Below are 278,465 nucleotides of genomic sequence, written 5' to 3'. Positions count from 1 at the left end.
GTACGAGACGCCCCTCTCGTTTTCAAGGCCGATCTTACTACACACACACACACGTCAGAGACGTCAAGAACACATGGAGAAGGGTTAAAAACCAGGCGAGAGAGCAGCCGCGGGCGTTTTCAGCCTTTTTTTTCTTGCGCTCGCTCGACAACCTGATCTCCGCAGCCCGAGTGCACCTGTTGCCCCGTGCCCCAATTGGCCGAAATTTCCCGCTTTTTCGAACGGGACCCACCCCTGCACGTAAATCACTGCTCTCTGCTCGAGACACGGAAGATAATAATCCTGCTGAGCGGGCGATTGAAGGGCGCAGTGTGGAAATAAACGTGGGCTTCTTCTCTTTTTATTTGTTTTACCTCCCTGAAGATTGTACAGAGTTTATTGTCACTTCCTCACAGTTTAAATCAGGTAGATCTGCTGAGTTAGAGATTAAGTTTAAATACAAACAGTCAGTTTTTTCAGCTTTAAAGTCAAACAGTAGCTAAAATAATCGTTCTCGGCGATGAATAGGGCTGTCAAATTTTAGATTAGAGCTTCTTTTAATTGCGGAACCATCAAATGAGCTTTAAACCATTTTGAACTTGATTAAAATCGTCTGAACCCCTCTAAAATCGTCAAGATCGTCTTAAAATTAGTTAAAATACTTTATAAAAATCTGTATCCCTTTATTAATCTTCTTTGGAATGAAACAAATTTATTACCTAAAAAAACACTTTTTTAAAATTAGCACCCGGTGTTTTCTGGTTTTGTAATTTTGAGATTTTGGAATAAATCCTTAACCGGAAAAAATGAAATTTCGAATCTTTTTTATTTCTGATTTTTTACTTATCTTTTATCCTGTTTTTTAAGGTTTCAAGAATGGTATCTGGTTTCGGTATTTTTTGATTTGACAAGTATTTTTTTCTGATTTTGCAGTTTTTTGGTTTTGAATGAAGTTCTAACCAGGAAAAATACAATTTTCTTGCCAGTTATTCTGGTTTCACCATTTTCTGATTTTTTTACTATACCTTTTTATCCGAGGTTTCAGGGTGTTACGCTTGTCAATGTTTACATGCAGGGGGTAGAATCAATATTATTGCTTCAGAAGTGATTAATGGGAAGACCGAATCTTTTATTTGGTGCACGTACAAATTAGGCAACAAAGAATAGCCGCAAAAGTGAAATCAGGACATTTTCTATTGCCGGCTTAACAAGTAGTTTTTCCTCCAAAGCTCTATAACCTTGTTTGCAACAGGTGCGTCTTTTCATTCATTCTGGTTTCACAACCAAAATCGACGTAAATAGGTTCTATACTCATTCAACACCAATAACGGCTTTGTGACGTTTTAAAAATTTGATTTCACGACTTCCTGTCTAAAAAAAAGTTCTAACCAGCAAAATACAATTTTCTAACCGGTTTTTTTTACATTGGACAACATTTATGTACCCGGTATATTTACGATTCATCTGGATTTCATCTGGTTGCACGTTTTTCTGAGTCTTTTCTGATTTCGCCAGTTTTTCAGTATGGCTGAACCAGAAAAGATCAATTTTCTAACCAGTTTTGTTTTCCGTTTCAGCCATTTTTTTTATTTTTTGACAACACTCTTTTATCCAATTTTTTATGTTTCTTGCTTATTGTCAGTATTTTCATGGGGAAATCAATATTTTCATTTTGGAGCGGAGAATAGGAAGAAAAGCTTCTACAAATCCTTTTATTTGGTGCACGGACAAGCAGGCGACAAAAGAGAGAGAGCAAAAAGTTGCATCAGCAGGACGTTTTTCTTTTGACTCTTGCAAGTGTTTTTCCTTCAAAGCTCTTTTGTTTACGGCCAATGCGTAGATAAAATAGTTTTTTCTAAGATTTCAAAATCAAAATCGACTATATAGCAGATTTTCCTCGTCAAATAGCCACAATGTGCGATTTCAAATTTTCTGTACCGTTCTTTAATTTTTGTTCTCTGATTAGCTTGGGAAACGAAAAAAGCACACAGTACTGAGAGGCCCAGAAAGAATTGCAAAATTAAACAATGAAATAAGTTGAAATTTTATTCTTTGTTCCTCTTTCAGAGATGAGTATGCAGGTGAACATTTTTAAATGATTTCTGATTCAAAATTCTAAATACTGTGCCTACAATTTTATTTTTTGAGGTCAAGTATTGCTATAATCTGAGGCCCATGCGGGGACGTAAAAGCTGCTGCACAAAACTATAGTGCGAGTGATATATCATTTTATTTGTTTATAAATTTTGATTTATTATTTTTTTAACTAAATTAAACCACTTTATAGCTTAGTGCGATTTGGTTAAAGTATATAGTTTTTTGAATAAGTAGTTCCACAATAAAATTTAAAAAAAAAATCCGACCAATAAACGGTTCAATTGACAATTTCCATATCTGTATTGTGTATTAATACCCATTTATCTCAATTTTTTTTGTAGAGACAAGCGCAGCAGCCCATATGCCGCCGGAGCAGAGCACACACATGCCCAATTTGAATAAACGCGTGTGTGTATATTTTATTTATCTTGCCTCTTGCAGGCGTCTAATGGCTCGCAGCGCACATGCACTCGTCTCTCGGTGTTCGGGTGTTCGTTGGGTCGGTCGATCCACTTTTGGAATTACACACGCACAACACGTATAGATAATCGGGATAGAGCGCAGGGGTCAGGTTCACGCGTCGCCCATTAAACGTGCTCGTCTCGTTTTTACTTCGTCGGCCGCAGCCATCCCTACTCGCTGCACGCGGGAGCATTAAATTTGTACTCACATTGAACCGGCCTGATAGATAACGCGAGCGCCTTTTTAATGGCTCTTACTATCGCTCTGTGCCTTGCACTCGGGTCTATTGCACTTGACACTCGCATTAATTGGGGTCGTCTTGCTGGAAAATGTTTTTTGAGGAAAGATTTTGTTTTAGCACCATGTTTGGGTATGGTTAAGAAGTGTCGAGAAATTACCGAGTTTGTCGAAACAGGCAGTGTTTCCGATAAATTGTGGTAAAATCTACATGGGAGTGATGTTTACAGAAATGAGAATATCTCGAGTTCTAATAACGTTAGTATATTAAATTTTGGGCCAAACGAGGCCCGTTTAGACAGCCTACAAATTATAATTTAATGGAAATCCACATTTTTTGATATTTAATTTAATTGAACGAGTTTTTCTACATTTCTAGTTTTTTTTAATTAATAATACCTCAAACATTTTTCTTACATACTATATGGGATAAGGGTTAAAATGTTGCACTAATTATGTTTAAAATGCCTATAGAAATTATGGTGCCCCTTCTCATTTTGTTGGAAAAGGGTATTTTTTAGTTTGGGGTAACAAGGAAAAAATCAAAATTGGATTTTACCCTTAGAACAGGCTTTGGGTTCCCCTGAGGTCAGACAAGACTGTCAGCACAAGTGAGAATTAAACCCTGGCGTCAGGGTAGCCCTCGAGGATCAATACTATTAAAATTCAATATATACTTGAACAACGCTTGAAGGTCTCTGTATTGCCACGGGGCTTTCACCGACCCTTTGGAAGCCCTCATATAGCGTTTCCTGCTAACCCTGATTTCCTCCGGACAAAAGTAAGTCCCCCACTCCGCAAGACGTTACTGTAAGGTTGCACCCTGAGATGCGTTCTATTGTTGAGCAGCCCCTGAGTGAAACCTATATATATATAACCTCCCTTTTCAAAAGAGCCAACATGATTTACTCTTTCCTGCTGGCGAAGAAGAGACTCGGGATCAGGAGACACATCTGCAACGCCAAAAGCCTTTTGTTAAGCCAGTTGGTCCGGTCTCTATCTAGGGGAAGGATGTTGTTTAAAATGTCATATATATATATATATATTTTAGCAAACCTTCAGAGCTTCATTGTTGTCCTTTTCTGCCACGATCTTTTCAAGACTATTTAAATAGACAGCAATTTGCATTGATGGCTTTATGGTAAAAGGCTAGTTTTTATGGAAGGGAAACTTGTGTGTGCCTGACAAATTACTCGGCTTGTCGATGATTACGATCCCTTGCTTACGGTCTTGAGGTAAGTTTCCCTCCAAGCGAATTATATCGATACTGTTCAATAGACGACAAGAAGTGGCATGCATATTTAAACTTAAACTGCAACCTTATATCGGAACGTTTTTATATTTCCAGTCAATTTTGTTATAAAAGAATCATGATTTTAATTTAATTCGATTTTCCAAGCTATCTTTATTTAATTTTCACAAAAGATTTCCGTAGAGACTGACACGTGCGCATTGTGTCGTGTTGCACACCGTTGCTGAGTTAAACCTGCAAACTTCCTTAATGCGAATGATGAATTGATCTTTTATGAAAAGGATTTCCAGCTACGCAAAGGTTCGGAAAAATATATTGAATCCTTCTGCAATGCAATTTTTAACACATTCATTCTAAGTAAACTTGCAGGCTTCATCAGACGTCATTGTTGTCCAAACTGTCAAACATGTTTTGTAGAAAAAGCCAATTTATGGGTTACAGTAAATCTATCCTGCTGCGATTGGCTGAATGATGTTGGTGCGGTCTGCATGTCAAATATTGAAACCCCGAATAATATGCGCAGGAATAGAATTGAAATGTAGCCGAATAATAAAAGACTATCGTCAGAATGGGACAGCATAAAACTCCAAAATATATCCAGAGACCAGGTTCATTTTTGGCTATTTTCAATACTGATCAAAAATTAACAACCAAATTACTTTTTCTGAGCACTCAATCGTCAGAGAACAATTAAATTTGTACGAATGTTGCAATTAATAGCCCTCTGAACTTTGCACCTCTTTTTAAATCATTTGGATGTTATCAAATCTGTCTAAATCAGCTATAAGATTGGTGATCAACCGATATTTTTTAGTTTTATTGTTTTAAAATCGAGTCGCTTACGCTTATTTTCCGAACATAATAATCAATTGTAGACGGTGAAGAATTACCTAAAATTTCTTTCCACAAATTATTTTGTTAAAAAAAATCTGAAAAACGACGAAATTGTTACTTATTCTCCGGAAAATGCTAGGTTAACGAGAAAATATTTGTGAATATTACTCGTTAAACCATTTTAAAAAGGCTTGCAAACAGTTCCTAAAAATTTAATTTAAAAAAACGTACAATATTCCCAGTCCTTAAAGATCATCTAAATCCCCCTACATTTCATCCGTCTGTTGCCGATTATTATTTTTAATCTCATGTTAATTCTGCTGCGGTCGAGTCGTTTTCTTGACACTGACTGCCGCGCTAATTAAACATTACCGGTTTAATTAAGAGACGCAGAGAGCAGAAATGCAAATGAGTCTGGCGCGAGGATAAATATTAGTCTTTTTTATTTTGTCAGCGCCCCGCTGCGCATTTTATTCCGGCCGCTATATAAGACCGAAAACGAGTTTTCCTGTTTCAATTTACAGGTCCATAAAACACACTGCTTGTGCTTTGTTTGTCTGCTGCTGGGCATTTAATAATCCTCAGGTGGATATACGAAAATTAACACTATACGCACCACGGTGCTAGCTGGCTGCCCCCTGATCCCGTGCCCTGCGGCCTGCGGCCGGGGTCAATCTTTTCTTTTCCTTCTGCCTTCTTACTTCTTTTTATTTTTCTAACACGCACGTCTACACTACACTGCGACTGCCTCTTTTTGTCTCTCACAAACTCTCACTGCTGCTGCAACAACAACAAGAACGGCGGGACGACGGGTCATCAATCAATTTTGTGTGTCGTCGTCCATCCGTCCGTAAAGTTGTTCCTGAAAAGCTTTTTTTATGGCTGCAACAGGCCTCCTTTTTAATGTCAATACTCGTAAATTTTTAGAATTTATATTCATAAATTTGCATATCAAATCCGTCTTTAGAGCTCTTGACAAAAAACTGACACGATTGCGAAAGCGAGATGCGTTTTCATTTAATCCAGCCCCACCCTCTGGACTTTTTATTGCTTGATTTGGCTTAAATTGGCCTCGAGGCATATAAAAAAGTGAGTCCATAATTTAAAGCAAAACCCGCAATATTTACATCTCTAAACAATTTGATCTAGATTTTTTGGATTTTAAGATTTAATTTAATTTTCAGATTTCAGTCAAATTAAAAATAAATAAATAACATAGTTATTTAGATTTCTCTCGTCAAGCCAGATCAAATGGGTGATTAATTTTAAGTTTTGGATCATTTTATTTAATTTCAAGCGTCAACGTAAAACAATTAATTAATACATATATTCAATAGCAACAAAATGATTTAGAACACAAGAATTCTTTAAGAACGTTGATTTCGGTACAAATTAATGATCTAGATGTTGCACCTTCAAACAACATTTAATCTAGGCCCTAAATGCCTTTTTTATTCCACTTCAAAATATATGCTCGCACTTTCTTACTGCTACGCTGAACAATAAATCTCTGAAACAAAAATTCACCCTGATGCTTGACGCCGACGATAAAAAAGGTGAAAAGTTGTTTGCGGAGGATCAACTGTCAAGTTGGAGCTCAAAGCTATAATGTGGACTAAATCATGACACGCACAACACATAAAACGAGAGCTACACAGAACAAGTAGCCGCATGCAGGCGCGTAATATACAGGGAGGGAAGAGAGAAAGAAAGTAACTCGATATGCGAGTGCACTCACACACACACAGACGCAAGCCAGGGGTCACCTGGAGCTTGTTGTCTGCTTTTATCTCGGCGTCGATCTCGACGTCGTCGATTGCCAGCCAGCCGTTTGAGCTGAGAGAAAATAAAATATAAAAAGAACCAGAGGGTGGGGCACTTTATTCGGACGCTAATCAAAATGCATCTCGCTTTTGCAATCGGCTTTTTTATTTGGTCAGCTTTTTCCAGACGAATTGAACAGTTCAAATATAAATTTGGTGTTTGAAAATAAAAACTTATTTTGATAAGAAATTATTTTATTATTTCAATCTTTACAAAACTACCTCTTGGCAACATTCACGTTTATTCGGGCCTTATTTTGAAAGGGTTCAAAATTTAAAAAAAATTTACTTGTATCAGTTGTATAAACGATAATACCGATATGGCCTTCAATTTTGTTTTAATTCGCACTCGCATCATATTGAGCAAATTTCAACACCAAATATATCCCATCTATTCAAAAATAAATCACATTTCCTTGCTCGCATCCCCAGAATAATTCCCTGCTTAACCCTGCTGTGAAAAGTAACGCGGATGTCTGAGTTTATATAATATGATTCTCCATCCCTCTTTGTGCGTGCGTGTGAGTGAGATCTGCAGGCAGCGCAGAAATAGAGAATTGATTTCAATTGCTGCGCTCGGTTCTACGTTGTCACAAAAAGCAGCTTATTTAAACCCCCGAAAACTTACCTGCCTGCTCACACCGCAAGTTTGAACACGTGTCAAACACAATAGTACATATATACGATCAATTTCGGGTTTTCGCCCACTGCTTTTATTGTTAGAAAATCTCTTTAAAGCCTGAAAACTATCAGGTGCATGCTCAAGCTTTTTTCGTACTTGCAATTGACTGCATAATAGCGTATTCTGAAAACCCTCTCTCTCTCTATAAAGAAAAATAAATTGAACAACGCTTTCCTATTCGTATAGTTCCCTTGATTGAGGGAATTTGGAAGGTAAACGACAGCTCCCTTCCGCACCATTGCATATTCTCGTGAATAAATGACCATTTATATTGCGAGAATGACAAAACGACAGCATGATCTGAAAATTGCGCTGCAAAATGTAAGCATCATTTTTCTAAATTCAAGCGAAAGTGATACTTTGCTGTGTGTATGATATCCAGTGCAGATGTAAACACGTGTGGATAAAGATTGCATTTACATCATCTGTAATCTGAGCTAGGAGGAGTTTTGTGACAAAAAAAGCTACAAACTCTATTACGAAATAGTAAAACGCAATAGGAAGGAATTTTTAAAAATTTCATTTACAAGCTTAAGCAAGCTTAATAATCTATATTGCTGTTATATATAAAATTGATATTAATAAGAACAATTTTTTTGTTATCTGTAATTAAATTTGTATAAATAATTAGGAAGATATTATTTATGTTTGAGGCTCTTTTTCATTTTCATTAATGGTTGTAGTAAAATCTAAACTACATTAACGGTACGTGTTTCAAAGATAAAATTGAAACTTACTTGGAATATTGTCCAATATGAGTAGTTGTTTGGAAATTTTTATTTTAAGAATTGAAATTAGGAGCAGAACCTAGCTACAGTTAATATTCAAATATTTACAATTTTCTCTTCTGGAAATGTCAGTCATAAATTGTTATTCAAATAAATCCCAATAGGGATTATTTTATACATTTGATTTTCCTCTTTACCAATTCGTAACTCTTACAGTGAGCTGCCACTTTATTAACTAATAATAAAATATTCAAAATTTTGGGAGCTATGCCCGCTCCTAATGCAAATTATGGAGAAATTATAATAAAATTACTCTGGCTGTATATTAACAAGCAGGACCTACATCCTCTCCCGCTTGCATGAAAATCCTTGTATTTTCTAACGCGCAAGCAGCGATCAGGTGTTAAAATAATAACAAAGTCGTGCTTAATAGGTGTTAGTTTAGACGCGTTGAGAGTCGAGGGCAATTTGAGGCGTGAAACGTATCATTTGTGCAGCGGCTGCGAGCCTTATTGATTGGCCAGCCAGACAACCAACGCCACAGGTCGTGCGTTAAATATAATCAACAAACGATACTGAAGAAGCAGCAACCAGCTCTCAAAATTTGATCACGACAAGACGCGAGGGGAAAATCGCCGCTGGACCGGCTGAGGTGCACGATATTTATTTCGGTAAATAATATTGACTTGCATCCAAAATTTTGTATAATGGTTTCTAGAGCATGATATTCCTTGGGCCATAGATTAATAAATTTATTATACAAATATTTATATTGCATGCGTATTTTAACGATTATTTAATTTTGTAATTGCAGTTGTTAAATAAATAGAATAATTGTATAGTTTTTATGGATTTTATTTTTTATTGACTAAATAAACAATTTTAACTATAGTCACAATGTTCGGATTAATTATTTTTCGAAATATTAGAGTTTAAACGTACAGACTGAGAGCGTTTAAATTGTGTATTTATGTCTTTGAAAACATTTCATTAAAATTTTGACTCGTCTTTTCGCTCTGGGGAAAGAGAACATTTGGAAAAATGCTAAAATGATTCCAAAATCATTGACAAACAATTTAATTTTTTAAGAAATTCAACAATCTAAATTAAGTAGACCAATTGCCTTTTTTTATAAACTATCAGGAAATGCTGTTCCAACAAAATTAATTTAATAATGAATCAGGTAAAAGATAAAATCAGCAGTCACCATATCGTTTAAGCGCCTAGTATGGAAGCGAAACACGCGCGAAAATGATTAAGAGTCGTCAGGCACACGACCAAAGATAGCTTTTTATTTCTTTTTCATTCGTCCCAAATAAGGCAATGCGCGCCAGATTAGCCGTAGGGGGGCCTATAATACTGTCAAAGTGATCGCTTATGTGATGCACACACCATGAAGGGCCCTAACATTTTCCACGGATAATCTTAAAATATACAAATATTTTTAAAGTTAATTGGCTAAAAGATTTTTTCATTTTTTCTGAATTTTGTAGAAAAAAATGTTATTAAAATAAGAGGATTTTCGACCGATTTGAAAGTGAGCAAAATATATAAATTAAACATTTCTCCTGTTTCCTTCCTTGAAAATTTTTGTTTAAATTTAAAAAAGGTGGTGAATTATGACTTTACTTAAATTTTGTGACTGACATGAGGGCAACGCTCCAGGAACACTTGAAAAAGTGCGAAACGGTGTCGAACAAAGGGCAAACCGCGGCGGGGCCTCCTCGCGGATGAAATTTTCCTGCGTGTAAATGTAAAAGAAAGGTCACGAGCCTGCTCTGCTCTCGTCTTGACTGCACTAATTGTCGGCGCGAAAACACTGTAAACACAGCGTAAGGCGACTCGCTCGAGCGAACCCGCCGCCGCGCACTTTTCAGCATTTTCAGCGTGCGCGGAAGTCTTGTTAGTTATTAACTATTAAATGCCAGCAGTGCCATTAATTAATTAGCATTTCGAGAGGCAGGTGTTGCGCGGCGGAGAGTGCGTGACCTTTTTGTCAACTAAATAAATTCAAGCACCGCTATATATACACTTGTGGCGGATTATTCTTCCTCGCTTTCGGCGCACTTTTCTCGGAATGCGTGCGCCGCACGAGCGAGCGGAAGTAGCAAATACAATATTAGGAGGAGAATGGCTCATGGGACAATCAACTTTATAGTAAACGGTTCTAGGTTTTTTCGGGAGAGTGGAGAGCATCACATATTTTCACGGAAAATAAATACAACGGCTGATTGTGATTGCCAATTCCGAAAGAGGATATTTATATTTATGATTTGTTTTATTTAAAGACAAAGAAAGAAATAATACATCTTTAAATTTAAGAAAACTGAATGGCTCTACTTTGTGTTCAGTGTTAATTTTCCCTGCACAGTAAAGACAATATTTTTTTAATTTTTAGGCTTTTTTCTATTTCCTATGTCGATGGTTTTTGGTCTGAACCAATCGGGAATGCTGGCAACCAGTCAGAGACTTTTCACTTATTGGGTTTTTGATCGAGACAGCAGCGCCCTTGCGACAGTCAGCGCAATCAAGCTGCTTAATTCAAGCCAAAAACCGCCAAGTAACGGTTGGTTTATTATGTTTTCGCTGATTTTCGGACACGTCATGTAGAATTTTCGACCAACTAATCAGCTGCCTAAATAGGCTAATTTAACTGTTGAAATTGTCATTGTTTGACGGAATGTAGGTATCCCTATACCTGAGCGAGAATCTGAGTCATATTATATGTTTGGGTTGTTTGCGCTTACATTGGATCTTCTTGAATTAAATGATGAGAATCCATCCGGATTTGGGAGGGTTGTTTTCGGCAGTCTGACTCGCTACTTGCTGGTTTGTACCTTTTCGAGCATGAATTTCAAAAGAATTAATGTCTATAGCATTTCAAAGGGGACGGAACACGAGCTGGTCTTCCTCCAATGAGGCTCGCGAGCCCATTGGACGTTTTTGGGACGCAAAGATTTCACGAGTTGATAATGAGGCGAGAGCCAATAAAAAATCAAGTCCGAGCATTCAAGGTTCTATCAGCTTTGTAGTTGTTGTCGTTATTGTGCTACCTGGATCGTTGTTCCCTATTTTTCCAAATACCCTTTATTTTCAATACCTATACAACCTATACAACCATCAGAAATCGACTGGCACTTCAAAAACTGCTACTCAGAGGCAATCGGTCAAGGGCTAGAGGGTCCTTACGAGTCATTATCTGTTTTATTTGTAATTTTGAAAACAATTTACATTTTAACAAATCTTGATTAGGCACTTAAAAGTTCCAAGGTGTTCCAAGGTCTTGTGGAAATTTTAGCTGTCTTGTTTGAGATATTCCACTTCAAATCCTAAAAAATTAATTCAAATGAAGTTAAAAATTACTCCCATTCCCAAATCTCGGATTTTGAATTTCATAATTGCAAAAAACTGCACATCATTAGACTCGTCTTGGCCTTCACTATTGGACTTTATGGTTCTTAATCTATCTGTTATTAAAAATAATAAAGTTTTTTACCATTTCGTCGTAATTTGAAAAGAAAATACTTCTTTCATTTATATGTGTCTATACAAAACTAACAGTATTTCCAAAATTTTCCAGAGTTTAAATGTTGAAAATATGTTGCACACGCGCTTAAGGCAATAAAAAGCAATAATTTAATGTTGTAAATAGTGCTGCATTTTGGAACGTCTGCAATGATGTGCAAGAGTGGGAATATGTATGCATTATAATAAACGATTATATTTCGTCAACTTTTTCAAGGTGAGCTTGGTTCAAAAATATCAGGTGCGTTATTGTTGCTACGGGGAAGGTACTTGCTGGCGAGGATCACTTGGCTGAAAAGAGGGATATGGAGGGAACTGGCCTGAATTGAAAATAAAGGGTATTAGAAAAAATAGGGAACAACGATCGAGGTAGCACAATAATGACAACAACTACAAAGCTGATAGAACCTTGAATGCTCGGACTTGATTTTTTATTGGCTCTCGCCTGTTTATCAACTCGTGAAATCTTTGCGTCCCAAAAACGTCCAATGGGCTCGTGAGCCTCATTGGAGGAAGACCAGCTCGTGTTCCGTCCCCTTTGAAATGCTATAGACATTAATTCTTTTGAAATTCATGCTCGAAAAGGTACAAACCAGCAAGTAGCGAGTCAGACTGCCGAAAACAACCCTCCCAAATCCGGATGGATTCTCATCATTTAATTCAAGAAGATCCAATGTAAGCGCAAACAACCCAAACATATAATGTGACTCAGATTCTCGCTCAGGTATAGGGCACGCTGCGAGCCAAACGGCGGCATGGCCACCAATGTCGCAATGCTCATTAAATTAAAAATTCCATTGTTCAATTTTAACGATCAACGTATCAAAATGAGTATATACCAATCATCTAATTTGTAAGCAACATTTGACGAGGGCATGATTTCGTTGATTTTAACTCATGCTTTCTGCATTTCAATGGCTTCTTAAAAAATATTAAATTACAATATTGCAAATTAATTTTCTAATTTAAAATGACTTGGTAATCTCACTCACCTTGAATTAGTTCATGAAATAAAATTTCACATATTTTGAAATAGGATGCGTGGTGTTTCCCAGCAAACTTCCCGGTGCACCTCCAGAGAACTGGGACGAGCAAAAGTCCAGGAATATCGTGAGTCAAAACAATAAAAGCGTGACTGCCGCCGCCACAAGCAACAGGTAAAACACCTCGAATATTATGCATTTCTTTTTTCTTTCTTCCTTTCTTCAGACGTCAATAGAATAGGCCTCTCATAATTATATAGATATTTACGGTGCATCAACAGCGAACTATTCGTGTAATTGCAGCGTCGGCCAGGATTTGTTACACTTTACCGCTCACGGTGTATTTTTATTGGTTCCGCTAAGGAATCCGTGTTTTGCTCATTTATCGCCTTATCCCCATGGAAGGATCTAAATCAAGTGACACCCCCCTTGGCAAGTGGTCTTCAGATTTTGATGAAATTCGGTGGAGATGTTGCCCTAGGGGACCTAAGTTGAACCCTAAAATATTAGGTGAAAATTCCAAAAATTGCCCATTTTACAGGGGTTCAAAATTTGAGATTTTTGAAAAAGGTGATGTTTTCAACGATTTGTAACTTTGACTCTGTTTGTAGTTAACACAAAAATTTTGTATCCAAAATGATCTACGTTTAACGCCAAACAACTTCCCCAAGATAAAAAACTTCGTAGGTCAAAGGTCAAGGTCACTAAATTGGGGTCAAACTTTTCGAAAAAATCCCACTTACCCTAGTACATAAAATTTTGAAAATTCAAAATAGCCAAAATGTGCCTCATATCCATGGTAACAACATATAAAAAATTGGCGAGACTTATTTTTTTCTTTTTCGAGATATTTTGAATTGAGTGTTAAAAACCGGAGTTTTCCGGGTCTTCTGATCGCAAATAAAAACACGTTTTCCGCTTAATCTCAGCTTCTATGGGTCCGATTTAGAAAAACCGCACACCATTTGATACGTAATGACCTCCCCTAGGTAATGCAAGTGATCATAAGGGTGCCCACCCCCTTCGAACCCTTAACCACCCCCTGGAAATCCGAAAAAAAATATTTTTTCATATATTTACTATCTAAATCGATTAATTAAGCAAAATACTAATCAAACATGTTTCAAAATAATTAAAATATTTCTATTTTCTTTGTGAAAATAACTTTAAAAAAGAAAAATTGCTCATGAAAAATTATTGAAGTTTATTTTAAATATATAATAATTTTGCGTTTCTTTGTTTATTCAAAATGACTGAATTTTTTTATTTTTACAATGAATTTTCGAATATATTCTCTATTTTACAGTGTTTTTTATAAATATAAAGGTATGCAACCATTAGCAACAATGTTTTGAACACAATTTTTACCCAATGCCAATGGTTAAACAATTATTAATAGTTGCATTTATTTATAATAATAAAATAAACACTGTAGAATAGATAATATATTTAAGAATTCATTATAAAAATATAAAATTCAGTCATTTTGAATAAACAAAGAAACGCAAAATTATTATATATTTAAAATAAACTTTAATAATTTTTCATGAGCAATTTTTCTTTTTTAAAGTTATTTTTACAAAGAAAATAGAAATATTTTATATTTTAATTATTTTAAAACATGTTTGATTAGTATTTTGCTTAATTAATCGATTTAGATAGTAAATATATGAAAAAATATTTTTTTTCGGATTTCCAGGGGGTGGTTAAGGGTTCGAAGGGGGTGGGCACCCTTACGATCCCTTGCATTACCTAGGGGAGGTCATTACGTATCAAATGGTGTGCGGTTTTTCTAAATCGGACCCATAGAAGCTGAGATTAAGCGGAAAACGTGTTTTTATTTGCGATCAGAAGACCCGGAAAACACCGGTTTTTAACACTCAATTCAAAATATCTCGAAAAAGAAAAAAATAAGTCTCGCCAATTTTTTATATGTTGTTACCATGGATATGAGGCACATTTTGGCTATTTTGAATTTTCAAAATTTTATGTACTAGGGTATGTGGGATTTTTTCGAAAAGTTTGACCCCAATTTAGTGACCTTGACCTTTGACCTACGAAGTTTTTTATCTTGGGGAAGTTGTTTGGCGTTAAACGTAGATCATTTTGGATACAAAATTTTTGTGTTAACCACAAACAGAGTCAAAGTTACAAATCGTTGAAAACATCACCTTTTTCAAAAATCTCAAATTTTGAACCCCTGTAAAATGGGCAATTTTTGGAATTTTCACCTAATATTTTAGGGTTCAACTTAGGTCCCCTAGGGCAACATCTCCACCGAATTTCATCAAAATCTGAAGACCACTTGCCAAGGGGGGTGTCACTTGATTTAGATCCTTCCCCATGTAATTGAGAACTGAAACAATCAGGAGCGCGTGCCTAGATTTAATCGGAAAGAAAATAATTTTAACTCGAAATGAAAATTTCATTAATCTTTGAAAACGAAGGCTGTACAAGGTATCTATGGATTAAGTTAAAAATGTTGAAAATATCTGAATAAAAAAAAATTATCTTTAAAAATTAAGTTACAAAAGGGGTGCAATGTTTCGATAAAATACTCTGGAAAAATATTTCCTGAAAAAGCCGATTTAAAAATATATCAGGAAATAATTAAATAGCAAAAAAAGCTTGAACGTATGAATATTAAATCTTTGAAAGAACTGAAACTCTAAAAATCTTAATTTAATTTGTAACGCACTGCCCGGTCTGGCCCGGTCTAGGGTTCGGGACTTGTGTTTGGTGCGCTACGCCACTACCACTCCTGGTGCTTGCCGGATTTGGCCTTTCTGAACCGCTGGCCGCACTCCCGTGGGGCGGCAGCGTGTTCACTAACTTAAGCTTGGGTTCGTCGGGACTCGACGACGCAAGCCGGACACTAACCAAGTCCAGCATAATAGGAAAATGTCCATCATGAAAAGCCGTTGATCGCGACCAAAGGAATCGACGTAAAGAAATAAAACATTGGTTACTAAAGAGGTCCAATTTTTTAGAAAATCTAATAAATCTGAAATCTGCATTTTCGGGATTGATACATATGCCAACAATTAAAATTAATTTTAATTTTTGACTTCAATTTTGTTGTTTCGAGACAGTTTGAGGAAGTCTTTATGCGTCAATGCCTAATTTTGAAAGATTGGGCTAGTCAAGAAAAAGCCTATTGCCTTTGCTGTGTTTTTAATAGTGACAATATTTATCTCATGCCCTTGTAAACGAGTGATAAAAGATAAAACTATACTACTCTTTTGTGCAAGCCCAAGTTCATTATAATCGAGGCTTGTCAACAACAACACTGCCCTCCCTCAATTCCAAGAGGGAGAGCGATGTTGCATTTGTAGAAACAGGCCATGTTATATTTTGGCCACTGCACCATTAAAAAAACACAAGGGATGTCATCCGTTTTATTTTTGGTGAAGGCTTTCACGTTGTTTTGGTAGAACTCTATTCACCCAACGATTTTAAGAATTGAGTAACGTTGAAGAACATAATCAAATGTTTCAAAACGACAGTTTTGTCTCGATTAAAATTTGATTTCAACTATGAAGAATTGCAAGGAAGTATTTCGATCTTATTTTTTAAGTGCATTCCATTCGAACATTTCGGCAGGAATTTTTACCTGAAAGTGACTCAAAAGGTGCGTATATAATTAAAATAATTACTCAATATTGCACAAATGTATAGCGGACGCGTGGACGGATCTGGCGAGGAGGCAACACGCGTAACACACGTCACAACAGCCAGCCCATTACGCGGCTGCTCGTGGATAATAAGGCGAAAGGCACCGTTATTTATTAGCAAACACTCCTGCCGGCGCTGCGTGCGTATATGGTGCCAGTGTCTATACAAAGAGGGAGAGAGAGAAAGAAAGAAAGGAAAAGGAGCTACTGGACGCAGAGATGACTGTAAATAACGCAACTCTGCGGTTTATCTTCAATTCGCACAATTCTAAAAATCAAAACAATCGTATTAAAAATTAAATTCCAGTTGAATTTTTAAAATTAATTTTTTGCATTGGCAAATGTAAGCTATTAAGAGTAAACACGTTTAATGTAGGAAATTTTTATGAAATAAGCAAAAAACTTAAGGCAAAGACATTTTGGGATATAGAAGGAAAAGGAAACAAAGGAATGAATGGGATTCATTATCTTGGGGATTTCCTCATTTCTAGCACCATTTCCGCGGAAATGCATAGAAAAATCGTTTGAAATACAACCGTGTTGAGATTTATCTATGATAAAACCTCATGTAATTTCCGCAATTTTCAAAGTCGGCGTAAGAAAATATGATAATTTGTAATTTTTGTTTTAAATTGAATCATGGATGAGTCAATTTTTTATAATTATTGTAGTTTTTCATTTTTTCTGTGCTACGGAAATTTATTTAGCATGTCAAAGTGCTATTTGGCCAGTATAATTAATTTTCGAAAAACCCTCTCCCCTATCGATTTTCATCTGAAAAAGCAGTTCATCTTTAGCAAAAGGGCTGCAGCTCCTCTTCTCTCGGGCGTGTCACTTATCAATCACGCGAGCTGTCGCCCCTTGGCGCATTCTGAGAGCAGCCAGGCGTCAAATATTGCGAGCACGAGAGAGGTGTGATTATGCATTTCATCTCGCATGCAAATGAGGGCCTCTCTGTTCTTCTTCACTCGTTCGCTCGCCAAGGTAGAGCGCGGTGCTCTCGTTTCTCTCATCAGCACCAGCTGGGCAAGAGAGTGTCCCATAATGCATCTTTTTTTCCTCTCAAATAACAATAATAAATAAAAAATTTCCCCCGCTTGCACGTGCTTCCTGCGCGCTTGCACAAACTGCATAACATAACGGTACACTGCCGTGACTAACAATTGCGCGAATGCACTGGAAAATCGAAATTTTCAGTCGAACATCACCTGAATCACCGTTGCACAGCTGAATTATTTGAAAATTAAAAAAGATGAGTCACGCCTTCGCAGCAGCCCGAAAGTAGCCTCAGGCTCGGCTTCATTTTTATTCCGCTCGACACGGCGCGGGGGTGCAGAAAAGTGAGATTGTTGAAAGTGAGACGCACCCTTCCCTCACTCTCTGCCCTTACATTGTCGGTGGAAATCTCGGACTTTTGTTGTTGCCATGCCGCAGCTTTGCGTTAATATATGACCGTAAAGAGGTGCAATTTTTTGGCCTTTCAAATCTCATAAAAATAGTTTGATTTCCGTTAAATAATTTAAAACCAAATGAAGCAGTTCGATTATAAAAAAAAATATAAACAGGAATTTATATCATCATTAATGTATAAATTAAAATTAAATTTGTATTTTGCAAAATAATATTTTACGACTAATTTTTAGAATTATACGAATTAAGTTATTCAGCAATTAAGATATTTAAACTTGTAAGCACAACAATGAGTATTGTTGAAATATTTTTACATAAGGTTTTCTACATTCATGGACAAATTAAAATGTAAATAATTTTTAAAGGAATGTTAATACAATGATTTAAATAAAAATCAAAACAACATTCAAATATTTTTACTGAATATCATGAATTATGGTATTTTTGCATTACCTCAGTTCATGGCCAATAAAACAGATTAAAATGTTCCTGCACTCCATGGTATATGAAATTTTAAAATCTTAAATAGATACAATGTGTGGCAAGCAAGAAGAAAAATATGTTCACCTCTTTCAAGGAATTTTGACTCAAAGCTTGTGGTTTTGTGCCACCAAAAAAAAAAAAAAACAATTTTGAGCAGCATATTTGATGAAAACTTGATAGAAAATAACCAAATAAAAATTTCTGAGGTCTTAGTTTGGGATTTAATCTCACCCCAAGTCTCCAGGATTGTTTTAATTCTTTACAAAGAAGCCTTGGAAGAAATAAAATTTTACCCCTAAACGCCCTAAACGTAAAAATATAATTTTTCCTTGTAACAGTCTGTACTTTAACAGAAAGTTCCTTAGGAAATAAGGAAAATCGTGATGATAACGGTAAAAACTCCTTATTTGCCTCAAATTGAATTAAGAATGTTTTTATTTTGCAGAAGTTTATTATTTTATTGTTAAAATATCCGGCGAAAATATGAAGAATAGCCTTTCATTTTCTAACCCATTCAAGCTAAACCTTATTTGAAAGGTAAAAAAAACCACTTTTTCCACTTTTCCGAAACCCAGCAATTTATTCAAACAACGCAAAAATCTAAAATATCGGTGGTGTTGCGGCGGCCGTGACTCATGATTATTTGTTTGTTCAGCCCTGCAACTCGCGTGTGTGCGAAGTGGATGCACCTGATGCACCGCCGAGATAAAAAGAAAAATAAACGCATCAGCAGCAAGTGGGTCAGTCCGGCCGATAGCGAAAATGTGCGCGAGCGTATGTACGTGGACGGCCTAGTTGCGAAGTTCAATGTCGACGCTCGTGCGTCGACATCAGGTGGAAATGAAACGCGAAGCTCCCTCCTTTCGCAGTGAGAGTGAACACAACACAGAACAGAACACGCTGCCATGCAGGTGGATGACTCACGGCGCCAACAGCAAATATCGCATCCAGCCATCCCCCGGTGCTTCAAATGCGTCGGGCATGACTCAATTTTTAGTGTGCGGAGAAAATAAATTCCTTCGGAGCGACTGCCTCAATAATGCAGCGTGAAATCATAGAACATTCTGTTACCTTAATTTAGTTTTTTGGAATTGGTTTAAATTATCAACGGACTTTAAAGAGAGGATTAGAAAAATTCCCCGGGAAATTATTTCAAAACTGTTAACTCTCATAGTGCAGCAAATGCCCTACTTAATTTTATAAAATAAATCTTTTCAAAATAATCTGAAGCCATAATAATATACAATATCAATTATGCGTTATGCGTAAGCTGTAGAGACAACTTTGTTCAGATTACATAGTTGGATTATAGTTTTTTTTTAAATAAATTTTAATAACAAAATCCACCTTTTATAATATTTTACAAAAAAATTATATGTTAAAAATCAATTTAAAAATTTATATCAAATTAAAATACAATAATTTTCATCGCATATAAAATGTTACAAATTATTTATTTTATTTCTTTTTGTTTTGCTTATGAATAATTTATTTGGCATTTTAAGATCACATTTTTTTGGCGAGTTGATATGAAAAATATAATTATGTTCTTTAAAAAGGAAATTATTTTTATAAATAAAGCAGTTACTTCTATTTTTTATAGATTATTTCAACTTTTAATTTGATAGACAGGGCCATCTTTCTTGTATTATGCAATATCAAAAACAACTACGTTAATTCCAAACAAATAAATCTTTATCAGCCCATGATAAATTTGTTCTTCAATTAAAATTCGTTTCTATAAGAACTGTGATATAACAAAAAGTATTTTATACATTCACCGTTTTTTATTGCCGAGTTAAAAAGCCTCTTTCCTTTTGTTCCCGATAGTGAAGTTCAGTGTTAACTGTTAGCCATCCATAATTATATAATGTACTACTCGGCAGCTATATTTTTCTTACAAAGTCAGGGTTATGTAGACCTGAACAAAGAAAGGGGATGAGTCAAGCAAGCGCCGCGCGCGTGACTCACTATTAGGCTGCAGCCAAACTCAGGTCTGTTTTTGCGTGTTTACTTTATAATACGCAGTTGTTTTATTACTCTCACTTATTGCTCGTCAATTTTCTTGATTATCGCATGAGATAATCAAGAATGAGTTTTAAAAACAATCTAATTTTGGCTCACGTGTTTGGAAAAGAGGCAAAATTTGAAAATTTGAAAATTCAAATGGGCTCAACGAAGGATTAAATTCTCTAATCTAACTGGAATTTCCATTTTTAGGTCATACTTCATCTTGTCAGTCTGTGCCCTAATTAGAAGTACGAAAGGCACTGCCAAATTTATTTTTGTTATCTCATTTTTATTAAAATACAACCATTTATGTGTCATGTTTGGAAAATCACCTCACGTGTTGCGAAAATTTTCATTTGGACTTTTCTCTTCAAAAAGTCAATAAAAATTTTCTTGGAATTTCATAGAATTTTCTGGAAACTCCATTTTCCGATAAACCTGGATCCTCGACTTTGTCTTCCTGTCCGAAGTCAAGGTTTCAAGAACAAACAATGCAAATGATAAAAAGTTTAATTGGTGAATCTTCCTCTTGAGTTTGTTTGTATTCAAAAATTTGACGTATGTTCTTAATCAAACTTGCATTAGTCATTATTGACGCAAATCGACGGAAATAAACACATTCCTGCAGTAAAAAAAACAGCTTGAGGCAGTATGCGTGTCGCCAGCCGGTGAAATTATGTATATAATCGGACCTAAAAATATTTAGCTGATAAGGAGACGCACCCAAGAAAAGAGAATTTGGCCTTCAGTTGAAAGAAACTGCGCTTGATTTGAACAAATATCTATCTCTCTCCTCGGTGCCAAGCTGTCTGTGCAGTGCGACTAGAGATAACAACAGTGACTAATCTCGATTAATCACGCACCTCATACACGTGCGAATTAAAAAAAGAGGAGACTTTCAACCCGTGAAAAGAGTCACAAGGGGGCGAAAACCTGGCGTTCAAATCCCCCAAAATTGCACGTTTAGCGGCTTTCTGGAATTTTTCAATTATTGAATCATTTTCAAAATAATAAGTTAAATAGACAATTAAAACAATCGTATTTTCATTATTTGCTTAGAAAGGGAAGAAAAAATTTCTGTAATCCATAGTCTCTTTATATAGAATAAATTTGAGCAGAACAGTTCAAGTCTCACAATCAGAGGTTCTGCGTGGCTGATGACCCTGACGGTTTATGAAAAGTACCAAAAGGGGAGCATTGCACGTGCAAAATAACCGTCGATTCGGCGCCGAGATGTTATCAGGCATATGAGTGCTGCTGAATAATTAATCCAATTTAACGCAATTTCGTGCGAGATGCACGCACACTTTACATCCCCTTTTGTGCATTTGTTCTTAAATGATTCACCAACGAGCCCTTAATGATTGTCCTATTTTTATGATGAGTATTGCACTTTAGGCTCAAGAAATTATCTCGATCGTCAGTTAAAGTTGGACTTATCTTTCAATATATATTATTTGCTTGGAAAAGTGACCTAATTATGTACAACAGGAAATTGAATCGACACCTGATGTTTTTAATATAAAATTTAAAGGGTACTTTGCTTGAAACAACAGCCCCATCAGAATCATCATTAACTCTTTTTGTTAATCAAGCAAATTGTTGAAGATTCTGAGAATCGTTTAATTTTCACGAGAAATGGTAAACAAGACGAGAGAGGAAAACTCAAAATAATAAATTTTCCTGTTTCTAATTCGTATATTCTTTATCATTAGAGTCGAACATATTAGACGGTTCTATATTTAAAAAAAATTGTATATAAAAATTAAAATACCGAGAGAATAATTTCTACGGGGATAGCAAGCATCAAAATGGAGATTTTAGGGCAAATTTCTCCTCAGTGAATTTATTGACTCATATAATATCGTGATTTTTTTAGAAAATCAAAACTTTTCTGAACAATCTTGTGTTTTTATAACTTCAGAAGAGATTTGCACCATTTTTGACAGTTTAAGCAGATGGTTTCAAATGAAACTTAAAAGTCTTTAGATTGCATATTTTGTGTCTACCACATGTCATTCGACGTACAAAAAACAGTCAACCGTCTTGGATTTGAATTCCCAACCATATCATATTTATTTGTAGAACTTTTCGAGGTAGAAATTAAATTCAACTCGTTTTTGGAAAAATATTATCTGGCGTGTTCATGCTTGGCAAGTGTAAATATTGGAAATTAGAAAAAAAATGTTTTGTTGAAATTCAGAAGGAATGATAAATTTCTCTTGCCTGACAACCAGATTTTCAGTTTATAGTTTATTTAATTTTTGATGTGTGCTTATTAATTTGATACAAGAAATATTCAGGTTTAGTAATTTTCGGACGTGATAGAAATTTAAAATAGAAATAAATGCTAATTTCAATTTAATATTCAATTTATTTCAATCATGACGCAACATGCCTGGTCGTTTCATACGTGTTTTGCTTACTATTTCCCATTTTTTTACAGAAGCGAGCCACGTGTTTACGATTTATCGGTTTAAACACCGATTAATTATTATTTATTTTTTGTTTAACTTCCGGATCGACAAGATAAAATATTTGATAAACCCGAAATAAAATTAAAAATCCAATTTTGGCACTGACTTAAAGTCTACAATTAGCACAAAGCTAATATTTCGTAATCGCGGTTAATCACTCTGACCAAAATCAGGCCCAATGATTCCGAAAAAAGTCATCCTCTATACGCGCGCTGCAAAGTGCAATAACGCGTTTATGTAAACATATCGCGAGCTGTAAGCTCCGCCTTCGCTCCCCCCTCCACCACACGTTATAAATACGAGGACCTGCCGATGCCGCTCAGTCTGCAAGCAAATCTCGCTCAGCAAGCACGTGCCAGCCGCAACCTCCCGTCGCTTCGACACTTTGTGCTTTTTTCAACATTTTTTCGAAAATTCCGGAATCATAGCAGCATGGCTGTTCCACTGAATCTGCCGACCTTCCATGATCCGCGGGCCAGGCTGAATGCCCGCTTATCAAGGCAGCTCGCTAAACTGCTCGACACTTTGCACCAATTGGAGCAACTTGACCATCAGAGCAGTACCCTGGATCAACAACAGTGGCTAGAACCTGAACTCGGCGACTGGTTGATCCTCGACGAAGCCGCCGAAGGCCAGCAGCCGACCCTGATTCCCATCAGTCCGATGTTGGTGGTCGACGCCCTTCGAGCTGTCCAACAAGAAGAATACTTTGACCAAGTAGGTAGGAATTTTCTTCTTTTTCTTTGTTTCCTGGTGCTGGCGTGGTTGTTACGCCAGAGTCAGCAATCGCCCTGAAAATCACTCCCCTCTCTCGGTTTTACTTAAAATTTAAAAAATTCACAAAAACAATTTATTAAACCCCTGCTTCTCTTTTCTGTTCTCGAAAAGTAGCTGGCGACTTCTACCATGCTCCTGTTGCACTCGCATCTCGCGTCAGCTGTCACGCAGATTCACCGCACGCGCCTCATGCTGCGGCTTCTCCGCCAAATGCTGAGCCTTTCGCAGCAACCGCGGCCTCGACGCGCCCATCGCAATCGCCGACCTGGCGACAAGTAGGCAGCAAACTGAGGCGCCTCGCAAACGATCAGAAGGTACGACATTTTCGGCAATAGTTCATTCACCCCAAAAATCAGGGCCCTGAATTTGAGGGGAAATATAATATTGTGCAACTATTTTTCCTAGTAAAAATGTTAGTAACCCGACGAAAAACTTGATGCAATTTCCGCATTACTCTCTAGAAACTAAATATTTACGAAATTACAAATAATTACAGAAAAAGTGGAAATCACTGTCTTAAAACTCATAAAAAATATCAAAACAGCCCCTTTCACCTTTTGCAGCAATTTTTAACCCCTTCCGCCCTTTTCGTGTCCACAGACGTCCGATTCTGCTCCTTCCATCGTGAACGGTCGTAATGTCGTAAAGACCTTGTTTTCGTCTGTGTTGCCGAAGAAGCTGGGCTACACGGCGGCCACCATCTACATGGGCATGCGTCTGCTGTTGCGCCTCAATCTGAGAGACTTTTGACCGACGAGTGCTGTCGCCGCAAAGCTGCTGTTTTTTTCTCATCATTGTGATCGGGCCCGCTGAAAAGGGTTTTTGTAAAAAGTTAGCTGGTAAGATTTTCGGATTAGCCTAGGCTTAGAACTTATCCTCGGCTCGCCGCCGAGCTGTCCTATTATTAAATCAGCTTTCATAAAACAATCTCATTCTGTTCATACACGAAGAAAAAAACAAACGCCCCCGTTTGGTTGGTTTGCGCCAAATTTCCTCTTAACTTGTAGCTTACGTTTTAGGGTTTTTTTCCGTGTGTAATTTATTTGTTCTGTAATTCAAGAGACTTTATTGGCCATTTTTTTGAATATATAGACAGTCGAGGTGTTTATACATTTATCGCTCCCCCCAGTGGATTGTATTAAGATTGTACACCGCACCACCAGCATTACGCACTTACCTTTGCCAAATCCTTGATCTCGTGTTTATTTTTGTTAATATTTTGCTCATTTTTGCCAGCTTTCGCACCCCCAGTCCCTAAAAGTAGCAATTTTTAGTATTTTTTTACACATATCCCAATTATGAGAAAAAGGGTTTCTAAAATTGATCTCTTTTCCGAACGTTCTCGCCTCTATGGTAAATTCTGGTGTTGATGTTCCTTTTTCATTTTTGAATTATGTTTTTTGATCTCCTCCCTCGGAGCATCGCTTCTGATCTCATTATTTGTAAGCAAATGCTGTAAATCAAATGCGTGTTTTTGTGCGTCTCAATTTTTAACGAAGACATAAAAAAACTATACTGTTGTTTGGAGAAACTTTTTGGACGAACGTGCCTTATTGTCAGCGTTTTTGGACTCTTGCATTTTTGTAAATTGCGCCCCTTGTAATAATTGGAATTGAGACGAGATGAAAACACATTGTCGTAGATAAGGATATATATGCTCTTCGAAAGATTTGTGATTTGTGTCAAATGTTGGTTAAGAGATTGTTGAATTTTGTAAATTACAGTTGAGACGGTAATGCATCGGAATTCTTGTAATTTCTGCTTGACGACGAGACGTGCTACGATTGTAAATATATATCATCATTGATTATAGAGCGGCAAATAACTGCCGATCATTTTCGTATATATATCATTATATACTTTTATATAATAAATGTTTTACAATGGTATAAAAACACTTTCTATCATTTTGACTCACCTGAAAATAAGAAAAACAAGAATAACATCATAAGATCACTACTTAACTGACCATAGACTCGGTCAGATCTCAATAATTAATGCTATAAGTGAGATTTCCGTGATTAGTCATGCTATGCTATTACAAACCGAACATATCGGTAAACATGCCAAATTAACCGTTATTTTAAATGTTAATGTAACAATCTCGGCTATTATGTGGTATTTAGTAACAATAGGAAGCCGCCAAAAAACTTACCGAATTTGGCTATCAGAAGCACAAGACGGCAAAAAAGTCAAAAGAGTGCCAGTCGCGCCAGAAGTTCACAGTGGCGACATCTGTAGAGTGATTTATATTTTACCGCTTATAAATACTCTTGTTGCTGCCACCTATTGAATTTCCTCATAAAACTACATCAGATTTTATAGTAAACAAAAACATAGAGGCCTGCTGGAATTATTATTTTCTCGAAGAATTTCTTTTAAATCTTATATGAATTCTGACCATGGGAAAACGTTATCACTGCGAATTTTGTGACAAATCGTTCCGGAACAATGCGGCGTCCATTAAAAAACACCAGAGCTCCCTGTACCACGAAAGAGCGCGACAGGAACACTACGCGCAGTTCAAAGGTGAGTGAAAATGCTACGGAAAAATGGTTAAAAATTACCTCTCCTTGCGTTCTCACGCTTATTAATAAACAACCTGCGATTGAAATGGCTCTGAATCTTTTAATTTAAAATCCCTGTTTTTATTCAGATCCTGAGGTGATTTTGCGGGAAGAAAGCCAGAAGAAATCTTGCACAAGATTTATGTCGGGAGAGTGCCAGTTTGGCGTGTTGTGTCGATTTAGCCACTACAGTCCAGCTCAGCTGCACGCCATGCAAATCCAAGGTTTGTAATTTTAATTTCAATATTCTACAGAATAATTTAATTTGTAATTTTGGCAGTGTTTGAGGAGAAGAGAAGAAAGAATGAGGAGCCGTCTTTGGCGTCTTGGCTGCAGAAGCGGTCAACCAAACAGGTGTCCAAGCCCGAAAATGACGTTTCCAGCGTGGTGTTTGCTCCTCCGACGTCCATAAGCTGCATTCCTAATTTGCCCCCTTCCCTGCAGCCTGTTTTAATTAAAGACTTCGCTAACTACCAGCCACAATCGTGGGGGTCATAATAAATCTTGGGCATCCGACTGTGTTCTTCAAAATAATGAAATTTTAAAAAATACGAAAAAATATAATTCCAAAATCTAGAGTGTATTTTATTCTAACTGAAAAGCCTGCATTCAAAATCATCATCCATGCGTACAGCAACAAAATATAATAATCATAAGCGATATAAAATTCGAGTTGCAGCTTTTCCAGTATCAGATCAGCTAAGGAGTACATTTGAGTTCGAAAGCCTACGAGTAAAAAAGAAACGCCAGTCACACATCCAGACGGTCCGCCAGAGGAGTTGCAAATAAATACAAAAGCTGCAGAGAAACAAAAAGGCTGAGATAGTTGGTTCGAGTTCAAATCACCCACCGATGCGTCAGTTTAATAAATAATTTTATTTGTGAAGGCTTGTCTTGATTTCTTTTTTCTTCAAAGAGTCGCACACTTAACGCGATACAAAGCCGATAATTATTTTTAATCCGTGTTTGTTTCTTGGGTTGTTTGAAGATTAAAATAACATAAGAAGAGTTGAATCAAATCCAGCGGGCCAAGAGAATCGTAAGAATAATTATATCAAACTAAGCAGAGAAGCATTTACTCGGAATTCGCAGACTCTCCCACTCTCGCTTGCCTCGTCGCACGTATTCACATGATGCAGAAAACTCTTCTCGGTCGGTCAGGGACTCTCGTAGTGTGGAATTTTTAATTCTTTCTTGCTTGCTTGCTTCCTTTCTCGCCTCTCACGCCAGCCAAGGGAGGCTGCATCAAAACTTGAAGCCCTCGTTCGGCACGCTTGAGTTGGCCTCAAAGTGGAAGCCGGCGTCGCCCGTCTGCGGGGCCAAATTTGCGTCTTCTTCCGTCTGAAAAACAAAACATATAAATTGGATATTTAATAATTTTAAAGCATTTCCATGGCTAAAACGCAATCATTAATTTATATCTTCCATAAATAGTGACTGGCACATGAAAAATTGTATTTTTTTTAAGTAAATACAATAAGTAAATCCATTCTGAAATTTTCAAAAAAAGTTCACAAGACTTCTTTGGAGGGGCTTGCTAGATTTTTTCTCTACTCAACGGCCATCTATCGAGTTAAGAAGACACGCCCTTTGCAGGGCAGAGGCGGGGTACCGAGGATTCCTCAGAACAAAATATTTTAAAAATCCGCCCCCCCCCCTTGATCATTCCCTTCCCTATGTAATTCAGCGACTCGTATATATATATATATATATATATATATATATATATATATATCTGTGATCGAAAGTTAAGCAATTTCGAATGTAATCCTGTATTGGTAGGATAAGGGATTCACACCTATCTTCCTATGTAAAACATAGGCAAAGTTACGAATTTTGCCACGAACCTCATCGGACAGGCCTTTATTTAGACATTTTTTACTTGGGATACCCTGACACGACCTTTATCAGGATACCCCATACCCCGACCCGAGGTCTTCTACGAGGCCGGTTTATAATGATTATTTTTTGTAACTAATTTTGAGCACATTTGGCGATACTCGGCGACGATTTTTCACCCTTTCCTGGCACCGACCATTTTTTTATCGGTTTTACTGGCGCCGACAACTATATTTGAGTCTATTGGTCAATTTCGCCGCCTCGAAACGCACATCAGGAGGACCAGAGTGCCCAAGGGATGCAAGCAACTTGCTAAATATTCTTATTGCTCCAAAAATACATATAAAAACATTTGAAATTGATCTGAAATGACCTTAAACCTTGACGACAATCTTCATTAGAACGTCAAATCGATTTGGATTCAGGAGAGAAGTCCAAAGCACACCTTTTCTAGTAAATTGGACCACGACAAAATGAGAAATAACTTTCTAAAGACAGTGCAATTTGCAATTCTATCAAGTTTAAAACAAAAATTGGTACTGACATCATCATTGAAGTATTGCTCGATGATCTCGTAGGTGAGTTTGTAGATCTCGGGATTCTCATGGTTCTGCAGGGCCTCGATCTTGTCCAGCCCGCCGCACTCCTCAATCATGCTGGCCAAGGCGTCGACTGCGCCTGGCTCGGTGGCCATCTTGAGCATGTTGTGGATGCCGTCTAGCACCACCTGGATCACCTGCGAGTCTTTGCAGTTGAGCAGTGCGCACAGCGGCGGAATCACGCCTTCCTTCACCAGCACTGCCACCTGATCAACGGAAATTAAAAAAAGGGAAAAATTAGCAGGATAAATTTAATATATTTTTGTATATTTAAAATATTTTCACATATCTAAATCCTAAATTTTTATTCATTAGCTATTTTTATAAGATTGGAAAGGAAATTTTTATCTTTTATAATATTTAAAACAATTTAGTTAATTTTCGAATACATTATAAAAAAATATTTGGAAATAGGTTCATTCAAACTTATCAAAATCAAATTTGTTCTTCTTTCAAAAATTCCACAAAATCATTGATTTTTTTCCTCGACTAGATCAAAAATATATTAGAAAATTTGTAATACATTGTTTAGTACCTGATCTTTGGTGCCTGAGATGGTGAGGTTGGATATAGCCCAAGCAGCCTCCTTCTGCGTCTGGAACTCGCCGCGGCTCAGGTTGGAGATGATGAGCGGCACGAGCTGCGCGTCTATCACCGCCTGCACCTGCCGTTGGTTGCCGGCCGTTATGTTGCTGAGGAACCAAACTGCCTCCTTGCATATCTTTTCCTTCTGGTGCGACAGCAGTGCGGGGAAGTGTCCCAACGCTCCGCAGTTCAGCACCACCTGAAACGTTCACAAATAAAGATTTAAAAATAGACCTAGAGAATGAAGATAAATTAATAAGGTTTTTAAAGACCTGCTGAAACAACATTTTTTGAATTCTAATCGACTCCTGAAGGTCGAAATAGGTGGGGTAAATAATTGTTCTGGTCAAAAATTGTTTTGTGGCGTTCAAGCAGAGTAAAAAAGGAAAACGCACGTTGCTATGGCGCGCGAAACGAATGAACCTTATTGTCGCTACTGCGCAAGCGTCACTCATTAGACGTCACAGCTCTCTCAGCTGCCAATGCCAAGCATGAAGCATGGCTGTGACGTCAGAGGGGTGACGCATGCGCAGTAGCGACCAAGAGGTTCATGCGTTGCGCGAGCTAAAGCAACGTGCGTTTTGCTTAGCGCCTCTGCTTACATGTCAAATTTTTCGATTTGGAAAATTAATTATCCCACCTAATTCGACCACCAGGAATCGATTGGACCAAAAAATGTGGCTTTTTAGTGGGTCTTTAACCTAGGCGGTTTGTTAAATCTATAATACTTTCCTCATCTGATTATAAATTTGGCAAAGTAGTTCGAGGAAACTGACCTGAGTCTGTTCGTCGGTGCCGGTGACGATGTTGCCGACGGCGCGGAGAGCGGCCGTCTGCACCTTGACCTCCTTGTGCGAGAGCAGCGGAATGAGCTTAGGCACGACGCCCGAGTCAATGACCATCTGGATCTGCTCGTTGCCGCCGTCGGTGAGGTAGCTGAGGGCCCACACGGTGTCCACGAGCACCGAGGTGTCCGTGTGGTGGATCAGCATGCCGAGCGCTGGTAGCATCTCGCGGATGGTGTTGACCGGGGGCGGCGGATCCTTGTTGCGGCACAAATTAACGAGCACCCAGGTGACGTTACGCAGGAACGACAGCGGGATCTCCGGCTTGATGAAGTTGAGGAGCGGCGCCACCACGCCCTGGTTGATCACAAAGTCGCGCAGCCGCGGCCCGTCGCCGATGATGTTGCCCAGCGCCCACACCGCCTGCTCGCACACGTTCGGGTGCGACGAGCACAGCAGCTGCAGGAACAGCGGGACGGCGCCCGCACTCACCACCGCGTGCGTCTGCAAATGCAAACATTCGCAACAAATTATTTTATGTAACTGCAGTTATATTCTTGTTTATTCTTGCTCTAGTCAAATACAATAAAATACATTCAGTCATATATTATTCTATTTGGAGGATTTTGATCCGACCGGCACGTAATTGGTCTCAAAATGATCCCCAGTAAATTATGCGTCGATTTAAATTTGGCTGTGTTGATCTTTTCCCCAATCGCGAGAAATCGCAACCGGAAGCCAAAATTGGTAAAATAAAACGCTAAATTCCACTTTAAAAGAAATACTCGTCAATAACGTTTCACTTTTATTTAAAATTCCACTTAATATTCTTCATTTGATACCTATCCAAGGTGGACAAACGTCATATTATCTAAAAAAAAATTGTGTTCGGGAGAAAGAATGTTTTGAACATTTTTGAACTATTTGAGTTCTTTCAAAAATCGGACCTTCAAAAATCGCAGTATTTCAAAAAACGGTCCTATACTGGAAAACCGCACATGGGGGGGGGGGGGGACGTGCCCAACTGAGGGGCATTGACTGGTGCCTGAATCGTCAGCCTCTAGCCCACAGAGCCCCGCTGGGCACCAAAAACCAAATTTTTAGGAGATTTTTAAGGATAAATTGACCACAAAATATTTGAAAATCGATTTAAAAAAAGTTTTATGGTAAATTAAGTTTAAAATGGTTAATCTTACTGACAAATGTGGAGCTACATGATGTCAGCTCAGAAAATTTGTATAACATTATCTCAACTGGTTAATTTTCTGGCAAAAGTCTAAAAATTCGGGACTTTACCAGGAAGTCAAAAACGACCCATCGATAGATTTATTTTGTCAAGGAGGGTCTACGTTAAAAATATCATCACGATTGATTGAAAACTAACCTCAAAATTTGATTTTGAAATATTTCCCATGTCAAAAAGATTTTTAACCTTTTGGACTTGGAGCTGAACAACTCGTTAAATCAGTCCAATCTTAAATTTGTCTCTAAATAAATCTAGAGTTTCTTTGTCAGTTCAAATCATGACGAGATTCTTTAGTTTGGTGTAAAAATAGAGTTTCCAAAAGCACGGCTTTAATTAGCATCAATTTGCGAATTTTCGAAATCAAATGACGAATAAAGAGATACCAGGAAATCCGTTCAGGCGGAGAAATAATTTGCTTCTGCACGGTTCATTGACAGTTACACGGTTGAAGAACGAATTATGACGGCAGTACTTGTGACGTCACGAGTTTTGCAAGAAGTTAAAAGACCTTCATCAGTCGCAACAACACGATCAAATTTTAAATGACGAAATTGTCTGACGTCTACAACGGGGTTGATAAACACTTATTGTCTTATTTTAAACCGAAAACCGGTAATAAATTTTTTCAAAACAAGTATTTTGTAAAAAAATCAGTTTGCTAGGAAATAAAAAAATCTTCCTCAAGAATGGTCTGAATTTTGATAGGAAATTCAAAGGTGATTAAATTAATTCTCTTCAAGGAATGATGTGTTCCAAAAAAACACTACAGCCAGCTGATGAGTCACAAGCAAACCAGCATTTTCGCAGAAGGGAAATTCATTCTGGCATGAAGTTAAAATTAGAGGTAAAAAATACCTGTGCGGAAGTGCCCGAGGCGATGTTGGTGAGGGCCCAAGCTGCCTCGAACTGCAGGGAAGGATTATCCGAGGTCTGGAGGCACTGCACGAGAATCGGCAGGATGCCCGACTGGATAAGTGCATCAATGGGTGGATTTCGGTCCGAGGAGAGCAACTTGCGCGCCGACTGAACGGCCGGCAGCTGCACATTCGGGTCCGGACTGGCTGCCTGCTGCACAAGGCTCTCCAGGTTGGCCAGACCATTTGCATTTGGTTCCTCCTCATCTAAAATTTTTATCATATCACGGTTTTGGACTGATTTCCGGTAACATCTGAATATTTGATGGGTCAATTATTAAGTTATTAATTATGCAAATAAATGATGCAACCCATAGGGTAAACATTGAGATAATTGCAGGTGGGTGGTGTTCTAAGCTGTAATTCCACCTTTTTTTCCAGATCAAATAAATAATTTCGGTTAAATCTAAGATAATCTGCATCATTAGGTGCAACAGCCAGTTTGATGACCATTTGTCTGTCAAATGAAAAATAGGGAATTATCGAGCCATTGTTTTTGCCCGCCCGGGGCTACCATTAGCGTGTGAAGAGGCGGAGGAATGCGGCTGGCCCATCTTGCGACATACATACCAGATTCCAGCTGCGGCACATTTCGCCGCTTCTGCAGGGTTTCTTCCCTTTTGTTCTTCCTCAGCTCCACCGTCACCTCGTTTCTCCTGCGTCGCATTTCCTGAAAGATGCATTGGGCCGTTAGAAAATGCGCCAAAATTGTCGGACGCAGATCGGAACTTTCGAGAACCGGCCGGACACGAATCCCGACACCCCCGGCAACAACGGGCCGGCTACCCTGAGTCTAGGGTGGTATTCGAGGCCCGGAGAGCGTCGCCGTAGCGGTGCAGCCCGCCGCGGACCCACGAGAAGCCCATGGGCGGCGTAAGCGTGTTCCCTGGCCGAGAATTCGGCGGGCGGTGACGCGCCTCCCGCAGCACGACGCCGCCCAAAACCACACGCCTCTGACGCCTCGCACCTCGAACCACCCTGACGCACTGCCCGATTGCACTTACATCTTGATCTTTGCCTTTGTTTTTGAAGGTTTGCATTCGGTGCCTGGCATTTGGGTCCGACGCCATTTTTCCTGCCGCGAGTCGCAAAACTTGTGCACTCCACGGCTGCCAACCGGATTTCCCTTCGCAGCTGCTCCAGTGCTGCCGGCTGATGAAAAATTCTCACACTGACCTTGTTTCGTTTTGAAATTTAAATCAAGGAATGAATACCAATTCTTCTCAGGGATTTTTTCGTTCATAAAATCGGTTCTTCGGGTTTGGTTTGTGTATTAAAAGAAAAGTATAATTAATTACAGCTGTCACCAATTTATATTTTGTTGGCTAGACTTGTTTTATTAGGCTGTCAACGATTGCTTTCGGCTTTCCTCATTTTCGCGCCGTTTCTTGTAACGATTTTCCTTAATAAAATATTAAGAAGTCAATTAAGTTATTCATGTCATTTATACATTACTCATATACGCTGCCCAGATGACCCAGGTGTATTGAAGATAAATCCTATACAATTTTAAGCATATTTTTTGTGAACGAAATAAAATACTCTGCTATAGCAAAACAAATAAAGTGGAATGATAGTGGGCAACAATTGAAAATTATTTAAATTGTTGGATGCCTTAAACATTTGACCGATAAACAATCTGTTCAACAATTTGCAATAATAAAAAATGACCTTCCTACAATAAAAATTCAAATTTTGCCAATTTTCTCCAAAATTTACAGTGCTTGAACATATTTTCTTGGCATATTCCGATTCCTCTCGTCGAGATCTGTTCAACGGTGTATGCCACTTATTGGGGAAACTCTTGGTTTTGAAATTAAATCGGATTTCAAGTAAGGAGACAGCCATTGCCATTTGAAAAGCACGGTAACTTTCAAGCCAATTTTCTCAAAAAATTACAGCGCTCCTTAGGTCAATTTAGGCTTTAACTGAATCCTAAGGGATAAGTTAATGCATTGGCAACAAGCATTTGCCAGGCTTTTCCAGTAGCATTCCTCTTTAACAATACACATAATATGTATATTCATACTAATTGTAAGTTAATTTATCCTCATTGAGGCTAGTAACAAAATTATTTTCTGTCCAGGAGGAAAATAAAACGCTCAATAATTTTGAGAATTCTTTTTATCATCCAACCATGATGTCTGATGTCATTATTTAGATGGCATGTAAAGTGATGTGGAATCATTCGACAATGCCGCCAAACACTGCAAAAAACCGGGCCTGTCCGGGATTTGAACCCGGGACCTCCTGCACCCAAAGCAGGAATCATACCCCTAGACCAACAGGCCAGTTGACAAAACATAGGTAATGTAATAGTATTTAATGCGCTAGATAGACTATTCAAACGATTTATTACATTAATTCAAATGATTTCCCATCTTTAATTCTGCATTTCTTTCATTCAAGATTAACGGAAAACAGAATTTCTCTTCTCTCAGTCTTGAGTAGTTGTAGTGAAGGACTACTCACTGAGTTTTCATCAAATCCTATTGGCTCCCGCCTTCATCACGTGACCTTCGTTACTTTTAAACGCGCGTAGAGAGTGAGAGAGAGAGAGAGAGAGAGAGAGGTGTTCTTGTTCTCTCCCGCTCACGTTTCAAGCGCTTCGCTTAAGTAAGTATGAAGTATGAACGATAATAAATTGTAATTTAAAGCAGATAGTTGATCAAAGCTAATCGAAGCTGACAAGAAGAATACGTAGTTTGATTGATTTCACATAATTATGCCAATTAATTGACGTTCGCCTGGAAAATCTTTTCCAACTCTGCTAAAACTATGCTTCACGACACGGATCAATATAATATGTGTACCTTCCTATTTTGTTTATGATACAAAAATTTCGTTTGTTGGTTCTGGTTCTTCGCTGATTTTGATTTGTGTCGTCACACACGTGACTCTCTAAAATGCACTCTGATGTTTAAATTTCAATGCTGAGGTTGTGTAGACAAAAATCAGTCAGTTTGCTGACCATTTCACAGCATCCATCCTTATTCCAATAGTCAAGAAGAGCACACACAAATGCAAATAGCATATCGAGGAAACAATTTTAAGCATATTATAAGATGTAATAAAAAAGTAATCAGTCTAATTTATAGGTTTGGAAATAAAAACTCCTTTGTTATATTTTCAAGTATTTTTTGGCGAGAACAGCGGAACCTGAATTATTCAGGTTCAAACAATAAATTTGCATCATTTCATAGCAAAATTAAGATCGTCTGACTGCAGATCGCACCTTATTGTTACGTGTTCCTTCTTATGGTGTTGGTGGTACTTCTGCGGGTTGCAAACAGACAAAGTAGCCCTTGGCTGAGCAATCATTGTGTCGCCAAAATCCTTTATTCATCACCAAGCATCTTTAAAAAAAAACGATAATTAGATGCAGTAAATCACTCAAAAAAGAATTAAAACTAACTTGTGAGCTACGTTGACAACTTCCGTGGGGTCCCACTTGTTGAGATCTACAGATGCACCGGTGGTGACCCAGTAATAGTTGTCTTCAAACCCAATTTCAGTGCCGCCAACCCAGACCATTTCATTCCTGATTCCTCTTCCGATGAGCTGTGCGTCCACGTAATCAAATTCTTCTACAACGGTAAGGCTAGCGATTTCCCAGCCGCGGGCCTGACAGAACGAGGTGGCATCGAACCATGATAGCTGAGGAGAGCAAAATAAATCATTTATTTAGATCTAATAAATATAATACAGGGCCTTTAACAAAACATTAATTTTGAGAGCTTGAGAAGCAAATGTTTTGGAAGTGGCCACGGCGGACATTAACGACGATTTTTGGGTTAAATTAGTTAAGTTCTGTCCCTTAAGATTCCCTTACACCCCATTTTCGTATGTTCCAATCGATTCCTGAGGGTAGAAATAACACTTTCCGATATAAAAATGTTATATGACATGCGGGCAGAGGCGCAAAGCAAAACGCGCGCTGCTTTGGCGCGCGCAATGCATGAATCATTTGGTCGCTACTGCGCAAGAGTCTCCCCTCTGACGTCACAGCTCTCGCAGCTGCCAATGCCAAGAACGGAGCATGGCTGTGACGTCAGTGGGGTGTGGGGTGACGCTTGCGCAATAGCGACCAAATGATTCATGCGTGGCGCGCGCCAAAGCAACGTGCGTTTTGCTTTGCGCCTCTGCTCGCATGTTACGAAATATCCAAAATATATTTCGTTCGAAATAATAATTTACCCCACCTAATATTTCGACCCTCTCAGAAATCGATTGTAATATAAAAACTTGGTCTCAATGGATCTTTCAAATCCCATAATAAACTTCAGCAGCGTACTGTTATGATGTGGCGTGTAAAATCACGTACTGTTAGCTATTTGGAGACTGGAACCGATTCCAAAATTGTAATGACGCAGCTTATTTAGTAGTTTGACTTTCTATCTTCAAAAATATTGAACGAAGCAAATTTGTGGCTTTAATATCGATTTAAAAAAAAAGAAAAATTACTTTTGAAGTACCTTTTCATTGCTGATAATGCTGTATGTGAGGCCACCAGGGCTAGCCAATTCTATAAATAAAATTATGAATGGGAAATTGAATAGATTTATCAATAATTACCGGAAATTTTCTCAGCGTTCGCAACGACCGCCAATAGAACAACAACGAACAAGCTTGTTGACGGGTGAGTGGCCATCTTTACTCTGATATTTCCTGCTATTTGTGCAATCGCTTTATATACGTATAATTTTCCCGCTATCATTAGATTTCAAGTGTTTGCTGCAAAAACAATTCACTTCCACTGGTGTCGTCAGTAAAACATTTGATTATTATCTCTCATTCTTCATTTAAATTCTTAAAATATTTATTTTAAATTCCCTCTAACATTTTTATGGGAAAATAAAGTAGTTCTGACGATTTTCCCGGTCACGGACAACACAGTTCAGAGCTGACAGTGAAAGATTTAAAAATTTAAAATTAGTAACATAGTAAAAAAATGTTCGGCGCGGCAGTTCAAAAATTCAATTATCGGTTTGGGCCGAGGCTATTTGTGCTATGTCCTGGGAGGCCCTGCAAAACAGGAAAATGCCACAATCGATCGACCAATTCGGAATAATTAAACAAAATATTCACTTACATGGATATGGTACGGACATGAGATATGAGATGTGCTATCAATCGAGAACATCATTCATGAACATCTTGGGAAACACAATAAAGAAAAACGCGTAAGCTACTCCAATAAAAATAAAGACCACGATAGTGTCCCTGAAAAGACGAAAAATTAAACAATTTGGTAGTTGCGTATACATTGAGGTTAGAAGGACACAATTTGATTCGCCTCACATAAAAAGCTCCTTATTTTCACGTTGTCTGGGTGGACCATTGGCGTTTTCGCGCGGCATATTGCTCTGTGGTCAATAGACTGATAGAGAATCCGGCCTTTATAGGGAATTCTAAATATTTCCTGACACATCTCCGGCTTTTCCTGACTTATATATCAAAAGCAAAAATTCGAAATGATATTTGCTGCCGGACAGCAAAAACTATCTCATGTCACGCTTCAAAAATTCATTTTTCTGTTGCGTTTCGTCATTAAAATAAAACTCATATTTATATAAAACTAATCGCATTTATTAACTGTTCAAATAAATTAATAAATAATAACATCAAATAAATTAAATATCTTCCTAGAGGATCACAAAGTTACATTTTGCGCAGATTGACCATCAAATCTGGTTGAAAGTGATCGTTCTCCTATTTAAGTGGTTTGAGTGGTTTTAACTTAATTAGTTCTTCAGGCTGGGGGCGACATGCAAACAAAGGACGCTTCAGTTTTGCAACCACCACGATACCAATATCCTTTTCTCAACGCCAGGCACCTATAATTTTTTAATAAATATATCTCAGAAGAAATCGAAATTTTTTACTGTACCTATTGTTAACGTCGGCCAGTTGGCCAGGATCCCATTTGTTGAGTTCAATCCTCTCCCCTGATTTAGTCCAGTAGTAGTTGCCTTCAGCGACAATCTCTGTGCCGCCGACCCAGACCACCGCGCTTGTTAAACTTGCCCCGTTCAATAAGCCGTTCACGTAAGTAAATTCGGCGTCATCAGTAATGTTGTGAGCAAGCACCAAGCCGCGAAGCTCACAGAATGTGTTAGCACCGATCCAATTTAGCTGAAAACATAGTTAAATTAAACATGAAATCGAAGTGAAATAAAATTAAAGACACATATTATTACTCAAATTCAGACAAGTTAATTTTATTTGTTGAAAATTATGAAAAATAAAACTTTTTGTCAGGTAAACAAGTTAAAAAATATGTAGTATAATTAAATTGCACTATTATTTACCAGTTCATTAGAAACAACGGTGTACGTGCGATTTGCAGGGCTGAGAAATCCTGAGATTCAAAATTACATACAAAAATATTATTCGTTGAAAATAAATAATAAATTTACCCGTAATGCCCCCGGCGTTCGCAGATGCCGCGAGCAGAACAATGGCCAAGAGGCTTATTGTTGACAGGTGACCGGCCATCTCTACTTTCAATTTGATATGCTTGCTGTTTATTTTCCAAGTTCTTTTATACGCTTTTTCTGACGTTATCGTGCAATTTTCAAGTGTTTGGATCACGCTCCGGCATTGTAAGTATTGCTATGAAACACATTTAGGTTGTTGCGATTGCGATATTGATGTCAAATATGCGTGAGCGTCAACGTCGTATTATTCTAGAGATTACAAATAGAATAGATTAGAGCAATGATTGACACTTTTTATTTATTTTAGTCGCGAATGTAATAATCAGACTTACGGTTATTTTCTAAAATAATATACGAGAAACATAGTAATTTAATAATTTTTTATTTACAAAATTTCAGTTTTGCATAAAAAGGTAAAAGAGTCAATATAAAAGAAGAAAAGGACGACTCTTAGGGCTGTGTGAAAATATATATATGCAATGAAAGGTTTGGAAAGCTTCCATTTTAATTTTCTGAAATTTCCATTGCAAAAAATATGGGAGATTTAGATAGGGCACTGACACAAATCTTTTTATTCCATTTCAAAAACCATAAGAAATTGAGAGGAGTTTTGGAAAATATAATTTGATGAACTACAGTCATTATTGTAAATTCCCCGTTACATTTTTTCCACGATGTTCATAATTTATTTAAAAAATTCAAATTCAAATTGTACCCATCCTCCTCGCTTTCAATTGTTTTCTATTTGCAGTGAGAACCACTCTAAAAAGCCTCTTATTGCATATTTTTAAATCTTAGGAGGTTATAAAATTTAAAAAAGCATTTTTAACAGTAAATAGTTTCCATTTATTTAAATATTTCTCCGCGAAAACAATTTTTAGGTAAAATCCAATAAAAATATAGAAATCGCAATTTGAACAGATTATTTTTTACATTGCCGTCACCATTTTTAAAATTACCCTTGGAGGTCGATGCATTTACAGTTCCATGCACAAGAAGTTGTATTCAGATTTGCACAAACCGCGGAACCAAAGTCCATTTCTTATCGATAGACACCTTGAAGATATTTCAATAATTAGTGTATCTATGAAAAAGATATTTCAAAAAAGCTCACCTGTTAGCGGTGTCAGGCAGTTGGTTGGGATCCCATTTATTGAGCTCAACTCTGTCCCCTGATTCGATCCAGTAGTAGCTGTTTTCGAGGCCGATTTCAGTGCCGCCGACCCAGGTATAATCAGATCTGATTCCTGCCCCATTCAGCAATCCATCGATGTAATCGAACTCTTGCTCGGTATTAATTCGGTGGGCAAGAACCAAGCCACGAGCCTCGCAGAATGTGAGGGCGTCGAACCAATTCAACTGCAAATACGATATTTTTCATTCCTTTATTTTATTTTATTTTATTTTTGACGTACCTTCTCGTTGTAAATTACTGTGTAGTTTATTCCACTAGGGCTGCTGAGTTCTATAGAAAACAAAAATTGCTAAGAATTTTTAGAATTAGTCAAGGAATATATATTTGCCTGATGTATTTCTGGCGCTCGCAGAGACTGCCAGAAGGATATTTATAACGAAGAAGCTTGTTGACAGGTGGGTAGCCATGGTCTTTTAATCCTTTTAATGTGTTCAGCTTTTTGCTAGTGCTTTTATATATGCTATTTCCCCCAAAATGTTATCATTAAATTTGAAGAGTTTTAATTACCCATGGGCCGCTAGACTCAAAAATACTTCAAAGATTAGAAATAAAAGCCGACTATAGTAGAAAATAGTCTAATGTTGCTCTTAGATAAGATTTAATCAGCCTTAAGCTATTAAATGTATTTATTTAAAAAATTTAAACACTTTATAGTATGTTGTTACTTTTATTAAAATTTGATTAACATACATTTTTAATGTAATAAAACCACTTAAATTTAGCAAACGGCATTGTTGGAAATTTATTGAAAGTATAATATATTATATATTTTATTTTAATTCCTCATTTTAAATCCTCATTTAAAGATTTTTGTAATAATTAGTGTAAATAGATTTTTGAATCCTTTAATGGGGAAATCCTTTTTGCTTTTATCTCTCTCCTACAGAGGAACAAATTTCTCAGCGAAATACTGATAAAAAAGCAATCAAAAAGCTATTAGTATTTTTTTTATCACGCTTGACATTTAAATCTGTATCATCACAAGTGCCGTCCTTGTGTCAATCTGGGTCATAGAACGGCCATCAAAGCTCTTTTTATCGTGGAAGAAAGCGCTAATTCGGTATTTTAGTTTAAATTTCTTTCATGTCCAAGCTACGCCACGCACTTTATCAGGGTGTAGTTTTTTCTTTGTGCAAGATTTGTGTTGGTTGCTAATTTAATTGTGCCCTATATGAATATGGCATCTCTCAAATTTCTTACAGCTTTTAAAAATCTGAGGTATAATTTGTTTCATTTAGAACCAAACGTTTCATTTTTCTATTTGAATAATACATTATTAATCTCTCTACAAATCGTAAAACTGACAAACACTCAAATTTTAACTGTTGAAATTAATGTTGCTCTTTTCTTGGATCAAGGAAAATCAGTTTGATTGTTGGGCTGTGCGCAATTTTACCGGCACCAGGACGAAATGCAGCTTTTTCCAAAATTTTATTTCTAATTTTAATTTGATTTTAATTTTATCACAAGCTTCACCTTTTATCTGAGGACCCCTTTAAATTTGCTTTTTCGGTTTTAATTTTTGAATAATACAAATTGAAATTTCATTCTAAGAATAATGAAGTGGTTTAAATTAAAATTGCATAACATAATGTTAATCAATTCTAAATTTAAAAAATATATTTATAAGATGAAATTAACTTTAAAAAAATGACTTTAGAAAACTTTGGAGGACACTGAGATATACAACCGGCACTAAAGGTCTGTTCGGCGGCACAGTTTCCCTATCTCAACTAGGCGTGTGCTAATATAAAAAAGTATCCCGTTTTCGCTTTGCACGCCTGCAAAAGAGGGTTTCACTCTTTTCAAAAATTGCTTTTATATTTTTCTATTTATCCTTACCAAATTTTGAAAGAGAAAAATGTCAAGTTATTTTATAAATAAAAGATTGAGTTGAGTGTTTTCTTAATTTATAACAAATAACGTTTCAATTTTCTGGGTATTAATTGTAATTAGATTCCAATACAAATTCAGCTTTATATATATTATGTTCATTATTTATTTTTTTAGCTCTATTCTATACCATAGATGTAATTTTTTTACTATTATTAATATTTCTTTTAATCATCACTTTGCTCGACTTTGTAGAATAATTAATTATAGACTTACAAAATTTTAATAATTTTGTTTCCAAATTTTTAATATCTCAAAAAGGGCATCTTATTATTTTGGAGCATCTTTGAGTTGAGCAAAAATCTGCGCACCGTTGGAACCGCCAAGTAAAAATATAAGCAATTCAACCCTTTGGCACCAACAGGGTACTCTGGAATGCCCTGGTGTACAAATGATCTCGTGCCAAAAATAAGCAGTTAACAATTATGACTTCCAAAAAGTTCATCAACAAAAAAAATGTCAAACGGGGCCAATCAAACGGGCTAAATCGAGTATTTTTGCGAAATATCGGGAATTGACACCCTAAGAAAGACATTGGATTCTTCGTTGCTGCATATCATAAATCTCAAAGTTCAGGTCAATTAGCTGACTCTGTTCTCTATTGTTCTTAAATTTCTTCGTGCTAATTTTCTTGTGGTCCTCTTTCCGTGCACCCTTTTTTCTGTAATGTTTCTTCACTTCCTTCAACAATTTTTTTGCCACTCGTACCCATTTAGTCAATGTGTATTTCTTTAAAATCACGTAATCAGGTGTAATTTTTGCTGAATCATCTACTTCTTTTAAAAATCTTAAATCGATGGAGTGAAAACCCGGTGTTCTTGATACACTTGGTAAATATTTAAGTGTCTCCACATCTGCTTGAACTTTGCATTGCAGCTGAAACAATCAAAGTAGTTTTAATTGTGAGTTTCGATTAATATAATTAAATATTACATCTTTAAACATTACCATATTTACCATTTATACTTAGTAAACAAATATATTTCCACTCTTGTCGCTCAGTGATTATTTTTTGAAGCCACCAACAAATGGCGTTAACTGCATACTTCGGTTTTGCTTTAATTTTTAGGACTATTAAATCTTGCATCTGTGCACTCTAAATGATCTTTTTAATAACACCTCAAAACAAATAAAAATTTAAATCGCAGTATACGATGGCGCCAACTTTTGGCATTTTTGAACACTTGGGCATACATATTGAAATTGAATTATCTTGTCATTTTAGATCTAATCGCAAGGAAACTTTTATATGTGTCTTAAATTCATAAACGATATGAGAGAATGTACGGCTCTAACTTAACTATTCATGCAAAGATGTAATATAATTATAATTTTACCGATTTTATGCGTTCGTTGAGATCGTCAAGACACCTCATCTGTTCAGGAGAAATGGAATGAAGTGCAAGAAGCGCGTATTTTGGGCGAAACTTGCGGCAAAGCTCTCCTCCTATATCACACTGGACCGTGATGGCAAGTGTCTGTAGTGCTCTATACGATTTTTCTAAGCCAGCCGAAGAGAAATGCTAATGTAGTGCCTCCACCTAATGGTGTTAACCTTTACCCTGAAGTTCACCTGTGCGCCCATGCGCACTTCTAGTTTTTGTGATAAAGTGATTATTTCCAATATATCAGCCGAGCGTTAAGCAGCTACGTGTTAACGCTCGCAAGGCCAGTGAAACTCAGTGCTCATCACACGCCCTACGCTGACCTTGCCTGTAATATTCCTGGTGTAATTGATATTGTTCTCGCCTCATAACTGACCCGACCCGTTTACCGGGTTCAACCTCGAGGCAAACAATAAAGTCTGGTATCCAAACCATTTGAGGGATTTGACTCTCCTTTTCCCCATATTTGGTGCAGCCCGACGTGACAATTGAAAGGATGCCAGACGAAATACCAGCCCAATCCTCCAAAGGATTTTTCAAACCACCGGAATACTCTACCAACCACGCTGATAAATTCTTTGCGGTCCTGGAAGGGAGGTTCCGCCAACACAAAGTGGAAGATGAACTGGATAAGTTCCTGACGCTTGCAAGTGCAGTCCCTTTCGACGAATTACCAGAAGCAGCTGGGAATCTCGTACGCAGACCGCCAGAGGAAACACCTTATACTAAGTTGAAGGCAGCGATTTTGGAAAACCTCCGACCAAAGGATTATGACGCGCTCCGAAAACGGATGAAGGCTATTCCTTTAGGTTCCATGAAGCCAACCGAATTTTTGAATCGTCTCCGGACCATCGCAGATGAAACTACCTTGGCAAACCCTATTTTCAAAACCGGTTTGCTTGCAGTTTGGCGTGACGCGATGCCAGCTGAATGGCGTCACGTCCTTGTAGTCGAGCCGGACATAGACGAAGCTGCGAGAAAGGCTGACGTTTTATATCAGTATCAGCCACCGCAAGAAGTGAATGACGCCCGTGCCATAGTAGCGGCTGCGTCAGCGCCTGCTCCTCCTGCAGCGCTGCGCCCTGCCATGAACTACGAGCAGCGTTTTGCCGCCCTGGAAGCAGCAATGAAAACAATGACAGAGGCATTCAACCTGAGTCAGGTCGATGACACCCGCGGTAGACAGCCGAAAAAGGGTGATAACAACCGCAGTCGGCGATTCAGCAGAAGTAAATCGCGCCCGCGCCGCTCGCAATCTCAGGAAAATGCGCCAAACGACTCCTCACTCTGTTTCTACCACGATCGTTTTGGTGCTCGCGCTCGCCAATGCCAAGAAGGTTGCCGGCATTTTCCTAAAGCCGACGCTGTCCAGCCAACTCCGGGAAACTAGAAGAGCAGCACAACATCGCGGCAGTTGTCTGCAACCATACCTCTTGCCGCTTGTTTTTAACTGATCCCATTACGACCTTCACGTACCTCGTGGACACTGGTGCTGACCTTTGTATAATCCCGCGCTCTCTTGTGCCTGGCGTACATAAGAAAACTGATTTTAAACTTACTGCCGCTAATGACAACGTTATCCACACGTATGGATTTGTCACGCTTACCCTTTCTCTGCAACTGCGCCGAGAATTTCAATGGTGCTTTCTCATCGCAGACGTTAACACTCCCATCTTAGGAGCTGACTTCTTGGTGCATTTCCACCTTGCTGTACACCTTGACAACGGAACCCTTGTTGACAAAACCACTGGTTTGACGGCCAAGGGAACCTGCCGAGTAGATAATCAACCTACAATTAAAGTTGTTGAGACTTCCAATAAATGTCTCCTTGTGCTTAAGGAATTTCCTGAGTTGTTGCGCGATCCAAAGGTTCGGCGCCCCGTAAAGCACTCTACTGTACACCAAATTGTGACGACACCTGGTCCACCTTCATTTGAGCGATGCCGCCGATTACCTGCTGACAAGCTTAAAATAGCTAAGGAACTATTTCGAAAAATGGAGGAAAAAGGAGACGTGATAAGAGGTACCAGTCCCTGGGCCTCCGCTTTGCATTTAGTGCCGAAAAAGGACGGTTCGTGGCGCCCTGTCGGTGATTACAGAAAACTCAATTCGAGAACCGTAAGTGACAGATATCCCATGAAATACATTTATGACTGTACTGCTGCACTCTCTGGTTGTACCATCTTTTCGAAGCTTGATCTGTCACGTGCATACCTACAAGTTCCTGTTGCACCCGCTGACGTGGAAAAGACCGCTGTAACGACTCCGTTTGGTCTATTCTTGTATCCTTATATGCCCTTTGGGTTGAAGAACGCTCCTGCGACATTCCAGAGGCTGATGGACCAGATTTTCGACGATATGAGCTTTGTCTTCTGCTATATTGATGACATATTGATTTCTTCATCATCCGCTGCTGAGCATGAAGATCACCTGAGAAAGGTGCTCAAGCGCCTTGACGAGCACGGTCTAGTCCTCAATCCGAGGAAGTGTGTGCTTGGCGCAAATTCTATTGAATTCCTTGGTTACCGAGTGGACAGTAAAGGAATTACTCCACTTCCAGAGCGTGTCGCCGCAATCCGAGAATTTCCTCTTCCTGCGACAGCCGACAAATTGGCCAGGTTTCTCGGCATGCTTAACTATTATCGGCGCTTTGTACCGAAAATTGCTGCAACTCTCGCACCTCTAAACGCACTGCTTGCCGGTAAGAAACGCAAAAAGGAACCGCTAACTTGGAATGAAACTGCTAAAACCGCCTTTGAAGCAAGTAAAGTCGAGTTAGCCAGCGCAGCGTGCCTTGCACATCCAAAAGACGACGCACCGCTTGCGCTGGTGACTGATGCATCAGACATCGCCTTAGGCGCCGTCGTCCAACAGTGCGTGAATGATATTTGGGAGCCCCTTGGATTTCATAGTCGAAAACTATCTACTACAGAGAAGAACTACGCACCTTATGATCGAGAGCTGCTCGCCATTTACGATGCTGTGAAGAAATTCCGCTACCTCCTTGAAGGACGACAATTTGTGATTTACACGGATCAAAAGTCTCTTACTTCTGCATTTTCGAAGAATAGAACAGATTGCACACCTCGCCAAATCAGGCATTTGCAATTTATTGGGGAATTCTGTACAGATATTAGATACGTCCCTGGAAAAGCCAATATCGTCGCAGATGCGCTATCGCGTGTTGACGCTGTCTCTGCTCCTGCCGCACTCTCTCATGAAGCTATTGCACGCGCACAGAAGGACGATAATGAACTGAAGCAGTATCTCGGCCCATCAAGCTCTTTGAAGCTGAAGTTGTTTCCCGTTGAAAATTCTGAAGACCAAATTTGGTGTGACACTTCAACGAAAACACCTCGCCCTTTCCTGCCGCTGAAATTTAGAAAACCCGCATTTGATGGTCTACATAACCTCGCACACCCTGGTGGCAAGGCCTCTACACGCTTGGTTGCAGAAAGGTTTGTTTGGCCCAAAATGAAGAAGGATTGTCTCACCTTCGCAAGAAATTGCCTTGAATGCCAGAAGTCAAAGGTTACGAAGCACACACAAGCTCCACTACGTTCATTTCCTATTACTTCAGACCGCTTTTCTATCGTGCACATTGACCTTATTGGTCCGCTACCGCTCTCTGAAGGTTTTCGCTATTGTCTCACTATGATTGACCGATTTTCAAGATGGCCAGAAGTTGTCCCACTGTCAACTATTACCAGCGAAGCAGTTATTCGAGCAATAAAGGATGGATGGATTAGCAGATTTGGTCTGCCGACGACGCTTGTCTGCGATCAGGGTAGACAGTTCACCTCGCAAACCTTCCACTCTTTCGCAACAAAAGCAGGTATCAAAATCAAACACACTAACGCATATCATCCACAAGCCAATGGAATGATTGAACGCTTCCACCGCACCCTGAAAGCCGCGCTGACGTGCCATGCCACTACTTGGTCTGCAGCCCTTTCGCCTGTTTTGCTGGGTTTGCGTTCTGCTTTGAAGGAAGATTTAGGTTTTTCTTCCGCACAAATAGTGTATGGAGAATCCATCAGGTTGCCAGGTGAATATTTCACTCCACCTGAGTCCCAGCTAACTCCAACTGAAATACTGTTACGCCTGCAAAGTCACCTTAAACACTTTTGCCCACAACCTGTGTGGCACAGTTCCAATAAGAAGTTCTTTGTACACCCTGATTTAGCAAAAGCAACACATGTTCTGTTGAGATGTGAGCAACGTGCACCGCTCACGCCGCAGTATTCTGGCCCGCACCGTGTGCTCGAACGTGGAGAGAAGACTTTCACCATCGAGTTTAAAGGCCATAGCAAAACTGTCTCAATAGATCGCTTGAAACCAGCATTTTCAGAAGCAATTTTGCCACGCGAAAGACCTGAAACGCCTTGGGTTGAAGTGCCTGCAAGAAGAAATGACGTGCCGCAACCCGCCGCACCGCCGCCTGTCTTGCCGCAACCCACTGCACCTCAACCTGCTGCGCCGCTGTCCGCGCAGCCAGCACCTCAGTCTGCAACGCAACCCCCAGTTGAGCCTCAACCTGGCCCTTCGGCCCCTGCAGCTCGACCTCCTCCATCAATTAGGCAACCAAAAGCATCTGAACCAAAAGTAACTATTCGCAAAACTGTTCGCATTGAAGCCCCTGCTGTTCGACAACCAGCGACGAAGACTAGATTTGGTCGAACCATCAAACTTCCTGATCGATTTGGTAAACCTACGTAGACTTCCAGTCATCCACCCCGGGGCTAGTGTAGTGCCTCCACCTAATGGTGTTAACCTTTACCCTGAAGTTCACCTGTGCGCCCATGCGCACTGCTAGTTTTTGTGATAAAGTGATTATTTCCAATATATCAGCCGAGCGTTAAGCAGCTACGTGTTAACGCTCGCAAGGCCAGTGAAACTCAGTGCTCATCACACGCCCTACGCTGACCTTGCCTGTAATATTCCTGGTGTAATTGATATTGTTCTCGCCTCATAACTGACCCGACCCGTTTACCGGGTTCAACCTCGAGGCAAACAATAAAGTCTGGTATCCAAACCATTTGAGGGATTTGACTCTCCTTTTCCCCATACTAATTATAAGATCAAGTATCAGGAATTATTAGATAGGTCTGGCCGCGGTAAAACAATATATGTACCCTGTTTCGTCGTGTCTTAGCCTTCGTAAAATATCCATGGCTTGGCAAACATTTGTTAATATATTCCCTCGCCCTAGGCTTCTATGGAAGAGACATAACGTTGAGGAAGTTTCTTAGTTGCCAAAAATTATTGCAATTTTTTGTAATGAAGTTACTTTTTGTCCATTTAAAAGGAAGAAAATTTCGATTCCATTTAATTTAAAAAGAGAATTGAAAGTAAATTTTATGATAAAAAATTAGGATAGGTAGAACCAAAATTGGTTCAATTTAACAAAAGCGAGACAGTAAAACTTTTATGTTTTGTGACGACTGGATCATGACTCACATTTAGACTAAAAACCCGCTCCGTTCCATTAGAGCTCTGCAATACTTTAGTAAATATAAGTACACTTTATTTGCATTTATTTAGAAATAAAAGTGATTAGATTACCTAAAAAAAACCACGTTTGAAAACACTGCCAAAAGGACGTTTGCGAAGAAGACCGCTGACAAGACGCCTCAGCCATCGTGAATTTGTAACGTCCTGTCTTTTTGAAAAGTTCCAATTTCTTTTTATCATTGTAATTCAAGCATATTATACACTCGCATCAACACTTCAGATAATGGTGATTGATGAAGACTGCATCACTCAAACGATTGCTCAAGATAAGATTCTGTACACAGCCAAAACATGAGCCCTGCAATTTGAAAGGTTTTTTTGCGGCAGTAAATTTTAATTTTTTCATTTTCCAACGGTATATATATTTAATTAATAACCGAACTGATTTTTTATGCTATGAAGCATCTTTTTCCTCAAAATCAAGAGCTCAATATATCGGTTTGAATTAATTTGCAGCATGAGATGGCACGCATAATTTTGTGGCGCCAGCCCAGATGATAAAATTGTGGAATGATATGCAACCGGCACTAAAGGAGAGTTCGGCGGTACAGTTTTCCGTTCACTGTCAGGTGTCATGACACTTAATTTGATAAAAAACTTGTTTCTAAGGTTTTCCAGGATTTTGCAAAATCTTTAAAAGAGTAAAATAAAAAGCAGTCTGATTCGCACTGTATATAAATTTATCATTTTTTTTATTGTTAACATCATATCGCACTCACACTCTCTACAAATTCAGCATATTAATTTCCGTCTCAACAGTAAAATTTCGTAAATATTTTCTTCCCTATTTCATCTCATCATTTTTAGCACACGCAGCGTTTTAGCAGCATTAAAATAAACGGTGGAATCTTTCGGTGATTGCGCTCCACCTCTCTTTCCTCTTTCCTTCAGAGAAAGAGTCAAAATACGTGATGACAAGCTTCAAACAGGCACCCTTTGGTTTTCCTTCTTTCGCTTTGGACAGATTCCAATGAATTGTACAATTACATGTGAATAAAATCGCTCTGATATTAATTATTAATTTATTACACACACAGTTTTCCCGACACTTTTGAGCAGTTAGTGATTTGTTTTGTAATTTATCGCAAAGAAATGCTCACCTTTAAAGGGATTGTGCGCACCAGCGTTAGTTTAACAATTAAAAACAAGATATATCTAAAATCAACAGCATTAATTAATTCTTTCGGCTTGGCCGAACTATCAACAACGAATATTAATGTATAGAAATCTGTGAATGACTAATAGATACTCAGGTAGTTTTGGTGTTTTACGAAAATATCAACAACCTACAAGAGCTTAAACAGGAAAAAATATTTAAACATACGCGAGCGCAAGTCTTGTTAAAAGCAGGTGGAAAGCTCTCTAATATATTAGTTTCCTTACGCACTACCACATTTATGAAATAATTACTGCCGACGCGAGTTTGTTCGTTAAAAGCCTAGTTTTGACACTCACTCCGTATTTTTAGACAATTCTTTGGCAATGACGCGACTACAAGTGAGAAGTAGTGTGTATAAATGGCGTTTCTTCTTTCATAATTTGACCGTTTTGCGTGATATGATCGCGGTTGTATCCAAAAATAGATGGCACCACTGTCACAATTCATTTTCTAGAATATCATCAAATTAAAAAAAAAATCTGTAAAAATGTATAATATGACACAATTGAAAAAAGAGCTGATTAAAGGAAAAGAAGGCGTGTCTAGATCCAGAACAAATAAATTGACCGTTTTGTTGGTTAAGATGTTCCAGATCATAATCAGACGTGGTTTTTTTTTAATGTTTTTTCAAGAAAATCAATGCAAATAGCATGGAACACTTCAAAAATCCTGACAAGGTGGCACTACCTTTCATTTGCAGGTTTTTTTAATTTCACTTGTGATTTTACCAGGGTTTAGGTTTAGGACAATAGACAAAAATATGCTTTTCAACAGTTTTTGAAACAATTTCAAATGGGACTTCTAATTTTCTCTAATAAATAAATATTATCCGTTTCATCATTGTTATTTTATTAAGTTGGCATTAGGAGAGGGGAGAGCAAGCAACTGTTGATCCAAAAATTTAATTTAGTCTATCAACCAGGTGATAGTTTTCTTTCCTTCGGGGATTTCTCGTAATGAGAGTTCAGCAAAAAGCGATCTATTTCCCTAATTGTAAGCGGAGGATTGCGGACGTTCTGATTGGCCGGCGGCGGTACACGTTATTGCTTGGCCAATAAGAACGTCTGCGGTCCTCCGCCGCGTGAAATAGATCGCTTTTAGAATTTGCATAGCTCGCAGGCCACCAACAACTAGCAATTTCGTTAAGGATCAATTTGTTCACTTTCAAAGAGCAAATCATTGATTTAAAGCAATTATTACAGTTTTCATTTTTGTTAACTGTAATTACATGTTTTATATTGCTACTTCTGGATCAGATAACCTGGACGAAAATATGTTTAGTATCTTTTGTAAATTTATATGTCCAATTTTCGTTAAGAAAATTAAAACAAAATAGGTATCCATTGCTCACTTTTTTCCAGATAAAAATTGGCAGTGGAAAACCAAATAAGGAACGAGTCTGTAGTTTTTCATATTTGTCAGAAATAATAGTTAAAAAGCAACATTATTATTCAATCACTAGATTTTTAGTACAATTAACGTGAAAACTCAAGTAATACTTCCAAAAAAATAAAACTCGTGCCTAAGAGTACGATTTAAACCCAAAAACTACGCGTAAAATGGCTCAAAATTTGCTAAAGGATGGTGTCGCCATCCGTCGGTGGCTGCTCAAAAATACATTTCACGCAAAAACCTATATCTTTAAATAAGTAACACGTATAACCTTTTTTGAACTAGGAATTTTAAAAGCAGTGGTGCCTTCCATCGTTTTATGGCTTTGGAAACCGACGAGTCACGCAAGAGTCGAGTTCAACAGAAAGTTTGATTGATTCTAATTCAGATTGTTAAAAGTTTGATTGTCGACGAAAACACAGCAAGCACGAGATATATTCGGTTACGCACACGAAAAGCGATGGCGCACACGCACACTGTCTCGACCCACCACAGCGCAACGGTAAAATCGTCTCTCTAAAAATGCGAATAAGGCAGTTGCAAGCGCAGCAAGTAAATCGATCTCTCGCGTATCGCATGAAAATTTAATTTCGGCGCGTGACACACAATAAGCAAACGATTGTGCGTCGAAATCATCGATTTGAACTCTCTTATTGCATCAAGAAGGGTGAAATAACACGGTAAAAAGAAAAAAAAAACACTTTTCCACGCGATTTTGGTCCCCGAGCGATTATTATCAAAGCACGATTACTCCCGTTTTCTCGAATATAGCAACAGCAAAAATTGATTTTCGTGTTCACGTCACTCTGCATTCGACAAATCAAGAAATTTTCAGCAGGACGGAGTGACACGTGCTGTTTTGACTCACTCACTCTCTCTCTCTCTCTCTCTCTCTCTCTCTCTCTCTCTCTTTCTCTAAGCTCGGCTCGTTTGAAATGTGATGACGTGATCGATATATTTATTTTTTCGGGTCTCGGTGCCGCTCCTATCCTATTTATTAAAAGCGTCCGTTTCCTCGGTCTTTCCTGCAGGAAACCCCCTCGCGCAAATGCATCAAAAAGTTTGTTAAAAAGAAAATCAGGAACTGAAAAGTGGAAAATTCGAGTTTAAAGATTAAAAATTATCCATAAAGAGTTTGTCCAGGCCGGATTATTGCGTCACTGATGGGGCAGAATAGCAGTATAGAAAGCTCCAGAAAATATAGTTTTGAGCGTTTAGGTTAGGTTTTAAAGCGTTCATTTCTATTCGGCGAATTTTTGTCTTAAATTTTCACACCAGTTCATTTTTTCAATTTCTAGCGTTATTTTACCTTTTAAGATTTTTTGCTTTCAAAATATAATTATCATCTTGAATCTGAACAGTTTAGATAAACACATAGACTAAAAACGATTTTAACAACATTGAAAAGGCAATTTAAACACTTCAAGATTAGGGATGTGCAGCGCAAAAATAAATTTTAATTTCTTTCCTGCAACCTTTTTTGCCAAAATTCATGTATCGTTTATTTTGACTAGGCAGATCATGATTTTATTTTTAATATTCCCAAAAATAGCACCTTATCATTTCAAATACAAATCCAATTTCCTTAGTTATATTTTCAAATTAAAAAGCAAAATATTGCAACCTTAATGGTTATTTTAAGACTGCTCTTCCATTTAACCATTTTAAAACAATTCTAGCGCACTATAATTTAATATTTTAGTATCTTAACATGTGGTGTTTTTGTAAATTGAAAAACTGAAACAAAAAATTGCCCAAAAACGGAATTCATCGTATTTATGTTGGAAAATTATAAGCGTAAAAGGATGTGCAGTGGAAACCAAGTATTAGTTTTTTTCTGGGAGCATGTCAGATTTCTTAAAAAATATATATGTGTTTCCAGAAAATAGCACGAACACATTCTTTTTAAAACCAGTCCAGTTAACCTATTTTTTGCGTTTAATACTGTAAAAACTTAATTATTGATGCTGTGATGCATATTTTAATACTGCTTTATACTTTGATTTTTTTTTAATTTTGAAATCAAATACATTTTTTTTGGAAATTTTTCTCGTTTAAGAAATTGTTTTAACAATTATATCTTAAACTGATAGTTATTAATTTTTTGGCATTTTTGAAAGGAACAAGCAGGAATTTATATGATTTGCTTGTTTTTTTTTCGGAATTGGTTGTGTAACAATTACCTTATTTTACTTCACAACCCATTGCAATTTAAAAATTTCTAGATCTTTACTCTTTTAGACGCCATCATTTCAAAAATGCAAAATCCACGCAATCTTATAGGCGTGCAAAAATTATATAAAATCAGGGCTGAAAAGAGTCTCATTTTAAATTATTACTTATTTCTTGCAGGAGTTACTTGCGATATATATTTTTAGTGAGGCCCATGGCCGCGAAATTGAGCTATGGGTGGACAAAAAATTTAATTACAGCTCTATAGAAAGCTGGAGAAATTATTTTGTCTTAAACTGGATTGCTTAGATTTTTGCTGGAAAAATGGAATATGTTATGTTTTGCATTTCTTGAGCCCCACCTGGTAAAAAGCCAGGCTATTAGGAATTGCATCCCTGTCCCTGTTTAAAATAACCAGTTTTCTAGTCTTGGAAATAATAGAAAATTAAAAAAAAAATAAATACAAAAATTAAAACGCACCAAAAATCGACATATTTTGCACATCCCTACTATCGTATTATTTCGTCAAATAATTTTCCTATCTTGATCTTAATATGCAAAAACATAACCAAAAAATAGATGTTTATGAAATTGAAGAAAATTGGCAAAAAAATTATTTTCATCAGTCAGTTATTATTTCAATCAAATCAAAATCAGCGAACTGGTATCTAATTTCCTTCAAATCACATTTCAGGCACCAAGAAGTCCACCAGCAACAAAGGTAACTTTTAAATCCGACCAAGACAAACCTCACACTAGTTTCCTCGAAACTTAAAAAGAATCGCCAGTAGCAGTTGCGAAAAAATACAACCTGTTGCAGAAAAAGGCGTTATCACGTCGTCCGCTTGGCAGACGCACGAAGAAAAATAGGAACAAAAGGCAGGCTGGCAGAATTGTCGAGGGGTTCGTTCCGTTGCTGAAAAGTGGCGAAAAAGGCACAAAAGATGCGGCTTGCCGGCGGTTGGAGGGTGAACGGCCGCTGGGGGGCGGGCAGGGGAAGCGAAGCAGGGTTTAGGAGCGTTTCTGCGCCCACTTGAGGTCATCGGCGCGCGGCCTGCAGCCCGTGCAGTACTGGATGACGCCTTCGAGGCCTGGCCAGAAGTGCAGCTTCTCCAGCGGCCAGTTGAGCCAGCCGGTCGTGATGCAGAAGTAGGTCTCGTGCGGCGCCACGTGGTGGATGCGGTGGTGCCGCCGCGGCAGGATCACGTGGTGCTCCTGCAGCCACACCACCCACCCCGGCAGACCGAAGTACGTGTGCGACCACTTGTGGATCTGAAAATCAAAATGCATATAAAGTCTTTTTCCCTAGAGTCGCGTGGATTAGCGGACTGACGCGCATTCGCCCTGCGCAGAAACACGTTCCTATATTTTGCCATGCTATATGAGTTTTTGTTAGCGGCTCTGAGTCAAAATTACTGGAGCCATTTGCGTCTCAAATGGTGTCAAACGAAAGCGCACGAGTTGATCTACAACAGAAGTCGGAACCAGGACCGTGGGAAGTAAAACAAACGAGAAATTCGCGTTCGAAAAATGCCCCTTTTGTCTGGGAAGAAAGCTACAGCCGGAGCAGGCGACAGTAGAGACATCTTCCAATACTCAGCATGAACAGTGAAGCACACGCAGTTCGTGCAGTCCCGTGACACGTGACCCATTCTCATTGGCAAAAAAGTGCACATTTTATTGTTTCTCCCTTCCATTTCTTTCAAACAGTACATCACGCAGTAAAGCGCGTGCCTGTTCTTGGCCAATGAGATGGTTGAGTTGAGTCACGTGACTGCTCAAACTGCGTGAGCTTCAGTGATCTCGCTAGATGACCCTACTGTCGCCTGCTCCAGCTGCAGCTTTTTTCCCACACAAAACATGCAATATTTGAACGCAAATTTCTCGGTTGTTTTATTTTCCACGGCCATGGTTTTGACTTGTATCATAGATCACCTCGTCCGCTTTCGTTTGACACCAATTGAGACGCGGATGATTTCATTAATTTTAACAGAGCCGTAAACAAAAACTTGGCAATATATAGGGACGTGGATCTGCATCTGCGCAGAGCGATTGCGCGTTGGTCCGCAAATCCGCGCGACTCTGAATATAAGGATAAGGAGCCTAGATAAAATGCGTGGAGGCAAGGTCAACATACCTGGTTAGTCATGGCGACGAATATGGCGAGCAGAAAGAGATAGCAGCTCCACCAGAAGCTCTTCTGCACCTCAGCCTCAGAGCTGGAGACAAAATGCCACACCATGTAGCCGAGGAAGGGGATGGTCAGCATGAAGTTGTCGCCGTTTGTCTCGATAAAGTCGTGTCGCGTGATCGACGTTGGGTCAATGTGGTGCTCTCGGAACGGCCGAATGAAATTCTGGGAAAATTTTAAAAAATTTGAGTTTAAATTTTTATTAAATGCATAATATGGCTAATCATCTTACTGCCCTGACATGTAATGGAATGCTATTTTGGAAATGCTTAGCCGAAGTGAGATTTTAATGCAATTAACTTGAAGACAGTTCATTAAAAAACAAATTAATTCAGAAAAAAATAGAAACATTATTTATCATTTGATTAATAAAATGTAAATTCACCTTGCCGAGGATGGGCAGCTCAACGGAGCCCCAGGTGTCAGCAGCCCAGTGGACGACGCCGGAAGCGAAGTCGGCGGTGAAGATGCCGCACATGGCTGCCACCACGATGGTGCTCAGCTTCTCCAGCTGCAGGTGCATCAGCAGAAAGAAAAAATTGACGGCCATCAGCATGATGCAGATGCCCACGCAGATGCACTCTTGCGTACGCTTCCCTGAATAAAACAAAAATAAACAGCTTGGTGAAACATCTGTGTCAAATTTAATAAAGTTAACAGCAGAGCGGTAAATTTTTAAATTATTTTTCGCTGTAAATTTATATTAATTGTGAATACGAGGAAATCAACACTGGACGAATTTAAAAATTAAAATTATGAATAGAGGTCGAGTCACTTCAATTTAATTCATTTTCACCGAAAATCAGCTTGTCCTCATTTACAATAATTTGAAAGTGAAGGGGAATTCTGGTTGATGCCGGTAAATTTGTATTCTAACAATTTTTCGCGGAAAGAATTATATAAATGTACATTTTTCCCATGTCAAATATCTGATATATCTGATAGTCTGATGGCATAAAATTCCTCTTCCTTGTTGGCTTTTTTGACATTTTTTTCCTTCCAGCGACCAATAGGATACCAACAAAGATTATTTTTCGCCATAGGAGGCTTCAAGAAAAATCGACGTGCGGCTTTTATGCTCAAATTAAAACAAAAATTTATTAACAAAAATCCTGATGCTGTCAGGATATTTGAAAGGTTGCGTTCTCGTTAAAAGAGGTTTTACAACATTTCTGTATTCTGTAACAATAACGCGATACATTTTACGCATTTTACTGTGAAGCTGAAACCTAACGGAATGAAAGATTAAAGGAGGAAGTATTTAAAGCAATTAAGGAGGATGTAGTTTCAATTTAGTAATCATATGGAGGAAATCTTGTGTGAACCATAATTGAAATCGTCGGAAACTAATTTAAGCTCCCTAAACGGAAAAAATATTTGGCTTATGTGTGAGGATTTTTAATTTGGAAATTTTAGAAGGAATTTTCAGCTTAGAAATATTTTGATCTATTTTTAAATTTTTAGGGCATTTTTTCTATTTATAAAAAGTCGGTTTACTTTCGAAAATAATTATTCATCATTATTTTGATTTAATTTATTTAACCAAACAAGGTTCAAGAAATTCAAGAAAATTATTATCAGTTCAAGAAGGCCAAATTGTGTTTGCACGAAATAAAACCCATTTAAAACAAAATCAACTATATAATTTTCAGATAAAATTGTGCTTTCAGGTAGTGAAATACGATCAAATCAAGTCCAGCGTTGCGTTACTCGAGAAGAATGTGTAGTAGATTTTGGTATTAAATCCTCATCTTAGTTTAAAAATATGCGAAAGAAATATGTTAAGACATTTTGATAACCCAATAAAACTTTTTTAATATTTAAAAAATAATAATACATAAGGTTTTTAATCTTTTCCAATAAAAAAATTGTAAGAACGAATCTGGGACAAAAATTTGAACCCATATTTTCAATAATTTTGGGTTCACTCTGATTTGTTTTGACAGCTCTATCTCAGTTGGCGCGGGAAGCTGTCAAAATTGAGCGATAAGCGGCGGCAAAGTTTATCTAATCCTCGCCACTTTTCACGGTTAAGAAATCTTTCCTTCACACATACCACAAATTTCAAAAGAGGAAAAAAGGAGAAAGGAGTAAATAATGAATCACATAGCTGAAGAGGCCATTTAAAAATTTACAACTTGGCGCTGTAAATATTTGCTACAACCACATACAAAAGGGTTGCGAACCGGCTGTCCACTGGCGTAAATGTTTAACTGTGGGAAGATCGATTGCGACACCGAGTGCGGGGCCGAAAGAAAAACAAGCCAACAATAATTCTCGGCACATTTACAAGGGCGTGTTAGAAAAAATACTCGCTCGTGTTAGTCGTGTGGTTGCACATTATTTTATTTTGTTTTTCTGCACCTGCAGTGGCCTACGTGACGAGGCAGGCGTAAAAATGAGCCCAAGCAGAAATTGACCCTCGGCGCGATAATTGCTTTCCCGAAACTGCGGCCCAGAGATAATAATTGGGCTGCAAGGTCAGACGCGGGCATCAAAAGATAATAATTGTTTTCATCGCCGGCGCGACGAACAGACTACAAAAAATGGATTAGATGACGAAAAGAAAAAAACAATTAACCACACACGCGTTTAACGTCACTGAAATTTCAGTTTTGCGATTTTTTAATCTGATTTGGACGCTTCCTGTTTGAAATTAGTCATTGATTTGAAAGAAAACTCCACCTTTTCTTCGTTTGTCGCATTACACAAGTCGTTATGTAAGCGAAGTGGAGCACAGGGTGCGTGTTACGTATTTATAAGTAGGCACAAATTACGGCGGCTTTGTGTAACACCACACACAGGGGTGGCTTAGCCTTAAAATTCTCGCATGCGACGCGTGCCGACGATCAGGCACCCCCAGCGAATGAGCAATAATAACAGAAAGCAAAAATTACAGTAGGCGGCCACTTGCAAAAAAATTAAAACGACCGGTAAAAACAAAAATAAAATAAATTTTCCTCGACAGAATCAAAATTCTCAATCTGCATTTTATCACCTGTGCTGTAGAGGTTGGCCAGCTCCTGGGCGCCCTTGTGTCTGGGTCCCCATCGGGGCTTGGAGGCGGCGGGGTCGTCGGCCGGGGGCGTCTCGAGGGCCGAGTTCTCGTTCGGGTCGTCCTCGAGCATCGAGTTCTCGAGGATCTGGCGCTCGGTCCTGACCGGCGCCAGGAACGCCATCCTCAGGGCCGGTGTGAACGGAAGGGTGCGCTCGTCTCACAGCCGCTCCCACCTTCGGCTGCTGCTGCTCAGGCACCAGGCAGGCAGCGGGCACCAGGCACGCAGGCACACAGGCGCAGGGTCGGCGGTGGGCGAGGCTCGAACGGGGGCGTGGCACCCGAATCGCCCGAATCGATGCGCCCGCTCGGCAGGGAGGGCGCCGGGGCGACGCGGGAATGAGAAATTCTCTTACCGGTACACCGGAGACAATTGAATACCGGTACATTAGTTTTTGATTTTACATTGATTTATGGGCGCAATGAGGATTTATTAGCGCGAGAAGATTCGAAATATCAGATTTAAAATCAGAGAAAACTCATGAAGAGGTGTTTCTAGAGTTTCAAACCCGCTTTTAAGGAAAATTCTTCAGAAGAACTGAACGGTTATTTCATTTAAATCCACCTTTGACGTAAAAAACCGGTAAAATGTTCTTATCGTTAGCGAACAAACGCTCTGCTTGATGGCCCGTCAGGCCGTCACCCGCTATTCGCTAATTGCGCTAATTGTTGCGTGCCATTGTGGCCGAATTATCAGTGCACGCTCGTGCTGAGTGTTCCGTGCTATCTGCTGGAAGCCATCAACAACCTGCCTTGCCTGCGGGTGATTCAATAAAACGAACAGAGCCCCTCTTGTTAAATCACACTGCTAAATTATGCATACTTGAATTATTCGTCACTGAACTTGAATTGGTTTAACCCAGTTTTTTCGAGGTTTTTTGCTCTTGAGGCTTAACTGTTAAGATAAAATCCATGAAAACAAGCAGAACACTAACCTAAACAGTTAAGTGTTTTGCTTTTTTTATAAATAAAATATCATTTGAAAGAAATGTATTATCTACATACTCCCAATATATCTCATAATATTCGTGCTTGTTTGGTAATCCAACCAGGCTCAATGACGATTTGAAGCTCAGAAAAAATTATTTTTTTAACTGCAGCGTTGAAAAAAAATAAATTAAAACATCGTTAAATTTAGATTCCAAACTCCTTTTATTCGTTTCACCTTCACATAGACATTTTCATCTATATTTGAGCCATCATTTTTCGTTTTCAAACATTACAAATCGATAATATTTTTGTATATCTCGTGTTATAATTTTATTAATTTTTTTTCACTCAACTACACATTTGTGGCGGCTGACAGGGGGAGGGCCGCGGGACCGGGGGTTGCGGGGATGGCATATCAGTCGGCCGCTGCGCCGGAGCGGCCGAACCTCATGTGCCCGTAGTCGTCGAAGCCGCCGGCCGCCTGCTGCGTGCGTTTGCCGAAGCGCATGTGACCATAGTCGTCAAACTCGCGCTTCTCCTGCTCGTCCACCAACGCGTCCAGCTGGTCCAGCAGCATCCAACCCTCCACTGGACGCTGCTTCTCATTGTCAGACAAAATAAGTGAAAATTAAGTGATTTTAAAGATGCGTAAAATATAAATAAATTCAATTTTTTATTAATAAAATAATTAAAAACCCAGGACATTTTTAAATATGTGTAGAAGTTAATTTTTTATTTTAATCAGAATTGATTTTTCTCGAACAGCTTGAACGGTAAAAAATGTGCTATTTAAAAAATTGTAATTTCAATTTTTCATGCATGAAACGTCAAAAGAAGAGAAACGGTTAATTTTTAGGAAAAACAGTTTTTTTTAAATTATCAGCAACAGGTTTTAGTTATTTCTGATTTTAAAAACCAAAGCTATATAAAAATGATAACGTTGAGTAAAAAATGACTATCTTACTTAAAAATGAATTAAAAAGGAGATGAAATTATCATTTTTAGAAATTTTTGGCTGTGATTATATTTATCAACTAAAAATAAATTTGGAAAGGGTTATTTAAATATACTTTCTTTCAGCTGTTAGGCTCTTTCCAAGTAAGCCAAATTTTACTATGTTGATTTTTAATCATATTTTGGTTGAAAAACAGAGTAGATGAAATAATTTACCCTTCTCGGAATTCTAGCTCCTATGAGGATTTCCCCTGGACCGGAAGAAGATTGCGAATTTTGTCTGGCCAGTCTGGTAAGCCGTGGGACGCTGTCGACGGCCGCCTTGGCCGCCACGGGAGTTGCCTTTGCACCGGCGCCCCTCTGCAGGGCGAGCAAAACCACGGCGCACAGCAACGCGAGCCACAAAACGCAGCTTCGCATTTTCCAAAATCTGCCTGCTTTTCATTATAAAATAAAATGAGACATTTCATAACAGTTAAAGTAAAAAAGTTGCTAAGTCCTTTATAAACTTACAGAGAACTGCCGAAGATGTGACGGTCTCAGACTGCAGCAGGTGGTTTGATCGGGGGTGGCAGGGTGTGCGGCCCATTTATACCCTCCAGCCAAGCGGGCACGACGTCACTGCTGAAAGGCAAACGCGGAATGTTCCCTCGGGATTCCGAAAATTAAAATTCTCCCTTTGTAGGGCGAGTGCCAAGATGAAAATTTATCACAAAGTAATTGGCTTATATCGGCGATGTGAATATTTAATGCGTGCGGGAGGAAAATTATTTTTCATCTCGTCTCGCGTTGGATTTGCCATTGCTCGTCAGTCGACACCTACGCCTCTGCTTTCCCAGAATTACTGTCGGCGTGTGATTAAATTGAATTTCTTCAAATTTCAATTCATGCAGAGTACATCTCAGCGTAAATGCTGTTACATTTTTGTCAGTTATTGAATTAAAAATATCAAATATGTTTCAATATATTTTATAATAAATGATTAAGACTCCATAAAAACTGCACTTCTTAAGATTCACGATTTTGTTTTAAATCACATTAACAAATATTTTCTGGCGTAAATTTCATTGAGTTAGCCTGACCTCACTCTAATATTGTCCTCCGACCCTTGAAACTTCTTCCTCGCAGTCAAAAATGATTTAATTCAAATAAAAAGAATACCTAAATTTTACCAACACTAATTATGGCGCCTAATAAATGTCTCTTGTTGAGCTGTATAGAGCTTATAATTTTATTGTTCCGTCGCACTGCGCCATCGAAGCATTTCACTTTTGTTTGCCAGTCGCTGCTGCTTCTTTTTATTTTTTATTACGTGCGTTCAAGGCTTAAGTTACGTGTGTGTACTTTTGTGTCGTCTTGCCACTGCGTCGGCATTCACATGCACGGTCCGCGTGCATCCGACATCCGACTGACTGACTTCGTTGCACGCGAAAATTAGATTCTCTTGGGCTGCACTGGGCGACAGGCTATAAAATAATAATTATCAATGATTTAACCTTGGCCAAGCTGTGAGCTGCACGGAAAACTAGGGTTTCTCGCTGCTGCTGTTACTGCTGCAGCCTCGTTTATTGTTATTGTTCATTCCGAGTATTAAACAGAGGGAAATAGAGGTTTATTCTAAGCTTGGCGTTCTTATTCTATGGTGTGACCTCTTATTAAACAAGTTGTTATACATTCTCGCTCAGATTCATGTTTATCTTCTACGACACGGAATGACAGAAATAATTCTTTTATCTTGATTAAATTTCCTGGAAATCTTGTTTTTTTCTGAAGGAAGCTTATCAAAACTCTATAAAAGAACGGTATTTTTTTCTGTAAAGTTTGGACTGAACACCAAAATCTGCATGAATTTTGTAATTTTTATATTTTTTAACCACTCTTGAAATCATCTAAACCGTTTTCTCAGCCCGGAAAAAACAAGTTGAAACCTGCTTAATGGTAACATAATTGGTTGAAATAAAGATTTTCCAACAGAAATCGTGTTTTCGACCTTTTAAGACGAAAAAATAAAATCGGAAATATATAGAAGGTGTATGTGTTTTGATTTGCACGTTGTTTACCCAATAGAAATGGGGTTGACCCTCCTGATTACCATATGTCAAGCGGGAATTCATGCATTTATTAGGCAGGCTGTGTTCTAAAAGTAGAGGGCAGTAATTGGATTGGTGGAGCGAAAATACCCAAAATAACCAGCACATAATATTAAATTTGTCTCGAGGAACTATACTGCCTTCTCGGGCAGGGGATGTGAAATATTCCCCTAAAGAATTTTAGGAGACAGAATGAATATGAACTATTTTAAATTTTGAATTAGCAACGATGAAAGTAAGTTTATCTCGTGCTGAACAAGCTTATAAGAACTTTGTATATTTTAAAAAATTGCATCGTTTAAACGTTGCGAAAAGCAACAAAAAATCAGAAAATTACCTTTGACCTCGACCAATGACCTTAAATTTGGTGTCATTCTATTGGGCTTGACGAGAGGAATCCAAATCACACTTTATTTTTAAAATAGGACCTCGTGGAGATGAGATACTGCTTTCGCAAACTCTAGAGAAACTCATTTTGGTTCAAATATCTTCGAATTTTACTTTAAATAAACCAGAAGTTATTAACAGACATGAAACAACTTGATAATTTAATCATTTCCTTCCATGCGTGCAATTAAAATTCAGTATATTTTTCTTTATTTTTAAATCAATTGCTCTGGTTACTTTATTTTATTAAAAAAAAAACAGTGATTCGCTGATGACGTATGTTGCCGGCCAATTTTTGCCTATTCAAAGTTGGCCGAAGTGGCAAAAGGGGTGGTGGCGTGGAAAAAATCGCGAAAAGTTTCCCCGGGACCGATCTCAGGGTGGAGTACCCTGAAAAAGGTCTTTAAGGTAGGTGGTTGTAGGGCTCATGGTGACGATTCGTTTGAGAGTTCGTAACTTAAAATCCATCAACCCGTCGAATTTAAAAAAAATTTAAACCATTTTCGTTTGTGCACTTGTTGAGCCGGCAGGCAGAAATTTTTTTAAATTTGATTTTTCTTTTGACTTTATTTTATTAAAAGATCTTTTCAGACCAATCCTGGCAACCCCCAAGTTGACTCTGAGGTGAGAATGAGAAGGTAGAGCTCAAAGGGAAAGTACGGAACACACGCGTAACTTGATTAATCAACGCGGGGCTTCGAGGGGGCGCGTCGGCATTTTCACCTCTTTGTTGTGTGCGTCTACTGTGTCAGTCGACGGACTGGCTGCGGCTGGCCGTCGCGTAACGCAATTAGGAAGCCTTGCAAGCGCACTATAAGGGTCGAGAGCACCGACCGCAGCTGCTCATTTCGTAGCTCGAGGGTGGATTTCGAGGGTGCCGCCGACTTGTTACTGGCCAACGCCGTGCTCCTCGCGCTTTGGTTCATCCTCGTCGTCAGCGCACTCATGCTGCTGGCCCCTTATCTTTTCTGTTAGCCGCCATGCTGGCTACCCTCAGCCAAAGGTAACACTCCTGAATTTGCTTGAAATGTTTCTTGGTGAAATTTATAGAATTTTCTGAATTTTAAACTAAATATTTGAAGACTTTTACTATTGTGGAATATTTTTTAAGTTGATTTATATCAGGTATTTAGAATGTATTTAAAATGTCCTTTAGGGAAACTCTGTTGTTTTGAATAAAAATAGGATTTCAAATATGGAGACAGTTCCTTGCCATTTGAAAAGCATGCTAACTTACACCCACTTTTATTACAAATTGACTCAGTGCGGATTCCTCTTTAATTTTATTTAAGAAACCATGCTATATAGAGTAATTTAATAAGAAAATTACAACCTGATTTTAAATGAGACTGAAAGAGCTTAAAAATTGCATGGTCCGTGTTTTTTTAACAATCTCAGTAAAATTTCAACCCTATAATTTAAAGCCTTTTCGACTGTGAAATTATTTTTTTCTGAGCTTCAAATCGTTGCGTGACCATTAAATGAGCTCGAATCATTGAATTTTAAGCCTTGCGACGACCCATTCCCGAAATCGTCCTATTTAAAGTACATTGTTTTTGCTCCACGTTAAGAAATTTCCTCACGGTTTCATTTCAGTCGAAGAAATATTTTTAATTGGGTTTTCCCGTTTCCGTCAAAACAGGGTTTCACGTGCGACTTTTAGACTTAATATATATGGACTTAATAAACAGGCAAAACTGTCCTCGTTTTGGTATAAAATTTTATAAACTTATTCAGGACAAATTTCATTATTTTGGTGAAATTGCAACAGCAAAAATGTCATTTATATGGCACGTTTTTATTTTTCATGCATTTTCACATTTAAAAATTTCACTTCTTGTTCATTTCAATGGTAAAATGCAACATGCAGAATTTAAAAGGCATATGATTTGGAAAAGTATTAATTCCAGACCTAAAGAGAGAAGGAAAATTATACTTATGTTTTATTCAATACAATTTAAGGTCGCTAATATTTTTTCATTATATATTTCTAAAGCTTGCGTATTGGGACAAGTACTCCAATTAAATTGGAACAAAATGAAGATTACTGTGTAAATGCTTACATACTTAAAAAGTCTAAAATGACCTTACTTAATTCTTCTCAGAAACCACCTAATGATGAAAGTGAAAAAATTAACTAAACTAATTAATTGAATAGTTAAGAGGCGTAAAAATGTTTTTAATATATCTACTTAAAAGTATGAAGCCAGAAAAAAACTAATCGTGGATGTTTATTCATTGTGTCCATTCTCTGTCTCTTTCTCTCTCCGCGAAGCTAAAACGCGGGCAAACGCTTTGCTGGCAGGTGCGGCAGCAAGCGTTGGACTGCAGCGTTCGAGGCGGCGTGCGAGAGCAGCGTCGGGGCGAGCGTGGGCGCGAGTGCGCGCGACCAGTGGCTGCAGCAGCAGTTGCGGGCGTGCGCCATCCCCTACGTCAAGCTGGTCAGCTACCGCATCTCCCGGGCGCGCCAGACCATGGACGAGGCCAACAGCGAGCTCCTCTGCCCCACAGGGGCCGCCTCAGGCTGCCCCCGCGGCACCAACCTCGCCTCCAGACGGAAAAGCTGCCCCCTCCGCCCCACCAACAGGCTCTTCGACGACATGCACCCCTCCGCATTCGAGGTGAGCAAACACACGATTTTAATGATTTTATCTTCCTGGAATTTTGAGCTAAAAAATGTGCGAATTTTGGACATTTTTTGTGTATAAATTGATTTTAAATCAAATCCAACAGAGATCTTGATTCTCAATCATTTAAATATTCAGGGGAAATTAGGTGAAAAGGGGTGGTTGTTTTTTTTAGACGTTTTTTCCGGGAAAAAGTCAACTATTTTTAGATTCAGTACAAATTAAATGGATAAAAGCCGGTTATGACGGTTTTTAGCCAAATTGGCACGCCAAATTTTACTGACAATGAAATATCAAGATATTCTTCATTTTTAAAGAGATCAATCGTACCAAATGCAAGAACATATATGTGAAAAAAGGTAAAAAAAAACATTTTCGAACTGAAAGTTCCAAAAAAAAAAAACCATGAGAAAAATATTTGGTGCGAGAAGAAAAAAAATACACTTTTCATGTTCTTCATGCAATTTAGACAGTTTTAAGCTGTTGTTTGACATTTTTTTCATTCGATCGAGCTTGAAAAGCCCAAATTATACCTATTAGACGGCCAGCGAATTCAATATTTGCAAGAAATTAAAGTTATTTTTGAGTTTATTTTTAAAATGTGACCGTAAAAATTTGCATTTTTTTAAATTCGTTTTGGCGTAATAATTTATAATTTTGTTGGTAATCAGTTGTCAATTTGTCATCTACGGGTTTTATTGAAACAAGAGAAATTTTCCCTTGCACATGTCAAAATTTATTTTCATTTTTTTTGTGACATCAAAATGGTTGATTTTTTTAAACTTTCTTTTAATCCTAGTATAATACCGGTTAACGAATTGTGTTGTTATTTGTAAAATTAATTAGTGTATCCGCTAAAGTTATAAAAACATGAATTATTTGTGATCAGGTGGTGCGGCCGGCGAGCGCGTGCGGCTTCTACGAGGACCCGGAACTGCCGCAGTCTCCAGACGAGGCGCCAGCGTGTGACGCCGAGGAGCCGGACGAGGCAGCCACAGAGGCTGAAGCTGCCGAGTTGGAGGCCAGCAAGGGAGTCAGACGCTCGTCCAGCGGCAAGTTCACGACGGGCGCCAGACACCTGCTGGGCAACGTGCAGCGCTCAATGCGCAAATACGCCACGAACCAGATGGCCGAGGAGCCAACCAGGGGGTCCGAGCCCAAAATGCCCAATGTGATGAAGCACTACGCCAGGGGAGTTTCACCAGACACCACCATCGAGCAGATTGGCGGACGGCTGTCACCTGGACAGGAGAAAAACACCTCCACTATGCTCTTCGAGTGATAAAAGCAGGACATTCGTCTCTTAATGTTAAAGAAATCTTGATTGTTTCGAGGCCTCGCCTCGCCGTGTTCGCCAATCTAGAAAAAACGCTTTAGTTTTTGGAGCTCCCAACAGATGGCGTCACCGTTCAATTGCAAATATCAGGTTTTTTAAATGCGATTTCAGGTTTAGTGCTTTCCTGGCGTTAAAATGTTACTGTTTGCGAGCTGGAAACCAAAATCGGCTCAACAAATCGCGGAAAAAACATCTTCTGACGTCATTCAAGTGGTTTGAAAATAAGCTAGTTACACCTCCTTGACACGCCCCCTTTTCAAAATAACTGGGAATAAGCTAAATAAGTTTGTGGCATGGAAATTTGGCCGATCGTGCGCCCAGCCCACTTTTTTATCCCTCGTATCAGCTTTGCGATTGTCCCTGGCACTACCCGATAGCAAACTTCAAGGACACTGAGCTAACTTCACTGACTCGTCTCTGCAATACTGAGTGTTAAAAAAATTTGCGGGGCGAGTCGGCCATATTTCCGCGACGTTAATATAACTATTCCAGTGACCAATCCAGAATTGGTTCAGTAGAAATAGTCGATTGACTTTGAAACTTTTGGTTTTCAGACTGTCAAATGAATTATTTTAACGGCAAGAGAGCACAGCCTAAAAATCCCCAAAAATACTCTACTTTCTCCGTGAAAGTATTTTAATAATAAATAATTTTTAACCTCAACAGTATCGAAGCACAATGCTACGAGAAATGTTTATTGTTTATAGGAAATAAAAAATAATTTATCTTTGATGTACAACAGACTCGTTTCATTTCACATTCACACGGCCTGCTTTTCAAGCACAAAATTAGTCCACTGCTTACTTTGCAAACTGGATCAGCGCTTTACATAAAAGAACTTGTTTGTCTGCACAACACAGCACACTGTCTGATAGTCTAGGGCTTCTTTGTTGCGCAACTCGAAAGACGACATTCACTCGTAATCACAGGTTGGCGATTTTCTTTACCTTGGTGTTGGGAATCGAGGTTTTGTAGCGAAGACGCCGCACCGCCTCTCGCAAGTGCTTTGGTTGAAGGGGGCCTGAGTCGCCCATCGTCTCTTCCACGTCCAGAGCTGGCAATCAGAACACAATATATTTCAATTTTCAAATATATTAGACGAGAAAAGCGTTATTAATAATTTTTAAAAATAATTTCTTAGCAACGATTGTTATCACGATTTTTCATTTTTATATTTTAAATGTTCAGAGCTGGATTTTTTTAAAGTTTTGGTGCTTTTAGGACGTTTGAGACAGTTAAATGAATTTCCCTTGCGAAAGTTTTAAAAAGCTCGTTAATAATTTAGTTCTTTACTCATATATTACAATGAGGGGTCGATTTTTTTTTCAAATTTTCGATTCACCATTTTTTCCAAACGGAGGAAACTTGAATAGTGTCTTACCAACTCCATCGCACGAACTGGACCACCGCCAGTCTGGAAACTGATTTTCAGATTTTTCGCGCCCATAGAAAAATTAAAATCAATATTGTTCGGCTTTTTCTATCCGCGGGGCGCGTAATGTTCTCAAGCGAAAATGGTTTTGTTTTTATTAAAATTCGGACGCTTGTCGGATCGTTGACCACGACCCCTCATCGGACACGTCTCGGACAAAGCTTTGACCTACAATACCTTAACGATCTTTTTCAGGGTACCCTGCGACCCGAGATCCGCTCCCACTCACAGACAGGGTTTTAATTCTTTTCTTCAGTAATTTGGAGCATATTTGGCGATACTCGACGGCGATTTATCACCCTTTCCTGTCACCAACCTTGCTTAGATCACGCGACCTGAGAACGGGCCCCGGACTGTTTTGTTGCGATAGTTGCGGTTTTGCCGGCGCTGTCGCTTATCACACGGTCAATTTCGCCGCCTCAACGGACAGCTGCCTGAAGGGTCACACAAGGCGCAAGCCACTTGTTTTACATTAACATTGCCGAGACACCATCATAAATTGTCGAAATTTGCTGGAGGGTCGCTCTAGTAGTCAATGGGCCAGTAAAATACCAAAATTGCCAAACTTAAATGGAGTTTCGAATTTTTTGAAAAATTTATTTTTTCATGTGTCAAAAATGTCACCAAAAGGATAACCTCTGGTGACCAACATCGTACGTCAAAGGCCAAGGTCACAAAAATCTGCCAAACCCTAGATCATTAAATTAAAATGAAATCCCAAAATAGCCAAAATACCTGGTAACAACATTAATATAAAAAATGTTGTTATTTTTGTTCCCCTTTATTGAGAAAATCGAGGTCAAAGTTAAAAAAAATGAGGCTTTTTATCTTGGAAAATCATGATTTTTTAAAAAAAAACATTTTTGTGCAGATTTACAATCGGAAATATTAAAATTTTACATTTTCAACTTTTCAAGCTCACAATGGGGGGTCTTTTTGAGTTGAATTAAATTCGGCGTTCTTGGTGTCGCTTCCTATGTTTTTCGCTAATTCTGGACTTCATTTCAGCGTAGCTTACGCTCTTTAATTAATGACTGATTTGTGTACTGAGTGATCCTTTGAAATAGGAAAATAAAAATTTAAGCTAATTATTTTGTAGTAAAATTGGGGTTAAAGACAGCTAAGAGTTTAGATTTCCCGACTGCGTCTCAAAAGAGCAATGTTGTGGCTTTGTGGAGTCCCTCTTAAATTCATCAAAATATTTTGGAAATACTTTTCTACGCAGAGGAAAATGTTGTTTGGAAAAGATGTGCAAATTTACAGCTAAAAATGAAATATTATTCTGAATTTAAACGGTTTGAAGTTACTTTTAACTAAAAATAATTCGTTTTTTGAGGTTAAAATGATAAAAAAAACATTTCTTCTCACCTTCTTCGACAATTTCCCCAACAAACACTTTAGCTATGCCAGCCATTGCAATTACAACGTTTTGGGAGACAGAGCAGCCTGTGATTGTCTGCATAATCTGTAAAAAATTAAGAATGAAGGTTAAAAATCAGCAAAATACATTTGTCCACAATCAAAAGTCAATGAGACACTGGCTTTAATATAGATTTGAGTTTTTTAAACTTAAATTACCCTTTTAATGGCGGCTTTTGGGAATGCAGCTCGTCTAAACATTTCATATCGGTCCAGCTGATCTTCTGTGAAATTCGAAACGAGAACCCTGAAAAAAATTAGGGATAAATATCCAATATCATCCCTTAAATAAATTAAACTGACTGCATTTTCTCTCGCTCCTCCTCTTCGATTTCCTTCTTAGTCTTCTCCCTCTTCTTAGCCATTTTGGCTGGTGGTGGCGAGAGTCGGGACGCTGCCTGTGGCTCCTCCTTGGGCAGCGTGGGCAGCATCACCCTGTCGTCCTCATCATCGTCATAATTCTCGTCCAGCATCGGCTCCGACTTCACCGAAACACCACCGGCCTGCTTGAATTCGTCGCTGCTGTTGAGCGTCGTCGAGAGGTCCTGCGGCGGCGGCGACGGCGGCAGCTCGTCGTCGCCCGAGTCGGTGCCGCCGTCACTGTCTCGGGCCTGCAGCAGGGACGGCTCGTTCGTCTCCTCCATCAGGTCGCCGCCGATCGAACTGCTGCTCCTCGAGTCGTCGTCCACCGTCACCCGCGAATCCTGCTCCTCCGCTGACATGACCGACACGTCTCCAGACTCGTCTGCGAGACCTCCGAAGGAACCCTCGGAGCCGGCGTCCCTCAGGATGTCAGGGTCCATTATTTTAGGATCTGTTTTTAATTTATCAATATAAAAATATTTTCTTTTCTGAAAGAAGATCAACAAACCTTTGAAGGATGTGTTTTTCAATTAGGCCGGAAATGAACATCCAGATTTTCAGGATGTGGTGAAAGGTGGAAGGTCCTTCCTGTTTTCCAATTTAATTGGTTGCGTCAAAGAAATTTGAGTGAAATAACAAGTTTGGAGTTCACTTACGAAACACAATCTAAACGTAAACATACATGAACGATAAAATGCTGCCAACCTAAAACGAAAAAGAATTTTTAAAACTCTTTATCAAAATCATTTTCACACAAAATTTCTCATTAACAACATTAAAAAAATTAAACTTAAACTTTTGTAAAAATGTTTTTTATCATAATTCCTCAAAATTCGTCAATTTTTACAAAATAATTTCATACAACTCCGCTCTGTTAGCAACAATGCTAAAGATGTAAAAGGGGCGTGCTGCCGTCCGGCTTGTTTCTTTCTTGATCAACGTTGTGGTGAAAAATGGCCACGGGACGGGATTTGGACGAGCTGGTGCACAGCGTGAACCTCTATGTCCCGCGTCCGCTGTTCCTCCACGGCTACATCCTACCCTTCGTCCTTCTGTATGGCGGCTGGCTGTACTGTTGGCTGGCCGTGTTCGAGTCGGACCTGAGCTTCGAGGTCGGTTACATCTGCCTCGCCGTGGTTGGCCTGCTGCAGCTGTTCACCATCCTCTGCTGCCACTGGTCCGTCCACGTCAGGTGTGCCCTGACCTGCAAAAGGGTAAATTGCAGAAGTGCCTGTTAATTTAATTTAAAAAATTGGACGTAGGAAAGGGATTCGTTGCGAGCGACGGTAGCCAAGGTGGTGCCAACCGAAAACAATGGTTCCTCTGAGCTGGTCATGCTACGCTTCCTGGTCGAGGAGGGCCAGCGACTGCCGTGGTTCCTCTTCCAGAAGACCAAGTACCTGTGGGACGCCGACAAGAAGCAGTTCCGTGGCCTCGAGTTTCCGACGAACGGCTCCTTTGGCGCCTACGCCGACTGGAAGGGCCACAAGGAGGACTCTGAGGTCGCTTCCGCTGAGAACAAATACGGGAAGAACCAGTACATAATCTTGTCATGTTTTTTTATTATTTTTAACCCGAATTTGTGCTCAGGGTCGACATGGTGGTTCCCGAGTTCAGCGAATTGTTCCTCGAGAGGGCAACGGCGCCGTTTTTCGTGTTCCAGGTGCTTTGTGTTGCGCTTTGGTGTCTGGACAAGTACTGGTACTACTCGCTCTTTACGCTGGTCATGCTCGTCATGTTCGAGTGCACCCTCGTCCACCAGCAGCTGAGGAACATGGCCGAAATCAGGGAGATGGGAAATAAGCCCTTCCTTATGATGGTCAGTTTTAGAAATTTGTCGCGAAATCTGCGAATTTTACTATTTACAATGCAAAAAAAACAGGCATACCGAAACAGACGTTGGCGTCCGTTAGCAAGCGACCAGCTGGTGCCGGGCGACATCGTCTCGATCACACGCACCCACGGCGACGGCCTCATCCCGTGCGACATGCTGCTGCTCAGGGGCCCTTGCATCGTTGACGAAAGCATGCTCACAGGTTCGAATAAACCCATAACAAGAGGGATTTGTTGATTTTAAAAGCCGTGTTGCAGGAGAATCTGTGCCGCAGATGAAGGAGCCGATTGAGTGTCAGTCGCCAGATTTGCAGCTCGATTTGGAGGCGCATGGCAAGCTGCACATCCTCTTTGGAGGCACCCGCGTCGTCCAGCACTCGGCACCTAGCAAAACTTCCTCAGGACTGAAAGGTAGGCCGGGAAATTAATAATTTCGAGCATGAAATTTAGATTGACGTTATAAACAACCAGAAATAAGAATTGAAATTAATTTTAAATTTTGACTTTTTTTAAAAATTCATCCATAAAAATTAATCAATATTCGAAAAATGATTTGATTGTGAAAAACCGCACACGGGCGGATGCTCCTTACCAAAGAGCATCTATTTTGTTACTTAAATCTGCACCATCCGGCCGATAGAGTCCCGCCTGGTTTTGGTTTCTTATAAAAATATTTATTTTTATTTTCAGCACCGGATAACGGCAGCATTGCTTATGTACTGCGGACAGGGTTCAACACGTCACAGGGAAAGCTTTTACGCACCATCCTCTTTGGTGTCAAGCGTGTTACTGCCAACAATCTGGAAACTTTTGGCTTCATTATGTTCCTGCTCATCTTCGCAATCGCCGCCGCAGCTTACGTTTGGATCAAAGGTATTTCATTCAATTATTTAAAAAATTAGTTTTATTTTATATTATTGGTGTTTTTAGGCACTGAAGACCCAACGAGGAATAGGTACAAATTGTTCTTGGAGTGCGCACTCATCCTGACGTCAGTCATTCCGCCAGAACTACCAATCGAGCTTTCACTTGCGGTCAATACTTCGCTTTTGGCACTTTCAAAATTAGGTATATTTATTTAAAACAAAAGTATTCGAACTAAATTTTTTGATAATAATTATTTATTTGTTTCTGTTTGCAGCTGTCTTTTGCACAGAGCCGTTTAGGATTCCATTTGCAGGCAAAGTTGAGATTTGCTGCTTCGACAAGACTGGAACCCTCACTAGTGACAATTTAGTTGTAGAAGGAATTGCTGGATTGCAGTAAGTCTCATAATTATGCTTATATTTCGTTAATTTAAAACTTATTAAATCATTAAACAGCCAAACATCTTAAACGGCTTCTTAAACAGGAATTACAGTAATGTTCTTGTAAAAATAGTGTCGTGATTTTTTTCTGTGCATTTCAAATTTAAAGAAAATCAATTCTGTTATTTGGGAATTTTATTTTTTGGCAAAAGTTGATAATATTCCATTTAAATTAACTTCATTAACTTTAAACTAATTAAAACTCTATAAACTTAGACAAAATGATAGATTTCCTTTGTAATCTTGCTTTTTTCCAATATTATCCAAATTTTTGTTCTGATGGAAAAAAGACTTCAATATGGAATTAAAAATTTTAAAGCCTTTCAAGGATTTATTTTTTTAAATTCATCCTAAACAGCCTTAAATAAGTCTTAATTTTCAAGGAGCGAGAAGGGCGTGATGCCAATCACAGACGCGCCGAAGGAGTGCGTTCAGGTGTTGGCGACGTGTCACTCGCTGGCGCAGCTGGACGAGGGGCTGGTAGGCGACCCACTGGAGAAGGCCACCCTGACGGCCATTGACTGGACGCTGACCAAAGGCGACGCCGTCATCCCCAAAAAGGGAAAGTTGCCTGGCATGAAGATATTCCACCGGCACCACTTCTCTTCGGCCCTCAAGCGTATGTCCGTCGTCGCCGGCTACACGCAGTCTGGCACTGGCGACACGCACTACATCGCCACCGTCAAGGGCGCCCCAGAAACCCTTGAACCCATGGTGAGTATTTTAAAAATTTTTAAGGTCATAATATGTTGATTTTATCCCTATAGGACGATAGAGTTAAATTTCACAGTTAACTATTTTATTAATACGCAAGCAAGTTTAATAATCATCGTGCTAAAGGCACCCGTTTCTTTTCCTGTTGTTAGCAAAAGGCTATTGGTTTTTAGCCTTTTTCCGCGATGCTGCTAACATCTACATTATTTTCGGTGCTAGTGAGTGTTATTAAGCTCTGAAGGAATTTACTTCTTTTTTAAATCAAAATAAATCACGACAAGAATAATTTTTAATGTTCAGTAAGTATAATAAATTTTAATGAAAAACACACTTCAAACTTTCTTAGATGGTTTATTTTAATCAATAATTAATGTTAGTTCACTCAGACAGTTTCAATTTTATTGCTGGTAAAAACTAGTCTTCTTCTATATTGGGAACGGGAAAGTTTCTCCAGAACATAATATATAAATAAAAGAACTATTCCTGAATTAATTAAAATCACCGCCAGTTAGCATCCAAATCGTGATATTTATATTTTATTAGTTTTCATTTATAAGATTCAGCCATTATTACTCCTTTCGCCTTGTCGCAATCCACCTCTTTGAAACGCAGATTCGACGTAGTCTTTGTCTTTGGGTCATGTGAGAAGTTGATCATGACACACGCTTTCTTTCCCATCAATGCCGTGTTGTTGCCTCTTGGTGCCCACGGAAGCAGACTGCCGTAGAACGAATTCCTCTTCGCCCCGCAAAAAGCGAACGTTTTTGTACAAGCCGGCCTGAACGCAGCGGTCCAAACCGACTGAGCTGATTTTTGTCGGTCTAGAAAACGAATTTTTCCCATCAATGCATCAGTTGAATTTTTTTTTTACCATTTAGAACGTTGTCGATGACGCATTTTATTTCCTCCGTACTCGCAGGTTGCCAGTGTTTTATCTCTTTGACTGAGCTAGCGAAGTCCAAAATCATAAAATTCAAAGCATATTCATCCTATAAAATTAGAAGTATAAAGTATAATGCAATTGCCTGTGATCATATTCCAACCTCTATGCTGGAGCCTACGTACAGTTTTTTGCCACATACTACCTTGACGCTGGGCGGAACTACATGAGAAAATAACTATCAATTTTAACTTACTTAAACGCATGTAGAAATTAGTATGATTTGGTTAGCTAAATGTTAATAACTCAAAACTCATGAATTTCAACAAAGTCAATGAAAAATATGGCCAAGGCAATTTTTAATTGGACGCCGTTTGCTATTTAAGAAGGTTAATATCCTTAACAGGATTTTACGTGAAATTTAGTAACAATGTAGTGGATCAAAATGCCCCACAGATCGATTTTCCTATTGAAAATCCTGTCTTAACCAAATTCAAATTAAATTTACCAAAAAATTAATCAAGAAATATAATTTTAGGTAATTTTCTGCTTCGGCGAATGTAAAAAGTATTTTTCCTTTTGTACAAATGAAATTTTCGTTATCTTATCGAAGTTATTTTTCTTACAAGCGCGGTAGGTCCCTTTTGCTCGGGTATACTATAAATCAAAAAACTAAATAGTAAGCTCTTATGTCATTTTGTGAAAAGCTTTACCTCAGCAGACTTCGTGTCAAATTGTGGACAAATTGGACATCCAGTTGTCTAGAAAACTCCATTGAAAGAACCAAAGAGCCTGTATTAGTAATTTTACCTCAACCATGCCGTCTACGGGACTATAAGTGCAACTTATGTTTCTCTCTGTAGCGACTCCCAAACATTTGCTGATGCACAGAAGCGTGTCAAATTTGTGTTTTTCCAAACACCCGTTCATTTCTTTGAAACTCGGCTGTATCTTAATTAAATACCACATTACAAATTTGTCGTCCTACCTCACTCTGAGATGAATGCAAAAATGGTAGCAAAAACAAAATTAGTGCATAGAGCATTATTATTGACTGTAAAAATGCTGCGAGAGAATGAACGCACACAATTGTTAGGTCGATGAAAATTTCGTGCTGTTTTGTTTATTTTTCTTTTATTGTGTAGAAATACGTCATCAATAGGAAATGCTGCCCAAACAAAATGGCGTTAAAGAGGATCGATACAGGGTGACAATATGAAATTATTTGAATAATTGTTGGATGCAATAAGCAGTTGATCAACAAACAATTTGCTTTACTATTTGCAATAGTCAAAAATGACCTTTCAACAGTAACAATTCAATTTTTTCTAATTTTCTAACTTTCTCTTAAGTTTCCAGTGCTTTTAAGGACTCCTTGTTGTGAAACAAAATGAGATTTCAATTAGGGGGACAGTCCTCTCCTTTTACTAACTTTGCAGACACTTTTTAATACAGTTGTACTTAGGTCAATTTTGGCTTCAACTTTATCCTAAGAGATGATTCAAGCATTAGCAACAACTATTTTCCAGGATTTTGCAGTATCAATGCACGTTAAAGAGAGAAAATTTGAATTTTTACTTTCGCAAGGTCATTATTTGATTATTGCAACTCGTAAAACAAATTTTTTATCGATCAACTGCAGTTGCATCCAACAATTCAAATAGTTATCAATGGTTGCCTTGTATCAATCCACTTTTTGGGACCTGAAAAAGTTTTTCCAGCACAGTGAAAAAACCACAAATATAAACCTGGGTTTCATGAATTAATTGAAATCACCAAGGACTTGCATCCAAATCGTTATATATTTTATTAGTTTTCAATTATAAGATTCAGCCATTACTACTCCTTTCACCTTGTCGCAATCCACCTCTTTGAAATAAAGGTTCGAAGTAGCCTTCGTCTTTGGGTCATGTGAAAAGTTGATCATGACACACGCGCTCTTGCCCTCCAATGCCGTGGTGTTGTCTCTTGGTGCCCACGGAAGCTGGCCCCACAAATTCCGCTCCGCCCCGCAAAAAGCGAACGTTTTTCTACAGGCCGGACAATAATGTTCAGGTCGGTGCAAATTCCGTGCCGATTTTTCTGTTATTTTGTAGAAATACGTCATCAATAGGAAGCACTACTGAAGCAAAATGGCGGTAATCAAATTAAAATATGAAAAATATCACATTTAGTGGTCTAATTTACTATCAGTACCACATAATCAAGTTTCTCCTATTTTATATTTTAATATTTTATCCTTGTTTTAATAAATTGATTTGTTTGTCAGTTTAAGAATGTGCCTGAGGACTACAGGAAAGTTTACTTGGAGATGTCCCGTCGCGGCGCCCGCGTGCTGGCGCTTGGCTGGAAGGAACTTCCCACCATGAGTCCGGCGCGCGTCAAAGACATCCCCAGAGACGATCTTGAGCAGGATCTGTTGTTCGCCGGCTTCGTCGTCATCTCGTGCCCCCTGAAACCCGACTCGAAAGCCGTCATCAAGGAAATCCTCAATGCTTCACACCAAGTAAATATTTTCTTTGACTTGCAAAGAAAAATATAGAAAAATTGGCAAAAATCTAATGATTGATACAGGGATTCTGTTTGTTACAAGCCTTTTAAATGAAATGGTGCAAAGTTACAAGTTTTCTGTTTGCGATTTTCAACTCATTTCCTATTTTAGGTTGCCATGATTACCGGAGACAACCCATTGACTGCGTGCCACGTGGCCAAAGAGCTGAAATTTACACAAAAGCCGACCCTGGTGCTGGTGGAGGACGAGAGCAAGTGGTTCTGGGAGAGTATCGACCAAAGCAAACGACTGAAGGTGCTACCTGAAAAATACACCGATCTCACCAGCAAATTTGATCTCTGCGTCACAGGAGAGGTAATTCATAACGCAAATTTAAAATTTCTGCACGAAATTACTTAGAATAAATCAACGTTTAGGCCTCTTTTTAGTAAAAAAAATAAGAAATAAAAATTTTATTTAAAAAAACTTAATTTTAATTCAACTTTTTCCCTTTCTGCAGGGTCTAGTATTCCTCCAGGACAATCACCGAAAGCTTCTGCAATCGCTGCTGCCGCACATCAAAGTGTTCGCTCGTGTGGCGCCAAAACAGAAGGAATTTGTGATCGTGGAGCTGAAGGCTCTTGGATACACAACCCTGATGTGCGGCGACGGCACCAACGACGTCGGAGCCCTCAAACACGCACATGTTGGTCCGTCTTCTTGACATTTGAAGAAAATACGGGTTTATTTTAAATATAATTATTTGCAGGCGTTGCTATACTGTCAAATGGGCCTGACAAGGTGGAAAGGAAGGTCAGATTGCCGCCTATCGAGAGGAGAAACGACCGACCAGACCCCAGGAGGGATCCACGACTTGAAAGACTGGTCAGTACTGAGAGTAAATCGATTTATTTCCAAAGGTTATGATGAAAAAATTCAGTGTTTTGGCAGTTTAATATATTTCTGATATTTAAAGGAACAGTACTTTATAAAATTAATATCAACCTTCATTTTTCATTTTAAATCATTTCCTATTGTTAAAAAACTGCTATTTGTTAGAAAAGTAATGTCTAGACACACGTATTTTATTTAAAAGTGGTGTATTTTTTAGAATGGAGTTTGAGCGGAGCTTCCCTCGTATTTTACCGATTTGTTTATTTTATTTTTATTTCGTGAAAGCCCACATGTCTGATGCAATGAATAATTAATTTAAATCGAATTACACGGTTAACAAAGAAGACAATTAGTTTGCCATGAAAAATTAGTAAAAAATATGCTCTTAGGCGGCGGGCAAGCCGCAGCTACAACAGATGCAGCAAATGCTGGCCGAACTGGAGGAAGAGGAGAAGGCGCAAATTGTGCACTTGGGCGACGCGAGCATTGCCTCGCCGTTCACCTCAAAGTACCCGTCGATCCTGTGCATCTGTCACATCATCAAGCAGGGCCGCTGCACGCTCGTCACCACGCTGCAAATGTTCAAGATTCTGGCGCTGAACGCGCTCATCCTCGCCTACAGTCAATCAGTGCTCTACCTCGATGGCATTAAGTTCAGCGACGCCCAGGCCACCCTCCAGGGCCTCCTGCTCGCCGCCTGCTTCCTCTTTATTTCTCGTTCAAAGGTTAGTAATGCTTATTTCTACACCTTTATTAAATCCATCGATAATTTGCCTTTGGTTATTCGCATACCATTCTGCTTCTGATGAGTCCTTATAATCAGAGTCGCGCGGATCCTCGTCCCTATCTTTTCCCATGTTAAATGAGTTATCACTAGCGGCTCTGGGTCAAAATTACTTAAGCCATCTGCGTCTACAACATATTATTTCGATAGTTGCATTAAATTAGTATCAACTTTTGTTTGTGTTTCCACGATTATTAATCGATAGATCAACTCTTTATCTGCAAGTAGAGATAGAAAACAATTGGGTTTCTTCTCATCAGAGGCAGAATGGTAAGCGATTTTCCAAAGCCATCATGGGGCTCTGGAAACTTTTTTATATTTTAAGTCTGCTTGTCTCTCATTAAGGTTTCTAATTCAAAATTTATATTAAGATCTTCTCGCTGAATTAACTTTGATCTTGCCATTTTATCCTGTTTCAGCCGTTGAAGACGTTGTCCAAGGAGCGACCACTGCCCAACATCTTCAACATGTACACCGTTCTAACCGTGCTGCTGCAGTTTGCTGTTCACTTCGGCTGCCTCTTTTTCCTCGTCCAACAAGCCACGGCGCGTTCTCCCAAAGCAGTCAAAGAGTAGGTGTTTTTCTACCTTCTCATTGCTCAATAAATTTATTTAAAAAAATTTCATCAGCATTCTGAAAAGCAACCTGACAACGCCAGAGACTGGCCTGCCCAGCGGAGACCCGGACGAGGTGGAAGAGGAGCCTTTTGAGGCCAACCTGCTCAACAGCACCGTCTACATAATCTCCATGGCCTTGCAGATCTCCACCTTTGCCATCAATTACAGGGTAATTGTTGTTATTTAATGTTATAAAAGTCGTTTTTTCAATCTTGGAAATTGTATATAGTGTGGTGTTAATTTTTTAAACCTTTTCAATACGTTTTAAGAAAATAATTTTTGTGCTTCCCAGGACTGTTTGCTACTGTGAATGCTATACTAAATAATAAATTTTACAGGGTCGGCCTTTCATGGAGAGCCTGTCGGAGAACAAGTCACTGCTGTACAGTTTGTTCGGATCAGGCGCCGCTGTGCTCGCCCTCGCCATGGGTCTAGTGCCTGACTTCGCCTCTCAGTTTGAGATTGTTGACTTCCCACCTGATGTGAGTACCATTTTCAACCTCTTCATTTTTGCGATGTGACAATTGTAGTCATTTTAACCATAAAACTGCCACTAGCAACTCTGTTATGGCAGCACCAGATTTTATTTTGAAATCGCACGGGGAAGAGCCTCAACAAATGAAAATGAATGGCGTGTTTTAGTTCCGGGCGGTGTTGCTGCAAGTGCTGTGCGCCGACTTCGGTCTGGCGTGGCTCGTGGACCGAGCGTGTCTGTGGTTGTTTGGCGAGGGCAAACTCACCATCACCTAAACGCGACCACCTCTATACACACATTCCCCTTGGACGTGAATAATTATTTCCAAAGACACTCGCTTCGTTCGTTTGTTTACTGTGGATGAGTATATAATATTAGATGAAAAACGATCTTGTGCAGTGAGCGCGTGTGTGATTGTGCCGAAAATATGATGTTTAGGTATACACGTAAACCAAGAAGTCATTGTTATCGCTGTTGAGTAATAAAAACACTGAATTGAAGACCGGTATTTCGTCGTTTCTCCCCATTTTTTCATATATTGTCATATTTAATTGTGATTAGCGCTTATATATAGGTATTTTTAATTGAATTTTAGCTAGTACAAAAATGGGAAAATAATTTAAACCAACGTATTATTTATTTGCTACACTAAATTAAGATTTTAATTCCTTGGTTTCAACAACATGGTACATCAATTGTTTCAGATACATATTAATTCAGTTTCCGCATACATTGTAGAGCAAAACAGACTTTGGAGGGAAAATTCTTATGGTGAGAATCAAAATGCGGCTCTCAAATTGAGAACGCAACTTTGAGTCTCACCGTGAGTAGCAGAGAGGCGGTCTGGCGCTTTTGGATTTCACTGGTATCCTCGCATCAATCTCACAGTGAGATCAAAAAGCGTTCAGCCTTCTCGTACTCATTGTGTTAGGACCCAAATGCTCGCTCGCTTCGGTATCGACTGAGAGCGAGCGTTTCGATCTCACAGTGAAATTCATAAAAGCGTTTAGTCTCGCTTCTGTTATTCGCGGAGAAACTTAGTTTCCGCCCTCAATTTTAGAGCCGAAAATCTCAACGTGAGTAGCAGAGGCAACCGGACGCTTTAGGATCTCACAGTGAGATCGAAACGCTCGCTCTCAGTTGAGATCGAAGCGAGCGGGCATGATAGTTATAATCGAGACAAAGGCACTATCAAGCACATTATTTTTTTCTAATTAGTATACTTTGCTGGTTTCCAAATCAATAATTGTTGTTAAGCGTAAAAGTAGAGATCATAGGAGAAAAATCTATCAAAAAAAAGAGTTTAAAGATAATATTTTCATAATTAAACATTTGAAATTAAAATTCAAGCACAAAATTAAATGTTTTCATACATTCATAAAAGAACAGCATGTGAATAAAAAATTTTACCTGCTTCTGCTGGCTGCTCGTCGGAGGGCTCGGTTCATACTCGAGATGGGGTTTCCATTCTAGCTCTAAACACGCTCTCACCTTCACAGGGAGGATGGTGGTTGTGGTTTCGGGCGTCTAGGGGGTATTTGACCTAACTCTTAATTCTTTGTTCGTGGCAGAATTAGTTAGGGTGAGTATTCGCGAGTGGGTAATTCTCAATTCTCAATTAAGTGGGTTTGACCTAGGACAAACTCCCCCATAAACAACCAAATCCACAACCACCACCCTCCCTGCGAGGGCGAGAGCGCGAGAGACAGGTTGGAAACCCCTCTCGAGCGTGAACCGAGCTCTCCGATAAGCAGCAGAAGCAGTCGGCACTATATCGAAGACAAAAGACAATTCGGTCGAATAACAAAATTTTGTCTCACACGTGGTTCCGTGTTCTTCTTGACCTTCTTCTTGAACTTCTTCTTGACCTTCTTCTTCATCAGCTGCTTCTACTTCATCTTCATCGGCCAGAAAAATCTAAAATAGATAAAAAAAATGAATATCAGTTTTGTTGATGCTGTTAATTTTTTTAGCAAGATAAATATCCAGCATATAAATTTAGTCAAACAAGACAAATTAAATAATTTGTTTGAGGTCAAATTAAATTTATGGTTTTAAAATTTAATTTACATGCTGTTCTATTTGAAGTGCATGAAAAAATGTAGCTTTGTGCGTGCATTTTAAATTTAAAGGATTAATTATGAATCAATTTGGCGCATCTTCAAGTATCAGAGTTAATATGCCTTTAGCTTTCATAAAAATTAATAAAGCAGAGTCTAATGCTTGAGCAAAGTGTAGCGGCTTTTACGATAACACATCAAGTTTATTTAGAATGCTCATTTGCATAGATATTTTATGTTCATTTCATTACTTTTAGATATTGTTCCGACTGCTTCGCGGCTAGCTTACTCGGGAGTTTGCGAACCGAGAGTTATACCTTTAAAATTAAAATTCGTGAACAAAATTTAATTTGTTAACATTCAAATGTTCTAAAAAGATCAGTATAAATTTATGAAATTCTTAGAACCATAACTTAAAATATATATCCTGGAATGAATGGTTTAAGGCACCTTTAAAGTTAAATATATTGTTTTGCGCATTATTAATATAATCATCAATTAATATTATTTTCAATCAATATTAATAAAATTACAGTTGCACCTATCAAAAATAGGAATTAAATCTTAATGAGTCCTGACATGCTACATAAACAAAGGAATCAAAATACGGGATGTCAACAATATTAATGCAATAACCAGACATAAAGGATGTCAATATTATAATCCTTGTTCCATATCCAAGAAATGGTATACAGTTATTAGGGTTATTAGGAAATAAAATCATGAAAGCCAAATGCGGCTGTTATCGCTCAAGCAAATTGAAATGCGCATAAAATATTACATTACATTTTGGATGTTTAAAGATCATAGATACATAACACGACATGAAAAATTTGGAAATTATTATGCGCATACCTGTCAAGAAATGAATAATCCTTTGATCCCAGGGTTTCGCTCAAAACAAATCCGTCTTCAATATATCAGCGCAGCATCCTTTCAGGTGGCAGAGACGGGGGTGCAGAGCCGATTTCTACAATAGCAGTTTTCACAAATTATCAATCTAAAACACATAGAAATTTAATGTAAACATTTTAAGTATGCAAAACAGTATGGTGCATGTGCATGCTGCACATGTTATTTGATGTTTAAAGTTGAGAAAATTCACGAAATGTATCTTGTGACCGGTGGCGGAAGGTACTTCTGGCCGAGTAGTTTTACTTCGATGAGTCAAGAACATCAGACCAGCCCATTGGCTATAGCATTGTTAAGGCACTCTCAGGAATGTCAAAGCAATGGGAGGTATTTGAGCAGTTCGGAGATCTTATACTGGCTACCCAATGTCAGAGAAGGCAAAAAGTAGTTAGTTTAGTGACTCGAATTGCTCAAATTGCTCAACGGGCTGAATGGCGACTCGCTACTTGCTGCTTTGCACCTTTCCAGCATGCGTGTGATTTGGCTTCAGGGGACGAATTTCAAGCGTTTAAATGCAGTCCTCGTTACGGAGGGAAGTAATAGCCCTTGAATGTGAGGCGCTGTGCTGGAATTGCAATTAATTAAAATTCAGCATAAGAAAATACTTACATGCGTGGGTTGTTGATATCATTGTGGGGCGCTGTGCTGGAATTGCAATTAATTAAAATTCAGCATAAGAAAATACTTACATGCGTGGGTTGTTAGTATCATTGTGGGGCGCTGTGCTGGAATTGCAATTAGTTAAAATTCTGCATAAGAAAAGACTTACATGCGTGGGTTGTTGGTATCATTGTGGGGCGCTGTGCTGGAATTGCAATTAATTAAAATTAACCATAAGAAAATACTTACATGCGTGGGTTGTTGGTATCATTGTGGGGAACTGTGCTGCAATTGCAATTAATTAAAATTCAGCATAAGAAAATACTTACATGCGTGGTTTGTTGGTATCATTGTGAAGCGCTGTGCTGCAATTGCAATTAGTTAAAATTCATCATAAGAAAATACTTACATGCGTGGTTTGTTGGTATCATTGTGAAGCGCTGTGCTGCAATTGCAATTAATTAAAATTCAGCATAGGAAAAGACTTACATGCGTGGGTTGTTGGTAGCATTGTGAGGCGCTGTGCTGGAATTGCAATTAATTAAAATTCTGCATAAGAAAAGACTTACATGCGTGGGTTGTTGGTATCATTGTGAGGCGCTGTGCTGGAATTGCAATTAGTTAAAATTCTGCATAAGAAAAGACTTACATGCGTGGGTTGTTGGTTTCATTGTGAGGCGCTGTGCTGCAATTGCAATTAGTTAAAATTCTGCATAAGAAAAGACTTACATGCGTGGGTTGTTGGTATCATTGTGAGGCGCTGTGCTGGAATTGCAATTAGTTAAAATTCTGCATAAGAAAAGACTTACATGCGTGGGTTGTTGCTATCATTGTGAGGCGCTGTGCTGGAATTGCAATTAATTAAAATTCATCATAAGAAAATACTTTCATGCGTGTGTTGTTGGTATCATTGTGGGGCGCTGTGCTGGAATTGCAATTAATTAAAATCAAGCATAAGAAAATACTTACATGCGTGGGTTGTTGGTATCATTGTGGGGCACTGTGCTGCAATTGCAATTAATTAAAATTCAGCATAAGAAAATACTTACATGCGTGGGTTGTTGGTATCATTGTGGGGCGTTGTGCTGGAATTGCAATTAATTAAAATTCAGCATAAGAAAATACTTACATGTGTGGGTTGTTGGTATCATTGTGAGGCGCTGTGCTGCAATTGCAATTAATTAAAATTCAGCATAAGAAAATACTTACATGCGTGGGTTGTTGGTATCATTGTGGGGCGCTGTGCTGGAATTGCAATTAATTAAAATTCAGCATAAGAAAATACTTACATGCGTGGGTTGTTGGTATCATTGTGAGGCGCTGTGCTGCAATTGCAATTAATTAAAATTCAGCATAAGAAAATACTTACATGCGTGGGTTGTTGGTATCATTGTGGGGCGCTGTGCTGGAATTGCAATTAATTAAAATTCAGCATAAGAAGATACTTACTGGCGTGGATTGTTGGTATCATTGTGGGGCGCTGTGCTGGAATTGCAATTAATTAAAATTCAGCATAAGAAAATACTTACATGCGTGGGTTGTTGGTATCATTGTGAGGCGCTGTGCTGCAATTGCAATTAATTAAAATTCAGCATTAGAAAATACTTACATGCGTGGGTTGTTGGTATCATTGTGGGGCGCTGTGCTGGAATTGCAATTAATTAAAATTCGGCTTAAGAAAATACTTACTGGCGTGGATTGTTGGTATCATTGTGAGGCGCTGTGCTGCAATTGCAATTAATTAAAATTCAGCATAAGAAAATACTTACATGCGTGGGTTGTTGGTATCATTGTGAGGCGCTGTGCTGGAAATGCAATTAATTAAAATTCAGCATAAGAAAATACTTACATGCGTGGGTTGTTGGTATCATTGTGGGGCGCTGTGCTGGAATTGCAATTAATTAAAATTCGGCATAAGAAAATACTTACATGCGTGGGTTGTTGGTATCATTGTGAGGCGCTGTGCTGCAATTGCAATTAATTAAAATTCAGCATAAGAAAATACTTACATGCGTGGGTTGTTGGTATCATTGTGAGGCGCTGTGCTGCAATTGCAATTAATTAAAATTCAGCATAAGAAAATACTTACATGCGTGGGTTGTTGGAATCATTGTGAGGCGCTGTGCTGGAATTGCAATTAATTAAAATTCTGCATAAGAAAAGACTTACATGCGTGGGTTGTTGGTATCATTGTGGGGCGCTGTGCTGGAATTGCAATTAGTTAAAATTCTGCATAAGAAAAGACTTACATGCGTGGGTTGTTGGTATCATTGTGAGGCTCTGTGCTGCAATTTCAATTAATTAAAATTCAGCATAAGAAAATACTTACATGCGTGGGTTGTTGGTATCATTGTGAGGCGCTGTGCTGGAATTGCAATTAGTTAAAATTCTGCATAAGAAAAGACTTACATGCGTGGGTTGTTGGTATCATTGTGGGGCGCTGTGCTGGAATTGCAATTAGTTAAAATTCTGCATAAGAAAAGACTTACATGCGTGGGTTGTTGGTATCATTGTGGGGCGCTGTGCTGGAATTGCAATTAATTAAAATTCAGCATAAGAAAATACTTACATGCGTGGGTTGTTGGTATCATTGTGAGGCTCTGTGCTGCAATTTCAATTAATTAAAATTCAGCATAAGAAAATACTTACATGCGTGGGTTGTTGGTATCATTGTGAGGCGCTGTGCTGGAATTGCAATTAGTTAAAATTCTGCATAAGAAAAGACTTTCATGCGTGGGTTGTTGGTATCATTGTGGGGCGCTGTGCTGGAATTGCAATTAGTTAAAATTCTGCATAAGAAAAGACTTACATGCGTGGGTTGTTGGTATCATTGTGAGGCGCTGTGCTGGAATTGCAATTAGTTAAAATTCTGCATAAGAAAAGACTTACATGCGTGGGTTGTTGGTTTCATTGTAAGGCGCTGTGCTGCAATTGCAATTAGTTAAAATTCTGCATAAGAAAAGACTTACATGCGTGGGTTGTTGGTATCATTGTGAGGCGCTGTGCTGGAATTGCAATTAGTTAAAATTCTGCATAAGAAAAGACTTACATGCGTGGGTTGTTGGTATCATTGTGAGGCGCTGTGCTGGATTTGCAATTAATTAAAATTCATCATAAGAAAATACTTTCATGCGTGTGTTGTTGGTATCATTGTGGGGCGCTGTGCTGGAATTGCAATTAATTAAAATTAAACATAAGAAAATACTTACATGCGTGGGTTGTTGGTATCATTGTGGGGCACTGTGCTGCCATTGCAATTAATTAAAATTCAGCATAAGAAAATACTTACATGCGTGGGTTGTTGGTATCATTGTGGGGCGTTGTGCTGGAATTGCAATTAATTAAAATTCAGCATAAGAAAATACTTACATGTGTGGGTTGTTGGTATCATTGTGAGGCGCTGTGCTGCAATTGCAATTAATTAAAATTCAGCATAAGAAAATACTTACATGCGTGGGTTGTTGGTATCATTGTGGGGCGCTGTGCTGGAATTGCAATTAATTAAAATTCAGCATAAGAAAATACTTACATGCGTGGGTTGTTGGTATCATTGTGAGGCGCTGTGCTGCAATTGCAATTAATTAAAATTCAGCATAAGAAAATACTTACATGCGTGGGTTGTTGGTATCATTGTGGGGCGCTGTGCTGGAATTGCAATTAATTAAAATTCAGCATAAGAAAATACTTACTGGCGTGGATTGTTGGTATCATTGTGGGGCGCTGTGCTGGAATTGCAATTAATTAAAATTCAGCATAAGAAAATACTTACATGCGTGGGTTGTTGGTATCATTGTGAGGCGCTGTGCTGCAATTGCAATTAATTAAAATTCAGCATAAGAAAATACTTACATGCGTGGGTTGTTGGTATCATTGTGGGGCGCTGTGCTGGAATTGCAATTAATTAAAATTCGGCATAAGAAAAGACTTACATGCGTGGGTGTTGGTATCATTGTGGGGCGCTGTGCTGGAATTGCAATTAGTTAAAATTCTGCATAAGAAAAGACTTACATGCGTGGGTTGTTGGTATCATTGTGAGGCTCTGTGCTGCAATTTCAATTAATTAAAATTCAGCATAAGAAAATACTTACATGCGTGGGTTGTTGGTATCATTGTGAGGCGCTGTGCTGGAATTGCAATTAGTTAAAATTCTGCATAAGAAAAGACTTACATGCGTGGGTTGTTGGTATCATTGTGGGGCGCTGTGCTGGAATTGCAATTAGTTAAAATTCTGCATAAGAAAAGACTTACATGCGTGGGTTGTTGGTATCATTGTGGGGCGCTGTGCTGGAATTGCAATTAATTAAAATTCAGCATAAGAAAATACTTACATGCGTGGGTTGTTGGTATCATTGTGAGGCGCTGTGCTGGAATTGCAATTAGTTAAAATTCATCATAAGAAAATACTTACATGCGTGGGTTGTTGGTATCATTGTGAGGCGCTGTGCTGGAATTGCAATTAATTAAAATTCATCATAAGAAAATACTTACATGCGTGGGTTGTTGGTATCATTGTGAGGCGCTGTGCTGCAATTGCAATTAATTAAAATTCAGCATAGGAAAAGACTTACATGCGTGGGTTGTTGGTAGCATTGTGAGGCGCTGTGCTGGAATTGCAATTAATTAAAATTCTGCATAAGAAAAGACTTACATGCGTGGGTTGTTGGTATCATTGTGAGGCGCTGTGCTGGAATTGCAATTAGTTAAAATTCTGCATAAGAAAATACTTACATGCGTGGGTTGTTGGTATCATTGTGAGGCGCTGTGCTGGAATTGCAATTAGTTAAAATTCATCATAAGAAAATACTTACATGCGTGGGTTGTTGGTATCATTGTGAGGCGCTGTGCTGCAATTGCAATTAGTTAAAATTCATCATAAGAAAATACTTACATGCGTGGGTTGTTGGTATCATTGTGAGGCGCTGTGCTGCAATTACAATTAATTAAAATTCAGCATAGGAAAAGACTTACATGCGTGGGTTGTTGGTAGCATTGTGAGGCGCTGTCCTGGAATTGCAATTAATTAAAATTCATCATAAGAAAAGACTTACATGCGTGGGTTGTTGGTCTCTTTCTCACAGTTTCACTCCTTCCCCTTCTTATTCAACCCTGACCGAACACGTGTGCTCTGCCTCAATGCCTCAATTTTTCACGGTCAGCTCCCTGATAAATAAACAGGCGATTTCTCCTGAACGACATAAAAAATCATTTCATCGAGGATTTCTGAACTCGGTTATAAATTAGCGTTAAATTTGCGTATTTTTATGGTTTTACGAGACAAGTGAATAAAATGTGATATAAGCTTACCTTATATGGTTGAAATTTGGCGTTTTGAGTCCCTCTGGAGAAATGATGCTAGATGGCCGTGCGACTGACAACTAAGCGGTGGGATATACCCCCTCCCTTAGGGTAGTTTACAATAGGGGAGTTGACGCCATGATGATTTGAGTAATTTCATCGTACTTTGTTTACCTTTGCCTTGTAATAATTTGACACTTACGCAAAATTTCTAGTTTAACCTCTCCTTGAATGTAGTCGCAGATGTTTTCCGCTACAAACTGGATCATAAGCTTTTTCAAGCTCTTCACCTCAGTCTTACTCCTCACCAGTTCAAGAAGAGCTGGCAATTTCACTTGCAAGGGTGCCATTTCCTATAAAATGCAATGAATACTTTTTTTTGCAATTTTCATTCCAACATTTTATAATTCGGGCTTCTTTTGATTTAATAAAATGCAAATAGGGTCGTACAAGAGAGTATTCGTGAGTTTTAAAAGGCATTTTTGATTCGGTCTTAAAAATATTAAAATAAAACTCGCAGTGCTGCTAAAAATAATGTTTTTAGGATAAATAATTGTTTTTTGTTCATAATTATAATTAGCAATATTCCACTCGAATTCAAAACGCCCTAAGAATTTATTCCGACGCTACAATTATGTGCTTTATATTTTTTTTACTCTTTTTATCCTTGTCCTCTCGGACCGAGAAGGGCGTGCACTGCACTAGCACGAATGCTGAAACCCGGGTGCCAATAACACCGCGAATGGATAACATGGGCGCACCAGGCCGCACAGGGACCCAGCCCACTCAAGGGCCACTTGCTTCCGTACCGAGGACTGCATTGAAACGCTAGACATTGTGCCGACTGCTCGGGTGTCGCGGAGCTCAGTCCGCGCGCTCGCGCGCGCTCACGGGGTTCTGGGGTTGGTGTCTAGGGGGGAGGGTTGACCTCACTTGGGATTCTTCGCTCGCGGCACAAATAGCTAGCTTACTAACAATATCTAACCTGACTTGAAGCGCTATTGGTCTTAAAGAAACAATTCTACCTAGTCCTGGTTTAAGGGTAAATGTTCAGAAGGGAAAACAAGCAGGGTTTGGCAAGCACGGAAACTGATTTTATTGGCAAACTAATTTAATTATAAAGAGAAATTGGCTCTACTTTAATAGGGCAGGAAAACAGCTCTGAAGAAGCTGTGAAAAACCTCCCAAAAGAACAAGTGGCTTTAATCTACTGAATTTAATTTGACTTTACAACTACTGAGAGAAATTACAAATAATTGGAACTAGTGTGTTCGCCGGCGGCGGCCAACTGGCGGGCGCCCAAGTCAGGCGGCGGCCTCCTCACAGAGAGGCCATGTCCTGAACTTGGTAACAACGCGTCCCACACAGGCCACACCGACTGGCACAACAGTTTCCCAATTTCCAAGCCAGTCGCGGAACTCGCGGGCGAGAAGCGGGCTCTGAAGAAGCTGTGAAAAACCTCCCAAAAGAACAAGTGGCTTTAATCTACTGAATTTAATTTGACTTTACAACTACTGAGAGAAATTACAAATAATTGGAACTAGTGTGTTCGCCGGCAGCGGCCAACTGGCGGGCGCCCAAGTCAGGCGGCGGCCTCCTCACAGAGAGGCTATGTCCTGAACTTGGTAACAACGCGTCCCACACAGGCCACACCGACTGGCACAACAGTTTCCCAATTTCCAAGCCAGTCGCGGAACTCGCGGGCGAGAAGCGGGCTAATAACTGTAACAAAACGCGACTAAGTCACGTCCAGAATGCCGCGTTCAGCCCCAGCCACGCAAGTTCCACGCAATCTGTCGCAATCCGCCGCGAGAAACAGAAACTTAATCAATCCGCGATCATCCGCTCTAAATCGCACTTTAATCCGGTGAGCGGCGCACGCCCGGCTCACCGACAAGCGATATCTCTCACAAAACAAGGAAAATTACAAAGAAAAACAGAATAATTCGCCAAATTCGCGCGGGACCACGCCAAGTCTCACTACTTGCGTGCTCTGTCCCGCGCTATTCTCGCTTTACAACTCGCCAAATCCCACAAAATCCCGCTAACCTTTATCTCGCCTACGCCGGTCAGGGTTCCTGGATAGAGTGTATTTCAAGAACAAGACCGAAAAAAATACCGGAATTCCGGTATTGTTCTTGTTTTGCCGGATTTTTTTCTAAATTCAATACCAGAACAATACCAAACAATACTGAAAATGCAATACAAGAATATTGTTTTTCTTGAATTCTTCATGGTGGTAGAAAAATTTTCATAGAAAAATTCTTCTAATTTTTAAAAATCCCTATTTTTGGTCGTGTAAATTTTTTATTTTCAATAAAAATTGTAATTTCAATAAAAATTGCGGAAACGTCCGCAAAAAGTTTATGAAATGCAGTTGGTTTTTTCAGAAAAAATGCGTGTTTTTGCGAACCCTGCACTGGTTATACCAAGAGACCGAAAATTTTATCTCTCATCGCAATATTCCAAAATTTCTGACTATTTTGGGACGAAATATGTAAATGACTCTTTCGGGGTAAAATTCGGAAAAATGTGGACAAAAACAAAACTAGGTGTTTTCCAGCTGTTAATTTTTGCGTAAAAAACCAGGGCTACTGTTGCATTTTCGCGTATTGCAAATTTGGCAAACCCCGATCGCTTTCTTTCCTCCTCGAGTTGACAAAGTAAGAATCTTTAGGCTTTTAATGCTGCACTTTGCCATTGCTGCCGATAAAACTGTCCCTCACGTCCCGCTGAAGATTGTCCCTGTCCCGCCCCATCCCTGTCTTGAAATAAAAAAATTCAACCCGCGTCCCTCAGGGACGGGACGGGAATCCTGTAATCCCTGTCCCTGGTCCCCTCTCTAGTTTCAATTTTAAAATATATTTAATAAAGCAGAATGACAATTTTATTAAAATGCCAAAGTAAGATTTCATAATATAAAACTTAAAAAAGATGTCTTCCAGAAAGAATCCCAAAAACAAGAAATTTTTTCCAAAAAAAAAACAATTCCGAAACAAGATTTTTTTTGTCGGAAAAGCAATACCAAAACAAGAAGGATTGAAAAACAATACAAGACATGAAAATTTTAAATATTCCTTTTAGAAACAATACCAGAACAATACCAGTTTCGTCAAGAAAAGTTCCAGACAATAAAAAAATTTGGTCTTGAAATACACTCTATTCCTGGACCTACAGCGGTCGCCAGGATCGCCCTGAACGTTCACAAAACGCGCTGGATCGACGCGACGCCGTGCGCACCTTGCACACGCGTTCGCTCGCTTCCAGACTCTCTTCCAGACTGCTGTCTAGCGCGCGCAGCGCTCTGATTGGTCGCGAGCGCTAGGCTCGCCTATTGCGCTCAAGTGCCAACTTATCTTTTGACTAGGGCGGGCGAGAACAAGGGGGATCACGGCCACAACATTCGTCCCGTTAAGCCAAATCACGCATGCTGGAAAGGTGCAAATGCAAAGCAGCAAGTAGCGAGTCGCCTCCCAGCCCGTTGAGCAATTTGAGCATTTCCAGTCACTAAACTAACTGTGGGTTACTGGGTTCGAGCCAAAAGGAAATGCATCTAGTTCCTTTGTAGTCGTAGTATTTAATCCATAATTAAGACCTGGTATTATCTTCTGGTCTATTAGTTATTACAAGCATCAAATATGCGCACGACATTATTCTCCTGGCCGGAGAGGTAAATGTGACATGACCGTAGGCGTGCGTAGGTGAGCGGTCAGTGAAGGTAAATTATACAGGGTAAATGAGAAAAGCTAATCATAAAGAATAGCGACATCTATAGGTTACAAACTGAGTTAACGCGAGTGTGAGCGGGAACCGCTACAGTATGCCCCCCCTTTGAGGCTGGAAGCCGGAAGGAACGATTTGCGTTCTACAAAATACATCTTGAGGAATGAATTGTTTTTGGCTGGACAGTACGGTCATACAGAGTTGGTTGAAGTGCAAACCGAGATTATCTCACTTCTGCTGTAATGGTAGCAGAATGGTTGTGAGTGTTCGAGGATGCGAGTGTCGATGATGGTCCTAGCCGGCAGTTGCGCAGCGCGGATGAATCAAAGACAAAGAACGTTTCGGGCACGGCGCGGCGTTGACTCGACTGAGTCCAAAACGATACCAAATCGGTAAGGAAGGGACTGGGGGGCTCAAGGCCGCCGCTCGCAACAGTCCTCGGCTTCCCCGGCGTGCCGCGGCGAAACGTTAAGCGACGACAGAGCGACAATGACTCTAGGTCATGAGCGACTCTAGCGCAGTAGCATGTCAGGGCGACGTGACCCTAGGACATCAGTAGCGCGAGCAGTGAAGGCGAAAGATTCGACTCATAAACCGATTAGCGAACGTTGAAAAGCGTATGTGGAGCACTCAAGGAATTACGTGGCTTCACAAAGGGATTAAAATTACAAACTTGCGGGCAAGAATGCGCGTTAACAATTTAAACAAATTCACGGCGAGCTAAGAATTACAAGAATCTATCACTGCCCGCATAAAAAAATATAACCCAGGATTATCTGGAATAATCTTAGATTAATCAAAATTTACCCGAAAAAATTAATCCAAAAAAATGTTCCAGGATTAATCCTGTATTAATCGAGATTAATCTATGAATGTTTAAGATCAATCTAGAGATTAATCTAAAAAAATATCCTCAGATTATTCTTTAGATCATTCTGAGATTAATCCAAAAAAATAATTTTTGGAATTTTCTTAGAATGAATCCAGATTAACCTTAAAATGTTTTAAAGTCAATCTAGAGATTAACCTACAAGAATATCCCTAGAATAATTCCAAAGGGGAAATTTGAATATAAGTTTAATAGATTATCCCCAGATTATTGTATGGACCATTCTCAGATTAATTAAAATTATATTTTTAATGTTCCTAGATTATTATTTAAAAAACCCTAAAAGAGAAGAACTTAGATATTTTTCTTAAAATTAAAAACACAAAATTAAATATGAAACATAATTTAATCAATAAAATTAACTGCCATATTGTTAAATATTTTGAAATCGTTATCACAAAAATTATTTGTCTGGGAAATATTTTTTAATTAAGTTGATGGATTAAATTTGAATATAAACCCTAACCTTTTGCATTATTTAACACAAAATTATAATGCCTTTTTTCAAAGAAGCAGCTCAGATTAAAAAAAGAAAAAAAAATCATAAATTCGATTGAAAAAATTAATTTCCTAACACAAAGAGTCTTAATTAATGCTACCGACAAACGGGCAAATTTAAAAATCAAGGTCAGAAGGACTAAAATGGGTTAAAAGGGCGATTTTAGTGTGCGCGTGGTAGCGGCGGCTGCAGACATGCATGCACGCACTTGCATGGAATGCCTGCTGCTGCCGCCTGCCTCTGTTGTGGAGCGGGGGAGGGGCGACGGGCGCTGGCAGCACTGGCAGCAGGACTAGCGAGCAGCAGCAGCAAGAGACTTACAAAATTCTGCCTCGCTCTCTTTGTCTAACGCGTCAACGGTCAACCGCCGGTAGGGTTGGGTACAAGCTCAAAAATCGATATCAAATATCTGATATTGATATGATATTTAAAATATCAAAAAATTGATATATCAACCGAAAAATATCAGAATTTGATATATCAACGTTGATATTTCCAGATGATCAAAAAATGGCTGCTGGACCAACCGAAACCGGCTATGGCTATTTAAAAGGCTTAAAAACCGATTTTTTAAGCATTTTTCACCAATTTTTTTCATAAATATCTGTTAAATAAGAAAACTTTTGAAAAATGGCGGTTTTCCGCAGTCATGGGATGAGTATTCAAATAATTTAAATATTGCGCGCCTTTAAAACAGATGTTTGAGAAGGGGGTGTGTCGGATCCCACCATATGGCGCCAAAATTTGCATCTGGCTGCTTTCCCTTCCCCCTTCCCGCCACATGGGTGTCTAATTAATTAATTAATTAATAGCTGTCATTAGGTAATTAATAAAATATTATAATTTAATTGTGCCATTTTAAAATTAATTTTAAGTTTGATGTTTACATTATCAGCTGATAATGTGAGAGCGTCAATTTATCTTCAAATTAAAATATTGGAGTGTTTTTCTCCACATCATATGTGCTCTTCAACCTTCATCTGGTATTAAATAATTGAGTTTAATTGATACACATAAGAGAAATCAGAATGAAATTACCTTAAACCGTAGCTGTTTTGTATTTAATTAGTATTTCAATTTGTAATTTGGGGCTATGCCATCAGCAGAGCATTATGTTCGCAATAATATTTGCGTTATTTGTACTCATTTTGATTGGATTAGTTACAATAAGTTCTTAATTATTCACCATTCAAATCAAAATTAATTGTTTACAAACAATTTATTATCATTTTAATTCAACAAGAAAATGTGGTACTGCCAGCTGACAGAGGTCATCTGTGACCGATCAGCTGGCGTGTTGTCAGGGCTTAACCTGACCTACCTGACGTTGCTGACCATTGTTTACAAACAATTTAATTTAATTTTCATTCAACACAAAAGCTACTATAAAAGCTGACCACAGCTGATAGATCATCTGTGATCGATCAGCTGAGACATTTTTCGCGCCTTAGTGCATTGCGAAAACTTCAATATCGGTTACGCCCATGTTTGGGGATGGAAAGTACAGTTTAATCCTAAACTTTTATGCGAAAACCGGCATGAAAAATGCCATCTGTCGGTCAAAAATGTCAACTGATATCAACCTTGATATCCGACTTAGATATCAATATCAGCCTGATATGATATATCAAATATCAGGCTTGATATTGATATGATATTTGAAATATCATATCAACTTTGATATATCAACGTTGATATACCCAACCCTAACCGCCGGGCGCCGTTCAAATCAAAGTTATTAATGGACGCCGGACACCGCCAGTATGGGACAACACGGACGTCCCGCGGACTCGGACGGATGGCCTGGATCCAGCGGTTAACAAGGTAAGTCTCATTTTATAGATTATAGCGTCCAAAGAAATTAAAACAGATCGCGCAACTTTCAAATCCAACGGTTTTATGGCAAAATTCGTAAAATTACACTTTTCGCCGCTAACTTGTACGGTTTTTGCCTCCTATATTTCGATAATGGATTCTTGCCAGTCCTTAAGATCATAATTAGAACCCCGTAAATAAGTTTGGGTGGCGGAAACTGTAAGTCAGTGATGAAAAATGTAATTTTTCCATGTAAATCGCGGTGGCATTTGTAGTACGCTTACGAGAATTTTTACTAGACATTCTAATTCAATTGGCTTTGCATGGAAAATGGAAAAATATTATGCATGATTTTTACATACTTGAACCTTCCATTTTCTAAGCAAAGCTAATTGAAATAAAATATATTATGGAAGGATCCATATTAAGTGAACCCCTGTTTGGCAAGTGGTCTTCAGATCTTGATGAAATTCGGTGGAGATGATGCCCTAGGGAACCTAAGTTAAACCCTAAAATATTAGGTCAAAATTCCAAAAATTGTTCATTTTACAGGGGTTCAAAATTTGAGATTTTTGAAAAAGGTGATGTTTTCGGCGATTTGTAACTTGGACTCTGTTTATAGAAAACACAAAAATTAGGTATCCAAAATATTTTACGTTTGATGCCAAACAACTTTCCCACGATGACCAACTTCGTAGGTCAAAGGTCAAGGTCACTAAATTGGGGTCAAACTTTTCAAAAAAATCCCACATACCCAAGTACATAAAATTTGGGAAATTCAAAATAGCCAAAATGTGCCTCATATCCATGGTAACAACATATAAAAAATTGGCGATACGTTTTTTTTTCGTTTTCGAGATATTTTGAATTGAGTGTTTAAAATCGATGTTTTCCGAGTCTTCTGATCATCAATAAAAACACGTTTTCCGCTTAATCTCAGCTTCTATGGGTCCGATTTACAAAAACCGCACACCGTTTGATACGTAATGACCTCCCCTAGGTAATGCAAGTGATCATAAGGGTGCCCACCCCCTTCAAACCCTTAACCACCCCCTGGAAATCCGAAAAATTAATTTTTTCATATTTTTAACCTCTATCTCGACAAATTAAGCGTGACACCAATCAAGTATGTTGCAAAATAGTTACAATAATAAATATTATTATTTTCTTTGTAGAGGAAACCTTAAAAAAAATAAAATTGCTAATATGAAGATATTAAAAAAATTATTTAGGTTTATTTTAAAATAGCATTATATTTGGTTTTAGTTTATTTAAAATAACTTGATTAAACTTTATTTATTAATATTTTAAAAATAAATTTAATATTTCACACTGTTCTTTTATTATTATAAATAAATGCAACCAATACAAAATGTAGAACCATCATAATTTGGTGCATATGGTGTGCAATTTCAGATATTTGAATTGGTTGCATTTATTAATTTATTTTTAAAATATTAATAAATAAAGTTTAATCAAGTTATTTTAAATAAACTAAAACCAAATATAATGCTATTTTAAAATAAACCTAAATAATTTTTTTAATATCTTCATATTAGCAATTTTATTTTTTTAAGGTTTCCTCTACAAAGAAAATAATAATATTTATTATTGTAACTATTTTGCGACATACTTGATTGGTGTCACGCTTAATTTGTCGAGATAGAGGTTAAAAATATGAAAAAATTAATTTTTCGGATTTCCAGGGGGTGGTTAAGGGTTTGAAGGGGGTGGGCACCCTTATGATCACTTGCATTACCTAGGGGAGGTCATTACGTATCAAACGGTGTGCGGTTTTTGTAAATCGGACCCATAGAAGCTGAGATTAAGCGGAAAACGTGTTTTTATTGATGATCAGAAGACTCGGAAAACATCGATTTTAAACACTCAATTCAAAATATCTCGAAAACGAAAAAAAAAACGTATCGCCAATTTTTTATATGTTGTTACCATGGATATGAGGCACATTTTGGCTATTTTGAATTTCCCAAATTTTATGTACTTGGGTATGTGGGATTTTTTTGAAAAGTTTGACCCCAATTTAGTGACCTTGACCTTTGACCTACGAAGTTGGTCATCGTGGGAAAGTTGTTTGGCATCAAACGTAAAATATTTTGGATACCTAATTTTTGTGTTTTCTATAAACAGAGTCCAAGTTACAAATCGCCGAAAACATCACCTTTTTCAAAAATCTCAAATTTTGAACCCCTGTAAAATGAACAATTTTTGGAATTTTGACCTAATATTTTAGGGTTTAACTTAGGTTCCCTAGGGCATCATCTCCACCGAATTTCATCAAGATCTGAAGACCACTTGCCAAACAGGGGTTCACTTAATATGGATCCTTCCTTATTTAGTTTTTTCTTTGAATCTCTCCCTTTTTTTTAGCTTCAAGAGCCTTCCGGTGACATTTTGCACGACGAAAAAAGATGCAATAATTTAAAGGCCCACTTTGACGAAAATTTTGAGCACACGAATCGATTCCTGAGGGTCGAATTAGGTAAATTTGATATTTTTATCGACCAAAAAGTTCAGCGTGACGTGCGTAGCACTCGCGGAACCTTTTTTTGCCGCCAAATAATATGAACCTTTTTGCGCGAACTACGCATGCGTCAGATCTGGTGGGGCGGCCGGCCAGCAGACGCACATTATTTTCTCTCGCCGCTCGCCTGCTGACAAGATGCGAAGCACATTTATTTCCCCCTCTCCATCTCTGTCGGCTGGCTGGCCGCCCTACCAGGTCTGACGCATGCGTAGTTCGCGCAAAAAAGGTTCATATTATTTGGCGGCAAAAAAAGGTTCCGCGAGTGCTACGCACGTCACGCTGAATTTTTTGGTCGGAAAAAATATCAAATTTACCTAATTCGACCCTCAGGAATCGATTCGTGTACTCAAAATTTTCGTCAAAGTGGGCCTTTAATTCCCAATTAAATCGCAAGAATAAAGTATTTTGTAATATTCTAAAAACACTCTGAAGTTAATTTTAATAATTATTTAGGGATAATTTTTGTCACAATTTATGCTAACCTTAAAATGATATTAGAATAACCTTAAGAACATTCTAAGATTATCCTAAAAATATAATCTAAGGTAAAGATTTGATACGCTAAATATTAATCCTAGATCAATCCAAAGATTAATCCAGAAGTATATTGTGAGAATGTTCTAGGATCATTCTTTAAAGCTTTTTGAAACAAAGCCCGGCAGAATAATCCTAGATCATCCTGCGAATATTCTCAGAAAACAATCTACAGATTAATCCAGTATCACGAAAAACCGTATCAAATGTTCATATATAATTAATTTTTTAGATTAATCCTGGGCGAAGTCGGTATATTCTTAGAACATTCTCAGGCAATATTTTTGTATGCGGGTGGCTTTGAAATATTCGTTGCGAATGAAATTTGAGAAATGTCACTGGCTCGAAATATAAATTTTACCACATAAAAATTCATTCAGAGAATTGTAGAAATATCTGAAGTTGTTGGGCTGCGTTGGAAGGTGGATTCGGAATTTCTAACGTGTGAGTTAGACAATCCGCGCAAACCTCCTTTAGCACTTGTCCTTCATACGGTGTTTGGAGGACACAACCGTCCCCCACGTGAGAGGATTTTTAGCCAATCTTTTAACATTCGCAGCTTGGTGTGGATTATGGCAACGCAACCTTGAAAGAAAATGATAACGCTGGGCTAAGGCTAGCATTTTACAGTGTATCAAGTTAAAAAAACAGTGCCGTAATCCGCCCCCTTTAGTCATGAGCGATGCATGAGATGAAGGGAAAATATCAAATAAACTCAGATAAAAACCTACCAAGGTTGTAAGTGAGCGTTGAGGGAGTCACGCGGGAGATATTATGCAGCGGGTATATGGTGTTTTCTTTTGCTTGCCTACCGTCTACCGTGAGACTGACGATGACGAAAATATTGAGAGCGACGAGGGAGGAAAAATTGCCTAAAATCTTCCCTCTCCCTTTTCTCTTTCGATCCACTCCGTGCATTCGCCCCAACCAAGGCATTCGCTTTGCCGAGAACAAAAAGCACAAAAGCGTTGCTTCAGCTGTCCTTCTTTGGGAAGAATGCACCCTGGTCGGTCTTTGCTTTAGGTCAATGCACTATTGTCTATGCGCCCACCTCAGAGTTTCCAACTTGCCACAAATTTATTGGGGTCTATTTTGCTATTTTGTGCCAGTGACTGTACGAAGCATATTGAATAAACCGACCGGCAGCCTTCTTGCGTATAAACCAATGTCACCATTTACTAAGTGTATTTTAATTTTCTTTTAAAGTGAGGAAAGAACCCGACTCTACAATTGATAGAGTTAATAAAATATTATATTTATTAGGAAATAAATGTTCACATAAGATTGTACGAATATTGTAGGCCAAAATACCAAATAAAAAGTATATGAAAATCTTTTTAAATAAGGGCAAAAAGGAGACTTCTTTGAGGTGACTTGAACGCATGCAGCAGAGAGCGCTTCCAAGTTGGAAATATCTATTTGCTTTTTACAGCCCTTGTTTCTATGATAAATTTTGATAAATTGTAAATAAAAGATTTAACTGTTCATGTACTTCATGTGATACTGATTGTATATAAGTATTAATTTTTTTCTTGATTTTATTAATCAAATTTTTACCATTTTTATAAGTATTAGGATTAAACACAAATTAAAATTGGAAATTGAGGAGATTTTATATGAATTTTGCCATCACATCCCTTCATTTAATATTAAATATCGATAACGAATAGTAAAAATATTTAATTGTCCTCTTGTAATTGATTATGACTATTAATTTTTCTAGCGAGTCTATTAATCAAATTTATTATTCGATTTTAATTGTTGTTAAGATTAAGCACAAATTCTTGGGTATAAATTAAAATTAGAAAGTTGAAACGGCAGTGATTTTATATAATTCTTTTCGTGGCTATCCTCGGCGTGATCTGCGCAAAGCCAAGCAACCAAAGATCACCAATCACCACCGCGCGATGGGTAATGAACTTTAATCTGCTCCCCCTGCTCGAAGAAAACGAGTGTGGGAAATTTTGTGGCCTAGTTCACATCGCAGATCCTTCCCTTCCCTTTCTTCCCGCTGTGCATTCACCCGCACGTACCATTCATAAAATCAAGTAACCTAACGATCGAATGGATCTCGGCTGCCGCAGCGAGTGGCGATTTCACTTTTGGGGAGAGCAGCAATGTGCTTCAACTGAGGGAGGACGGGGAACAAAAGATTTAGCTTGCTTGCCGCCTTTATTGTGTTATTGTGCTGCGCTGGCCTTGCACCACAGTCATTTCTCCTCACCCGCACGCCGCTATGTATATAGCGCTCGCAAATTTTCGATTTAACATTTTCTGTGAACACTTTTTGGTCTTAATAATTTGCTCACACGCATCTTTATTTTTTTTATCTGTAAACCGTTTCATATTTAACCAACGATATGAATCTGTGTTCTCATCCACAAAAATCGAATATCAAGCGCGGGAAAATTTGTGCCGTACACCAGTATTCTAAATTAAAATCGTTTTTATAAAGTTAGCAATCAAACGAAACGATAATTGAGTATACATTTGTAAAGCGCAGTGGAATCTGAACCGTAAAAATATCAGGAAGGAACTGATATTCTCGCGTTCTAAGTTTAGATAAAAAATGAAAATATTTAGATCAAAATTTTCTTTTGACATTGGTAATTTCCAGATCAATGAAGGCAATATATTTTTACTAGTTAAACAACTGTCGTATTTTTAGTTGATTTAATATTTTAAATATTGCAAAATTGGTGTTTTTAATTAATATCTCGATTTATAAACGTTAAGCGGAAAATTGTTCATGACCAATTAATTTCTAAACTAAAAGAATTGAACTATATTTTTTCAAGACCAAAGCGCTTACGCCAATTAGAACCGATAAAAATAGATCGATCTGGGGCAAAATAAAATCCGGTAGCGGCACTCTTGAATGAATTGACGCGGGCTTGTACGAGAAGAGCAAAGTTGGTATAAAATTTCATTTTTTCTCATTATTTCGCTCCCTCATACAATCAAAGCAATGAATATTTTACACAAGATAAAAATCACAATTCTATAAACAAAAGTTCATTACGAGTTTGCCGAAAAAAGCAAAGATCTAGACTTAAACTACAATTTTATAATTTATATGTGTATTTAATTAGTCGTTTTTGTTGATGCAATATAGCTAATGAAAAATACTGCACGCAGCTCAAAAATTCAGGAAGTTTGTTCGACCGTTGATTTTCCCCCTCAGTTTTTGGTTGAATTTAAATTAATTTAAAATGTACTAAAAACGTTACAAAGACGTGTAGCTTTTGGGCTTTATAATTTTGCAACGAATATACAGATTGACACCATAGAGGTCAGTTTATGTACGATTTCACGAGTAGTTTGGACTTAATGTATTTTTAAAGTCCACCAAAGGTCAAGGTCAGACACTGCCCTCTTGGCAAAAACTACGCTCTCGATCTAAATTAGCACCTAGTTAAAGACAATTTTTCGTTCTCTCCAAAAATGTTACTCTCGTCGAAATCTTCGCGAGCTTAATCGGAAAAATAATTAATTATAGACATGGACCCATTGCAGCGGCTGATGAGATCTTTGTGCTCGCTTCTCGCAGCTGCTGCATGGCTATTGAGAGCCGAGTGATTCCATTATTTCCCATTGCACTAAGTGTGCGACGTGCGGTCAATCTTTTTCGCAGATAGCAATAACTAGGGTTGGGAAACTTAGACGATCGAATATTTTTTCTGTGCTCTATTTCTTTCCAAAACCATGAAATCTTCACGAATCATAAAAAATGATGACGATTGACACCCACTTAAAATCGTCTAAAACCGTCTAAATTGCCAAAAATCATCTAAACCCGCCTGAAACAGTCTAAAACCGTCTAAAATCCCCCAAAATAGGCCGGTTGCTAGGGACATTATCATATTATATAATATAACAGAATGCAACGTTGATTTTCCGCGATTATCTAGGCTCCCAGAGCAATCTCTGCACAGGTGGATTTTTTTCACCCACACCCAGCCACGGAATTCTAAATTTTAACCCGCACCCGCGGTGACGTGTGTACCAAAAACCCGCAACCGCATTACCGAAACCCCGATTCTTCATATTATGAATTTTGCTATTCACCAGTTGCATTAAGCCCTTAGTGTTCGAAGCCGCCATCAGATGTCGCCACCGTATACTTTCTTAATCTATTTAATTTTAAGGAACTTCCGCTGCGATTTCAGACTCAATCCTGCTACTATGCATTCTTCACTTGATTTATTTTCTTTTGACGTGCTGAAAACCAAAATCAGTCCAGCCATTCGCCGTAGAAACGTCGGAAAATATTTTAAAAGTATAAAATAGTTTTTCACGATTGTACACCGATTAGCTTAACCGATATTGGTTTTCAGCATGTAAAAAAGGTTAAGTGAAGAATGCACAGGTAGGATTAAGTCTACAAGTGCCTTAAAATTGAAAGTATACGGTGGCGCCATCTGTTGGCGGCTTCACAAAATAGTTCATGGTTTTTAGTGCATAAACCCGCAACCGCACCGCACCCACCAGAAACGATAAAAAATTAAACCAACCCGCCACGCGGTGCAGATAACCGTGGGTTTAAATCGCATTCTTACACCCGTGCAGGGCTCTATTAGATATGTCGTCTGTGGTGTCATTTGTGTGACAAAAAATAATAAAAATTAATCACATAAGTACATTTTCCTGCTTTTCCAAGAAACTTTAGTAATATTTAAGTGAATTATTTGGCCCATAATTTGAATAATGGAAAGAAAAACCGAAAAAATATTTTGAATGCATGAAATTGGCACCAGAAATCAGCCTTCTCAAAACAGTCTAAAACCGTCTAAATCACCAAAAACAGTCTAAAAAACAGTCTTTTTTAGGGCAAAAAGCGTCTAAAAAAGTCGACTATTTTGTACAAAAAAACAGTCTGAGTTTCCCAACCCTAGCAATAACCATAATTTGCAAAATAAGGACATTCCCAAATATGCTATTATTTTGTTGCAAAGATTTTTTTATTTGCCTGTGCATGCATATTTTCCATAAAAACATTTATATCGAGTAAATACTTCAGAGAGTAAAAATATATAATGGAATTCTCTAGGCATTGACCGTTTCACACTCTTAACTTTATCGAAACAGCTATAAATAAAAAAAATAATTTCTCTAGTGCGTTAATCCCGAGCAAGGAGGATGTCTGTTCACTTCTTTATTTTTCACGCACCCCCAGCATCGCGCCAGTCAATGCTTTATTGTCAAAGCACACAAAAGCGGTCGGATGCGAAGGAAAAGTTTGACCTGCGACCGACTTTTTTAATTGTGAAGCGGCGCGTCCCCTTTTGATGCACAGCCTAAATATGCGCACGGGCTAAACACCCTCGATCGGAGGGTGCTGCGTTGCAAGCTCGTCTCTGTCTCACAGTTGAAGCGAGTGAACGGCAACTGTGACTCGCGGCAATCGAGCCCAAAGTAAAATTTTCAGAATTTAATTAACCAAGAGCAGACTAGACTGTCGATTGTCATGTTATTATCTTGATATCAACACACATTTTAAAGATATACGATGCGAATTAAGCAGGAAATCAACGATATTGTAAGCAAATTTTTTTTTATTTAAAGTAGGCCACAAAAATTTAGGCCACAACCACCCTCGAAAGACCCTCCCTAAAGATGATACCCTGATGCCCTACTCCTCCTCTTCCCACCATTTTAACTTAGGGCACAGTTGCCGCGGGTCACAGTTCCCTGACACTCAGAAAATGTTCACGCACTGTAAATTTGGGAGAAAATTGGCAAAATTTGCATTTTTGCTGTAGGAAGGTCCTTTTTTATTATGGCAAATTGTTGAACAAATGGTTTATCGATCAATTGTTGGTCAGCACGTCAAAAAATAGCAAATTAATTGAAGAATGCACAGTAGCTAGATTGAGTCTGAAATCACAGCGGTCCGTCGCATTTCGGAGGAGTGAATTGAATGGCCGGTTTGAAAAAGGATTTGAATTTAAATTCTCGGCAGGGATGTCGCAGTAGGCCGGAAATCCAAATGAAAAACTGCAAAATAAATTAAATTTATTAACTATTTGACTGCAAGAAAAGATATTATCAAAAAACAAATTAATTTTACTCTCTGATATGAAGTTATTTTCTCATGTACACTGTCTCTTTCCTTGAAAATTTAAATATTGAAAGCTCTTAAAGCGAAGTTTAATTTTTAAAAATATTTCACGGTAACTTTCCAGCCAATTTTCTCAAAAAATTACAGCGCTCCTTAGGTCAATTTAGGCTTTAACTGAATCCTAAGGGATGAGTTTATGCATTGGCAACAAACATTTTCCAGGCTTTTCCAGTATCATTCCTCTTTAAAGTAGAGCTATGCAGGCCAACAATTAATAACATTTTGCATTGTTTTCGTGATCTGTCACAAAATGCCTGCAGACAACGCACTGATAATGAGTAAAGACAAATTTGCGACGGCGGCGATGACGACGGACGTGGTAACAACACATTTCTGCGGCTCTAATTTAGTAAAAATTATAAATTCAGCACTTCATGCAGATTGGACTAAAAATGTTTGATTATGCTAAACAGCATGATGTACTAATTGGCGGATGGTATGAATTTAATTTAAATTGCATCCATGTAACTGTGTAAAAAAATTGATATCCATTTAAAATGCCTACCGCGCGCAGCGCCTTGGCTTACCGCGCCGCGCCTTGGCTTACCACCCGCCGCGCCTTTGGTCTGCAAGCGCGCGTTGTGGTAGGTCAGGCCGAGGAGTGTCGCGACGATTGTTGACCGTAGCAACAAGTTCATTGAAGTATTTTTTTTAATTTATAAATCCTGTTAATCTCTAAGATGTGCAACAATGAAATTTTAGAGTATGCCAATTTTTTTTTAAATATGAACGTTTTTTTTCTCTTCACAAATTATGAGCTAAATTACCGTCCAGGATGATTATATAATGATTTTACGAAAAAGAGACATCATTTTTATGCTTACCGCTTGATATCACGAAAAGTTTGGATCCAATTCTCTCGGAAAATTCAAATGAAAATGTAAGGAAATTCTAACTCTGTCCAATTTGTCAAAGAATAATTAAGAAAAAGTGTTATTTTTTAATTTTCACTGTAAAATGCCCACTTTAAGGTCTTGAATTCTATTTTTGTTGCATCAGGTCAAAAATTTTATGATGCGACATGATTGTTATGATGTTCTATTTATTTATTTATGTCGCTCTTAAGCTTGTGCCGCTCTGAGAGGAGAGTTATTTATCAGTTTCTCGGTTGTTAATAAAGCCCTGACCTTCCTCCCTGTATACAACGAACCATGCCTATTATTAAACTAAAGCCCTTTGTACACTGAAAATCGTCATATTGTCAAGAAAAATTCCATCATGGCGTTCAACATGCACAAAAATAAAATAAAAACGTGGCCTGGTCCGTTTGGTCGATACTGACCGCTGGATTTAACATTTTCGTTTCAATCTTATTTTAAAATTCATTAACTAAACGCTAAACGCTAGTCGGATTAACGCACGTGAAATATAATACCCCGTTATGCAAAATCCAAGCCAGGGAATAATGTGCCGTCGTTATGTTTCATTATTTAAATAGTTTAAAAAGTTTACCGGCTCAAAATTAAGGCCTACCACACTATTTCCTAATTCAAAATGTTTTCTATATGTACACTCACACTTGTTGAAGTTGCGAAATCTGTTCTTTCCGGGGTTTCTCGCTTGATACAAACTCCTATCTTCACCTCCACTTCACGTGCACGTAAAACTTCCAGCTCAGAGTGAGGCTTCACTACAAAGTAAAAATTATCTGCACGAGAGAGCGCCTCGGTCGAGCTCCTGAACCGCCCTCATTCACATATAAATATGGCGCTTTTTTACTTACTGGAAATCAAAAAATGCTCTAGGGAAATTAAATTGGTTTTTCACCATTTAAACTGATGCGATACAGCCCTAGAAATAAAAAAGAATTGAATCAAGTAAATGAACTTTTTTTTAAATTAAAAAAATGCCTCAAATTTTGGCGCTCAGGTTGGCCCTTTGTTTGTAAAATTATGAAGGTAATTTTTTATGATGAGAAACGATATCGAATTTGCTAGTTAACGTCAGAATTAAATTATAAATATTGGGGGGGGGGGGGGTTCCGTCCCTTTCAGTTGAAATAGAAAAATAAAATTTTAAATAATTAAAATGTTAGTAAATGCATCCCGGATTATTTTAAAGAGACTGCAAGATTTCAAAATTTAAATGTTTTTAACAATTTAAATATTTTGTTTATAAATTATCCATATTTGGTGACTTAAAATAATTGTCTAAAAACTAATACATTTAAAGTCCTAATGCGCGAAGTCCCGACTAGTAAAATGTGTGGCCCTGTTGTCGTTTTTGCATTACACCCGCAGCACAGGCGCAGTGGGAAAATGAACATGCTGCAGTGTGCGATTACTTTGGCGCAAAACGCAGCTCCATGGCCGCGGAAACGTGCGTTGGCGGCGAATAAATTTTGCTGCAGCGGCTCGACCAAAAATTCGGTTTTCAAATTCCAAGCTATGAGTTCGACGTTTTCATGTGTATGTGTCACTAAAAATTCTCTAACTGCATCGCCCGGGCGTGTCTTCCAGACTTTCATCATCAACGTCGTCGTCTGCACTACGTTTTTTTTCATTTTTAATAATTTTCATGGGGGAGAAAACGAATTGCTGGCTGGGCGTGGGTGGGGTGGTGGTTGGGCTGGTCGAAATGGGTATAATAATTATACTGCTGCGGTAGATATAATTAATTAACCGTAATAAATGCCGTCAACACTCTGCATACATGCAAGAGAGGTATTAATAATAATTTTAAATGTGGAGGGTTCAATATCAAGATTTAACCCCAAATCACAACATTGTATAAATACGGTGACGTCATCTGTTGACAACTTTGAATCTCTCACGATAAGCTCTCTCACGATCAGCTCTGCGAGATGATATTTGAATTTTGGGAAGAAGTCCTCGAGGAAGTGTCGCCGACAGTTTTCCCTTCGCCATACACTGGTATTTGCAAAGTTTGCTTATCTGAAAGGAGAACTTCGAACAGAAGCACCAACCAGTCTTCATTTTGGTACTGTTCCTGACTGAACTTAACTTTTGAAATTGTAAAGACTGCCAAGCTAGGATTTTCCTGCTCCCTGTTAAGTGCTCAAAATAAATTATTGATTTTTAAAACATAATTTAAAAGATCTCTTGTATTTTATTGTTCTAATCAATCAACATCAATCGCTTTAATTAACACACAGTTGTGTACAACAGATTTTATAATAATAATAATTTGGGTCAGTCATTTAGCTGGTAACTTTGCAGCTTGAGTCAAACTCACAACTCAGCTCAGGAAATGATAAAAGTCCATGTTCTTAATCACAAAGTTTACAAACACAAGTTAGGAAGGGCTTCACAGTGTAAAGTACGACCAGATCACCTGAACCCCATAGCTCGCGATAGGCGCGACTGCAAGGTCTAAAAGCTTTAAGGCCGTGTTGACAGATGACTTTGAGAAGGGAGGTCATTTTAGCCGTGGCGAAAATTGCTGCTCTAGCTTTTTTCAAAATATGTTTCGAAAATGAGCGGTCAGAGGGTTGGAGCGTGACTCCAAAATAGTTAAACTCAGAGACAAACTCGATTTTCTCATCATTTAGCACAAAAGAGCCAGACTTCCCAAACCTACCACGCCCTCCATTAATTTCTGAGCTTCACGATTTTACATTTTTGGAAATTTAGTTCTAATTTCCTCTCCATTAAATAGTCTATTAGTAAAAGTGTAAAGCGCTTAAGATTCTCCAAATTATTGGAAAGCAAGACCATGCCATCAGCATAGAGGACGAGTTTAACATTTGGCACCCTTTCTAAAAGTGAGTTTATGTCTGCTAATGAAAAGATAGAGAGAAAAGGAGAAAAGCAACCGCCTTGCCGCACACCGTTCGACTGGACAATAGGCTCAGACTTTGAGATTCCGTCTTGGACAACCAGGCAGTTTGAATCAAGCATTTCTGCCAGCAGTTCAAGCTCACTGACCGAAAATTGTCGAGTCTCCACCATCCTGTCAAAGATGAAACCTCTATCAACAAAATCAAACGCTTTTTTAATGTCCAGAAAAAGGGCGTACAGCGACTTGTTGTTTCAATATACACTACAGATTCTATCTCATCAATCAGGAACTGCACAGCCTGTAAAGTGGACCTCCCTCTCACGAAACCAAATTGGTTTGGCGGAATAAGTTCAATCAGAGGGGTATAGAGGTGATTGTTCATCAGCCGGTCCAGGAGGCCGTACAACGAGCAGCAAAAGCAAACACTTATACCCCAATAGTTGTTCACGTCCAAGATGCCGCCCTTTCCCTTGTATAAATAGTTTCAGATTGGACGTTTTCCACGAACTCGGAAACGCGCCCAATTCGAGAAAAACTCAGCGGGAACAACCAGCCACAAGTGCTTTACCACCTCATACCGCAACTCATCTGGGCCGAAAGCCTTTTTATTTTTCATCGCCTGAAGAGCAAATTCCACTTCCACCTGTATAAAAGGGGAATGAATAATGTCACTCGAATACTGTCTCAGCTTGGTCTTTAAATATAAACCATCACGCTGCCCAAGACACCCTCTATTGTTCTAATGAAATCCTATTTATGCTTTTAAAATTTAATATTTCCTGCCATAAAATAGAGGAATCAGGACTTTTTAATTATATAGCGCAGCTGGTAACTGTTATATCGCATTGCATTGCCCTCATAAAGGTTCCAGCCGGTAACCTGAATTTCTTCCTCGAGCTGGCACGCTGGCAGTCCTATTCCTACCCTCTTTGAAGCAACAAGGCCGCTCTCTTTCTAAAATACCGAGACAAAAATGGTAGGAGAAATCTATGTAATCTGTCTATATGAACTAAAAGTTCATATTTTTAGATCAAGGAAAATTTGTTGTTGCTTGATTGAAAAAAAGTTTATTTTTACTTTCGATTGAAAGGTATTTCTCGTGTACCAGAGAATTTTATCTCTTCCAGAATATTCCACACGACGTCATTGTGCTTGCAGGAAGAGAAAAACATTTCAGGGGGAAGGGGTGAGAGGATGCCGATGTCCATCTGGTGGATTAAAATGCGCTGGTCAGTAGTTATTGTTTGGAATTATTTGCTCTCTATGCATGTCTCCAGATAATACTGTGACAAAAGACGCTGAAATGCGAAGAAAACCGGAACGCGCGGAGAATCTGACAAAAACGGATTACTTAGGGTTGTGCATTCTAGTCCAAAAATAAGCAAAAAATAGTAAAATATCAATAATTAAACAGTCTAGGCATCATTCCTCGGTGCGGCTCTATTGCGAACGGCTATAGAATTAGAAATTTTTATTAATAAGTGCATTTTTAGTCCAACTGGCAATAGCAAAGCACAACCATTAATAAAAAATGTTGTCTCTTTGTTTTAGCAGACGGTAAAATATCATATTTCTTTTAATTTGTTTGCAGTGCACGCTCTGATCTGTCGGCATATATGGGCTTAATTATTTCGCACATGACCTCGACGTTTCATCCTTCTTCAAAAATGCTGGGAGTATTAATGGATGTTATATTTGTGTAAGTAATTTATATTTAGCCTAGTAATTCATTTGTTGGTTATATTCAGGTCTAATTTTTATTTATTTTCCAGATTCTACTCTATTTTTGGCGTCTTGAACAGGTTGTTCCATCCCTTAGTATTCGTGGAATTAGTTTGCCTCCTAGTCTGCTTTATCTATCGCACCGTATATTAGAAAAATTCCTCACTTGCTGGAAATATTTTTAAAAATTAAACTTCGCTTTGGGAGCTTTCAATATTTAAATTTTCAAGGAAAGAGACAGTGTACATGAGATAATAACTTCATTTCAGAGAGTAAAATTAATTTGTTTTTTGATAATATCTTTTCTTGCAGTCAAATAATTAATAAATAAAATTTATTTTGCAGCTTTTAATTTGGATTTCCGGCCTGCTGCGACATCCCTGCCCAGAATTTAAATTCAAATCCTATTTCAAACCGGCCATTCAATTCACTCCTCCGAAATGCGACGGAGGTATCACAGAAGACCACCGCTTGTGGGCAGTGACTGGGCAGAATCGATTGATTGTGAGGAGCTCTCTCACTGTAAGCTCTGCGAGATGATGTTTGAACTTTGGGAAGAAGTCCTCGAGGAAGTGTCGCCGACAGTTTTCCCTTCGCCATACACTGGTATTTGGTACTTCTACCTTCCATTTTTCAAGCAAAGTTAATTGAAATAAAAGATATTTTTTATTTTTTTCTTTGAGTCTCTCCCTTTTTTTTGGCTTCAAGCCTTCCGGTGACATTTTGCACGACGAAAAAAGATGCAATCGTTTAAGTTCTGCAGTTTGGGCTTCAAGATGGGCGGTGGTGGCATCGTATGATAGAAAATTTTGGAGCTATAATATGTGATATGATTGATAACTAACAAATTTTGCATATTTTTAAAATTTAAATGAAGTTTGTAATTATTTAAATAATTCCCAATTAAATCGCAATACTAAAGTATTTCGTAATATTCTAGGAACACTCTGAAGTTAATTTTAAGAATATGCACTGTGTCATTGTGAAACCATAATTATTATGCTCTACTGAGCTGGCACGCTGGCAGTCATATTCCTACCCACTTTGAAGCAACAAGGCCGCTCTCTTTCTAAAATACCGAGACAAAAATGGTAGGAGAAATCTATGTAATCTGTCTATATGAACTAAAAGTTCATATTTTTAGATCAAGGAAAATTTGTTGTTGCTTGATTGAAAAAAAGTTTATTTTTACTTTCGATTGAAAGGTATTTCTCGTGTACCAGAGAATTTTATCTCTTCCAGAATATTCCACACGACGTCGTTGTACTTGCAGGAAGAGAAAAACATTTCAGGGGGAAGGGGTGAGAGGATGCCGATGTCCATCTGGTGGATTAAAATGCGCTGGTCAGTAGTTATTGTTTGGAATTATTTGCTCTCTATGCATGTCTCCAGATAATACTGTGACAAAAGACGCTGAAATGCGAAGAAAACCGGAACGCGCGGAGAATCTGACAAAAACGGATTACTTAGGGTTGTGCATTCTAGTCCAAAAATAAGCAAAAAATAGTAAAATATCAATAATTAAACAGTCTAGGCATCATTCCTCGGTGCGGCTCTATTGCGAACGGCTATAGAATTAGAAATTTTTATTAATAAGTGCATTTTTAGTCCAACTGGCAATAGCAAAGCACAACCATTAATAAAAAATGTTGTCTCTTTGTTTTAGCAGACGGTAAAATATCATATTTCTTTTAATTTGTTTGCAGTGCACGCTCTGATCTGTCGGCATATATGGGCTTAATTATTTCGCACATGACCTCGACGTTTCATCCTTCTTCAAAAATGCTGGGAGTATTAATGGATGTTATATTTGTGTAAGTAATTTATATTTAGCCTAGTAATTCATTTGTTGGTTATATTCAGGTCTAATTTTTATTTATTTTCCAGATTCTACTCTATTTTTGGCGTCTTGAACAGGTTGTTCCATCCCTTAGTATTCGTGGAATTAGTTTGCCTCCTAGTCTGCTTTATCTATCGCACCGTATATTAGAAAAATTCCTCACTTGCTGGAAATATTTTTAAAAATTAAACTTCGCTTTGGGAGCTTTCAATATTTAAATTTTCAAGGAAAGAGACAGTGTACATGAGATAATAACTTCATTTCAGAGAGTAAAATTAATTTGTTTTTTGATAATATCTTTTCTTGCAGTCAAATAATTAATAAATAAAATTTATTTTGCAGCTTTTAATTTGGATTTCCGGCCTGCTGCGACATCCCTGCCCAGAATTTAAATTCAAATCCTATTTCAAACCGGCCATTCAATTCACTCCTCCGAAATGCGACGGAGGTATCACAGAAGACCACCGCTTGTGGGCAGTGACTGGGCAGAATCGATTGATTGTGAGGAGCTCTCTCACTGTAAGCTCTGCGAGATGATGTTTGAACTTTGGGAAGAAGTCCTCGAGGAAGTGTCGCCGACAGTTTTCCCTTCGCCATACACTGGTATTTGGTACTTCTACCTTCCATTTTTCAAGCAAAGTTAATTGAAATAAAAGATATTTTTTATTTTTTTCTTTGAGTCTCTCCCTTTTTTTTGGCTTCAAGCCTTCCGGTGACATTTTGCACGACGAAAAAAGATGCAATCGTTTAAGTTCTGCAGTTTGGGCTTCAAGATGGGCGGTGGTGGCATCGTATGATAGAAAATTTTGGAGCTATAATATGTGATATGATTGATAACTAACAAATTTTGCATATTTTTAAAATTTAAATGAAGTTTGTAATTATTTAAATAATTCCCAATTAAATCGCAATACTAAAGTATTTCGTAATATTCTAGGAACACTCTGAAGTTAATTTTAAGAATATGCACTGTGTCATTGTGAAACCATAATTATTATGCTCTACTGAGCTGGCACGCTGGCAGTCATATTCCTACCCACTTTGAAGCAACAAGGCCGCTCTCTTTCTAAAATACCGAGACAAAAATGGTAGGAGAAATCTATGTAATCTGTCTATATGAACTAAAAGTTCATATTTTTAGATCAAGGAAAATTTGTTGTTGCTTGATTGAAAAAAAGTTTATTTTTACTTTCGATTGAAAGGTATTTCTCGTGTACCAGAGAATTTTATCTCTTCCAGAATATTCCACACGACGTCGTTGTACTTGCAGGAAGAGAAAAACATTTCAGGGGGAAGGGGTGAGAGGATGCCGATGTCCATCTGGTGGATTAAAATGCGCTGGTCAGTAGTTATTGTTTGGAATTATTTGCTCTCTATGCATGTCTCCAGATAATACTGTGACAAAAGACGCTGAAATGCGAAGAAAACCGGAACGCGCGGAGAATCTGACAAAAACGGATTACTTAGGGTTGTGCATTCTAGTCCAAAAATAAGCAAAAAATAGTAAAATATCAATAATTAAACAGTCTAGGCATCATTCCTCGGTGCGGCTCTATTGCGAACGGCTATAGAATTAGAAATTTTTATTAATAAGTGCATTTTTAGTCCAACTGGCAATAGCAAAGCACAACCATTAATAAAAAATGTTGTCTCTTTGTTTTAGCAGACGGTAAAATATCATATTTCTTTTAATTTGTTTGCAGTGCACGCTCTGATCTGTCGGCATATATGGGCTTAATTATTTCGCACATGACCTCGACGTTTCATCCTTCTTCAAAAATGCTGGGAGTATTAATGGATGTTATATTTGTGTAAGTAATTTATATTTAGCCTAGTAATTCATTTGTTGGTTATATTCAGGTCTAATTTTTATTTATTTTCCAGATTCTACTCTATTTTTGGCGTCTTGAACAGGTTGTTCCATCCCTTAGTATTCGTGGAATTAGTTTGCCTCCTAGTCTGCTTTATCTATCGCACCGTATATTAGAAAAATTCCTCACTTGCTGGAAATATTTTTAAAAATTAAACTTCGCTTTGGGAGCTTTCAATATTTAAATTTTCAAGGAAAGAGACAGTGTACATGAGATAATAACTTCATTTCAGAGAGTAAAATTAATTTGTTTTTTGATAATATCTTTTCTTGCAGTCAAATAATTAATAAATAAAATTTATTTTGCAGCTTTTAATTTGGATTTCCGGCCTGCTGCGACATCCCTGCCCAGAATTTAAATTCAAATCCTATTTCAAACCGGCCATTCAATTCACTCCTCCGAAATGCGACGGAGGTATCACAGAAGACCACCGCTTGTGGGCAGTGACTGGGCAGAATCGATTGATTGTGAGGAGCTCTCTCACTGTAAGCTCTGCGAGATGATGTTTGAACTTTGGGAAGAAGTCCTCGAGGAAGTGTCGCCGACAGTTTTCCCTTCGCCATACACTGGTATTTGGTACTTCTACCTTCCATTTTTCAAGCAAAGTTAATTGAAATAAAAGATATTTTTTATTTTTTTCTTTGAGTCTCTCCCTTTTTTTTGGCTTCAAGCCTTCCGGTGACATTTTGCACGACGAAAAAAGATGCAATCGTTTAAGTTCTGCAGTTTGGGCTTCAAGATGGGCGGTGGTGGCATCGTATGATAGAAAATTTTGGAGCTATAATATGTGATATGATTGATAACTAACAAATTTTGCATATTTTTAAAATTTAAATGAAGTTTGTAATTATTTAAATAATTCCCAATTAAATCGCAATACTAAAGTATTTCGTAATATTCTAGGAACACTCTGAAGTTAATTTTAAGAATATGCACTGTGTCATTGTGAAACCATAATTATTATGCTCTACTGAGCTGGCACGCTGGCAGTCATATTCCTACCCACTTTGAAGCAACAAGGCCGCTCTCTTTCTAAAATACCGAGACAAAAATGGTAGGAGAAATCTATGTAATCTGTCTATATGAACTAAAAGTTCATATTTTTAGATCAAGGAAAATTTGTTGTTGCTTGATTGAAAAAAAGTTTATTTTTACTTTCGATTGAAAGGTATTTCTCGTGTACCAGAGAATTTTATCTCTTCCAGAATATTCCACACGACGTCGTTGTACTTGCAGGAAGAGAAAAACATTTCAGGGGGAAGGGGTGAGAGGATGCCGATGTCCATCTGGTGGATTAAAATGCGCTGGTCAGTAGTTATTGTTTGGAATTATTTGCTCTCTATAGAGAGTTTTGTAATATTTTACGGTGCCCTATTTGTGCTACTATTTAAAGTATGTATTATATATTGTTTGGAAAATAATCCTATCATCTAAAATTTTAGTTTTACTCGTTGTTGGGAGAGATTGAGGGGAAAGAGAATAAAAGTGAAAGAAACCTACCACGTGGTAGAGTTGGCGATGTGAATCTCACAGAGAGCTGCTGCGCGTAAGTGTTCGGCGTTCCTTGTTGACCGTAAGACTGACAAACAAGTGAGGAATAGAGGCCTTTCGATCCCCCAATCCACCACGCAGCACTTCCCTCCAACAGGGGGCATTCGGCATTCGCCACATGTACTGGCTGAGTATACAAAACACAAAATGTGTTTAACTCGGATTACAATTAAAAAAAAATAATAATATATAAAAATAAAATCAAATTGCGCGCTTTTCGTGCCCCTCAGCTTCTCAATTAAAATCAACGCATTTATTTTTCTCCAAAAAAGCAAAAAATTCATTACAAAATCATTTCATGGAGGATTTCTGGACTTTCAATTTATTTTCGGCGCTGCTAGATAATTGCGTTGCTCGACCGATCTGTATTTTTTTCCAGGCAGCACAGACAGCGAAGTTTAAAGTGGAATGATACTGGGCAACAATTGAAAATTATTTAAATTGTTGGATGCCTTAAACAGTTGACCGATAAACAATTTGTTCAACAATTTGCAATAATAAAAAAAGGACCTTCCTACAGTAAAAATTCAAATTTTGCCAATTTTCTCCAAAATTTACATTGCTTGAACATATTTTCTTGGCATATTCCGATTCCTCTCGTCGATATCTGTCCAACGGTGTATGCCACTTATTGGGGAAACTCTTGGTTTTGAAATTAAATCTGATTTCAAGTAAGGAGACAGCCCTTACCATTTGAAAAGCACGGTAACTTTTCAGCCAATTTTATCAAAAAATTACAGCGCTCCTTAGGTCAATTTAGGCTTTAACTGAATCCTAAGGGATGAGTTTATGCATTGGCAACAAGCATTTTCCAGGCTTTTCCAGTATCATTCCTCTTTAATTTTTAAAAATATTTCCAGCAAGTGTGGAATTTTTCGATTTTTTTTCTAGTCGACAGTCAGCACAATTTAAAGTAGAGCTATGCAGGCCAACAATTAAAAACATTTTGCATTGTTTTCGTGATCTGTCACAAAATGCGCCTGCAGACAACGCACTGATAATGAGTCAAGACAAATTTGCGACGGCGGCGATGACGACGGACGTGGTAACAACACTTTTCTGCGGCCCTAATTTAATAAAAATTATTAGTTCAGCACTTCATGCAGACTGGACTAAAAATGTTTGATTATGCTAAACAGCATGATGTACTAATTAGTGGATGGTATGAATTTAATTTAAATTGCATCTATGTAACTGTGTAAAAAAATTGATATCCATTTAAAATGCCTACCGCGCGCAGCGCCTTGGCTTACCGCGCCGCGCCTTGGCTTACCACCCGCCGCGCCTTTGGTCTGCAAGCGCGCGTTGTGGTAGGTCAGGCCGAGGAGTGTCGCGACGATTGTTGACCGTAGCAACAAGTTCATTGAAGTATTTTTTTTTTGAATTTATAAATCCTGTTAATCTCTAAGATGTGCAACAATGAAATTTTAGAGTATGCCAATTTTTTTTTTAAATATGAACGTTTTTTTCTCTTCACAAATTATGAGCTAAATTACCGTCCAGGATGATTATATAATGATTTTACGAAAAAGAGACATCATTTTTATGCTTACCGCTTGATATCATGAAAAGTTTGGATCCAATTCTCTCGGAAAATTCAAATGAAAATGTAAGGAAATTCTAACTGTGTCCAATTTGTCAAAGAATAATTAAGAAAAAGTGTTATTTTTTAATTTTCACTGTAAAATGCCCACTTTAAGGTCTTGAATTCTATTTTTGTTGCATCAGGTCAAAAATTTTATGATGCGACATGATTGTTATGATGTTCTGTTTATTTATTTATGTCGCTCTTAAGCTTGTGCCGCTCTGAGAGGAGAGTTATTTATCAGTTTTTCGGTCGTTAACAAAGCCCTGACCTTCCTCCCTGTATACAACGAACCATGCCTATTATTAAACTAAGCCCTTTTTACACTGAAAATCGTCATATTGTCAAGAAAAATTCCATCATGGCGTTCAACATGCACAAAAATAAAATGAAAACGTGGCCTGGTCCGTTTGGTCGATACTGACCGCTGGATTTAACATTTTCGTTTCAATCTGCTTTTAAAATTCATTAACTAAACGCTAAACGCTAGTCGGATTAACGCACGTGAAATATAATACCCCGTTATGCAAAATCCAAGCCAGGGAATAATGTGCCGTCGTTATGTTTCATTATTTGAATAGTTTAAAAAGTTTACCGGCTCAAAATTAAGGCCTACCACACTATTTCCTAATTCAAAATGTTTTCTATATGTACACTCACACTTGTTAAAGTTGCGAAATCTGTCCTTTCCGGGGTTTCTCGCTTGATACAAACTCCTATCTTCACCTCCACTTCACGTGCACGTAAAACTTCCGACTCAGTGAGGCTTCACTACAAAGTAAAAATTATCTGCACGAGAGAGCGCCTCGGTCGAGCTCCTGAACCGCCCTCATTCACATATATGGCGCTTTTTTACTTACTGGAAAACAAATATGCTCTATGGAAATTAAATTGGTTGTCTTTTAAAAATTATGATTTTTTAAGATTCAACGGTATACTTCAGAATTAAAAAAAACGCTATTATTCAAATTTATTCGGCATATTTCAAAAAACTGAAACGGGGTACAATGCACCCCGTTTCAGAAAAAAACGCTAATATTCAAGAATACTTTAATAAATTGGCTTTGGCAACCTCTCTGCTGCTTAAGGACGTATAAATGAAATAAAACAATCCTGATGTTAAGAAATAAAAAATAAAACCTACTATTTTGATTCATTATAAGTTCAACGACAAACTACAACTTATTTCTAGCATTTATTGCACGAATGTACTTTGCTATGCTGTTATCTCCGATCCACTCATGAAATCGATCACCAATTGCACAGAGCTGTTTTTCCTGATTGCTGCGCAAGGAAATCGTAAACCCATCTTCACGATTCCTACAGCTCAGCCCCAATGTGAAATCTATTAAATTGGGCAGATAAGCAGCAGCAACGGCAACAAAATCCCTTAGAGTCCGCAGCAAATCATAGTTGATTTTACGGTAATCGATGGTTCTGCTGAGCCGCAAATTAAAACTGGTGAGTGTGCACAAAATCTTCTCATCCGCAATCAATGACATCAGTTTCCGAAGGTCATCAATATCAAGCTCTTCAAGATAACATGAAAGGGAAAATTTCTCAAGATTTGGCGCCGCCAGGATGTTGGTCAACACAATGTTATGTTCCACAAAGTGACTGCAACAACAGAGACAAAAGTATTAATAATTATATATAATACCATGGACCATGGGTAGTTAAGATTAGTTTATTTAGTCTAAACGTGACTTTTTAATCATTTCATTGGATGATAGTGGGTCTTGCATTCATTTTCTATTCAATATTATAAAAAAACTTTCTTAAATTTGTTTTTAAAGATGAATGATACTGGAAAAGCTTGGAAAATGCTTGTTGCTAATACATAAACTCTCCCTTAGGATTAAGTTAAAGCCTATATTGATCTAAGAAGCGCTGTAATTATTCGAGAAAATTGGCTGGAAAGTTACCGTGCTTTTCAAATGGTAAGAGCTGTCTCCTTACTTGAAATCCGATTTAATTTCAAAACCAAGAGTTTCCCCAATAAGTGGCATACACCGTTGGACAGATATCGACGAGAGGAATCGGAATATGACAAGAAAATATGGTCAAGCGCTGTTAATTTTGGAGAAAATTGGCAAAATTTGAATTTATTAAGGAAGGTCATTTTTTTATTATTGCAAATTGTTGAACAAATTGTTTATCGGTCAATTGTTTAAGGCATCTAACAATTTAAATAATATCCAATTGTTGCCCAGTATCATTCCACTTTAACTTAATGTTATTTCATTGTGTAACTGATCAAGCACTCAACAAACAAGCCCCTGCTAAGTGTTGGCTTTTGCATTTTTTGGTTTTGACTTACATATCACTCGGGACGTTTGTTTATTTTAAGAGAAAAACTTAAATCGGTCCTATTTTAAAAATTTTCTCAATGCAACTCCATGTTGAGTTTTATTTCAACTCTCAACGATTTAAATCATGCTTACAACTTTCATAAAATATTCTCTGCTGAAAAAGGCTTCCAAAGTGAGAAATTTACTCTAAAATCTTACCCAAGTGTCAAGTGAAGTTCTCGAAGCTGCGAAAAAGATTCTATGGGCTTCTTGTCGTCCGAAAATTGCACGTTATACATCTCCAGCCTCTGAAGTTTCGGGCAAGCATCGAAAATCTGTTTGAATGAATACTTCTGCCAACATCTTGAACTCGTCATGATGAGAGTTTGGAGGTTGGCTCCATACGCTTTTAAAAAGAAGTGGAGAGGAGAAGCGTATGGCAACATTAGACTCTCGATGTTCGCGAATCTCAGGATCGAGTCGCATTGGTCTCGTAGCTCATCCTTGGAACAATGTGCCTGTAACATGAGATTTGGTTTGCTTTAATTTTAGGGCTCGCTCAACATGATCATTATTTTAAAAGAGATTTACTCCATTTTTTAATCTTTTTCTATCCCTTGGCTATTTTACTGCCTCTTGGATATAATGTAATTTAAAAAATTTATTTAAAAACAAAGCCAGCCCAGATGACGTAAAGAATTATCGTGCCATCAACACCACATCTTCTTTTTTTAACCTTCTAGACAGAATTCTTAATAATTGTATTTATTCCTGCCTGTTAAAATAATATATTCTCCCAGGATATTAAGTTTTTGCGAGTTTTCTCGCTATGAAAGAAAGAGATAAACTGAATTAAAATGCCATTGATGGGAAGAAATTTACAGAACTTTCTGCGATACGCTTAAATTATTGTTAGGCGAGCTAAAGTTTTGGCCATTGCTTACTTTTAAATGGGTCACGTTTGGAAATGCTGCTGGGAGGTCAAAGGTTGTCGGAGCTGCGAACAGATGACGCAACGAAGAAGTCTCTTCTGGAATCGCCAATTCTGGTTGATGAGGAAAGTTCCTTGTGCTGTCAGCGAAATCGTTGACGATTTCTAATTTCGGCAAGTGTTGGATGCATTGTTTTCTCAACTTAGCTGATGTTGAGAATGGACTAACATTAAACAAAAACACTCTCAGTCGAGAAAAGCTTGATTTAAAGTCCGTAATATCGGCTTCTATGTCATCATCTTCAGCGAATTCAATTCTGGCGCAATTTAAGTATTGCAATTGTTCTAAATTTTTGCAAACAAGCTTCACGTGAATGTATTTAACACAGGGCAAGTGAATAATTTTCAGGTTTTCCATTTTTAATATCGCTCCAATGGAATTGTTCTCCAAGCACGGGTGTTGGAACCATTGCAATAGAGAATTTTTGTAAAAATCCAGATTTTCCAAACCGGATGCTTTTTGCGAAATCACCTCCAGAATCTGCTCACAAAAGAGATTTATTTAGACTCCTCTGAAAATATTTAACAGAAAAGAAAGTAAGTACCTTTGTGATATTTAGGACGATAGTTTCCTCACAGCAGAAGGAAATGAATCCACCCAACTCTATTTTTTTAGTTTCTGGGCTGACCAACTGAGAGTAAGCCTGAATCAACCTCTCTATGTTTTCTTGCTGGTCTCCTAAATTGTCATGGCACTGAAGTTGCATCATTTGACGCAGCACCATCTCACGAAGGGTAGTGGCTAGAAATAATGAATATAGGCACAAAATATAATTTATGTGTATTAATGTTTCCACTTGATTTAAAATCAAAAGAAGCCAACTATAATGGCAACACACAATTTCAGGTTCTTGCACATCGATTTAAGATTTAATCCAACTGAAAACCAAAATCAAATCGCTAACTAATTGTGGTGGAAACGTCAGATAATAAATTATTTTCATGTAAAATGTGTTGTTCTTGATTGGCTGAACCGATTTCAGTTGTCAGTTGATAAAGTTAGAATGTTTTTATACCAGGATTTCATCTCAAATCGTATTACAGGTAGATTTTAAAACTGTAAATGAACAGTGGTGCCATTAGTGAGAAACACTAACGTATGTAACAATAAGGCACATTTTAAAATGAAGTAAAATTTCACCAACAAATAGTAGAGCTTAATAAATTTAAAAAAGTAAACTCATTTTTGACTCATAAAATGTTGATACTTACGCAATTTTTCTAAGGTCTGCTTTCCATTTAAGTAATCTCCGAGGTTTTCCAAGATGTATTTGATCAGAAGCCTTTTCAAGCTGTTCACCTCAGTCTTACTCCTCACCAGTTCAAGAAGAACTGGCACATCCACTTGCAAGGGTGCCATTTCCTATAAAATGCAACGAATACTTTTAATCGCAATGCAGTGCAACTTTGTAGCCCCCCTTTTATGTTTAATGCGCCCTTCCGTGCACTCAAAAAGAAAACAGCGAAGACAGCAAGACTCTAGTAAATAAACCCCTGAGTGTCAACAAATAGGAGCAGTTTCGTATCTATCCCGAGATCACGTTCTTATTTCGATTAACGTGTGAGTTAGACAATCCGCGCAAACCTCCTTTAGCACTTGTCCTTCATACGGTGTTTGGAGGACACAACCGTCCCCCACGTGAGAGGATTTTTAGCCAATCTTTTAACATTCGCAGCTTGGTGTGGATTACGGCAACGCAACCTTGAAAGAAAATGACAACGCTGGGCTAAGGCTAGCATTTTACAGTGTATCAAGTTAAAAAAACAGTGCCGTAATCCGCCCCCTTTAGTCATGAGCGATGCATGAGATGAAGGGAAAATATCAAATAAACTCAGATAAAAACCTACCAAGGTTGTAAGTGAGCGTTGAGGGAGTCACGCGGGAGATATTATGCAGCGGGTATATGGTGTTTTCTTTTGCTTGCCTACCGGCTACCGTGAGACTGACGATGACGAAAATATTGAGAGCGAGGGAGGAAAAATTGCCTAAAATCTTCCCTCTCCCTTCTCTTTCGATCCACTCCGTGCATTCGCCCCAACCAAGGCATTCGCTTTGCCGAGAACAAAAAGCACAAAAGCGTTGCTTCAGCTGTCCTGCTGTGGGAAGAATGCACCCTGGTCGGTCTTTGCTTTAGGTCAGTGCACTAATGTCTATGCGCCCACCTCAGAGTTTCCAACTTGCCACAAATTTATTGGGGTCTATTTTGTGCCAGTGACTGTACAAAGCATATTGAATAAACCGACCGGCAGCCTTCTTGCGTATAAACCAATGTCACCATTTACTAAGTGTATTTTAATTTTCTTTTAAAGTGAGGAAAGAACCCGACTCTACAATTGATAGAGTTAATAAAATATTATAATTATTAGAGAATAAATGTTCACATAAGATTTTACGAATATAGACCACTCTGTAAATTCAATTTGGTGGATGGTAAATTTTTTCAAAAATACCAAATAAAAAGTTTATGAAAATCTTTTTAAATAAGGGTAAAAAGTAGACTTCTTTGAGGTGACTTGAACGCATGCAGCAGAGCGCTTCCAAGTTGGATATATCTGTAGCGGACTAGCGGTACAACAACGCGGTCCTGCTTTTTGTTGGAAGCCAACAATTGTCGGCGGTTTGAATTATTGTAATTTTGCATTATTGTTTAACAGCAGAAAGATGATTTTAAAATAAGAATTCAGTTTTCGTCCGTCAGCCACACGGTGCTGACGTGATTCGTTTAATAGTGCAGAACCCGATTCAAAGTCCAACCGTCAGTTAGCAAAAGAATTTATCACTTATTATTGTAAAACAATTTCAGTTCTGGTATTTTATTAAGCATCCGATCGGATTTCCAACTGTAAACTAATCCACCAACCAAATTCGTCAATCTGAATTAATCGGTCTTCATCATTCCAACCCTCTTCATACTCCCAAATATCTATTTGCTTTTTACAGCCCTTGTGTCTATGATAAATTTTGATAAATTGTAAATAAAAGATTTAAATGTTCATGTGATACTGATTGTAAATAAGTATTAATTTTTTTTCTTGATTTTATTAATCAAATTTTTACCATTTTATTAATTATAAAAGTATTAGGATTAAACACAAATTAAAATTGGAAATTGAGGAGATTTTATATGATTTTTGCCATCACATCCCTTCATTTAATATTAAATATCGATAACGAATAGTAAAAATATTTAATTGTCCTCTATAAACAGAATAGCGTCACTTATGGCATCCTTCTGAATATTTTTATTGTTTTGTTTACAAAAATGATAGTAATGAATTCGCTTCATACTTGCTGTGGGCGTCAATGCGGTTGGGGGGGTGTTAAAAAATATTTTTTTGGATTTTTTGGGGTTGGGGTTGGGGGTGAAAAAAATGGTCAAAGTTGACGAATTTCAGAGGTTGGCATTATCAAGGTGATGGGCGTCATCCAAGCTGGACGGTTGTAAATGGGTGGGGATGGTGCCAAAACAACCGGTTTTTCGAGTGTGGTATGGGAAGGTGGCAGCACCAGTGGTGTTGTGAGCGCTGCGCGGTAGTGATTACAGACCATCTGGCGCATGCGCCTTGACATCATTTGTGATTGTGCCATGAGTGCTTTTCTAAAAGTCGCCGCCATTGTTGTCTGAGTTTATGCCCTGAATTTATGCCGCGGGCAAAGTTTTAAGTCCCCGTAGGCGCCCAGCGTTGCATGCAGCAGGGCCAGGTGTATGCCCTGGGCGCCCTGCTTGCTGCCAAGCACCGCTAACTTGGCAGTTGGAGAGTGTTAGGGGACCGAGCTGGGTGAGGACGGAGTTGGCTGCGTGGCGGGGTGAGTGGAAACAGTTTTAAAATTGAAATATGTGTAAGGCATTGATTTTTGGCCTTCCTTATTGCGCTATATCATGTATTTTATGGACAGTGACTGATTAACTTTGTTTTCAGGCATGTGAGAGTCCAGACGGCGGCACGAGAGGTGCAGCAGTCAGTCTGAGACGCCCCGCCAGCAGCCGTGCCAAGGCTGGGAGTCCCCAGGAGCACCTCTGGGGCATGCTGCAGTGAGAGGCGGTTGCCCTGGGCGCCCTGCTAGCCGCCAAACACTTCGAAGCTGGCAGTTGGAGAGTGGTTGGCGACCGAGCTGGGTGGCGAAGGAGTTGTCTGCGTGTTGGGGTGAGTGAAAACTGTTTTACATGTGCAATATGTGTTTGGCATTCAGCTGTGGCCTTCCTTATTGCGCCATGTTGTGTTTTTTGTGCGCTGTGACTGATTCACTTTGATTTCAGGCATGTCTGAGTCCAGACGGTGGCACGAGAGGTGCAGCAGTCAGTCTGAGACGTCCCGCCAGCAGCCGTGCCAAGGCTGGAGCACCTCTGGGGCATGCTGCAGTGAGAGGCGGTTGCCCTGGGCGCCCTGCTAGCCGCCAAACACTTCGAAGCTGGCAGTTGGAGAGTGGTTGGCGACCGAGCTGGGTGGCGAAGGAGTTGTCTGCGTGTTGGGGTGAGTGAAAACTGTTTTACATGTGCAATATGTGTTTGGCATTCAGCTGTGGCCTTCCTTATTGCGCCATGTTGTGTTTTTTGTGCGCTGTGACTGATTCACTTTGATTTCAGGCATGTGAGAGTCCAGACGGTGGCACGAGAGGTGCAGCAGGCAGTCTGAGACGCCCCGCCAGCAGCCTTGCCAAGGCTGGGAGTCCCCAGGAGCACCTCTGGGGCATGCTGCAGTGAGAGGCGGTTGCCCTGGGCGCCCTGCTAGCCGCCAAACACCTCGAAGCTGGCAGTTGGAGAGTGGTTGGCGACCGAGCTGGGTGGCGACGGAGTTGTCTGCGTGTGGGGTGAGTGAAAACTGTTTTGCATGTGCAAAATGTGTTTGGCATTCAGCTGTGGCCTTCCTTATTGCGCCATGTTGTGTTTTTTGTGCGCTGTGACTGATTCACTTTGATTTCAGGCATGTGAGAGTCCAGACGGTGGCACGAGAGGTGCAGCAGTCAGTCTGAGACGCCCCGCCAGCAGCCTTGCCAAGGCTGGGAGTCCCCAGGAGCACCTCTGGGGCATGCTGCAGTGAGAGGCGGTTGCCCTGGGCGCCCTGCTAGCCGCCAAACACCTCGAAGCTGGCAGTTGGAGAGTGGTTGGCGACCGAGCTGGGTGGCGACGGAGTTGTCTGCGTGTGGGGTGAGTGAAAACTGTTTTGCATGTGCAATATGTGTTTGGCATTCAGCTGTGGCCTTCCTTATTGCGCCATGTTGTGTTTTTTGTGCGCTGTGACTGATTCACTTTGATTTCAGGCATGTGAGAGTCCAGACGGTGGCACGAGAGGTGCAGCAGTCAGTCTGAGACGCCCCGCCAGCAGCCTTGCCAAGGCTGGGAGTCCCCAGGAGCACCTCTGGGGCATGCTGCAGTGAGAGGCGGTTGCCCTGGGCGCCCTGCTAGCCGCCAAACACCTCGAAGCTGGCAGTTGGAGAGTGGTTGGCGACCGAGCTGGGTGGCGAAGGAGTTGTCTGCGTGTGGGGTGAGTGAAAACTGTTTTACATGTGCAATATGTGTTTGGCATTCAGCTGTGGCCTTCCTTATTGCGCCATGTTGTGTTTTTTGTGCGCTGTGACTGATTCACTTTGATTTCAGGCATGTGAGAGTCCAGACGGTGGCACGAGAGGTGCAGCAGTCAGTCTGAGACGTCCCGCCAGCAGCCGTGCCAAGGCTGGGAGTCCCCAGGAGCACCTCTGGGGCATGCTGCAGTGAGAGGCGGTTGCCCTGGGCGCCCTGCTAGCCGCCAAACACTTCGAAGCTGGCAGTTGGAGAGTGGTTGGCGACCGAGCTGGGTGGCGAAGGAGTTGTCTGCGTGTTGGGGTGAGTGAAAACTGTTTTACATGTGCAATATGTGTTTGGCATTCAGCTGTGGCCTTCCTTATTGCGCCATGTTGTGTTTTTTGTGCGCTGTGACTGATTCACTTTGATTTCAGGCATGTCTGAGTCCAGACGGTGGCACGAGAGGTGCAGCAGTCAGTCTGAGACGTCCCGCCAGCAGCCGTGCCAAGGCTGGAGCACCTCTGGGGCATGCTGCAGTGAGAGGCGGTTGCCCTGGGCGCCCTGCTAGCCGCCAAACACTTCGAAGCTGGCAGTTGGAGAGTGGTTGGCGACCGAGCTGGGTGGCGAAGGAGTTGTCTGCGTGTTGGGGTGAGTGAAAACTGTTTTACATGTGCAATATGTGTTTGGCATTCAGCTGTGGCCTTCCTTATTGCGCCATGTTGTGTTTTTTGTGCGCTGTGACTGATTCACTTTGATTTCAGGCATGTGAGAGTCCAGACGGTGGCACGAGAGGTGCAGCAGGCAGTCTGAGACGCCCCGCCAGCAGCCTTGCCAAGGCTGGGAGTCCCCAGGAGCACCTCTGGGGCATGCTGCAGTGAGAGGCGGTTGCCCTGGGCGCCCTGCTAGCCGCCAAACACCTCGAAGCTGGCAGTTGGAGAGTGGTTGGCGACCGAGCTGGGTGGCGACGGAGTTGTCTGCGTGTGGGGTGAGTGAAAACTGTTTTGCATGTGCAAAATGTGTTTGGCATTCAGCTGTGGCCTTCCTTATTGCGCCATGTTGTGTTTTTTGTGCGCTGTGACTGATTCACTTTGATTTCAGGCATGTGAGAGTCCAGACGGTGGCACGAGAGGTGCAGCAGTCAGTCTGAGACGTCCCGCCAGCAGCCGTGCCAAGGCTGGAGCACCTCTGGGGCATGCTGCAGTGAGAGGCGGTTGCCCTGGGCGCCCTGCTAGCCGCCAAACACTTCGAAGCTGGCAGTTGGAGAGTGGTTGGCGACCGAGCTGGGTGGCGAAGGAGTTGTCTGCGTGTTGGGGTGAGTGAAAACTGTTTTACATGTGCAATATGTGTTTGGCATTCAGCTGTGGCCTTCCTTATTGCGCCATGTTGTGTTTTTTGTGCGCTGTGACTGATTCACTTTGATTTCAGGCATGTCTGAGTCCAGACGGTGGCACGAGAGGTGCAGCAGTCAGTCTGAGACGTCCCGCCAGCAGCCGTGCCAAGGCTGGAGCACCTCTGGGGCATGCTGCAGTGAGAGGCGGTTGCCCTGGGCGCCCTGCTAGCCGCCAAACACTTCGAAGCTGGCAGTTGGAGAGTGGTTGGCGACCGAGCTGGGTGGCGAAGGAGTTGTCTGCGTGTTGGGGTGAGTGAAAACTGTTTTGCATGTGCAATATGTGTTTGGCATTCAGCTGTGGCCTTCCTTATTGCGCCATGTTGTGTTTTTTGTGCGCTGTGACTGATTCACTTTGATTTCAGGCATGTGAGAGTCCAGACGGTGGCACGAGAGGTGCAGCAGGCAGTCTGAGACGCCCCGCCAGCAGCCTTGCCAAGGCTGGGAGTCCCCAGGAGCACCTCTGGGGCATGCTGCAGTGAGAGGCGGTTGCCCTGGGCGCCCTGCTAGCCGCCAAACACCTCGAAGCTGGCAGTTGGAGAGTGGTTGGCGACCGAGCTGGGTGGCGAAGGAGTTGTCTGCGTGTGGGGTGAGTGAAAACTGTTTTACATGTGCAATATGTGTTTGGCATTCAGCTGTGGCCTTCCTTATTGCGCCATGTTGTGTTTTTTGTGCGCTGTGACTGATTCACTTTGATTTCAGGCATGTGAGAGTCCAGACGGTGGCACGAGAGGTGCAGCAGGCAGTCTGAGACGCCCCGCCAGCAGCCGTGCCAAGGCTGGAGCACCTCTGGGGCATGCTGCAGTGAGAGGCGGTTGCCCTGGGCGCCCTGCTCGCCGGCCATGCTTCGGTCTTCATGCTGGTGGCAGCCATTGGAGGGACTGTGCAGGAATGGAATGTAATGAATGGAAATAAATACACAGTTATGAAGTAAAAATTTTATTGAATATGACTCGTGTTGTTATGAAAGAGGAGAATGAGGCGTACGTTTTGTTAGATTTTGAATGCACGTCCGAGTGATTCAGCCAGAAGGGGGGGTACCGCGTTTCCAATCTGTAGAGCAATATTATTAATTATCAAAGGGCTTTAATGACTTAGATAGGCTACCTGTCGCTGAACTTGAGCTATGGTCCCTTTGAATTTGAAGTTGTCTGGAAAGGTCTGTGCTCGTGCAAACTCTCGTATTGTCAGGGTTCTATTGTAGATAGGATGGATGATTGTCCCAGTCTTAGAAGCAAGGGTTGGTCTTGTTAAAACTGTCATGAAGAGGTCGGACCATCGCAGTCTGCCATAAGCTCCTTTCCAGTCACCATTAGAGCGAGAGGACTTTACCAGTGACTTAGGTGCAAGGGGCATGCCTCTAATGGAAGTAGAGAAGAGGAAGATTAATTTTAAATAAATTTTAAGCGAAGTTAGCGCAAACGTTTTGAAGCATTCCTCGTGTTCTGACTGAGGTAGGCATCGCCAGTCTGACCCTGGCGGGATCATTGTGATCCTTTTTTGGTCATCTGGATTCAGTGACGTGGGGAGCTTATGCAATCGCAAAGTGTCACTGCCATTCCTCATCTGTGAAGAAATGTTATTAATAGTTTCGGATTGAAATGATTGTTATACTCACTTTGAATTGGAAAGTTGAGTTGATTGAGTTGTAGCTGATTTTGTTGCCGCTCTCTTGTGGCTCAACATCTGGCAAATCAGCAATGGCGTGGTGCACAGTAACTTTTTGAAAGTAAGCTTCCTGTTTGTCCGTGAATGACTGTAGGGGGAAGGAAGCTACGAATTAGGCAGTGGTGGAAAGCATGAATTGGTACCAGAGTATGACTGGCTGCTTTGACACTTGTGACTTCCAGACCAGAGTAATGGGTGCTTATTGGTGCTGCAGCCAGCCGTCTGCTGTCGAGGGTGCCAAACAGGAAGAACCTAGCAGATTGGGAAATGTTGTTAGTGGGATTAGTGAAGTTTTGGAGAGGACAACCTAGGGCGTTGTTGAGGTGCGCCGAAATCAGCAGCCTGTAAGACATTGAAGTTGAAATAATAACCCAAGTCTTTGGTTGCCTGCAGCGCTGCCAGAAAGTGTTTTCCACCATCCTCTGTGATGAAGGATTTGACATTTTCCATCAAGAAGCACTTAGGCCTGAAGTAGGCGACGATTTCCAGAAACACTGGAACTTGTGATTTCTGAAGAATGGCATGAAAGAAACAATGGAAAGTTGATTTTAGTGAATTCTAAGTAGTTACGTTTGTGACTGAGGTGTTGTTGTTTTTGAATCTATTTAATTTGGAGAATCCTTGGCACGGCGGTCCTCCAATAATCATTTCCACCTCGCCGGTTTGTGGCAGCTTCTGTCCCTTTTTTGTGAACAATGCTCCCTATTTTGGATTTAGGAGTATTAATCTTCCTTGGTGTTGTGCTCGAACAAGTTACCGTTTTTAGTTCTTTCAACCAGTCAATGGCTGAACTTTGGTACACTGTTGCTTGTCTGAAGTTGGCAGCGAAGGATTTGCACGCTGTAGGGTCTGCGTCAACTGCCCAAAGGCAGGTTGTCAGGTGGCTCATCTCCAACCCTAGGGATAATCCTCCGCAGCCGCAGAACAGATCTAGGCATCGGAGTGGATTTGATTCGAGTGACGGAGTAACACTCTTTGTTGAAGCAAGGGAGCCATCAAGCATCGAAAGCTGTTAGCATAAATGAATTCAATTACTAATTTTGGGATGGAAGCAGGCAATACAACTTGGTTGGTTTGCATGTCTAGGAGACTGTTGCAGATGTATGTGGCCGTTCCGTATTGATCGATGTCGGTTGTGTACTTCACTTCCAGTGTGTTATGGAACGAGACGTTAACGACCGCGACGAAAAGTGCACCAGAAATTTCAGTTTCTGTGAATGGTAGTGAAGATGGTTTTAAAAAAAGCGGAGGGTTTTGTTAAATGAGTATATTCACTGTATGAAGACAAGTGTAGAAGATTTGCAGGCGATTCTTGCGAACAACTGTTGGTCTCAGGAGGTCTGACAAAGCAAGTGACAGCCAACCGAATCTTTGATGCAGCGAGTACCTGGTCTGATTTTTTGTCACCGGTTTTTTTGACCTTGATTTTGTCAACGCGGACAACGCGGAGTAATTTTTGTCCAGGCACTTCTGGCAATTGCTCTGATTTGAGTGTTGTGGCTAAGCATGTCCCCTTCTCAATAGCAACGGACGAGCCGAACCGCACCTGTGACACCATAATGAAACATTTGATAGAGTTTTTGTTGGCCTTTTGAATATTAAAATGATGTGTTACAGAAGTTAGGCCATTCAATCCGTCCGTTGTGACGTGCGCCAGCATCTTTCGTTTGCTTGAATACCTGCAAGGGCACCACTTGTCTTGTTCGTTGAAAATCATTGTTGGTAGGAACGAGGATCCATCAAAACTGCACGAGTGTTTAATCGCTAATTAGGCAAAACTTGTTGTTTAAGTGTATTATAAGTACTAGAGTCTGCAGAAATATGAAGCATCTGTAGAAGCCTCCTGCATGGATGGTAGAACTCGAATAGTATCACGGAGGGCCCTGTCTTCCACGTAATGGCATCCTTTAATTTGGACCAACTCATTTGGCGGTCCGTTCTGGATGAGAGTCTTAGCAACTCGCCTATGGGAATAAATTAGAGCTGCGAGATATTGTAATGGTTCGTTCGAAAAGACTCACTCGAGCACTGTGATGTGGTAAATTGCCGGGGACCTGAATGCCTGATCTTCCTCTGCACTGACAATTTTGCAGAACTGATTGCCAAATTGGGCATATGATCCAAGTGGCCGCATTTTTGAGAAATTGCGTGGCAACAGTGTGTCACTTGAAGCAATTTATGCGCAGAATTAGTGTAAGCACGAAGGACAGCCTTGGAGAATTGCAGTAAAAGTCCAAAATTGGAAGGTTGAGCAGAGTTGCTGAAAGTGATTCATGAGATTTTGCAGATGCACTCCACGCCCACTGCAGTAACCGTTTGGGCTTGCAGATCAACTGCCACGGCAATGCAGATCCAGTTCAATTTAACTGTCGGAAAAAAAAATTTAATTCCGCACCACATCCACTTAATTTTTGTGTAATTATTCGCGGAATAATTCGGGAAGCAATTTTTATCGAAATCGTCGGCCAAAATCCGAAAATTACTGTTTCGGCCATGGCGGTTACGCTGCCACGGCAATGCAGATCCGCTGCCAGTTTAGCACTTTGATCGCCAAATAAAGCTGAGTGCGATCCTAGTCGCGTTGCATGGTGTAATTTCTAATGTCGCTCAAAAAATTCAAATTTCACTGTTTCATTAAAAATTTTTGTAAAGTTAGTTGAGGAATCACTCGGGAAGCAAGTTGATGTGGAAATTTCGCCCAAAAACCGAAAATTACTGTTTCGGCCATGGCGGTTACGCTGCCACGGCAATGCAGATCCAGTTCAATTTAACTGTCGGAAAAAAAAATTTAATTCCGCACCACATCCACTTAATTTTTGTGTAATTATTCGCGGAATAATTCGCGAAGCAATTTTTATCGAAATCGTCGGCCAAAATCCGAAAATTACTGTTTCGGCCATGGCGGTTACGCTGCCACGGCAATGCAGATCCAGTTCAATTTAACTGTCGGAAAAAAAAAATTTAATTCCGCACCACATCCACTTAATTTTTGTGTAATTATTCGCGGAATAATTCGGGAAGCAATTTTTATCGAAATCGTCGGCCAAAATCCGAAAATTACTGTTTCGGCCATGGCGGTTACGCTGCCACGGCAATGCAGATCCGCTGCCAGTTTAGCACTTTGATCGCCAAATAAAGCTGAGTGCGATCCTAGTCGCGTTGCATGGTGTAATTTCTATTGTCGCTCAAAAAATTCAAATTTCACTGTTTCATTAAAAATTTTTGTAAAGTTAGTTGAGGAATCACTCGGGAAGCAAGTTGATGTGGAAATTTCGCCCAAAAACCGAAAATTACTGTTTCGGCCATGGCGGTTACGCTGCCACGGCAATGCAGATCCAGTTCAATTTAACTGTCGGAAAAAAAAAATTTAATTCCGCACCACATCCACTTAATTTTTGTGTAATTATTCGCGGAATAATTCGCGAAGCAATTTTTATCGAAATCGTCGGCCAAAATCCGAAAATTACTGTTTCGGCCATGGCGGTTACGCTGCCACGGCAATGCAGATCCAGTTCAATTTAACTGTCGGAAAAAAAAAATTTAATTCCGCACCACATCCACTTAATTTTTGTGTAATTATTCGCGGAATAATTCGGGAAGCAATTTTTATCGAAATCGTCGGCCAAAATCCGAAAATTACTGTTTCGGCCATGGCGGTTACGCTGCCACGGCAATGCAGATCCGCTGCCAGTTTAGCACTTTGATCGCCAAATAAAGCTGAGTGCGATCCTAGTCGCGTTGCATGGTGTAATTTCTATTGTCGCTCAAAAAATTCAAATTTCACTGTTTCATTAAAAATTTTTGTAAAGTTAGTTGAGGAATCACTCGGGAAGCAAGTTGATGTGGAAATTTCGCCCAAAAACCGAAAATTACTGTTTCGGCCATGGCGGTTACGCTGCCACGGCAATGCAGATCCAGTTCAATTTAACTGTCGGAAAAAAAAAATTTAATTCCGCACCACATCCACTTAATTTTTGTGTAATTATTCGCGGAATAATTCGCGAAGCAATTTTTATCGAAATCGTCGGCCAAAATCCGAAAATTACTGTTTCGGCCATGGCGGTTACGCTGCCACGGCAATGCAGATCCAGTTCAATTTAACTGTCGGAAAAAAAAATTTAATTCCGCACCACATCCACTTAATTTTTGTGTAATTATTCGCGGAATAATTCGGGAAGCAATTTTTATCGAAATCGTCGGCCAAAATCCGAAAATTACTGTTTCGGCCATGGCGGTTACGCTGCCACGGCAATGCAGATCCGCTGCCAGTTTAGCACTTTGATCGCCAAATAAAGCTGAGTGCGATCCTAGTCGCGTTGCATGGTGTAATTTCTATTGTCGCTCAAAAAATTCAAATTTCACTGTTTCATTAAAAATTTTTGTAAAGTTAGTTGAGGAATCACTCGGGAAGCAAGTTGATGTGGAAATTTCGCCCAAAAACCGAAAATTACTGTTTCGGCCATGGCGGTTACGCTGCCACGGCAATGCAGATCCAGTTCAATTTAACTGTCGGAAAAAAAAAATTTAATTCCGCACCACATCCACTTAATTTTTGTGTAATTATTCGCGGAATAATTCGCGAAGCAATTTTTATCGAAATCGTCGGCCAAAATCCGAAAATTACTGTTTCGGCCATGGCGGTTACGCTGCCACGGCAATGCAGATCCAGTTCAATTTAACTGTCGGAAAACAATCAGCAACGGAGGGAAAGGGTTAACGTAGCGTGATTTTGTTTATAACGAAACGTGTTGCACGAACAATTGAAAAAATTGTATTAGAGCAATATGGAAATTGCGACAAACTGTAGAAATTAAAATCGTGTTTGCTGCGAGCAATGCCATGGAATGTTAAAGAAAACAATGAAATTTTTGGAATGGTTAATTTATTTGTGGTAACAAGCAGTGTATCACGCATATGAAAATAATTACAATGCAAAATGTAACTGAAGGTAGCTGCCAATCAGTATCGGACATGGAAATTAATCCGAATCGTCTTCGGACTCTGAGGAACTTGTGTCTTCTTTGGTAGGTTTGAACTTTGGGCGCCGCTCCGTCATCAGATTGATGAGCGCTTTCTTGGCAATGCGCTTGATGTCGATTTCCTTGATGGTGACCTCTTTCGACCTGATGTACCACTTGTACTTGGTGTTGGCAATGATTTTTCCGGCCAGGTCTGCAAAGGAAAGAATTATTCAATTAATTGTAAATTTTTAATCAAGAAAGACTTACCGAGAAACTCATTCTTCAGCTCTTTGGGAAGTGCCATGGTTGCCTTTTGCCGCCTTGTGCTCCTGGTGCCTCCGTAGCTGAAATACAGGAGGTTCTCGATCCTGAAGAGGTTGATTGCCACGTGCCGCATCACCGAGTACAAGGATCCGCTGCCATCCTCGTAGCACTCATCGATGTCGTCCTGCTCGATGCCGATGTTGCCCTTCTTTGAAGTGACACACGATGGAACCTGAAAAGAAATAAAGATTAAAATCATTAATTATTCAGTGTTAGGTATAACTCACCTTTTTTGGTAGGTTGGGGTCATTCAGCAGAACCTTCTGCCAACCGTGCTCGCTGAGTCGTTGGCCGACAGCGTTCATGTTGGTCCTAGAACAAGAATTGTGAAGTACAAGCATGACGAGCGTTTCAAATTTGGTCTTACCAGTAAGTGGCCTCTGTGTGCTTGCTGGTTCCAGGCTCAGCGACCGCCTGTTGGAGAGAGTGGACCGTCTCGAGGTTCTGGTGCTTGAATTCCCTCCGAGCCTTCTTGAGGTGAGCCACTCTTTGATCGTTGACAGCCGCTTCGTCACGCAACGTTTGGTTCTCCTCCATGAGACGGGCCTTCTTTGCTTCTAGGGAGGCTACCCGCTGCACGAGTTCCAACTTGGCCGCTGCCAACGCAGCGTTCCTCGTCCTCAGAGCTGAAAATTGCACAATAGTTATTAAAAGATGTTTCCTCAACAGTAATATAACCTGTAGCTCACCTGCCACTTGCGCAGCAAGTTCGTCGTCCTCTGCCGGCTCCATACGAGCGTCTGCCATCTCTGGACTGTCCGAAGCTGGAGGTGGTCGGAGAGGTCGCTTCTGACGCTCACTGTCTGTGTGGCTCGAAGTCGACGCACCGGACTGGCTGTCTTCTTCTTCTGGATAGAAGAGCATTAATGTCATGCAATCTGGGTAGTAAAAATAAGAGTGCTTACCTTGAACGTACTCACTGCCGGAGTATTCGTCAGACTGTTCTGACTCTTGTTCCTGGCCCTCCTCTTCGCTTGGCTTCTTGTCCTGGAATAGTCGTCGCTTGGTTTGGGGGGGGACAGCTGCGTCAGGCCTGGTGGGGGACTGTGCTGTGGTTTCTTCGCGGACTGCGTTCGAAAGAAATGAGCGAAATTTAAATACAAATAGGACAACATGCAATTAACTTTTTTACTCACCCGACTCTCTTCCTTGACCAAGACCAACTACGACCTCCGTAATCGAATCATGCAGGGGATCACCTGAGTGGAAATAAATGAGAGTTGAGTATTGCAGCTTATAGGGGGGGTTGATTTTAACTCACATGACGGACTGTTGTGGACGAAGTCGAGGGCCAGTGGGTCCCTTTCGGGCGCACTCATGTCAATGGTGACCGAGTCTGCCAGGCCTTCCATGGTTTCCGACTCTTGTTGCATGCTGAAACTGAGAAACCTATGTCAAAAAATAGTGCAACGTGCCCCGGCAATGCAAGTGGCGGCGTTGTCTGCCACAAATTCTACAAAAGTAGCAATCGTACAACTTGCGATACATAACGGCGGACTGACACCCTTTGCCAACGAATTCGGAATGTACTTGTTGAGCGTTATGAATGTAAAAAAATTAGTCTACATTAATTTTCACTCACATGCAGCCTTACATTTGCATACATTCGTCCAAATTTCGCTACAGACATGCATAAATACGTACACACATAAATAACACTAACGCATTCAGTGCAGTCAAAAGATGCAAAATTACGCAGGCCATGAAATTGTGCATTACATTCGATTCAGCTTTTTCCGCGGGCATGCATCACTTTAACTTACATGATTCCTATTTCTTATTGGATGTATGACATGCATAACGCACATGCATTAATTGTAAAGAATGCAATTGGGTTGAAATTGATGTTGAACTGTTGTAATTGACATTTCTACTCATTATATGACGGAAATTTACATACCTGTTGCCTCTTTCTGCACCCGAGGGACAAAGACGGACCGGAGATAGCGCGAGTGTCAAGAGTGAAAATTTTGCCGCCCTCAATGCAATGCTCCTTCACCGCATTCACTTGGGAGTGTTGGCCTGCTTTGCCGCATAGGCAGTGCTGCCGCCTAGCTAGGTGTTGATTTTGTTTTTCGCTCATGTTCCTTTGTTTCTTCCAAGTTCCAGTGCCTTTAGGCAAATTGTGATTGAAAGTTTTAGTAAATCTCATTCCTAGAACCGTCTCCCAGTTTCAATTAAAACGAATTAATTAGAAATTACACATTTTATTGTTCCACGAACGGTACGAAACCTTCGGAAGAAATCAGATTACATTGAATTTTAAATGCGGAAAATCAGTGCAGTGATTTTCGATAATTGTCTGTACTCCTGATGTGCTGCCTGAGCCTCCGCAGGCTTTCCTTGATAGTGGAAATGCTCGTGCAGTCCTCGCTGAAGTTCTCCTTCCTTGGGTCCGAGCTCGGAACACTCGATGCTACGTCACTGACGATGGCTGAAACCATGAGTGAGTCCAGAATGAGGGCACAGAAATTCAAAATTAATTTTGTTACTGACAGCAAATGGCGTGCATCGTAGGAGGATGGAGTTGTTGCAGGCCGTGTCCCTCTTCGATGCCGCAGGTGATAATGGCGGGTCCCGTGAAATGACGACACACGAGCCGCCACAACAGCTCCCGAGCTGACCGAGCGCCTCTCGAGCATAGATTGACATATTCCTTGTCGAGGAAGGCTGTCCCTTGACAACATTCTACAAATAAGACCTGAAAGCAATGCATGTTTGAGGGAGTTTGCAATTCTGACTGAGATTTTATTATTTTTGAATACCCTACGAGGCCAATAAAATTTTTCCCCTCCTAATTTTGAACAACTGACTCACTCGTAAGCAAATATTATAACATGTTTGAGCGTTGTGTTACAATATAATATTTTTTGTTGCGTCATTTAGTGAAAAATTATACTCGATGGAGGGACGGATAACCAAAATTTTACTAACCTTCGTTCCGTCCTTGCTGATGTCGCCAGGGGTTTTGAATTCCAACTGGTTTTGGAAAAAATCATGCTCTTTTCTAACTGGAAAGGGATGTTCGCACATTATATTACAATTACACCGGATTGTACGCGAAATTTGCTCACTTTCATGTCTCAGCGTGGCCATTTCCACTTCGCACTCGTACATTTGCCGCTGCGTAGCATTCTGAACTGCAACTTCCAAGTGGAGCACCTTCATCTGTGCATCGACCTCCATCCTCCTAGCGTCCTTGTAGGTCTCCCAAAGATTCTCTGGGATGGCTGGAATGACCTGAAATGGCGAGCAGTCCAACGTGTTGTGCCCCAGTACGCAGACATTGCATGGATAACAGCTCACCGTTTCCTCTTTCGCGAGGCAGTGGGTGCAGTTACACGGTTTCTTGGTCCGACGAAGCATATTGGAGGGCCAGATAGAAGCGGATGGCCGTTAGTTGCGATTTCCAAGTTGTGTGATTTGCACCTCGTGTCAAGTCAGAGTGATGCAACAATGGCCACGCTACTATCTGCAACTGGTAACAACTGGAGAACTGATTTTCGCGCCAGGCCCTTCTGGCAGTGGATGTGCAGTGGATCTGCAGTGGATGTGCAGCGGATGTGCAATGCCCTTGCGGATTTACGCGCCAAGCAACACGCGCCCCGCTCAATCGGTTCAGCCATGCAGTCCGACAAGGTGAGAATTTTCTGAAATCGAGAATTTCAACAATTTCTTGAGCCATCCTCATAAGGAAAGCAGTTACTAGCGACCTGAAAAAGCATCTCTGCTTGGGACTTGCACGTTTCATCGATTTGGACCGTCAATTTTCTAAAAATAATTGTTCTTTCGCTTGTTTGCGATCCGTGAAGTGAATGATTTTTTAAAATTGTCATCTGCTTCTAATTTCTCGAACGCAATCAATTGTCAATCTAGCTTTCGCAGTATCATTTAAGAATTTAATTAACTGTTCCGATTTGCGCAGTTCAAGTTCATGGTGCTGGTCAGTACTGAGGGTGTTGTGTCACTGAAGAAGATTGAAAAAAATGCGATCCCCCCGACCTTTAATGACGTTGTCAAGAACAAAGATGGCCATGACAGTTTGGTTGTCTTCTCTGGCGGTAAGAACATTCCGTTTTGAGAATTAATTCCAAGTAAGGTGCACGAAACAATTCATTCTTTATCAGAGTCTGGCGCCGCCTTCAGCGTTCTGAGCAAGACGAAGAACGATGCAGTGAAGATCAGCCGCTACCAAACGAAGTTGATTGCAATGCTCGCCTCCCGAGTGTAAGTTGTCCGTTTACTTGGCAATCGCTGTAAACTCATTTTGATGTGCTGAATGCCGCTGCCAACAAAATTAATGTAATGAACCGAATAAAATAAAATAATTCATTTCGCACAGTTCTCGGCAGTCTGTTGGCGCCCGGATGACTTCGGAGCCGCCTCTAGAGGTGCCTCTTCCTAAGGTTGTGCCTGCGCCACAACCTACACCTGGCCAGCAGGTGCCAGCTTTGTCAACTCCTGGCGCCAGCATGGGACAGTTTGGTCGAACAAGTGATTTCCTGCCTCGCGCACTGCTCGATTCCCCTCCAATGGACTATGAGTACGCTAGACTGATGAGTCCTGTGCCACCTGGTGGCCAGTGTGGGAGACATCTGCCTTCGAGTGAAGAACCCGCCATCGCGCACTCTACAAAATCGGCCGAGTTTGGCAGTGCTAGGCGCGCACACACCCAAGGAAGCCGATCCCTCGTGTCGCGTTCGTTTGTAGTCGAACCAGTAGCGGGATGCAGCGGGTGGAAGCCGGTCGAGAGGAAGAAGCCTCGTCCGTTGGAAGGCCCTGATGTTGCAATCCCAAGATGGGGCGCCGCTCACAAATCCATCCGAGCCGGCTTCGACGAGTCGTCAACAGACACAGCAGAGTCGGATGACTCCTCGTCGCAAGAAATGACAGATGAGGCGGCTGCCAGCCGAGTTTCGAAGCCGCAGGGAAACCAGGCGGCTATAATTGGTAATAGTCTTTCCGAGGGAATAATTGCGTCTATCTACGGTTCCTCGGCTTCCTGGACTGAAAGTACATTTAAAATTTCCACTTTTTAGCTCGGACTGATCAACAAACACCTGAGAAGAAAGTGATCAATGACGCGGTGCCTGCGACGCCAGGCAATGAGTGTAAGTAATACCTCCATCTTCCTGGTGGTTCTTGCAAATTCATTCCGCGATTAAAAGAATGAAACACCAGTTCTAACACGCGTTGTATTTGCATTTCAGTGCCCCATGACAAGTTGCACTTAATCAAGATTACTTTCTTCTCTATGGAAAGGAAGAATGACATGCCCGACTTCTTCCTCATCGCAGACAGCCAGTCCCCAGGACTGCAGTCGCTTCCTGAGCTGCATCGGCTGACCCAGGACAGAAGTGGTGATCCGAAGGTTCTCCGTAAGGCTGAAATCGTCTACAGTGAGTATTGCAACCAAGTAAACTCTCCTTGGAGTGTGAAGATGCAATTTTTCAGGCCAGCTGTACATCACAACAGAGGCCCTTTATGCACTGATGAATGAACTGCTCTCTGCGGACCAACTGCTAGCACAGTCTGTGCCACCAGGCGCCACTTTCCTGACATCTACCTTTCAATCCCTGGATATTGATCCTGCAGAGGGAGTGGTATACATCTTTGGCGTGCATGCTGGCACGGAGTGGCGAGCATTCGACCTGTTCAGCGGGGTACTGAAGAAACACACGAGAAAAGTTTACGAAACATTCACAAAAGCGGGTAGGCAATGTAAAAATAATGACTGCAGTTTTTTCTTACGGTACCAACTGTCCAATTGCAGCTGGTTCGAGAAGATTTGCCGCCATGGGCGGTTCATGCCTTACTCTGTCCCCTCACAAGAAGGTGAAGACCACGCCCGTCAAGATCTTGGCTCTTGCCGCCGGCGTGAAAAAGAACCAATATTGCTATTTCTGCGGAAAGAACTTTAGGGGGAACATCATGAGGCATCTGCGGTTGGGCCACATGCAGGAGCCAGAAATCCAAGATCTGTACGCTGCGAAGCCATCCGCGGAACGAATGAGAGCTTTCTTCAGTGAATTGCGGCTCCTTGGTAACGAGCAGCACAACGCCACAGTATTGCAGTGCAGGCAGGGCACGCTGGTACCGTCGCGGCGCAGCCAGACAGCCAGCGTTCGCACAACAAACAAGTGCCCCTACTGCCTGACACTTCACACGAGCCGCAATTTCAAGAGGCACTTGCAGATTTGCCGCACTCGGCGAGGCGTTGAGGCCCGAGAACCAGCACCACCGGTTGACCTGCTCGAGTTGAACCGCATTGAGCAACTCCGGACAAATTTGGACCAGAGCTACACGGTTGCGGTGGACAAAATCCTTAACAACATGCGTGACAAAAGGATCGCCAGCTTCATCATCACAGATGATCAGCTGGTGATCAGAGTGGTAAAAAATTTTGGCCTGCAGCAGGAAACTGGCAACAACGGAGTGCAAATCAGCCGGAGGAATATCCGCCTTCTCTACGCTTTGTACACCGCTTTCAAGGTGCATGCAGAAATCCCTGGATTAGTAACCTCGCTGAGGGACATCTGCAAGCGGTCCGTTTGGCAGGGGCTTCCCAGCAACCGACCGGCAAGCAAGACTGACCGAATCATCGAGGTCATCCACACCATCTGCGGCGGTGAGGAAAACAGGGTAGATTTCAAGCGGCCCAATGACGTCATGACGCTCAGCTCACTCATCAGACAAGTAGCGAGTGAGTTGCAGCAGGAGCGGTTCGAGGACGAAGCCGAGCGTAAATTGTGGACCGAAGAGTGCCGGTTGCTGATCGAATACCTGGAAACTAAGAGGTACCGTATTTATACGACAACAAGGGCTGCAAAGCAGAAGAAAAACAGCGAGAAGCTCCACAAGACGCACGTGTCACCCCACGACCTGCAACTCTACAACGCGCACCTTGAAGGAATGTGCAGCTACCACCACATTCACCTGCAGAAAGCGAAGAAAGAGTCAGAGTTTGAGTGTCACTACAAGGCGTTGGCAACACATTTGAACCTGGCTTTCTGTTCCTTCAACGCTCGCAGGGCGACTGAGGGAAGCTTCGTTACTCTGCAGAACTATGAGGAGAGAAACAATTACTCGGGGAAGAACAGCGATGCGCTATCAAAAGCGCAACAAGAACTGGCCGAGCGGTACGACGTGCTTACCTCCACCGGGAAAGGGTCTACCAAAGTTCTTTCCCTCTTAAAACCAGAATGGCGCGACTACTTCACAACCCTGTCTGACAAAGGAGTGCGTGCTGCGGCGGGCATTCCGGAGAGTTGCATTTACCTGTTCGGCACGAAAAACGGAAAACCGATGGACGTGAGAGGGCCGCAGAAAGCAGCTGCTGAAGCGTGCCTTGCAGAACGACCTGATGACCTCAGGGCGCGTGCCATCAGGACGACCTTCGCGACAACTTTGGGCCAGATGGAGCTTAGCGGACCTTCAAAGAAGCTCCTGTGCCTGTTGATGGGACACTCAATCACGGTCCACGACCAGTACTACGATCTTCCGACGGGCCTTGGTTTCAATCTGATGGTCGGCAGAGCACTAGAGATTTTCCAAGATGGTAACATTCAAAAGCACAAGGGAACCACCTTGGAACAGGCAGCAGAGATCAGAACAACCGCTGCCCAACCGGACAATGCTGACCCGGAAGACGAGTAAGTGTATTTCCCGTAAACAAAACTTGGACAGCCGCCTATGATTTACCGGCTGAAAAAAATCTTCTTCCACGTTTCCCCCTATTCCACGTATTAACATTACCTTTCTCCTTCTTCCATCAGCTTCAGCATCGAGGACCTCCAAGATGCCATTCTCTTTGAGGACGTGGATGAGGAAGCCGCAGAGGCAGAGCTTGCTGTGAAACCACAGCCGACTAAACCACGGCGGGGACGCAAACCCGGGAGCAAGAACAAGGTCAGAGCTCCGAATAAACCGACGCTACGCAAGAAAACGAAAAAGTATAACAAGGGATCTTGATGGCTGGATGAGTAACTTATAATGATCACTTTAACAGAGCAGCGCAGTCCGAAAGTGAGGCAGAAGAAACTGAAACGAGCAGCAATGAGTCCGCCGCAGAGACCAACATCTCGGCTGATTCAGGGTAATTTAATTCAACTGACTAGATTCGCAAAGCTAACACCACCTTACAGATCCGTGCATGAAACTAGCAATGCAGAAGCGCAGGTACAGGTTCCCACGTTGACGGTGCCACAGAAACGACGCCCAGGCCGACCGCGGGGCTCCAAGAACAAAACTGTTGCCAAAGGAAAGGAAGCATCTGCCCCTGTGACGGCAGACAGTGACGCTGCTGCTGACATCTCAAACCAGGAAAAACGGTTTCCCAAGAAGCGCGCAAGTTCCAGCATTACCAGGTATTTCTTATAGAAGTGTTGAAACAAATTCAGTTAACTCAATGTTTCTCCAGGGTTTCAAGTTTGCCTGAGAAGAAAAGAGGACGCCCAAAGAAAGTTCAGTAATATTCTAACTAGAAGTTTTGTTTGTTGCCAACCAATGCCCAGTTATGTAAGGATCACGCTTTATTCTCCTTTCATTTGTTACCAATTGTTACTTCCTCCTCTGTTAAATGCTCATGTGAATGGTTGTGCCTAGGAAGTACGTGTAATAAAAACCGTCAACCAGTTATTTCAAGGATTCACTAGTTTATGTGTCTAAGGTCACCAAGTATGGTCAGTTCAAAATACATTATATATCATTACATGTAAAATAAGGTTATCAAAATTCATAAGATTAGTATCAAAAACAGTGTCGAGGTAATTATTCAAAGGGAAGCGTTTCACGCCATATGAAATCACCAATAAGTCCCGAAAAGTTGGAAATAAATAAGTAGCATGTTTAGAACTGTGCCGGGAGGGGTTCAGTCCTGGTTGGGAGGATTCCCCAAAAGCCAACACCACTCCTGATGAAGTGGGCCCTGGAGCCTACCAGGATCACGATCTCCTTGGCACGGCTGATCAGAACATTGACCCTGTTTGGCTCCCTCAAGAAGCCCACCCCATGATCACGCGCGTTGTCTTCTCCACGGTCGCTTCGTACCAGTGACACCACAATTACAGGCCGCTCCTGGCCTATCACCTCGTCCGCAGTGAAGACAGTGATGTCACGGGGGAGCTTCTCCCGGAGCACCGCCACCTGAAACATAGACGAAGAATTATCAACATTGCACCACTAGTTACAATTCGGCACACAACATACCTGCTTACGGTACGGTGCAAGCACCGTAACCTGTTGGGGGGGGATGCACCGGCACAGCGAGTCCACCACGGACACCACAGCGTCGGCTTCCACTACGTTGAAGAGGGACCTGGTGAGGGGGTCGCGTTGCATTGCACCATCAATGTCCACCCAGCGGATGGCGCTCTGGTTCGCGTCGAGTCCCAGTCTCTCCAGCCCGAAACGCAGCAGCAGCAGGCTGTTGGAGGGGAGGCTAGCTGGGCCAGGGATCTGAAATGCAAAACAAAAGTCATAACAAAACAGTCACTCGAGCATGTCATGCTTACCATCAGTCCGTTGTAAAACAGGCAGGAGACCTCCCTCACCAACTTCTCGTGGGCCCGATAGTTGAGACGCAGCATCACACCAAGCCCCTCCTTCGGCCTCAATCTGAAACATGATTAGGTAATTACCGTTCCATCCAGCCTCAATGCTACTTACCCATCATCCTCGAAGAATCCACTGTCGGCGGCCAAATCGAACAGACTGTACTTGCCATGCATGCTTTCGGCCACCTTGCTGAAACAGCGTGGCCGAAGCTGCTTCCGGTCCCCGGCAAGCACAGTCTGCACAGGCTCTCCATTCGCCGTCAGAGCCGCAAAGGCCTCTCCCAGCTTGATGTAGGCTGCCTCGTCCAGTTTAAAAAAAAATGAAATGTAATCAAAACAAAATTGTACAATTGATTAAAACTTACCAGCAACAGAAGGGGCGGTGGATTCCTCTCACCAAGGGTCAGCCCGATGCGAGCAATGGCGATGGGGGTCCCGATGACCACGCTGGTGGTGATGAGGTGTTGCATCCGGGAAGCTCGCTGCGAGATGTCTCTGAGGGGGTCGGTCCCCTTCACGTGCTCATGCTCCGAGTAGAGGCGCACCAGTTGCTCGCTCCTCATTCCCAACCGCAACAACCTTTCGGCGGTCGACCGAACCCCCAGGTTGGACGGGACCACGTAGTAGATGCTGAAAACAAAGGAAAATCAATTAGTTAACAAGTTACACAAACCAATAAGATCTCACAGAGCGTCAAGTGTCCTCTTCTCCTTGTGGTGGGTAGCCAACTGAAGCACGACCTCGTCCAAGGTTGCGGATTTTCCCGTTCCTGGGGGGCCGACCAGCAGGTATGGGACGTGGGGCCGCCTGTGCTCCAGGATCTCCACCACAGCCCTCCTCTGCTCCTGGTTGAGCATCTCGTCCATGAATCCCTCTCCTCGCTTCAGCGCTGCAAGATGGTGGTCGTCAACCTGCGGCAGAAACAATTGGGTCAGTAAAGCTATCAACACACAATCAAAGTGATTTCTCACCAGTGGGATGCCGCACTCCTTTGTTCCCAAGCCACCTCCCTGGAAGTAGTCGGCAAGGGCACTCAATCCATCGACGGAGCCGGTGACCCTAAGACGGTGCCCCACCAAGGTTGGCAGGAACTGCAGGCGGCACCGCTGGTTCCACAGGGCAACAAGGAGCTCCCGGTCCAACAGCTTGGCTCCGTCACCCTCGGTGAGCGTAACTGTCCCACGGTCATGGCTCCTCACCAGCATCTTGCCTGCAGTTGCAACAATTACACCTAAGCAGTCAATTAAAAAAATGATACGTACCACCAACGGGCCTGCCGCCAATAACCTCGAGCTGACACCACTCGCCAACAGTTGCTTCGAGGCAGACGTAGACTTCAGGTGTCGGCTCCACTTCCAGTCGTGCCTCCCATACAGCTCGTCGGTCTGGTCGGCCTTGGTCAATGCATGTCACCTTGGCAATGCCACCAGCTCTGTCCAGGAGGGTCTCCAGCTTCGCGAGGTCGAGGTACAGGCCGGTGATGACGCTGGAGAAAAACAATTATTTCAAAAGGATACCACAACAATCGTTTCCCCACATATCATACATCCCCCGCAAAATGAAAATTGCTCAGCAACCATTTCAGCTACCACCTAAATGCACAGACACACACACACACACACACACACACACACACACACCACATTGGCACACTGGGTTAAATCATTTTCAGCAAATCGTACAGGAGTAAAACAATTTCACATTTCCACCTGCTAAACGTTAGGTCACGCAGAAAAGCATTACCACTCAGTCGGTCAACCACAAGCAAAAGGAACACCGCAGGCAAGCACACCGGGAGGGCACGCTGCTATCGAACAGCTCGTACTAACCCTGCCTTCCTCCCAACTCCTTCGCCACCCAGCTCGGTCGCCAACCACTCTCCAACTGCCAGCTTCGAGGTGTTTGGCGGCTAGCAGGGCGCCCAGGGCAACCGCCTCTCACTGCAGCATGCCCCAGAGGTGCTCCTGGGGACTCCCAGCCTTGGCAAGGCTGCTGGCGGGGCGTCTCAGACTGACTGCTGCACCTCTCGTGCCACCGTCTGGACTCTCACATGCCTGAAATCAAAGTGAATCAGTCACAGCGCACAAAAAACACAACATGGCGCAATAAGGAAGGCCACAGCTGAATGCCAAACACATTTTGCACATGCAAAACAGTTTTCACTCACCCCACACGCAGACAACTCCTTCGCCACCCAGCTCGGTCGCCAACCACTCTCCAACTGCCAGCTTCGAGGTGTTTGGCGGCTAGCAGGGCGCCCAGGGCAACCGCCTCTCACTGCAGCATGCCCCAGAGGTGCTCCAGCCTTGGCACGGCTGCTGGCGGGACGTCTCAGACTGACTGCTGCACCTCTCGTGCCACCGTCTGGACTCTCACATGCCTGAAATCAAAGTGAATCAGTCACAGCGCACAAAAAACACAACATGGCGCAATAAGGAAGGCCACAGCTGAATGCCAAACACATTTTGCACATGCAAAACAGTTTTCACTCACCCCACACGCAGACAACTCCGTCGCCACCCAGCTCGGTCGCCAACCACTCTCCAACTGCCAGCTTCGAGGTGTTTGGCGGCTAGCAGGGCGCCCAGGGCAACCGCCTCTCACTGCAGCATGCCCCAGAGGTGCTCCAGCCTTGGCACGGCTGCTGGCGGGACGTCTCAGACTGACTGCTGCACCTCTCGTGCCACCGTCTGGACTCTCACATGCCTGAAATCAAAGTGAATCAGTCACAGCGCACAAAAAACACAACATGGCGCAATAAGGAAGGCCACAGCTGAATGCCAAACACATTTTGCACATGCAAAACAGTTTTCACTCACCCCACACGCAGACAACTCCGTCGCCACCCAGCTCGGTCGCCAACCACTCTCCAACTGCCAGCTTCGAGGTGTTTGGCGGCTAGCAGGGCGCCCAGGGCAACCGCCTCTCACTGCAGCATGCCCCAGAGGTGCTCCTGGGGACTCCCAGCCTTGGCAAGGCTGCTGGCGGGGCGTCTCAGACTGACTGCTGCACCTCTCGTGCCACCGTCTGGACTCTCACATGCCTGAAATCAAAGTGAATCAGTCACAGCGCACAAAAAACACAACATGGCGCAATAAGGAAGGCCACAGCTGAATGCCAAACACATATTGCACATGCAAAACAGTTTTCACTCACCCCACACGCAGACAACTCCTTCGCCACCCAGCTCGGTCGCCAACCACTCTCCAACTGCCAGCTTCGAGGTGTTTGGCGGCTAGCAGGGCGCCCAGGGCAACCGCCTCTCACTGCAGCATGCCCCAGAGGTGCTCCTGGGGACTCCCAGCCTTGGCAAGGCTGCTGGCGGGGCGTCTCAGACTGACTGCTGCACCTCTCGTGCCACCGTCTGGACTCTCACATGCCTGAAATCAAAGTGAATCAGTCACAGCGCACAAAAAACACAACATGGCGCAATAAGGAAGGCCACAGCTGAATGCCAAACACATTTTGCACATGCAAAACAGTTTTCACTCACCCCACACGCAGACAACTCCGTCGCCACCCAGCTCGGTCGCCAACCACTCTCCAACTGCCAGCTTCGAGGTGTTTGGCGGCTAGCAGGGCGCCCAGGGCAACCGCCTCTCACTGCAGCATGCCCCAGAGGTGCTCCTGGGGACTCCCAGCCTTGGCAAGGCTGCTGGCGGGGCGTCTCAGACTGACTGCTGCACCTCTCGTGCCACCGTCTGGACTCTCACATGCCTGAAATCAAAGTGAATCAGTCACAGCGCACAAAAAACACAACATGGCGCAATAAGGAAGGCCACAGCTGAATGCCAAACACATTTTGCACATGCAAAACAGTTTTCACTCACCCCACACGCAGACAACTCCGTCGCCACCCAGCTCGGTCGCCAACCACTCTCCAACTGCCAGCTTCGAGGTGTTTGGCGGCTAGCAGGGCGCCCAGGGCAACCGCCTCTCACTGCAGCATGCCCCAGAGGTGCTCCTGGGGACTCCCAGCCTTGGCAAGGCTGCTGGCGGGGCGTCTCAGACTGACTGCTGCACCTCTCGTGCCACCGTCTGGACTCTCACATGCCTGAAATCAAAGTGAATCAGTCACAGCGCACAAAAAACACAACATGGCGCAATAAGGAAGGCCACAGCTGAATGCCAAACACATATTGCACATGCAAAACAGTTTTCACTCACCCCACACGCAGACAACTCCTTCGCCACCCAGCTCGGTCGCCAACCACTCTCCAACTGCCAGCTTCGAGGTGTTTGGCGGCTAGCAGGGCGCCCAGGGCAACCGCCTCTCACTGCAGCATGCCCCAGAGGTGCTCCTGGGGACTCCCAGCCTTGCCAAGGCTGCTGGCGGGGCGTCTCAGACTGACTGCTGCACCTCTCGTGCCACCGTCTGGACTCTCACATGCCTGAAATCAAAGTGAATCAGTCACAGCGCACAAAAAACACAACATGGCGCAATAAGGAAGGCCACAGCTGAATGCCAAACACATTTTGCACATGCAAAACAGTTTTCACTCACCCCACACGCAGACAACTCCGTCGCCACCCAGCTCGGTCGCCAACCACTCTCCAACTGCCAGCTTCGAGGTGTTTGGCGGCTAGCAGGGCGCCCAGGGCAACCGCCTCTCACTGCAGCATGCCCCAGAGGTGCTCCTGGGGACTCCCAGCCTTGGCAAGGCTGCTGGCGGGGCGTCTCAGACTGACTGCTGCACCTCTCGTGCCACCGTCTGGACTCTCACATGCCTGAAATCAAAGTGAATCAGTCACAGCGCACAAAAAACACAACATGGCGCAATAAGGAAGGCCACAGCTGAATGCCAAACACATTTTGCACATGCAAAACAGTTTTCACTCACCCCACACGCAGACAACTCCTTCGCCACCCAGCTCGGTCGCCAACCACTCTCCAACTGCCAGCTTCGAGGTGTTTGGCGGCTAGCAGGGCGCCCAGGGCAACCGCCTCTCACTGCAGCATGCCCCAGAGGTGCTCCTGGGGACTCCCAGCCTTGGCAAGGCTGCTGGCGGGGCGTCTCAGACTGACTGCTGCACCTCTCGTGCCACCGTCTGGACTCTCACATGCCTGAAATCAAAGTGAATCAGTCACAGCGCACAAAAAACACAACATGGCGCAATAAGGAAGGCCACAGCTGAATGCCAAACACATTTTGCACATGCAAAACAGTTTTCACTCACCCCACACGCAGACAACTCCGTCGCCACCCAGCTCGGTCGCCAACCACTCTCCAACTGCCAGCTTCGAGGTGTTTGGCGGCTAGCAGGGCGCCCAGGGCAACCGCCTCTCACTGCAGCATGCCCCAGAGGTGCTCCTGGGGACTCCCAGCCTTGGCAAGGCTGCTGGCGGGGCGTCTCAGACTGACTGCTGCACCTCTCGTGCCACCGTCTGGACTCTCACATGCCTGAAATCAAAGTGAATCAGTCACAGCGCACAAAAAACACAACATGGCGCAATAAGGAAGGCCACAGCTGAATGCCAAACACATTTTGCACATGCAAAACAGTTTTCACTCACCCCACACGCAGACAACTCCTTCGCCACCCAGCTCGGTCGCCAACCACTCTCCAACTGCCAGCTTCGAGGTGTTTGGCGGCTAGCAGGGCGCCCAGGGCAACCGCCTCTCACTGCAGCATGCCCCAGAGGTGCTCCTGGGGACTCCCAGCCTTGGCAAGGCTGCTGGCGGGGCGTCTCAGACTGACTGCTGCACCTCTCGTGCCACCGTCTGGACTCTCACATGCCTGAAATCAAAGTGAATCAGTCACAGCGCACAAAAAACACAACATGGCGCAATAAGGAAGGCCACAGCTGAATGCCAAACACATATTGCACATGCAAAACAGTTTTCACTCACCCCACACGCAGACAACTCCTTCGCCACCCAGCTCGGTCGCCAACCACTCTCCAACTGCCAGCTTCGAGGTGTTTGGCGGCTAGCAGGGCGCCCAGGGCAACCGCCTCTCACTGCAGCATGCCCCAGAGGTGCTCCAGCCTTGGCACGGCTGCTGGCAGGACGTCTCAGACTGACTACTGCACCTCTCGTGCCACCGTCTGGACTCTGACATGCCTGAAAATAAATCCATTCGGACACACATACACACACACACACTCACACATCTGGGAAAAGAACAATTGGTTATATTATAATTAAACAAATTATGCTGCATGCCTCCAGACATCCTTCAATCACCTGCCAGGTAAAGAAACTGAAAGTACAACCCTTCGTCTACAATCCTACCTTGGCAAGAGCATTGATCGATCCCCACGGAATACCCAATTTTCAATCCCTAGCAGATTCAGGTGATCTTCGTACCTACATAACACCATTCATGTCTTTTAAAATTGAAATACGTCTCCCATGACCACTTACGAATACTCCAGTTCCGATTCGGCATCCTTTACGTACGCCGGAATCATTGCCAAATCGTGCATCCTAATGCTACGGCGCGATACAAATAGATGCCGGCCCTCGTGCGTTGTCCGGACCCTGGAATCCAGGGTATGATATTGGTTTTGTCTTTCTCGGCACCTCCGGTTCAGATCGCGGTAGCCCTGCTGGCTTTCCGGGAGCCGCCTGAAACGATTTAGCATGCTAAATAACCCACCCATCTACAAATACATTCCATCTACTTACATTCCCAAACCGGACCCCTCGATTTTCCCAATCTGCACTGCAGAAAAACAACCAGGGAGCACCTGTAAACATTCCAAAACCAATGTCACCCTTCAATTACTAACCTCCATCAGCTAATACACTACAAACAGCATGCAAATAATCAGGGACAACACTTACCGCACTGAAACCAGGCAGCCGCTCGTTCGCGCATCGCCTCTTGTCCAACTCATCCTTCTGTATCGCGTCCTTCACACGACTCAGGTCGAACCTCCAGTCCAGGGAGCACTGATCACGCCCGTTTTCCATTCCAAAAAGCACTCAAAACACACGAAATAATAAAAAATGCAGCCGCACGCGGTCTAAAAACGCTGACAACGAAGCACAAAATGGTGGTGCGGATGCCGATGCTCAGTTGTTTCAGCGATGCAGCACCCACCTCCAACTCGGTGATCCCGTATAAAAAACCGGTTACGATTATTGCGCAACGGTTCTTCCGGCCGGTGAACGCGTCGCGAACCGAAATAGTAGCTCCGCCCAGTACCGCCCCACCACAGGCCACGCCTAAGTGCTGCCAACCTAAGAAATCGTTTGTTTATGTATTTTTCGCGTGATGCCATAAGTGACTGTCACTTATAGCATCTTTTCCGTCACTTATGGCATCTTTGATAGGATGCTATAAGTGACAGAATTTTAACAACAGATGCCACAAGTGACAGAAATGATGCTATAAGTGACACTACTCAAATACTCTTGTAATTGATTATGACTATTAACTTTTCTAGCGAGTCTATTAATCAAATTTATTATTCGATTTTAATTGTGTTAAGATTAAGCACAAATTCTTGGGTATAAATTAAAATTAGAAAGTTGAAACGGCAGTGATTTTATATAATTCTTTTCGTGGCTATCCTCGGCGTGATCTGCGCAAAGCCAAGCAACCAAAGATCACCAATCACCACCGCGCGATGGGTAATGAACTTTTATCTGCTCCACCTGCTCGAAGAAAACACCACTCAAAAGCGACATGCGGTCGTCCATGCACGAAGAAGATAACCACATCGAAAGATACCTCGAAAATATCGAGTCTTGACTAATAGGTCTTGCACAGAAATTCGGTCATATATATCGGCCGGGATTCCCACTTTCTCACTAAGAAAAAAAGGACACATGAAGATCCCGGCAAATTCACCAGTTGCATAAACCCTTAAGTGTTCGAAGCCGCCAACAGATGGCGCCACCGTAGACTTTCGCTTTTAAGGCACTTCCGCTGCGATTTCAGACTCAATCTAGCTACTGTGCATTCTTCAATAATTATAATATGCTTTTTTGACGTTCTGAAAACCAAAATCGGCTCGGCCAATCGCCGTAGAATCGTGAAAAACTATTTTTTGAAATAAAAAAAAATCTTTTCCAACGTTTCTACGGCGAATGGCTGAACCGATTTTGGTTATCAGCACGTCAAATAAAAAAGAAAATTAATTAAAGAATGCAATATAGCTAGATTGAGTCTGAAATCGCAGCGGAAATGCCTTAATACTGCTTAAAACAAAAGTTTTTAAGAAAGTCTGTGGTTGCGCCATCTGTTGGCGGCTTCTTTGAACACTAAGGGTTTATGCAACTGGTCAATTGCTTTCATTTCAATATTCGGTATTTCTTGCACAAATTTATACCACATTTTTTAACGTTCCAATCAATTCCTAAGGGTCGATATAGATGGGGTAAATTATTTTTCCGACCGAAAAATGTTTTGTTACATGCGAGCAGAGGCGCAAGGCAAAACGTACGTTGCTTTGGCGCGCGCAAGACATGAACCTCATCCCTCTGACGTCACAGCTCTCTCAGCTGCCAATGCCAAGAAGCATGGCTGTGACGTCAGAGGGGTGACGCTTGTGCAGTAGCGAAAGGTTCAAGCAATGCGCGCGCTCGCACGTCAAATCAAATTTAAGGGGTCGAAAAATATATTATATATTATTTACCCCATACACTGTGAGAACCACATGAATCGATAGGAACATGTATGGGAAAATTTGGTTTCAGGAGGCGGATCACGGCAGCTTGACCTTGAAAGAAAATGGCAACGCTGGATAGCATTGTACAGTGTTTTAAGGTCAAGTGGCCGTGATCTGCCTCCATCTCCATTAGGTCTTTTAAGTTATTGATATTTTTCAATATTAAATAAAATTCTGATGAAGTATATAAAGACCGTTCAAATTATCATGTCTATAACTTATTATGAAAATATTTAAAGAAAATTTTGTTTAATTAAAATGGTTACGTTTAAAATACGATGTCGAGAAAACAAGTATGGCATATACAGCAAATAAAATGCAATCAAATTGTTCTGCTATTGTGTGACATTTTATTTAAAGAAAACCACCAACATATTTTAAAATTGTAAATGCCTCAGAATCTAGTGGAGTCACAGAATATGCGTCGTTGAATGAGATAGTTTCTGATGTTTTCATCTTATAAGCTGAGAGGTTTTTGAAGAAAGTTAGCGCCGATCATCTTTCTAAAATGTGAGGGCTTGACGTTTCTCTTGATGAGCCACTGCTTCCTGTTCTTCAAGTGTCTCTTGTGTGTCGCGGTTGTCCGCCCTTTCATGCACACTATTTTGATGGAACCCTTGCGCCTTTGGAGCACTAATTCGACCTGTTTTATTTGGTCCTTGCTTTCGCTCAAAAGTAACAGATCCTTGTATTTTTTGTTTTTGGCGCAATGATGGCCGCCAATTTCAAGAAGGGAGTCAGCAATCGGAAGATACTCATGTCTGAGTGCCCAGTGCAGTGGCGTCTCGCCATTGGCGTCTGCAACGTCGAGCAAGTTCTTATCCAAAGATTTGAAGAAAGCGATGATGCTGTGCCTGCGATTGATGTTTTTATTCTTCGTGGCAAAGTGGACCACCGTAGCTCCTCTCCCGAGCGTCCTGATATGGATACTTGCACCCTTTTCGACAAGCCACTCGCACATTTCCCTTCCAGAGTACTGTGCCGCGTAGTGCAGCAGAGTTTTCCTTTTAGAATTGAGGAATCTTATTTCGCGGTTAGACTCAGAGTGCACCAACTTGGCAAAGTTCAGGTTGTCCTGCATCACAAAGAAGTGCAGCAAGTTTGTAGGCTTCGGCCACCTTATTCTGATCACATATCGAGCGAATTCGTAGTTTCCCACTCTGATGGCGTAGTGGATCGGCTCTTCTCCGTCGCAGTCTTTCTTCGAGAGATGCGAGGCATTGAAATATGGTCGATTTTCTAAATAGATGGCCATGGGAATGTTGTGCTCTGTGTTCAGAGCGACGAAATGCATAACCGTGAGGCCGGAATATGTGGTTACATCAAGATATCTGTCATTGTTTGATATCGAATCGAGGAAGTCTGTCAGGTTTCCTTTGTAGGCCTCAACCATGAAAGGGTGTTTCTTACCCTCTTTCAATTTATCTTCAAAATGTTTGGTGTCCTCGCTACCCATAAATGGCCTCATTTTCATTAAATCTCAGAAGACTCGGATGAATTTCTCCTGTAAATAAATTAAATTTAGAATCTTAAAATTATTAAATTAAAAAACAATTAAATCTTACAGTAATTGAAATAATTTGCTTCCTAGGGTCCTTTATTTCAATGTAGTTTGAAAACTACGGCGTTGCTCGGGACAAAACCTGCAAAAAAAATATTTGAGTGGAAATTTAGTGACGACTTAGGCAGGCTAGCAGAAGGTACTGTTGTACAACGTTCTGGCCTGCTACGGACCTTAGGGGCGCCATGACAAGGCGCCCAGGCTGACAAATAGCACCGTAACCACCCGCTGGTAGGGAGGTATTCATTAAAAAAAAATAACCCTGAGGCGGAGTACTTCGCTCCAAAAAATGCTGACGGACTGGCTGGCGCACAGGGGTTGCTGCTCGAAAGAGGTCGGAAAACCTTCTGTGAAACAGGCCAAATGCAGCCTCCTCGATAACTCGGGGAGAGGGTGCATTTGGCGGCCGCTTTATGCGTCAGTCAGCGATTGGCTCCAAGAGATCGTGCGCTCAGTGCGCGAAAGCAACGTTAAATTTAAACAGTGCTCGCTTGTCGTTTAGAGAAAAATAAAGTGCCAATAATTCATACATAATACGGTGGTTGGTTACGGTGCTATTTGTCAGCCTGGGCGCCTTGTCATGGCGCCCCTAAGGTCCGTAGCAGGCCAGAACGTTGTACAACAGATACACTTCAAATACTCTAAATGTTTTTATTTCAACTGCAGCCTTGGAAATTACTCTCAAAGGCCGGAAATTCCATAATGACAATGTGTGAGAGAGGTAAAAAATATCAGAGATAGTTCAAATTGCGCATTGTTGAGGTGAAATGTGTTTGATATCATACTTAAATTAGTAGAATGACTCGTTTTTATCATGCTCCAAACTCTCTGCGTGCACAAATTCATGAAATATCTGCGTGGATACTTGGGATGTAACTATTACTAAAATAATTACCAGCACAGTCAATTCTTAATTTTTTCCAACTAAAATCAACGATATCATCTTTTAAACTTCAACGGATCACGCATGAAAATGAAATTTTAATAATCTTATGTCCAATACTGCTTTCATGAAGAAAAAATTAAAGAAATTTGCAAGCAAAATGATTTTTTTTTTCGAATTTTTTAAATGCCTAGTGAGCAGCACTTTCTTTTTATAATCTTTTAGAAAAGGAACCATCTAGAATCAAAAGTGACCTTGGTTTTACCTCTTGATTCGAAACAGGACAGATATAATTGAACTTGTCCAAAAATAATTACTGCACGAAATATAAGTTTCATAGAGCAGCAACAAAGAAAACTGAACAAGCACGCATAAAATCGGAGTGATAAAAAGATGAGGGAATAAGTTGTGCCCAAATGAATTCCTTCTCAAATTTAAACAAGTTCAAGACAATGTGCTCAAACAAACAAAGTTGTGTAATTCCAAATCTCTACTATGATTGAAAGCTCGGGGAAATTAGCCAATCTTCTAAAATTCACAGCTTGAGTCGTGGGCAATGAAATGAAGGGAAAATATCAAATAAACTCAGATAAAAACCTACCGTTGTTGTAAGTTGGCGTTGAGGGAGTCGCGCGGCGGGTGATATTAAGCAGCGGGTATTGGTGATTCCTGATGCTCGTCTACCGTGAGACTGACGATGGCGGGAATGTTGAGAGCGTGGGAGGAAATAATGCCTAAAATCTGCCCCCTCCCTTCTCTTTTCAACCCAAACCCCGCATTTGCTTGGCCGAATACAAAGCACAAAGCGTTGCTCGGGCTGCCTTGCTGTGGGGAAGAATGCACCCTGGTCGGTCTTTGCTTACTTCAGTGCACCTGCACTATTGTCTATGCGCCCACCTCAGAGTTTCCAACTTGCTACAAATTTATTGGGGTCTGTTTTGTGCCAGTGACTGTACAAAGCATATTGAATAAATCGACCGGCAGCCTTTCCTGCGTAGAGAGCAATGTCATCATTTCTTGTGCAAGCATTTATTTTGTGGTATTTTTTTATTTTCGAATTAGGAGAGAAACCATTTTTTCTACAATTGACCAGTTGCATAAACCCTAAGTGTTCAAAGCCGCCAACAGTTTGCGCAACCATAGAATTTCTTAAAAATTTAGTTTTAAGGCACTTCTGCTGTGATTTCAGACTCAATCTAGCTACCGTGCATTCTTAATTAAATGTGCTTTCTTTTGACGTGCTGAAAACCAAAATCGGTTCAGCCAATCGCCGTAGAATCGTGAAAAACAAACTATTTTATGAACAAAAAATTTCCAACGTTTCTACGGCGAATGGCTGAACCGATTTTGGTTTCCAGCACGTCAAAAAAGCAAATTAATTGAAAAGTGCAAAATAGCTAGATTGAGACTGAAATCGCAGCGGAAATGCCTTAAAACCGCTTAAAACAAAAAATTTTAAGAAAGTCTATGGTTGCGCCTTCTATTGATGGCTTTGAGCACTAAGTCATTGGTCAATTAATTGATGGAAATAATAAGATATTTGATTGAAGCAAAATTTTTGAATAAATGTTAACATAAGCTAAAGAATTACGCTTTTACAAATATTTTAGGCCACCGTAATTATTTGTCTTTCAATTAGGTGGTCGGTAATTTTAATTTAAATGACAAATTAAAAAAATCTATAAAAATATATATTCTTAGTAAAAAAGCAGACTTCTTTGAGGTGACTTGAACACATGCAGCAGAGCAACTTCTAGTTGGAAATATCTATGTATTTGCTTTTCACATCCTAAATGACGTTGTCGATAATGGAGGAACGATTATTAAAAAAGTAAAATAAATGAGCACCATTTATTTATATATACTATTTCAAGTATCTTATTTTTTTATTTAATCTAGGGTAACTTTTTAACTAAAAAACATATTTAATATTATGTAAGAAAGGAACATTATTATTTTACAAAATATTTGACTTCATTCTCATTTGTTCAAATTTACATAAAAAAAAATTATAGAGCAGGAATAATCAATTAATTCCGCATTTCTGTTGAAAATTTTAATTCAAATTTCAAACTTATGCTTTTTTCATTTTGATTCTTCTGTGAGAGGCTATGAAATTAGATAAATATACGCATCTAATAGATCAATGGAACCTGAAATTTTATTCAATAATATACGTTCAAAAAACTACATTTGATTTCTTACATTTATTGCACGGATGATTTCGGCGATGCTGTCATCTCCAATCCACTCCTTAAATTTTTCACCAATTTGGCAAAGATCATTTGGCTGATCACTTTGTAAGTATAGTGGTAATCCAGGTATATGACCCTGACAGTACAGCCCCAGTTTAAAATGAACCAAATAGGGAAGATAAACAGCTGTAACCACGAAAAAGTCCCTTAGAGCCCGCAGCAATTCGTAGTTGATTGCAGAATTATTGATATATCTGCTGAGCCGCAAACTAAAACTGGTCAGTTTGCACAAAATCTTATTATCGGCGACCAACGACGTTAGCTTCCGTAGATCATCAATACCAATGTCTTCATAGTAACAAAAGAGATGCAGTTTCTCCAGATTTGGTGCCGCCAGGATGTTGGTCACCTCAAATTTGTCGACATAATTATACCTGCAACAACCGGTACAAGCATTTTTTATTTTAATAAATTAAAACAGGTCATAATTATTATTTTCTGATAGTTTTCCATGGGTTAGTTTTTTACAGGTGGAACGTTGATTTTTAAATCGATTAATTAGATGAAATCGGTCATGCGCATTTATTTTTAATTCTGCAATATAGTAAACTATTTTTTTAAATAAGTGTATGATAATTCATAGTGTAAACCAGCGGGGACTAGATGTGCGATAAAAGTGGTTCCCACTGAGCAGATCCAAGATGTCGTCTGAATGTGGGAAGCAAAAACCTCTCTTTGGATTGCCGTGCGAGTGTCAAGAGTTTGTTTTTACGATCCAAAAGACACAATTAGTATAAGTAGTGCAAATTTTGTCACAATTTTGACGAAAACTGGGTTATTTTCGCGCATTTTCACGTGACCGTTTTTTCGCCCCATATACTCCACCGGACGCCATATCTGCGCGTCGCACGAATCTGGCCTCCGCTGGTGTAAACTAATCAAGCGCACGATAAACAAGCCCCTGCGCACTCTTTAGAGCAGCCAAGAGCATGCCAAAAATCCTAAAAACTAGCTTAATTACTTGCGGCCGCTCCATGAAAAAATTAACATGATATTAGGCAAGCGCACACGAAAACAAATGCGCTCGGGCTCACTTCCCTTGTTATTGGTACTGATTTGACAATGTAACTTGATATGTGTGAATATTTTGGAAATGAAAAAATAAATTAAAAATGATAACAAATAGATTTCGTTAAAGAAATCCTATTTTTAAATATTTACTCTGCGCTTGGAGTTATTTTAATTTGACAATTGAAATCATGCGGAGTTTTTTTTTAAAAAGATATTCCCTATATACTGAGCAATATTATACTTTAAAATTTTACCCCGGAGACCAGCGAAGTTCTCGCAGCTGCGCAAAAGACTCTATTGGCATCTTGTCGTCCGAAAGCAGCACACGTCTCAACTCCAGCTCCTGTAGCATTGGGCAAGCATCGACAATTCTTTTGAACGTAAAGCTGAGACAATCTGTTGACTCGATGATGAGTGTTTGGAGGTTGGCTCCATACGCTTCTAAAAATGGGTTGAGGGTAGAAGCAAACGGATGAATACACAGCACCAAACTCTCGATGCGTGCGAACCTTAGAATCGAGTTGCGTTCGCCTTTTGGTTCAAACTTGGTACATTTTGCCTGTAACATGAATATTTGATTAGATTTCATTGTTATGTTCACTCATGATTATTCATGCTTTCAGTTTGAATAAGAGTTAATTTTATATTTTTAGACAATCTTTTTTAATTTGGCTATGATTTTAATATTATACTTTTAATCATTATGAGCTGATTTAGTTCCAATTGGTCAGCATTATTGCAAACAATATTTGAAATCATTAACTTCCTCGTTTTTCGAGTATCAACTGAACCCAAGTCTTTATGACATGCTCAAATTATTGTCAATTACTTACTTTTAAATGGGCCACGTTTGGAAATGCTGCAGGTAGGTCAAATTTTGTTGGAGCTGCGTACAGATGACGCAACGCAGACGACTCTCCTGGGACCGTCAATTCTGGTTGATAAAAACAGCCTTTTATAGCGTCAGCGAAATTTTTCACAACTTCTAATTTAGGCAAGTGTTGGATGCATAGTTTTAACAACTTCTCCTCAAGCGAGTCAAGTCTTGCATTAAACAAAAACACTTTAAGTCCAGAAAAGCTTGATTTAAAATCCTCGATGTCAACTTCTAGGTCTTCTTCTTCTTCCTTAGTGAATTCAAGTTGGAAGCATCTTACGTGATGCAATTTTTTTAATTTTTTGCACACAAGCTTCACATGAATGTATTTAACCTGAGAAAAGTGAATAATCTTCAGGTTTTCCATTCTTAAAATCTCGTCTATGGAATTCTTCTCCAAGCACGGACTTTGTATGAAAAGCGTTTCACAATTTTCATAAATAAGATCCAGATGCTCCAAATTGGTGGCTTTCTGCGATATCACCTCCAGAACCTGCTCAAAAATATCGATTTTACCTCTTTGAAAATATTTAACAGAAAATAAATTACCTTCGTGATATTTTGGACGATATCATTCTTTAGGTACAAAGAAATGAATCCTCCCAACTCGATTTTTTTAGTTATCTTGCTGACCAACTGGGAGTAGGCATGGATCATGCTATCTACGCTTTCTAAGTTGTCTTGCCTTTGGCCGAGAATATTTTTGCACCTCCGTTGCATCAGCTGAAGCAGAACCATCTCACGAAGGGAAAGAGCTAGAAATTAATATAGGATATAGGCACAAAATTTAATTCCATTTAATTCTTAATTTAAAAAAAGAGAAGCCAACTGATGACAACACAAATTTTCAGGTTCTGGCACATCAATTTAAAATGTTATTTTATACATTTAAAGCCAAAGTACAAATCGGCTAATCGTGGCGGAAAAGACAAATAAATTTTTTACTATTTGAATATTTTTCTTCTATTGTTTTTTTTTTGCTGAGCTGATTGTTTTTTTCTACGAATCTGTGTACCAAAATAGCAAATTTTAAAAATGCCGTAAAAACTAGTAAATTAATTGAAAAGTTGAATTTATAAATTAATAAAATTTGTATTCAAGTGTTGCATGTAAAAATTTGATACCTACGCAAATTTTCTAAGATCTCATTTCCATGAATGTAATCTCCGACGTGTTCCGCGATATATTTGATCAGACGCCTTTTCAAGCTCTTGACTTCAGTCCTTCTCTTCATCAATTCAAGAAGGGCTGGCCATTTCACATGCAAGGAAGCCATTTCCTATAAAATTCATTGAATACTTTTAATAACACTTGCAAAATGTTGATGCGCTTTATTTTGACATCAATTGAGACGCGTATGGCTTCAGCAATTTTGACACAGATTAGCCGCTAACAAAAACTTGTTTAAAATTGGAAAAGGAAGGGACGTCAATCTACGCGCGACAGTCCGCTAATTGCAAACCACAAGACTCTCTGTATAAGGACTCTAGTTTCTCTGGAGTCAGAGGGTGCTCAGAAAATACAGTTAAGTGAAAGCGAACGAAAATAACAAAAAGAAGCATTTTCGAGGTGCGGGCAGAGCGTTGCTGGGGATGCCTGCACGCTGTCGACCTTTCGTTGCTGTAGGTCGGTCGTGCATTTGCTCGTGCTCCCATCTCATTTTTTTATTTTAAGCGGGCGTTTTACTGCTTTACTGCAGAAAATTTTGAATAAATTGGCCATCAATATTTACTTTTTAGAAAATTTTATAGATCTATAGATATATAGTGAACAGCTTATAATTAATTTTTTCATAAATTTTTGTGTAGCCTTGATTCGCTAAAAAAGCACTTAATTAATTGATGGCTATGAGCTCACCGGGTCCCAGTTTAATGACACCGCCGAGTCGCATTGGAGTAAGGAGAGTCCTTACATAGGAGCTCAGGCCCAATGTGGCCATCTTTCCATCTCCCCGCACTGAGGTTTTATATTGAAACACCAGAAAATTTTCCTTTAAGCCGCTGAAAATGTGCGCAAACCAGCAAGTAGCAAGAAGGCGCCGGTGCGCCTCCCAGCCCGTTCAGCTATTTGAGCATTTTGAGTCGCTAAACTAACAACTTTTTGCCATCTCTGACATTCGGCAGCCAGTATTAGATCCTCAAATTGCTCAAATATCTCCCATTGCTTTGAATCACCTGAGAATGCCTCAACAATACAAGCCAACGGGCTTTACCTGTCAAAAAATAATTACTACTCGCAATATGATTGAGAGAACAGCAATGAAACCAATTATAACAAGCACGCTTAAAACTAGAGTGATAAACAGATTAGGGAAAATGTTGCGCTTGAAAAACTATTTCAATTCAAAAAAACAAATGTTTTCACCGTTGCACGGCAGTTTAGATAAACTTGGATGATTTTGAGAGTGGCAGACAGTTTTATTTCAAAATTTTCTACGGTTGGAGGCTAAGGGAAAATAAGCCTACCGACTACAATTTCCGGTTTTTGTCGTGGGCAGAGAGACGAGGAGAAAAATAAAATAAATTGCGACAGAAACCTACCACGTTGGTTGTAAGTCGGCGTCGAGGGAGTATTGAGTGCAGCAGGAGCAGTGTTTGCTGTATATTTTGCTGGTCTATCGTGACACTGACAAAAATATTGAGAGCCAGAGAAAATGGCCTTAATTTTCAACGCAGCCTCTTGTGCCTTCCCTCCCTCTGTGCATTCAACCCTCGCACAATGCACTGGCCGAATACAAAGCGCTGAGATGCATTACAAACTCAGTTTACCAATCCAATAAAGATTTAAAAAATCCCATTTAAAAGTGTAATAATGTCGGAACAAGTACTGCCACCCCGTTTTTCTTGCTGTACATTCCTCTCCGCTTTTTAATTAAAATCAAAGCAATTTATTTCTTAAAAATAAGTCACATTATAAATTACAAGAAAAAAATACAATTTTATTTGAAAAATTAGTTAGGCAGTCCGATCCAAAGTTGGGATCATTTTATTAAATTTGTAGATATAATAATTTTCGGCTTTATTTAACCTCTATATCGTTTCAACGCGGTTAGTAAAAATCCAATTCAGCGGCAGCAACGACAAATAACAAAAATATTCTTTTGTACAGCGTGGTGTTTTTCCTGCTGTGGGGATGAACGAACCCGCGCGGCCGGTCTTTTGTTGCTTTAGGTCATTACATATGTCCATGCACCCACCTGAAAATTCCCTACTTGCCACCCCCTTTTTGGGGTCTGTTTTGTGCCACCGATTGTACACGTACAGAGCAAATTGAAAACTATTGCAGTAGCCTTCTTTTTTTGATAAGAAAAATTGCAGAAAAGAAAATGACGATACAGGAATTAATTGAAAGAGTTATAATACTCTTGTTGCACTCAGAAATAATTTCAAAAGCAGTTCAATATCAGTCACAAAATTAATACTAAAGTACTAAAAGCTTCGAAAAAAAATTTATTTTGGCGCATTGAGCGTTTATTTAAATCTAAAGAATTTTTTAGCTTTATATAAATATGATAATAATTTTCTTCTGGTCTTACTTGATCCCGCAAAATATTGGTCCAAGTGTTGTCACTCGTAAACGTCAGGGGTTATGTATTCATAGTTAATTCCCTGACACATTGCTACCAGCAAACTCCAAAGCGTGGTTATTCCGAGAATCGCCTCGTTGCCGATTAAAATGCCGAACATGATGAGAATTAAAAGAGATATGTACTGACCTAAAATGCACAAATTCTGTATTCGAGTCAAAATTATATATCTTCTCAAAAGGCTTACAAATGGGGTGAAAACGTGTAATAGAGGTTTCTCCAAATAAGCCATCGTCTGTATTGTGCTGCATGTTGAGCTCTGCGTTGGAATGCCTGCTTGTTCCTTGCTCAAGCAGCAGAGGGATATTATGTATAATATAGAAAATTTATTATTTCCGAATGCACTCTCAGAAGCTGTTGGCTCATAGAGATTTCGTATAAGGCAACAGAGTGTTGACTTAAAAGGCTGAAATGAACACTCAACAAAATGTGAAATAGTTTAACCACCTAATTAGTGTATTTATTTTTTTAAATTATTTAATTTGATTAGACCTCTAGAGATGTCGATTTGAAATACAATTTTTTACTCTTTAGGTGCCCTATCTCTTGTCATTTATGAATAAACTGTAAAAATAAAAATTGAACTAAATCATTCGGAAAGTAATTTCTATCTCTATTGTTGTTGTGTAAATGTATATTTTCAAGAGAAATATATTAATGCAATTCTCGAAGTAATGCAATGCAACGCAATACGCAAAACAAGAAATTAACTATAATATCATTTGCCACATTTTTCTCTAACATAAAAATAAATTTTATACATTAAAAGAGATCCTTGAGTTAAGATAAACTCAAATAGCATATTATATTCAAAAAAATTAAAATCTTAGACCCAAGCTGTTTTTGTTGCATGTTTAAAAAAATAAAACAAAAATGGAGTGTTTTCTATATCTACAGCATTTTGTTTATTGGAAACCTCGTCATAAGCAGGTGAGAAGTGTAACTCTATAAAATTCCTCTGTTGGCTTTCTGTTGCTGATTTACTTTGAATGCCTTTAGGAATGCCTTTGAACTCCAAGGGAGAGATTTTTTTCTTTCAAGGAGTAATTCTTAAAACATTTACTTACAAAACATGAATCCAGTCTGAGGGGATCAACAATTTTCACCCCTAAACGCCTGGAATTAAAGGTAGGCGAATCGCCAAACGCATATCATTGCGCCTGCAAGGAGCAAGACTCCGATGAAGACGCAGAGAAACGTCATCACGAGGCTGAAGCAAAATTTTTTTATTGAAATGGCCAAGTTTTTAATTGAAATTTGGTCAAACCTATCTGGGATACAACGATTCACACAGCAATGGAAATCCTGGGCGTACATGATTATGATGAGCAGTTTTTGAAAGTGATTTCAACGACTGAATGCGATAAAAAAACACCCCTGAAATTCAGCTGAAACAAAATATTTAAATGTCAGGGTAAAACGTGGCTCCACGTTAAATTGCCGCCTCGGTAGGGGGGCGCGTGTAATTATAGAGTTCTTGTATTCAGAGTCGCGTGGACTAGCGTACCGACGCGCGTTCACGCTGCGCATATCCACGTCCCTTGCTTATCTTAAATGAGTTTTCGTTAGCGGCTCTGTGTCAAAATTACTGAAGCTTTCCGCATTTCGATTGGGGTCAAACGAAAGCGCACGAGTGGAACTACAACATAAGTCGAAACAATGACCGCGGAAAATAAAACAAACGAGAAATTCGCGTTCGGAAAGTGCCCCTTTTTGTCTGGGAAGAAAGTTACAGCTGGAGAACAAGCGATAATAGAGACATCTGCTCATACCCGGAAAGAGCAGTGAAGCACACGCAGTTCGTGCAGTCACGTGACACATGACCCTTTCTCATTGGCCAAAAAAGTGCACATTTTATTGTTTTACCCTTCCATATTCCTTCCAAGCAGTGCATCGCGCAGTAAAGCGCGTGCCTGTTCTTGGCCAATGAGATCACGTGATTTCTTGAACTGCGTGTGCTTCGCTGATCAATGTTATCACTAGGAATTAGGAATGCGCAGATGTCTCTACTGTCGCCTGCTCCAGCTTAAGCTTTCTTCCCAGACAAAAAGGGGGATTTCTAGTTTGTTTTATTTCACGCGGTCATGGTTTTGATTATGTTGTGGATCAACTCGTGCGCTTTCGTTTGACACTAATTGAGACGCGGATGGCTTCAGTAATTTTGACATAGAGCCTCAAACGAAATCTCATATAACATAGGAAAAGATAGGGACGTGGATCTGCGCGTCGGTCCGCTACACTCCGCTAGTCCGCGCGACTCTGAATATATGTGTATATATATATATATATATATATATATATATATATATATATATATATATATATATATATATATATATATAGTTTAATTATATTCGTTCGGCTACATATAGGACTCGTTAAATATAGTGTTTTATACCTTTTTTTTAGTTTTTAGTGTGGTTCATTTTTGGCAAGGGGTGCGAGCGGGGAAACATATTGATTTTACCTTACTTTAGTGTATCGGATGATGGTCTGCCACACGTCGGCTGCTCAGGGTTGCGAGAGGGCCAACTGCTTGCGCCCCTGGTCCGTCTTTGCGAATCTCGTCTCTTACTTGGTTTCTCCTCGACTACTAACTGATCTCTAATGGACGCCACCAAATCGATAAATTCAATTATTGGTTACAGTAATATTGATCGATATCTTCCGTCAGGGTAAACCTACCCTAACATTTTATCTTCCAACAGGGAATGCTAAATAGTATGCGTCTTTTATCTACATAACTATATGAGTAAAATCCTTTTAGAATTTCTTCATTTTCTTTTGATTTGGGAGAAAAATTCCATAAATTTTTCTCTGCAGAAATTCCTCAATGTACAGCTCCTTTCCTACCATTCTGTATGTGACTCTGAAAATTTAAAAATGGCATTTTTTGTTGAGGACTATTTTGCTGGTCCAAAAGTGTCTCACCTCCACTTTTAGTTTCTTCACTAGGTTAAAATCAAATTAAATTCGAAATTTGAAAAAATACTAAAAGAGTCAGACATAAAAACAGATAATTTTAACAATTTATATTCAATTTGAAACAAAACAGCCCAGGTATTATTTCCTTGATGCATAAATTCTTTAGGAGCTCTAACACAGCCAAGTATTTGATTTAAAATGAATTTCAGGCCGCGGAAATGTGTTATGATTTTATGACAGAATTAAATCAAGATGATTATACAATTATTATTCCGGCATTAGCACAAATTTTAAGATTAGCAATGGTTTATACTAAATTAAAGGGATTTTTACCGCTTCACTGAATTTTGTTTATTTGCAACCTCGTTGAAAAGCATTTAAACTGCGTGTGAAATCCTGATTGAGACTAATATGTAAAATTGATCAAAACACGGTGGGAAAAAAGTGTGTAAAATACATTGCGTTTGGTGACCCAGATCGTAAAATTAAAACCTCCAAAAACAAACGCAATTTCTTAGTTAGTTTTGTGTCAAAACTTCGACATTTTAGAGAAAAAAAGCCACCAGTCTAATTCTTCTGAAGCTTCCTCAGTCAATCCCGGGGTGATCTACTATTTTTGATGAAAGGGCGGGGAACGTCTATATAGCCAAAGAAGCAGAGAAATCTTTGCCCAGAGATATTTAGAATTGGTAGGCCAAGTAGCTTCTGAAAAAGGAAAATAAATCATAAGAGTAACATATATACCTCGAATTCTCTCCTTTAGAAATTCCAAATAGTAATAATTTACCTGGTCTAACCATTAAGGCTTTTTAATAATTCAATTTCATGTAATGGGACACTGCTTGAATAAAAATATCTACTCACAAAACATATTCAGAACTGAGTGTGGCACTGCGGTTCTCTGCTTCAGTCCAACCACTCCTTCCACAGGTTGCTGATGAATCTCAAGCCGAGCAAAATCAGATAGAAAATTCCTCCGATGACAAAAATGATGAACCCCAGCAAGGAGAAACTAAAACGATAGTTAAGCAGTAAAAAATTGAATTAAATTAAAGATTTACTTACTGTTTCAACATGTACTCCATGAATTCGTTGTCCAAGGGCATCCGCTCGTATCCAAAGCGACGAATCATTTTTTCAATGAGCAGTGGTTGCTTTTTCGAATAAAAATCTAATGACAGCCGCCGGCTGTAATGCAACGCTTTTTATGCTCAGGAAGGCAATTCGAATCGCTCAAAGAATGTTGGCTGGAATATTTACATGAGAGGAATTTGTTAGAATTTTTGCCATTATAGGGTTTGAACATATGAAAAATATATAAGTATTTCCAACCCCTAAAATAACTTTAATAAGCGTGATCTTTTGGATTTATAGAGTTTAAAAACAAATTGCTAAAAATTATTACAAATTATTATTACAATAAAAAAATAATCCAATGCAAAATTAACTTTTACATATAAAAATAAACCATTTACTCACAAAACTTTGTCTTTGCGAATTGCACATTTGGCTTCTTGATAGTTTAACTAGATTCTAAACTAAATTAACAACGGCAGATAGCTTCAAGTTACTGAAACCAACTGAAGAAATCAGTAGAAACCTAAAAATCTGACGGAAAAGTTTGGTGGGAGTGGGTAAAATAAAATGACTCAGTTTTCTTTTTGAAATACAAACACTCATAAGGCTTTCTGGCTCTTCAGCTGGCATGACGATTTAGTTTTCCTTGATCAAATTGAATGAAAATTAGGCAATCTTGATGTTCTCGCCATCCAAATTTGGCATTTATTATGAGCAAGACCAACTCAGCTTGTAAAAATAATGAAAATCGTTTTAAAATGATTATTTAGTTCAATGACCATGGTAGTTTTAATTTAAATTTGGAAAAGTATTTTCTTATAACAGCGAAAAACTATTTTTAATTAGCCATTTAAATTGTTTTATGAAAATTAAAAATTGTCCAAATAAAGCATAATTCAAAATTGAGATCTTTTGATAACTGAAATGAATGGCCTGAATCCAAATAAAAATATCGGTGTGTGTATCTTTTTTTCTGAAGGAAATCGGATTTTTGTATGTGCGCGAGGAATGTTTTTGTTATTCTTGCTGGGTGGCCTTCACTGACCTACCGCACGACGAAAAACATTGAGGCTGGGATACTGCTTCTCCGTTGGCGGCATGAAATAAATGACACTCATCGCTCATCACATTCTGTGGGAGAATTTCAGATTTTCTCACATATCTTAATTCAACTAAAAATAACTAAAAGAGTATATTACATAAATCACGGAATTTTGTTATGAAAAGCTTAAATTGTGTTAGAAATAAGGCGTCAAAAATACACAGAGGAAAAATTGATAAAAAATCTTTGTTTGGTTGAATGAAAATTGTAGTAGAAACCTTTATTATCAAAACCCATCACTGCTCCGATATCCTGACAGCATCAGGATTTTAGTCTGATTTTAAAGAAATTCGGAGTAAAAAAACGCCAGTTTAATTCTTCAGGGTAAATAAGCAATTTTGAACGCTAAACGAATTCCCCTGGGTAAATTCTCCGAGTAAGAAAATTATTAGAATTTTATGTCATATTTCTAAACGAAAAAATTCCAGAAAAAAAATTGGGCGGAATTAGATGGACACAATCTTTTATAGTCTGCAGAGTGGTTAAAAACTAAATTTTATTTAATAAATTTAAAAAATTCCAATTTATTGGAATTCAATGTTTCTTTGCTGTAGCATTCAATCTTTCAGCGGATAATGGCTAAAAACTCTGAAATGTCAATGAAAAATTTTTTAGGCCATCCTTGTTGCATAAATATTAATTTATATAAAATAAAACAAAAGAGCTTTTGAAGGGTCTATACTTTTTCTTATTTACATCGCCTATCGTCAAAAGTGTTTAAAACAACATGTAAAATCTGCTACAGAAGAAATGTGTAAGAAATTTAGCCGCGTAAGAACACGGCGGAAAAAATGTATATACAAAGTCATTACGGCCGTGAGGACAGAATTGTTAAGGTGTCCTGACGAGAGCATCAGGATTTTGGCCAAAAAATAAAATCTTTTGTAGCTGCGGCATAATTTAGACGATCTTCGCTGGTGAAATTAATTCTGCAAAAAGAATAATTATATTGTTCAAAAATTTGGAAATAAATTAATTTTGAGCAGATGAAGTGAGAAAAAACGTTAACTCACTCACGTATCAGCCGCCAGAGCGTAAATCGATAGCCATTATTGCCCATTTTCAGTGTGTGTTTATGGGGCCAAGAGACCGTAAAAAATCACATGCGCAGCGCGAGGCCAAGGAGACCATACGCAATCAAAACGAATGTAACAGCCATCATGGAGAGGATTATAACTGTGCACACTTCCTGCAAATAGCTTCAATGATATGATTGCATTAATTCAGTGGGTAATTTTGGAATTAAATTCAACTCACGGGATTTGCTGGAACCACCTATCCAAAAGGGCGTCGAGTTCTTTAATTGACATGACGGGCAATTGTAGAGCGACTGCATGTGAGAATAAAATGCTATTCCTCTTCTATTGCACACGCATGAAGGCGCAGAATGCCTGTTGTGGCACTCAAAACATCCCTCGTCGGGTCTCTGTGACAAAAGATTGAGAACGTTTTGGCCTCTCCTGTGAATCCCTTATTGTGCCAATACAGGATTGCTTAACGCACTTAGTGTAAGAATATTTTTAATTGCTCAAGTGATGTTTTGGGTAACAAAAGAAAAGCCCAAACTAAAGAACTTAATCCTTGACCATCTGTATTATATTTCATTTCGTAAGAAAGTTTTAAATGCTGATTGTAAAGTGAGGTGAAATATTGCTTACTCACATGCCATGTTTTTATATGCAGAAGAGATCCGCTTACTGATCATCATACTCTTAGAAGTTTAACGCCCTTGATAATTATTTATTCTTATTTCCGCTGATTTTTTAAATACGCACACTTCAATTTTTGAACTAAAGCGAGTGAGGGCGTTAGCAGTGTTTATCTCTTTTGACTTTTGACATACGGTAAAAATGCATAAATAAAACTACATATTTAAGTGTAATTAGGAGTTTTCCATAAGACAGTGGGAGAAAATATTATATTTTCAACCATTCATCACCCATGCAAATAGTCACAGAAATCTTATTGTATTTTTTATTGAACTAAAGTCAAGATAATAAATAATAATTTGTTATTTAATTTTTATTAATAAGTATTTTCTCGTATTGATTTTTAAAAAAATGAATGTGTACCCAGGTTATTGAAATTTGTTACTTTTTTTCAACTTCGTCATACGCAATAACATCGGCATGTACAATTTTGTGATATCGTGTCAATCTTCAGGCTCAGTTTCCTGCTGGAAGACTCTCTATCTCTTTCATCGGTGATGACGAACTCATAGGAATTGCTGGAGGTGCAGCAGCGGGACGGCTCGATGTCTGTTTCAACGTCATTTGCATGTATCTTCTTTTTTCTGCAATTACGCATGATGAGCGAAATTCCGGATAAAGGCACCCGAACTCTTTCAATCACAAGGATGGCTAAATTCTTGAGTTTAGAGATCGAGTCAAATGCACCTATTTCTATTTCCAAGGAGAATTTCGGGAAATATCGTCCTCGAGTATAATTTCCTCCAGATTTGGAGTATTCGTTCCTATGAACAACTGACAAAATAGGGAAAGTAAAATTTTAACCATTTAATGAAAAATCTATTTTTCTTTTTACCTCTTGGAATCGAGAGTTGGAGATGATCATAGACTTCCTGCTCGTAACGCTTAGCAGATTTGACAAGTTAAATTTTGTGTATGTTTTGGAGCTAATCAGAAATGGAAGAGACGCCCATAATTTGTCAAAGTCCACGTCTTCGCCATCCCATTGGAATGAACGGGATTTGCGGGGTGATCTTTAAGATCTGCCACATTTCTTCTAGCTTCCTCTGCTGAAATTTTGGCTGAAACTTTACAAAATCGCTTTAGCTTCAAAACATTCGGTTCTTAGCATTATATATTTATTTAAGTATGGGTTTAAAAGGCCAAATTATTTAAGCTTATACTAATTTGCGTGTATATTTTGATTGGGCAGGTTGTATAGAATATCAAACGCAAAAGCACAACCGAGGACACTCAAAAATAAGGGCGAATTCGCCGTCATTTTTGTCCAGTATTTTTCACTAAATTAAATTAAAAGCTTTGCTAAATAAGAAGTATTATTTGTTGTTTTTCCATTTGGCTCATGCCCTCTTGTTAAAATCAAAAACCTTTGTATACTTTAAAACCTGGTTTAAAAAGACTCAAATCTGAGTGCGACGTATTTTTCTTGCTTTCGGCGCAACAGCTTTGGTCGGAATGCACATTATAATATATTTTAATTAAATTAGCTGACCAGATCTCATATTTATCCCAGACTCTTTTTACCCTTATGAGCAATAATAAAAGATATTTGAAAATAGCAGTCATATAAGGCCAATGCAAGGAACAAACATCACGGATTAAACAGGTGTCACTGCTTCCTGTCGCCGAAAGTTGATGAGTATAAACCGCGATGATGAGAGAAGAGCGGCCGCCGAAAAAGAAGTGATGACTTAATATCTCTGCGGCACGTGCGATCTACTTTACCAGTCCGGCAGAATACGTTATTAAATGTAAAATCCAAAATTTCTGCGGCTTTCATCATCATTTTCCACTATCCTGTCCTGCGGCATCTGAACATCTGAAGGTTCTATTTTATCCCGCTGATGAAAATATTAGTATGCTTTTTGGTTTGGGGAACACGACTTCATATTTTTGTATGGCTAAGGGAACAAGGAGTAATTAAAAAATTCAAATAAATTATTTGGTCTCAATGGATTTCTTCAATTTATTATTTCCAAATCTGTATATTTCTGTTTCACGAGATCAAATAGTTATTCTATTGACGTTTTATTTTAAAATCCCAGAACCTTCAAACACCTGCGTCTACAAGAAATTTACAGTGGAATTGTGGTTGCATTTGAAAGTAATTTTTTTTAAACTAAATGCGACATCAGACATCATCTGTGAAAGCAGATAATTGGCCACGATGATGATTATTGACAAGATTTAAAAATTGATATATACAGATGAAGAGTGAAAAGGATTGATATGAAGATTCATTGTACACGCCGGTGAGAACATTTTCTAATATACGGTGCGATAGATGAAGCAGACTAGGAGGCAAACTAATTCCACGAATACTAAGGGAGGGAAAAACCTGTTCAAGACGTCAAAAATAGAGTAGAATCTGGAAAATAAATAAAAATTAGAACTGAATATCACCAACAAATGAATTACTAGGCTAAATATAAATTACTTACACAAATATAACATCCATTAATACTCCCAGCATTTTTGAAGAAGGATGAAACGTCGAGGTCATGTGCGAAATAATTAAGCCCATATATGCCGACAGATCAGAGCGTGCACTGCAAACAAATTAAAAGAAATATGATATTTTACCGTCTGCTAAAACAAAGAGACACCATTTTTTATTAATTGTTGTGCTTTGCTATTGCCAGTTGGACTAAAAATGCACTTATTAATAAAAATTTCTAATTCTATAGCCGTTCGCAATAGAGCACCGAGGAATGATGTCTAGACTGTTTCATTATTGATATTTTACTATTTTTTGCTTATTTTTGGACTAGAATACACAACCCTTAGTAATCCGTTTTTGTCAGATTCTCCGCGCGTTCCGGTTTTCTTCGTATTTCAGCGTCTTTTGTCACGGTATTATCTGGAGACATGCATAGAGAGCAAAAAATTCTAAACAATAACTACTGACCAGCGCATTTTAATCCACCAGATGGACATCGGCATCCTCTCACCCCTTCCCCCTGAAATGTTTTTCTCTTCCTGCAAGCACAATGACGTCGTGTGGAATATTCTGGAAGAGATAAAATTCTCTGGTACACGAGGAATACCTTTCAATCGAAAGTAAAAATAAACTTTTTCAATCAAGCAACAACAAATTTTCCTTGATCTAAAAATATGAACTTTTAGTTCATATAGACAGATTACATAGATTTCTCCTACCATTTTTGTCTCGGTATTTTAGAAAGAGAGCGGCCTTGTTGCTTCAAAGTGGGTAGGAATAGGACTGCCAGCGTGCCAGCTCGAGGGAAAATTCAGGTTACCGGCTGGAACCATTATGAGGGCAATACAATTCGATATAATAGTTACCAGCTGCGCTATATAATTAAAAAGTCCTGATTTCTCTATTTTATCGCAGGAAAAATTAAATTTTAAAAGCATAAATAGGATTTCATTAGAACAATAGAGGGTGTCTTGGGCAGCGTGATAGTTTATACATATTTAAAGACCAAGCTGAGACAGTATTCGAGTGACATTATTCATTCACTTTTTATTCAGGCGGAAGTGGAATTTGCTCTTCAGTTGATGAAAAATGAAAAGTCTCCCGGCCCAGATGAGTTGCGGAATGAGGTGGTAAAGCACTTGTGGCTGGTTGTTCCCGCTGAGATGACGGCCTTCCAAAATGTTTGTCTCGAATTGGGCGCGTTTCCGAGTTCGTGGAAAACGTCCAAGGCTGGGTATCTCCCGGGGAGATTTCCAAACTTGCAGTGCAGTGGTTTTTTTGCAGTATTTACCAGTTTTGTGCGGTTTTTTGCACCTCATGGTAAAAGTATTGAATAAATCCCCTATATGGAGAGGAAACGGGTTTTTGGTTATGATTATTAACCTTTATTACTTTATTAATACTTTTTACTTTATTAATTCTTTTGACTTTCATTATTAATTTTTGTTGACTCATATGTTTTTCAGTTTTTTTTTGACATTTTAAATGTAATTTTTCATGGGCACTCAAAATGCGGGAGAAACTAGCAGCAAAAAAAAACGCAAAAAACCGGGTCCGCAAAATACCGGTTAATACCGATGCCCAGCCCTGAAAACGTCCAGTCTGAAACTATTTGCACAAGGGAAAGGGCGGCATTTCGGACGTGAACAACTATAGGGGTATAAGTGTTTGCTGCTCGTTGTACGGCCTCCTGGACCGGCTGATGAACAATCGCCTCTACACATACCCGCCTGATTGAACTTATTCCGCCAAACCAATTTGGTTTCGTGAGAGGGAGGTCCACTTTACAGGCTGTGCAGTAATGCAGTTCCTGATTGATGAGATATAGAATCTGTAGTTGTAGTGTATATGGAAACAACAAGTCGCTGTACGCCCTTTTTCTGGACATTAAAAAAGCGTTTGATTCTGTTGATAGCTAGAGGTTTCATCTTTGACAGCCTGGTGGAGACTCGACAATTTTCGGTCAGTGAGCTTGAACTGCTGGCAGAAATGCTTGATTCAAACTACCTGGTTGTCCAAGACGGAATCTCAAAGTCTGAGCCTATTGTCCAGTCGAACGGTGTGCGGCAAGGTGGTTGCTTTTCTCCTTTTCTCTTTATCTTTTCATTAGCAGACATAAACTCACTTTTAGAAAGGGTGCCAAATGTTAAACTCGTCCTCTATGCTGATGACATGGCCTTGCTTTCCAATAATTTGGAGAATCTTAAGCGCTTTACACTTTTACTAATAGACTATTTAATGGAGAGGAAATTAGAACTAAATTTTCAAAAATGTAAAATCGTGAAGCTCAGAAATTAATGGAGGGCGTGGTAGGCTTGGGAAGTCTGACTCTTTTGTGGTGAATGATGAGGTAATTGAGTTTGTCTCTGAGTTCAACTATTTGGGAGTCACGCTCCAATCCACTGGCCGCTCTTTTTCGAAACATATTTTGAAAAAAGCTAGAGCAGCAATTTTTGCCACGGCTAAAATGACCTCCCTCTCAAAGTCATCTGTCAACGCGGCCTTAAAGCTTTTTGACCTTGCAGTCGCGCCTATCGCGAGCTATGGGGTTCAGGTGATCTGGTCGTACTTTACACTGTGAAGCCCTTCCTAACAACTGTGTTTGTAAACTTTGTGATTAAGAACATGGACTTTTATCATTTCCTGAGCTGAGTTGTGAGTTTAACTCAAGCTGCAAAATTACCAGCTAAATGACTGACCCAAATTACTATTATTATAAAATCTGTTGTACAAAACTGTGTGTTAAATAAAGCGATTGATGTTGATTGATTAGAACAATAAAATTCAAGAGATTTTTTAAATTATGTTTTAAAAATCAATAATTTATTTTGAGCACTTAACGGAGCAGGAAAATATAGCTTGGCAGTCTTTACAATTTCAAAAGTTAAGTTCAGTCAGGTACAGTACCAAAATGAAGACTGGTTGGTGCTTCTGTTCGAAGTTCTCCTTTCAGATAAGCAAACTTTGCAAATATCAGTGTATGGCGAAGGGAAAACTGTCGGCGACACTTCCTCGAGGACTTCTTCCCAAAGTTCAAATATCATCTCGCAGAGCTGATCGTGAGAGAGCTTATCGTGAGAGAACTTACCGTGAGAGAGCTTACAGTGAGAGAGCTCCTCACAATCAATCGGTTCTGCCCAGTCACTGCCCACAAGCGGTGGGCTTCTGTGATACCTCCGTCGCATTTCGGAGTAGTGAATTGAATGGCCGGTTTGAAAAATGATTCGAATTTAAATTCTGGGCAGGGATGTCGCAGCAGGCCGGAAATCCAAATGAAAATCTGCAAAATAAATTTTATTTATTAATTATTTGACTGCAAGAAAAGATATTATCAAAAAACAAATTCATTTTACTCTCTGATATGAAGTTATTTTCTCATGTACACTGTCTCTTTCCTTGAAAATTTAAATATTGAAAGCTCCCAAAGCGAAGTTTAATTTTTAAAAATATTTCCAGCAAGTGAGGAATTTTTCGATTTTTTCTAGTCGACAATCAGCACAATTTAAAGTAGAGCTATGCAGGACAACAATTAATAACATTTTGCATTGTTTTCGTGATCTGCCACAAAATGCGCCTGCAGACAACGCACTGATAATGAGTAAAGACAAATTTGCGACGGCGGCGATGACGACGGACGTGGTAACAACACTTTTCTGCGGCTCTAATTTAATAAAAATTATTAGTTCAGCACTTCATGCAGATTGGACTAAAAATTTTTGATTATGCTAAACAGCATGATGTACTAATTGGCGGATGGTATGAATTTAATTTAAATTGCATCCATGTAACTGTGTAAAAAAATTGATATCCATTTAAAATGCCTACCGCGCGCAGCGCCTTGGGTTACCGCGCGCCGCGCCTTTGGTCTGCAAGCGCGCGTTGTGGTAGGTCAGGCCGAGGAGTGTCGCGACGATTGTTGACCGTAGCAACAAGTTCATTGAATTATTTTTTTTTTGAGTTTAGAAATGCTGTTTATCTCTATGATGTGCAACAATGAAATTTCAGAGTTTGCCAATTTTAAAAAATTAAACGTTTTTTCTCTTCACAAATTATGAGCTAAATTACCGTCCAGGATGATTATATAATGATTTTACGAAAAAGAGACATCATTTTTATGCTTACCGCTTAATTATCAGGATATATTTGGATCCAATTCTCTCGGAAAATTCAAATGACAATGTAAGGAAATTCTAACCCTGTCCAATTTTTCAGAGAATAATTAAGAAAAAGGGTTATTTTTTTAATTTTTACTGTAAAAATGCCCACTTTAAGGTCTAGAATTCTATTTTTGTTGCAGCAGGTCAAAATTTGTATGATGGTTATTATGTCGCTCTTAAGCTTGTGCCGCTCTGAGAGGAGAGTTATTTATCAGTTTTTCGATCGTTAACAAAACCCTGACCTTCCTCCCGTGTATACAACGAACCATGCCTATTATTAAACTAAAGCCCTTTGTACACTGAAAATCGTCAGATTGTCAAGAAACATTCCATCATGGCTTTCAACATGCACAAAAATAAAATGAAAACGTGGCCTGGTCCGTTTGGTCGATACTGACCGCTGGATTTAACATTTTCGTTTCAATCTTATTTTAAAATTCATTAACTAAACGCTAAACGCTAGTCGGATTAACGCACGTGAAATATAATAAACAGTTATGCAAAATCCAAGCCGTCTTAATGTTTCGATATTTGAATAGTTTAAAAAGTTTACCGGCTCAAATTTAAGGCCTACCACACTATTTCCTAATTCAAAATGTTTTCTATATGTACACTCACACTTGTTGAAGTTGCGAAATCTGTCCTTTCCGGGGTTTCTCGCTTGATACAAACTCCTATCTTCACCTCCACTTCACGTGCACGTAAAACCTCCGGATCAGAGTGAGCAAAAATTACAAAGTAAAAATTATCTGCACCAGAGAGCGCCTCGGTCGAGCTCCTGAACCGCCCTCATTCACATATATGGCGCTTTTTTACTTACTGGAAAACAAATTACCAGCCCGTTGGCTCGCATTGTTAAGGCACTCTCAGGAGTGTCAAAGCAATGTGAGGTATTTGAGCAGTTCGGAGATCTAATACTGGCTACCCAATGTCAGAAATGGCAAAAAGTGGTTAGTTTAGTTACTCGAATTGCTCAAATTGCTCAACGGGCTGGGAGGCGCACCGGCGCCGACTCGCTACTTGCTGGTTTGCACCTTTCCAGCATGCGTGATTTGGCTTCACGGGACGAATGTCTAGCGTTTCAATGCAGTCCTCGGTGCGGAGGCAAGTGGCCCTTGAGTGGGCTGGGTCCCTGTGCGGCCTGGTGCGCCCATGTTATCCGTTCGCGGTGTTATTGGGACCCGGGTTTCAGCATTCGTGCTAGTGCAGTGCGCGCCCTTCCCGGTCCTCCGGTCCTCGGACAGGGATAAAATGAGCAAAAAAAAAAAAAAAAAAAAAAAATGCTTTAGGGAAATTAAATTGGTTTTTCACCATTTAAACTGATGCGATCCGAAATTTATTTTCCAGTTATAAAAGAGAAGTAAAAAAAATGTTAAATTGAAATATTTCTCAATTTTTAACCTTTGTTGAAGATTGCAACCTTAGTGAGTTTTTTTGTTCCAACCATAAATATTCTAGTTGGGAAAAACGATTAAAAATTAAACCGTTCCTGAGGCCTGCTTGCTTAAATCGCAGTGTAGAAAAAGGCACGCCAATCAACATGCACTTAGCCTACATATATTATTATATAGAGTTGGATTTCTTCAAAAGGTGCGAGAGAGGTGCCAAAATTGTTGTTACAATTAGGAGCTTCATATTTTCCCACATACGCATTAAATTAAAAAAAAACATTTTTAACCGAATAAACCACTTGAGCAGTTGAAACACAAAAAATGGGAAACTTACAAAAATTTAGGAGACCAATTTATAAAATTTGGGGACCAAAAAAACGTGGGAGACCAACTAATGAAATTGGTAGTACAAATATAATTGGGAGACCAACTAATAATATTGCGTTTGATCTTTGATTTAACTAAAAAGTCAAAAGCTAGAAATTGTTAATATCCCTGTTTAAATTTCATTTTTGTCAATGCCATGTATGTCTAATTTAATATTTTTTCCAACATAATTCATTCCTCAATCAATTTGATAGATCCAATAAACGCGTGATTTAAGGGTCGATAACAAAAGAAAAAAACTGTTGGATGCTAAAGAGGCTGAATATTGGAATTGGATATACAAAATGTTCATTACAGCCCTAGAAATAAAAAAAAATTGAATCAAGTAAATTAACTTTTTTTAAATTAAAAAATGCCTTAAATTTTGGCGCTCAGGTTGGCCCTTTGTTTGTAAAATTATGAAGGTAATTTTTTATGATGAGAAACGATATCGAATTTGCTAGTTAACGTCAGAATTAAATTATAAATATTGGGGGGGGGGGGGGGGTTCCGTCCCTTTCAGTTGAAATAGAAAAATAAAATTTTTTATAATTAAAATGTTCTTAAAAGCACCCCGGATTTTTTAAAACAGACTCTGCAAGATTGAACAATTTAAATGTTTTTAACAATTTAAATACCTTGTTTATAAATTATCCATTTTTGGTGACTTAAAATAATTGTAATTTTTTTGCAAATTTAAAGGCTGAATCACCCTTTTCTATAATTTAAATTTAAAAACAAATATTTTTTAGCATTATTAAAAACTAATACATTCAAAAAGTCCTAATGCGCGAAGTCCCGACGAGTAAAATGTGTGGCCCTGTTGTCGTTCTTGCATTATACCCGCAGCACAGGCGCAGTGGGAAAATGAACATGCTGCAGTGTGCGATTACTTTGGCGCAAAACGCAGCTCCAGTAGCCTGAGCTCTCTCGTTCTCTCCCCCTCACTCACACACACGGGCATTGTTTGTTTTTTAAATTTAAATTATATAAAAGGATGGAATCCCAAATGATTTAAAAATGAGCCTTTAAATTTTCCTATAAAATGATTGTTTCAGTCCATCAAAAATAGATAATTTATAAACAAAATATTTGAATAGTTTAAAACGTTTAAATTTAGGCTCTTTAAAGCTTGCAGAACATTGTTAGCAAAATCAGGAATAATATTGGAGAACATTTGAATTATTTTAAATTTCTTTAACTGTTTCTAATTTGAACTGAAACATAATCTACTGGTGAATTGCAATCCAGAATAACCTCTTTCTTTTTTAGTGTACTATATGAAAAATGCGATGTATTATATTTGAAATGGGTGCGTAGAGATAAGGAAGAATTAAAAATCCTAGGTTGAGATTTTGAGGATTTATTTCAAAATACAATGCAAAAGGACAATCGGTCGTCGTGTCGTGGCCGCGGAAACGTGCGTTGGCGGCGAATAAATTTTGCTGCAGCGGCTCGACCAAAAATGCGCTTTTCAAATTCCAAGCTACGAGTTCGACGTTTTCATGTATATGTGTCACTAAAAATTCTCTAACTGCATCGCCCGTGCGTGTCTTCCAGGCTTTCATCATCAACGTCGTCGTCTGCACTACGTTTATTTTTTTATTTTTAATAATTTTCATGGGGGAGAAAACGAATTGCTGGCTGGGCGTGGGTGGGGTGGAGGTTGGGCTGGTCGAAATGGGTATAATAATTATACTGCTGCGGTAGATATAATTAATTAACCGTAATAAATGTCGTCAACACTCTGCATACATGCAAGAGAGGTATTTGTTGCTTACTTATCGGTATTTTACTTGTTACACTGACTGAGATCGCGAATACTTCTTGTCACTTTCTTTCTTTCAAGCAGCAGTGGAAGTTTATTTTTGACACTATGTCAATCCATTCTTGAGAGTCGAATCAGACTAAATCCGTGGAAACCCAATAACCGTTACTTTTAAGCGGTTTTTTGGTTTGAATCAATCAGAGAACTGATTGATAAATTCATACCAAAAACGACCAAAGTAACGGTTTTTAGCCTCTCTGTTGATTTTAAGCAAGTCTTGTCTTAATTTCGACCAAATAATTCGGCCCTCAAGGATCGATCGACAGTGTCAAAAAAAATATTCCAGAGCTACTCTCACATGAGGAAAAATAATTAAACAGTCGAACGCAACGCAAGTTGTAAAGCCGAAAATGATCAGGTTAAAAGAACGAAGCACGGATTAGAAATGAGAGTTAAAAAATATATGCATATAAAATCTGCTGTGTCTATGAGAGAGTTAATGATACACTAAAATTAAACGATCGACGAACGCGAACGAACATAAATAATACATTCCAGTGTTTGTTTCTTATATCATCGCACTATTTACACACATGTACATGTTGTTTGCGTCAGGGATTATCGAGTTAGTTTTAATTTTATTCGCATGGTTACACATCATTTGCTTTCTCTCTTTCTTTCAAATATCAAAACGACAATATTCTCACACGCGAGCTGATTGGTTTAATTTTACTTTCCCATATCGTATTTCTATAAGAATGAACGAAAAGCATTTTTAAATTTTTCTTTAAAAAATTCTCCCTAAAATAGTCTTTCTTGGCGAGATTGAGACAATTTTAAGCTAAAGCCTTCAGACATAATGTGTACTGAAATTAATTTTTTCGAATGAGTGGAAAATTTTAGTTTTTCAAATTTAAAATGCAGGCAGAGTCGGTTTAAACTTAATTTGAAGAAGTTTCAGTCCGATTTTTTTCCAAATTTGAGAATTACATAGAGTTTATTAGAGCCACCAATACGGTACTGGTTATTTTACTGCAATTTCAGACTTAATCCTTCTTCCACAGAGCATTTTTATGTGCTGAAAATCAGTCCAGACAATCACCGTTTAAACAACTGCAAAGGCTTATTATTAGTGAAAATTTTGTATTTTAAATTTTTCACCGGTGAGATCAGCTGAATCGGTTTTTATTTAGCTCAGAAGAGAAATAATTTTAAATGTGGAGGGTTCAATATCAGGATTTAGCCCTAAATCACAACATTGTATAAATACGGTGGCGCCATCTGTTGGCAGTTTTGAACACTAAAGCGGTTTTTATTTAAAATGAGCCACTAAAAGTCAATTTTGACTGTAAAACACAAATCAACGCTTGTTCGAAATTAAAATCAAGGCAGAAATGGCCAAACTCTAATTTGATTTTTTTTTTCAAAATGTGGGTGGTGTCCAAGATCACCATTTAAGTCCAAATATGGTGCAGTTTTATTATAATTCTACCCTTTTTCTTAATATTTTTGACTAACAATGGGCAAAAAAGCATATTTTTTAAATTGAAATTTTTTACTCTCACAAGCATGGCTGGTTAATGTTTCATCCACCTTAAAAAAATAAATTCCACTTAAATCGAAATAAAATGCAATTTTTAGTCTGATTAGTCTCAAATCTCGCGAAGAAGTACCTTAAAACAAAAATAATGACTTGGCCTGGCTGCAAATCAATCGACTTGGCGGCTGGTCCTCTAGGGTTCACTCGAACCACTTTCATCGTCGTTTTAAATGCAAACTTTGAGCACCAAAGTTAGAGTTTCTTTTCATTCCACTCCCCATTTCCATTTCATAATGCAAAACGAGAGAATTTTTGGCAGTGCGGCGAAAAGAGAGTCGAGGTAATGGCCGGGAATCGAACGTTTGCTTCGTGGCCCGCACGAACGAAAAACGAATTATTTCCTCTCTTGACTAGTCGGTCGCCGGAAAACAAACAAAAGAAGTGCGGTGATGCTTTCTTTCTTTTTTCTTCAACTTTCGCCGCTTCGAAGGAGCAAGGAAGAGGGGAAATGAACGAATGGGGGCGCCGGCAGCAGGCACACTCTTTTCTCTTTCTTTTTCTTTTGGAATAAAAATTGTCCCGTTCAGTCGTTCCGTTGGAAAAAGTTCCAGCAAATCAGGAGAAATCAAGAAGGAATGTGTGTGTGGGTTGTTGTCTCCGGAGAAAACTTGTTTCTGTTTTCGTGGTTCACTCGCTCGCTAGTCGCCCGCCGAGATTACCGCCGATTCAGCTCGCTTTTGATCGCTGAAACAGAAGGAGAAATGGGTTTAACACATATTTTGAAGCAGTTTTTGATCGATTTGTTTTACTTTTTTAAGATATAAAAAAGCTAGAAGATATTTTTGGGCCTCCAGACGGGCGTTTCGCGCCAGCCTTTTGGGCGGCAAAATTGACCAAAAAAATTAAATATTAAGCTTTGGCGCCGGCAAAACCGCAAAAAAGTGCGCAGGTCGCGCTACCTGAGGGAGGTCGGTGACAGGCAGGGGTGAAAAATCGTCACTGAGGATCGCCAAAATAATGTGCTCAAAATTAGTGAAAAAAAGCACTAAATACCGGCCTGGGAGCCGATCTCAGGTTGAGGTACCCTGAAAAAGGTCCTTTCTCCTAGGATATTGATCGGATCGGTTTGTATTTTGTCTTAAAAAGATTCCATATAAATTTAACATCAACTGAGAAGGCTTTTTGTCCTCAACCAGAGATGAACGGAGGATGTCATAAAAATTTTCGACTATTTCAAAATCTGGTCAGAAAAAATTCGAAAAACAGTCCGATTGTGAGAAGCCAAACACGGGCGAACGCGGCTCATTGAGGGGGGGGGGGCGTCGATTGGTGACAAAGTCGTTGCCTTCCGGCCCATAGGGCCACGAAAACTATAGTTCGCAAGTATCACTTTAATAATTAATAACTTGGCGTCCCTTAAAACAAATCAAATTTTCGGCCGTTGCTATACTGTATTATGAAAAGAGGAAAAACAAGCTTTCAGAAAATTTATAGTATTTTGGTCTACATTTAACAATTAAAATGTTAAAAAGCCCAGGACAAAACCTCAAAGGAAATTTTTAATTCTCGGAACGTTTAAATTGACCCTATATGAACAAATTTCGTCTAAATCAAGCAAACACCAATTTGAAATTTACTTGAAATATTTGGTCAGTTCAAAAATTTTACAATCAGATGCTATTTAGAAAACAGTAAAAATTACAACAGCTCTGGAGAAATATTGAAGACAAAAATAGACTTACCATCGACGATTTCCAACTTGAGCTTTTGCATCTCCTTGCGCATCTCGCGCAGGATGTCCTGCTTCAGCGCATCCAGCTCCGAGTCGGGGGCGCCGCCGTTGACCTTTGGCGAGGCGCCGGGCAGACCCGTCGCGGCCGCCGCCGCGTCTTCCGAGCCGAAGCGTTTGCGGCCCACCTTGGGGCTCTCGCCGCCGCCGCCACCATTCACTTTGCCACTGTTTTTCTCCCACGGCTGCTTCTTCTCATCCCCATCCTGAATATACAAATCGGAGAGTTGAATTCCTGCCCTTAAATTGCTCGTATTATAAGTCAAAACACAACTATATTTCGTGCCAATAACTCCAAATATCAGAATAATTGTAAAAATTAACTACCGTAGGCCTCGTATTTACCTCCCTTAACAGAATAAATTCAACTTGAATCAAAATTTATTGAAGATAATTTGTTATTGCCTGCAAATTACATCTTTCTTTGTGTTTATCGTTTTTTTAAAAATATTAAAATTTATTATTATCAAGTCCGTTAGGCATAATATTAATAAAACTATCAATGAAAGCATTATTTAACTATAATAAATCCGTGCACTATAACAGGTCTCTAGAAATACTCTTCTGCGTTTTTATATCCCTTGGCTACCAAGGATAATTTATAATGCACAGTATTGAGGTTTTTTAATTAATAAAAAAATTCCCCCAATGTCCTATTTAAAATATTTTAACTGTTTGGAAAATAAACCAGCAGGGCCATAATAATTATAATAAATCTCTACGAAATTAAATTAAATTTAAAACCTTCATAGAGACAAATTTACTCTGAAGAAAAGTGTCTCTCACCTGATTGGACGAGGGCGAGGGCGCGCCAGTGTCTTTGTTCTGCGCTGCGGCGCGGCGTCTGGCCAGAGTCTTGGCCATTTCGTCCATCATGGAGGCCATGCCGCCGCCACCGCCGCCGCCACCACCACCACCACCTACAGAATTGCCGGCAGCGCGGCCAAGTGTGCCGTAGTTGCTGCCGCTGCTCGAGGTGCTCGAGCCGCTGTTCTCGCAACTCGCCTGCAATGACCAAAATTAAATTTGATATTTAATTTAAAACGAAAGAAATACTTGAAAGAATTTGGATTGGTTTATCTTTTATACAAAAATATTATTTGCGCAGCACTGATTGTGAGTTAACCTAATATTTGAATTTTTGAAAATTAAACTTCATAGAAAATATTATTACTATGACTGTATGAGTTTTTCAATCTAAATTTAATAAATTATTTTTTTTAAAAAAAAAGTCAGAATCAGATACGGTACATTTGCAAATTTAAAAAAAGTAATATTACAACCATTAGAACCAAGCATTTGAAAATAATACAGTTTAGAAGATGGGTGTGTGCAGCAAAAGGGGACAAAACGATGAAGAATATTACGGCGAGTTTGATAAACATTGGGTTCTTAATGTCCAACCCACAGGAGCCGAGTTATTCATTTTTAAAGTCCAAAAATTTGAGAATTTTCAAACTTGTTTTCAGTGCCCAGGCGGGGCCCTATGGGCCGGACGGTGCCTATTCCGATTTTAGCAAAAACAACGTAAACTTCAGGGTAAAGGTTAACGCCATCAGGGGGCAGTCACTACATGATAGATCAGTGGGGAATGTCCACCCGTGTTTGATTTTCCAAAATCGGACCATTTTCTGATTTTTTTAATTGTTTTTTTTAAAGAGTCGCAATTTTTAATTTATACTGGGCTTGAAGAGTCCAAGGGACGGAAGCAACTTGTTAAACTCTGCCTGATGGTAATAAGAATAAAAAGTTTTACGGATCAATAGGTAGCCTAAATAATTGTCACCTCACCCTGTTTATAATCCATAAATAAAAAAAACTCAAATATTCCAAAATTAAATAGGCTTGATTCAAATAAATAACTCACGTTCTGTTTGCTGTTTCTCTTGAGCTTGGCCTGCTGGAGGGCGGCGGCGAACGAGCCAGAGTCCTGTGTGAGGTCCGAGCTCGACGAGCGGGACATGTTAATGCCCGGCGGGGGCGGCGGGGGAGGAGGCCCCCCTCCGCCCATCATTGGCGGCGGTGGAGGCCCGGGAGGTCCGGGGGGTCCGGGCGGGGGCGGTGCTCCGTGCATGGGAGGCGGAGGCGGCGCCGGAGGGCCCGCGGGAGGCGCTGGGGGCGGCTGAGGGGGCTGTGGCGCCGGCGGCGCCGACGACGTCCTGTGGTGGCCTCCAGGCGGCGTCGCGGGTGGTGGGGCTCCTGGCGACGCGGCGCCTGGACTGCTCACTGTCCGGAAACATGAATTATGTTGGGTCTTGTTTGTTTTGAATAAATTGAAAATTAATTATATGCTTTTTAGTAAAATTATATATTCCTTTTACTGATTTCTTGAGCAAGAATTGCAGAGTAAATAGTTTTACGGATCAATAGCACGCAATTTTTCTGTAATATTTACAACATCCAATGATCTCAGCTTTATTTTGACAACAATAACTGGTAATTTAGGGCAGGAAAATTCAAAATCATAAAAATATCGGTTCTTAAAAATTGAAATATTATTTTAAAAATTTTATTCACAATAAAATGGTATAACGATTTTTAGCAGAACAATGATTTATCAAAATAAAAATTACGGGTTATTTTTGCTACCGCAATGAAAAAATAATTTACTTTTTGGATTTCTTGACAGCCTTGTTTATTTAGGCTGAAAAAATCAATGAAAAATATGCAAGCAGCAAAAAATGGCAAAAACTGTCCTGCAGCTTTTTATTTCTATTAAAATAGTCTGATATTCCTTCTAAATTAATCCTTACTTTGTTGCTGCTGCTGCTGCTGCGACATCCGCCGCTCCTGGATGATGGCCACGTCCTCTCTGGTCATTGTCCTGTCGCAAAAAACGAAGCGAACGATCAGCAGAGAGACAATTTGCGTCGACACGATAAATAATGAGAATGGCTGAGAACACGTAATAATATTTACACCGACCAACAGAAGTCGCTGAGCTGTTTGTTAATCGGCAGACCAGCACCCTGCGCGTTAATTGGGTGGACGCACGGCACGACGGGCGACTCTCTTTGACCAAGGTGCCAATGAAAGAAAGGGAGGGAAAAACGAGCTACCGGGAATCAGGAACAGGATCAGAGCCCAAGTTGGATTCTGGACATACCTGACGCCGACCAGGGTAAAAGAATAAAAAAGGAAACCACCTATTTGGCAATATCTCACCACCACAGTGTTGCTTCTAAATACCAATTTGTGCTGTGATGGGCAAAACTGGATTTTTAAAATTAATTAGTCAAATTATTCTGTATTTTTTAATTTTTACAAGGCTAAACCGACTAAAATACTCATTAAACTTGTGGATGAAGCCATAATTAAATAATTTTGTCAAATTTAAGCAAATTCAAATATGAAAAATTGAAATGAAAATTTCCAAGCTTCAGTAGAGTGTAAAATTTAAGGTGAATATTATGTATTCCAATTTTTTTCAGAGCCGGAAATCCAAGTATACGATAAAAAAATTATTTTAAAACAAACTTCCCCAAAGCAAATAAAAATTAACAAGAGCCTGAAACACAAGCCAAATATTTGCAAACAATTATTAAGCCAAAATTAAATGATCAATTTTCACATTTTGACAATTAAGAACTTCCAGTTTTGCCATCGGAGGGTTGGGAAGGGGATGAAAGTCGAATTTTGTGAGGACTGAGGGAGTTCGGTACCTGGATCCTTGCGGCGACGTGTGGTAGAAACTGGGGGGCAGTTGTTGCTGGGGCAGTTGCGGCTGGGCGGCCGGCGGGGGCGGGCCCGGGGGACCGCCACCGCCACCGCGAAGGCCCACTTGCGGGTGGCCCGGCGCGAAGTAGTCATGCTGCAGGCCGGCGGCCGTCGCCATAATTTGGCTGGGCCACGAGTATTTTTGTGCTCTCACATTGACAAAAAGGTTTTGGTTAAAACTCACCTGTAGCCCATGTCCTCCTCGTAGGAGCCGTTCGGCAGCTGGTGTGGCTGCCCTGCGTAAATGGGCGCCTGCTGCGGCGCCGATTGCGCCATCCCCTGCTGCAGCGGCGGCAACGGTGGCGGCTTGTTTCCACTCAAAACCTGAAAATTTTAACAATTTTTTAAGTTTAAAAACAAAAGGACCTGAAAATGTTAATGATGGAATAATTTGAATTTTATTTAGAGCCGATTCATATTTTGATATTTAATTTGCAACAAAATCGATAAGGTAACTTATTTCTCTAACCCCTTAACTTCTCTCTAAATCAACCCCTAAATGGGTTTTTGTGCTCCTGGCTCTTTTTTAAATATATGTCCTACTTCATCTTCTAAATAAAAATTATTCACCTTTTTATCATATAACCCTAAATCATCCCCCAGTCTACTTATAAGACATAATTTCTTGTATTTGATTTAAAAATTTTACCCAAGAACTAGCAATAATAATTTAAAGAGTTTGACAATATGGTCTCAAAAATTAGTTAGGGGGAGGTAATGGGGTTGAAGTATCTCAATGGTTCAATTAAATAAGTCCAGGCTACCCAAACAAATGGGCTAATATCATGATGAGAATTAACAAAAACCATAAATTCTTGCTAAGGGTTGGTTTTAAAGGGATGAATTAGGGTCAAAAAATAAGAATGGCCAAATATTTTAGCATGGACTAATTTTAATGGGATGACAAAGAAAAAATTCCTCAAAAATGAGCATTTTACCAAGAGACAAATACTTTGTTGGAAGATTTAGGGGTTGTTTCAGTGCTGATCTAACCACTGATTCCACTTAATGATTTCAAACTGCTGAATAATAAGGAAAAGTTTAACAAAATATCAAAACATAACATGAAAGTCTATCATTGGAATGGTTTTTGAAGGGATGAAATCTAAAGGAGGTTGGAATATAAACAAAATTAATTTTTGGTTTAAATATGTAATGCATAGAGAATTAGAATTAAGAATAATTTCCGGGTTGATTTTAAACATTAAAATCCATTTTAAAATTCTAAGGGTCCAAAATTACTGAATTTTAATCCAGATCTTTCGCAAAGTTTTAGCCAAAAATCCGGCCTTTGGATCTGCAGGTACCAACCAATTAAAGCAACAAGTCACCAATAAGAGCCAGTGATTGTGTAACACTTGAGTGAAAATTGAATTAAATAACCAGAAATGGTGTTTTGATATGCCTCAATTATTTTAAACAGGCCGACCAGCGGACTGAGTGGACCCTCATGGCTTAGAAGATTAATTGAGCAACGACCTCGGCATTCTATCCCATCGGCACCATTTCCAAATTCTAAAATCCGGGTCTGTATTATATTTTTAAACTCAGTTTCCGGCTTCAGATAAAAGCTGGACGTAACATTTATTTTTTCTTTAAAACTCACGTCTAAAACATGGAGCATTGCTTTGGCGAAGGCTTCCGCGTCCTCCTTGCTGCTGAAGTTGAGGCCGTAGACCTGCTTGTTGTCACGCCACTGGTGGAACGTGGTCGTCGCCTGGTTGTACTTGAGCCCTTTCATTATGGCGCAGTTTATCACCACCTGTGCACAGGAAAAAAATTTATAATTGGCTAACAACCAATGGATGGATCAAGTTGTAAAATTCTAGAATTTCAGGGGCTAATAATTAGAGGCAAAAATAACAGACATAACATGATAAAACTAAAATTTCCCGTGTAAACAATTTATGGTTGAATGTCACTTTAGGAAGAACATATTGTTATATCTCATTTGACTTATTTTTTAACCTAACCAGAAGAATTATGTTTATTTGTAGCTATTTTAAAACAAAAGTTTAAAAATTGCAGACTCTTGTGGAAACATCCTGACCAAATTTTTCACGGAGTCATTTACTGAATTTTACAAGAGATTAAATTTAAATAAATTATTCAAATAAAAATGGTCCAGATAGTTATTTATCTCACTTCTAACTCGTTGAAACGAATTTAAATATCATGTTTTTGTTAAGAGACAAATAATGATTTTTTATATCAAACCTCAAGGTCGTTGAGCTTGCGGCCGACGACGCGGAAGCTGTTGTTGACCTGGTGGTGGTAGATGTGCACCTTGGAAAGTCCGGACGAAGAGCCGGACGGCACCCACCGCTTGATCGTGTCCTCGTAGACCATGACCGACGCCCGCGCCGACGCGATGCTCAGCTCGCTGCACGCAAACAAAAACAAACCATCAAACGGCGAAATATCAACAAACTTTCCTTCGTTCCAGCTCCTCTCATTTAAATAGCGTATTATTTGCTCTTGTTGTTTTATCTCGCGCGACTCCTACGCCGCGCCGCTAGCACGTGTGTGCCAGCCAGCACTCAGGTCACTGAACCTGCGCTTTCTGGGAACTACCATTTCAACCGCCAAGTGAAATTCAAGCTTGCGTTGAAAAGGATTGAAAATTAAACTTCAGTGCTGCGAGAGTTTAAATAATTTCTGTGCTTTTTGCTTTTAAATTTAAATTTTCGTAATTTTTTAACAACTTCAGGGAGGAATGGGTATTTTTTTAGCTTTTTTTACACATTTTTATTTAAATATATTGATTTTTAAATAGCTTTTTGTGTCCAGAGAGTCTTTTAATTTTATAAATATAAAATGGAGTGAGCTAGAAAGAAAGATCGGAGAAAACATGAGAATATTGTATGAGGAATATAGGTATTTTGTTGCATTTTATTGGTAAAATTAAGAACATTTATTAACAATTCTAGAAGCATTTTTTATTTTATCTATCAAGAATGTCTCTCATCTACATTTATTTTTTTAAATTTAAAATTGGAAGAAATTAAAAAATATATAATTGAAAGACGAAAGGCAAAAGTATATTTTTGCTGAGGGAAAATTTATAAAATTGATTTATTTTTTGTAACTACAAAAATATGCATAAAAACTATCAGCAGGAAAGTTTTTTGCATTTATTTGTATTGAAAAAACTGAAATTTTATTTTCTTGCAACTTCTGGTACATGAATCTGCAAAAAAGTGTCAAGAATCTTGCCTTTTGTCAAAATGTTTACATAAATAATTAATAATTTGTTTTTTTAATACATAAAGGACGCAAACACGAACAAATGAGGGAAACGGGCCCTTGAGTGAAATCCTTGTTCGATAATTTTTCCTCTCTGATAGTGATAAAAAGCTAATCGATTGTTTACAAGTTGAAACATAAGAATGCTCTTCTGATGATAAGGCGTGTTTGAATTTTAAACGGTCATCAAGGTTTGTGTTAACCAAGCTGCAGATAAAAAGAGACCGGCACCACCTGTAAAGCTCGAGTTTACGAAATCGAGTCTGTTATTTTAATGCAACGTTTCAAGTAAAGCGAACATCAAAAGGAGAGAGAGAGTAAACAAAAACAATTTGGGCAATGTTGCAACTTATGCAATTCTTGCACTGCAATTGCAACATTATTCGCCTCATTGTGTACATGCAACAACAATGCGACGGTTATTTCAGCAGCAATACCAAGAAGAACTAAATACATTCAAATATTCCCATTTTCAGGAAAAAAAAGGTGTGAAATATCCAGAGTTTTTTTTTTAAATATAAATAAAGCTGTTGTTGAGCGTGCGGGAGTTCGTTTTCGCCGCGGATATGGAGACCACAAAAACAGCAGATAAGACGGTTGGCTCGTCAACATTCGCTGCAAAATATTCATGCTTAGGATGGTAATAAGAACGAGCGTCTTTTCTCCAGACAACTGCTCTTCGGCCGAATCGGGGTACCAAAGAGAATTGAAATTGGAGCTTTTTCGTTCTACCTTCGCTGATCGTCGTTGGCGGCGGCAGCGGCATTCGGCATGTTCGGCACTCCTGAATTTCGCGCGTAGTGACAACTGCAAAGCGATACATTTCACATATTTACCAATTTTTTATTAAAATTATTTAAATCAACTGCAAGGCCTGATGAATTATTAATTTCATGCAAGAAATCCCCGATTATACATTGAATTTTTATGCTATCAGTACAACAATCATTTTAAATGTTTAAATTATTCCTCCTATTTCCTAAGACATAAATCTGTTCATTTGAACATCGGAAATTACCAAAACTACTCACTATTATCCATTGTTTTCCTTTATACTTTTTAAAATTAGTACGCTTTCAATTCTCTCACAATCAGCTTGAGAAACTCATCTTTTAAAATTAATATTTATCTACACAAACTCAAAAGATCAGATCAATGAAAGGATATTTTTTTTAAAAAAATTCTCAGAGTCAATATTTCACCTGTTACGATAAATAAGTTGAGATATTTTTAGTTGTGCGACGCAGAAACGTGATAATCTGTTTCAGTTGTTCCGAACTGCTCGGGAAAGTAAAAGGCGAGATTAGCAAAGAACTTTCGAACGGGTTAGGTGTCGCTAACATCACGACTTTCGCGGTTGCTGAGCAGACACGAAAAAAACTAAAAGAAAAAAAGACATGAAACTCGATCATCCACGGAAGAAAATTAAATAAAGGTGAGACAGGTGATCTACAAACACGACCAATTTTTACTATTTTTTATTCCACTGTTTGAAGCATAGAAATTTTGTACCAGAGGATATAAAAACTTATAAATTATAAAAACGTTTTGTGGAGCGTTATCAAGAAAATCTGGAATTAGATTAGTAGTTACTAGTTAGCCGGTTAAAATTTAATTTGAAATTTTTTAGCCTGACACCGAAAAGCCTTTCTCAATGGCACTGCCCTATTAAAGAAAATAAATTTCTTATATGGAAGAAATTGCTAGAAATGTGATTATTCACAGCTGCGTCATTTATTTTCTCGAGAATATGCGGTGAGTCAAGAGGTGAGCAGGAGGAGAGAACAAATTAACGAATTGATAGGCTTGTTTCCTTGCTTATCTCGCGAAAAAAAAATACCGTCTCACAAGGCAAACAAACCGGGGGCGATAAAGGTCCGCGAATTATTCCTCATCTTGCGACGCAGCTTCTAGAAATAAACTAGTGCAAACCAGGAAATTAACCGTAAAACGCCGTTGAGTCACCTCGAACAGGAACTACATAACTACTGTTTTACTTTTTTCTTTATCTGTCAATCCTTCTTGGATTTAATTCATATTAATATAATATCGGACGTCACAGTGATTGACAGCAGTATAAGGCCACGCCCCTCTCGAACTCATGCTCTCGGCGGCCGACTCGCCCTTTTCGCCCCATTCGCCAGCCGAACGGCCCCAATTTCGGGCCCTGTAGGCGGCCCTGGAGGCGTTTCGGGCCTCGAGGGGGCCCGTCCCCGGCGAAGGGCCGAAGGAAGAGGAAAAGGGAACGCCCTGTTCCTTCCGCCGTCGCCGATCAAAACCCGCCCGTGAAAAAACAAACACAGCAGTGCGTGATGAATATAAAAATGTGTATAAACGCTGTTTGAATGAATTAATAATGTTGTGATGACTTTATGGTGCATAATTCGACACTTTAATAGCCGTGAATGGCTTTTGAGGAGATGAAAAAAGGCTTACTTGTTAGAAATCGCAATATTTGGAATTCTAACGCTGTGAAACAGTCCGAAAGAATGTTAAAGAGCCTCAAGTGAACAGTTAAACGCCAATTAGGCTAAACAATTTAATTACACATCGCGAAATCAACGCGCCCAGCGATTTCAATGCTTTTTGCAGCCCAACCCCACGGATTCCCGCCTGACGTGCCGAAATTCTTCCAGCCCTAAAGTTCGGCTGGAGGTTCGACGTGTCGACGGGCGAAAGATCGATCAGTCGGCGCCGTCAAAGGGGCCCTATCTCTGCGCCTGGGGGTCGTCGGACGCGACCCGCGGCCCGGGGGCGGCACTCACCTCATCGTGGGGCAGCTGGAGGCGGGCGGGGCGGCTTATTCTCAGGGGCGGCGCGGGTGCAGTCGACAGGCGGCGCCGATCCAACTCAATCGCATCTCGCGATCGACGCCATTCGGCTCCTTCTCGCTCGTCTCTGATGATCACTTTTGACGCGACTCGCCGAGTCGCCGCCAGGAGCGCTGCCAACGCTGAGGCTCCACCCGACGATCTTGTCCCATAGAGAGCAAGACCGGCGGCCATCTTTAGCGCGAGACACGCGCGGGACTGGCGCTAGCTTCTCCAATGTTTCCCGCAACTATTGTTTTCAAAAATGGACGCATGAATCGAGTCTTTTTGTCTTTTTATCCCCCAGCTCCCCCCGCTAAACGTGTGGCGGTGCCAGTATGATCCACCACCCTGCGCTCTGTGATTCATCAATTAATATATCGTGACGATCGCACAGCTGGTACAGAGCTCATTAGGGAATAAATAAAGATCCGCAGTGACATTGCCTGCAGCTGGAGACTTTCTTTTTCAGATGACACAGTTATTATAAGGAGACACAATAACAAAATAATAAATACATGTACGTGCTTTTCTTAAGTATGAAAATGATAAAATTGTATTTTTTTTTTGTATGCATCTGTTAATTCGTGAAACCAAGAGGTTCCTTTATTTTTGCTCAAGTGAGAAAAAATCATGTCCAGAAATAATCATATTGGGATGATAAAAGTATGTAAAATATGTTTCAAAGGAATTAATGCTATAAAAGCTGACAAGAATTTTATTGATAACAAATAATCTTCTAATAAAAAAACGACGAAAATGACAGCTATTCCGGATAAAGTACATTTAAAAGCATAAAATAACCTTTGAAAAAGACTCTGAAACACGTTTCATCAGATCTGATTAACTTAATTAAAAAGACACATTTAATTTTTCGATTTTTAAAAACACTTAAAATTGTAAGTCTTATTTAATATATTTTGGAGTGTAAATTAAATAAATGTTCTGGGCTATTGCAGTGTGTTAAAAAAACGATTTTTTCGCACGTTGATATATATCCCCTTTTTCCGACGACTTTTATGATGTTAAATAGGTCTTTAATTTATTTTTTGTTGAAGATGAACCTGTTGGCAACGTGGAGTGCGTGGAAAATATGCCGGTTATGAGAAAGATGCACACACACACACTGCCTTTGCCTCCGCAGGAATTTGGACTTAGGGAATTGAATTTATTTGTCTACATTTAAACAATGCTACAGCACTGACTCGTGCATTCGACCAGTCATCAGCAGCAGATCAAGCAGCACGGTATTTCAAGTCTGAAACAGCAGGTAAGTTTTCACGAACAGCGCAGAAAAATCTGAAGTTTTTCTTCTTTATTGCATTTGTTTAATACAAAAATTAGTTATTATCCTCTACATTTTGAAGGCATATTATTCGTAAGAAATGATCACTAATTCTGTGATGAGATTTTTATTGGAAAAAAAGAAAATAATATCTATTAAAAAGGACCTTTATTAATCTGCAGCCGGGAAAATGCCTCTGCTGAGCTTGGAAGAAATTTCAATATCAAAAATTGTGGAGAATATTGACATCTGCAGGAAATATTTGAGGAAGTTCGTAGGTCAGTTCTCATGAAATTTTCTTGGCGAAATTCTAAAGTGCGCGTTTCCAGCACCACCGATGCTTCAAAAGCTGCTTGAGGAAGTGTTGAAGGACGGGAATACCGATTACGAACAGAAATGGCAGGCTTTGCCGCACTTACTCAGCTGGAAAACCGAAAATTTCGAAACTGGAGTGTTGTCAAAACTCTTTAAGGAAACTTGTTCCTTTTCCAGATTTAAATTGGATGAGGTAAGAAATGAGACCATTCGCGCAAACATGGCTGCTGCTAGAGTTTTTTTTAATATAAGGGAATATATTTTTTAGTTTAGCAATTTGGGAAATTAGTCTTTGGTGTTGGGAGACGGAAACAGATGGCGTCATCGACTATTTTAAAAATACTACTAGCCAAGAAAAAATAAATTTACAGTGGTGGAAACTCTGAACACTAACAATAAGCACATGGCTGCTACTAGAGTTTTGAGGTTAAAAATGGCGATCCAATACAATTTTTTTCCTTTTCTTCGAATTCAAACAATAATTTGATAAAAAAATAAATTAAAACGCTTTAAGGAAACCCTATTATTAGCCATCATTCTTGCTTTTGACAGACGAGGGAAAGGTATAAAATAAAATCACTCTATATTAAATAAATGACTACAATAATTGTATTTCAGCTTCTGGAATTTCTTGCGGAGCACGCGACCAACCTGAAGCGGCTGATAATTCAAGATCCACGACCGCAACATGACTTTTACTATTGGAACTTGCATTTGCACCACGAAAAGTATCACTTGGAGAAAAAAGACGTGAATTCCATTTGTCAAATGAGGAACCTGACGCATCTCGGCATTGAAAAAGGAGTATTAATCAGGCTGTCGGGATTTTTCGAAATCTGCAGCGAGTGCGAAAACTTGCTATCGATCAACTGCAAGGAAATTCTGATCGACGTCGACCTTGATATCCTGAGAACACGATTTGGCTCCCTGAAAAAGAAGTTTCCCCTACAGGAATGCGACGCGAGGAACATCCGATGGAGCAAATTGACCCTTTGGTTTAGTCGATTATTATCGCCTCTTCAGAGGTTGATTGTGTCGCCCAGAAATGATTACGAACTAAATTTTTACGAAATCATCCCTGACGTTACACATCTCACTGTATGAGATTTTTTATTATTCTTTTTATTTTGAATTAATTTGTATATTAAACCATGTTTATATTATTTTAGTTATATTGCACCGATCCATTTTTGGAGCCATTCGACGGCTTTCCACGCCTCCCCAGAATTGAACACGCTGAGTTGATGTGCTCGACGGAGATTTCAGCTATAATTTTGCACAATTTCTTAATCATAAACGGACAATTTTTGGAAAGTTTGATCCTCGTTGATTTGAAACCAATAGCAAATGTCACCCTGAAGTATATCTTCAAAAGGTGTAGCAATTTGAAGAGTCTCGAGTTGAGGAGATCTGATTTAACTGAAGATGACGAATTGATCCCTTCTTTTGGACCGTTGCAACGATTCGTTTGGGAGTTGACTGATTTAAAGTGAGTTTTAAGAACAATGGAAAGGGAAAGATTCTCGAACAAAAATTGTATTGCTCTTAATGTTCAAGGCCACCGATAGAAGGCGCCATAGTATATTTACGATTTTAAGAAATCCTCTGCGATTTATTAGTATCATTCCTGCACTGTGCGCAATCCACACTTTGATGTACTTAAATCAAAACAGTGTCCAGCCATGCATAATCGCAGTTTAAACGTCAGCTAATGTTTTTTAATTTTTCTTTTCTAAGTGTCTGCTGCGATTGGCTGAATCAACTTTTGATTTAAGTATATCAAAATAATTAATAATAGTTGAACTAATGCACAAACAGCAGGATTGTCCTAAAATATTAAGAATACGGTGACGCCACCTGTTTGGGGCTTTGAAACTATACGAGCTGATTTTTCGGATTTTTCAATCAAAAATGAATTTTTAAAATAATTCAGCAATGCCACGGCCGCATTTTCCCGGATTTTGACGGCACCGCACCTGCGAGAATTCTCGGTAAGCGCCCACAAATTCGACCACAGCGACCTGAAAGCGCTAGTCCCTCGGATCAAGCGGCGCGAAATTCTGACAAGTCTGGAAATGTTTAGCATCAAGAGCATGAGCAGAGACGAATTGGTCAATTCCAACCTGCGGCAGTTGCTCCGAGCAGTCGAGTCAACGTCTTTGAACTGCTCTACGAGCGAATCAGCTTCGTATTTGGATGAGAATGGAAATTTAAACATATTAGAGTTAGTTTACAAGTCTTCCTTAAATCCCAGGAAGAGAATTTAATTCAATCCTTGGGAGGATGAAAAAACGAGTGGCTTGTTTAGGTTTCAGTTTATATTGCCTTTTTTACGGAATGCAATCCTAAATTGTTCCCATTTGAAACCATTTCATAAATAAATAGTCTGTATTTCATCCCGCATTTGACTTCGATTTTCAATTTGTGCACTCGAAGTGATGAATGTATAAGTTTCTACTTAAACAAATATACAAAAATGATAGTGCATAAAAATTTGACGTGTTCTTTTAAGCCTAAATGAATTCCAAGCAGTGTAATTTATAATTTTACTTTTTCCTTTGCGATTAAATAAATGACATAATTTATTGCATTTTAATAACGCCAAATCACTGTAGGAAAGTGATTTGAATAATCAAGTATCAAACAGTTATCATTTATCAATCATTATCAGAGAATTGTTCCGCACAACTTTTCCCTCTCTAACTATAAGCAGACTAATAGGGGATAAGATATCAGATAAATATTAATTTTCATTCGGTTTCATTTTGTTCCATAAATGACAAGCTGACAGAAAAATACTGATACGCGCTTCAGTTCAAATTTTTGGCTGAAATTATCCACTAAATTAAGTCATTCAAATATACGTGTATAGAATATGTTTTGTTCCAATTATAACGGTTGACACATTCAATATTTTTCTATTAATATTTTATTAATCAAGAAAGACCAGTTAACGGTTCATTGCTACGGAAAATGATCACGAAACTCTAAAGACACAATCAAGAATTTATGGAAACCCCACTCCAGTTCTAAAACGATTTTGTATTAAACTTGAGCCAGATTAAAATATCCGTTTTATCTTTTATCCCACTAAACAAATTATAAATTTAATTTTTCCATCGTAAGTAATACTAATATTTAGCAAAAAAAGAAATTGTTGGCTATGTACTTATTATGTGGAATTAGCAACAATTCATCTCTACAGCGCGCAGTAATGAAATCAGGTCAGGACCATCCAACAATTCCCCCAATTTCGACCCCTCTCGTTAAGTCTAACCAACAGTGAGCGATTTAGGAGCCGAATTTGCCTTGTTCGAATATTAAATATATCCTTATTTTCATTAGGTAGACAGTAATTAAAGCTTGATTAGCCGTTTTTCTTGCCAATTTAAACTGCAAAATGGGAGAATTTTCGCTCTTTCCGAATGTTCAGGGAGTATTTTTTCAATCAAATAAAGTACAACAGCTTATTCTCCTTATTTTTGACTCTTTCTTTTCAGTTCCACTATCTAGAAAAAAGTTCAACAATCTAATGATGAATGAGCAATCCTCGTCGAAGGCGATCAATCGAAAATTATTTGAAGAGAGTGAATAAATAAATCTGTCACATTAGTTCCTTAATCTTTATTAAGAAACAGTTATTTTATATATAAAATATAAAAATATTAAAAGGCAATTATTGTTAACACTCACATAAAATTAGGACTAGTTGGATCATTTATCAGTCACGGCGGTGATGAGGGGCAGCAGGAGGGTGAAAAGCGCTGAGTGCGAGGCCTCATAGAGCAGTTTTGGCGCAAATACGGACCAAACAAACAGGTGTTCGCGCAGCCAGGCGGCCACCAGCAGATAGAAAGTGGCAGCCACGAGGCGTTGGCCGCTCCACGCAAGCACGGCGGTGCGATTGTGGCTGTTTAGGCCGGCGGCCAGTTCGAGGGCGGCCAATACGGGGCCGGCGTAGGTGCGAAGAATTATCTGTAGGGCCACCAACGGCGGCCAGTAGTCAGTGAGGCCCGTGTAGCCAGCGGCCACGGCCACCGTGGTGAGTTGGTTTGAGTTGCCTTGGTGGAAAAAGGCGGCCCAGCCAAGGCAGGAGGCGGCCACGCCAGCCAAAGCGCCGCTGCCGCCCAAGCACGCCAGTACAAGGCGACAGGCGGCCGAAAGGAAGGAAAGGGAGGCCACGTCGTGCGGCCGCTGCACCAGGCAGGCGGCCAACAGCCACCAGTCCCTCAAGGCGGCCGCCCTGCTCGTTCTGCGCTGGTTTAGTTGGTGGAAAAGCCGAACCAAGGAGATGAAGTAGAATAAACGGGCTTCCACCACGCCCCTGTAAGAGAAATTTGATTTTTTTAATAAGATTTTTTCGGGATTTTTCGCCATCAAATAACTAGTTTTATAAAATAATTGGTAAATAATTAAATTTTAAATACAGTTTGAATTAATTAGGTGGTTAAAAAAAGATAAAATTTGCAGGTTATTTGACATTGAGAATTGAAAAAAAAAACATTTTAACCGTAAAAAATACATTTTTCATAAGAATAAAGAACACAAAAGCTGACAAAGAAAATCATTTAGTTCATATTAGAGGAGATTAATGTGCAGAATTAGGTAAAAATTAAAAAAAAATCATATTTTTAATTTTAATATATAAAATTTTCTTGAAATCGAAACGTCACACTTGTTTAGAGCTGCTTTTAAGATTTTAAAAATGTATACTGGTAAAAAATTACGAAAAACCTAAAATTTTAAACAAAATGGCCTTTATTGTTCATTCAATCAGGATTGACAAGAGGAATCCATTGACCACCTTTTCATATAAATTGAACCACAAAGAGGTGAGATATTGCAATCTCAAATCTTAAATTAAACCCGAAAAAAACTTTGTCAAGTTTAACATTTTTAAAGTTAAAAAATACTTATAGCTTAATATCTCAATAAAAAATATACTAACCATTCCGACAAAATGCCGCTGATGAAAGGTGCCAGCACAGATCCAGAGGCGGCCTTCTGCAGGTAGATAATCACAGCAAGCGCAGAAACAACCAATTTCTCCCCGCCAACCAAAAAAGGCAGGGTTGCCAGGCTCGATATAAGGAAAAGGCTGGTGGTGACCGGCTTTCCTGCCAGCCAGTCCTCGAAGTCGTAGGCGGAGGCCCACTTGTCGCCTGTGCTGTTGAACCTGGTCAGCGGCAGGTGGCACAGGAAGAGCACCAACAGCACGGGCCAGCGGTGCGGCTTTCGCAGGGCCGCCGTGGCCAGCACGACCGGCAACAGGGTGAACCACACCAGGTGCTCTTCCTCAACGCAAAAACTCGAACCCAAACTCAAGGTGTGAATTATGGCAGTTAAAAATAATGGAATGTCGGATAGGTACAATTTTGGCCACACCTAGAACCAGTAAAAAATTAAAATTAAAGCTTCAAACGGCAATTAAATAAATTAAAAGTGCTGAGTCTTTTAATTTAATGCTTTTAATGTCTTCATGTTAATTAAAACGGGGAATTTTTCGTGCCGCGGAAATTTGGCCGATGGTTCGCCCCACCCACTTTAATTATCTTTCCGCATCACCCACACGAGTGAGCTGAACGGAGTGTAATTAGCTCCATTTGATAGAACTCCCCGAGAGCTAACATCACTCGGATAAGCTGACTGGTGCGCGCGATGCGCGTATATAAAAGTGGGCGGGGCGAACGATCGGACAAATTTCCGCGTCACGGACTTAAAAAGCTTAACAAACCTGCTGCTTTCTAACAACGACAACGGTCTCGACAGCAAGTGCAGCCACGCCAAGGGACACGGCGGTTTGGAAAGCCAAAGCGGGTGTGGAGGAGCCACAGGCAAGACTGCGGCTGAACCAGAGGCCACAGCCGACACTGTGGATCCCAAGCAGGCTGGAAGCAGCCACGATTGCAGACCAGATGCTGCAGCTGTAGCTTTTATTTGTGACGGCGGCAACTAAGGTCCAAAGCGTGCCCTGACAAAAAGATTTTTAACAAAAATAAATTGTGGTGGGAAAAAAAGAAAATAAAATTACCGTGAAAGCAACAATAACCCCCAAGGCCATAGCGTAGAGATCAAAAGGAGCGTGGCGAGAGGCCAGTACATTCCTGGCCGTGACTGCCGACTTGGTGAACATTTCAGCAGCCGCCTTCCAGCTGCCGTGGCCCCTCAGCCACTGTCGACGCAGATCCTCAGCATCCAACAGCTCGTTTTCTGCAATAAAGAAAGCAATGCATTAAAATTTTAAATTACCCATGTTGCAAGACCTATTTACTTTATTAAAATATAAAAGAAACTTTGAACAAAAGGGTTTTATTTATTTCCCAGATGTATTATATCCAACATAATGAATTGAAAATACATTGTAAAAATTTTCGCTTTCCATGGAACCTGCTCTTAAATTTGTATTAATAAAATTTGGTTTGGGCCTTAAGTTTTTTCAATTTCCTTGTTTAAAGCCCGCACAGGGCAGAATCCTCAAGTAGTAGATTTAATGTGTTGAAAAATATTACTCAGCTCACTGACCTTGATTTTGTCCTGGTGCGATTCGGATGAGGCGCCTGGTGTTGTTTCTAAGCGCCTCCAGTGTGTCAGCAGGGGAAAGAGGCGCCAGGAGGGCCGGAATCAGGGCCCCGGCGGCCTGTGCAGGGCAGCGGACCCCGAGGAGGGTGGCCAGGGTAGGCGCCAGGTCGACTTGGGCCCAGCGGTCAGCTGGGAATATAGGAAGGCACGGCGTTCCGAGCACTACGAGCGCCACGCTTCGTTCCTGGGCAGAGGAGCCACCGTGGCCGCCGGCCTCGGCCATTCCGTGATCGCCAGTGACCACCAAAAGTGCGTCAGGGAGGGACTTTCTAATCTGGCGAATTACATTATCCATTTCAAGCAGTTTTGGGCCGACAAGACGACTTCTTGGGCCTTCGACGTGACCGATGTGGTCCAGACCCAAGAAGTGAAGGATGAGCAGGGACCAGTCATTGGCTGCAAGCTCAACTGGTAGCTCTCTCGTCACGTTTGTGTCCACCTGCAGAATATATTACAGGTTCAAGAAATAATAATTGATTATCGGACTTGTGACTTTGGTTTAGTTGCGATTTTCTTAAAAATTTAACACACGGATCTGAAATCATTGAAAATGTAAAATTAGAAATAGACTGTTTATCTCTGCATTCATCAAGATCAGTTGATTTAATTTATTTAAAAAAGGTCTGCAAAAATACATTGGATTAATATAAAAAATATTGCATAGGTATTAAAAATTAAATTAGATATTATGTTTTGATAAACTATATCAATACTCAATTTGAATAAATTTAAATTAAAAATTTGGAGCTTTTTACAAAGCGCTTACAGTTAGACGGCTTTTAAAACTATACTCAGATATTATTAAGATACAAACTGACCTCTGTGAAGTCATTGACGTAGAAGGAATGGGTGCCTTTGCTCCTCAAAAATTGATTAGGCAGCATTTTCAGCCAGGTGTCATCTCCCAAAAGGACCGAATGCCGTCCTTCTCCTGCCAAAACAGAAACAAGATTTTCCTCGCGAAGCTCCGGACTGCCAAGGTTGAGGATGACGTCCACAAAGCTGGAAACACGGCCCGTGATCAGGGCCTTGAGCCTCGGCAGGGTCACTGTGGGCGAGTCAGCCACCAGCGGCACCCGGCAGGCGCGGTCTGAGGCCAATTCGCCGCTCAGGAAGGGCCAGTCCTGCTGACGGTCCAGGAAGTCCTCCCTGAGAGCGTCAACCACCATTAAAACGAGACGACGAGGCGGAAGGGACACTTGGATGCTGGAATTAATTATATTTATATTTGATTTAACATTTTAATAAGCTAGAGAGATATACTTTGGTGTATTTGGTTGACTAGGAGGAACCTCAAGACCTCTTTCGACGCAGATGAAGCCTGCCAGGAATATAAGGATACCGGAAACGGCCAAAAGGTGCGCTCGAAAGTGCCCGATAGCGCTTGGTACAGATTCCATTTCAGAATCTTAAGGGCTCCTTTTAGAAAACATTGCCTAAAACAATAAAAGAAAATAGAATCAGCTTCAAAATCGTCATAAAATGATTCTTGTTTAAATTCTTTCAAGGCTTTATTACAAGTCTTTATGCAAGGACACATCTGTAATTCTTGAAATGATTTCAAAATATATATTAAAATAAAAAAGTAAACATTTACCGTTTAATTTGACGTTTGAAAGAACCCAAGCACCATTAAACAAACAGTGCGTGAGTGCGAAATGAGAAGTCAAGTCTTGTTTACATTTTCACCGGCTGCGAACTGAGAAGGGGGCGTTCCCTCGCTGATAGGGGCGCGACCGTAGCGTGACGTCACGCGAGAGTTGACGGCCGGTCGAGTTGGTTCGTCTGCTGGCTGGCCGTCGCGTAATGCGTCTTGTGGTCGGGATGCCCTGAATCGAACACCAGAACACCAGGTTCGGATGCCCTTTCTGCGCGGCCGACAAATGAAGAAGAGGGCCGTCGTGCTGTTGGTGGGCCTCGTGGGCCTGTGCGCCCTCCTGCTCATCGCAAGCCACTCGAACCGTGCGTTTAATACGACGCTAAAATCCTCTTGATTTTGCAATTTTCATCTCAGGTGCGGCTGCTACAGAGGCCCTGAGCAGGCAAGATGACCCTTTTGCTGAAATCGCCAGATTGAAGAGACACGTGAGACGATTAAAAACGTGAAGTGTCTTGATTTAAATTTGTCTTTTGCTCCAGTTGGTCCTGATGAAAGCAAAAGGGTGCGTGGAGGAAGACGACGACCTTCCTGTCATATTTGCCATCACACCAACGTATGCACGACCTGAGCAGAAGGCAGAGCTGACAAGGTTGGAGTCGTTTTAATTATATAGAAATATTCATCATGATTTTGGTTGATTAAATTAATTGCTGGAAAAATTAAATAATTTCAACTCTTTTTAACATTTTACAGTCATTTTCCTCAATTTGAACCCGACAAAATATTAATTTAAAAATGAACGAAACATTTCAAGGTGATAGATAAAAGTACAAGGAAATCACGCAGCATGTTAATTTTTTCGTGCAATCTTGGAGCAATATTAGCTTAACTAAAAGGATGGTTATCTTTTGTTTAAGTTGCTCTGCATGTCAATTCTCACTATCTGCGTCGTTGACCATTAAAGAGAACATATATTTTAGCAGTTAATTCTGACGGAATTCGCTTCATAATTTATTTAAAAATTTAAAAAATATAGATTAAATATTTAAGAAACAAATTTAATTAAACAAAAAATTCAGGTTGTCGCAGACGTTGCTGTTGGTGCCGAGTCTGCACTGGGTAGTGGTGGAGGACGCGGACAAGCCCACGAAGCTGGTGACCAACCTGCTCGAGTCGAGTGGCCTCTCATACACGCACCTGCACGCGCACACGCCTCCGGCGCAGAAATTAAAAGCCAAGGATCCGCACTGGACCAAACCGCGTGGCGTCCTCCAAAGAAACACCGCCCTCGAGTGGCTACGCAGCGATGGACCCCTCCAGGTCAGCAATATTATATCATCTTGTTATTTCCTTGCCAAAACTGTTCTGTTATCCGCTCAAATGAATCCTTAAAATTGAACAATAAAAATAAAAAATTTCCTGATTTCAGGTGGCCCCTCTAGACCCCGAAGGCATTCCGAAGGGCGTCGTGTACTTTGCTGACGACGACAACTCATACAGCGTGCGACTCTTTGAGGAAATGCGCAACGTGCGCGGCGTAGGTGTATGGCCTGTCGGCCTGGTTGGCGGCCTCATGGTTGAGCGGCCGATTGCGGCGGCCGACGGCCACGGCGTCGCCTCCTTCAACGCGGGATACAAGCCAGAACGGCCCTTCCCCATCGACATGGCCGGCTTTGGCATCAACCTTGGACTCCTCCGTGACCACCCACATGCTAAGTAAGCCATGATTTGACTCTGAATGCGATTATAGGGCAAAAAAATAAATAAATAAATCAGGGAGAGTAGTGGATAAAATTATTAATCTTAATTACAAACTAAATTTTACAATAGAGAGCCCTCCGGAGTGAAAAAATATACATTTGAAGCTGCCAACAGATGGCGCCACCATATACTTTCATCAGTAAATTTAATTTAAAGGCACAATTTCAGACTCAATACTTCTACTGTACATTCTTTGCTTAATAAGCTTTCTTTTGACGTCCTGGAAAACAAAATCAGTTAAGCCAATCACTGTAGAATCGTATAAAACTTTTTTTTTGAAATATGAAATCTTTACCAACGTTCTACGGTGAATGGCTGGACTGATTTTTGTTTCCAGCACGTCAAAATAAAACATAATATTAAGTGAAGAACGCACGGTAGCAGGATTGAGTCTGAAATCGCAGTGGAAGTGCCTTGAAATTGAATTTGTTATGAAAGTATATGGTGGCGCAATCTGTTGGCAGCTTTGAACACTAAGGGCATATGCAACTAATTGGTATATTGGCCAGCTTTTTTACTTAAAAAATGAAACAATTTTTCAGATTTCTTTACGAAGTGGAGCCTGGTTACCAAGAAAGCCAACTTCTGAAGCAGCTAACTACACGAGAAAAACTTGAGGTGCTTGCACAAAACTGTACAAAGGTAAAGAAATATTTCAATTTATCTCACGCAGATTTATTTAATTCAATTTGATTTTGTCTTAGGTTTACGTGTGGCACACGCGGACGGACAAGCCGAAAATGCGCGAGGAGCTGCAGTGGAAGGATCAGGGACGCCAGCCTTCCAATCTGGGCATCGAGGTTTGATGCCACAGCCCCTGCAGAAATTCCCCACTTTGACTGATACGAAAATTGTCTCTCTTCCTCTTATCCCTAATATTTTATGCCATTCCTGTTGATTATTAGATTTTAAGAGTTTTACATTTTATCTTTACTATTTTCAAATATATGTACTCTTGATGAGCTCTGCATATATTTTACTGCCTGTACGTAATTTTCTCCATGGATAAGAGGGCCGCAAGTCAGAACAAACAAACGGCTCTGAACGTATTACTCTTTTGAATATAGAAATTAGAATGCTGTTATTTTTGCAAGGCGGATGGAATAAATCGATTTTATGACAGCTCTGTGACTTTAATTCATAACTTTAAAAAAATCGCTTATTATATTTAGATTTCCTTTGGAAAAATTGATTTGTGTGAGTGATTCATAAAATTAATTTTAATTATTTAGGAAAAAATCCCAAAATTCCATTCTTCTTTAAATGGTAATGTGTAGCTTGGAACCGTCTTATTTTTACTATGTAATTTATGAACTTGCGTTTTAAAGCTCCTATCTAAAATTCACTTGAGTTATTAAAGAGCATTGATTTTAAAGTTTTTAAGCAGTGCTAGCTATCTTTTACGCAGCTGTTTTTTTCCACTTGGCACCGTCACGAAGACAAAAAATGCAGTGTTAATATTAATTGAATAAGTTGAGTCTTGCGCATGGCGTTCAATATATCAAAATAATCGTCACGTTTAATTTAAAGTAAAATTTAACTATATATATATTATTCAAGATCTAATTTTAAAGTGCAGATTTTTGGGAAAATTAAAAACATTTCCATTATTTTATTTAAATAAATTTTAGCAGACATTTAATTTCATAAGTGTATGATTTTGCAAAAATATTGCTGAAATTAAGTTTTTTCCCTTCCTATGTCTATAATCTTCTAATTAAAAAAGCGCTCTATATTCAAACCTAAAAATGTTATAGTGCCAGTTTGCAAAGCATCTTTCTGCAAACAAATTAAATTCCGGTAGCTACAGAGCAGCTTAGCCAAAGTGTAAATTGGAGTCAGCCGCTTCTGCTTTGCACCTTTGATTTGGTGCAGTCACGCGCCCGCCTCATCTCTGCTCTTTTTGTCCTCAACAATTAAGTCTGCGTAAAGGGATCGGCCGAAATGGACGTGGCGCCGGGATGCTTCGTGGTGGTGTCGATGTCGCAGCTGGTGCTACTCGGCCTCTACAAGATTTTCGTCGTCTACAAAGAGGCCGAAAAGGAGAGCATTCATCAATATGCGCCCAGTATGTATCGGATTTTCTCCCAAAACGTTTTCCGCTCATCAGAAGCGGCAGTGAATAATTAATTTGATTGGCTTTGATCTGCTATTCCAAGGCCGTGCGTGCTCATCAGCCATGCACTGATCACTCGAAATCGAGAACGCGGAAATCGGAATTTCGGGTCGACACTGGAAATTAGGATGGTTCCTCTCAAGGACGTATGGCATTATGAAATGAAAATTGGATTTGTGTGACAGGAAAAAAATTAAAATTCAAACAAAAATTCCAACTGTGTTTAAAAAAGCTGCGTTTTTTTATAATAGTCTCGCTTTTAGACGATTTTTAGGCATGCATTTGACTGAAATATATACTTTTTGAAAGAAAGAAAAAAAGCTTACCAAAAAATTAACATTCCTTAGTTTACTGGCCATTAGTCTGTGCTTGCCGAGGAGACCGATTCATAAATTTAGAGCTAATTTTCGAGTCAGACCAGGACTTAGTTATGCCTGGCACTGCCAAAAATATTTTTTATTCGATTTTTTATTCAATTTTTACTAAACTTTAGTTCAAATAAAAAACTTCTGTACTTAACATATTTAAATGTTATATTTTGAGTTCCCGTGTCCTTTAAATTGCAAGAATAATCCTTAAATATACAGCCGCCAAGCATTTATTTGTAGTTGCATGGTTAAAAAGAAAATAATTTCAGGATTACGAAAGTTTTGCAAGGGCTTTAAAAGGCACACTGCTTTTCATGCTGAGCTCTTTTTTGTTTCGTTATATATCGCTAATTATAAAAAATTAAATTGGATTTAAATCTAATTGGACTTTCTCATTAATAACTAACTTATTAAGTTTGACAAATACTTCCTCTGGAAAAATTGGGGTACATTCATAAGTGTATTATTGGTTTAGTTATGTATATTTTATAATTTTAAACTGCTTGAAAACATCATGTAAAGCCAAAGAAAATATTTAAATAAAATACCAAATAGGCACAATCAACCAACTCCTACAGCTTTTTCCTAGATTTTGTATTTTAGTTAAGAAAATCATGAAATATTCGTAAAATTAAATTAAATTTCTGAGCTTCATCTTAAAAATTCAAAATTATTACTTATATTTTCACTTATTAAAGTATATTTTGAAAATTCAGTAATTTTATCAACTTCTATATATATATTAAATTTAGTACTTAATCATTAATTGCAAGAAAAGTCCAAGCATGTTTTAAAAACGATTTTAAATTGATGTACAAGTTTTCCTGTAATGTTAAGAGTCAAATTATTATTATTTTTAAAATTCAAACTCACCAAATTTCAGCCACATTTGAAAAAAACTGATTTTTAAATCAATTATTGATTGTTTAAACATTTTTAATATCATTAAACTATAGTTAACAATTTTAAACAAGTGCTTTTAAGAAAATAAACAATTTAAATTAGATACACTCAAAAACTCGAAAAATAATACAGCAAATCCTGGTAAAAGACCGGATTCGATTTCCAATCATTCGGCTTTAGTTCCTCCCCTGAGGGTGCGCGGGGGTGAGCCGCGTTTTTTTTTCTTTGTGCTTGGATGCGGATGGGCAGTCGAGGCCGCGATGGCGTTGGGCAAGGACGGTATGATTTTGCTGTCGCTCCAACTGGTGCTGCTGGCCCTGTTCGCGGGTCACGTCGCCTATCACCCCCGACCCCAGCCTGCCACCGCCGCACACTTTCCGCGTGAGTGCGAGCATCCTATTTTTAGAAAGTGCATACATAGCGCCAATGCGTTTGTACAGTGTGATTAAAGTCATCTCTTCGCGGGTCGTTTAACTGTAGAATTTATGTACTTTGACTGCTCCATTTAAGTCTCGGAAGGAATAAAATTTCGTAGCTTTTATTTTCAGTTATACTCATATAATGTATTTTAAATCTAATTCTTAAGTCTAATGGCGCAGTATTAATTTTTAGCCTTGGAATATATTTGTTTGTCTGCGTCTTCACTCATCACATGAAATTATTTACTCGATGCGATTATGAAGCTGGGCTATTTTTTGTTTGTTCAATTGAAATGATTCTCGCAGCCTTAGTCAGCAAAGTTATAAGCAATGAAAACTCTGAATGCAAATTTAATTCTTGAAGATATAAACGTGCCTTTTAAAGTCAGCCTTGTCACAGATTAAAGAGGATAATAGCAAAACTTTTAAATCTTAATTTTATATATTTATCAAATTCTATTTTAAATTATTAATCAAGTGTTACTAAATTTTCAATATCAGTTTTTCTTCTTATTAAACTCTGCTCAGATCAATTTTTAATTTGTTTAGGTAAGTTTTGTCCGTTGTGTGGTTTAAGAATGTGCTTGACCCTCTTTCTTACTCCAGACCCTCCAGACCTTTAAATAAGAAAAAAAATCCAGCTCATAATAGCGGTTGTTGCGATCCACTTTAAGAGAGAAAAGCTGTCATTAAACTGTTGGCTAAATTCAGAAAAGTTGCACCGTCAGCCTCTCTATACTAAACTCTAGACTTCTCCGCAGTTCGCTGCATTGAAATGACAATTCGTTTCGTACAGAGCAACAACAAAGACTATAGTGTGGATTTTACGCTTTTATTTTCAGCTCTACAAGCAATGCAGAATAATGACTCTCATATAAAGAATATCACTTTCGCTTTTCTGTCCAGGTGACGCATTTAAATTTCGAACAATGATTATTGTCATTTTACAATAAAAGTGCCAGTAGTCCAGCACCAATTTTATTCATATCCTTTGTATTGAATTATTACAGCAACTTTTTTCGATAGCAAGGTCTTCTTTTGATTGCAGCACACTGTAGAACATTATTTCCTTGTTTACAATGCATAAAACAATTCAATTAGATACAAAATTGACCTAGGCAGAAACGTAAATTTTAAGAGAAAGGTGGCTCCAAAGTTAGCATGCTTTTCAAAAGGTAAAAAAGGTGTCTTCATAATTAAAATCGTATTTTTTTTCGCACTAAAGAGATTCCCAAAAAATGTGTCACTCACTGTTGGATTGATATTTGCCAAGAAAATAGGGTCAAGCGCTGTAAATTTGGAGAAAATTGACAAAATTTGAATTTCAATAATAGCTGAATTGCCTGAAAATGTGATCAACTATTCAATATCTCCGTTAATTTGGGGCTATACATATTTTCCATGTGTTCTGATTTATTTTTTGTCACCAAATTAGCATTTATATCGCAATTTAAAAAACATTTGAGCCACATTTAAAACCTAAAAAAACACCTTAAATTGTCTAACAATACCGTTTAAAATTGTCGTATATTTAGCCACAAAAACAAAACCTGACAATTCAGTGCATTTATTTCTTTAACCAATTTTCAAATTAGCGAGTACACTTGAGAATTAAAGCTTGAAAAAACGAGTTTCTCGCTGTATTTGTTACATTTGTTTTGCTTATTTCTAGCAGAATCAGTTGCTGAAAAGCCGAGTTTGGCCAGAATTTTTTGAAAAACCTGATGTCTGCTGTGATATAAATTTTACTGATGAAAACAGACAGAACTGCTCTCCTGAAGATTTCTTTTTTTAGACATTTTATTTCAATTTTCTAGCTAACATAGGAAGATTTGTTTATCAATTTTAAATTTATTCTTGCACCTTTGCAAAGTTGAAAAATACGTCTTGTTCGTTTCGGTAAACAAAATATGCAAGGGGTAAATAATAATTTTTAGCCAGACAAATCGCAAGTATACATAGTAAAAAAAAGAAATTCCGATTAACAAGGTATTTGTTGCTAAATTAAATTGATTCATTTTCATTTCTATATTCTAATTTAATACATAAACAAAAACTGCAAGAAAATGCTAAAAATTTGGCTCAAAGCGGCCCAAAACAGTCATCTTCTGCATCAAAAACGCTGTTAAAGTGTCATACATAGGAGCTGTATCAAAATATTGTTTCGTTTGTATGGTGTTTTACAAAATTGCGGAGACGTGAACGCGTGGAGTGGGATGGTAAAGCGCGAGTGGGGCCGTGCGTGCTGCTGGGCCGGCAGTCGGCAGTCGGTGCGAGATGCCCGAGCGGTGCGGTTGCTGCACTACGGCGGCGGCCACGGTGGCCCACGTGGGCCTGGGGGCGGCGGCCGTTCGGCGGCGGAAAGTGTCGCGGCTGGGGGATGCGCGGGGCCGGCAGCTGCAGAGGATGCGCGATGGCCTGGTGGTCGCGCTTCTGCAGGCCACGCTTCTCACGCTGACGCTACTGGCGACGCAGTACGAGCCGCACGCAGACGCCAGCGACTCGCGCAACAGCTACCTCCCGGTCATGGGCGGCTTCGACCAGCGCAACCTCCGCATCACGAAACACTACCCCAGTATGTGGCATCTTAATTTATATTATTTGAAAAATATTAAAATCAATAATCACCCGCCTCCCCTGAAAAAGTAAATTCAAATGACATTTTCTAATATTTTTTGTAACAAATATTTCAATTAAAACCATTTTAATTTCAGGGGTTGTAAAAACCCGCGTTTAAAAAAAAACTACTGTGTTGCAAAAATCTATTTTTTGGGCGGGCTATTCTGCATTTTTGCATAAATGAATTTTCTGAAATGCATTTTTATTGAAGATAAAAATTCTCATGATGGATGATCAAAAATAGTATAAATGCTACTGGCTTCATCAGTAGACCAAAAATTGTAACACTAAATATTGTATTTTTCAATAATTTTTTGGCACAACATTTTACCTCTTTGAGGTTAATTTCAGAAAAATGCGGAAAACCCGAAAAACCAAAACTTGTGTTTTTATGTCCAGTGGTTTTTGGAACAAAAAACCAGTGGTGCATTTTAACGTATTGCAAAATTGGCGAACTCTATTTAATTTTGATATCAAGCAAAGTGGGTTTAGCAAAATTTAAATATTTGTTAGCAAGTAAATAAGAACGGATTGTACGGGGTAGGTTTAAAAAATTAATTCGTAGAAAATTAAAACAAATATATAGACCCAAAAAGGGAGCTTAAACGCTCAGCAATATTGTGTTTGAGCAAATTACGAAAAGAGTTCAAATTATTCAATTTCGTTCCAAGGATTATTTTTATGATTCCCTGACCACGTGAAAATGCTCTATGTTTTAATGGATATTTAATCAACTCGCAGACGGTATAAACGGAAAACGTTTTATTGGTATATTTGGATGGCTCCTAAGGCGATTATTAGATTCACGTGTGGCTGTGTTAACATTTGCGTCATATATCTGCTCATAAAAGCTTTAAGAATGCACAGAAAAAATATGTATGTTTAATACCAAACCAATTTACCTCGGTAAGATAAAATTTGTTTTATCATATAAGGAAATTGCTGGTGATTTTTCTTTGAAGCTATTTAATGGACTGCAAAGTCCAGAAAAATTATTTTATCTTTACAGAAAGTATTATACTCTCTTAAATTTTCCTAGGTCGAAAAAATTGTCTAGCAAATCAAACGCAGAGCACTGTTTCTTTATTAGAAACTAATTTATTTCACCAGGATCGAAATTCTCGACGAGAGGAATCGGAAATCAAGTATAATTCTCATCCATTGGTCTTTTATTGCTTAAATTTTGATTTACTTTCAAAAAAAAAAAAAAAAAAAAAAGGAAAAAAACAGTTACCATTTAGTGGAGTTTAATTGTCAGTTGACCCTTTATCGGTCGTTATACTTTATGAATTCATAAAGAATAACGACTTCATGAATATTTTACGTATTATTTTTTTAACAAAAATCTGAGCAATCTTCGACAATTTGGAAGGCATTGAACTTTTACACTATTTTGTAGTTAACAAAAATGGCCTATTAGGGAGTAATTATTGGCGCAAGTTAAATTCCAACAAGCGTTTTCAAACTATAAAGCGCCGACAAGAGCTCACGCTCAGGGGCCTTTTTGCATTTTAAGTGAAATATTTACTAGCAAATTTCCTCGAGAGATGCTAACCGTGATTATTCTCATGAATTATGGATTATAATTTAATTCGTTCAGTATTATTTTATTTTTTATCTTTAAGGCCTTTCATTTTCAACAGGCCCTTTAAAAAATGGATTTTAATTTCGGCTTCAGGATATTTTTTCCTACTTCCAAATAGGGCACCTCAAAGGTTTAACAGGCGATGAAATTAAACGTTCACTCGCCACAAACCATAATTTTTTTATAGGCAATGAAATGCCGAGGACTTCATCATTAGCTGCTTGTTAACTTTGGACAGACTTTGCTTCAGGGTGGACCAAAAAGTTAAAACTCGTTAATTAATTGTTTCTCATTAGTAGAGGACAGCAATTTTAAAAAGGAAAGGGAGTAACTGTATTGACATACTCGCACCTTTTGAAAAGCCAAAAATATTCAGAGAAAAGAGGAAACTTGAAAATTAAAATAACAAAAGACCCTGAAATCTTTAACCAACAAATAATTGAAATATTTTAATCAATTTTTTTAGAGTGTATACCTCCATAAGACGCACGTCGGATATAATTGCTCTTGCCTGGAAAGGACTCATAAATTCTAATTTATCATAAGACGACGAGGGCTAACGTGTGATTAGAGGGAACGAGTTTTCGGCTCAGATATAAGAGCAAAAAATCCTGCGAGTGCAAAAAATAAGAATCAATGGCACGTGTATGACGCACGAGGTTTTAGTGGTGCAATAAAAATTACACTTTGTGAACTAATTTAAAAAATTACAGTTATGAATAAATTCTTCTGCTCAACCAATATGGACTGAAATCTGCACGCTTGAGGTTTTTGCTTTCCCCGCTGGCAATTGATTTGCGTTTATACATCGCCAAAGACGTACGTTAATCTGGCTGTGATTTTGTGAAAGTCGTTGTTGGCTCGTCTATTTTTAGCTTTGCTTGCTCAACGCGCATTTATAATAAGATCTCGAGATGACAGCGCAATATATTATGTATTTCTTATTGTTGCTAAAATTAGTATGGTCCGATTGTATCTTTTTTATTTAAAACAAATATTTATTTTAATTCATATATATTATCTTATTTACATATATTATAATTTTCCTCTGCGATAACTAGATTATATTTTTAATTGTCTCGCACATGTAATTGGTAAAATTCTGCTTATAACTTAAATATTATTGCAAACGTGATACAAAATGTAGCAAAAATTTATAAGAGGAAAGAAGGTTTGGAAAAAATTATCAAATTAAATATTATTATTTTTAAAGGCTGCCCTTTTTTTGTTAAATTAATGGCTAAGAATTGCAGGATGATTTTTTTGTTTCAGTGTAAGTCATTGGATATCTTAAAGATATTCAAATCGGAGAGTTGAATTGAATGATCTCAGTATAATTTTTGAAAAACAATGCAAAATTAATCTATTGCCGGAATTGTTTTTAAATTTTAGTTATATTTGTAGAGTTATTTCATGGCTTTTAAATTTTTCATATTTATAAATCAGGGAATTTTGAGTAAATCAAGGAGCTGTCGCGCGAATAAACAAAATCTGATTTAATGTACCGCACAGATATTCATCATTGAATAAATTTCGGTTTTCTTCAGCAATTCGCGTGAGTTCAACGTCAATATTGATTTCTAAAGAGATTTGGCTGCTCTGGTCTCAATAAGAGATCAAATTTCATCTCATATCTGCCGATTATCACAGTGCAGACATGCTAAAAATATCTTTCAGTGTCTGTGTCTGGTTCTTTCTTTTTTATCTTAATAAAGGACAAGCACATAAATCTATAATGTAATTGAACGACTTTCTAAATTTGAAACGATCCAAATTAACACGACGGGTTAACAGATTATTCTAAATTATTTGCGTCTGAGTTTTTTGTTATAAAAAATGGTGATAATTCGCGAAATTAGGTCAAAACAGCGATAAGAGCAGCGAAGATTTATCAGTCATCCAAGTGAGAAGCTACTTGAGATGATACTTACTCTTCGTCGTTCGTTGACTTCATCGAGTGCGTGAAAGATATAAATTTATCATGATGAACGAAGAATTTGCTATATTAAAAAAAATATATTAAAATATAAATTTAAAAAGTATTATTTTAAGTCTTCTTTCTCTTTTGATTATAAACATTTTGTGGTTAAATAGAACTAAAATAATAATTTTTATTTTTTATATATTCATAATTTTTTTGATTTTATTTAATAAAACTTGAATTATTTTAAAATTGTTGTTATATTTAAAAAAAATAATTTATTCATTTTAACAAATGCAAATAATTATATTTTATTTATTAATTACCTCCAATAAATTTTATATTTTATGAGAATCGATCAGATCAGAATTACAGTAAACTCAGTAAAGCTACAATACGCTCGCTACTAAATCCAAATTATAATTACATTAGTTAAAAATTTGCAAGAAAGCTTATAGAGTTTCTACACAATCCTGTTAATATGAACATTGTTCGTGACAAGACAAATAAACTATAAAAAATATCATACTGCAACTAACATTGTACATACAACAATTGTGTCAAGCAGGCCAGATGTTGCAAATATTCCAATAATTAAAAGAGTTGAATGAGCGATTTTTACGGCACGCGGCTCGTGAACCGCTCTCTCATTTTGATTGTGTCCAATGGGGACAGAAATAAAATATCAAAACTCGTCCGACAGGTTTATTTTCAGCTCAGGTCAAAGAACAACTCTCTCGTGCGCACCAGCCGGAATCACGTGTTTAATTTTTTTTTTCAAATTCCGGCACATCTCAGCTCAAATTTTTTCTTTTTGTGCGTGTTTAGCTGGACGGCCTCGTCTTCTAAGTGAACTATTTATAGACGCTCTCCTGGCTCTCAGGGTCGAAGCCTCTGATATTAAAACGAGAGACACTTATTTCCCTTCTTGATCGCCGCAATTACGGTCAGAAATTTTCTCTTGCCAGCAAAGCAGGCAGTGTACGTTGCCAGGTGCGAAACCTGCGGATATATCAACTGGGAAAAATACAATTATTTAATTAAAAAATGCCATGGACCCCGTGCTTTATAAATCTGTAGACGGTGAGTGTTAAAAATTATATTTAAATAATACCGTCTAAATTGGCAAAATTTGGTGTTAAATAGTAAAATAAAAAAATCCAAATATGCGACAATACTGGGGATTGCTTTAAAATCCTCTTATGATTCTTCTCTGTTTTTGATAATTCGCTTAGGGAAAATTGGAATTTTCAAATTATGAAAGTGATAGATAAGGCCGCCCAAATTAATTTTTTTTAAAAAAAAGGTTGCCAATAATTTTAACATGATGTTGAAAATTTCGCATGATGTTGTCTCTTGTCTGATGAAGAATAAAATTTGTAAGCCATTCAACTCCTTTCAGGTCTTGGAACCAGCAGTATTTTACTTGCAATGTAAAATCTGTTGAAAAATATCAAATACTCTCATTGCCGAGGAAAGAAGAAACCATTTTTTGCTATATAATTATTTTTTTAATTACACACTAAACCACTCTTGCGCAATTCGCACTCATTTTTCATCATTTAGAAAATGTATCAATGGGCTATACTCTTACTAAAATAAACATTATAAAAAGCAGTGTCCATTATACTCTGCTTCTTAATAATAAGGAAATAGATTTGTCTATTTACAGTAAACAAAACACAAATCATTAATCAGCCACGTGATTCAACAGTTTCACCTCAAGAGCATCTCCCACCTAAGCGCTGAAAAATTTCTCGGCACTTTCAATTTATGCAAATTTCGTCTCGCAAAAAATGTATCGCCTTGGAACGCTCCAAATTTGAATTTGGTACGTGTTCATCGCCTTGGCATTGGCGGCTGAATATTTTAATCTCAAATCGCACGCACGGTCGTGTCGAATTTCCGAATAGGTGGTTTTTAATATGCGTCGCGCAAACTGAGACTCTCGACTTAGAGTCGTGTCCGATCAACCAACGGTGCTCCTGCTCTTATACGAAGCAGCAAATTTATTTTTAGAACGCTCAAGCAAGCGATTTCTAGATGGTTGGTCAGTCCATTCATATTGCAGTTACACACACGCAGTCGGGAGTGACAAAAAATAGAGCAAGAGAGAACAATGAACTGGCGGTCTAAAGATTTAATTTGATTTATTTTTAAAGTGTACCTTTTTTATTAATTTCTATGTTGTTTGGATGGGATAGTTGTGTCAAAATAATCAAAAGTTTAACGTTTTCCCGGAAAATCAGTCTGTTGGAATTTATAAATTTGAGATTAACTCGAGCTCTAATGAAGCCAGAAAATCAAACTTTGTGCCAAAAGATGCCTATTTAGATGGCCAAAAACTTTTATAATTGCTAAAAATCTAAATTTAAGCAGTTTTTGAGTTTATTATTAAATTTCAAATATATCTCAAAACCGGTCACTTTAATTTTTTACTTAGTCCGGGATAAAATGCTACCTTATAAGGATATGTAAAATGGCTAGAAATTTTCAGGCGAGCTACAGAAAGGTTAAAAAAGACGTTTTTGAGTTCGGGTAGAAAGTGAGAAAATATAAAATGCACGATTGGCACGATTTCTACCCTCGGAACAATCTCAGGGTCACCCCTAAGGTCAGAAAGACCAAGTAAAAAATCTAACCCTGGCGTCAGGGTGGTCCTCGAACGATAAAATTATTCAATCCCCTTGTGTGGCCACTTTAACGACGCCTGAAAGCCTCTGTAATGGTTCTACCAGCAAAATCTGCATACTGTTGGAACGGCCAAGTCAAGAGATTTAAGAATGTTTACAATATGACCCTTTGGAGGCCATCAGGGTGGTCAGGAGACATCCTAATTACTTGATTTACTGACACTGTTTTTTTATTTTTTATAATTTTTTGCTCTTTTTTATCCCTGTCCGAGGACCGGGAAGGGCGCGCACTGCACTAGCACGAATGCTGAATTCCGAGTGCGAATAACATCGCGAACGGATTGAATGGGCGCAGGAGGCCGCACAGGGACCCAGCCCACTCAAGGGCCACTTGCCTCCGCACCGAGGATTTTTTTTGAAACGCTAAACATTCCTCCCGTGAAGCCAAATCACGCATGCTGGAAAGGTGCAAACCAGCAAGTAGCGAGTCGGCGCCGGTGCGCCTCCCAGCCCGTTGAGCAATTTGAGCAATTCGAGTCACCAAACTAACCACTTTTTGCCATCTCTGACATTGGGCAGCCAGTATTAGATCTCCGAACTGCTCAAATACCACCCATTGCTTTGACACTCCTTAGAATGCCTTAACAATGCGAGCCAACGTGCTGGTGGTAATAATTAATTAAATAATTATGTTCAAAAATTATCTGTGTTATTTTCAGATTTGTTGTTATTTCTCCTCACTAACATGGATGCCAAACCTGCTTTCTCTACTCTTCGAAATAATTGTTTACATATACGTATAGTCGAGTGTTTGTTTACTTTTGGCTCTAGAATTTTGATGCCGTGCCGATACACGTGTGCGCATACTATGAAAAAGCCTGCTCGCGGGAAAAAGAAATTGATAAAGCGGCACCCAGAAGGCTGCAGGCAGGAAGTAAATATAAAAAGCGACGACGCTCCAATCGCTACAAAGACGATAATTTTGCTTAAAGGATCGCGTGCGTGTGCGTGTTCCGAGTTGAGAGAGGTAAACGCAAAAAACGCAGGCCGCGCTGAGATGGTTATGAAATCGTCTGGCCTGCATTAAGATACAATAAAGTAAATTACAAGCCAGCATAACGAGTTCCGCATCATGTGAGAATGGGGAAAATCAGGCCTAGCAAAAAATAACGTCGTATATACGTGTTGATAATAATTTCCCTAGCTGTCTATCGTGTATTGCAAGAAGTTGTGAGAGCAATTATTTCCCTCGAGGAAACAAATTATTTATTTTAATAGTTGACATTGTTGAGTATTGCGATTGAAATAATCTTGAGGTCAGGTTGTTACTCAATGTCTCCATTATATCTTACAATTAGTTTCTTAAAAAAGTGCATTTCAGAATATTAGTCGGTGTGGTTTGTTTCCTACAAGCATAGAACTGTCATCAAGAATAAACAAGCATCTTTAAATCTAAAAAAATCCCCATTTTTTCCAAAACATGTATTCACTTAAACGCTCACTTATTATCTCTCTCAATATTTAGATGTCACTTTTTCGTACTGGAGAATTTAAAATTATACAACGAAATAAATGAAATAAAATAAGAATAAATTTAATTTGTAAATCACACGAATTTAAAAATTCTCATACAATATTTTATACACAGCAAACTACGACAGAAAATTAAAAAAAGCACGAATCCGTAAAAACCTATGCCCCAAATTTTAAGATTAACGGAGCAGTTCTTTCTTTTTTATAGAAAATCCAAATTATATCTAATAAAAACTATATACTTAATTTTTATTTCAATTATATGTAATTGAATTGGTAAAAAAATCTATGCTCTATTTTCTATTAATTTAAGTTAGATTTTTCAACCTAGAATAAGTAAAATAGTACACGCGCAGTGGAATATATATTTTTAGTCGGTGCCGCGTTGTGATTCAGTTTCCGGTCGTGATACGTTTGCATCAAATACGCAGCGAGGTTGAGCAGCTGAGCGGAAAATATGTATGCCGTGGCTGGAAAATAATTTCAAATCAAAATAAACTGCTTTGCAATTGTAAAGCAGAGAATAAAATTTGTTTGACAACGCACCAGATATACTTTCCCTACTCTTATTCAAATTTACTATCAAAGCAGTGACAGAGAATTGTTTTATTGCTGTGTTGAGTCATTTTTATCGACAGATTTTCACATTTTATTGTTTAAAAAAGAGTTTTATTACTCCCAAAGCACCGATTTAATTTCCTGAGAAAATCAGCTCCAAAATTTGTAATATCTCTTTATTAAAATGCCTTAATTATTTAGCCAGAGAGTAGTTTAGCTTATAAATTCGCACACCGTTTTAGAGGAATCGAAATCAAGCAAAATATAATTTAATACATATTTTGAGAAATTTGACGAAATTTGAAATTTTCCTCAATCCTGATTCAAATTTTACCCATTGCAGAGTATATATATTAAATTAAAAATTAAAATGAAACTGACTATTTTATTGCAGCCTAATTTCTACACGATTTAGTTTCGGCGTAACAAAAAAAACCTTTCTTCTGAGTAAATAATTTTCTGATTATATTTTTTAAACAAGAAATGTTCTGTGCAGTGTTCCAGGACGTGCACGTAATGGTGTTCGTGGGCGTGGGCTTTTTGATGACCTTTCTGAAGAAGTACGGCTACAGTGCGGTCGGCTTCAACTTCCTGGTGTCGGCGCTGAGCCTGCAGTGGGCCATCCTGGCGCGCGGCTTCTTCGAGATGGACAACGGACGCATCAACGTCGGCATCACAAGGTAAAATCGCAAGACCTAGAATTAAATTGGTCAATTAGTTGCAGCGATTTGGAGAAGAAAAGGAAACAGCTGCACGAATGGTTAATTATGAAGCAAATTACAATCGCCTAAATCTTTTTTCTTGCGGAAATAAATTGTAGAATTGAAAGGCCGCCAAATCGTTGAGTTTTGACATAGCCAATTTATAGAGAGCATAAACAATCAGGCTAAAAACGTCTGGAGTGGAGTTTTTACAATTTAAAAATCGGGCTCTTTTGAAAAATGCTGTGCTTTTTATGCCCTTGACCAACCCACAAAACAGTTTGAAATTAAATTCATTCACGAAACCGTTATTATTTTTAAATAAAAAACAATGAGTTCGTGCTTCTTATTTGCAAATCAAGCAGCCTGCCTGATGCGCAATTTTCGTTTCAGTCGACTATATGTACATAACGGCTCTCACAATTAAAATAAATTCTTGAAAATTTCTCTTTGCACATGCGTGGCTTACAACCCGTAGACCCGACAAAAATAATTGTTTTTGCGTGCCAGGAGAAGGTGAATCAAACAGCGCGATCTCGGACACGTGTTAAGTTCGTTTTCCTTTGGGCACTACGTGCATCAATGAAATGATCGCAATTCTCGGAACAAATACCGAGGTGACATGAACGTTTGCATTTTTCATCATATTGCTTGGCTTGATCTGGATACATTTTAAACCAGAGATCTTATTATTCATGACATGTGCACTGCGTATGAAAGCAACAAGACAGATTTTTACATTTATTTTTTGCTTTAAAAATCATCATAAACAAATTGAAATTTATTTTAAAAAAAATCAAAGGGCATTTTCTGCAGTAAATCTTCAAATTTCAATGTTTTCCTCCGAAATTTAATGTGCTTGGCCATATCCAACGGTGTATAAAATGTTTTTAGAAAACTCTTTGTTGAAATAAGGATTTTATGGGGTTTTGAAGAATCATTCCCTTTTTTTTACATTAAAACCCAAAAATAAATTTTACATAGAAAAAAACTAATCTCTTAAACAAATTATTGTTCAATACTTTCAGCATGCTGGGTGCGGACTTTGCGACCGTGGCCGTGATCATCTCGCTCGGCGCCGTAATCGGCAAGACGACGCCGCTGCAGTTGATCGTAATGTCTCTTATCGAAATCGCCTTGTTCGCCACCAACGAGTGGTTCGGCATGAACGTCCTCAAGGTGACCAAAAATTGCTCAGTTCCGCAAATTTATTTATTTATTTTGTTTGTCCGTTCCATGCCAAGGCCGTGGACGCTGGCGGCTCCATGTACGTGCACGTGTTCGGTGCCTACTTTGGACTGGCAGTCAGCCTGGCACTCCGCAGGAAGGACAACCCTGATTTCAGCAACGAGGCCGCAGAGTACCACTCGGACCTCTTCGCAATGATAGGTAATAATTATCATTACTCTTATTTAGAACCTTGTTTTAAAAAAGCACCAAATAATTTTAATTAAAATTTAAAAAAATCTTAAAATGAATTTGACATGTCTAATACTGCAGAGATTGTTCATTTGTGGTCTTAACATTTGGGACTTTTTCAAAAAATCTGAGAAATTTGAGTAGGGGACTATTTTGCAGACACAAAGGGAAATTAAAAAAAAAATCTAAAGGTGTTTTGTGGTGTACGCGCCTGGGGGCGGCAGCTGGAGGTGGAGAGGGTTGGCTAGGACGGCTGCATGGGGGCCTATTTTATGCGTTTCTAAATAAATGAAGCTCTTTCGGATTTTTAGGAGCCCAAGTTACTAATTTTTAAGTGCAGAAAACTTGATTTAAGACATTTCCAAATTCTATTTTGAGCCCTGAACCAGGCCCTCTTGGTCTCAAACGATTCTCCTTGACGAGTTTTAGGAGGAAAATCATAGCGTTTTTTTTATTTTTAGCGATTTATAAGCAAATGGTTTTCAGAAAATTACAAATTGGATGATTTTTAACTTTATTTAAATTTGTTACAGTATTCAGCTTGGCTATTTATATTTTTAGAAAGTGATTTTACAGATTGGAAACAGGTTGGCTCTTTTAACTATCTTTTAGAGGAAACAAATCATAGAGAGCGGATCAGAAAATTGTACTTTTAGAACTGGTTTGCTTTTAAGAGTGTTTTTGTTTTTAAAAGGACCCTCCCTAAAATATCTGTGGAGACAAAACCAGTTTCGCAAGGTCATACTCATTTAAATAAAATGTAAATAAACCATTTAGTTCCTGCGTAGTTCAAATAAATTGTCTCCTCAGGTCCTCAGTAGGTAACCAAATTTCCTCCAACCAATCTAATTCTATAATAACGGTCTCTCAGAAGAAGGTTGCTGACCCGTAGATATTTTTTTCACCATTAAAATATAGGGCTTGAAAGAGGAAGTTTGGATTTTTTTTAATCAGCTGAGAGCAGGAATAATTATAAAAAATCTGAAATTTTGGAAAAAGCTCTGCATGAATTTCAAAATGTCCTCAAAATTGTTAGAATTGTTATTTCTAACAATAAAACATGAAGTCAATCAATTTCCCAAATAATGAAATCCCCATTTGTTTTTTTTTTTAATTTTCGCCTCCATCATAAACTCTAGATTGAATTTGTATTTCAGGTACACTGTTTCTGTGGGTGTTCTGGCCGTCGTTCAACGCCGCCCTGGTTACGGGCGACAACCAGTACCGCGCCGTCATCAACACGTACTTCTCGCTGTCCGCGTGCTGCGTCACCGCGTTCGCCGTCTCCTCACTCGTCGCCAACGACAACAAATTCAACATGGTCTCAGGCTTATATAATTATTCTTCTTATCAGAAAACTGAAATGCAAGATTAAATTTTTTCTTGAGAGTTTTGCTGATCTTATCCGGTCCTAAAGTATTTCACATTTTTTGTAAGCAATTTTAACCTCTAAAAATAATCTCAATTTATTTTTTTAGTTAAACTTAATTATAATTTTTTATTTAGGTTGAACACATAGACGTGAATTTATTTCTGTTAATTGCTTTTAACATAAAATATTTAATTTTCAAATTGCTCTCTCCCCCGTCTTTTAGAATAGCCGCGGGATTAAAAATTAGATTAATATTCATTTCTCCTAAAGTACCTAAAATAATACCAATTTATAGCTAAAATGAAATCACAGAAATGTACTTATAAATTTTCTATTGCAGGTGCACATTCAAAATTCGACGTTGGCGGGCGGCGTGGCCGTGGGCACCGCGGCGGACATGATGCTCTACCCGTACGGCGCGGTGGCGGTCGGAATTGCGGCGGGAACTCTTTCAGTCATCGGATACAAATACATTCAGGTATAGAAAACAGATAAAAAAAACGTGGAATTTCTAAAATTTCACATACCCCTTTAGAGATACTAAAAAAGGTGAAAATTTCTTAATAGAATTATTTTCATAATTTTTTTCTTATTAAAAAATAAAATAACTTTGTGTATACGTTGTAAACCCAAAACTAATACATGATTTCTGCTGAGTTGGACCTGCAATTTATCAGTGTAAAGCTCCATTAATAAAAAGGCTAAAATAATAATTCCCTCCAATTTTCAGGGTTAAAATTTATGAAATTTATTTCTGATTCTACTTGTGTTTAAAAGAAATTTTATGAGTTTATATTTATTTTGCAGCCAGCCTTGCACCGAGCGCTGAAGCTGCACGACACGTGCGGCGTGCACAATTTGCACGGAATGCCGGGGGTGCTGGCGGGCTTCGTGGGCGCGCTGATGGCAGCGCTGGCCTCCGAGAAGGAGTACGGCGAGAGCCTGTTCCTGCAGTTTCCGGCCAGGGCGCCGATGAACAACACCAGCGCCCTGACTGACGTCAACGAGGTGCTCATGTTCCTCGAGCCCGGCGACAACAGAAGCGCCCTCCGACAGGCCGGCTTCCAGCTCATCGCGCTGCTCGTGACATTTGTCGTCGCTGTCATTGGAGGACTCCTCACAGGTATTTATTTTCGATATATTTTGGTTAAAAATTGCTTAGAATTGATAATACAGTAAGCTAGGTCTACGAGTTTTATTTTTCTTTATTGTTTGAATTGAAAACATCACAAATTGGTCTGTAAAAAACAGTATTACGCTGCATTTCTATTTTTTAAATGCATTTTATTAGAAAGGTTTTTGATTAAATTATCAGAAAGGTTTAGTCAGAGCAAAAACGCTAAATTTTACCTCATTTAATTAAAAAATCATATTTTAATGACAAAAATAAATAATTTATTTTGGCTATTTTGCCGACTTTTTTCAAAATTTCTTATAATTTTTATTTATTTAATTATTATTGTTTTCTTTTAATTTATAAGCTTCAAATATTTATAACTTTACAAGATTCAGTATTGAAAATTTAGGTTTTCTTTCCACAGATAATTTCAATAATTTCATTAGTTACGGTACTTGATAATTGTAAAAATGATTAATGTTTAATTTGAATTTTGTGCGCCATTCTGTGGTGTTTAATAGGCATGTTGATGGTGTTGGTCGGAAATCCACCTGTCTACTTCGATGACGAGCCCTTCTGGGAGCTGCCCCTCGTCTCCGCCCCCACCTCCGCCACCCTCACCTTCGGGGACACCCCTCGACCCTCGGGGGCCCCCTTCCTCCCCGTTTTTACCCTGACCAAATCTGCTAAAGTCGAACCCGCACATCTCGATACGACCTGATTTTATTATTCTACTTTTCCATCTTAAAAATCAATGTTTTTTTCGGTCGATATCTCTGCTAATTTTCTGAAGCAAGAAAAATGCGGTTTAGATAATATTTTATTTTAAATTATTAAAAAATATGGTGAGCTATATTCATTTTTTTAAGTTACATACAGCGATCTCTAGATAATTGCCTCATTAATTGCGAAGTAAATAATAAAAAATATATGTTTTTCCTTTTTCTCTAGAGAATATATTTATCTTAGCTGAAACGCACAAGTCGAGACATTATAGTCTCAATCTCCTCAAAAGCCTCATTTCCTGTTCCACTTTCCTCGCTTATTAATTTATTTTAATTTTATATACCTCCTTATTTTTGATAATTTCTTCCATTTTATGATTTTGAATTTTTCTCTCTTCCCTCCTCGCTTTCAAAGGATTCCTCTTGAGCGCCGAGTGGATGGGCCAGGTGCCGAACGACCGATTCTTCGACGACGCCCACTTCTGGGAAGTGCCCATCGACGAGCCCGATTCGGGCGTTAGCGGCGCCGCTGGCGCCGCGGCCGAAGCGCACTTGAACCCGGCGTTCACGCGCAAGGAATCGCGTGACTCCAAGTGCTGACAACTGCACCCTTCGATCTCGAACCCACCCCCAATGTACATTCCGCACCCCCAAGACAGACGGACCAGCGTCGATATATATAAATTTTCTGAGTGTGTGTGTGTGTTTCTGTTGGCCGCTCGAAATAAAAATGGTTGAATCTCTTCCTGTACATACCAAAACAGAGAAAACGACGAGTTTGTTTCATTATGGTGTGTGTTCAGGAGACTTTTAAGGGTAATTGTCAATTTTACCGACTTTATTTCTCCATCCTGAATTTTACATATGTTGTTAGGGGTGTTTCATAGTGTGGTGTAACCTGAAATTTTGAGCAAAAAATTCGGGGGCTTTTTTTGGGAAATCACGATTTTCGAAAACGGAAAATTTCACATAGTAAATCCGAAATATCAAGGTATCTTCGATTCAGATTGGAATTTCGATGTGGTTTTTTCACCTCCACACGTATCTTTTTCAGTAGAACAAATTTGCCACTGTTCAAAAATTTGTAGGTCAAAGGTCAAGGTCACAAATTCGCGTGCAAAATGTTCAATTAAAAATATCGCAAAATACGCCCCCTAAGATTTTTTCATGAAAACGTAAAAAATGTAGCCCTGAATTTTTAGAATCGAATGGTGAAGAGAAATCGATGGAGACTCTGATAGATCGTGAGATATTTTGAATTTAAGGATTCGTGTCACGCGTCCGGCACGACGACAATATCATCCGGCGATTTTACTTTCGTAATTTACGTCGAAAGTTGATATGTAACCCACATGTTATGCATATGATTACCTAGAAAAATAAACGAGCTTTCCAGTGGTGTGCTTACATTTTGTTTTGGTTTCAAACTTCTCAAGAAATAGCGGCGCGCGAAAAGAAAATATAGATTTTTCAAATATTGACATTTTTACAAATCTCAAATCTCGGGTTCTAACCATCAGAATTGCAAAAACTACCCACCGTTGGACTCGTCTCGACCTTCCCTGACCAGCTGAAAGGTTTAGGGGTGTTTACCCTCCACCCCTAAGTTGCTGAACTTCAACCCCCAAGAAAAAAACCAAAAAATGTAGCATCTTACAGTTAGGGGTGGAGGGTAAACACCCCTAAACCTTTCAGCTGGTCAGGGAAGGTCGAGACGAGTCCAACGGTGGGTAGTTTTTGCAATTCTGATGGTTAGAACCCGAGATTTGAGATTTGTAAAAAAATCAATATTTGAAAAATCTGTATTTTCTTTTCGCGCGCCGCTATTTCTTGAGACGTTTGAAACCAAAACAAAATGTAAGCACACCACTGGAAAGCTCGCTTATTTTTCTAGGTAATCATATGCATAACATGTGGGTTACATATAAAATTTCGACGTAAATTACGAAAGTAAAATCGCCGGATGATATTGTCGTCGTGCCGGACGCGCGACACACGAATCCTTAAATTCAAAATATCTCGCGATCTATCAGAGTCTCCATCGATTTCTCTTCACTATTCGATTCTACAAATTCAGGGCTACATTTTTTACGTTTTCATGAAAAAAATCCGAGGGGGCGTATTTTGCGATATTTTTAATTGAACATTTTGCACGCAAATTTGTGACCTTGACCTTTGACTTACAAATTTTTGACCAATGGCAAATTTGTTCTACTCAAAAAGTTACGTGTGGAGGTGAAAAAACCACATCGAAATTCCAATCTGGACCGAAGATACCTTGATATTTCGGATTTACTCTGTGAAATTTTCCGTTTTCGAAAATCGTGATTTCCCAAAAAAGCCCCCGAATTTTTTGCTCAAAATTTCAGGTTACACACTATGAAACACCCCTAACAACATATGTAAAATTCAGGATGGAGAAATAAAGTCGGTAAAATTGACAATTACCCTTAAAAGTCTCCCGAAAACACACTATGATCCTCTTGAAAATAATTAAGGACTACTTCTTGTGACTGAGTGTTATTTGGCGTTAAATTTCCAACTTTTTTTAATTGTTTTGAATATTTTTTATTAATTTAAATTTTTTCTACAGAACAGAAAATTAGTGAAAAATTAAAAAAATACAAAATGTATGTTTTTAATGCTGGATTATTGATAATCAATTCCAATTCCATCTAACTTGCAATGATTGCAATTTAATTTTGAATAAACTTCGATCAGCCTAGAAAAATTATAATTTTAACTAATGCTTTAAGTTTTGTATTATTTGAAGAATAAAATAGAAAATTAAAATGCCAGAAAATTAATACGTTAATAATGTACAAATTATGCGATGCTCAAGCTCAATTAAATAAAATTTATAATTTTCTTCATATTGCGAAAAAATTCTTATAGCAGCGCGGCAGTGCTTTAAAGTTCGTCACTACTTGCGGTGGCAAAAAGAAGAACTACTTTGGCATAAAATAGAATAAGAACATACGAAGTCAGCTGATATTTGTTTACAGACAAGACGCGTTCGCGTTGTCGCGTTCTTCTTAACCAGCAGCTTTCACACTCACGGTTTCACACCGTCATCTTGTGACTTTTATGGAGAAATGGAAATTTGAGATATCCCCAGTCGAGAGATGAACCACACGAGATTGCTAGTCACGGTGGCCGCCGGTTCGGCCGCTGTCCTTGCCAACTTTTACAGTGAGCCCACCAAAGGGAACGATTTCCGGCCTGTCTTTGCCGATTGCGCCTCGCCGTACGAAAAAACGCCGTCAAAAAATGCCAGTCGAAAATTGGAGTTGGCCAAGGAAAAGGCCAGGGATGCTCTTTTGAAGATTAAATGCGAGGTCGGCGCTCCTGGGGTTGTCATTGGAGTCAGCGTCGACGGGAAAGTCGTTTGGAAAGAAGGTATGTTTGGAAAAAGATGATTCAAAATTAACTCTGAAAATCTGTTGCGTCAATGGTTAGGTATGTATTTTAATTTTTTTTTTCTGATGTGAAATTGTAAATGTTACGTGTAAAACCCTTAATTAATGCTCTTTTGTACGTAGGAATTGGATTGGCGAATGTTGAGACGCGAACATTGTGCCACGAAGAAACCGTGATGAGAATCGCCAGCATTAGCAAAAGCATGACAATGGCCATGGTGGCGAAACTGTGGCAGGACGGTAAACTGGATATCGACAAACCGGTCCAAGAGTACGTGCCTAGTTTCCCAAAAAAATCCTTCAACGGCGAAAAGGTGCTTAATTCTTGATTTAAAAAGATCAGAATTAAAAAATGATTTCCCAAGGTGGACATTACAACAAGAATGATACTTAGTCACATTGGAGGCATCAGGCATTACGTGAAAAAAGGGGAACAGTCGGAAAATGAGCTGTCCGAGCCGGAGTCCAAGAAGGAAAAGAGCACCAGAGAGAAGGAGGTGTACAACAAGGAGAGGTTTGAGTCTGTTGAGAAGGCTCTAAAACTGTTCGATGGGGACGAACTTCTTTCCAAGCCCGGAACTGAATACCTTTACACGACTCACGGTTGGACTCTGGTTAGTGCGGTGGTGGAAGGCGCCAGCAAGGAAGAGTTCACGAAACACGCCAAGAAGTTCTTCAGCCAATTAGGCTTGCACAAAACCAGGCTGGACGAGCCAGAACCAATTATTTACAACAGGGCAAAGTAGGTTCAAAGTGGATGTAGAACTATTCATCAATTAATCTCACTTGGCAGCTATTACCTGACCAAGAAAAACGGCCGCCTTGCAAATGTCCCTTACTCAGACAACTCGTACAAGTGGGCTGGAGGTGGTTTCGTCTCAACAGTAGGGGACCTGCTCAAATTCGGCAACGCAATGCTCTATTCCTATCAGTGGCAGCCAAGCATGACTGAAACGTCCGCTACAGATCAAAAAATTAGCGTTCCTGGTCTGCCGCCAGGCTTTCTCAACCCTGAAACGGTCCGTGAAATGTGGACCGTCGTGCCAGTGACCAAGCAAAAGAACAAGAGCCAAAGGTGAAACCACCAACAACAATTTTAATTTAACCATGGATTGAATTTAATTGTGCTTGCTTACTTACTCTTGTTAGGTACCGAGAAAATGGTTACGGACTGGGCTGGCAGGTGGTGCCTTTTGTGGCCGAGTATGGGACAACTGGAGGCGGCGACGTGCAGCCCTTCTCTGCCTTCCACACTGGTGCCGCTGTTGGGGCCAGTAGCGTTTTGCTGATCAAGCCCGTGGACAGGGATATCAAAGACTGCTCCAGAAGTACCCCGCCCAGAGGAATCTGCGTGGCCATCTTGATGAACATGCAGAATGTCGGCCTGGCCGGGGTTGCTGACGATATCGCTCGAATAATCGAAGAGCATTATTTGTGATTGTGTCTCATCTTCGTTTTTGTCCAGCAAGATGGGTGGATTGTGTGAATTAATAAGGAAAAATATTTTGTCTGGAGTGTATTTATCATTGTGGGCCAAAAATAAAAATATTAAATGAGGTTCGTTTATGAATTATGCTATAATTAGAGACAAATTTAAAGATCGAAAATTAATTAAAGAGTTTGAATGTATTATAGAGAAAAATCTCTTTTGCTCATTTTCTTGTTGGCATTGTTATTTGAAATTTAAATTTGAATAAATAGCTGCCATTGAAATTATCTCACGCTTCTATTTTTTTAACGTTTTAGGCCATTAAATTATGTATATCAAAATAAAGAAAGAGGAGCCAAACCAAAAATTACTTTTCCCCTCGCGGTAACTTTGATTCATGGTATGTGGTGGCGCAAGCGCTGATTAAGCAATTCATTCTTTGCTGTAGGGTTGGGACTTTGTGAAAAAAACAATATCGATTATCGATATTTGATATGATATTTGAAATATCAATATCACTGATATATCAGCGAAAAAATATCAGAATTTGATATATCAACGATGATATTTCCAGATCAAAAAATGGCTGCCGGACGAACCGAAACCGGTTATGGCTATTTTTAAGGCTTAAAAAACGATTTTTTAAGCATTTCTCACCGATTTTTTCATAAATATCGGTTAAATAAGAAAACATTTGAAAAATGGCGGTTTTCCGCAGTCATATGGAATGAGTATTCAAATAATTTAAATATTGCGCGCCTTTAAAACTGATGTTTGATAAGGGGTGTGTCGGCTCCCACCATATGGCGGCAAAATTTGCATCTGGCTGCTTTCCCTTCCCCCCTTCCCGCAACATGGGTGTCTTATTAATTAATTAATAGCTATCATTAGGTAATTAATAAAATATTATAATTTAATTGTGCCAATTTAAAATTAATTTTTAAGTTTGATGTTTACAATATCAGCTGATAATGTGAGAGCGTCAATTTATCTTCAAATTAAAATATTGGGGTGTTTTTCTCCACATCATATGTGCTCTTCAACCTTCATCTGGTATTAAATAATTGAGTTTAATAGATACACATAAGAGAAATCAGAATGAAATTACCTTAAACCGTAGCAGCTGTTTTGTATTAAGTATTTCAATTTGTAATTTATTGGGGGCTATGCCAACAGCAGAGCAATGTTTGCAATATTATTCGCGTTATTTGTACACATTTTGATTGGATTAGTTACAATATAAGTTCTTAATTATTCACCATTCAAATCAACATTTATTGTTTACAAACAATTTATTACATATCATTTTAATTCAGCAAGTAAATGTGGTACTGCCAGCTGACAGAGGTCATCTGTGACCGATCAGCTGGCGTGTGTGGACTTTATTGTTGTCAGGGTTTAACCTGACCTACCTGACGTTGCTGACCATTGTTTACAAACAATTTAATTTAATTTTCATTCAACACAAAAGCTACTATAAGCTGACCACAGCTGATAGATCATCTGTGATCGATCAGCTGAGACATTTTTCGCGCCTTTGTGCATTGCGAAAACTTCAATATCGGTTACGCCCATGTTTGGGGACGGAAAGTACAGTTTGATCCTAAACTTTTATGCGAAAACCGGCATGAAAAATGCCATCTGTCGGTCAAAAATGTCAACTGATATCAACCTTGATATCCGACTTAGATATCAATATCAGCCTGATATGATATATCAAATATCAGGCTTGATATTTGATATGATATTTGAAATATCGATATTTTTTGATATATCAACTTTGATATTCCCAACCCTACTTTGCTGGATTCAGCGGCCTCTTTCTTCGCAAAAGTCAAGCTCGCTAGTAAACATGGCAGGCATATGGACCGATAAGAAATTTTTACTCTTCCTCTCTGGAGCTGTTTTGCAGGCGTCTGCTTTTGTCGCATTTTATCTGAAGAAGCGGCAAAACGGCGCCAATATCGATGAAGGCTTTGAAGACGTTTCACGGGTGCGTGTGCATATATTTTGAGAGAAAACATGCCAAACAATTCACGGTATCTCTTGTGCTTGTAAATTATCGCGAGTAATATAATATTCCTCCCATCTCGGCAGTCAGTTTTATCAATTGAATGTTATCATAGTCATCAACTTTCACCAAATAATTAATAGGTATTCGGTAATTTCAGATCGAAGATGAAGGGCCAGAGTCTGAAAAGAAAATTTTAGTCCTGGGCCTCGAGAGCTGCGGCAAAAGTTCCATTCTGGCCCAGTTCACAGCTCCGCAAAGCACAAAGTCTGCAATCGCCAATGTGACACCAACAGAAGGTTTCAACGCCGTCAATCTCATCAACAACGGAGTCAGTTTAAAAATTTACGAGCGTAAGACAATCAAGCTTTGGCTACTTTGCACCTCCACTAATTGTAAAATGAATGTTTTTGTTCAGTTGGTGGTGGAGCAAAAGTGCGGCAGTACTGGGATAACTACCTCCAAGACACGGACGTGCTGATTTTTGTTGTCGATTCCACACAACCGACGGCCAAGGCGGCGATCGAATTGAAAAGACTTCTTGGAGATGAGAGACTGAGCCACGCACCAGTCCTAATTTTTGCAAATAAACAGGTATATAGAATGATTATTCATTATATATTTCAGATTCCAGTTTTACACGCAACGGAATTTATAAAATATTAGCCTGGTAGGCTGATAGAATGATTTTGCAGATTCTTGTAGGAGAATGAGATATGTATTTTTTCAAGATTATATGACCAGTAATGGAATAAATCTAAAAAATTAATGGAGAATGAGAGACTAACAATAATCAATTCTGGACAAATTTGTCTCTTTTACGCCGCATTATATTTTTTAATTGTTATTTTCTATACCTGGCCCTAACATCTTGGTTAAGTATTTCATTTTTTAGGTTTCATTTACTGTATAATTAATATTTAAAGAAATAAGTCATAATATTTATGAGATTTGATTTACTTAAGCTTGTGGAGTGAAAGGAGCATAAAATGATAAATAGAAAATTGTTTTCACGCCGTTGAATTAGATTTTTCGTTAATTTTGGCTGATTCCTGTAAATTCTTAAGCTTGTAACTAAATATTAATTATATTAGTAAAAATTATTTCTCAGAATGTGTTTCGAAAGATGGTATTTAACTTTTGTTTTGTTACATTTTTTTATCAATGATCGAAGACAGCAATCAACAAAAGTCTAATGTTTCGCAGATCAAATATTATTAACTAAATTTAAATAGACTGAATGGCTCTACGCTGCGCGGAAAAATTACCAACAAAATTTCTACAAGGAAAATTAAATACCTTGTACAGCGGCTGTTTCAGCCCTGTAACAGTACTTAACATCCCAAAAAAAAATCCACAGCCTCGATATTAGCTGCAGATAATTCTGAATCAGCGATCGTCAAAATTTTCTGGCTTCAATCATTGCCGAGTAAAATCTAAAAGAGGATACAATGTCAAGTAGCGTTGACACTTTGCCAGTCACTCGCCCTCCCTTCACAAAAAATCAAAATTTAATATTAACCTGCGTGTATTTCTTTCTTTTTCTTAAAATGATTATAAAATATTAATGACCTTGTAATTCTTGCCAAAAACATTGTTTCAAATTAGAGGTCTCAGCCGCGAGATTTAAGGCGGCGGCTGGCGGGACCGGCTAAGCCGAATTTTTTGCTTGGCGGCAGCTGGCCATTTTTACCGGCGGCTGGCGCAACTGACAATTTTTGAAACCTAAAATTTGATAGCTCCTGAAGGCCGGAAGACATTTTTTCTAATGCAATTTTAAATACCCTTTGTCACTGGCGGCTGGCGCAGCGCGCTATTGAAAATCTATTGGTCAAAACATTGCACAAAAATTCCAACAGGAAATATTGAAGAAATTTATTTCTCAAATGAAAGTTTTTCATGAAAAACAAAGAACTAAAAATGCTAAAATGAATTTTGGTTTTAGGACAAGGCAGACGCTCTGACCCCCGAGCAGGTGGAGGTGGCGTTGGACTTGCAGAGTATACCTCCGAGCAAGCACCAAGTCAGAGTTTTCGGGACGCAGTGCTGCCCCGAAGCTACCTCAGTGCACCCATCAATCGCGCACGCCAAGTCTGAAGTTTTCCGTCTTGCCACACGCTAACGAACGAATCTGTCGGGAAACGGAGCATCTCTCTTTATATCGCGTCTACTTGTTTCCGTGATGCATTTCCATTTTGATCAAAATAGATGTTACTCTAAGTGTAAAGTTCTGTAATTTTAATATCATTTTAATTTTGAAATGACTTTAGTTTAAGACTTTTGTACTATACGCAATCATTTCTCTCTGTGACGATTTCAAGGCTTGAATTTCTTTAAGAAGTTATGAAAATCTGCAATATGCCGTTCAAAGCTTAAATAAAGTGAACTGTTGATAAAACGTTATGTAAACGCTCCCTGGAGCTTGTTTTTAAATCTGAATAAAGAAGCAAAGTAATGACAAAATTCCGTTTTGGCCATAATTTCTATATCAGTTCATTGAATTAACTGGCGACAAAACAACACACGCTGACTTGGAAGCATGCATTATTAAATTTAAATTAGGTGAGAAAATTAAGAAATCAAAATAATGATAAAAAATCTGAGTTAATTGTTCGTATATTTAAGGTAAACATATATAAAATTAATCAGAATCCTCCATTGCCTCTTTAACGACAGTCCTTTCAGGCGCCTCCATGTCCCTCGACTTCCAATACTCGTCCCACTGTTCTTTGCACTCCATGAATTTCTTGATTTGCGCCCTCAGCTGCTTCCACGTGTTCTGGTCATAATTCATTTTGTCTCGTGTCATCGCCTAAAATAAAGGTGGTTTTAATTTACACACAGGTCTAAAAGCTGATGAGCTCAGTTCGTACCTTGTAGTCGTTGCCATACTTCTCAATGTAGTAGGCACATTTGTCGACCTGCATTGTGGACAGCCTCAGGGTCTTCCTCTTCCTCTCCTTGGACTCTCTTTCCAACCGCTCAGCGATTGCCAATTTCGGAAATGGATCTTCAACTGGAGCTGATTTCTTCTTTTTGGGCACCTTTTCTTCCAAGTTGAACTGTCTAGCTTCTGCGAGCTTTTTCTGGGAAAAGAAATTAAAATTGGTTACTTTAATTGGTAGATCGAACACTCATAATTATGATATTCATTTTTTAGTAGGCAAAAATACAAACTAAAATAGCAAAAGTCCTATTAATTGAAAGATAAGGTACTACCTTAGAATTGGGGAGTCCTAAGGCCACATTAGGATCACTGGACAGGCCCATTTGGCGCAAGTTGACGTTGACAGACCTGGTGCTGTCCCATGCCTCTTTGATAGCCTCGCTGTTAACGTAATGTAAGTTAAGTTTTGCATGTTTAGGAAAGAAAAAGTACATAAACAGTTGATGATTTACCAGGGAATGTTGGGCAGCCTCTTCTTCTTTCTGTTAAGCTTTTTCCTGTTGACGGTATGTCTGAACTTCTTTCTCCTAGCTACTTTCCTAACTTTTGGCATTTTGAAAACTTAAATCTTAAGTCTTTAGACCGTTAAAATAAGTAAAAAGTCTTCAAATATTTAAATTCCACGTGCGATTTAGTGTATTGTATGCCCACAGACACAGATCGCGGCTTGCTTCCTTCTCCTTGCTGAAGCGTGCTCAGCCCCTGCTCACTCATATGGCGCGAAAATGAGCCAGCTAAGAAGTTCTGCAGCCACACACAGGTGGCAGGTCGATAGCTTTTTAAGCCAATCAGAGGCCGTCTCGGAGTTAGTTGCCTGTTACGCCCACGAAAAACTCCGCACATACGCCCCTCTACGCCTCCCTCTTCCCGTGGGCGTAACCGGCAACAAACTCCGAGACGGCCTCTGATTGGCTTAAAAAGCTATCGACCTGCCACCTGTGTGTGGCTGCAGAACTTCTTAGCTGGCGCATTTTCGCGCCATATGAGTGAGCAGGGGCTGAGCGTGCTGGCCGTGCTTGTTTTGTTTTCTTTTATGGATGATCGATGATTCGTATGTGTTTCTCTCACCCCGAAACACAGAGTGCAGCACAATCGCAAAGCCCGCGAATCTCATTACTCTCGTTCTTGAGCTCTCTTGATATGGAGAAGATACAATTTTCAAATTATTTAAAAAAATCAATGCTTAGCGGACCAGGTATAGGAACTGAAATATTTTTATTTTGTTAGCAGGGCTGTCGCCATCTTGTTTTATGTTTTTATTTTATTTTGGCGATTCCTAAAGATGAGAGGTGGTATTGTGTCTAACAGTGCTTGAATCAAAATTTTTGCTACCTTTCATAATCTGTTTATTGATCCGTAATCCTATTAACCTGTTGTTATTTTTCTATGTTATTCGCTTCATAATAATAAATAATAAATTTCACAAATAATCACTTCTAGACAAAAGCTGTAATTTTTATCCAATATATTTCTGTCTTACATTTTTTAAGATAAACAATTTTGACAATTTTAAATAGATCTTTACACATTTTGTTAAAAATACATTCTAATAACAATAACTTCCTTTAGAGATTTGAAAATCTGCGTTACTGTACACGTTGCAATATTTTCAAGCATTTTTTAACAGTATCTCTACTTGTAATGTAAATATTTTCTTGCTAAATATTTTCAATTTGTAAAATTTGTGTCATGTTTTTGTATGTCAAAAACACCACAGTGAGAATCTTTAAGCAATCACTTTGTTTCACTTCACAGTCATGGCCTAACTGCAATCGAGCAACGCCTATTGGCTGGCACACTATTTAATCAACTTGTTTAAGTCCAGATTTAAGTCTAATTCATGGCATTATTGCACCCTTCACAGGCAGTCCAGGCCTGATCACAATTAAAACACTAAAGGATTTCAATCAACAACATCATGTTGTAAAATGATTAGCACTCATTGTGAAAGAAATGCAACACTAGCTTTTCCTGCGGCAGATCAGATCGGCGAATTTCTCGCAGTCACGCATTAGTTTCCGAGCCTTGAAAACGGGATCACTGGTCAGGTACGTGATGGTAGAGTTGTCCGTACCCGTCGGCACGATCGACCTGATCTTCTTGTTCATGCAGCCCATTTCAACGTAGTAATTCTGAATCAGCTTGTAGATATATCTAGCGTACTGCGCGTCCAGGCTGCCGGAAACATCTAACAGACTGTTTGGCTTCACAGTCGCAGCGTAATCTGCACTCAGAATCGGAACAACATAATCCACCTGGAAGCAATAATGAACATTTCGTTTTGGTGGATTGCCATAATTTTAACGAGTCAAGTCGAATGAATTGAAAAATTGGCTATTAATCAACACATATTTCAGAAAAAATAAAATAAAATAACAGATTAACGGTGGGTTTTCTGCGACATTGCGCAATTTGTTCCTTAATACATGGATTTGATAATTAGATCGTAAATATTTAATGTTGGTTGGTCAAAATTTAAATTATATTAAAAAATATTGCCATTGGTTTCACAATATAATTAATTATTTCATAATCTCAGACTAAATTGCCATCCAACATGACCATTTTGTTAATAACACAACATTAAAAATGCGTAAAATCCCAAAATTGGTGTCCATTTTAGGCTTTTTTCTCTCCGCACTTTGGAGCATTGCAAAATTAAATGAGCCCTGGCTTTTCTAATAGCTTCAAATATAAAAATAAAAACATTTTAAAGACCAGAAGCGAGAAATTGATTGTCGGTAGGAATAAGCAAAATAAAATTTCGTAATAGACAATTTTGGTCGGGTGGTAATGATGATAATATTCACCTGTTCAAAGACTCCCCTGACAAAGGCGTCCTGGTCCACGTTGACGATGCTCTCATTCTCCTCCAGAATGACGACGCCAACATGCTGTCCCTGGCTGTTGGTGGTGGCGCGCAGAGCCCGCGCGACCTCATAGGCCGCTTCCCGACCGTCCTCGACAAAGGTCAGCAGAACGGTGGTGTCAAAGTTGGCGCTTCTCTGGCCAGCCCCCAACTGTTCACCGCCCTGAGGAAGCGGAGGCGGCGCGGCGTCGTTCCCGTAGCCCTCGTCGGCTGCGGCCACCATCACGCTGTGCTCGCGCACGTCTCTGTCCGCCTCCACCTGTTTGGCGCACGTTGATAACACCTGCTGCTGACTCTTGAACGTCGAGTAGATCAGGCTGAAGTTGAGTTCCTCCTTGCTGCGCAGCAGACACGGCACAGGCAGCACGAAGCGAGGCTTTATCACCACCGAGTTCTCTGCTGATTAAATTCAATGGAAATTTGGTTACTAAAAATATCAATCTTCAAGGTCTGATTTTCAGGTGCTCAATTATGAAATAAGGGAGGTGTTTATCAAGCAAATAAAACATTTGTTTGCTTGATGTTTCTGGTTTAAAAAAAAATAAGCAAATCTATTCAGGAAAGCATACCTTCAGAAAAGCCACTGTCACTGGAGACCATGGTTTGGTCCGTATTTTCTTGAATAACCTTCTCGCACAGATCTGAAATCATAAACACCAATTAACAAAAACCTAAGGTATATTTTTTGTGGGGTTGCAAACCTGATAATGGACCACTGATTTGCTCGAGGATGTCCTCCCTCTTCATGGCCTGCAGTGCCTCGATGATTTTGTCTAGCGAGGCATCACTTTTCTGCATGAACGCGATGAGTGTGATGGTGACCGGGTCTTCGACGCCCTTGAATACGTTCTGGATGGACTGCATGAGGAAATATTTAAATCAAGCCTGCATCAAATTTATCAATTTAGGATTGTTTACCCTGATGGTGTCCCTGTCGTAGCCGAGGAGGTTGGCGAACGCCTGCCAGTCAGCCTTGATGTTGGTCACATTGCTCTCGGTGGCACCCAGCATCAGCATCAGTTTGTACCACACCTCGCACACGCCGTACCTGTTGTCGCAGATGTAGGCAGCGTGGACCTGACGCGCCTTCCGCAACAGCGGCTTCAGCACCACATCCAGGTCGGGTGGTGCCCCAGCCTCGATCAGGCTCCGCTTCACCCCTTCCAAACGTTGCCGCCTGATTATTCCATAATATTTATGAATTTAACAATTTCTTTGGTTTAGGCACATTTTCCTCACCTAAGTTTCTCAGCTGACATGCTGCTGGGCTCGTGAATCACACGCTCAGTTGCTAGCATCATTTAGCATCTCGACATGGCCTAACCTTTGATAGACTATCCAGAGTTTATTTCGCGACGACAGAGCGACGAACGATTTTAAATTGGTTTTCCTCCTTCCCCTGGCAAGATTTCTGTTTTTGTTTTCCTTGTTGACGGGATGGTGCTGACGCACATGCGCGGAACCACGCTGGAAATGAATGTATGCAATCCGCTCTTCGAACTTGCGTCGCAGGTAGCCTACTGTTCGGGTCTTACTCGAAAAAACGCCCGTATTTGGAGGAGTCGACCAACTCTAAAGACTAAAGACTGGCCGAGTTTTTTGACATGTAAAGGCCTATGAAATGATTCAATCAAATCATGAAACAATTGTTATTGACTATGAACGGATTTAAATGGAGTGAATTACTTTGCTCGAATGTTTTTTCGTTACTATATAAACTGATTCAAAGTCATCGAATAATGTGTATTAAGATGACTTAAAGAGGATTAATACTGGAAGAATCCTTGTTGCCAATGTATGAACTCGCCCTTTAGGAATCAGTTGAAGCCAAAATTGAAGTAGCACCGTAATTTTTTTAGGAAAGTTGCTGCCTTTCAACTGACTCCATATTTGAAATCCTGAAAATTTTGAATTTTTACTGTGGCTGCAAGCTCCTATTTTTACTATTGCAAATTGTACAGAATATTTATCGATCATAACTGCTTGATATTGCATCCTCAAATTCGAATAATTTGCAATTTTCGCCCTGTGCCGATCCACTAAGAATCATAACAGTATTATTTAAGCCATTAACCAATTGAAACAAACGATATATAATCTAATTTTTAATTTTGTTAGAGTTTAATGTATGATATACAATCCACATTTATTTATGCAAAAACGTGACAAAAAAGACCCATTTTTTCAAAACGCTGTATATTTTGTTACTGCACAATACACAACGGTTTGATGTTTAAACTAAAATAGACTGACTTGCCATTTCCTTTATCAGAAGTAAATTTAAAAATGAAAACTAATTATAGGAATGAACTTTCAACGTTGTGCCCAAAATCCACTTTGAGGGTTTCGCGCAGGCAAGAGAACGAAGCTGCATATATATAATTATGTTGAATGAATCTGGGCGTTAACGAGGTCGAGTACAAACTACAAAACTAGCCCATGTCGCTCGTTATTCCGTCGCTCAATCTAGATACAAAGTTACGCTCGGTTACGCTCATGAACTACTAAGTAAGCACGGTGCAAACGGTGAACTCGCATAGCATTTCATCACGTTCATATCGAACTATCTTTGAGCATTTTTGGCCTGCATCACCGACACACCCGATATTCTGAATACTAAACATGCATCGCGCGTCAAGAGAAAATTTGGAGAAGTCGGCTCCATCTCACTCTCGCGTTTGTAAACGTGTTATTTACACTCGATTTGGTGCGAGAAAAGTGTCTCTCTTTCCCCTCGTTTCGTCTCGTTCGTTCATGACGCACTGCTCAACACAGTTCATCGAGTGCGAACGGACTTACGAGCAGCGGGTAAAAAAACCGCTCTAGTGTCTACGCAGCGTGAGGATTAAATAAAAGAGTCGCCGCCACCGCGCGTAAAAAAGCAAAAGCACCCACTTCGGCACATTAAAAACTCCGCTCGCGGTTTTCAACGGCGCAGCGTCATATTTCACTTGCTCCCTCGTAATTGATTACGCCAAATAAACAGATGGATGAGCTCGCACTCAAAAATTGTCCTCTAAGGTGTTGAAACCTCCCTGTCAAGTAGAGTTTCATATTCGAGAAGTAACTATTCAATTTAATATTTTTCATATTCGTTGTTCCATAGCAGATTAATTTTGCATCGTTTATTTTTATTTTTTTAGAATCCAATTGAGCAAATAAGAAAAATCCAATATGGTAAAAATTGAAGAAATTAACCCAAAAACTTTAAAGCATGTAACAAATATTAGATAAAATACTCATTGGCACTATAGGCAAACAAACATTTGATCGCTCCTAAAATCGTGTGGTATTTTAAATCTACTTATCTGTAAAAATTAAACTCATAATGACTATCAATTTAATGCTATCGATGACAAATTCGCCCAAAATAAAACTGCTGATTTTTGGCATCTCTTCTGGTTGAGGGTAGGAATGCGAGCGAGTAGGCGAGAGACGATATTTTTTCTTTCACTCGGCGCATTTGATTGATATGGGGCATGGCGCGTAGGCCCGATTGGCGGAAATTAGAGCACTTAGGCTTGGCGGTGAACGCGTTCTGGACGCAGACTAATGAGACGTGCCCGCACCGCTTCCGTCGCCGAAACAAAAATATCCGGACCAAAACTAATTTAATTACCTGCTGATTAAACGAAGTGGACGTAAGCGAGCGCTGCAGAAAAAAATTACGAGCTCGAAATAAACCGCGGGCGCGAGCGAAAAGACAGACAACAATAATTCTGGCTCTTCGAAGAAAGCGCCATTGAGAGCGCGAGTGGTGGTTGGTTGGCTCTTTGTTCTCGGGGCGGATGTCTACTTTGGTGATGTTTGCCTGTCGATCCGCCGAGTGGTGAAAAATCGAGCATTAACTTGCGCTTCGCGGCCCCTGCTGGCCCACGAGACGTTTATTAATGGCCTGCGGAAGCGATTTTCAAAGTGTTTTAGCGGAAACATGCGTTACAAAAAGAAAACGCGTCACTCAAATCCTCGCTTCTTCTGTCGCGCCGCATGCAGATGCAGAGCGTAAAAAAGTAGAGAAGATGGTCTGTTCCTGTTTCCAATCCATATGCATCCAGAACTGGAAAAGATTTTCAAAGATCATAGTGCTTCTCTGTCAACTTAGAGTTGTTAAATCTTACAATAAAAACTAATCAAGATTTAAAAAAAAATCATCAAGATAAATACAAAACGAAAATAATTTTATACTTTAATCAAACGGATTTACTTGCGCTAAATTTAGATTTTGCTGCATTAAATTTGTGCTCAGTGTAGTAATTATTAAATCTAATCCTGCCTAGCCGTCAGCAGTGGAATTAAGCTTGATAGCTACAAGCTCGCATCCGGTCTTCTTAAAACAAATTCACCAGCGATCAGTTATATGGTACTAAAGGAAAAAAACTAAGATTTCTCCCTGACTTGTGTTCAAAGTAAAAATTTTTCCAGATTATAACGTTGGATTTTGTGTCAGAAAATTAACCTATCTTCATTCACACATTAAAAGGACTCCATTCAATTATTTGCGTATAAATTTTATAGTGAGCTCTAAACGTTTTTAAAATATTCTCATATTTTTTAGCTCCAAACATTTTACTTGAATGTTGCAAATCCGAGTAGAAGTTTTAGCCATTTTTATTGGTCTTTTTGATCCAATTTTTATGGGTTTGGCCCAAAAAAACAACTTCTTAGTAGCTCTTACTTGGATAAATAATTTAATTTTGATTAGAATATTAAGAATAGGACTTGAGAAAAGGCTAACACTTGAAGTTGGTTGTTTTATTTCACGTGTACACATAAAATTTGTACTTAAAATCCTCATATGTGCATTTCTTTTGGTTGTTGGGAATGGAACAAGGCATACTTTATGAAATAGGGTGGCTCTGATCTCAGAAACATGTAAAGGAAAATGGAAATTTTCGACCTCACCATTAATGAGGTCCAAAAATTTTTATTAGTTTCGATTTAAAATCGGATTTATATTTAGATCAAATACAAAAATACAACGAAATGACAATACAGAATGAACAATGGATCTCCAACTTCGATTTTTTTTGCACTCCTCTAGTGTCCATCACATTCATCGTAAATACGTGTCTTCCTTTCCTTTCATAATTCTTCTTATTCTCTCGCACCGCTCAGAAAGGAAATATGGACTTGCTGCACACGTGCGCTCGCTCAAGAAAAATAATGCTCATGAATGGACCTCTCGCATTATTTTGGCAGCGCAACTCAATCTCGCAATTTTACTTCGCCGACAATATTTTCTTTTCTGTGTGTGAGGGAGAGAGAGGTGTGAATCCTTTTTGCTCCATGCGACATCTGATCGCAGGCAATTGAAGGTTCCATTGAGGCAATCACGCGGCCATTGTGCAACCTGATATTACGAGAGAGGCGCCCTTTGTGTTTCCTTTTGTTGCCCTCTGACGGAGATTTGTTCGCGCGGCACGACTATATAGAAGAAGTAGAAAAATAATATCCAAACTGGCTGTGTTTGCTATTCGGGCGCGCGTATTTAATTTCTTTGCTTTCAGGGTGCAACAGGGACGCTTGCCTGTAGCTCGGGGAAATGTTTGTTTTGAATATTAGTTTCAGGAAGTGCGTTTCCGCGCTCCGAAGCACTAAAGGTTGATGAAGTGAAATTTTAAACATTCTGTTAATGAAGCTGTTAGATTTATTCCAATTTGAATTTAAATTGAAACTGAAAAAATAACTAGAATCTTTTGAAAGAATCCAAAAGAAAAGGCAAAAGCTAAAATTTCGGTCATATTTTATTAACAAAATCAAATGAGGAATGATACTGGAAAAGCCTGGAAAATGGTTGTTGCCAATGCATAAAATCATCCCTTAGGATTCAGTTAAAGCCTAAATTGACTTAAGGAGCGCTGTAATTTTTTGAGAAAATTGGCTGGAAAGTTACCCTGCTTTTTAAATGGTAATTGCTGTCTCCTTACTTGAAATCCTATTTAACTTCAAAACCAAGAGTTTCCCAAACAAGTGGCATACACCGTTGTACAGATCTCGACGAGAGGAATCGGAATATGCCAAGAAAATATGTTCAAGCACTGTAAATTTTGGAGAAAATTGGCAAAATTTGAATTTTTACTCTAGGAAGGTTCTTTTTTACTATTGCAAATTGTTGAACAAATTGTTTATCGGTCAATTGTTTAAGGCATCCAACAATTTAAATAATTTTCAATTGTTGCCCAGTATCATTTTACTTTAATAGTTGGAAAATTGATGAAGTGTCATAATTAAAATCACAAATCTGTGTACTCAAAGTGACGCCACCCACGCCAGACACCCATCATTAGAACCAAGGCCAAGGGTTAAATTTAGCCGAATTCATCTATGAAAGGCGTAGTTTCCACATAGGCTCAGCACAGTTTACTATGTGCTGGGAACAAAAAGCGGACACGGCGCGATAGAGTAAATCTGCGCCTGCTTGCTCTCGCTGCCTCGGAAATATAATATCATGCACACGTTCTCCTCTTCATATCGCCGCCCAAAATCTGTTTAGCGTCAGGTTTTATGCTAAACAAGACTTCATTCATCAAGTGTTATAAACCACCCTCGGCTACTCTTTTTATAAATGTGCACAACAAACGCGGCTCCTTCATGCGGACCAAGCCCAGCAGAGCGTCGCAGACTAATGTGCGGCAGACGCTCTCGCGTTTTCACACTATTTGATCCAATTTCTGTCATCCGCACCAGGGTTTATTTCTGTTTTTGTGTATATTTGGAAATTGTACTGCTTGACACGTCTTGTAACAAAATTAATTTGGTTGCCTTAACTTGCATTTTTGACTAAATCGTGTTTTTAAATGGCTATTTGCTGTGAAATATCTAAACAGTTTGAGCTAAATATCAGCCAGAAAGAACTGACTGGTGAGAGGGACTCCGATTGCATTTTTTGCATTATGTTATTTCATTTTTTTGAATTGCATTTATTTACCATGGAAGAATAAACTGATATACTTAAACATATAATGAGCTTAAAATTGTTTCGCTAAAATAATACATGAAAAATGCGAAAAGATAATGATTTGAATGTCTTGTGTCTTTGAGAAGAGAGGAAACTGAAGCAAAATAATCAATATCTGAAATAATTATGTCTTGCCTTTCAAATCAAAAAAGCATTAGGTATGTTGGGTGGTAGATTACATCTCTGCTTAACATTAAAAGAAAATATGAATTAATTAAGCTGGAAAGCAGGAAAAAATCAAACAGTACCCCATTACGAATAATAACCTTGAAAGAATTAAAAAAATCAAGCGCAGTGAATTTGATGCCGAGCTATTGAGGCACGCGCGTCGCATTTTGTTTTTCGTCGCACACATTAGGCCTGCAAGAACACTATTTTCAACGCCGTGTAGTCATTAAAGGAAGCGTCCTCCAGAGACAAATCGGAATTGCCGCTCGCGCACAACCCCAAAGGTTGCGAAAACACAATCCATCTTGCCGCGCACTGCTCTCATTCGGATGCTCTCCTTTTTTCCTGAAACTCTATCTTTCGACGGTTTTTTGTGAGCAAAAGTGCGGGAGAGAATAGGAAAACGCGCCGTCTGGAGCCAAGGCAAGGGACGCGCTTTTTTCATTTTTACAGAAAGGATGACAATCAAAGGAGCCGCCGCGTTTGGATCACGTATCGCGCACAGGAACTCGCCGACTCCACGCCGCCGCAACTCAAAACGCAGACAAACCTAATTAGAATGAAATGGACAGTATTTAAGTTCCGCAACATTTCATGCATGTTCTAGTTATCGAATATTTTAGGTATACATTGTTCCTAATCGGTTGAAATCAGTTTTTAAATCATTTAATTTATGAACACTTAAGAATTTAAAACTTGTGTAAAAAATGGGCGAGAAGATTTGTTCCATTTACTAAATCAAGACAGAATCTGAAGATTCAATCAAATCAGCAGTGTTTTTATCCTTATTTGACTCTTTCAAACGTGCGTTTATACCTTTCATCCCTTTATTAGAGTAACAAAATTTTGTTTTGATTTTCACGTTTCTTTAATAAGTATAAAACAATTTCTTTATGTTTATTAGTAAAGAGGAAAGATTTTTTTATCTTTGAGACGGGTTAAATTTGACAGTGCATTTTAATGAGAAATGCAAAACAAGGAAGTATGCATTTGAGATTGCGTGAGCGGAATGGGCCGTCAGCTGGCTGTGCGAACAATAAAATATATTCGAGCAGTGCACGCAGATCATGAGCTTTTTGTATTCGCAAATCCGCAAGGCCGTCTCGAGAGAAGCAGAGGAGTGTGGGTTAAAAATATGCGCCTCGCTCGCTCGCTCGCTCTGCTCCGTCAGCTCGGACGGCGTGCAAGAAAAATCCTCGAGAAACACAAGCGTTCGCTTCAAGTAGCGCAAATGGTGAGTAAAAAACGAGTGCCGAAGACGAGAAGTCTATTCTCAGCAAGCAGGCCGCGCAGAGTGTATTATGCTAACGTACGCACACGCGGCCGAAACTATTAGGCAGAAAAACGAGCGTATGCATGATCGCCACCGGCGTATTACACACATTTGTACAAAGCCGCGGCTCACACGCGCGCCTAGATTTATGAACACCTGGGCTGTTCTCCTAATTTTTTCACCTGCCACCGTCGCTCAAATCGCCGACCCACTTGCCTCTGAGAGGCTGTCTCAAAACCGGGGGTGATTGTTATTTTGTTTCTAGATGCAGAGTGAGACTTTTACATAAATACATACTTGTTTATTGTTATGCATGTTAATTAAAATTACACAGTTAAAAGAAAATTCAACAAGAAAAGGCAGACATCACTAACAAAATATTGCAAAAACGATTAATTGCAAGGTAATCTTTCGCCGTAGTGAGCCGCATAGAAAAAAATGATGACATTCAAATTCACTTTTATTTTACCTGAAAAGACTAGATTTAAGATATAGGGATGGGAATTTAGATGACGATTTTGTACGTGCATTTATTAAAGCGGAGACTGTGAAACATTAATTTTTATTCAAGATTTTTTTTTTGAAGATAAGGTTTAGAGAGACAGTTCAAAAAATATTTTCCCCAAAATTTGTTTGTTGATTCATTACAATTTGAACGAGTGCGTAATGAACAATACTTTTTCGGTTGATTTAATCAACTTATACCAAAAAGATCAATCAATCACCCCTCCACCATCACAAATTTTCTCTCTCAACGATTTATAGCCCTAGCTGAAATTGGATTTTGGAGTTTTGTTCGTCTTAAATGTTTAAACAGAACAATCACTGCGCAGATTTTTTGTTCTGCGGTTCGATTCGTCTGCTGTTGTTTGATGGAGACACATCTGCCAAAAGTTTTTGCTCATCATGCACGCTGGTCGTCACGCACGTTTAAAAAACGCGTTACGCTTCATGTCTTTTAATTGTCCTGCCATGAATGAAGAGAGGCGGCTAGCCCTCCCGACGCCGAAAATAGAATCCATTGACGTGTTTTGATTTTTCTGACATTGAGACTGGTTCGCATCGAGCGCGGCGCATTTTTTATCGTGCTCGCACGGGGTGAAAAAATGCTCAAAAAGTCGCGACTGGCACGCTTCCAAGGGAGGTTCTCGTCTGTCGGGGTTGTCAGTACACGTAATTGCCGTAACAGACGCGACAAAGTCGCCCAAATGTAATGGATCACTTGAAAAATAACGTTCTGCTCGTTTGCACCGAGCATAGTGCCACTTCAACACGACTTTTTGGCGTATGTTTAACGCAGCTGGATTTGTATAACAAAGCCCGAAGACAAAATAGAATATTTGCTTCAGCCAAGTATCAAATTTTTCGCACTCTGCAAAGGCAAACTTAATCTTTCAACGTCTGAGAATTTTTAATATTTTTATGTTTACTGTATACGATAGAAATTCCCATGCATAGCTTCATGATCATGAATGGTCTGAATTAACATTTCATATCATTGATACCTAAAGACATGAAATAATTTAAAAAAGAGGTCATTGGTTTGTAATCTTTATTACAGTTACCGTAACCTACTATCATCTGACTAATTATTTTTAGTAATAACTGCAAATTTAAATCAATATTGCGCTTCTTATGCAAGATTTTAAATGGTCGTTGTGGTTAACACAAAACTGCCAGAAAATTCTAACGTTTATCAACTAGTGCTTGTCCAACTGCAATTTTCAGCTTTTATCTCCCCTCAAAAGAAAATGTCAAAAAGAAATCAAAAGCACGAAATCTTAGAGCGACGGCTGGTATATTTTGCTACCAGCATTTTATAAGTAGAGTGATAGTGCTACCACGGTTGACGTGGAAATGCTGGGCTGATGTGCCGCATTTTGATTTGTCGACGAGGTGAATCCATTGTTCAAGATAAGAGCTGGCAAACTCAACGTCAACCAGCACACTGACCAGAAAGGGAACATTTGCGGGAAGTGCAATGCCGTCTTCAGTGGCTGTCAACGGTCCTGTTCTGCTTCATATCAGGCAACTATAGTATAGATTCACACGGGTTTTTGAACAATTTTGACTTCTTTCTATTAACCCAGATATAATTACAAATCCGCGAGAGCAAATTCTCAACTCTATTTGCATGCTTAAAATACTTTGATTAGATTAAATGACTTTGCCAAGGCTCAGAGAAAGCATCTTAGCTTATTCTCAAACTATGGAATTTTTCGCAATTCAACAGGCAGTATATCTAAACCTATTGTAGTCGGAATTTTCCGATGTTTGATTGAGATGATCCAATTGCCTATCACAGACGTTGATACAACAGGTTACATATTTTCATCAAAATTATCCTTATATATTCTCACTGTCAGCGCCTGCAGATAATTGTAATTATTATAATTATTTATTAGGGTTATCTTTGAAAAACACAATCTGGTTTTCAGCGATCGCTCCATGCGATAGTTAAATTGGCGCATTGTACATATGTGAGAAAGACAAAGCTAAAATCACATTTTATTTTATCTTCAAAAATTATCATTGGTTTCACTGATGCAGTGCAAAAAAAAAAATCAAAATCTGACAGACAACATTTTATCGACCTAAAAGAGTTCAAGAAATTCACAGGAGCAAAATTTTGTGCACTTTCAAAAGCTTCATAAGCTCCTTTTTTTAATTTGTTTAGTTGGCTGATACAGCTATTTTATTCAATATTGCGCATCGATTTACCTCTAATCAGCATTTAGATGGCGAAAATTACGACCTTTATCTGCCTTTGTTACTCGCGCTAGGTTGAAAAAGTCAATGGAAAACTAAGATTTAGAAAGGAGCGCAATATGTCATCTTACAATTGCAATTTTTCAAAACAGACACTCACATTGTATTGAATTCTAAGGATTTGTATCCTGTGCTATTGACGTCTGTGATTTCTTACAACATAGGTGCAAAAGATGCGGATTGCATTGAGAGGAATATATTCAGATATACTTACTGCTGACTTGCGAACAATTCCATCAGTTTGTGAATTTTCTAAGAAATTCGTATCTTTGGGCTGTAAATAAGCATGTTCACTTGTAGTTATTCAGTAAGCATCAAAAGAGTAAATTTGTTTCCGCGAACCTGTCGTTATTTCTGTGTGAGCTTTCAGAGAGAACAAAAATTGATCTAAACCCCTGAGTTTTTCCTATAAGTATAATGAAGCACGCAGAGCAAGACCGATGACAACCATTGACTGCGGCATTGACCTCCTAAAAATAATGTTGCTTTATAAATCCTTATTAATGTTAAAGGTAAAATATAATACCTTTCGATTTTTTAATATAATTTGTTCATTGCTTTTTATGTCCATTATAATATTATTTCAATCCATATAGTCTACTTAATTGAACACACCCTCCATGGGGACAATCTTTCTTCTCGAATTATCTCCTTTGAAAGAATAAATCCGAGAGTTTTTAACAGAGGTAGTCTTACCCAAGAAAAACTCTACTGGTAACTTCTTCTTGACTAGAAATATTAGTAGTATAAAACAATAAAATTGAAAATTTTCGATTGCAGGCAAGCATCCTACACCACGTTGATGCCCTTTATTGTAGAAGATGTGTTGGAAACAACTTTAATTCTTCGGGTAGAAGAGGCTCAAGAATTACTTTTATCGTATTCTGCCATCTTTGCACCATAAATTTCCTTCGCTGTCAAAATTCTTGTTTCGCTAACTTCTCTAATGAATTATAAAAAATATGTAAATTGAATTTTCCCGGCTACGAAGCGAGGAAATAAAGCACATTGACCCACCACAGGCCTCTTATCCTCTGAAGAGCGTTTCACGAAAACAAACTTGTTTTCTCGAGTGGGCGTCTCGATCTTTCCCCAAAATTATAGCACTCGGGTGTCAGAAGGCAGGGGCACCGGAGGCCTAATCCGGTGCTCAAATAAAGATCGGTCCTGTTTAAACTGCCCATTTGTGAAAACACGCTAGCTCTTCCCTCTTTTTTCTCTTAATTTGCGCGACGAAATCGAAATCGTCCTGTCGGTAAGGTCGTCTGGTGACGATATTTACGGCGAATCCAAAAAAGCGAGCTGCTGTCGCCGCGAGAGGAATTCACAGGAATGCCGCGCACACAGATGAGAGAAAAAACGACGGCAGCGTAAATAACTCAGGCGAGGCGGAGGGAATTTCGAGTGTGTTTCTCGGCCGAGGGGATCATTCGCTAATAATTCCACCTCTCGGGCATAAATAATAATCCCGGCTCCGCAGATATGACTGGGCTCTATTTGTTCACCAGCAAACTACTGGATAGACAGATTTTTCCCTGTGTCCGCAGACGAAACGTGAGCGCCGATATTTTAATCCGATCCGACTGCTTTCGTCAGTGTGCAATTCGATCCATCTGCGGACGACTCCAATGAATAAGTAATGCAAGGGAAAATAATGTACGTACACGCCAGATCGATGGCTGGTCTGCTGTTTGCAATTAATTTACATGGGGCTGCGGCGACTCCCCTCGGCGCATTAAATATTTCTGACCACGACTTATTGACTTGTCTGCGTGTTTGGTGAAATTATCGCTGTTGTTCCTTTCAAGGCCGACGCGGCTCATGCGGTACAAATATTTTATATGTTTGCAATACTCAATATGTCAATTTTGTCGGTGCGACCTTGTTATTACTCACGCCAAAGCTGCGAAATTATTTATTTGTTTGTGTGTGTGTATGATTGGAGAGACAACTCTCTCGAGCAGAAAACAAATCATTCAAAGCTCGTTTTACTAAACAAAGAGCTACATTTTTTAATAGCGATAATTTTGTAATATTTGCTGACAAATTTAGTACAGGTATAATTCTTAAGATAGTTTAACCGGATCTTTACTGACGTGATTTATTGAAGCAATACTTAATTTAAAAATCATTATTCTATCACATATTACTACTAATCTGATTCTAATTAGCAGCTTAGCGAAATGTGATGTCTTTCAAATAGATTATCCTAAACCACCAAATATCAAAAGCAATTAAAGTGGAATGATACTGGGCAACAATTGAAAATTATTTAAATTGTTGGATGCCTTAAACAATTGACCGATAAACAATTTGTTCAACAATTTGCAATAATAAAAAAATGACCTTCCTACAATAAAAATTCAAATTTTGCCAATTTTCTCCAAAATTTACAGTGCTCGAACATATTTATATGGCATATTTTGGTTCCACTCGTTGATATCTATCCAATTGTGTATGCCACTTATTGGGGAAACTCTTGGTTTTGAAATTAAATCGGATTTCAAGTAAGGAGACAGTCATTACCATTTGAAAAGAACGGTAACTTTCCAGCCAATTTTCTCAAAAAATTACAGCGCACCTTAGGTCAATTTAGGCTTTAACTGAATCCTAAGGGATGAGTTTATGCATTGGCAACAAGCATTTTCCAGGCTTTTCCAGTATCATTCCTCTTTAACTTATTACAATTGTAAAAGAACAATGAAATAGGTGACAACAATCCCGATTACAGAAGCAAAAAACTCCATGTTGAGGGTGAAAAAAGGGCCGCCTCGGAGGAGGAAATTTCTTTGCGCGTCATCGGCCATCAAGTGAAAAGTCGACACGAGTACCGGGTTGCTCCACGTTTTTGTTGATAGCAACTGGTTCCTTAGTTGGTTGGACTGATTGAAGAAGTGATGAAATAGTTAATAACTAATTAATAAAGCATTACTCCATTTTGCACTCTTTGACCATAATAGCAGAGCATCGCAATTCTTTGCCAGCTTTTCACCGAATAGCATATCATTGCAATCATCATCGGTGCGAAGTGAGCCTTTTACGTGGCATTAAGTTATCGTGATTTTAGAGACGACAATTAGAATAAAATACAATTTATTACCGCAGCAGCAGTGAACGCTGAGAAACAGAGGGCCAACACGTCCAGGGCAACTGTCACCGTGAAGTGGAACAAGAAAAAGTCATTCACAGCTGTTGCCAAGCTGAAAGTTTCAGGCTATACAAAAATTACTGTTGGTTTGTTTTATTTTGTGTCCTAACCTCTTGACTTCTGCAAAAAACCTAATCCAGTGCAGCAGATCACCCGTTGCCTCGATTTGTGGTCCAACAGTTTTGGTTGAGCTTTTATCGATTTTTATGTTTGCTAATTCTTCCTTTAGAGCACTTATTTGCAGGGACAAAAAGTAGCAGAAGAAATATATAATGTTATCCATGAAAACTGCTGCAACTGTCAGAGTTAAGTTCACCGAGGAATTAGAAATTAAGCCAATTGATTCTCTAATCGTAAAATTTTCAGGGTGGCCAAATTTCTTAGCATAATCGGGTATATAAGACGCGGTGCTGGTCCCATTTCCAGCATTTTGATGGTCATAAGAATGTATTGCTTCCTGAAAAGTATATGACACGACTGCTAGGGTAAAAATGTTTTGAAGTAATTGCACAATGCAAGTCTTTGCCATGCGGTTGCTCACGCTATTCATAATTTCCTTCTGCCTGTCCCTGAAATTTTGAGATATCAATTTTGGCTTTTTCGTTGAAAGTAAAAAACCTTGTTGCCTGTTCCTTCATTAGCTTGTCTACTTTCGCTAAAACGAGTACGATTTGCCTTTTTTTCAACAAGTAGTGACACCTTAGTAGAATTTGGCTGATTTGAACCACGGAATTAATCATAAGCTCGCCAGTTCTGCTGAATTCCTTTAGCATGTCTTTGTAAAATGGCACTGTTAACCATAAATTCACGAGAAGAATAATTGGGAAAATTAATTCCCAAATTCGCTGAAAGCTGATTGATTTGAGTTCTTTTAGGTTATTAGGAATCCACAAGCCTAAAAATAAAATTTCACGCATTATTAGTCATTTTTGAAAATTTCCTTTCTCATACCAAATACAGCATTTAATTTCAAAAGGACGTTGAATTTTACGTTTTCGTGGATGGAAACCATTGTGTCTTGATAGCTCACGCGTACTGCAATTGATCTGCATACAAGCGCACAAGCTGAGTGGAACTAAATTGAAAAACTTTTACGATTATTATGAGACATCAATTTACGTTGATTAAATACGAAGCAAAGAAACGCCGAATTTTCGTGCCATTTGCTAAAGTTTGCTTTATTGTAAATATTTTAAATGCAAAAAATTTAATTTAAAAATATGTTATTTGGTTAGGCTTTTTTCGCATGCTTTTCTCGAGAAGTTTAAAACGCAACACATATATTTGAATGAAATCCTTTGGTGCGCTGAGTATTTTTTCTTTATAGTGTAATCACTCTTGCAAAGGAATCAAATTATTTATTTTTTCCTTGCAGTGCAGTCAAACTAGACCTTTGCATAATTATAATTGCAGTAGGACAATAAAATAGGTGACCACGATTCCGACTACAGAAGCGAGGAACTCCATGTTGAGGGTAAAGAACGGACCACCTCGGAGGAGGAAATTGTTCTGCGCGTCATCGGCCATCAAGTGAAAAGTCGACACGAGCACCGGGTTGCTCCAGGTTTTGGTCGATAACAGGTTGCTCAGTTGTTTTGACTGAATTTTCAAAAGTTTTAATGCTAAAAAATAGACGGGATTAATTTTACTTCTGTTTGCACTCTCTGACCGTAGAAGCAGAGCATCACAACTCGCTGCAGATTTATTAGTGAAGTGCATAACATTGCGGTCATCAGTGGTATGTAACGAATCTAAAAATTGAAATGCCAATTCACGTAAATGGAATTCTACACATGTTATGTATGTCGGGATACATACTACGGCGGCTGTAAATGCAGCGAAACAGAGATTAAGCAAGTCCAGGGCAATGGTAATTGTAAATTGGAACGAGAAATAGTCATTCACCAAAGCAGCAAAGCTGAAAAATATATGGTGAGAAAAAATTCATCGTTCGCCAAGTACTATATATTATACATCTTGACATCTTTAAAAAACTGGATCCAGTGCATTAAATCGCCCGTTGCCTCAATATGTGTTCCAATCGTTACCGTGGATCTTGTGTCGATTTTAATGCGTGCTAGCTCATCCTTCAGTGCTTTGATTTCCACGAAAAGAAGGTAGCAAATGAAGTACAGTATGTTGTCCAAAAATATTATCGATGTCCAAAGAAATATCATAATTCGTAAGTTGAGTTGTGCAGCGATAGCTTCTCTTATCGTTAAACTTTCAGGATGCATGTATTTGTCTAAATTCACTCTATTCTGTTGATGAGGACTCGATGAATTTGTGCCATTATTTTTTTCTGACAGCATCATTTCGGGTAAAACAACATTTATAAATTGCATCAACATTATTGCCACGAGGACAAAGTACTCCATGAATTGAGCGATGCATGTCATCCCCAAAAGATTGCACGCGCCGATCAATATTTTCTTTTGCTGCAATCTGAAATAATTATATCATTTGAACACGACATTTCTTAAGTGAAAATATTTGTTCACCTCATTTTCTGTATGTTTAATAGTTTGTCTGCTTTGGAAAAAATCAGAACGAGTTGCTTTTTCCTCAATGAGATTTGAGTCCTTCGCAAAATCTGACCGATTAGAAAGACAACATTTGACATGAGCTCGCCTGCTCTGCTAAGCTTCTGTATCATGTCTTCGTAAAAAGGCAACATCAGCCACATATCCAAAACTAGAATGATTAAGAGAAATGCTTCCCAAATGCGTTTGATGCTGAAGTATTTCAACTGTTTTGAGTTTCTTGGAATCCACACACCTGTATAACTTCTATGAATTGAAAATTCTTAAAATTTTAGAAAGATCTCATTATCATACCAAACACTGCACTAATTAACAGAAAAACTTTGAATTTCAAGTTGTCATATACAGAAATCATTGTGCTGATGTTGATCTAACTCGCACGGGTAGCGAAAGAGTAGCAAATGCGAAAAAATGTGAAGTAACAAATAAAATAATGGAATGAAATTTAAAATCAATATGGTAATAGCCAGGTGCAATTTACTTAATTCAAAAAGTAATTTATTTACACTTATTGAATCGAATTCAAAATGGTTTTATTGGATCTTAAAAGCGTTCGTTTTTCGGTATTGCTGTACAAACAAATTAAGAAAAATATATTCCCGTAATTTTATTCAATCCTTTTCATTTTTCATCTTTACGTTTCTCGGTAGTAACAAAAACGTTAATTCATAAAGTTTTTCCAATCTGTCCACTTTTAATGCTAGAGGAGAAAAATTAATCTCATGAAGAGGCGTAGTTTTGTAGTAAAATCTGCATCGATACCGCGGTGATCTATATTTGTATGAGAACCATGAAGTAAGTGAAAACAGCACCAATGATAGTCGCGAAGAATTCCAAGCTGAGCGTAAAAAATGGTCCTCCTCGAACAGCAAAAGACCGCTGTGTTTCTACCAGTAAAATGTGATGCACTGAAACGAGCGGCTGGTCCGCCAACGAGATATTCGCCAGTCGGCTTGAAAGCTTGTCGGCCTAAATTTTAAAACAAAATACAGACTCTCTATCTATATAGCCATCAAATACGTACTGAATTCAATAATTTTTGACCACTGGTGCAGAAAAGAAGAGTTTGCAAAACAGAGAACAGCGTCAAGACAATCATGGTCACAAAAAAGAAAAGCGAGAAGATCTGTAAACATATATTGATTAAAAATTTAAAAAATCTGATATTCGAATTCACCTTTGCCGAGGTATAAGCTGCAAAGCATATGATGGCCATATTTGATAGTTACAAAGATACGGTTTGAAAGGCAAATGCGTCATTTACATCAATCATCAGGCTGAAAGCGTTATTAATATTATTTTTGTTTTATTGAAAGAAAAGGCTATGGAGACCGTTTCACTTTTGAAAAGAGCGAAAGCCACTCTTGCAAAGTCGCTTGTGCTTCAGCGCTTCCAGTTTTTGTGATGAGGTCGAACTGGTCTTCTAGAAAATCTACTTGGTCGCAAATAAATACGTAGAACAAATGCAGCAGAGCGTCCAAGGTGATTAACTTGAGTGGTACCATGTAGCTTAAAATCACGTTGAGGAAAACGGACAGCGTTTCTCTCGGTGTCCACAATTCAGGTTGTCCAGCCCGTCCTAGCAGCTCGAGTTCCATTTGGTTAAACACGTTAGACCCCTCTCGGTTAGTTGTGATTTTGTATCCGAAATATGAAATCGCAGAGTTGGCCAACACGAACAAAGGCAATTGTGCAAAAAGCATGTTTCGCACCCTCTTGCACGTGCTATCCAGATTCTCCTTTTGATGGCTCCTGTATAAAAAAGTAAAATCGTGTTTCAGTCGTGTTTCGTGGAAAAAACTTCATTTTTCACTTCTTTAGAGAGCGCGGTGAAAAAAGTCACTTATTTCTTGTACATGCATGGCTCTTTTAGTAAACTTTGCTTTCAATCGTGACTGGTTTTAATCATTGCACAAGTATTTGAAAAAAAAGATAAACTTAATATTTAGCTGCGCACTCAAAGGGCTTGCAGTTGATGATCGAGTTAACTTGAGCGAACAGCGAACAAAACTTTTTCCTCGCAACGATAGCGTGGGTATATCTGGTGAGAGCCGTTGCGTAAAGCAGCATAGTGAACACGGTGGGTCCTACCGCCCTGACGCTTATTCGCCGGGCAACGTCCTCCAGGAAGGGTATCATGGACCATATAATTACAGCGTGATCTTTGTGAAATGAATGTTTTATTTATCAGAAAATCGATATATATTACGTGAGGTACATTACATAACGTTCAGAACTGACGCAAAATCATGAAATAAGTGAACACAATTCCAATTACTGTTGCGAAGAACTCCATGTTCAGCGTGAAAAAATTTCCAATGCAGAGAGTAAAATTCCTCTTCACGGTGGAGAGCAAAACATGGCACACCGGAAACATATTCTGTCTCGACCACGTTCCAGATGACAACTGGCTCATCAGCTCGTCGGCCTTGTCAAAAAAATATTGCAATAAATTACTTTAAGCGGTAAGGAATTTAGAAAATTATAAATTAGTAATTTTGTACATATATTGTTGTGCAAATAAGGTAAATAATTATAATTTGCCTTTGCAAGATTTCCAGGATGAATGCTTTGAAACAAATTTGAATGTTTGAGTTTAAAAAATTACCATACTCACCTCGTTTGCTATTGATTGACCGAGTACGCAGTAGATTAAATTCTGCGCAAGCCCATTAAAAAAGACACTTGCCATTATTAGGAGAACAGTTCTAGTAAAATACTATAATGCAAAATGAGAAACGGATTGTCTTTGTTCCTATAAATTGACTGTTTACCTTTGCAGTGATGTATCCTGTGAAACAAAGCGCGAGAACTTGGTCGAACATTGCCAATAAGATTTGCATGGAGAACAAATCGTTGAAATCGGCCAGGAAACTGCAAAGATGCTTGGTTCAAATTACTCGTATTACGCTACCTTTCGTCGAAAGAAACCTATTAATGCTTTCGAATTGCAGTGCCCATAGGGAAAAGCTCTTGCATGACGGTGAAATTAACTTTCGGTAAGAAAAGCTTTTGCGCAGCAAATGAATTTCTTTGACAATCAACACGATGAGGAAATAAATGAAGCTGTCTATGGCAAATATTTTGATTACCATGATAGAATTTACCAGGGAGGAAAATGTTAAAAAAAATTGACCCCAAAGATTAGATGGGTTTGAAATTTTCTTGGTGGCTGAAATGAATTCGTTTTTTGAGGATTTTGCATCTTTTTCAAAATATGGCAAAGCAAGTAAGAATAAAGTTTGACAGCTCAAAATAATTATCACTTGGCCAGCTCCTATTTTTCCTAATATTTTGGATGCGTCCCTCTTAACTTTATCTTGGTCAATGCTGGAATTAAATTAAATTATATCATTTTTGAACTTTTATCAATTTTAGTTTTATACCTGTTTTCGGAGCTTTCAAGTATGCTATTCAATTTCGAGAGTAATTTTCTTAATTTCCTTTTGTTAGTTATCATATCGATGCTACGAAATATAACCAAAACATGGTGCAGAATCATGGATGTACTGATTATAATAATCATAGTAGGTGAATTATCAAAAACACTCTTCCAGTTTTTTATATTTAACAGTGGAGTTGCGATAATGCAACATATCACTAACACCTCCCAAGCCGAGTTCAAGCATATCCCTGCCTTTGCATCATCTGCTTCCTTACAAGGTATGAAAAATCCTATTAAATACGAAAAATTATTGTTATTTTTTAACTCAAATCGGCGGCGCTATTACGAACCTGTAGCTGCATTTATCTTTTGCAGCCATTTGAATTGTTTGGTTTTGAAAATCAACATCATTCCACTTTGGTAACAAATTTTTAAATGATGAAATAATGTCAAAACTGTCTGTCATAAGATACTCGAACAAATTGGATGGTGGAAGAGAATCAATATTTTTACTCCGTCCTAATGCTTTTAGAATAAAATGAAGTTGTTTAGAAAATTGATTAATATACTTTCCATTGCATCAAGCATTTGAGAAAACTTACTATAAGCCTACACATATTTGTCCGTGTTGCTATTTAACTGAATGATAATAATATATATGAAAAAATAGTAAAAATCAATTAAAAAGGGGATATTAAATATTAAAAAAAAAAAACTATTGCTACTGTCCCTGAGGTATATACTAACCATTATAGGCAACAAAAACCGGAAGAAAATTTCGTGACTTTGTGGACGAGAAAGAAGTCATGTCAATTTTAATTTAATCTGCACGGATACTGAAAAAACTAATTTCATGCATAATTTTAGGGTTTCACATTTTATGAAAAAAAGCATTATTTAATTCTTTCCATCGGCTGTTTCTGGTTATTGGTTCACTACTTTCGATACAGAATATCGTTGGATCAAAATTGGCGCAAAATCATGAAATAAGTGAACACAATTCCAACTACCGACGCGAAGAACTCCATGTTCAGAGTGAAAAAATTTCCAATGCAGAGAGTGAAATTCCTCTTTACGGTGGAGAGCAAAACATGACACACCGGAAACATATTCTGTCTCGACCACGTTCCAGATGACAACTGGCTCATCAGCTCGTCCGCCTTGTAGAAAAAATATAATTTTTACAGAGATCCCAAAAATTCACTTCAAACGGTAGGGAATTTAGAAAATTATAAATTAGTAATTTTTGCTTGCTTTGTGATCAACTTTTGTGTAAATAAGGTCAATAATTATAATTTGCCTTTGCAAGATATCCAGGATAAATGGTTTGAAACAGATATGAATATGCCAAAGTTCGAATTTAAATAAAAAAATAACCATACTCACCTCGTTTGCAATTGATTGGCCGAGTATACAATAGATTAAATTCTGCGTAAGCCCATTAAAAAAGACGCTTGCCATAATTAGGAGAACAGTTTTCGAAAAAAACTATAATATGTTGCGAAATGAGAAACGATCTGACGGTTCCTATATGGACTGTTTACCTTTGCGATGAGGTATCCTGTGAAACAAAGCGCGAGAATGTGGTCGAACATTGCCAATAAAATTTGCATGGAGAATAAATCGTTGAAATCGGCCAGGAAACTGCAAAGATGCTGGTTCAAATTACTCGTATTACGTTCCCTTTTGTCCAAAGAAACCTATTAATGCTTTCGAATTGCCGTGTCCATTGGGAAAAGCTCTCGCATGACGGTGAGATGAAATTGCGGAAGGAAAAGTGTTTGCGCAGCAAATAAATTTCTTTGACAATCAACACAATGAGAAAATAAATAAAGCTGTCTATGGCAAATATTTTGATTCCCATGAGGATATTCACCAGGGAAGAAAATGCTAAATAAATCTGGCCCCAAAGATTAGATGAGTCTGTGATTTCCATGGTGGCTAAAATGAATTCGTTTTTCATAAATTTTTTATCATTTTCAAAATGAGAAAGAGCAAGAAAAACAAACGTTTGACAGCTTAAAATAATTATCACTTGGCCAACTCCTATTTTTCCTAATATTTTGGATGCGTCCCTCTTAACTCTATCTTGGTCAATGCTGGAATTACGTGAAATCAAATAATTTATGAACTTCACTCAATTTAGTTTCATACCTGTTTTCGGAGCTTTCAAGAATGCTATTCACTTTTAAGAGAAATTTTCTTAGTTTTCTTTTGTTAGTTATCATATTAATGCTACGAAATATAATCACAAAATTATGCACATGCACGGATGCACTTATTAAATGAATCGCTGTATTCGATTTATCAAGAACGTTAATCCATTTTTTATATTTAACAGCGGAGTTGTGATCATGCAACATATCACTAACACCTCCCACGCCGAATTCAAGCTCCCTGCCTTTACATCTGTTCCCTTACAAGTTATGAAAAATCCTATTAAATACGAATAATTGTTTTGTTATAATTCAAATTAGTGCCCCTATTACGAACCTGTAGCTGCATTTATCTTTTGCAACCAAGTAAATTGTTTGGTTTTGAAAATCAACATCATTCTCCAATGGCAACAAATTTTTCAATGATGAGTATTGTCAGAACTGCCTGCCATAAGGTACTTGAACAAATTGAATAGTGGAAGAGAATCAATAGTTTTTCTCGCTTATAATGCATTTAGATAATAGAATGAATTTGTTTTGAAAATTTATTAATACCTTTATATTCTATCCAACCATTCGAGAAGAATTACTATACCTATACGCAAATATTTGCCTGGTGTTGCTGTTTAGTTTGTCCAATAAAGCTATTTAACTAAATGATAATAATAGTAACAAATATGAAAAACTATTAAAAATCAAAATAAAAGGGGAAATTAAATACTTAAAAAGGCCCTTGAATATAGGTCATATTATTATTATTACAGCGTGATCTTTGTGAAATAAATGTATTATTTATCAGAAAATCAATTTATTTCGTGAGGTACATAACATTACGTTCAAAACTGGCGCAAAATCATAAAATAAGTGAACACAATTCCAACTACCGACGCGAAGAACTCCATGTTCAGAGTGAAAAAATTTCCAATGCAGAGAGTGAAATTCCTCTTCACGGTGGAGAGCAAAACATGGCACACCGGAAACATATTCTGTCTCGACCACGTTCCAGATGACAACTGGCTCATCAGCTCGTCCGCCTTGTCAAAAATATTACAAATAAATTTTTTACAGAGATGCTAAAAAATCGCTACGAACGGTAAGATATTTAATAATTGAAAATTACAAATTAGTAATTATTTTGCTTGTTTCGTGATATACTGTTGTGTAAATAAGGACAATAATCATAATTTTCCTTTGCAAGATTTCGAGGATTATATCTTTCTGCCAAATTTTGAGTTTAAAAAAAATTTATCGTACTCACCTCATTTGCTATTGATTGACCGAGTACGCAGTAGATTAAATTCTGCGCAAGCCCATTTAAAAAGACGCCTGCCATTGCTAGGAGAACAGTTCTAGAAAATAGCTGTATTGCGAAATGAGAAACGGATTGACTTTGTTCCGTATATTGACTGTTTACCTTTGCGGCGATGTATCCTGTGAAACAAAGTGCGAGAACTTGGTCGAACAATGCAAATAAAATTTGCATGGAGAACAAATCGTTGAAATCGGCCAGAAAACTGCAAAGGTGCTTGGTTCATATTACTCGTATAACGCTATCTTTCATCGAAAGAAACCTATTAATGCTTTCGAATTGCCGTGCCCATTGGGAAAAGCTCTCGCATGACGGAGAAATGAACTTGCCGAAGGAAAAGTTTTTGCGCAACAAATGAATTTCTTTAACAATCAACACAATGAGAAAATAAATGAAGCTGTCTATGGCAAATATTTTGATTACCATGATAAAATTTACCAGGGAGGAAAATGTCAAAATAAATATATCCCATAGATAAGACGAGGTTGAGATTTCCTCAGTTGTTAAATTGAATTCGTTTTTTATGGATTTTGTATCATTTTCAAACTGAGGGAAAGCAAGAAAAATAAACATTTGAGAGCTTAGAAGAATTATCATTTGGCCAGCTCCTATTTTTCCTAATATTTTGGATGCGTCCCTCTTAACTTTATCTTGGTCTATGCTGGAATTAAATTAAATTATATCATTTTTGAACTTTTATCAATTTTAGTTTTATACCTGTTTTCGGAGCTGTCTAGATTACTATTCAATTTCGAGAGTAATTTTCTCAACTTCCTTTTGCTAGTTATAATATTGATGCTACGAAATATAACCAGAACTTGATGCAGAATCGCGGATGCAATGATCATAATAATCGCTTTAGTCGATGTATCAAAAAGGTTCTTCCATTTTTCTATATTTAACAGCGGAGTTGCGATAATGCAACATATCACAAACACCTCCCACACCGAATTCAAGCTCCCTGCCTTATCATCTGTTCCTTTACAAGGTATGAAAAATCCTATTAAATCCGAAAAATTGTTATGCTTTAATTTAATTCGGCGGCCGTATTACGAACCTGTAACTGCATGTATCTTTTGCAGCCAAGTAAATTGTTTTGTTTTGAAAAACAACATCATTCCACTTTGGCAACAAATTTTCCAATGATGAGAAATGTCAGAACTGTCTGCCATAAGGTACTCGAACAAATTGAATAGTGGAAAAGAATCAATATTTTTTCTCCGTTCTAATGCATTTAGATAATATAATGAATTTGTTTTGAAAATTTATTAATACCTTTATATTCTATCCAACCATTCGAGAAGACTTACTATACGCAAATATTTGTCTTGTGTCGCTATTGAGTTTGTTCAATGATGCTATTTAACTGAGTGATAATAATAGAAACATATATGAAAACTATTCAAAATCAATTTAAAAGGGGAAAATAATACTTAAAAAAGGCTATTGCAATTGACCCTGAATATAGGTCATATAATATAATATTATTACAGCGAGATCTTTGTGAAATAAATGTATTATTTCTCAGAAAATCAATTTATTTCGTGAAGTGCATAACATTACGTTCAAAACTGGCGCAAAATCATGAAATAAGTGAACACAATTCCAACTACCGACGCGAAGAACTCCATGTTCAGAGTGAAAAAATTTCCAATGCAGAGAGTAAAATTCCTCTTCACGGTGGAGAGCAAAACATGGCACACCGGAAACATATTCTGTCTCGACCAATTTCCAGATGACAACTGGCTCATCAGCTCCTCGGCCTTGTCAGAAATAAGTTATTAATGAATATCATAACACTTTTTGCTGTGCGAAAATCAGGTAATATCCTACAAAACAATAATTGTGAGCTTTTTGCTCCTCGGTTTTGAGGATTTTCATTTCTTGTTTTTTAATTAGTGTGAAAATGAACGAATTAGAACAAAGGTTCTAAATGGTTTGAAAAAAGTTTCAGTTTAAACCACTGAAATAATAAAACATTTGAGCATGGCAAATTAAAATTAAGAAACCCAAAATCATGCTTTTACCTCGTTTACTATGGACTGACCGAGAACGCAGTAGATCAAATTCTGCGTAAACCCATTTAAAAAGACAGTAGCCATTGCCAGCACAACAGATCGAGTGAAGTACTACACAAAGAACGTATGAAATAAGATATTAATTTAACCTGTAAGCTGTTTACACCTTTGCTGAGATGTAGCCAGTGAAACAAAGTGCGAGGATTTGGTCAAAAATTGCCAGCATGATTTGATTAGAGAACAAATCATTAAAATCGACCAGAAAACTGCAAACGAAAGGACCATAACTCAAAGTAAGCGCTCTTTGCTGAGAGAATAAACCTTTTAATGCTTTCAAATTGCCGCGTCCATTTTGCAAAGCTCTTGCAAGACGGCGAACTAAACTGGCGGAAGGAAAAGCTTTTTCGCAGCAAATTAATTTCCTTTGCTATCAGCACGATGAAGAAGTAAATTAAGCAGTCCATGGCGTATATTTTGATCCACATGAATACGTTCATTAGGAAATTAGCTACTGTGAGAATTTGAATCCATATATTCGTGTAATCCACATATTCCAAGTAGCCTCCAAAGATTTCGTACTCTACCGAATCAAAGGTCTGATAATCAGTGTCAAATGAAGGCATAGCCAGAAAGTAAATTGTTTGAGATCCTAGCAAGATAAATATTTGACACATAAAAATCATTCCTAGTATTTTCCGCGTTTCTTTTTTGATGTTATTTTGGTCAGCGCTATAATTTATAATGCGATAATAAAATTACATGCTAAATATCTGAATTTTTAATAATACCTGTACTCGTTGCTTTCGAGAATACGGTCCACTGTCTTCAGAAATCTTCTCAGCTTTGTTTTGTGGCTTACCATATCGATGCTTCTACAAACGATCACGGTATAATGCAGAATCATGGACAAATTACACACGATCAGCGCGGTACTTGATGACTTTCCAATAAACGTGTATCTCCAGTATGGAATATTTGAAACTGGAATGCCTACGATGAAAATTATTACAATCACTTCCCACAGTAATTTCGAAATTCCCTCAGCGTGTGTGTATTTTTCCTTCGAGATGAAAACACCTGTATTAAAATTATTCAAATTATCGCTAACGTTTTTTCAAACCATGCAGCGAACCTGTAGCTGCATTGATCTTTTGCAGCCAAGCACATTGGTTCGTTTCAAAAACCGGCTTCATTGCACTTGCAAGACAATTTTTAAAAGACAAAATCGTCTGCAAGTTTGCTACGAGGCACTTACTTAGTTAAACGAATGGTGTGGTGGGAGATAATCAATATTTCTTACTCTGTCCAATGCTTGGAGGTATGTTTTCCCTATTGATTTTTATAAAGTCACGCAGGCAGTTCCTTTTGGGATAAAAACATTTGAAATTATTTTTAATTTTCATCGAGTATACCCAGAATTAATATTGACTCCCCTGTTAAAATGACAATAATTGCAAAATTTAAAGAGATTATACAGAAGTTCGCGTGACTTCAGCCTCTTATTTTGTTAGGCATATTTATATATCCCTCCTCAGCGAGTGAAGACATGAATTCCCAAATTCATTGACAGACAAATCGATTTGTGCCATTTACCTAATAAAGAACGAAAATCCAATACAATCCACTGAATTAATTTAAAATTATATATGAACTGTATTTTTCTTACTTCTAACATTTTTTTCTCAACTTTTGATGCTCTTGAAAGCGCTTAGCCACCCATAAATAAAGGGAAAAACCATTTTATCAAGTTTTCAACCCTCTCGTAATTTCATTCCTTGGCGTATACCCGAGCCTTGAGTCTAAATTTACGAGAGGTTCTTGCGTTTCGTGGAGCGATCGCGATGTCATCAAAACACGACTGGAAGGGACAAAATATGAATGTTTCCCCGTCGGGCGGCGAGTGTGGAAATGCGGCTGGTGCGGTGGTTTTCAGCCTCAAAAGCGACACATCTTACATAATATTTTTGGCGCATAATCTGGAAGCAGGCGGTTGACACTTTTTTCCAGCAGCCGCCTCGCCGGATGTCAAGGTGATATTCTCCTCCTTTTCGTCGAGTGTGCCTCCTCGGTTGATCCACGACGAGAGAAACGAAACGCGCGGCGCCCGGATGTTGCTGAGATCTTGGCACGCGTTCCCGAAAAGAGGCTGCCGTTCATTCATTTCCCTTATCACAACAAGTGTATCTGTCGCTACCCAAGTAACTCTCTTCCCGCCACCGCGAAGGAAAGAGTGAAACAAACTTTTCCATGTACTTCGCCTTCATTCGAGACTTTGAAGTTGAAGACGCTCTCAAAATCGAGCCAGCTGATTGGAGGATTAGAAAAATATTTGGATCAGGCTGTTAATTTGCAGCTAAAAGAGAGAAACTTAAAAGCGCTCTCTTGTGCACGTGCGGAGGAATATTTGACACAGTTGATCTTGTGGGGCAGACTGGCCAAGTATGTTTATCTTAAAAAAATTTAAAAATAAGTACAATATTTAATCAATTAACAAATCATGCACATACATGAAAAAACAGATTAAAATAAAAATTAAATGATGAGAGCATTTTTGATAATTTAGGAAATAAGATGGTTCTCGTATATACTGCTCTTACGTACGAAAAATATTTTATTTAAGCTGTCTACTGCACCCCTAAGTTAATAGGTTATATCGGTTATATTATGACCCATATTAGTATGAATGAAAAATATGAATGATTAATGCCAACAGACCAAACGAAGAGGAAAATTAAATTAGTTAAAAAAATTATTAGTATATTTTGGGGCCAAAAAGGGAACAGCATTATGGGTTAAATACTCAAAGTTATATATACTGAAGCTGAAAATAAATAAAAGAAAGGTGATTAATTTATTTGCCTGTGAACGTTTAAAGACGTTTCTAAGAGACATGAGAAATGTGTCTCTAGATATAGCACTAGCAAATCACTTCATATTAAAAACCATCATGTTAAAAACCCCTGAAATTACCTGCAAACGATTTTTAAAGACTGCAATCATCTAAATCCTCACCCTGTGCAAGCAGTTACTTGTGTGGTGCAATTTGTAAAGTATTTGTTTGATGCAATTCACTATATCTACGGCAATAGTAAAACAATAAACATAAAATACAAACTATCTTATTTGCAATTATCTAGTGTAAATTAATATTATAGAATATTTATTTAACGCCAACGGCGTACAATATTTCCAGCATAAATTAATTTTGCGAATCTATTTTTCCACAATCACATATATTTTTCTGAATACTGGCACAGTCTTTTTCTAAATCTGCTATATTTCCCCTGCTGATTTCGTTAATTTTTAATTTTTGTTTAGTTTAAAATTGGACATTGAACACGTTTCGTTCATCCTCTGCTTAATAGTTGTATGTGAGAAGAGGGGCCATTAATTAAAAATGAGACGCCACCCGAAGCGACGCCGTGTGTGTTTATAAAGTGGAAGGCTTCAGACAATGGGACATTTGCCGGCATGCGCGTCCTTTGCTATAAATATTTATCTATTTAGCACGCGGCGTCCACACTCGCGCGCGCACATAATAAATTCAATTAGAGGCAACTCTACTTCCTCTTTTTTCAACGACCGCCGAGTAAAATAAACAATCCGCGCTGTAAATCACATCTCGGCGCGTGGTTGTTAAATTTGTAATAAATGGAGCGGCACACATATTTGACAGGGTTAAAATTTGATCATGCAAGTGGAAATCTGAAGCTTTTCTATAATTAAAACGAGCACTGTGATTTGAAAGACGAGAGTATTACGTACGCTTCCGCTCTCTGCGTGGAAATGTCATTTGGAGAAGGAAAGAGATGAGTGACAGATCGGGTTATTATTGGCACTCGCATTCGAATGTCTATTTTTTCTCCTCAGGTGGAGTTTATAATAAGCCCGTGCCACTGGAAAGGGGTGCAAACGAGTTGGCAGCAGGGCTTTGAAAAACTGTCGCACTATTGAGCGTGCTTTTGAACCATTTGTCATGTATATAATTTGAACGGAGTGACAAGAGACGAACCACTTATCGGTCTGGTATATCTTAATCGAGCTCAGGCAGGTACGATAATGTATTTCTGACTTCAAAGATTAAATAACATAAATTAAAAATCCTTTAGTTGGAAAATAAATTGATTAAACCGCTATAAAAATAGCAGCAACAGAATAGAAAATATACCCTCTTGCAACATAATGTGGAAATTGTATTTTTTTTTTAAAAAAATAATATTTATACAGCACAACAATTCACAACATTAAATGCATTATTGGCTTCAGCAAGTTTTCCCCTAAATTAAATGCATAATTAACAAATAAGGAGAGAGAGACTTAAATTTAAGATTTTTGACCTAATTTCTCTCTATAGATGTTTTTCCGCTTATCATCGATTCCATTCGTTGCGATCTTACAAGCGATTAGTGAATTCAATTATGAAGTAAATTGCCTTCTGGTGAGATAAATCAGGGTTTGAAAAACGGGTTAGAGTGCTCGACGCTTGACTTTGAAGCCGATTTTGTAGGGAATTTAAACATCACTTTAACCTTCTACTTAACTTCCAGAATGCAATGTTGAAATAAAATCCGGACATGGAATTTCCTCGTTGCCAAGTGCATCAATTTATTACCCAACTATAATTTCGGCTTTAATTTTAAATTGGTTTTTTTTCATTGTGTAATAATGTTATTTCTGGAATTTATTTCATATGGAACGCACCTTGAGTGGCTTCTTCATAAGGATTTCAGTATTTTAAGTTTTTATTGAAAGGGAATTCCAAGAATTTCCCTAGACAGATCAACTTAAATTGTCCCCTGAAATTCATAAATGATTTTTTATTATAAAAAATTGGCTTGATTTAAATTATCAGGAAGCCCTTCTGTTCTAATGTAAAAGTTGAGTATCATAATATACTATAGTTTATAACGATTGAATCCAGGGTTGCATTTGCTTGCCACCCGGTTTTTATCACCACTGGTTTTTAACGGATTTTACCGCCCACAAATTTTACCAATTTCTTGTGCAAGAAATTAATTTACTCCATATTTACCCCTGTGAAAATCTCAAATTTGCAGTCGGTCAACATTTTTTTCTTTTAAATTGTTATTTGCTGTCTCTATTTCTCCAAAAATTTCTCTCTGACAATTTTTCAAGTCGAGATCATGAGCTAATAATTAGAATACTATTGAAAACTGAGGTGCAAACATTGCCTGCAAGAAAATGGTTAAAACTGAATAAAAAAACGCTTTTTACCACTGCAATGCATTTTTAATGCGGTTTTTTGCAACCGTGATTGCATATCGAGATAAAAGGATGTATCTTTTTATGTAACTAAATTTGAACATGAAACCAAAGCACAAAACTATTCCAAGTATAGTGCTCCTAACTGTAACCTCCAAAGTTCATAAATTACAATTATTACTGCTTGGTGACATAACAGCAAACAAGGATCGCACCGAGTATACACGCACACTCATACTATGGCAGCGAGCGCGATAAATCAGTAATCAAGCGGCGCGTTTCGCGTTTCTGTCTGCCTTTGACGTAATCGAGGGTCCCCTGTCGCGGTTGGTTTAGATATTTCACGCACAACCGCATCAGACATGCGCCTTATAAGGCGGCGATATCCTCCTCTCGAGTCATGCAAATAATTACTTTGTGCGCCAACATACGCACATTTCAATCGTGATTCGGGCGAGGACCCCGCGCGCGGCATAATCATGACGCCTTCGTCCACCGAACCCTGCGCCTTTTTGGACATCACCTCGCAGGTTAAGCGCCTCTCGCTCGCAGTTTATGGCAAACGCACCGCTTTACGACCTCATACGCAAACCTGGATTACCCAATAAAAATTTGGCCCGTGCGAATTCCTGCTCTCGCCAGTTACTAATTTGCGTTTGAGCTTTCAAAGGCCCGTAAAAGTCTTTATTCAAGTTCATTAAAAAGGTATAAAGTATTTATGTTGATCCATGGGAAATTCTGAATATCATGGGCTTGGATGATTTACAGACAAAAAATTGAGCTGCTGGAATTTCTGTTCACAAAAAATGCTGACGAAAAGAACCATCAAATTTTCTGGACAAAATGAAGGGTTCGCATGACGGAGGATAGAAAAAAGAGGCAGAAAAACATGAGACCCATTAAGATATTATTTTGGTTCAGAGGGTCAGCCGAGTTTTGATGAATTGGGCGGCCCCTTGTGCGGCCTGCGCGATTTTTCTTCCTTGCGGCCCGCTCATTAATAACAATAATTCGCGTGGTCGAGCCAAAAATAATTGGCGGCAAGGCGTTCATTAACAATGCTGGCGGCCAAGTGGAAAGTAGTTTTCTTTTGAAGCGCGCGCGCAAACGAATTAGAGTGACACGTACACACATACAAACACACACGATGTGTATGGGACCGGACAGCAGCATCCGTGTTTCATTATCTGTGCTTGGCCGACGCTGTTGTCGCCGCTATTTTCGACCGTCTCTCGCGATATACCCACCTTTTCTTTCTGCGTGCGCCTCATGAATATGAATCAAGCCCGCGCGCGTCCATTCACAAGAAAATAAGTGCTCGGCCGCGCTCTGTAAGTGCTCCGCGACCGTAAAGTCGCGAACACCGGCGATTTAAATGACTGGAAATTTTCGAAACTAGACTTTTACGACGGTTCTATGTTCTTATTTATTGCTCCCACGTCGTAAATACGGCTAGGACTTGTTTGATTCCTATTTTATTGCTAGATTACATTTTGCCATTTTCAGAAAGGGGTTTTCCTTCAAGCAACCCTTCATTTCATGGAGGCTGTCATGCAATTTAATTTTAAATTCCATGCAGTTGTTGGAAAGCCAGTGACAGCCTTAAAATAACAGCTTTTTTCTTCAGTAAATGTCAACAAGATGATAGACCGGAAATGGGAAAGGCATTAAACTTTTGCGTGGGAAAGGGAGTAACGGAATGAGCCTAATAAAGTAATTTTCGTAATTTGTTTCAATCCTTTTAATTATTAAGCGAACCTCAACACTCAGAGGGGACAGGAAGGTATAAATACAACACAGATCTGATTTATTTCTTTTCACTCATAAAATGAACACACATATTTAAATCTCTGTCTCTAAATTCGACTAAGACAGTTTTAAACTCTGCAAAATGTTTAGTGAGATAATTTGTTTTAAATACTTGTTGAATTGGAATTATTTATCTTCAGGTTGACACTAAATGCGCTATGCGCTGAGCAAGCTTTAATACAACTGAACAACTCTTATACCCAGGCAGCATGCTGCAAAACAATTATAGAATTCATTAAAAACAACTCTCTTCATTTAATTATTATAAAAAACTTTGTAATGATTATTTACCTTGCAAATTACGATAATTACATTCATTATTGGTAATACATACAGGTTTCCCCGCAGTTAATTCCAGTTTAAATGTGTTGTAATCATTACTTTAGCCGAAACCTGAGGCATGCGACCGTTTAAGATATACTCTCGCTTTTTTACTCATTACTGCAGATAGTATTAAAGCTTTTTCACTCGTCCGTTCGCAAAGTCAGACACGAACGGAGCAACCCGAAGAATCAGGAAACGCCCTTCAAGGGTTCAAACGAAAATAACACGCGAGCGATGTGTGTTCTCGATTCTCGAGACTGGCACCAGCGAAAAGAGCAGCCGACGCAATTACGTTTCAATTACACGCGCGCCGATTTACTGCTTACGCGCGGCGTGTGTGGTGCTATTTCTCGCGCTTGCAGCACCAAAACAATCGCAAGAAATCAACGAGAGAGACTGCGCTGACTCCTTTTGCGCTTTTATCTTGGCTTTACGGCTGAAAATGAGGACATCTGCCACAGAACGCAGAAAAAGCGTTTTCGCACCAGGAAGTTCAATTATAAATCGATGACGCTGGGTCGGAAGTTTTCACAGCTCAACGCTTACAAAATAAGCGTTTTTAAGATTGTGCTGAAGATTTCTGTCGTAATTTCGTTGAATGTATTTGTGGGATTACAACAGGTGTGACCAAATGTAGAAATGGAATGTGGCAAAGTCTAGAAAAACATCGACATTAGTGTACCTTTCAGAGACAGTGGATAAATTTTTATTTACGAAACGTAATGAAGTAATGAAATTCCGGCATGAAACACAATTTGAGAATAAATCCTCCAAAATAACTTATTTTTTCGCTGGTTAGTTTCTCGATCAGCACGGATCTGGAGAGCTTTCTGGGGCTGAATCTGGGTCTGCAGCCCAGTTTCAGCAGTGGACACGGGTCCATTTTCGGCGGCTGAAAAAACAAACAAGTTGGGCGGCCAGTGTACACGGTGCGCGAGACTTTATAAACTTCCCTGCAGCTATGTAATAAGCACAAAACCAAAACATTTCACATCTGCCGCGCCGATTTGATCGGACCAAGGAGCTTGGCAAGTTTTTCAAAAGAGACTGCTGCCGAGTGCAAAAATTATGCGTCGTAAAACGCGTCTGTATGGTGGACGGTCCAAAAAAGTGCTCAAAATTTAATGCTCGCGTCGAAATCTGAAGAAACCCAGAAATGGCGACAAAACTTGCTTTTTACGAGTTTCGAACGCACGTTTCCGCGTTTTCATATTGAAGCGACAGCATTTAAAGCGCTCTCTCGTATAAAACACACAGTCCTATTTGAAAAGACGTGCGCGTGTCTTTCCTCGCGCGAAAGCAGCCGAGATAAAATCTGTCGGCGAGTGAGTTGGCGCGCGGCTAATTTATTATCAGCGCACATCCTAGACAAATGCTAGCGAAACAAGTGAAACAAGAGGCATTAATTTATTGGCGGCCACTTGTCTTTGCCTTCTTTCGCGAAATCCAGCTGTGCCCCAGCCAAACGCGCGGATCAGGATTAATTATCGCGCCGGGCCACCAGAAATACTCGTTTCCCTTTCTTCGGGCTGCTGCGTTCGACGTTTTCCTCGGCAATAATTAATCGAATCGGTGCATGGAATAATTAACGAGCGCCGCCGCCTAGGTGGTATGACAATCGCACCCAATTAATGCGAACCAGATAAATCGGCCGAATTTCGCCGCTGCGGCCTTCTCAAGGCGTCGCGATAAAATTTTACAATGATGGGCCTTTGGCCGAACAGGACGGAGGAAATGGATCTATTGGCCTTTCCTGCCCGCCGCCGGCCTACGTGATCTTCATGGGAAATTATCTTCAGGAACATATTTATTATTTGCCATAAGCTAAGCTGTCAGCCAAAGCTTTTTGAGTCGCCGGTATTAGAGGCTATCGTGCTTAGATCTAAATGAGTTTCTATGAATTGCTACAGGACTGAATTGGCTTTGGAGCAGTTTGATTTTAAGTAAAATTAGAACGATTTTTTGTATTTCGTATTATATATTACATCTCCTTAATTAAAATTGGAATAAAAATCATGATATTCATGACATTTAAACAAAATGAGTTCAGAGATAAAATTTGTTAATAAATTTTCACAAAACTGGAATACACAGTACTTTTTTACTTAACGCATTTTATTACTAAACGAATGAAATTAAATACGATAAACACTGCTTGTGGGGCATTGTTTCAGAAAGTGAAATTATATACATGGTAATAAAAAAAATTTAGTCTGGGTGAATTTTGGCCTCCGCACGTGCGCTCACGGCTTTCGCAATTTGTCTGCGGCCGTGCCGAAATGCGGAGAAAAGCAGGGGAACAGGTTGTGCTCAGAGAAGCGGAAGAGCTGTGAATCAAATGAGCGGATAATTTGTACCAACATTAATATATGAAGAAGTGCGAGCCAGCGTGAATAAGGAGACGCTCGTGAGAGTAAATCTCGCGTGGAATAAATCAGCGCATTAACAAATTCGCTGGAAGAAAAACAACACTCTCTGCCGAGCGGCGAGTCGTCTTTCCAGTTTTCGCGAATATGCGCGAGATCCTCCGCACGTCGGCCGCCGCATCGTGACATAATCGGCCGCGGGTATTAAAATAAACAGCATATTCATCATCGAAGATGCCACACAAACAGTCCCGCGTCCCGCTGCGAACCTTACGTTGCGCGTAAAAATTGATTACAGTCGATTCGCAGAAGATTCAATTTGGAAAACTTTGAGCTTCAGAAGAAATCTGTATTCCTTGACACCGTGAAATGAAAATATTGCTTTGTTTCTGTTTGGATTTTTATGAGCTACCATGGCAACAATTTTTGACTGCTCGGCATTTTTCTCAAAAATCTTGTCTCGCCGCCACGAGTCCTGGACGAGCTGCACTAATTTTATTCTAAAAACGAGTCAGCCTTCTTTTCAATTTCACGAGCAATATCATTTTTCATCGTCCATGTCCTTTTAATGCTGACCGGCGTTCTGTGAGCTGCACTCTCATGACGTAATCACTTTCGCTGCTTGTGGAATGTCGATGTGTCGCTGCATGCTTGTTTGCGTCTTATACAGAATAAAATGCACTTCAGAGATTTCAAAGGTTAACAGACGGGAAAATACAAAAGGCCTTTTTTAGCACCTATTCTCGCAACGCTCTGATCTTTGAAAGGTAAACAGTCACAATACTCCTCACTCGCAGTAACCCGTGCTAGCTATCGACAGCCATAAGCAGCTTTGTTCGCTCAACATTATGAGGTCTACCTTATTACCTGGCACGTGCCTTTCGACGTGAAAAAAGATCCTGAACGGCCTGCGGATGACACGCGTTTATTTACTTCGACTGATCTCAAAAGATCGGATTTCATCAGCCATAAATTTTGTTCTTGATTTTCAAAACAATTTTTTTAATGTGCGGAATGAACAAAAATTATTTTGCTTGAAGAAAAAATTAAACATAAGCGTTCAAATGTCCCAAACGTAAAATAATTTATTCCTTGCATTTCTCTCCATCACTTTTGATGAAGCCTATTAAATGAATGACCGATCGTTGCCAAGCTAAAATTAAAACGTTGTAAACAGAGGTCCGAATTGGGTGGGAAGTGGGAAGCAGAGAAGGGTGGAGACAACCGAGATGCGCCACGTAGCCGTCAACAAGTGTCCGGCCACGGCGGTGAGAGGGTCCTCGTCTTCATTTGATTTTCGTTGGGTCCACGCAGGTGCGACGCCGCGAATACTGATTCCAGCCGACATCCTGTCTTTGTCTCTGCTCGCCAATGACAATTAGTCGCCGATGCGCGTCCAATTGTCCTTGGACCCGTGTAGAGTGTTTATACGATTCAACGCCCGAGAAAGTATTGAATAATACTCCCACACGTGAGTGCTCTCGATTTCGGATTCCGAGCGTCTGCCGCGCGCGCAGCAACGAAAACAGATCAAGGAGTGCCCCCAGCAGCGTGATTTTTTTTCTCACGGCTTTCCTCCGCTGCCCATAAACATCGTAAATTTGTCCTGTTCCCTATGAGAGATTACGGAAGGAGACAATATCCATTAAATCAATGCTAAAGAGTTGGCAGCAGCAGCAGTGACTCACTGTTTCAAATTTATTCTTTCCCTGAATAAGCAATAATTTTAAACGGCTTTTATTCGAAGGCGTAAAAGCGGAGGTTTCCAGGTGGGAGGCCCTTTCATCGCACAATAGAATATTATGTCATTTATTGTCCGCGCTGGTACAGCACTCCAGCACCTTAATGACCATATTCTCCGAGGAAATGTTTGCTCATCCAACGCAAATCCCTTTTTCGTTGCTTAGGATTTATGAACTTAAAACGTTCAACTGATGCTCTCCAACTTGAGACTTGTAAAAGTAAGAACGTTTAAAGAAATTGTGACTTGGCTGCATAAGTATTATTTAAAACATTTCTTGAGCACGAGGAACTAGAAATGCTGAACAAAGTTATCCTGAATTCAAAATATTTGTTTTACATTAATCTGAAATATTTACAGGCATAAAGAAATTTGAAAGCTTTAAACGTGCATATTTTTATAGCTAATCTGGTTATTTAATTCTTCTTCCTATTGAGAGCAAATAAATTTTTAACTTTTAATTCTAGCTCCGCTAAAATTTCACTCTAAATTAGGACAACTATATGTCGATTGCAAAACTGATGTGGTTATCACATAAAACAAATAGTATATTAAAAGAAACTATTTGCTTTGACACACAACATGAATTTTATGCTTATTTTATGGACCAACTTGAACGAACAACTCTTGAACATTATAACATTGTATATACAAGCCGTAAATAGACCCACAGAGTTGTTCGTGCTTTCTGTCACGCATGCCGCGGAATATATACAAAATAATACGCCATTGCCTCATTACCAGACCAATAAACGAATTTACATATTTGATATTTATGGAGCCCTATAAACGCGCCCAAGTACTCAACGCCGTCATATTTTATGTACTCCTCTGCTCTATAAGCGTTTGAGAGCAGGTTGAGAAATTGAAATATTTATTTCTCTGAGGCCGCCGCGCGGACGGCGAAATAGAAAAGGAAATGATACACCGCGTCTTTGGAACCTGTTTCGTCAAGCCGATAAATACATATCTTATAGAGGCAATCGCGGGATATAGAGGGAATAGACACGAGTATCCGGACCAATGACCGCGAAATAATCGAGCTGGTCGGAGACCCTTTTTGGATGAAATATCTCACGGACCGCGGAGCCGCGAGTAGAAGCAAATTAGTGTCAGCACTAAATTAGCCACTTGCCAAGACAAACAAAGCCGATTATAGTCGGACAGCTACTGCCAATAACCCTGCCTGCTTCCATATTTGCGCGTGGAACGCGCAGAAGCTGCAGCACCGGTGAAGTGGCTTGACCTGCGATAAACAAACAACCCTGCGCTGACCGGAACACGCGGAATATTTGTTTTCAGCAGCCGATCCCGCCCATGATTTGCATTTCTCGCTTGTAGCATGCGTATTTTCGTCGCAGGAATATACATAAGCGAGAATGAGAGATCTCATCCGCACTCACACTCGCCGCGAGTAGCCGATGAGTTGAAGTGCTGAATGCGTAATAAACGACGAGCACCTGTGAGCACCACTGCACACACACACCTTCGAGAGAGACTCGCGGTGACAAAATCGGCTGGCAATTTTTACAGCGAAGCATCCAGCTTATAATTTCTATTTTACACATTTCCGCAGTTAATGTTTAAGTTCATTAATTTTTTTTAACACAAATTGGGCTGCAAACAAAGTGTGTATAATGTTTGAAGGGTTGAGCTTTGTCTATGCGTACACTGGGGGCCAGGTTGCCATCTGTGTTGGTTCCCGCCGGTCAGAAGTCAATATGGCGTCGAAATGATGGAGGCCAATCAGGAGACGGTCCATGCAGCGGTCAATCAGTAGCATAAAAAAAGATGCCATTAATTTTATTCCCGCGTGTTTTGTTACGTTTCCGTTAGCCTGATGTGACATCAAATGGTTGATTCGCCAATTACCGGGGTAATCAGTTGGTACTAAAGAAATGACAACAAGTACATTCATTGCGCTGAAGGTATTTTCATGATAAATTTTCCAAGCTAATTTCATTATTTGTTACTTTCCCGCCGTACTCTACCAGACGCCATATCTGCGCGTCGCGTGAATCCGGCTCCCAGTGTATGCGTAGATTTATTAATATCCGTCGCTATCGCTAGCCTCAAAGCGTTGCAAATGTTAGAATAAAACTCAGCCTGAATACAAATTTTAGATAATATTGGTAAAATATGGAATTTTAAGCCCTCTGGTCATCGCACCTCCGTAAAACGCTCAAAGAGAACGATACTTTGTGGCCGGTACAAGCTGCAAGTGAGCATGACGATTAATTATGCAGCGCACACGATCAAACATATTTATGACCGGATGGCTGTGCCGAGATAATAACACTTCCGACTACATTAGGAATCAGCTCTCGCCGGCCCAGCGAAGAGCCGGAATATCAATTGGAGGGACAAGTGCCGTGTGTACTCTTTCATTTTTCTCTCTCGAGGGTGTGCTCCACCGAAGCAGGCGCAAAAGCGATAAATCACAGTGACTCGCAACGGACGCGAAGAACACCTTTCTCTCCCCCTTGTCATCTTCTGCATCTTCAATCGTCGCCGCGCGAAAACAATACTGTGCGTACATTTGTTTTCGTTGGCTCATTGAAATTTCGCTAGCACGCGTCTTATTAAATGCTAATGAAGGGCCTCTTCGTATTTTGTGAATCAAATTTGCGTAGTATGCATGTTGTTGACAGTGCCGAGATGAATCAATAATTTTGTACGGATATTTTGGGTTTTGAAAACATGTTTTATCTAGCCATATTTACGATGTCTGATGAATGCTTTGTGTCCAAAACACGCAATTGTGCCTTCTTAATTCCTTTCCTGCCTAAAACTTAAGGATAAAATAGTTTTGGATTATTTAAGAGCACTCTGTCAATAAGGAAAATACTCAGCTTTTGTCTAACCATTAAGAAGACAAAAATTTGATCCTAAAAATCGAGCTTGTTCGTTGTCCATTTACAGTGTTTTACCCAAAAAATAGATTTTTTTCGTCTCTTCTAATGATTTTAGAGGTCAACGATTTTTTTTTAAACATTTCTTAGCCAAAATTCCTAAGCAACATTTTTCTTTTCTTACTTAGCAATTTTCATTCTGAACAGTCCCTGATCCATAAATAATTCAAAATCCAGTAAGCTATTCAGATTACTGTTTATACTAAAGTTTGCACTGATGCAGTTGTGAAAGCAAGCATCTTGTGTCCTGATTTCTCAAGAGTTGAGTGCAGAGTCTGTTCCAGTTGCAGCGCCTAATTGGAAACAAGCTGGTATTTTTAGCGAAAAGATGTGCAGTGCGCGCACGAGTGTCATTAATAAAGTAGGAAGTGCGAGAGGAGGTGCAGAATTCCTGGCGTCGCTGTAGATCCTTAATTTCAAGCACAAGGTATTATTTAAGAGCTAGAGGAAGTTCTGTGGTAAATTCGGTCGGCGAGGTCAGAAAGCAGATGCCTTGAGCGCCCCCAAAAGAATTTTTAGGTTATCTGCACATGTGCGTGATCCCTCTGGCGCAAATAGTGGAATGTGAGCTTAAAATCGTTTAGTCCTACCTTAACTCTGGTCCTGCTCAATTTTTATTTCTTGTTTGTAAAATCTAGAACTTCAGGATAAGCAAAAGAATAAAAAAATAATTGTTGTTTGTCAAGATTTTTCGTATATATAAAAAAAGATTTATTGATCGCTTCTATTATTATTTTTGCCGTATATTTATTTGCTGGGTTGTTACAAGTCAAGCCATTCAGGTAAATAATGCAAAATTGGGCCTAATTTAAAGAATATACAAGAAAAACGTACAAAAATTGTACAATCAATAATGTTTACAGGGTTAATTAAGCTACAATTTACCACAAAATAAATTTACTTTTATAAAATTCTCTGCTACTGCAGAAATGTATCATGAGTTCAGCTGTTATGGAGGAAAAAGTAACGAATCAAAAAATATTTAACGCAAGCAGTCAAAACAAGAGCCGCCACATCACCACCACATTTTTCATCCCTCGGCGGAGGGTAAGCGACGCTTGTCACGTGCAATATTCGCAACAGAACGCATCTGCCGTTTTTATGAGCAGCAGGATGTGTCCTCTCGTCACCACCCGCCCTCGGAGCGACCCTAAAGAGCCACCCCCTCAAATTCTGGTTTTAAATTTAGAAAATTTCTGTCTCTCTCGGGATAAATCTTGTGCTAAATGCCCGAGCTAACCTCAAGAGAGCGATGAAAACGGCGGCAGCAGGCTATTCGATTAGTTCATCTTTCATGTGGCACTGAGGGAAAAGGGCGAGCTGCGCTGGGGCTCCCGGGGTCCAAAATTGACTTCTTTATTAGGCGCACTTCTGCAATTTGTCAAGCCGGAGACGGGCCATGCCTTCAAACTTCAAACTATACGTCGAAAGACGAGCTATTAAATTTTC

At 39.2% G+C, this 278,465-nt stretch overlaps 26 protein-coding genes, 7 long non-coding RNA genes and 1 other non-coding gene across 41 annotated transcripts; 15 read left to right on the top strand and 19 right to left on the bottom strand.

Moving 5' to 3' along the window:
- Positions 1–22,963: 22,963 nt before the first annotated feature.
- LOC135948141 (uncharacterized) lies at positions 22,964–25,322 on the top strand. Of its 2 annotated transcripts, none has more exons than XM_065497251.1 (3): positions 22,964–23,377; positions 23,545–23,747; positions 24,034–25,322. In XM_065497251.1, the coding sequence occupies exons 1-3, from the start codon at positions 22,969–22,971 to the stop codon at positions 24,181–24,183; spliced, it is 762 nt and encodes a 253-aa protein (XP_065353323.1). In that variant the 5' UTR covers positions 22,964–22,968; the 3' UTR covers positions 24,184–25,322. The 2 variants fall into 2 exon arrangements, with proteins under 2 accessions (XP_065353323.1, XP_065353324.1); XM_065497252.1 differs by having other exon boundaries at positions 22,965–23,377; positions 23,548–23,747.
- Positions 25,323–25,762: 440 nt separating this feature from the next.
- On the top strand, positions 25,763–27,061 carry LOC135944180 (zinc finger matrin-type protein 5-like). The gene is made up of 3 exons (XM_065490974.1): positions 25,763–25,962; positions 26,090–26,224; positions 26,281–27,061. The coding sequence occupies exons 1-3, from the start codon at positions 25,836–25,838 to the stop codon at positions 26,496–26,498; spliced, it is 480 nt and encodes a 159-aa protein (XP_065347046.1). The 5' UTR covers positions 25,763–25,835; the 3' UTR covers positions 26,499–27,061.
- Kap-alpha3 (karyopherin alpha3) lies at positions 26,858–33,107 on the bottom strand. Its single transcript, XM_065490965.1, has 7 exons — positions 32,973–33,107; positions 32,539–32,638; positions 31,910–32,175; positions 29,800–30,312; positions 28,974–29,222; positions 28,384–28,644; positions 26,858–27,341 (listed from the first exon to the last, which is right to left on the bottom strand). Exons 1-7 carry the CDS (start codon positions 33,036–33,038, stop codon positions 27,246–27,248), a joined length of 1,551 nt encoding a protein of 516 aa, XP_065347037.1. The 5' UTR covers positions 33,039–33,107; the 3' UTR covers positions 26,858–27,245.
- A 1,080-nt stretch (positions 33,108–34,187) lies between these two features.
- Positions 34,188–34,259, bottom strand: TRNAP-UGG (transfer RNA proline (anticodon UGG)). The gene has a single exon. It is a non-coding gene; the product is annotated as a tRNA-Pro (tRNA).
- Positions 34,260–35,162: 903 nt separating this feature from the next.
- On the bottom strand, positions 35,163–36,665 carry LOC135937594 (snaclec 1-like). The gene is made up of 4 exons (XM_065480778.1): positions 36,544–36,665; positions 36,444–36,493; positions 35,384–35,625; positions 35,163–35,324 (listed from the first exon to the last, which is right to left on the bottom strand). Exons 1-4 carry the CDS (start codon positions 36,617–36,619, stop codon positions 35,225–35,227), a joined length of 468 nt encoding a protein of 155 aa, XP_065336850.1. The 5' UTR covers positions 36,620–36,665; the 3' UTR covers positions 35,163–35,224.
- Positions 36,666–37,535: 870 nt separating this feature from the next.
- On the bottom strand, positions 37,536–38,496 carry LOC135937673 (snaclec 1-like). Its single transcript, XM_065480884.1, has 4 exons — positions 38,388–38,496; positions 38,280–38,329; positions 37,859–38,103; positions 37,536–37,805 (listed from the first exon to the last, which is right to left on the bottom strand). Exons 1-4 carry the CDS (start codon positions 38,464–38,466, stop codon positions 37,721–37,723), a joined length of 459 nt encoding a protein of 152 aa, XP_065336956.1. The 5' UTR covers positions 38,467–38,496; the 3' UTR covers positions 37,536–37,720.
- An 889-nt stretch (positions 38,497–39,385) lies between these two features.
- LOC135934780 (C-type lectin 37Da-like) lies at positions 39,386–42,208 on the bottom strand. The gene is made up of 4 exons (XM_065476763.1): positions 42,205–42,208; positions 39,824–39,873; positions 39,523–39,767; positions 39,386–39,464 (listed from the first exon to the last, which is right to left on the bottom strand). Exons 1-4 carry the CDS (start codon positions 42,206–42,208, stop codon positions 39,386–39,388), a joined length of 378 nt encoding a protein of 125 aa, XP_065332835.1.
- Positions 42,209–49,057: 6,849 nt separating this feature from the next.
- On the bottom strand, positions 49,058–58,599 carry Kua (Plasmanylethanolamine desaturase Kua). Its single transcript, XM_065493265.1, has 4 exons — positions 58,308–58,599; positions 55,695–55,906; positions 55,256–55,474; positions 49,058–54,390 (listed from the first exon to the last, which is right to left on the bottom strand). The coding sequence occupies exons 1-4, from the start codon at positions 58,486–58,488 to the stop codon at positions 54,130–54,132; spliced, it is 873 nt and encodes a 290-aa protein (XP_065349337.1). The 5' UTR covers positions 58,489–58,599; the 3' UTR covers positions 49,058–54,129.
- A 904-nt stretch (positions 58,600–59,503) lies between these two features.
- Positions 59,504–61,061, bottom strand: Dsk (Drosulfakinin). 2 transcript variants are annotated; one of them, XM_065496662.1, is made up of 3 exons: positions 60,762–61,061; positions 60,465–60,685; positions 59,504–59,892 (listed from the first exon to the last, which is right to left on the bottom strand). In XM_065496662.1, the coding sequence occupies exons 1-3, from the start codon at positions 60,835–60,837 to the stop codon at positions 59,710–59,712; spliced, it is 480 nt and encodes a 159-aa protein (XP_065352734.1). In that variant the 5' UTR covers positions 60,838–61,061; the 3' UTR covers positions 59,504–59,709. The 2 variants fall into 2 exon arrangements, with proteins under 2 accessions (XP_065352734.1, XP_065352735.1); XM_065496663.1 differs by having other exon boundaries at positions 60,465–60,682.
- A 2,460-nt stretch (positions 61,062–63,521) lies between these two features.
- LOC135939081 (uncharacterized) lies at positions 63,522–67,427 on the top strand. The gene is made up of 3 exons (XM_065483260.1): positions 63,522–63,728; positions 65,031–65,346; positions 66,242–67,427. The coding sequence occupies exons 1-3, from the start codon at positions 63,706–63,708 to the stop codon at positions 66,632–66,634; spliced, it is 732 nt and encodes a 243-aa protein (XP_065339332.1). The 5' UTR covers positions 63,522–63,705; the 3' UTR covers positions 66,635–67,427.
- Taf11 (TATA-box binding protein associated factor 11) lies at positions 67,339–70,572 on the bottom strand. The gene is made up of 5 exons (XM_065483248.1): positions 70,411–70,572; positions 69,843–70,353; positions 69,699–69,786; positions 69,489–69,585; positions 67,339–67,742 (listed from the first exon to the last, which is right to left on the bottom strand). Exons 2-5 carry the CDS (start codon positions 70,340–70,342, stop codon positions 67,612–67,614), a joined length of 816 nt encoding a protein of 271 aa, XP_065339320.1. The 5' UTR covers positions 70,343–70,353; positions 70,411–70,572; the 3' UTR covers positions 67,339–67,611.
- Positions 70,573–70,800: 228 nt separating this feature from the next.
- LOC135939068 (endoplasmic reticulum transmembrane helix translocase) lies at positions 70,801–80,405 on the top strand. Its single transcript, XM_065483234.1, has 18 exons — positions 70,801–71,116; positions 71,165–71,439; positions 71,493–71,721; positions 71,785–71,938; positions 71,994–72,146; positions 72,426–72,608; positions 72,666–72,803; positions 72,877–72,997; positions 73,426–73,756; positions 76,906–77,142; positions 77,299–77,502; positions 77,648–77,837; positions 77,897–78,012; positions 78,411–78,746; positions 79,225–79,376; positions 79,435–79,591; positions 79,761–79,904; positions 80,065–80,405. Exons 1-18 carry the CDS (start codon positions 70,856–70,858, stop codon positions 80,170–80,172), a joined length of 3,489 nt encoding a protein of 1,162 aa, XP_065339306.1. The 5' UTR covers positions 70,801–70,855; the 3' UTR covers positions 80,173–80,405.
- A 3,229-nt stretch (positions 80,406–83,634) lies between these two features.
- Positions 83,635–89,600, bottom strand: LOC135934779 (TRIO and F-actin-binding protein-like). The gene is made up of 57 exons (XM_065476762.1): positions 89,526–89,600; positions 88,939–89,117; positions 88,438–88,473; positions 88,358–88,393; positions 88,278–88,313; positions 88,198–88,233; positions 88,118–88,153; positions 88,038–88,073; positions 87,958–87,993; positions 87,878–87,913; positions 87,798–87,833; positions 87,718–87,753; positions 87,638–87,673; positions 87,558–87,593; positions 87,478–87,513; positions 87,319–87,354; positions 87,239–87,274; positions 87,159–87,194; positions 87,079–87,114; positions 86,999–87,034; positions 86,919–86,954; positions 86,839–86,874; positions 86,759–86,794; positions 86,439–86,474; positions 86,359–86,394; positions 86,279–86,314; positions 86,119–86,154; positions 86,039–86,074; positions 85,959–85,994; positions 85,879–85,914; positions 85,799–85,834; positions 85,719–85,754; positions 85,639–85,674; positions 85,559–85,594; positions 85,479–85,514; positions 85,399–85,434; positions 85,319–85,354; positions 85,239–85,274; positions 85,159–85,194; positions 85,079–85,114; positions 84,999–85,034; positions 84,919–84,954; positions 84,839–84,874; positions 84,759–84,794; positions 84,679–84,714; positions 84,599–84,634; positions 84,519–84,554; positions 84,439–84,474; positions 84,279–84,314; positions 84,199–84,234; positions 84,119–84,154; positions 84,039–84,074; positions 83,959–83,994; positions 83,879–83,914; positions 83,799–83,834; positions 83,719–83,754; positions 83,635–83,674 (listed from the first exon to the last, which is right to left on the bottom strand). Exons 1-57 carry the CDS (start codon positions 89,598–89,600, stop codon positions 83,635–83,637), a joined length of 2,238 nt encoding a protein of 745 aa, XP_065332834.1.
- A 34,254-nt stretch (positions 89,601–123,854) lies between these two features.
- Positions 123,855–125,287, top strand: LOC135948351 (uncharacterized). The gene is made up of 4 exons (XR_010575796.1): positions 123,855–124,290; positions 124,404–124,628; positions 124,742–124,955; positions 125,069–125,287. It is a non-coding gene; the product is annotated as an uncharacterized LOC135948351 (long non-coding RNA).
- Positions 125,288–126,106: 819 nt separating this feature from the next.
- On the top strand, positions 126,107–126,963 carry LOC135934766 (uncharacterized). Its single transcript, XR_010574139.1, has 3 exons — positions 126,107–126,304; positions 126,418–126,631; positions 126,745–126,963. It is a non-coding gene; the product is annotated as an uncharacterized LOC135934766 (long non-coding RNA).
- A 134-nt stretch (positions 126,964–127,097) lies between these two features.
- On the top strand, positions 127,098–127,957 carry LOC135934261 (uncharacterized). Its single transcript, XR_010574096.1, has 3 exons — positions 127,098–127,295; positions 127,409–127,622; positions 127,736–127,957. It is a non-coding gene; the product is annotated as an uncharacterized LOC135934261 (long non-coding RNA).
- A 108-nt stretch (positions 127,958–128,065) lies between these two features.
- Positions 128,066–132,999, bottom strand: LOC135934260 (uncharacterized). 2 transcript variants are annotated; one of them, XM_065475870.1, is made up of 10 exons: positions 130,844–132,999; positions 130,314–130,783; positions 129,796–130,249; positions 129,609–129,740; positions 129,346–129,548; positions 129,182–129,290; positions 128,989–129,126; positions 128,794–128,936; positions 128,478–128,730; positions 128,066–128,423 (listed from the first exon to the last, which is right to left on the bottom strand). In XM_065475870.1, exons 3-10 carry the CDS (start codon positions 130,039–130,041, stop codon positions 128,364–128,366), a joined length of 1,284 nt encoding a protein of 427 aa, XP_065331942.1. In that variant the 5' UTR covers positions 130,042–130,249; positions 130,314–130,783; positions 130,844–132,999; the 3' UTR covers positions 128,066–128,363. The 2 variants fall into 2 exon arrangements, with proteins under 2 accessions (XP_065331942.1, XP_065331940.1); XM_065475868.1 differs by having other exon boundaries at positions 128,478–128,936.
- Positions 133,000–133,241: 242 nt separating this feature from the next.
- LOC135948396 (uncharacterized) lies at positions 133,242–135,700 on the bottom strand. The gene is made up of 8 exons (XM_065497626.1): positions 135,585–135,700; positions 135,460–135,522; positions 135,229–135,390; positions 135,013–135,171; positions 134,691–134,949; positions 134,551–134,635; positions 134,267–134,495; positions 133,242–134,210 (listed from the first exon to the last, which is right to left on the bottom strand). Exons 1-8 carry the CDS (start codon positions 135,694–135,696, stop codon positions 134,017–134,019), a joined length of 1,263 nt encoding a protein of 420 aa, XP_065353698.1. The 5' UTR covers positions 135,697–135,700; the 3' UTR covers positions 133,242–134,016.
- A 1,320-nt stretch (positions 135,701–137,020) lies between these two features.
- LOC135948395 (uncharacterized) lies at positions 137,021–142,969 on the top strand. Its single transcript, XM_065497625.1, has 12 exons — positions 137,021–137,962; positions 138,249–138,384; positions 138,451–138,550; positions 138,666–139,273; positions 139,363–139,434; positions 139,534–139,722; positions 139,778–140,035; positions 140,097–141,975; positions 142,099–142,275; positions 142,332–142,418; positions 142,468–142,689; positions 142,743–142,969. The coding sequence occupies exons 1-12, from the start codon at positions 137,321–137,323 to the stop codon at positions 142,792–142,794; spliced, it is 4,422 nt and encodes a 1,473-aa protein (XP_065353697.1). The 5' UTR covers positions 137,021–137,320; the 3' UTR covers positions 142,795–142,969.
- LOC135948397 (uncharacterized) lies at positions 142,958–144,180 on the bottom strand. The gene is made up of 4 exons (XM_065497627.1): positions 143,990–144,180; positions 143,836–143,938; positions 143,531–143,779; positions 142,958–143,467 (listed from the first exon to the last, which is right to left on the bottom strand). Exons 1-4 carry the CDS (start codon positions 144,049–144,051, stop codon positions 143,171–143,173), a joined length of 711 nt encoding a protein of 236 aa, XP_065353699.1. The 5' UTR covers positions 144,052–144,180; the 3' UTR covers positions 142,958–143,170.
- Positions 144,181–149,687: 5,507 nt separating this feature from the next.
- LOC135947995 (uncharacterized) lies at positions 149,688–151,233 on the bottom strand. The gene is made up of 4 exons (XM_065497029.1): positions 150,669–151,233; positions 150,510–150,571; positions 150,246–150,449; positions 149,688–150,188 (listed from the first exon to the last, which is right to left on the bottom strand). The coding sequence occupies exons 1-4, from the start codon at positions 150,795–150,797 to the stop codon at positions 150,110–150,112; spliced, it is 474 nt and encodes a 157-aa protein (XP_065353101.1). The 5' UTR covers positions 150,798–151,233; the 3' UTR covers positions 149,688–150,109.
- A 1,650-nt stretch (positions 151,234–152,883) lies between these two features.
- LOC135934016 (ankyrin-1-like) lies at positions 152,884–154,098 on the bottom strand. The gene is made up of 2 exons (XM_065475506.1): positions 154,066–154,098; positions 152,884–154,004 (listed from the first exon to the last, which is right to left on the bottom strand). The coding sequence occupies exon 2, from the start codon at positions 153,972–153,974 to the stop codon at positions 152,958–152,960; it is 1,017 nt and encodes a 338-aa protein (XP_065331578.1). The 5' UTR covers positions 153,975–154,004; positions 154,066–154,098; the 3' UTR covers positions 152,884–152,957.
- A 12,406-nt stretch (positions 154,099–166,504) lies between these two features.
- LOC135948455 (uncharacterized) lies at positions 166,505–167,117 on the bottom strand. The gene is made up of 3 exons (XR_010575819.1): positions 167,078–167,117; positions 166,664–166,845; positions 166,505–166,610 (listed from the first exon to the last, which is right to left on the bottom strand). It is a non-coding gene; the product is annotated as an uncharacterized LOC135948455 (long non-coding RNA).
- A 12,070-nt stretch (positions 167,118–179,187) lies between these two features.
- LOC135948105 (protein enabled-like) lies at positions 179,188–192,842 on the bottom strand. Of its 3 annotated transcripts, XM_065497184.1 has the most exons (11): positions 192,666–192,842; positions 190,633–190,707; positions 188,872–189,037; positions 188,261–188,416; positions 186,839–186,978; positions 186,600–186,779; positions 185,691–185,761; positions 184,805–185,163; positions 183,724–183,942; positions 182,891–183,143; positions 179,188–181,892 (listed from the first exon to the last, which is right to left on the bottom strand). In XM_065497184.1, exons 1-11 carry the CDS (start codon positions 192,668–192,670, stop codon positions 181,864–181,866), a joined length of 1,653 nt encoding a protein of 550 aa, XP_065353256.1. In that variant the 5' UTR covers positions 192,671–192,842; the 3' UTR covers positions 179,188–181,863. The 3 variants fall into 3 exon arrangements, with proteins under 3 accessions (XP_065353256.1, XP_065353275.1, XP_065353264.1); XM_065497203.1 differs by lacking the exon at positions 186,600–186,779 and having other exon boundaries at positions 192,666–192,841; XM_065497192.1 differs by lacking the exon at positions 190,633–190,707 and having other exon boundaries at positions 192,666–192,840.
- Positions 192,843–193,908: 1,066 nt separating this feature from the next.
- Positions 193,909–194,459, top strand: LOC135948120 (uncharacterized). Its single transcript, XR_010575764.1, has 3 exons — positions 193,909–193,980; positions 194,178–194,273; positions 194,325–194,459. It is a non-coding gene; the product is annotated as an uncharacterized LOC135948120 (long non-coding RNA).
- Positions 194,460–194,937: 478 nt separating this feature from the next.
- LOC135948115 (uncharacterized) lies at positions 194,938–196,803 on the top strand. The gene is made up of 2 exons (XR_010575761.1): positions 194,938–195,799; positions 196,244–196,803. It is a non-coding gene; the product is annotated as an uncharacterized LOC135948115 (long non-coding RNA).
- A 1,116-nt stretch (positions 196,804–197,919) lies between these two features.
- On the bottom strand, positions 197,920–202,589 carry PIG-G (phosphatidylinositol glycan anchor biosynthesis class G). The gene is made up of 8 exons (XM_065497172.1): positions 202,487–202,589; positions 202,153–202,325; positions 201,708–202,095; positions 200,833–201,328; positions 200,342–200,520; positions 200,045–200,281; positions 199,259–199,695; positions 197,920–198,634 (listed from the first exon to the last, which is right to left on the bottom strand). Exons 2-8 carry the CDS (start codon positions 202,287–202,289, stop codon positions 198,025–198,027), a joined length of 2,484 nt encoding a protein of 827 aa, XP_065353244.1. The 5' UTR covers positions 202,290–202,325; positions 202,487–202,589; the 3' UTR covers positions 197,920–198,024.
- A 75-nt stretch (positions 202,590–202,664) lies between these two features.
- On the top strand, positions 202,665–205,372 carry GlcAT-I (Glucuronyltransferase I). The gene is made up of 7 exons (XM_065497465.1): positions 202,665–202,851; positions 202,904–202,974; positions 203,029–203,138; positions 203,569–203,809; positions 203,919–204,205; positions 204,793–204,892; positions 204,955–205,372. Exons 1-7 carry the CDS (start codon positions 202,749–202,751, stop codon positions 205,054–205,056), a joined length of 1,014 nt encoding a protein of 337 aa, XP_065353537.1. The 5' UTR covers positions 202,665–202,748; the 3' UTR covers positions 205,057–205,372.
- Positions 205,373–206,159: 787 nt separating this feature from the next.
- On the top strand, positions 206,160–225,009 carry Rh50. 2 transcript variants are annotated; one of them, XM_065497111.1, is made up of 8 exons: positions 206,160–206,318; positions 219,402–219,585; positions 220,635–220,785; positions 220,851–220,995; positions 222,183–222,346; positions 222,738–222,875; positions 223,205–223,520; positions 224,655–225,009. In XM_065497111.1, exons 1-8 carry the CDS (start codon positions 206,195–206,197, stop codon positions 224,837–224,839), a joined length of 1,407 nt encoding a protein of 468 aa, XP_065353183.1. In that variant the 5' UTR covers positions 206,160–206,194; the 3' UTR covers positions 224,840–225,009. The 2 variants fall into 2 exon arrangements, with proteins under 2 accessions (XP_065353183.1, XP_065353182.1); XM_065497110.1 differs by lacking the exon at positions 206,160–206,318 and adding an exon at positions 210,321–210,631.
- A 2,231-nt stretch (positions 225,010–227,240) lies between these two features.
- LOC135948340 (serine beta-lactamase-like protein LACTB, mitochondrial) lies at positions 227,241–229,215 on the top strand. Its single transcript, XM_065497563.1, has 5 exons — positions 227,241–227,638; positions 227,782–227,972; positions 228,024–228,400; positions 228,452–228,733; positions 228,808–229,215. Exons 1-5 carry the CDS (start codon positions 227,365–227,367, stop codon positions 229,094–229,096), a joined length of 1,413 nt encoding a protein of 470 aa, XP_065353635.1. The 5' UTR covers positions 227,241–227,364; the 3' UTR covers positions 229,097–229,215.
- Positions 229,216–230,901: 1,686 nt separating this feature from the next.
- Positions 230,902–233,561, top strand: LOC135947963 (uncharacterized). Its single transcript, XM_065496979.1, has 4 exons — positions 230,902–231,080; positions 231,259–231,451; positions 231,517–231,692; positions 233,044–233,561. The coding sequence occupies exons 1-4, from the start codon at positions 230,940–230,942 to the stop codon at positions 233,218–233,220; spliced, it is 687 nt and encodes a 228-aa protein (XP_065353051.1). The 5' UTR covers positions 230,902–230,939; the 3' UTR covers positions 233,221–233,561.
- Positions 233,562–233,696: 135 nt separating this feature from the next.
- Positions 233,697–234,723, bottom strand: LOC135947964 (nucleolar protein 16). The gene is made up of 4 exons (XM_065496980.1): positions 234,498–234,723; positions 234,318–234,426; positions 233,972–234,184; positions 233,697–233,910 (listed from the first exon to the last, which is right to left on the bottom strand). Exons 1-4 carry the CDS (start codon positions 234,596–234,598, stop codon positions 233,740–233,742), a joined length of 594 nt encoding a protein of 197 aa, XP_065353052.1. The 5' UTR covers positions 234,599–234,723; the 3' UTR covers positions 233,697–233,739.
- A 645-nt stretch (positions 234,724–235,368) lies between these two features.
- On the bottom strand, positions 235,369–238,329 carry LOC135948357 (uncharacterized). Of its 2 annotated transcripts, none has more exons than XM_065497583.1 (6): positions 238,154–238,329; positions 237,833–238,091; positions 237,616–237,772; positions 237,484–237,555; positions 236,856–237,310; positions 235,369–236,300 (listed from the first exon to the last, which is right to left on the bottom strand). In XM_065497583.1, the coding sequence occupies exons 1-6, from the start codon at positions 238,213–238,215 to the stop codon at positions 236,007–236,009; spliced, it is 1,299 nt and encodes a 432-aa protein (XP_065353655.1). In that variant the 5' UTR covers positions 238,216–238,329; the 3' UTR covers positions 235,369–236,006. The 2 variants fall into 2 exon arrangements, with proteins under 2 accessions (XP_065353655.1, XP_065353653.1); XM_065497581.1 differs by having other exon boundaries at positions 236,856–237,313; positions 238,154–238,328.
- Positions 238,330–247,279: 8,950 nt separating this feature from the next.
- Positions 247,280–249,101, top strand: LOC135944678 (uncharacterized). Its single transcript, XR_010575356.1, has 3 exons — positions 247,280–248,594; positions 248,679–248,796; positions 248,863–249,101. It is a non-coding gene; the product is annotated as an uncharacterized LOC135944678 (long non-coding RNA).
- Positions 249,102–278,465: the final 29,364 nt, after the last annotated feature.

The sequence above is a fragment of the Cloeon dipterum genome, chromosome 1 (assembly GCF_949628265.1).
Source record: "Cloeon dipterum chromosome 1, ieCloDipt1.1, whole genome shotgun sequence".
Lineage (NCBI taxonomy): Eukaryota > Metazoa > Arthropoda > Insecta > Ephemeroptera > Baetidae > Cloeon > Cloeon dipterum.
The sequence above is the reverse complement of the archived record's forward strand: the minus strand, read 5'-3'. Positions and strand labels throughout refer to the sequence as shown.

Excerpts from the sequence above, each read along its gene's own strand:
- LOC135948141 (XM_065497251.1), top strand. The coding sequence starts at position 22,969 with ATGCCGCTCAGTCTGCAAGCAAATCTCGCTCAGCAAGCACGTGCCAGC. Across the intron at positions 23,378-23,544 it reads AGAATACTTTGACCAAGTAG|TAGCTGGCGACTTCTACCAT; the intron begins GTAGGAATTTTC and ends GTTCTCGAAAAG. Across the intron at positions 23,748-24,033 it reads GCCTCGCAAACGATCAGAAG|ACGTCCGATTCTGCTCCTTC; the intron begins GTACGACATTTT and ends TCGTGTCCACAG.
- LOC135944180 (XM_065490974.1), top strand. The coding sequence starts at position 25,836 with ATGGGAAAACGTTATCACTGCGAATTTTGTGACAAATCGTTCCGGAAC. Across the intron at positions 25,963-26,089 it reads ACACTACGCGCAGTTCAAAG|ATCCTGAGGTGATTTTGCGG; the intron begins GTGAGTGAAAAT and ends GTTTTTATTCAG. Across the intron at positions 26,225-26,280 it reads GCACGCCATGCAAATCCAAG|TGTTTGAGGAGAAGAGAAGA; the intron begins GTTTGTAATTTT and ends TAATTTTGGCAG.
- Kap-alpha3 (XM_065490965.1), bottom strand. The coding sequence starts at position 33,038 with ATGGCGTCGGACCCAAATGCCAGGCACCGAATGCAAACCTTCAAAAAC. Across the intron at positions 32,176-32,538 it reads TGTGCCGCAGCTGGAATCTG|ATGAGGAGGAACCAAATGCA; the intron begins GTATGTATGTCG and ends TAAAAATTTTAG. Across the intron at positions 29,223-29,799 it reads GCACCGACGAACAGACTCAG|GTGGTGCTGAACTGCGGAGC; the intron begins GTCAGTTTCCTC and ends TGAACGTTTCAG.
- LOC135937594 (XM_065480778.1), bottom strand. The coding sequence starts at position 36,619 with ATGGCCACTCACCCGTCAACAAGCTTGTTCGTTGTTGTTCTATTGGCG. Across the intron at positions 36,494-36,543 it reads GAACGCTGAGAAAATTTCCG|AATTGGCTAGCCCTGGTGGC; the intron begins GTAATTATTGAT and ends TTTTATTTATAG. Across the intron at positions 35,626-36,443 it reads GCATTATCAGCAATGAAAAG|CTATCATGGTTCGATGCCAC; the intron begins GTACTTCAAAAG and ends TGCTCTCCTCAG.
- LOC135937673 (XM_065480884.1), bottom strand. The coding sequence starts at position 38,466 with ATGGCCGGTCACCTGTCAACAATAAGCCTCTTGGCCATTGTTCTGCTC. Across the intron at positions 38,104-38,279 it reads CCGTTGTTTCTAATGAACTG|CTAAATTGGATCGGTGCTAA; the intron begins GTAAATAATAGT and ends CTATGTTTTCAG. Across the intron at positions 37,806-37,858 it reads CTGGCCGACGTTAACAATAG|GTGCCTGGCGTTGAGAAAAG; the intron begins GTACAGTAAAAA and ends AAAAAATTATAG.
- LOC135934780 (XM_065476763.1), bottom strand. Across the intron at positions 39,768-39,823 it reads CAGTAATTTACAACGAGAAG|TTGAATTGGTTCGACGCCCT; the intron begins GTACGTCAAAAA and ends TCGTATTTGCAG. Across the intron at positions 39,465-39,522 it reads CTGCCTGACACCGCTAACAG|GTGTCTATCGATAAGAAATG; the intron begins GTGAGCTTTTTT and ends AATATCTTCAAG.
- Kua (XM_065493265.1), bottom strand. The coding sequence starts at position 58,488 with ATGGCGTTCCTGGCGCCGGTCAGGACCGAGCGCCAGATCCTCGAGAAC. Across the intron at positions 55,907-58,307 it reads GGCCAACCTCTACAGCACAG|GGAAGCGTACGCAAGAGTGC; the intron begins GTGATAAAATGC and ends TGTTTTATTCAG. Across the intron at positions 55,475-55,694 it reads AGCTGCCCATCCTCGGCAAG|AATTTCATTCGGCCGTTCCG; the intron begins GTGAATTTACAT and ends AAATTTTCCCAG.
- Dsk (XM_065496662.1), bottom strand. The coding sequence starts at position 60,837 with ATGGGCCGCACACCCTGCCACCCCCGATCAAACCACCTGCTGCAGTCT. Across the intron at positions 60,686-60,761 it reads CACATCTTCGGCAGTTCTCT|CAGGCAGATTTTGGAAAATG; the intron begins GTAAGTTTATAA and ends TATAATGAAAAG. Across the intron at positions 59,893-60,464 it reads GAGCTAGAATTCCGAGAAGG|CAGCGTCCAGTGGAGGGTTG; the intron begins GTAAATTATTTC and ends GACAATGAGAAG.
- LOC135939081 (XM_065483260.1), top strand. The coding sequence starts at position 63,706 with ATGCTGGCTACCCTCAGCCAAAG. Across the intron at positions 63,729-65,030 it reads CTGGCTACCCTCAGCCAAAG|GTGCGGCAGCAAGCGTTGGA; the intron begins GTAACACTCCTG and ends CTTTGCTGGCAG. Across the intron at positions 65,347-66,241 it reads TGCACCCCTCCGCATTCGAG|GTGGTGCGGCCGGCGAGCGC; the intron begins GTGAGCAAACAC and ends ATTTGTGATCAG.
- Taf11 (XM_065483248.1), bottom strand. The coding sequence starts at position 70,342 with ATGGACCCTGACATCCTGAGGGACGCCGGCTCCGAGGGTTCCTTCGGA. Across the intron at positions 69,586-69,698 it reads CAAAAGCCGCCATTAAAAGG|ATTATGCAGACAATCACAGG; the intron begins GTAATTTAAGTT and ends AATTTTTTACAG. Across the intron at positions 67,743-69,488 it reads TGGGGAAATTGTCGAAGAAG|CTCTGGACGTGGAAGAGACG; the intron begins GTGAGAAGAAAT and ends TCTGATTGCCAG.
- LOC135939068 (XM_065483234.1), top strand. The coding sequence starts at position 70,856 with ATGGCCACGGGACGGGATTTGGACGAGCTGGTGCACAGCGTGAACCTC. Across the intron at positions 77,143-77,298 it reads TCCTCAATGCTTCACACCAA|GTTGCCATGATTACCGGAGA; the intron begins GTAAATATTTTC and ends TTCCTATTTTAG. Across the intron at positions 79,905-80,064 it reads TTGTTGACTTCCCACCTGAT|TTCCGGGCGGTGTTGCTGCA; the intron begins GTGAGTACCATT and ends GGCGTGTTTTAG.
- LOC135934779 (XM_065476762.1), bottom strand. The coding sequence starts at position 89,600 with ATGTCTAGCGTTTCAATGCAGTCCTCGGTACGGAAGCAAGTGGCCCTT. Across the intron at positions 87,355-87,477 it reads GATACCAACAACCCACGCAT|CACAGCGCCCCACAATGATA; the intron begins GTAAGTCTTTTC and ends TTGCAATTCCAG. Across the intron at positions 83,995-84,038 it reads GATACCAACAACCCACGCAT|CACAGCGCCTCACAATGCTA; the intron begins GTAAGTCTTTTC and ends TTGCAATTCCAG.
- LOC135934260 (XM_065475868.1), bottom strand. The coding sequence starts at position 130,041 with ATGCTTGATGGCTCCCTTGCTTCAACAAAGAGTGTTACTCCGTCACTC. Across the intron at positions 129,549-129,608 it reads ACAACACCTCAGTCACAAAC|AAATCACAAGTTCCAGTGTT; the intron begins GTAACTACTTAG and ends GCCATTCTTCAG. Across the intron at positions 129,127-129,181 it reads AAGCAGCCAGTCATACTCTG|TCATTCACGGACAAACAGGA; the intron begins GTACCAATTCAT and ends TTCCCCCTACAG.
- LOC135948396 (XM_065497626.1), bottom strand. The coding sequence starts at position 135,696 with ATGCAACAAGAGTCGGAAACCATGGAAGGCCTGGCAGACTCGGTCACC. Across the intron at positions 135,523-135,584 it reads CGTCCACAACAGTCCGTCAT|GTGATCCCCTGCATGATTCG; the intron begins GTGAGTTAAAAT and ends ATTTCCACTCAG. Across the intron at positions 135,172-135,228 it reads CGGCAGTGAGTACGTTCAAG|AAGAAGAAGACAGCCAGTCC; the intron begins GTAAGCACTCTT and ends TCTTCTATCCAG.
- LOC135948395 (XM_065497625.1), top strand. The coding sequence starts at position 137,321 with ATGCTCTTTTCTAACTGGAAAGGGATGTTCGCACATTATATTACAATT. Across the intron at positions 139,723-139,777 it reads TAAGGCTGAAATCGTCTACA|GCCAGCTGTACATCACAACA; the intron begins GTGAGTATTGCA and ends GCAATTTTTCAG. Across the intron at positions 141,976-142,098 it reads AATGCTGACCCGGAAGACGA|CTTCAGCATCGAGGACCTCC; the intron begins GTAAGTGTATTT and ends TTCTTCCATCAG.
- LOC135948397 (XM_065497627.1), bottom strand. The coding sequence starts at position 144,051 with ATGCATGGCAAGTACAGTCTGTTCGATTTGGCCGCCGACAGTGGATTC. Across the intron at positions 143,939-143,989 it reads GGATTCTTCGAGGATGATGG|ATTGAGGCCGAAGGAGGGGC; the intron begins GTAAGTAGCATT and ends ATCATGTTTCAG. Across the intron at positions 143,780-143,835 it reads TGTTTTACAACGGACTGATG|ATCCCTGGCCCAGCTAGCCT; the intron begins GTAAGCATGACA and ends TTTGCATTTCAG.
- LOC135947995 (XM_065497029.1), bottom strand. The coding sequence starts at position 150,797 with ATGGAAAACGGGCGTGATCAGTGCTCCCTGGACTGGAGGTTCGACCTG. Across the intron at positions 150,450-150,509 it reads GAGGGGTCCGGTTTGGGAAT|GCGGCTCCCGGAAAGCCAGC; the intron begins GTAAGTAGATGG and ends AAATCGTTTCAG. Across the intron at positions 150,189-150,245 it reads GAATCGGAACTGGAGTATTC|GTACGAAGATCACCTGAATC; the intron begins GTAAGTGGTCAT and ends GGTGTTATGTAG.
- LOC135934016 (XM_065475506.1), bottom strand. The coding sequence starts at position 153,974 with ATGAAAATGAGGCCATTTATGGGTAGCGAGGACACCAAACATTTTGAA.
- LOC135948105 (XM_065497184.1), bottom strand. Across the intron at positions 189,038-190,632 it reads GCCAACGACGATCAGCGAAG|CGAGCTGAGCATCGCGTCGG; the intron begins GTAGAACGAAAA and ends GTTTGCGTGCAG. Across the intron at positions 188,417-188,871 it reads GCAAGCTCAACGACCTTGAG|GTGGTGATAAACTGCGCCAT; the intron begins GTTTGATATAAA and ends TCCTGTGCACAG.
- PIG-G (XM_065497172.1), bottom strand. The coding sequence starts at position 202,289 with ATGGAATCTGTACCAAGCGCTATCGGGCACTTTCGAGCGCACCTTTTG. Across the intron at positions 200,521-200,832 it reads CGCACCAGGACAAAATCAAG|AAAACGAGCTGTTGGATGCT; the intron begins GTCAGTGAGCTG and ends TCTTTATTGCAG. Across the intron at positions 198,635-199,258 it reads AGCGGCATTTTGTCGGAATG|GGGCGTGGTGGAAGCCCGTT; the intron begins GTTAGTATATTT and ends TTTCTCTTACAG.
- GlcAT-I (XM_065497465.1), top strand. The coding sequence starts at position 202,749 with ATGCCCTTTCTGCGCGGCCGACAAATGAAGAAGAGGGCCGTCGTGCTG. Across the intron at positions 202,975-203,028 it reads TCGCCAGATTGAAGAGACAC|TTGGTCCTGATGAAAGCAAA; the intron begins GTGAGACGATTA and ends CTTTTGCTCCAG. Across the intron at positions 203,810-203,918 it reads GCAGCGATGGACCCCTCCAG|GTGGCCCCTCTAGACCCCGA; the intron begins GTCAGCAATATT and ends TCCTGATTTCAG.
- Rh50 (XM_065497110.1), top strand. The coding sequence starts at position 210,334 with ATGCCCGAGCGGTGCGGTTGCTGCACTACGGCGGCGGCCACGGTGGCC. Across the intron at positions 210,632-219,401 it reads CATCACGAAACACTACCCCA|TGTTCCAGGACGTGCACGTA; the intron begins GTATGTGGCATC and ends TGTTCTGTGCAG. Across the intron at positions 223,521-224,654 it reads CATTGGAGGACTCCTCACAG|GATTCCTCTTGAGCGCCGAG; the intron begins GTATTTATTTTC and ends TCGCTTTCAAAG.
- LOC135948340 (XM_065497563.1), top strand. The coding sequence starts at position 227,365 with ATGAACCACACGAGATTGCTAGTCACGGTGGCCGCCGGTTCGGCCGCT. Across the intron at positions 227,639-227,781 it reads GAAAGTCGTTTGGAAAGAAG|GAATTGGATTGGCGAATGTT; the intron begins GTATGTTTGGAA and ends TTTTGTACGTAG. Across the intron at positions 227,973-228,023 it reads AATCCTTCAACGGCGAAAAG|GTGGACATTACAACAAGAAT; the intron begins GTGCTTAATTCT and ends TGATTTCCCAAG.
- LOC135947963 (XM_065496979.1), top strand. The coding sequence starts at position 230,940 with ATGGCAGGCATATGGACCGATAAGAAATTTTTACTCTTCCTCTCTGGA. Across the intron at positions 231,452-231,516 it reads CAGTTTAAAAATTTACGAGC|TTGGTGGTGGAGCAAAAGTG; the intron begins GTAAGACAATCA and ends GTTTTTGTTCAG. Across the intron at positions 231,693-233,043 it reads TAATTTTTGCAAATAAACAG|GACAAGGCAGACGCTCTGAC; the intron begins GTATATAGAATG and ends TTTTGGTTTTAG.
- LOC135947964 (XM_065496980.1), bottom strand. The coding sequence starts at position 234,598 with ATGCCAAAAGTTAGGAAAGTAGCTAGGAGAAAGAAGTTCAGACATACC. Across the intron at positions 234,427-234,497 it reads AGGCTGCCCAACATTCCCTG|CGAGGCTATCAAAGAGGCAT; the intron begins GTAAATCATCAA and ends TTACGTTAACAG. Across the intron at positions 234,185-234,317 it reads TAGGACTCCCCAATTCTAAG|AAAAAGCTCGCAGAAGCTAG; the intron begins GTAGTACCTTAT and ends TTCTTTTCCCAG.
- LOC135948357 (XM_065497581.1), bottom strand. The coding sequence starts at position 238,215 with ATGATGCTAGCAACTGAGCGTGTGATTCACGAGCCCAGCAGCATGTCA. Across the intron at positions 238,092-238,153 it reads ATGTCAGCTGAGAAACTTAG|GCGGCAACGTTTGGAAGGGG; the intron begins GTGAGGAAAATG and ends TGGAATAATCAG. Across the intron at positions 236,301-236,855 it reads TCAGGGGAGTCTTTGAACAG|GTGGATTATGTTGTTCCGAT; the intron begins GTGAATATTATC and ends TATTGCTTCCAG.